General features: G+C 39.3%; 1 protein-coding gene across 6 annotated transcripts; it reads right to left on the reverse strand.

Annotated features, from left to right (window-relative positions):
- Nucleotides 1-7,037: 7,037 nt before the first annotated feature.
- BRINP3 (BMP/retinoic acid inducible neural specific 3) lies at nt 7,038-207,330 on the reverse strand. Of its 6 annotated transcripts, none has more exons than XM_075422735.1 (8): nt 206,922-207,330; nt 189,055-189,340; nt 94,110-94,300; nt 85,850-86,040; nt 66,309-66,414; nt 63,247-63,483; nt 46,512-46,734; nt 7,038-10,783 (listed from the first exon to the last, which is right to left on the reverse strand). In XM_075422735.1, the coding sequence occupies exons 2-8, from the start codon at nt 189,288-189,290 to the stop codon at nt 9,667-9,669; spliced, it is 2,301 nt and encodes a 766-aa protein (XP_075278850.1). In that variant the 5' UTR covers nt 189,291-189,340; nt 206,922-207,330; the 3' UTR covers nt 7,038-9,666. The 6 variants fall into 6 exon arrangements, with proteins under 6 accessions (XP_075278850.1, XP_075278853.1, XP_075278851.1 ...); XM_075422738.1 differs by lacking the exon at nt 206,922-207,330 and adding an exon at nt 205,218-205,408; XM_075422736.1 differs by lacking the exon at nt 206,922-207,330 and adding an exon at nt 205,214-205,286.
- Between the last annotated feature and the right edge of the window lie 81,028 nt (nt 207,331-288,358).

Here is a 288,358-nt window from a genome sequence, read left to right on the forward strand (position 1 = left end):
TTTTGCTTATTCTTCTGTGGTACAACCAGAGTTTTTATATGAATAATATTAAGAAGTAGTTATTTTGTGTAGCAGAACACGACTTGAATATAATGATGTAGCCTGGAGGACTACAAACTCCGTATGATAGCAGAAGACTTGAGACATGGGGACACAGGCTACAGTGTAGAGGAGGCCACCACAGTTATGGATTTCATTGGGATAATTGTATTTTGATTTTTGTTTGGGTTTTGGGGTTTCTTCAACAATCCTATATACCAAAGATCCAAAAACCCAAACAAAAATCAAAATGAATTCAGTGTGAATGCACTACAGTGATAATCTATAATGATGCACCACAGGAAAATCCGGTACTGACAGTACAAGCCCGATAAATTCATAAACTCTACTTCCAGTTTAAAATCAGTTTTGAAAATATTTTCTGATCATTTGTGATATTGGACCAATTAATCTTGTAGTGTGGTCAGAAATGCCGTAACAAAAGTGGCATGTATGGCTGTGGCTGTAAGATTTAAGTCCTTTAGCCTTACATAAACACAGAAAATTCCAGGTTGGGATCTCTGGAAGGGATGTTTGGAAATCATCTGGTACCACCTTCTTTTGAGACCAAGGCCATCTTATCCAAGACCCCGCCAAGGCAAGGCTTGATTCCATCACTTCTCTGCATAATCCATTGCAATCTTTATTATTGTCACAATCAAGATTTTTTCCCTTACATCCATACGGATTTTCCCTGAAGAAAATTGTGCTCATCACCTCTTTTCCTTTCATCCTGTATCCCAGTAGACAGAGTACCTTCATCTTCTTTTATGCAGTCCTCTATTGGAAGACTGGGATAAGATCTCCCCCTCAATCCTTCTCCTCTCTAGGCTGAAATCAAATCCTTTCAATCTTGTTAAGTTTTCCAACCCTCTGATCATCTTGGTGGCTGTCCACTGAATCTTCTTCAGTTATTCAATGTCTCTTTTGAACTGGGAAGAATTGGACACAGTACTCCAGTCTCTGCTTCTCCCTACTGGCTTTGACCTGTTGAGCAGGAGCTGTTGGCCCAATGGTCTCTTCCAGCAGAAAAAGGAAATAGTTGATTTCTCTCAACCTTCCATTGCTAAGACCCCGTGTCTCTTCTCCATCTTTTTGTTTCCATATGATGGGAGGGCAACTACCTTGGTGCCGTGGATGCCAAGCTTTGAAGATGTCTTGTCCTGGGAATCACTGCCCTTTCCCTGCCTGAGCCTTGCTTTTGACCATCCTATTCTGCATGCTGAGGCCCCAGCTCTTGTCCTTTCAGAATCACTGCTAGCACCCAAGCGATTTCCTGCTCAGCTTCCCATATGGAGCATAATTCACTTACCTCTTCCTGCATCCCTTCATCTGCAAGCTCGGTGGCTGAAGGTACACCCCCCACAGACAAGGTCTGCCTCCATCTCAGCTCCTGCGGCAGCACCAGGCATTTGCTGCAGCCCATCCCTTCAATGACTAACTACAAATCCCCTCAGCAGCTCTGTCTGGGTTGATGCCTCTGATATACTAAGAACAGCCGTGGGGGTTACTACAGGAGCAGCACCCTGTGTTGTGTCACCATGGTCTGAAATGATCGTCAGTTTTCCTACCAGAACACCAGCACAGACCTCACCATCTCAAAGCACCTGAAGCAGCATCCTGGGACATTCTGCACCCCTTGCAAACTATGGCGTCCCTGTCAGCAGCCCCAGTTTGCAGCACTCCAGGTCACTGTGCTCGCCAGTAAAATACTACTTAGGATCCAGGCACAGGTGCTTTGCCCCACCAGCAGGTTCTTTCTTGCCAGACTATGAACCCCCCAAACACCTCCCAGATGAAGATCAATTACCTGGCGAGTTCCATTGCTGCTTTCCTAGCAAGTGGAAGTTGGTCACATGTGCTTACCCCAGTGATAAACTTCTTCAGCTGAAGGGGCTTCATTCATAGAGTTTTGCCTGTTCTCTAGTTGCCTCCTGCCTGCTAGCGCAGACATTGAAGAAGCAGATATCCAGGACTTGATAATTATTTGAGCACTTTCAGATGCAAATTTTGGAGTAATCTCCAAAACTGTTCAAGCAGAAAACTTTTTCATTACTGTGAATATGCAAGAAGCTCTTGAATAAGATTAAGTGGGGCTGTAGCAATATAGTTTGCACATGTGGACATTTCATCCTGTATTTTAGAAAAACAAGGCTCATTTGCAGTTGTCTAGGCAAGACATAAAAGTGCCTATTTACAGTTTTATTCAGGTCTAAAGGCTCATTTCATGTCATCAAATTTATCCTCATGCTTCCTGACTCGGACATGCATCACTTGAAGCATGCCTAGTTCAGACTAGTGATTTATGAGGCAGGCTGAGTTCCCTGAGTTTAATTTGATTTAGGGAATTTTCCCAGAACTTACCAGGGGAAACTCAGTTATAAATCCAAACATCATATTTCATAAGAAGATTTTACATTTTCTCCTAATGTTTTGAAAATATTTCCGTAAGGCCTGATTCTGTGGTAGTCTTCACATTAATCTACATCACACCTTGCTGAATTTCAGTGTACTAAGGATGCTTCCTGCATGATTATGCAGAGGCTAAATGTGGCCTTTAATGATGTCTTCGTACTTTTTTTTTATTTTGACAACTGCTTTTTTTTTCTACTCCCCTCCCAGTCTCGTATTGAAGATTTTCCTAGAGAATGGCCTTAGGCTCAACAGAGCTGTCAATAACACCTTTAGGACTTCTGCCCATTTTTGTGTATGGCTTGGTTATTCACTGTCCAACATTATACTTCTGATCTAGGTTAGGAGCCTGGCATCTTTGGATAGTTGATGGACAGGTGTAGGCTATTGAGATATCTGAATTTCCCTTCAGAACTTTATTGCAAATAGAAGGAGCCTATGCTTCAATCTTAAAACCCTAATTTTAGATGCCTTAAGTTTTACCAGATTAATGCCTCCATGTAAGTATGGATGGCTTCAGCGATCTGAAACGTGTTACCTTGTATCAGTGTGACAAAGAGCTTGCCTACAAAGCAACTTCAGCTTCTCATGAATTGCTTGTTCCTAGAGTGCTTAGGTGGAAATGACATCTGCTAATCTTAAAGTCAAATATCTGGACTTGCAGGGGGATTACTGCTCAGTGCATCTGAGCTCTTTATCTAATAGCTTTTCCTGACTTTATCAAAGATACTAAATGTTGTCTCTTACAGAAAAAAGTAACTAGGCAAGTTCAACGAATAAGTATATGTGTGTGTGTGTGAGATCCAGCTACTTCGATAAAAAATCACAATAAAAATTTCAAATATATCTGGGCTGAACTGAAGTGATAGAACTACTCCAATTTATTCTAGTAAGAGAATATGACAGGGATTACATTGCTTTTTCTGATGAAGGAAAAAAATGTCATCAATATATTCCATTTAACCTCAGACTTATTAGAAATAATACTGATATTTTCAGTCTAAGTCAGTAGCATTTGTTTAGTTTGCTCTCTTAAACTGTTAAAGCTTAGAAATAATACATCAAAATAAACGACTGGTAATTTTCCATGTTTATAACTAAATTTTGGTTGGCTAGAGACTTTAATGTTGTCAGTGGTCCACATAAAACTTTTAACTAAGAATTTCCATATTCTGTTTTGTGTTAACAAGCCAGCATTTAAAAAAGCTTAGTAGGTCAGTCCTCTTCTTGACTTTATAGATACAAGTACAAAAAAGATAGCTCTGATGCTATCTGATATCCTGGTGTTAAGCAAGAACTTTCTTATCTAATGCTGTCAATCTAGTCCCCTCAAGAAATACTGATTTTGGTAGTGAAATCTTAAGCACTGGACAGCGACAGAATTACCTTCATAGAACGTCAGTGGAACAAACCCAGTTTTAATAAAATGTCATGTTCAGATCACTGATACACTGTAGAATTACTGTCTGATCTATGGCATGTCTTTTAAAAATACACTTTTATGCACCAAAGCAATTTATGTTGTTACTAAATGATGTGATAAATTTGTTACACTGTTAGAATAGAAAATGAAATGCTTTCAGCTTCTGCAAACAGGATCGGTTGAATTCATTTTATTCATTGAGCAAGATGTACATGTCATATATCACCTGTCATCTCCTTCTGGAAATAACTACATTTTATGAGTTTTGGGGTTTTTTCTTCTTTAATGGTGGAGAAGAACTTATTTGGAATATTTATAATTATATGCAAGACATACAGATATTTTAAATTATTTGGTAATCTAACTCACATGACAATATTTTTTTCTCATGTTGCAACAACTTAATTTTGTAGACAATGTAGTTATGTCCTAACACATAACTGATATACTGAATAACTGAAGCGAAGGGGAGGGGCTCAATAAAAAGGACATATAAAAGAAGATCTACTTGTTTATACTATTAATTATCTTTTGTTGTTCTCTTATGCATGTTTAATGCTTAATGTTTCTTCCCTGCTGAGAGAGAGTGAAAGATGTAAGACAAAATTTTGTGTGTTCTAAGCTGATCATGGTCAATTTTCTTGGGTCACATTCATGCTAAGTGATGGTACCTAATCTTTGTATTTCCAGTCTTCTGTTGCATTTATCCTTATTGTATCTAAATGCTCTTAGAGTGAGTTACGCACCTGTGACAAGATCCCAAAGGTACTTCAAAGATTCTTCGTTCTTCGTTCTTTCCCAACTGAGGAATCATAGTTTGATATGCATACACACCTAGCTTTGTTTTAATCCTCCTCTTCTCTTTCCCCTTTCATGTCAGCTGAGAAATGACGGAAAGCCTTTTTTTAAAAAGAGCAAGCTTTTGTAATGTGTTCAAAAGGTGGTCACGCTCTGGATTAGGCCTTATCAGGGGAGTACTGCATTCAGAGCTACACCATCTCTGCCTCCCAGCTGGTTTTACCCTCTTTTCTGTCTGCTGTGTGTTGAAGAGGAGATCATAGGCAAACATACAATAACTAGTGGAGTTGTGTCCAGAGAGCAGACAACCCTGTATCAGCTATTGTTACTAGCATTGTCATTTAGCTGTATTTCTGTCTCACATGTTGGACTAAAATGTATCCTAAAATAAACAGGAATATGTAAGTGTGTTAAGACACAGATAGATGCACGTTACCATCCAAGAACTAATCTGTAGGGAAGGATAAATTTGCACCGTTTCTGGAAGGTAACACTGTTTCCTTAATTGTAATTCAGACCTTCATGTTGGTTTGGTGAGGAGAGAAAGAAATTATGACTCCTGCTCCTGCATGTGCACTCGCTCCCAAAGCATTGTTATCTGTGGTGTGGCCACTCTGCCTAATCTGTGAATCTGGAATGTCTCAAAAAGCCATGCACTCCTCTGTCATGTGGGTAAGTTGACATTAGGCACACTGTGCTGTATAGGCTGCTTCGTGATATCTATATGCAGAAGAATGTCAGATTACTGTGCTACATCTAGCATAGATTTCCTGCTTAGAATATGAAGCTGAGTGAACAAACCCACAGTCATGCAGCCCTATAAACTGCCTGTGCCAGAAGTCTCAATCAGCTGTGCCTGGCACTAGTGACACCATACTAGCTGTGGTGTCAAAGTCTCTCCTGGCACTGATTCTCATGAAAAACAGCCACGACATTTCTTGTTACCAAAGTCCTACCGCACCCAAGGTGATCTTGGTCTCTCGTTTTAATACAATGGGACACAGGGGCTCTCTCTCACTTGTTTAAAAGCCTAGTAAAATGAGCTCCCGGTTCCTTCCCTTTCTCCACTTATTCCTGGCTTCCTGCTTGCCTTCTCGCTCCCTCGGCAGAAGCCCCCGTTGCACCATCTAGACCATGCTCCCGTTCATAAGGATGACTGTGCTAGCACAATCTATACTTCAGACTCTGGCATCTACCTGTCAAACAAACAATAGCTGCTGGACTCTAAAAGACTAATTCTTCACTGTATCACATTTACTTCTTTGCTGTTGCAGCTGTATTGCCATGCAGGACTCAAAGTCTAGATGTAGCTCAGCAGAGTAGCTATGTGGGTGTTGATCACTTTTCTTCCTTGGTGCTCTGCTGTATTTTGCTTTATATCTGGAATATGTGCTACGTTTTCAAGCTAATGACCTTTTGACAATTGTAGCAGCCTCAGTGTCTCTGTCCTCTTTCCTGCTTGAGCTGCCTGGCTGCTTACTCAGCCTGGGAAAAACTGACTTCTCTTGGCTTTTGCCTCTTTACTGACTTGAAGTATCTGCTGAATAAGCACTTGCACAATAAATGCAGTCAGCATGTGCATACTTTTGGAAACAAAGGCTCTTCCTCCAGATGTTTGTACAGATGTAACTGTTCTGTGGCAAAGGAAGAAACGCCCTGAAATGCAGCTACACTTCTCCCCACCTTCAGCCACTAGAATTTGAACAGATTTTCTTTCTGCCTCTATCTTTTCAGTAAGAAATTAGAGAAATGGAAGTTTATTCATCCTCGTAATATTTTTAATACAATTCAATTCAGCCTCTGTATTCTGAATTGTGTCACCCAGAGGTTTAGATTGCTCTCACAAACCTAATTCTGGTTTCTAGGCATAACATAGCCCATCCTTCTTACAGTTTGGTCCTGCAATAGAACTTCTAGACATTAGTTTGGCTCCCAGCCTGCAGACATGATCTGAATTGTATTTGCTTGGAAAACAGTGTTAGAAGAGTTTAGTATCAGATAACAGTTGCCTTCACTTAAGGAGGAAGGTTACTATGTTATAATTATTATCTACCTGATTATTATAACTATAGTCACCAAAGTTTCTTCTGAATACTGTTTTAGGTTGTCATGGTACAGTTCCATATACTACTATAATTTCTTTGGGTTTTTTTTCAGTTTATAATGGCAGGTAGTAACAGCATTGGTGAACGCAAAGAGAAATGGACAGCAAAAAAAACAGACTCAGGATCTGGTGTACAGCATACATTAATATTATCTGCATTGTCCAGATGTAAATGAGTGTACATAGATGTAGCCATAGTTTTTTTTTCTTTTATATTTTTCTTTATGGAATCCAGTTTTGGTGAAATAGAAACTCTCACTATTCTAAGATTCCTCAGGTTCCAAAATCCAAAACTAGTCCATGACTAGCAGGCCAATAAAGTTGTAGCATACTTTTAATTTAGCACAAAGATACATTATCGACAGGGGGTTTCCACTAGCCTAGTCAAATACACTTCATGTGTTGTATAATAATTAAATGATGTCTCACTAGAACATCTTTTGGCTTCTTATTTGTACAGTCTACTGTATACATATTTGGGCATAGCACTTTCCATCTTGGAAGCAAAGGATATTTAAGAAAAAAAAAACAACCACCCCCAAAAAACCTAACCCAGAAAGGAAAAATAGTCATTGAGGAACTATTTTAGTAAGAAGAATGAAAGAGGGGGAAAAAATCCCTCAGATTACCGTAACATATCAGTGTTTTTCCCTAGTGAAGGGATAACATAAGGAAATGCTTTCTCATTGCCCCACATTCCTATCGTGACTTTTACTTTCTACAAACAGAATACGATTATTTGCTTTTGTTCATTTTATAATGTTATTTTGTTTGTTTAAAAAGACTACACAAGGTACTCAGTAGTAAAATCAAACTATCTAATTCTACAATTTATTATAGTTGCCAAAGACATACCAAAGGAAAGACTTGTAGGTGAAAACAGGAATAGTAAGAATCTTAGCTGAGAAGATCTTACCAGTACAAGAGCAAGACAAAACTTTGACACATAGAAGAGGGGCTGAGATACATTATTTATCATCAAAATAAAGCTGTAGGTAGAAAGCAAACAGAAATCCATCTAGAGGTTGATTACAAAAAAAGAAACAAAAAAAAAGCTAATATTAGTTCTGGGGGCTTCCTAGTATGGAAGGTCTGAGGAATTATCTGAATGTGTGGTGGTGAAATAGTAATCCTTATAACTATTTAATGAAATCATGAAAGACAGGAATCTCTACAGACAAGAAGATTTTCCTTGGCAGTAGGCTTTCTGAAGAGTTTCTGGCCTTGCATTTGTTTTGTGTATATACATTTATGAAGCACTGCATTTCTTGTGATGCTGTGGTCTAGCTAGAAACAAAGTGCGGAGTGTACCTTAAATTTAGATTAGGGTACAATTCAGAATTAAATTGTGATATAACAAAATTGAAGTTAATAAAACTGAATTTAATTGAAGCCTAGTTGAATTAAAATTGTATATGAATTATGTATGTGTTTTTTTTTCTGTGCTTGCACATAAAATGGTAGTTTTATATGTAATTCTTTCCCATTTTAAAAAACAAGATGACTTTTACATCAATGACATAGATCCAGACTTAATGTAAGGAGGTGCTATTAAAAGACTTTGTATCAATTTCCTTCACTTTACCCTGTTATTTACTAACAAGGACTTCTGACAGCCCAGCCATTTGTTCTATTCTCTTGCAAGAGAGAGCAAAACCTTCTTGAGATTCCTAAGTTCTGCCATCTTAGATGTATATTTTCTTTTGGAATGTGTAAAATACTGAAGAACCTAATCCTGATCCACGGCCATTCACATTTAATCGATATCATTAATTGATAATGGCATATTTATTTGCACTTTTAGCTAGATTTCAATAGCTGTCGTATCTGTAAAACAGTATAGTTTTAAAAACTGGTAATTCTTGCAGTGAAAGGATATTATCTGTACCATTGAACAAAACATCCATATACTGAACATCTGCATTGTCAGGGAGATTTTTTAATTAATCTGAATCTAATCAGCATGGATGGTATTTAGGTAAAGAGTTAAAAACAGATAATTCTAGATAAATATTATAGTGTGTGTATATGGGTGAAGGTGATACATATGTGCTTAATTCTTTCCATAAATGTGCAAAGCAAAGGATTTCAAAAAGCGCTTTGGCTGGAAAAGGTTGTTTCTTTTGTAATATGAGTAGTATCACTTGCAAAGAGAGCTTCTCACTTGTCTCCTGTTGCGCTAATGCAACCTTTCAGTACTGTGCATCTCGCAATACTAACCTCCTGTCCATCCTAAAACATTCAATATTACCATTCTGGGAGTCTGCACGTCATGTTAAGCACCTTGAAAAGGGCGTGCCTTAGGAAAGTCTCAGGTGTAGCAAGTAAAGCATCACTACAGTTGTCACTTCAGCTCAGCATGAACATTTAGATCCACACTCTAAGAATTAAATATGGCTTTGACTTTTCTACAGTTTCTGTTAAAATCTTCAGTAACTCTCTTCTCTTTACGTACATGTCCTGTGTTCAACACACACAAAAGTGTATCAAGGTTACTACTTTTGTGTAAGAAAAAAGAATCCCACAGCATTTCTTTTTAACAACTGTTCAGCTACAAAATTTTATTGGTATCCTTCTATGTTCCCTCTAGAGGATGTAATGCACAAAAGCATTGCCACGGAACATATAAAATTACAAATGAAATTTATTGTAAAAAGTAGAATGTCTTCTAGACTGGTGTCAGTATTTATTTCATTCATAAACCAAAACTGCAGGTATAATATATTCATTGTCAGCAAGTTCATGTGTGTAAATTGCCATCCAACAGTATTGACTGATATAAGACAGATATTGAAAAGACAATTTAAATTTACTCTTCCAAACATAAACTCTTCCACAAAAGCACTGTAAAAACTCCTTCAAGGTTTTGTGTTGTGCTTCACATTTATGGTTAACTACATAATTTGGTTGTGTCATAATCCACTGTGTTTGGCAATTTGGCATTAAAGGCCTGCAAAGCAGACTGAATCCTCACCACTTCACTGGTAGACAGTTTGAGTCTATGACGGAGCAAGCAAGAGAAGAGGTCTAGACGACGTTGACCAGGCGGAGAGAGTTTATTTACACGATCCCGTATCTCTAACAACTGCAAAAGTGCTGAGTCCTGTGATCCCTGAGTATAGGGGTAGTCCAGCTGCAAAATCAAGTCTCGAATTGCTTCTGGGTCGAAGTGCATGCTGTAGCCAAACACTTGGATGTTATTGATTTTCATGTAGCCCAGATTTCTTGAGGGATCAATAAACTCCAGGGGTTCATAATAGATGCTCTCATTGCCGTTTGGACCGTTTGACTTGATTCGACTCCTCAAATAGATGTGTACGGTTTCAAAAAATGTCTTCCACTTGTTGCCCAGAGTCAGCGTCCAGTTATAACACTGAAGAGGTAAGTCCAGTTTAGTCCGTTCCCAGTCTGGGAAATTATTTTCATTCACAGGCATAAACCAGCTCTCAGAGTGGCTGCCCCCAAACGGGTTGACATAAACAGCAAGAACGGGCTCTAAGGTGCTGTTTTTAGTTAGGCAAATTTGAAGAGAGAGGCCCAGTATCATATGGACCAGGCTAGACTTGTACTTGTTACTCTTAAGAGTCAGGAGCATCCGCTTGCGCCAGGAAGGATCAAACCAGCTGTTGAGGCGCATGTCATTGCTGATGAAAATGGCATGGACCTCAATCCTCCGGTCTGTCTTCTGCAGTAAGTACTTCATTTCCAGGTCCTGGAGGTCAGTCTCAAACCCAATGTAGTGCTCTGTCGACTCTGCCACTTCAGGCTTGCAAAGCCCCTGGCTCAGCATGTAGCCAGCATTGCAGCTCCCACAGCGGGTGCGATTGTCGGGGGCACAGCTCAAGCAAGCAGAGCCATCTCCAACCGTGCAGGGAAGGAACCCATGGCAGGCAACCTGATCGTTAGGGCAGGTACACGTGTGAGTCTCTTCAGAAAAGCTTCCCAGGAGGCCATTTTCATTGCAGTAGAGAAAGGACTGGATGCGGTTGAGCCAATAGTCGGAAGATCTGCAATGTTAAAATAACTTATTTTAACACAAAGAGAGACCTGCATGCAATAAATACAACCTTGTTATTTTTTATTGGAAAGAGAAAAATAAAGCTGGTTTTAGCAGCAGATTAGGGTACAAAAGTCAGATGGCAGCATCTGCTGTCAGATAAATATACGTAGAAATTGCCATTTAACAATGAAAAATCACAAAAAAGAAGTTTCTATATGTTTATAAGGAACACACACACCAGGCACAACAATAACACTTGGTTCATGTATCTGCTCTCTCTGTATCTCTGTTAAGGAAGCCTGACAAAGAGAAATTTTTCTGTAATTGTCTTCTGATTAACCTCCTGAAACGCTATGCAATTGAGATTATTTTTCCTCATACTGTTTGATCAGGGAGGTGCTCTGTATGTACCTACATGTATGTAACTCTGTACCATCTCTCTATTTCATTATGAAGATTTTTGTAAGCTTGGAAGCTTTCTCATTAGTGGCTGGAGCTGCTTTGATTTACAGACAGTGAGCCAAAATGCTTTCCTGGAATAGCAAACAGGATCCTGCACCCCACTAAAACTGATTCACCCTTAATTCTTCAGACAACTTCCAGCACAACAATATCCCTACAGGAAGCCAAGCATCAGCATGCTGTGTTTACTTATCATCTTTGGAGATGGAATTAAAAGATCAATTTAACGTTCTTCTTCTGATGGCATTTTGGTTTCACTAGAAGCAACAGTTAATGTCCTACATCACACTGGGAAAACAGATTCTGAAACCAACAGTTTGGGCTGATGAGGCACAGTCACTAGAAGAAAGACAGTGGGAACAATGGAGTTACATAGTCAAGAGAAAAAAATATCTTCTTTCTTTCTCTGTATTTTTCAGTTCTTATTAATCCTAGCAATGCACAGTTTAAAGAACTTGTTTTGGCTGTTGCAGCATCAGATCTCTTATTGCCACATGAATGACGATGGTTGTATGATTTCTTCCCTTTTCATTGCATTGTTTTAAAGAGAAAATGCAAGAGCCTCATTTACTGCTGACTCACTTTTTAAGTCACATCTGAATTTGCTGAATAGTTCAGAAATCTTAATTTTTTTTGTTGTTTTTTTTTCTGATTATAAAACAAATGCTAAAACTAAAAATCTATGGCATCTCAGAGTCTGATTCTTCAGACACAAGAAAATAAAGATCAGTAAAATTACATCATTGTATACTTCGGTGACTTTGTTTAATCTTTTTATTTTCCTTTCTGTTTTTTTAGTTGAAGGCAGGACTCTTGGTTGGTTTGGGTTGGTTTTTTTAAATACATATGGTCTATTAGTATTTTCTAGAAGTAAATACAATAACATCCATGACACAAATGCCTTAACACTATTCTTCTTTGTGCTTATTCAGAAGTCAGCATTAAGCAAAAAGATTTAGGCAAGTTTATTCCTTCATTTCCTGATTAAAAAGCACAGTGTCCACTCTACAAGCAAGGTCAATGTCACAATGTAAAACTTTGTCCAAAATTGAGTAGAACATTAAACCTGTTGCTCTCCCAGGTGGAATGGGAAACATTTTCTGTGCATCACAAAGCATCACCCATAGAGACTAAACCTGCTTGACTCCCTCACACAAAACATCAACCGTGCTATGTAGTTCGTAGCATCTAAGGATATGTTTGCACAATATATTCTAGTCTGAAGAAAGCTAACAGTGCCTGAGATCCAAAGCCAGAACCACACGACTACATTCGCTTTTTGGTAGAGATCAGTAGCCTGGATTTGGCACTGTTCTAGTATGGACAAGACATTTCTGTATGGCTTGGAGGTTCAGCATTTATCCTGGCTTGGAGCTCAGGCACAGTTAGCTTCAAACAACACACCAGCTATGGATTTTTTTAGCCTAATTTTAGAGACTTTCTGATAGATTTTAATGAGTGAATCTTTTCATATGGCTTTATTGAGGTGTATGGCTTTACTGGGTGTCACTGGAAAGGTTTTGACAGCTGGGGGCAGTGGCAGGGGCCAGGCACAGGAGTGCCCTCTGTGAGAAGAGGCCAGGGACTGCCCCATACCAGACACAGCTGGTTCCGGCCAGCTTCAAGAGGTTCCAGTCACTTTCAACTGGTTCCAGCCAGTGTTTCTTATCTAAGCCCACAAGCTTTTTTATCTTATTTCCTCCTCTCCTTCTACTGAAGAGGGTGAGTGAGAGAGCAACTGGGTGGGTGGGCATCTGGCAACCAGCCTAGGTTAACCCACCATGTAAGGTAAGGTAGATAATCTGCAGCTTTAGGTTGAGCCCTGTTATGTTCCATCTACCCTTTCTTCCTCTTAGATCTAGTGGATAGGGTTACAGGATTTTTTAATATATGATGTTACTTATTATTCTGCTTATTATTTGGTATTGAAATAAGTCAAAGAATGTTCTGCACATAGTGTTTTCATACAGCAGAGGTTTTGGGAAAAGAAGGGGATTACTCCTACTGTGGACACATCTGAGCGTGGTTAGGTGGGACAAGCATCTGGAAAGCGGGTGCACCAGGCAAACACAGAAAGAGGGACTGGGGCATTGCTGCAGACTGATAAAGAGGAGGGAGCTGGGAAAGCAGGGGGGGAATCCTCTCAGTCCACTGAGATGATGGAAAGAGGGAGACCTGGTGAGGAGTATGGCACTGTTGGAAGAGGAGAATTTTCTGTTGTTGGAATAAGCCTACTTAAACCAGAAAAATTAATTTACTGGCAAGGGTTTACTTGGTTTGGGCTACTTGCTTCTCCAGTCACAAGGTCTTTAAAACTTCTTTTCTACTTATTAATGATCTAATCTACTGTTTCCATTATTATGAGGAGTAAAATCTTTAATGACAGGTTTTTGTTCTATTTTTAATGGGCCTACCTTCCTTCGTTTTTTGTTAAGGTATAGAAGCAGCAATCTAAAAGTCTGCACGAAAGTACATAATAGACAATTAAGTAAGTTTCCTTTCTAAAACTTAGTTATCACTTTAGTATTAAGCTTATTAAAACAACTATATCTTTGATGATTAGTGGTTGCAAGGAGGCTAAGAACTTTAGAGAAGGAGGTTTTCTCCTTATTCGAAATAAAGTTCCAAATAATAACCTTCCAATATTTTTTACCTTATTTTGATTCCCTGATTTTAATTTTTTTTAACCTGGTTATAACCACAGAGATTTCAAGAAGCTCTACTTATACTTGTTTGTCTTTGATAAGTTTACAAACACAAACTATTTCTTAAGAAATGAAATCAACTGCCTTACTCGACTGCTTCTTTTTAAAGGTATTAAGGAATACTGTTACTCTTAGTAAATGTATTGCTTTCACTCAAGTAAATTAAGTGAAAGTACATTAAATATCAGCAATACCTACTTTATTTGAGCCACTCATCCTTAATTAGATGAATTCACACTGGAATGTCATTCTGAAAGATTTCTTTTTCTCCTAAAAATAGAAGATCATTTAAAATTCTGGACCCTGCAGTCAAGGAGAAAAAGTTGGTTAGAAGCATATGCCTCCTGCAGGTCAACACCTGGCTGAACAGCTGGTGAAGTCAGGTAGGGCTTAGGTTTTACAGCCACTGGAACCTCTTGGAGGATAGATGGCAGCTGGGGAGAGATGGGATTTAAGAGAAAATAATGGGGTGACATCGTAGGCAATAAACTTGCTGACCCTGTGAGAAGGACTTCAAGCGATATTAGCTTGAGGCTGGAGTCAAAATAGGGACTGGAGAAAAAAGCATCTAGGGAAAAACTTCCATCAGAATGTGGTACAGCTACGGACCCATCTCAAGGGCCTAGACACAGATGTAAATACTGTGGGAAACAGAAGACATGGACACAATTGCAATGCTGTGACTTCATTCCAATCACAGAGATGTGGTGGGATTAGCCTGGGGTGCTTGTGATGGATGAATAGAGACTCTGGGCAGGGGGGTAGGTGCACCCCACAGAGAAGAATACTTTGAACTAAAACTTTGTTATTGAATGAGCAGTGAACTGGTCAGGATCTTGAGGGCTGGGACCAGAGGAGAGGCCAGCAACAGGGAGACTGTGGTCAGAATCTGTTACAAACCAGAAGATCGAGAAAAGGAAGTGGACGAAGCCTTCCTTAACCAACCAGAGGAAGCAATGTGACCCAGGTCCTGACCTTCATGGGGGACTTCAACCACTGCTGGCAGCGATGTTAGTGGTGGGGTAACATGACAGGACACGAACAATCTAGGAGGGTAACGAAACACATTGAGGATAAATTTTTAATGCATGTGTTGAAGGAGCTGAATAGGGCAAACGCTCTGCCCAAGCTGCTACTGATAAATAGGGCAGGTTGAGGATGTGAAAGCTGATGGCTGCCTTGGCTGCACTGGCTGCAGGATGGTCAGGTCAAAAATCCTGAGGGAAGCGAGGCAGGCAACAGAATAGTTATCTTGGTCTTCAAGAGAGCATTCTTCATCTGGGAGCTAGTTCACTAAGAAAAACTGTTTACTTTGATAGGGACAGAATTTGAATCTCTGACTTTAACCTCCTCAAGTCCACATTAAAGTTCATGAGAAGCTTTGCTCAAAACTTAGTATACTTTTATTCTTCTCTTCAGATGTAATAAATTCCTGGTACTTCTTTCCCCATCACATTGTTCTGTACACGTTCCCGGTGTTGTTTTACTTTTAATAAGTTTTATTTAATCATTTATATTCTCACCGTGTTAATGGGGGACAATGGGGGACTAGTGACAAGGGCTGCTTATCTTGAGCAATTGCTTTTTGTTTATAGAAGTTAATAAATAAATAAAGACAATTAGCATCTGAGGGAGGGGTTAAAAGAGCTTTTCAATTATTCTTCTAATGATACTACAAACATTATTATTTGACCTGGAAAATTATATTTAGTGGTCTGATGTGTTAGTTTTCCAAACACTGAGATACAGAACTTCTAACTTCCAAACCTAGTGAAACCAGCAAGAATCTTCCTACTTACTTCAGTGAGCTTCAAATCAAAATAGGATGTCCTCATCATCATGCAAAATTATGTGATAAGCTGTAATCAGAAGCTATTTTTGGCGATTCATACACTTGAAATCGCAAATTTACAAATAAAGTAATATTTAATTTAATGAAATAAAATACTTCCTAAGTATAGGGTATTTCTTATCAAATTACATAATGTATTACAGCTCCCTAGAAATTATTTAGAATTTTTTTAAAACGTCTTTTGTTTATTAATATTGAGTCATTGAAATCAACCTTTTAAAAGCAGCACAAAGTCACAAAAGAGGTGCTAAGTCCAAGATGGATGAACTTTTCTATTAAAACATAAATATTATTGGTTGTCCTGGTGGCTGAATACCTGTTGTCTTTAAAGCCAACAGGTGATAAAGCCTCTGCTCTGAGTTACGCAGAGTAGAACACTGAGCCAGACAACCCATACAAATCACATACTCCTGCCCTTTAGTTAAGACCTCTAAACTGTCTCTCTACTATTCTGCTTTTTCAGTCTCACCTTTGACTGCAAAGAGTTTCTAGTCACATAAACCACCTCTCTTGTGTGGATGAACATGTCCCTCAATCCCTATTTAATTTGATCATATACATCAATATGAATATATTTAGTTATGTGTGACAACATTCCACAAATTTTCTCAAATATTAATATTTACTGGGAAACAGATTGTTAACTAATTATGGTTTCATGACAGATCCAGCTTCATCTTCTTACGTTCAAGCCTTTTCTTGCTATACTACAAATGATCAGGCTGCTGTTGCTGGATGATGAGACTCTTGTGGGCGAACCTTCTGCTGCACAAGATGCACTGAGTAGTTGGCTATCATGCTTGCAGCTAGTATACTTATAGTATATACTTATATACTTATGGGAATTAATGTATCAGTTAACATCAGCCAAGTTTCTGATGAGAATCATCTTCATAAGAAGTATAAATCTTAGTGTTTTAGTAGATGAAATGATTCTAACGGAAGAGGCACTGCATTACCTCTTTATGAAATGCTCTCCAATTCTTCACCCTAAAGTGTATTTAAAATATTTTGCAATATTTTATTTTTTGCTATGAAATAATTTTACTTTAAAAAAAATCAATTTATTTGAACAACAGCATCTGCAAGTTTAATCCAAAACATGTGCTTACTCTTGTTCAATATTTCATAACATTAAATGTAAGAACAAAGCAGTATGGTCACCCTATATAATGGCTTTAGCAAGTATTTAATCATGATATGACGCTTTTACCTCCTTCTCTGCCTCACTAAGTGCTTAACATCTGTTGTACATCAGATGGCTCAGGAGCAGATGATGAGTACTCAGTGAGGCAGCTGCTAAGTAAAAAAATGAAGACAATTTAACAATATGTGTACAGACAGTAAAATACCCATTACCTATTTTTCCCTCCTTTAGAGGGTGAGTCCAGTGTAAATCTGTAAGACAGCAACATCAACCACCACCAAAAGTACTTACAGGCATCTCTAAAATGTCCTATTCTTGATCTTGTGGGATCACCTCTTGGGAAGGAGAAATAACACTCCAAGTACTTTGTTTCTGTGCTGTGATTCATAACAACAACATTAATTGCTACTAAATTTGATAATGACCTTTATGTGAATGCATTTTTCTTCTGGGAATCAGGGTAAAACTACTGACTGTGCAGTCACCAGAACACCAGTGAGCGATTAGAAGAATTAATGTTTTTATTTTATTCAGCCTCACAAAATTCAAGCGGTGCTAGAACCATCACTCAAATAAACATGCCCGAAATTATTTTACTATGGCTTACGTTACAGGTATGTCAGTAAGAGTCTCCATGACAGCTGCAAATCCTACTCAAAAAGATGACAAACAGGAGCAGTGCAGGTGTTCTGAGTACACATCTTACAGTTTCACAGCTGGCTCCACCCAAGCCAGATACTTCAAAGCTGATCTAAAGGTCTGAGCTAGCCCTGTGGACCATGGTGAAAACAAGGTAAGTGTGCTGTGCAGCAGAGAAGGAATATGATACTTTTTGAAATGGGTATAATGGAAAGCAAAGCCTCTGCATACAGGGATGCCTTTGCTAAAAATCCCCTGTTAACATATGCAGAAAGGATATTAATTATCTATGAAATTTTAATGGAAATGTTGTTTCAATGTGTGATATAGAAGTGAATGGGGTAAGTAAAGAAATCTAGCTCAGTGTGAGACTCCTCTGTGGTGGCTATTCTACAGGAAAGGCACTGGATGAACCAGGAGGTTGATGCTGAGATTAATCACAATCTAAACTGAATTTACATTGATTTGTGGAAGTAAAATACCTTGTTCTCCCCTGTTAATTACATCTAAGGAGAATCTCTGCAGATCCTCCAGGCCTTTTGTCACCATTCTGCAGCTGTTGACTCTGCCTCCCTTCCCCCCAGCCCGGCTCATACTCCATATTTGAAAGCCAGTAATGTTTTGCACTTTTAAATTCCAGGCAGTCTTTGTGGTATGAGAAGTACAGGAATTGAGCCCCTATATGAAACGATACAAACCTGTTGCACCTCACAGAACAGAACTGCCATGACTTGCATAATATTCTAGGTGAAACAATATTCTGACATGAAAATATTTCATATTTCAGAGGATATTTCTCATTAGCCTGTTATGAATTTATTTACAAAGGTTTGTAGCTTGAACTATGCTAATGTTGCACCCTTTTAATTCTCATACATAAGTTCTTCTAGTCTGAAATGTTTCTGCCACACACACACCAAAGAATGGTTAGATAAAAACCATTTTAACTTACCCACGATTTTTTTGCATAGTTATAATCATAATAACCACTGTGCTACACTGAAATAGGAATCAAACTGCTTTGTAGTACCAGCTATTTATTTAAAGAGGTTCAAATCAGAGACAAGCTTTGAGAGCTTTTACAAGGTAATGATCCATAGTGCAGCATGGACAAAGGAAATACCAGTCAAATTATTTAATGGTGTCAAATGTGGAGTGAAAGGAATCAGAGGTGTTAGGGAAAAATAAGAGTTTTCATGTACAGGAAGAAGAAAGATGCCACACACACACAAAACCCCCAAACCAAAAACCCAAGCAAAACCAAACAAAACCAACCCATGCGTATTTCTTGAAGCCACCCATCTGTTACCGTAGGGCCATAGAATGGTTTGGGTTGGAAAGGATCTTACAGGTCTTTGAGGGCAACTATCCAGCTCATTCCTTCTCCACCGAGTGGTACATCCATCAAATCCATGTCTCTCCATTTTAGAGTCAAGGATGTAGTGTGGAGCAGTACCAAATGCCTTGCACAAGTCCAGGCAGATGGCATCAGTTGCTCTTCCCTCATCCACCAATGCAATAACCCCGTCATAGAATGTATTTACAATTATGAAAATATGGGTCTGTGTATGTATGTACTTGTGTTTGTAGTGTTAGACGAGAGCAAAACTCATCTTGGGCCACAGATTATCCATGAATGCAGTGGAATTTTGGGTGAAAATTTCCAGTTGTTTATTAAAGTGTAATTGTAAAAAGAATGATGAAGTTATAGAAAGCTTATCTAGATGCTTCAGTGACAGTCATCTTAATATACCCCTTTAAGGCATTCATAAAATAACAACCAAGCTTACTGTAACATAATTTGCTTTTTTTGTGTGAAGAAAAACCAAGGAAGTGTCATAAAATTGGACAAACTGAAAGCAGACCCCCTTCTGCTTTTACAGAGATAGGTAAAATAAGGGCATGATAATGCCATATACACAAGTATACATGGAATCATACAAAAGTAGCAGAAAGGCAAGTACATGATTACGTATGTGAAACTGATACAAGACCACTATAATTTCCTATTTTCCTACTGGCTTTGAGACAGGACCTCTATTCCTATTTTAGGCTTCTTTATTTCAGTTATTTGTATCTGGGAATAAAAAAAAAACAAACACCTGTTTCTTTTCCTGCAAAATTTGTTACAGCTACTTTTATGGAGGTAGAGAAAATCTGGATTCTGTTTCTGGCTCCTTTACAATCTTTCTGTATGACCATGACTAAGGACAAGTCACTTGCTCTTTCCCTTTGATAATGATCTTAATTTTTTTCCCCACTGTTTCTCTATTTGGATTATAAATCTAGTTGCCTCTAGATGCTACTGTAATATAAACAGCAACAATCTGTCATTTTCTTCCATTGTGTAGGACCAGAAGTATTACACCAAAGCAAGAATCTCCCAGTAAAGAGTAATGGTTTTAATTAAAAAAAATACAAAACTCAGTTCTGTATTCATACCTCACTTATCATGATATTAAACAAAAGAAAATAAGATTCTGAAATCAGTGTGCTTTTTACTCTCATGTTATAATAACTGAAAACAACTTAAAATAACTATAATTTTGAGCAAACCCTTCAAAGTTTTGATACAGGTACAAAATACGTTACAGAAGAGAGATGTTTTTCTGCCATGATAAGTTTGAATAATTTGTATGGACACCCTTAAATTTCTGAAGGAAGATTAAAGGCTGTCTAGAACAGGCTGTTTTTAAAAACAGCATGTATTTCACTTAATAATGAGCAGTTCTTGTAATAAGATGTCAGTTGTGTAATGGTCATAAATAGGGAAAGTATAAATATAAATGACCAGAAGTTGCATGTATGTAATATAAATTGGGAGACAGCATAGTAATAACGCTTGTAAGCAAATATCAAGTAATTGCATGTCTTCTGACATTTTTGTCTTACTTAAACAAAGCCACAGCCTGAAATGCAACGTAGAAGTTGATAGAAAGGCTGACATTGTGTCAATAAAAGAGCAATTTTCTGCACATTGATCTGCAAAAAAGTATCGATAACAGAGTGAGGAACTAAAGTCCCACTTTAGGAAGCTGTGTAAATTTCTTTTGGAATATACATAATTATATAAAGTGATTTACTTTATGGAACTGTTCTCACTCCCCCACCAACTGTTGAATGAGTGCTGAGGAAAAAAAAAAAGATCTACATACGCGATTCAGAATAATAATCCTTCCTGCAGATTACTGAAACCTTTGTACATTCTACCCTGGTTAGAGGAGCCACAAGCGATCAAGTTGAAACAACTGAAGTTGTTTTGAAGTTCATTAACTCCTGTAAAATACTTTAACTCTGTCAAAAACTCAAAGTTATTAGGATATCTCACAGGTATATAACTGAACTTTACATATTTTTAATTTTTTTTCTGGATACTTTATTTTCTTCAGAAAACATTGCTGGGGCAATCTGTATCATCCATAGTTTTATTTTCTGCATCAGTATGTTAACTGTTAAAGTAAATCACAGATGCTGGAGTGTAGCAGTGGGACTGCATGCAAATCCCCTCCCCCTGAGAAGAGTGTAATCAACTAGAAATCATACCCTGAAGAAGTGACAGCTATTGTTGCAAAGAAAGAATAAGTTACTTCTGATATGCTATTTATCTAGATATTCAATCCCATTCTGTTGAGTTGATTCCTGTCTTGTTATTACATGTTTTTATACACCATAATACTAAAGGGTGGAAAGAAAATCCCCCCATGCTGAATAGCTTCTTTAATACCTTGCAGTGTTTATTTAAGGGAATATAGTTTAAAAAACCAAACAAACAAAACCAAACCCACAAATATTTTATTCCCTTTTAAATTCTTCCTTAGTGAAACTAATGTGCTGCTACTGGAAGGAATTAATTTAAGGAGCTTGTCTTTCACAAAGAATTTCTTAAAGTTAACACTAATAACCAAAAGTGGATTGGAGCAGATAAGATTTCCTTGTAGGAAAAAAAAAAATCTGTTAAAGAATATATTCTTCTGACAAGTGATGTATAACACTTAGGAACCTACAACTGCGTATGTTTTAAGACATATTTAGCATACTTAACATAGTTATTTTTAATATCTCTGATTATAAGCACTGTGGGATACTAAAGGCTCTGGGGGAATGCCATTATTCTATATGTATCTATGTGTATATATAAGCACACAGTCCTCCTTAATACCCTAGACGTTCTCTGACAGACTTATCTGTCCCTTCCAGAAAGGCCAGATACTCTCACTTGGCGTGGGGGCAGGAAGCTACAAAAACCCCCTGAAAAACGTCCTCTCAAACCCTGTCTCTTGGGCTGCAACTGAACTAAGGGAACAAGGGTGATGATGGCATTGGGGGAATGATGATGATTCTATTCAATGGAAATGAACGGTAAAGTGAGATAAATTTTAATTTTTTACCGAGGACAGAGAAATAATAGGTTTCCCACTTGGAAGCAGCAGCACAAGACTGATTTGAAAAAAAAAAAAAAAAAAGTTGTGGTGAATCATTGTAGTGTAACTTGCTGTTCACAACCCAAAACTCTGGAGAAACCATGCGTACTGTATGCTTATGTCAAGCTGTTAAAATGTACTTCTCTTAAATGAGGTTTCTGATATGAAATTTGTATTGAAATGCAAGAAGCTTGCTTATTTCTGCAGAGTTACCTAAAGGGAGACTGATGTACAAGCTGCAGAAATGTGTAGTACTGTCCTCAGCTATTACAGAATGAAATGCCATGTACAGCAACCTGCTGTCTTTTGCTTGATGTGTTTGGATGTCATATGTATTCATCTTGGAACCTATATACAGAGTAAATAGCTCATTCTTTTTACCTTGTACAAAATTGTACAACTCCTGTAGTCCAACATCTTTGCGCTTTTAACAAGCTAAGCTCAAAGAGGACGCTTATACTTTTAAGACTGTGAATCAGGTCATGAAACATGAAGAATTTCATAGTGATAACTTTTAAATAACTACTAGGCTAACAGCACTACCAAGATGTCCCAAAAAAGATTCCATCCATTGCTCTCCACACTCTACAAATGCTATTGTACATTCTATTGTATTTAGAATAAAAGTGACAACAGAAAAAGCCTGCAGACATTGTCAATATGTAAAATGCCAATCTGCCTCGAGTCTTCACCTTGAAGAGTTTCCAATCTAAGTACAAAACAGGTAGAAGCAATAGAAATAGGATGTGGGATGTGCTCACAAAGGTTTAGAGATGTAGTGAGGGGATGATGAGGACTGGAGATGGGTAACTGCAGAGCCACTAGCTAAAGTACAAGTCTGAATCTTTAATATTCCCCCTGTCTTGGAGAGGATTTCCACAGTGAATACCACTGAATAACAAGGAATAGCTACAAAAACTGAACGGCTACAAAAATAGCCCTAATGTCCTCAGGCAAACGTATTAACCATTATTTCTTTTTATCCATTATACAATCTGTCTGCATGGATTTTGGAAGTATCTTTTACATGGATTTTGGTGCATAAGATGACTTAACATTTATATTAAAGGAGCATTTACAGGGGCAGAGAGATTTTGGTGGGATCTTTTTCAGCCTGCTTACTATGGCACTTTCACTGAATGCATTAATGCCTTTTTCCTCATCTCTAGCTGCTACCATTTTGTAGTGATTTTGACTGACAGCAAAGGTAAGCAGGCTTGTCGCTGGGAAAGTAAGCAGGGCTCCAACACAAACACTCTCACCTTGATGAGTGATTACATTGCCTCTGCAACACAATCAGTTTCTGCTGGCAAACAGACTGAGAAGCCCAAATCCACACATAAGCCAGTGTTTTTCACAAGGCTGCTTACAGCTAGAATTGACATGACCAGAAAGTTAAGGAAAAATTGACCCTCCTCAAATGTTGCTTGTTTGTCTGATTTTGAAGTTAACTCTTAACAGCAAAACAAGGACTCGCAGAAAGCAAAAGCGTATACAATATAAGGAGTGCGAATGAATATTAGCTTTATATCTTGCATGAGTTTTACAACCAACGCCACTTATTGCAATACAGTTCTGTCAAACATTACTATTATCTGAATGCTTATTATTCTCTTAATCTTTTTAATTTACCTCATTATGGACTCACGAAAAAATAAAAGATGGCATCAGTAAAAAGGACCCCTTTAACTTCAGAGCATTCATGATTAACCACTTACATAGTCCTAGTATTTTTTATACCAGCCCGTAGCCCTGTAAGAAACCACATGCCCAACTAGAAGCTGTACCTCAGTGATGTAATTTTAAAAATATTTGAGTACCACTTGTCCTTGCAAACCATAGTATGTTGCAAATGATCCTTGTTTACTCAAATATAACTAGACTGAATTCTTTTAATACTATCTACCAGTTTCCACTGGCTGTTTTTAGTTTCTATGAAAACCATTTCAATTGTTGTTTTTCATACAGGACTGAACTGCTGCATGGACTACCTGTCCACATATGAATACTTGAACTCTTGAATGAAACATCTAAATATACTCTTAGATCCAGAAATAAAGGACTTTCTGTGTACTCTAAGACCATTTAATTTCCCAGGATCAAATAATTGAGATGGGTGAGAAAACTTGAAGTGCCATGGCATAATCTCTAATGAATTCTCTGTATCCTGCAGGTTGAGAATCGCAACAATTTCCCAACTTCTATACAAAGAAGATATTAGGGTGAAAGTAACCATTATAAGGAGAGGAGGAAAGGGCTGCTGTGGGAGAGAGCCGTGTTGGCTTGCTGAGGGGGTTATTGCTTTTGGTACATACTGATCTGCAATTTGATTGATTCTTTCTACTGACATTAGAAAGGGGCTGGAGTACCTCTCCAACGAGGACAGGCTAAGAGAGTTGGGGCTGCTCAGCCTGGAGAAGGCTCCGGGGTGACCTTAGAGCAGCCTTCCAGTACGTGAAGGGGCCTACAGGAAGGATGGAGAGGGACTTTTCACAAGGGTGTGTAGTGATAGGACAAGGGGGAATGGCTCTAAACTAAAAGAGGGCATATGTAGATTAGATATTAGGAAGGAATTCTTCACCATGAAGGTGGTGAAACACTGGAACAGGTTGCCCAGAGAAGTTGTGGATGCCCCCTCCTTGGAAGTGTTCAGGGCCAGGTTGGATGGAGCTCTGAGAAACCTGGTCTAGTGTAGGATGTCCCTGCTCATGGCAGGGGGGTTGGAACTAGATGATCTTTAAGGTCCCTTCCAACCCTTACCATTTTATGATTACTTAAAATTTCCTACTGAAGTTGAGCATGGTTGTCAAGGAGGTTGTTTATAGACCTTTTAAATTTTGAGCTATTTCATATAGTTTATAATTTGGTCTCCTACAATGTGCACCATGAAAAAATGCCCGTGCTTTCTAGCCAACTTGTATTCAGCTAATGCTGTTAAGCATGGAAAACATAAACCCATTAGAATGAGTTTAAAAGCAATGTCTGTAATGCCAAGACGTAATGTCCCACCTCCAAATCAAGGTACTTATCCTTCAGTTAATCCTAAAGTCAAGTATGGTTCTCAAGTACATGAACAGAAGGCAGAAAGCAGTAAGAGTGACTGAATTCTGACAGGATGCTTTGGGTAGCTAATTCCCGTGCCCTCTGCTAAAGTACGAATCATGACTTTGAGGGAATGTCAGGTTAGGAATAGAGCCACTGCACTTCAGACAAAATGGAATCAAGGTGAAGAACAGATGAACAAAAAAGTAAAAGCTCTCTGGAGAGGCCTAGCTTTAGTAATGTTGCATCAAAAAGAAAAAGCATCTTCTCAACTTTCATACTGTTCTGCAGGAAATCATAATCTTTGTAATGTTGGAAAGCATTTTTTTATTCTCGATTACTTTTTAATTTGTTTGTTTTTCATTTAGGTGTGATTCCTTTGGCGTTACCTTGTATACTTTATGTAAACACACTGCTAATTATGAACACCTTACACATAACAGTGACCAGGTTTCCTTCTAAATATCACTGAGATATTTATAACTAATAAAAAAAAGATGGTCTACAAACTTTTTCTAGGGACATCTGGCAAATATTACAAAAAATATATCGCTCACATTGTACTGAGAAATACCTTATTCTATTTCTAGACCCAGAGCAATTATGAAATAGCTTTCTTACTTGCGGGAGAGCAGAAGCAGCGTGGTGTTCTCACATCACATAGAAGGGGGTGGATAAGAGGTGATTTTTTTTTCTGCTTTTACCAATAACTAGTTCAGACATTCCACATACCTACAATTCTTATTCTCCTTGAGCAGAGATCTTTCTCAGAAATGACTGAAGGATAAGACTTTCTGCCCCCAAAGTATACTCTACCAAGGACAAAGAGACCCAAAGCTACTTCTAAGAGTCATATGAGGTCACATCACAGTGAACCCAGAACTATCATTGCATTACGTCTTTCATTCCCTTTGCTAATCAAATACCAATCTTAGAACAAAACAGCCACAACAAACCAACAAGAAAATAAATCATCCAAAGTCTAGAAACACAAACATCTGGGGTGGCCCCTAAACTTAGGATTTCCCTGTGTTGTGTGCATCCACTGGGAGTCATCTTTTATATGGCTTAACCTGCAACCAGTTCTTCATTCCTTTGCACTGAAAATGGCTCATGAATTTCCAGTGTCTCACTGTTTTATACAGAATTTTGAACTATTCTAGTCTCTGTTGAGTCATGCTGAATATATTACTCATCTGTATAATAAGCTTTGATACAACAGTGATTGAGCTCAGCTGTAGAAATAGTCAGCTTCTCTACTCAGGATCCACTACAACATGATTTGTGAAGATCACGTTTCAGAAACTACTCATGATACTCCTGTTTTGCCACTACAGCCATGTAGGAACTGAGCAGTGAATCTCATTTAGTGCATGAGCACCACTTGTGTTCAGCATGACAATAACTTGCAAGCACATTTTTAGGTGAGAATGCACATATTTGCAGGCTCAGAAACCCCTCTCCAATTAAAAACAGATTGTCGTTAATAGAATCTATAAATGTGAACTAAAGTTTCTGTTCTATTTTCTTTCACGAGCTTTTTTTTCCTTTGTAACAAGTTTACCCCAACTGTTTTCTGCTTTTTGTCTTGATAAGACAGCAAATTGTATTTCCTGCCATCTGTTGTTAAATTTGCAGTTTTCCGCAAGATCACTAAGTATATATAGGTGGGTTTTTTCTGTTTGTTACTTTAGAGAACTTACTATTGATAGGCAAAATGATTGTTCCATTTTTGACTTAGGAAACCCTACCCTGATTGTTTGATTTAAAAACAAACAAACAAAAAAAAGAAGGCTAAGATTCTGCTCCTACGTTATTTACATTATGAGGGGATCTTTTGGTTTCCCAATAGCATCTGTCTCTTCAAACTTACAGTCTATTTCTTTTGAGATGCTACAATTTCTATAGCTTGTCTTTTATTCAACTTAAATGTGGTCTATGGTCTATTGCACTCCCTATTAACTGCTTATGTGTCTCGTTTTGATGGATCATTCCTTTAAATATCCAAGAATCTGTAGAGACAAAATTAATTTTGCTGTAGCATTGTTATAGTTACTGTGTACCCATGTGGAGGTATGTTTGCTATTTCTGTTTTCTTTTATTCCTAAATCTCCACATAAATGTTTGTGAAACTTAAGCACCCTTGATGCTCTTTGGATGCTGGAAAAGATGGTATGAAAACCTGTCCATTTGGATGGTACTGACAACTAACAGACATCTCAATAGAAAAGAAGCAGTGAATAGATGTTCTACTTTATAAATAATTTAAAACTGAGGGAGTTCTAGCAAAAAAATCATGGTTATATAAGAACATCAAGAAGTTCTCAAATATGTATGCACAAATCTAATTAGGAGATGGGATACTCATTAAGAATACATCCTTATAATTTTGTTTCTGCAGCTGGGACTTCTGATAACCTCACTGCCACTTCAGTTTTCTCGTTTGGGACGCTAAAGAAACCACTTTCGTTTGTTTTGTTTTCATGTTGCATGTTTTCCCATTTGGATTCTTCTTATTTAGCAGTACCATCTATCAGTCCTGTCTACTATTCCTTCATTATTTCTGCCAACAAGTTTGGGAAGTGTTCAACCAATTCTACAAAATTTGACAAAGGGTCAGAAACATCAAAAACATTGAGTTCCTCCATGTTTTATGAAAACGAGAAGATAGTCCAAGGGGGAGATCTTATAAAGCTGCAGTGTGAGCCCAAATATTCTATAAATTCACATGGGAATTAAACAATAAGAGCCTAATTTATAGGGAAACAGGACTTGCCGGATTCAGCAGTCACAGAACTATTTTCTTTTTGAATCATCTTTTTTTTAGGCAATAAGTGCTTAAAAAATACAAATATTTAGTCTGGTAGATGCTTGACGCACTTTAAATTGTGTTTTTGTAAAAGACACATCTTTAGCACATCTTCTATGAACACTGAGGTCAGTCAAATGCCAAAACCAGTCTCTCTGAAGTCCTTACAACATATCACCTTTCTCCTAAGTTAATATGTTTATGACAAATAAAAAATGACCACAGGAAAACACTACTCCTTGCTTGTGTCAATAACTTACTTGTTCTTCAACACTGCGCAGCCAACATTTGGTATATTCAGAAACACACCAGTGCCGCGCACATCTATTTATCACAGAGTGCCAAAGAAGAGTAACAGTCAAACTCACAGCTACAGTCAGTATGCAAAGCTGAACCTTTTCAAAGGGGGACACTCTTTAAGAATATGCTTGTTTTCACAGTCAAAGATGGTTCTCTAAAGCAGTGTGTTAAGGTTTGGGCAATTAGAGTGAAAATTGTTATTGAGAAACATTTTTTAAAGCAAAAAGAACAAGAGTATTTTTTAACTACAGGACACAATTTGTTAATATGTGTTTACATTATTTATCATGAAGTTGGTTTTGCTCAGGTTAGTATATTTGCGTTATTCCTACTTGTTTTCAGATAAAGCGATACATCACCGATCATTATTCATTTCCTTCTGACCTGCTAAAGTATTTCTTATTAAACTTAAGTTTCTCCTAACACGATCTATCCTTGTAAGAACTTGAGGAATGCAAAGGTGACACTGCAATAATATACTGAAAATACTAGCAGACTTCAGTGTTTAGATTAAGTACATAGTCATTGGTTCACAAAGATATACAATTACCATATGCTTACAAATAAACAGCTGAATAAAGTTAATTTTCTATAGAAAATTATGGGGTTTAAAATACAATTAATATTTTCTCTTATTTGTTCACTGAAAGCTTAACTTATCCATGAAAAAATTAAAAATTATTACAGTTAAGTAGTATTGGAGCCCATGTCAATAGCTTGTTTGGTCCTTAACGAACATACTGAAGAACCTAGAGTTCAGAATTGTGGCTTTAATTAGTACTAGTCTTCTATTATAAAGAGGGAAAAAAGAGCTAAAATTGTACTCAGGAAATTTTATCCATGTGAAAGAACTTCAGAAAGTTTTCTTTATTGTTATTTTTCTTTGTACCTGTTTGACTGAGGGCAAGTTGTTCTGTAGACTGGTATGATTGCTGCTGCAGAAATCAAACTGAATCCTTTTTGCTATGGATACAGCTAAAATTAATGAAATTAAAGTGGTAATATTTCATTAACAGTAAACTTATACCATTTTACAAATAACAGACAAAAGGAATGGGAGAGAACCTAAGCAATAAGAAATTTCTCTTCTTGTGATTCAAATGGTCATAAATATCTTTGGAAAAAAAAAAGACTATTAATCAAGGAAAATTTCATTTGTTACAAAAAATATCTTCATTTGAATAGTCATTATAAAGGAGAACTCTTATTGTTACATAGTGAGATCAGTGGGTATCTTCCAGCTGATGCCAGCAGCCCTTTAAATAAACTTCCTTTGTGAGCAAGATTTCACACAACACATACCAGCAATTCTAATTCCATCTGAGTTTCAGCAGAATTTTTGTCTTGCAATTAATGGGCAATAAAAACTGTAAGTCAAACACCCTTTTTATTCAGAATTTTCAATACACTGTCACCTTTCTACTGCTGTTCAGGTTATTCAGGTGCTTGCGTACAGGTCCCACCACAAATGCTGCTGCCAGCACCACAGACACTCTGCGGCATCTCTTCAGATGTGACACTGAAGGAATATGTGCTTGAACCTCAGAAGTACATAGGTGCTTTCTTCACACTGTAGCTAATCCCTTCACCGTGAAGCACAGCACCAGCACCCCACCACCACCACCTTAACCTCTCCTCAGCCCACCTGGGCCACAGGAGTTAAGCAAATATTCTGCTCATGTACTCCCATGTTCAACCAAACTTTTACATCTTTCCCAATATTTGTATAATGACCTCGATGTCCCCTAAACAGCCTTCCAGTGGTTTATATTCCTCATCCTGCTTGCAAGGTGAACTCCACAGAGCAAGACTGAGTTTCTACGCAGTATATTTCCTTTTGTAAGAACATGAGAACTGTTAAGACTCCAATCATCACATAACCATTCAGAACTGCTATGCTACAATAATCCACTTTTATGGAAGTCTGGAAAGTGAATATAAAATAACATAATCCCCAGCTGTGCTGTTATGTGTAAAGCCATCCCATTAATCATACTCAGTTTTATTTTACAGCCTAAAAGTATGCAAAGTGTTACTGCCATTCAGGTGCCTTAATACCGGCAGTTGCACACCTTTACTGCATTTTAGAAGCTATCTTCTCAAGAAATTAAGCACTCAATCTTTTCCCTTCCTCCAGTGGAAATGTTAATTCAGCACCTTCTGATGTCAACAGCATATGCAGAACAGCCTAGAAGTTTAGGCAAGAAAATGACACCCCAGAAATATACCAGCTTCCATACCTGAATATAAAGTGTTAACCATATTACCAAAAAAAAAAAAAAGTTCAATGACTGTTGCTTTACAGATTCTCTGAGCTTACTTAGCATCTGTATTTTCCAAGAGGACACTGGGCACAAATAACAGTAAGTGGCTAACCTACAACATTGCGGGGAGAGGGGATTAGATTATCTGGGGTTCAAAAGAATGAATCCATGCTAGATTGATGTTGAAAATAAAGAGATGAAAATCTTACTAAGGTCTGGGGGAGCTTGCAGCCATAAAAGTGCAAGCAAGAAAATACCTGGAACTACTCACTTCTTTCCTGGAGCTGGTAACATTGATGTTATGTTGGATTTTAATTGTGACCAAGCAACTGAGTTCAGATCTAAAAGGGAATGTGTAATAAGGTCAGGAAGAGAGGAAACTACTGTAACTTGTTATTATTTTTTATCTAATAGTCAGAAACTTCAGTTTTCCACTCAGTCATCAAGGCAACACCTCAAATCAGAACCAAGGAAATGTTGTGAAATAGAGCATTTTCTTGCAAAGCATGGAAAGTGCTATGACTCAGAGGGATTAATCTGTGATGTACCCTCCTAAAACAAAGCTTCTCAGAGTGTAAAAGCAAAATCCACAAGTCAGAACAGTTTTATAAAATTCCTAGAGATGGATTTAAAAATGCAATTTTTTTTTTTGAGTCAAAGTTTTGTGAATTTTGTGTGCACAAGGAATTTCTATTTGACAATTTTGAAGGAAATTTATACAGTTTTATTGAAGAGAGAGTCTTGCAAATGTTCCCCTTAAATTTCTTCATTAAATTTCTTAAAATGTGTGAATATGATTTTGTGTCTGGAGAACCGTGTATTTTATATCAATGTTTAGGGATTATCACAGAATCACAGAATCACAGAATAGTAGGGGTTGGAAGGGACCTCTGTGGGTCATCTAGTCCAACCTCCTGCTGAAGCAGGGTCACCTACAGCAGGCTGCACAGGACCTTGTCCAGGTGGGTCTTGAATATCTCTAGAGCAGGAGACTCCACAACCTCCCTGGGCAGCCTGTTCCAGTGCTCCGTCACCCTCAGAGGGAAGAAGTTCTTCATCATGTTCAGACGGAACTTCCTGTGCCTCAGTTTGTGCCCATTGCCCCTTGTCCTGTCACTGGGCACCACTGAAAAGAGCTTGGCCCCATCCTCCTGACACCCACCCTGCAGATATTTATAAGCATTTATTAGGTCCCCTCACAGCCTTCTCTTCTTCAGGCTGAACAAGCCCAGCTCCCTCAGCCTCTCCTCGTAGGGGAGATGCTCCAGTCCCCTCATCATCCTTGTAGCCCTCCGCTGGACTGTCTCCAGTAGCTCCTCATCTTTCTTGAACTGGGGAGCCCAGAACTGGACACAGTACTCCAGATGAGGCCTCACCAGGGCAGTGTAGAGGGGAAGGAGAACCTCCCTCGTCCTGCTGGCCACACTCTTCTTGATGCACCCCAGGATTCCATTGGCTTTCTTGGCAGCCAGGGCACACTGCTGCCTCATGGTCAACCTGTCGTCCACCAGGACACCCAGGTCCCTCTCCGCAGAGCTGCACTCCAGCAGGTCCGTCCCAAGCCTGTACTGGTGCATGAGGTTGTTCCTCCCTAGGTGCAGGACCCTGCTTTTGCCTTTGTTGAACCTCATCAGATTCCTCTCTGCCCAGCTTTCCAGCCTATCCAGGTCACGCTGAATGGCAGCACAGCACAGATTATGATCTGAAACATTGCAGGTATTTCTACTTATTTTTACTATCAAGGCTAGACATTTACACCAGGAATTGCATAAAAATTACATGAATTTCACACACAGAGTATATCAGTTCTATTTCACTATTGCCTTCACAAAAAGAGTGGAAAGGATATAGTGAAAGCTTTTGGAAACTTCAAAGACAAAATAGATTAAAAGAGGTTTTTTTTGTAAAATGTATTTGCAAGTTTGGGTGAGATGTATGATCCCACAGACTGTGAGACTTGCAATGTCATCGATTTCACAATTGCATGGCACCATTCATCTGAATTTGTCTATAGAGCTCTATACCAAGATGACTGTCTGCTATTCAGCAAAAAGAAGAAACAGAATCATTATTTGCCAAGATTCACAGGTGTCGCCTGTAGAAAAGTTCTTTATAAAGCTTCACTCCTCTCTGTCAGGACACTAACCTCTATTCAGTACACAGATATTTTGCCTTTCATAGTCAGAGGGTCTATGTTTGAAGTTAATCCAATCCCAAGTTGCAGCAACGCTTAGAAGCACAGATGCAGATATTCTGTATAGACTTCATTTTAAATATTCATCAATGGAAACCTGCTTCTCTACTTCTGTCATTCAAAGCTGAGGATTCTGGCTTTCATGAACTTTTGCTTATCTCTTAATCCGCAAGTAAAATATTTCCTTTCCAATGCATTTGACATTGTATCTAAATGTGGATATACACAGATAAGTAGTCTACATATGCAGCAGATGGTCAGCAGAAGAAATAAAAAAAAAATCACTTAATGTTGAACAGCCTCATACCAGTGGCAAGATTCATTAAACTGTGGACTGGACTCAGCAAGATAGAAATGCTACTCAAGCGTTTTGCAAAGTATTGAGGGCTAAACTGATGAAACAGTAAGTCTGCATGCTGTCTTGGGATTTGCTACGTTGGTCTCTACTCAGTGCTTATTTAACTGAAGTTTTGTAGAGAAACATAAGGGACAAAACAGTCAGCAGCTTAGCTATCAATTTCACAGTACCTTGCTCACATCTTGGACGTATTTGCCAAATATATCATTTATATTTATACTGTATGTTAGCCATCACTCCAGGAATTATCTAAATCAGTAGGGCTTTCTGCAGATAATACACTGATGAAGCAATCTACACAGATGGTAACCTTTCAACTTACATTAAAAAAATAATCAATTATTGTTCACAATTTTTTACAAAACTAAGGCAACTTTGTCCAAAAATATGTGGACTAATATATGCACAGGTTCAAGGGCATGATGCCTTTGGCTTCTTCTAAGGTCAATTAAATACTTTTTTAGGCTTTCTTTTTAACTGTCAACCAGAAGTTTCTTAAATTGGGGAGATCAAAAAAAGCTAATGCAAATAAAATTTTAAGATAATGATCCTGATTTCAGATTGTATTGGAAATATAATTGTTTAAAATGAGGAAATAGAGTCTTAGGAAACATAATAATAACACAGTCTAAGCAATGCTGAACGAGATATCCAGCTGCTGTTTTTTTAGAAGGGTATGCATTTTGAAAAGTTAGTTTCTTTCAAAATTTCTTTTTAAATACAAAGACCTCTACATTAATTTTAGTTGATTCAACAAATCCTGACATTTGCTGGACTTTTATGTAATGAGGAGAGGTCTGAATGCATATTTAAGTCATTCCTGTCATATGGGTAGAACAGGAACTGTTTATCTAAGAATCTGAAAGACCAAAAAGCCAGATAATGAAAGGAAAATAAAAAATAAAAAACTTTTTCTTTTTTCCAGCAGCATCACAATTGAAAAAAAAGCTTGACTGTAGAGATTGCATTTATTTTTATAATTTCTTGAGTTTTGGACAAATACATTCACTTACTATTGAAAGGCAAGCAAAGAAAAGGTGATTCGGGGTATAATTCAGAGAAGGTTTTAGTTTGGTTTAGGTCATCTTCTTAATTTAATTTCTTGACAATTGAGGGAAGTCAGTCATTAAAGATAATAAAATAAAACTATGTTAGAAAATTAGTAAGTGTCTCCTTTGGTCTGGAGTGCCAACAATTTTTATTACTTCTGCTCCTTGCAATACGTATGTCCTTTATTTTATACTTACCATCTGTGGTTCCATCTATGGGTGTTTAGGAAACTGATAATACTACGACTGGGCTAATTCCTGACAAGTTAATTGGAATTAATGTCTTCTGCAGCTCTGCTGTATCATCCGCTACTTGAGGGATTTTTTTAATGATCTGTGGTCATAAATTTTAAACTATGCTACTGATTGTATCTAATATGCCTTAGAGTCCAAAAACACATGCACTAGATAGGTAAACAGATTACATCATCTGAACCAGCACCTGCCTTCCAGCCACCTGGGATGGATTACTCAGGATCATAGTATGCTTGGAGTTGGAAGGGACCTTTAGAGGTCATCTAGCCCAATCCCAGGACCCCAGGATGTGATTCCTATGTTATTTCCTCTTATGAGTTCTGACAGCTTCATGTGGAAGAAAAAAAAAACCAAAAAAACACCTTCCTGCCATTTCCGTCAGTAAGGTGTGTGTTGAAGCCATGGGACACAGATGTCTTAGACATGTGACTTCCTCTTTCTCATGGTTGTTATGCAGCTGTAGGATATAGAGACAATTCCAAAACACTGGCTGAACTGTAAATGTGGAGGAAGGGAACTTGATAAACAGGCAATCTTGTTTTCATTTCAGGTGTTGCTTTAAGACCCTGATCTCCTTCACTTGTTGATGAAACAAAACTTCATTTGCATTGTCTCAGCCTGAAGATTTTCTGTTTCCTACCTAAAAAAAAAAGACTTTATAATCGATTTTTTTAAAAGAATGTTACGGATAACACAGTGCTTTGTATTCATTCTCTGTGGCATGTTTATGGCATTTTTCCAAATATATACAAATATCTGGAAAAATATTGCACAAATGCAAGTCTATGCCTTTTGTATACTGGCATCCTACAGAAAGTCTCAGTAACAGAGAATTGGGTTTATTTTCTTTCCAGAACCATACAAAACATATGCCCTAAGTTTACATGTCCATAAGACAATGAGTTCTTCACAAACTATATACATCCACGGCAGTTAATGACTGCATTGAAAATTAACATTTCTAATGGGCAACTTCTGTCACTCTTACATTTTCCACTCTCATTTGCTAAGTAGTCTGAAAACAAATGATCCTGCTCCAGGTGTAAGAAACTTGGTCAACCTTAGTAAGGATATCAAAATCCAGTCTTGACATTTTTCTAAGTATTATTACCCAGAGCAAGAGGTGATAATCCACTGCTCAGAAAATACCTGGAATATCTTTTGAAATACAAAAAATATCCAAGTTGTATGTAGTCATATAGGAAACAAGGTTATAACTTGCTAGATATTGCCACATACCAGGCACTAGCTGAACTGAAAACTCTGGAGTTAGTTTGTGTTAGCTGGGGTCTCCGAGTGAGCCCTTGAGCTACATTAAGTTTATAAGAAATCTGTCAGGAATGTAAATGTTCTGACAACACAAAAATATGAGGTGAATACTTCAACAATGAAGCTTTTCCCTGGGTGACATCTGTCCACACAGCACACGTCACCACAACGACTGGCACCCTTGCTGATGCACTCAGCTGACAAGCCAAGCAATAAAACACTACAGAGTTTATTATTTATCATGGACTTGCTTTCACACCCCCCAGCTATGAACCTTCCTGGTGAAAGTCGAGACGTCTTAGCAGGACAGCGCGAGTCTGTGCCTGCTACCAGTCCTCTCTCTCCAGGAGCACATCAGAGGGCTGGATGCTTCTGAGCTGTCTGCCTGGCACCTATCTGGAGTGCTAAATCCGTTCAGAAACTGGGGAAGGCACGAAGGGAGAAAGGCAAGCGGAGGGACAAAGGCAGCTAGCTCATGTCATACCATTGCTGTCAGGAGAGATGTTGTGTTTGCTACTTGGTGTTCTTTGGGGTAAATGAATTGTACATTGTCTTTACCAGTCTGTACACAGCTACATGCATAAGATACCAGTATAGAATTCATCATTTGAAATTTTTAGTTTTTCAGAGGGCTTTTTTATGTTTCCAGAAATTAACTAATGTTGTATAATTTTTTCCTACTGTTTCTGTCCATAAATTACTCCTACCCTTGACAGTATCCATAGCAATTATGCAGAAATTGAATTTTTATCTAGCAGTTCAATTTCCGAAAAATTAACTGTCTCCCTACCCTTTATCCTTCAATATGCACCTTATTCTTTCTATTAATTTATTTTGCTCTTATCACGAGCATATAAGGAAATATAGAGAACATATGACACCAAAATTTAATGTATTTTTGGTTTATAAAAGATGTAATAGACTGTAAATGAGAAAGAACTACTAATGTTGAATGACCTGGAAGCTGATGTGTTAGAGTTCTTTCTTTGTGTTGCGAACGGAAGACTGACATAGTATGTGTCATGGTTTAGCTCGTTCCCAGAACTATGTCATTTGGAAGCACTTGAGACACAATGGGATTGGTGCACTCCGTACACTGAAAGCAAAGGATTTATTTTTTTTAGAAAAGGGACAAAACACCACACATGAGACAATATGAACTATTCAGATGCAGACTTTCAGTACTTTTCAAAGCTTTTTTAAAAATCAACATTTTGAAAATCCACCATCTGCAGGAATGAAACTATCCAATCTTCAAATTTATCTAAAGTCAAAGCTGGTCTATGACTTTAGCTAAGATGACCTGAGGCACAACCATGAAGGTTAAATTCTGGTATTTGATGTCCCCTTAGGAGAGCTGGTATCTTGCCTTCTGAGTGAGCTAACGGAGTAAATTGCATATGACTTGACACAGGTGAGAAATACAAGATGCTTGTATATGTCCATTTCTATATCAATGCATATATCACAGTTCTTTGACTTGTTTCATTGAAAAGTTTTTCTCATTCAGAGCCTGAAAAGCTTGTTTTCAGAGTGCTGGCAGGCATGCCCTGACAAGCAAGAGACCTCTTTGTCAAAGTAAGGCATCAGAGCAATGAAAGGTTTTGGCTGAAATATGGATATGCATGGCAATAACACTCCACCCCCCACAAGTCCAACCTGCATCTTCCTTTTCATTCTGCACTCATGTCAAAGCTTTCGTATACTTTGCATTAATATCACATTCCCACAGAGGAGACACGTTTTTACTTTAAATAGCACAGACCAGAAAAGCATTAACGTTACAGCAATTCATCCCAGCCTGAGCTGGGACTGGGGCCCCACTGTGACACGTGCTGTACAAACACACGGTGAGACACAGTCAGTGTATCACTCTAAAGAAACACAACAGACAAAAGAGAGCAAGGGAGATTTGATTTTGTCAGCCTATTGTCAGCCCTGTTGTACTATGGTGGGACAATGTCTGCAGCTGGACTTTGGTGACTCCACAGAGGACTCTCCTGCTGGAGACTGAATATCAAAGATCATTCTTTTTTAATTTTCTCCTGTATTACTCAATAACTTGTAGATGATAAAAGACATGTCCTTATGGTATATTTCATACTCTTCTGGATCAGAGAAAGCAATGATCAAACATGCTTTAATTGTACAGGTGAAATCTGGAAGATACCGCAACCTTCTGGGCTCGTGGATAGCCTGAAGCCCAGGGTGCTCCAAGATCCAGTATCTCACACTGGCATCCTTGCCTGACCTCCAGCTGCATTTGTGGTGTACATTATCATGATCCTTGAAGGTGGGAGGGTGCTGTCTAGAGAGAATCATAGAATCATAGAAAGTTTTGGGTTGGAAGGGACCTCTAGAGGTCATCTAGTCCAACCCCCCTGCAGCGAGCAGGGACACCACTAACTAGATCAGGTTGCTCAGAGCCCTGTCCAACCTGGTCTTGAATGTTTCCAGGGATGGGGCCTCCACTACCTCTCTGGGCAACCCGTTCCAGTGTTTCACAACCCTCATTGTAAAGAATTTCTTCCTTATATCTAGCCTAAACCTACCCTGTTTTAGTTTAAAACCATCACCCCTCGTCCTGTCACTGTTGTCTCTACTACAAAGATTGTCCCCATCTTTCCTATAGGCTCCCTTTAAGTACTGAAATGCTGCAATCAGGTCTCCCCGCACGTCCCATGTCATAACTACAAAGACAGATGGTCATCAGGCTAGGAGCAAACAGAAGTTGCCAAGCCCAAAAATGTGTGCCAGGATCCATCCACGTGTCAAGGAATAATTTTAAAGTGTAGGCTTGCAAGCCTTGTGAGTCACCACAGTGTTGGCTCTGATGCTGTTTCTACAAGTGATTCATGTGGACAGGTAATTAAGATATTCTTAAATTTGGCCTCAGGGAAGGTCCTTTACAGAGTCTGGTCACAGTAAAAACCAGAAGGCCCCTCAGTATCATAGATCGACACTGAAGATTAAATGTGCCGAGTATTGTAGCTTTATAGCTGAACTTCTGCAGCAGCTTTTTCTTGATCTGCACTTTTTGGTGTTAATACCACATGTCTAACAAATGAAATGCTATAAAATGCTATTTTAAGCTGATTGTGTTTTATTTTCTTCAAATTTTCATGCTCCAGTACTGATAGCACCAATTGCATTGCAAAATTTGCCTGGGAAAAATACAGAAGCTTAGCCATGTAGGTTGGAAACAACAAGGGGTTTTGGAAGGTGGAAAGGACAGAGGCAATTTGTAGTGGAATGACTGTTAGCAGATCTGAAAAAAATGAATACTCTAGATACTGTTTCATGAGGGAGAAAGGGAAACTGAGCCAAATTATCCATTTCTCAGAACTGGACTGTATAGAGGAAATTGGTCTTCCAAAGGAATATGGGATTTCCATTCCTATCACCCCATTACTCTAAGAAGAGAGCCCATAAGAAGGAGATGGACACTAAAGTACTCATTCTTCTTGACTGAAATTATTTCCTTGGGTCATCTTCTGGCGTTGCACTTCTGAATACTGTCTGCCTTGAAGGGGCTGTCTAAATATTCAGCAGTATTGTATAATATATGGGCAATACATGGAATGAAGTCACAACTCTCAAGCCCATGTTTTGTCCTTTTAAGGGACTGTTTGTCAGGACAACAGTACTCTAATAGTGGTTAGTGATTCAAGTAATCATATTTTAGTATTGCAAGTCTTAGAACAAGGTGTAATAAAATATCCTGCAATATTATATTAATATGTCATATAATACTATATTTGTGTAGCTCCGTTCATGTCAGATGATTCCTGCTAAACTGATTTTCTTTTTTTAACATTTTGCATCATGTGACAAAATGTAAAATATGATTGTTAAACCAGTGCTATTAGGGTAGAGTTGCACTAGTAAGTAGTCCACACATCCACATATTGCACAGACAGCATTTCCAGAGCATAGAAGCAGGCATGCTCCTGCTCTGTGACATTAATATAACCTGTCCACTAGTTTCATGGCATTTTATGATTTGGTGAAATAACTTCATTGTAATGTTGATATTCATCAAAACAATCAAAAGTGCGGTTGTGTGGATGCTGGAAAAATTTTCTTGTACAGCATGGGATCAAACCAGCCTCCGTAAGTATGTAATGAAGTGCTGCAACAGTGGAAAACCAAATGTCCTTGTGAAAAAACATATTACAAGGACAGATGCTAAAAGCAGTCTGCTCCTATGTATAGTCAGTTATTAAAATATGTCTGAAAACACACATATACACAAAAGTTTATCTTAGCCTGTCATCGTAATCAGACCTATTATTTGCAGGCCTGTATTTATGTCTGTCACGTTAGTTTTAAAAAACTCTAACCCCCAATCCAACTAAAGGTATCACCTCAAAGCAGATCATTTTATTTCCTTTGAGAAAAGATGCAGACATATTCTTAGGTTTAATAAAGCAACCACTGCCAAACTGACCTTCATTTTATCTCAGATACTTTCATCTTACCACCTCCCTTTTCTATGGCATGCAGCTTTCAGATGTGCACCTGGTGTGTGAGATCAAATCAAAGTTTCCACTGGAGAGGTGTTTCTTTGCATTGAAACTTGCAAATCCATTTTAAACTCCCACACGTAGTATCTTAATTGAAGCAGATCAAAAAATTTTCTGGTACTCTTTATAATACAATATGATGTGCAATCTAGGTACATTTTTCTTTGTTCTCTCTTGGAATGACTTTTGATTAGAAATATCTCTATGATACATTGTACTCTATTAAAAGGAAAAGATGGTCTAAAACCAGACAGAATATTGCTTGTTTAGCACCTCTTGTTTGGAAGCATGATACACATTAGACCCAATCCATTCACTGTTCACCTTCATTCTAGCAGTCTGCTAAGTGATGTATAATTAGATTTTTTTCCCCTTCCATCCAGTGCCACAAATGTACTTTGAAAGGAAAAATCTCTGTGACGTACTGTGAAACTTCCATGGACTGAACTTTGTGGCTTCCTTGGTGGAAGGTTTTATTCCTTAGTAATTTTGTGCCCATTAATCAATTATACTTACAGCAAAGCAATCTACAGCAGCTGATAACCAACTTTGGGATATAAGGAACTAATCCTGTGTAACATCCTGAGGGCATGGGATTAATCTACACTATTTTTTTGTGTGTGTATTTCATTCTGAAACGTTCTGAAGAATATAGGTTTCAAGGCCTCAGTATTCTCATGGACTGTGTTATAGATACTATAAAAAAAGTCAGATATCTTAAATCACTTTTCTGCATACAGACTGAAGAGAAGACTAAGATACAAGTCCCTTCTCTGAAATGTTTTTACAGTATTCAGGCCGTGTTGTGCTCCGAGGGCATGTGAATTTTTTGCTCTGTGAAATTCACAAAGAAGAGAAAAATGAGAAAATGCAAATTCATGGCTCTTCCTCCTTTTATAGTTGCCTGTGGCACATTCTGTGGGAAATTCCTGAATGAATACTGTTTTTGAAAAACAGAATTCTTTCTGCAACTCTTCTGTTTGATGCAGCCATTCACTGCCTCTGGTGATGAACTCCTCCTAAGTCTACACTGGCTTCAGAGTATATTTAAAAAAAAATCCTTTATGAAGATAAGGCTGCTGAGACTGGCTTTCCTTTCAGAAATAAGGATTTTTATATGTTAATTTGAATATTTTTTGAAAGTTATTAAGTAGTTTTGTCTATATGTGTGTTCAGCTTGCATTACCAGAATAAGATCCTTTAAGAGACTGGCTAGACTGTTGGTATAACCAACACCTTCACTGTAAATTACATGGTAATATTAAGCATCCAGTCTTTCAAAAAATCCAAATACTGATATTTTACTAAAGATGACATGCTTTTGTTGCAAGTGTTGTACCTTGGTCTTTTAAAATCAAAATTCTTATTTACTTGAGTTGCTCATCATCTGCAGTTGCAGTTTGTTGCAGCAGATTTCCATTTTGTTATTATGCCAAAGAAGATGTAATTTTTTCCACTGGCTTATTGTTGTATTTACAATATGTTTCTCCTTTTAATATTTTTGCTTATTTCTTTATTAAATCATACATTGTGCTCGTTAAATTTGGCCTCCAGTAATGTTTTTTCATTACAAAGTGATTTAAACTGCATACAAATAAGGTTTGTACACATAACAACATACTGTACTGAGGTGCATTCACTCAAATGGGTAACATTAGCCAAGGAAGCAAATTTGAATGACACAGAAATGAACGAAATCAAGTGCTAAACTGGCACTTCTGAGGGAAGAAATGAAAGCTTTTCCCTGTCTTCAATGTCTTTCAGTAGTGTTTGGATATTAAAGCCAATCACAGGAAATGATTGCCATTCTTATTGAAAAATATTTGGGAAAGTGAAGGTTCTCCTTCTCTGCCAACACAGTTTATATTTTATGCTCTTAAGCACAGATATTCCGGTTTTCTCATTTTGGTTCTATAATTTGGGTGGATGTAAGTGCCTCCTTATCCTCAGCTCCGGTTCATGTCACATGTTTCACTGACAGCAATTCATCAGTAGGATCAGGCCTTCTGTTCCTGTGATTTTCAGCTTTGCAGCATATAGTCATTATGTTCGAAAAGAAATCTTACTGTTGTCTTAACTAAAACAGAAATGAAACCACCTTTCCCTCCCTATAGCACAGTGACAAATGTATAACCACAACTTTGCTTGCTGTTTTACCTCTTCCCATGGCCGTATGTGAGCTAGCATCCTATATGGATATCCCTATTGAGTAAAATCTGTATTTCTTTATTCACTCCACATATTTTGTCTTTAAAAAATAAGAAGATTCAATTCGATGGTGATGTTAACATGAGATTCTGCATGCACAGATCTCATCTTCCAGTGAAGGTGTGAGTTACAAAGCCCAGCCTAAGCTGTGAGGATGCTTGCCCGTTGCTGTCTGTAGCAGGGCATCACTTTCTCACCTCCTTTGACAAAGATGCTGCTGGAATTGAGAGCTTGGACTAACTGAATGACTACATCGGTCCTTTTCTCAGAGCAGGTATACTAGACCGCAGACACCATATGCAAACTGCTTCCAAAGATTAACAGTAGTTCCTTACACCTCACGGTCCTACTACAGAAATATTCATGATGAGCTCAAGGCAGACCTATGGTTTTACACCTCATCTTGATTCCTGCAAAGCAAAGTGTATTGTGCCACTAGCGATGTTTCAACCACCCTCCCGTACAGAAACTGCAGCAAGAGCTGGCCATCTAGTGGAATAACAACTGCTGCATGCAGTGGACTCCGGCCAAGCAAACACGAGTGAGCACATGATATTTCCAGGTTTTAAGGTTGTTGTGTCAATGCAATGAGAACATATTAGTAATAATCACTTGATCCTTTTGAAGCAGCAGAGCCTCAAATTCATGGAGGCAGTAGCTCACCTGGTGGCATTATTCCACAGAACATCAAGTTTATTTTTCAGAGTGCATTTTTTTTAATCTTGTTTTTCTTTTTATCTCTGGAAATTGAACGTTCCATCCCTATATACAACATGGCAACAGATTACCAACATAGCAATTTCTGTACTCCTTGTTGCTTTTTAATTTCCAGTTGGTATTTTTTTTTAACTCAATCAATAAATACTTCACTGATTATGTACAGAAAATGTATTGATTAAATCAGGTGAATTTTAGAAGTTACACTCAGCAGTACCATAACGGTTTATAAAGGAAATCTACAGACTTTTGATGTATCTTGGCATGATCTGGCTTTCAGGAAAAGGAACAGTGGTCTGTTTCATGTTAATGAAAGAAAGCTTAAAATCTGGGAAGAACATCTGGAACTTGAAAAGACTTGCAGTGAACAGAATAAAATAAAAATAGTAATCCTGTTCCCATCCCCAGTGTGTATTAAAGTGTCGCAGTAAAGAAGACATTGTTCTGATCGCTAGTGCAGACTGAAAGAAAACTATTTATACATTATTCTAGCTGAAGAATACAAACAGTGTTTAAAAAAGATACATGGGAATGTAGTTTCTTTAACTTGCAAGTTAATTAACTCTTTTCTACTGTGAGCATTAGGAGAGGATGCGATTTTGCTTCAAGGATTACAAAGTTAAAATTTAAATGTAGTATGTCTTATGATTATTAAGTGGCTTGGTTCTTCAGGAAACACGGAAAAAACTGCAAGCAATTCTGTCTGATTAATTGAATCACTTCTAAAAACAATCAAGCAACAATTTGCTTCATGTTCACTAACAAAATTTTGAGGCCAGAGAAGACACAGGTATTTTCAGTAATGAATTATAACCTTGACTGTACGTAGGAGCTCCTTCAAGTGTGACAAAATTATTTCTGGCAGATTACATAGATAAATCACTATAAAACTCAGTCTCATAGAAAGTTTTCATGAAGTATATTAAACTTCTAGAAAATACCTCCCAGCTTCATGAAAAACCAGCCCTCACTTTCGACATATTCTTTTAAAAGAAGTCCTGCGCATACATCTTCAGTTGACTGGTCAGTTGACTGGTGAAATACAGGGTAAAATTAAACATTAGCACAGTTACTTTGTTTTTACTCACTGCCAGTATCATGACCTTTATTAAAAACTGAATCATTGATTCTTTGATCTCTATCTGAAAACACAAGAGCCCATCAAATACAATTTAAAATAGTATATGTATCTCCATTAACACTGTCTAATTTATCTTTCCATACTAAAATTCACCCTTAACTATCAATAGCAAAGCCCAAACACTAATCTGAAGGAGTTGTCTAGAAAGCGTTTGGAATGGATTACATTTTCTTCCAATTCCTCCTTCTCGTTTCTTTGGAGCCTAGAATATCATTGGCACATGAAGCTGTGATATTTGCTTTTACTTCTGTCTTCCCTTAAACACAAGAAAATTAAATACTTGGTTTTGGTTCTGCTGTTCCACTCGCTTTCTGCTGAAATGTCTATTTTTACAGCCTGAGCAGTAATTCATGTTTCTTCATTGCATTACTCAGGTATTCACTCTCCACTGCATTACCTGCTATTCATTTCCATGTTTACCTGCTAGCAGTTCTGTATCAAAAAATTCAGTACTTTGTTCAGATTAGGTATATTCTCAACACGAGAAGTACCTGAATATTGGTCTATCAATACCTGTGTTTTCTTTCTCGTCACTATCTGTCTTTTCACCTTTATCCATTCCAGTATCTTGGCCTATCATATTTTTTTTTAACCAGGTTTGGAAATTAATCCAGTTTCTTTTGACCTTTTCCCCTTACTTCTCAGTTTAAAGCTCTTCTTATCAGCCATAAAAGCCTTGATGTCAGAAGGCAATTTTCCCAGATAGTCAGATGGAATCCAGCCTTTGAAAATGCTCTCTTTTAGCAAATGCATCCCACTGGCTAAGTATTCCCAAACCTGCCTTTAGCACTGATCTTTGAGCTATCATTATGTCATCATGTGTCTGATCTTCCTCTGTGCTGACTAGAAAAAAATTTAGGGCAGTCCCTAAAATAGGACATAATTGTCTTAAAAGTTAAGATATTCCTAAGCTAGAGATGGACTGTGAAATCAAACTGTTACCAAGGTTTAGTATAACTCCCTGTAAAACAGGCAATGTCATTGATAGTAAAATTTATTATTAACAAATAAACCATGAACTCACAAGTTCTGCATTTGACATAACAAGAAAGGTGTGTTCTGATCAAACATTTCATCTGAGCTTTGCTTTTTATATCTCATTTCATCTGTACTCTATCATTGCCATTACCAATGGTAACCAAGATTGTCTCAAAACCCTATAGTGGTTATTTTAGAAGACCTGATCATTTCAAATTTTGGTAGGGAAAAATGAAGTGAGGTTGGATTCTATTTCTTGTGCTTTAAAAAGCTCTGGTTCCTGCTGAAGTCTTTCATGTTGAATCATCTCTTTGGCAGAACACTTGTTCAGGTCATGCCCAAGGAAACACAGGAGATGACGTTGAAGCACTGCAGTGACTATATACCCTTTGTTAGTGGAATGTTTTCTAATTATGAAACGACCCCACAAGTGAAAAATACTTTTTTTTGTTTCAAATAGCAGATCACTAAGCAAAGCACAATATGTAGAAAATTGGGGCACAAGAGTCATAACATCTGTCTCTTTCCAAAAGAAAAAGTGGAAAGGTTAGCTAAGTGCCACTAAAAGGCAAAAAGGAATTGATGGAGCCTTAGCTTGCAATAGGAGAGCTCAAAGCAGGGGAGAGTAAAGTAGCTCTGGCAGTTCTGAAACACTGAACCTAAACTAAATTTCTTTAAAATCAACAGAGATATGTGCTAAATGCAGGAGTCGCTGGACTAGGCCCACAATGCTTGTGCTCAGAACAATAATGTCCTTAAAAGCTCATTTATTTCAGATTTACTCTAGTGTCATTCCACTAATTTCAATAAAGTAATTTTCGATCAGCAATCAACTACAGCGACTTTATGTTATGCAGATTTGACTAGCTAGCTTTCAGGATATCTCTGTTTCTAGGAAGGACTAAACCACTTCTATTTTCTTTCCTCAGGCATCCTCTCAAATCTAATTCATATCTGACAAATGAGACAAGAAATCAATAGTATGTAATATACAGTGTATAATGACCTGGAAAGTTTTTAAAATAGCTGTGCTTGCTTCAGAAGAGGTATTCAGTATACAATTATTTGGCACTGCTATACTTGGCCAAGTTCCACTGAAAATATGGATCTGTAAAACCAAGGCAGACAAAATGGGATTAATCTGTATGCTTGTGTTATTTTTAAGTTGCCTCACACAATGCACAGTCATAGACAAATCAGATTTTATTTTGATCTTTCCCATCATATTTAGGAAAACATGAATGGAGCAATATTGAAAGCTGGGATTGTTCAACTCCTACAAAGACTATATACTGTACATGTACCATATGCTGCACACATTCCCACATCTTTGCCCTTAAAGAGATACTGGTGTCAAGACAGCAGTTTGAGTTTCTCATGTTTTCATCAGCTTTCTTACCTCTGCCTTGGCATGCGGATAAGTGGTTGTTTATGGCATCTCTTACTAAGGCCAAAAAGCTTGTGAACAGTTTTCTGTGCCTTGAGGAATAGTTGCTTCATGCTGTTTTCTAGTTGCTCATAGCGACGTTGAAAATTAGAATCCATTGTCCACAAATGCATTACAGTAGATGTGTTCAGGAAATAATTCATGGGCAGCCTTTTCATAAATAATTTGAATTCATCTGGAAAAAAAAATAGTCCTTAATTATATAGTCATGGCTATTGTTACAGCAAAAATTAACTTCTAATTTGTTTTTCCTCAAACTTCTAACTTTTTTAAACTTGAAGTTTTGCAATTTTAGAATTGAACATTTTAACCCTTTCAAAGTAGAAAGGTAACTACATTTTTAGTGGTAATATTAGAATAAAACCAGCAAAAGTCAACATCTATGTAATTTTTAAATTGGTGTTAAAACAAACACAAGCACTCTCATTATTTCTCAACCTGGATAATATGAATACTAAATAAGAATAAGAGTTTCTTACCTTCAAATCTAGGATCAGAAAGTAAATACACATTTAAAGATGAATGTATATTCACTCATTTGGAGAAGATAGGAAACTGTCTTAAAAAGAGTATATTCCACTACTTAGGAAAAGCAAGTAAATGTGATTTTACAGGCCAGTTCTCTTCCAGCCATGATATTTCACCTGAGACAAGCCACTAAGGATCAGACTTTCAAAAGTATTTAGAATTGAAATGGAGCCTTTCAAAGCATTTTACAGTACTCTGACACTTCAGAAACGTCCCCCATAACTTCTTTTTGACTTAAGTCCCCATTTCTGAAGTGGTAAAAAGAAGTCTTCAATCACAGGGTCACTGTTCTTGTGAACATCGTGTGATTTGTTCTGGTTGCTCAGTCCACATAAGATACATAGATTGTATCTTGTCAACAGAATTTTATTAATCAGTGAGTCTATTTACATAAGTACGATAATTTACAAGTTCATTTATAAGTTTTGAACCTAAATAAACTTCCATTTCAAAGGTCTCTAATTACAGGGCTAAAAATGAGAAAATGAGTAGTACACTTGAATGCACATCTTTATCCTTTTCTTTCTTGTTTTCATATATCAGTACATTTTCTTGTCTGCAGTCCTGACTGCTGCTATCCTCCCACCCTTCACAACCCTTTTTTTTCTTTCAGCTTATTCCCGCAGTGAAGTCACTTATTCCCCAGGTTGGCTTTCACCCTGCCAGATGCTCCATTTGGGTAGTCTACACTTCAGCAGACCACATGAATGCAATGATCCACCTGACTGAAGTAGCTTCCTGCTTAGAACTAGAGTTAATCATAATATTTAACATTGCTGTAATTTTAAGTTTCTCATGGGAGAGGGTTGGTTAGGGAAAATGTCTGCTCACATGAAAGAATACTCCATTACTATTACTGTTTGTAAGTGCTTTGGTTTTAGCTGTAGGTTTAGTTTAGCATTTTAAACAACATTTTTACACAAAAAATGCAAAAATACTTTCTTTTTTATGGGCAGAGAAGAAAAACCTTTTCTAAATGAGCTAGAGTGACCCTCGTCCACATCCTGAGGGACACAGGGCCATGATGAAATAGAACGGCCTTATTTTGGCACAGTATTTTCTGTGATGGATGAAGATTCATCAGAAGACAAAAGGCATTGAAAGGTCTTCTGGAAGGTAAAAAATGAAAGGCAAGGGGCAAAGATGATGATTTTATGTTTAATAAACTGGTTTTAATAATTCATCTGGGAGATCCTTGGCAATGTGTTACTCATTTTGTCTTCATGCCTTCCTCTTGGGTATTAGTTATCCACTATTCTCCCCTTGAGGACAGCACCACAGCCCCTCTGCTGCCTCTGGGTACAAAAAATAAGGGACTGAGGAAACCAATTGTTTATTTATTCTATGAAGTATTCAGAACCTCTTACCCTTTGCTTTTTCCTTTCCTTAATTTTGTCTAAGAAGTTGGTTCTTATCCTCTTCCCAAAAAGACCGAGTGTCTGTTCCTGGGCTGTGGCTTAATAATTGGAATTAACAGGAGTATTTAATAAATTCTGCTTTACCAGATGATCATCTCTGTGAGTCTAGTGTAGTTCTGGAAAAGCCAGTTCCCCATTTTCCCCTTCCCAAGTGACAACTAAGTCTTGTCTCCTCGCACTACAGTCCTTGTTTCCCTTCAAGGCTTGCACAGGCGCTATGAGAGAGGGTTACAACAGGCTTGTCTAAAGGAGGCACAGTCCAATTGGCTTGATAAAGCCTTCCAATCCTGAAGAGCGCATTTTCAAATTTAACAAAGTGGTAGTAAAAAAAAAAAGAAAGAAAAGAACTGAATATGAAAAAAGGTTAACAGTTAACCTAACAAAGTACATCCTTTGCCAAAGTGCAGATCTGCAGTTTGCATAAATCACCAGGCTCTACTGACTTTGAAGGAGAGTACTAATACACCTAGTGAGGATCAGATCCAAAAGCCAACATTCCTGACTACCTGCTTTAATCACTAATATCTGATTTCCCTTCTGTTCTTCTGAGACACTGCTGTATCTACTTAAATGCAGTTTTATGGAGCCAAAAATAAACCCAAATCCCTGAGGAAAGAATATACTCAAAAGATGCCTTTTCAGTTTTCATATTGCTGGAATAACTTGTTTAAGAAACATTGTCAATTTGCTGTCCTTTGCACAATGGCAATAAGCTCCACAGCTAACAACTAATCGGATGCAGTGTTTAGAAGTGATAAGGAGGGTTTATGCTCCTTAACTTGCAATGTAAAAGCATTTCCAATAAGAAAATGTTTCTTTTCCTCCCTGCAATAAACATCATCTTTGACTATCCCTGTGCCCTGTATGATCATGCTAATGAGCACCATAAGGCAGGTAAACAGAGACAAAATAAGTATTGTTACACAGTGCCTTCTGCAAAAAAGAGAAGAAAAGATAATGTGCTCATATCTTAAGCAGACACATTTCATGATCTGTGAAACTACGACATGAACTCCTATCACTGAGAGATGATTAAACTATTACACTCTAATCAACACATTGTACCAGCCATTCCTGAGGATTAATAGCCACCATTACAGAGCTGGGGGCCACAGAAATTGATACTTTTAAAACATGATACTTGATACCACATATGATATTATTTCAGCACTTCCTCATTTATTTTCACATGAGTAGCACGTGCAATATTATTTTCTCATATTCTTAACTAATTATAAATAATGGGAATAAAATTAAAACATATGCAGTAGTTGATCAAACAAATTTATTTAACTTTCATTGTAGGGCTGGTCATGTCTGTTTTTCATTTCCCCCTTTCTCCAAGGTAAATCTTCCTTGTATTTATGGTGTCTAGAGATTGAAATGGCATACCATATTTCAGTGGCAAAGAATAAATAAAAAATATCATAATAGAAGCAAACATTATTGCTGAAATCAGATGAATATCAGACATATTTAGGCTCTAAGAAATACCTGGAGCTACCTATCTTGTAACTTGAATTCCCAGTGTTATTCAGTATCAGAGCAAGACTCAGTGCTGAATACAATGATTAACATTATGTATACAGAACTAGCAAAGATCAGAAAAATGCAGTAAGCCTCATCAAAGGATCTGACAATGCTCTGCTGCAAGGGAAAAAGGTACCTGCTCTGTGCTGAAAGAGAACAGGACCCCTGATTTCTCTGCTATGAATATTTCACAGATCCCTGATATTTCGAATTATAAGATGTGTACAAGACTATCACACCTGCAAGATCACGGCACACTTCTGGTTTTGTTTCAGCTGAGGCTGAGTGGTTTTTGGAACTCTTGTTTCTGTCACCTTGCACTACGTATTCCTAAGAAAGATTTTCCCTTTACTTTGTAGGACCAAGAAGATACCACATGGGCCTGAGCCATGTAGTCACTCTTTATACACTCCAGCTCTCCTCTGACAGCATTGTCAGTGCTCGTGTGGATGAGCAGCAGGGGATAATAGCCTAAAAGGAGCCACAAGAACCTCATCAGCCTTTCCTCAACTTCCCAGACCAAAGTCCACAGAAGACCTGCCCTGATAGCAGGTCAGGTCTCCAGAGAGGGACTTTACTCATCAAACGCCATTACCCACTGCTTTTTAGTGCCTGCAGGTGGGTAAGGCTAGGCTGGCTCTGATGACTCCCCAGGACACTGAACTTACTCTGCCATCACAGATCTACAGATGGAAAGGGAGCTGTGTTCCTGGTGCCAGAAGCCTCCTGTTCCCCACCTTGATAGTCTGCATTTGCCACCTGATAGAGCGCAGACTCTGGCTGCCCACCACGTGCAGCTGGGGGCTCAGATGCTTGGCTCTTCAGGGTCCCTGTTAAGGTCTTGTCTTGTCTCTTCATCTTCTCCAGGCCTTGCAGAGGGAATGCTATTCCCTCTCTGAGGAGTGTTTAATGAGATGATGTGCCAAAGGCAAGTGCCTGCAATAATGCCTTTCCAAATTCCTGCCTGTCAGAGGAAAAACTACTTAAGGAACTTGAAAATTTACATTAGATGAGAAATTTCAGCTGCACTTTTAGATCTGTTGGGGTGTGGGGATTTTTTTTGCGAAATAACCTGTCTCTTTCTCTATGTTAATCATTTGTCTACACCTGGTTTTAATACGACTCCAGCTCTCCTTTGGCACAATTCCTTCTAGTAACAAGCCAAAATAGACAGATAGTATTGAATAAGGAAAACAAGCAACAGTCAGAAGAAACAAGAAATATTAAGACCAAAAGCCTTCATCGAAAAACCCTAAGGAAATATCTCTAGTAACTCCAGCAATCTATTCACCTACAGAAAAGATGACACACAGCAGCAAAGCAAGCCATCCAAACCTGCTCTGCCAATTTGCTTAGCCTCTGTGCCCATTTCAATGCTGATCTTAGCTGCCGATGCTGTAAATAAGCCTACTATTTCACATAAATACTGATTTATTTTTGTTATAAGTTAGAATCTGGAAAGAAGACTAGCAATTAATTTCACACAAAAGCTAAGGAAAGCTGCTAAAGCTATTCATTTCACAACAAAAAGCCTCTTAAGTAGAACTGCACAGAGCATAGAAAATCCATTTTGTGAAATGACTTCAGCATTCCAAAATTAGAATGCAACCTAAATCTTTTGAAATTCTCTAAAATTCTCCAGATGCTTCTAACTTCTCTGAAATCTTCCAAGAGGAACATTTCAAGGTTTTCTTGTTTTGCTTTGAATCAGCCAGAATACTTCATCTTGAGAGAAGTTTTAAACTTTTATATCAACCTTTAATTTCACGTTGTAATGTAAAAGTTATAAAGTAAGCAATGACAAAATGAATAAAGATTTCAAAATTAAGATCAAAACGCTTTAGTGTATTCTGTCAAAAAGCATCATTTTGCAATTATTTAAAGATTTTTCCTGCTTTTTTAAAACAGCTGCCTCAATATTTCGTAATACTTTGCAGATAAATCTTTGTCTCTGCTACACTCCAACTGTCTTTTCTGTTTAGACTGCAAGGTCTTCAGAAAAGACTCTGTCTCTTATTTTATCTTTATAGGGCAGTTAGCCCAATAGATCCCAAAATTGATTGTTGCCATGTATTACAAATAATAATAAAAAATTTGCTTATGGCTCCAGGCAACTACCACCTCCATTGAGTCCTCCATGGTAGCTGCAATTAGTGTGAGGAGCAAGAGTTCTGGTAGGAAATCTCTCAGAATCCCCAACAGTTTACCCCACTTTCTACATAACTGCACTGTATGTCAAAAAACTTCTACTTTGACAATGTAAATGCAAAGCTAGTAGTCTGACAATAAAAAGCAATAGGACCTACATTTCAAATGGCTGGATACTGTTGCTGTTCAATAAAGTGTTGCCTCAATATTGTGTAGGTATTACTGAAGAGATTTGTAAAAGATATATGTTTTTTAAAATATATCACCATGATTCAAAAGCCTGGAGAAAATAAAGTACTAAAATGAATATATGTTTGTTTTTATGTTGCAATGAATTTTAGTTGTTCATGATGTGTTACTTAATTTGTCAAAGAAGTAACAGCTGTGTTCCAAGAAATATATGTTTGAAAATAATCCAATTCAAGGAAGCATAAGACCACACCTTGAAACAATCTTATTTTTCACACAGAAATGATACTAAAGCTGAATGTGTGTCTGTCCCCTGTCCACCCCCCGCCATCTAGGCTAAATAAGTCAGCTCTCCCTACAATTAAAAGGTCTGCTTCTCTAAAGCAAATGAAATCTCCTTTAAGCTTTCTGAAGGACAAACAGAAGGAAGAAAATGTGTGTGCTCTAGAAGGTATGGACCATATATGGAGGAGGAGAAGCTCAACACTTGATATTGGACAGACTATTTGAACTGGTACAACATAGCTGTTTTAAGAATCTGGGGAAGGAAAATTTTATGATTGTTGCAGTGGGGTAGGTTTACGGGTTTTCTTCTGTTGGCTTCCTTTTCTGAAGTGAGGAATGCTGGAGGGAGAGCTCCTCTAAACCCCGTGCTTTGCAAGGAGGAAAGAACAGGGCTAAGTGTCAGCGCAGGTGAAGGTGGGATTAGTGGGGAACAGAGATTCTCTGATCGTTCATTAATATATTGTTTCTGAGGAACCTTATGCAAATGTTACAAATGATTTTACATATATTTTATGCATGTTTATATATAGGCATGTGTATGCATGTGTATGTTTTTATATATTAATGCAAGTAATGTCAAACTGCTACAGGAATTGGAAACCACAGTTGCTCACCTCACAAGCATTTGGACTCTCTTGGTGCCCAGATAAAGAGGAAAAAATTGCAGAGTCAAAGTTTGTAGGAAAGGTAGAATATCATCCTGCAAATAATGTATTAATTCTGAAGTTTTACTAGGCAGGACATAATAACCTTCCATACACTGTGCTGTGAGCTGAAAGGACTCACCTTTCCTGTAATCAAGAAGTGACGTGTTTCTTACTCTCAACCTAAATATGACCTTGACAGCAAGTTCACTCTTCTGAAGCCAAAAAGCCAGACTCGAACAGCTGTCTCTGTAAATCCCAATATTTGAAGGATATTCACTTCATCCTGTCAAGTTTTTCTTTTGGGTGTGATTACTTGGTTCACTATTCTTAAAAATGTTCCTATCGCTACACTTCAAATGGATGGCCCTTGGAATGCATTGTAAGCTTTCAAGAAAAATTTCTCAAAAATTTATCAATGGATTATTTTGGATTTTTTTGTAAAGAGTTTGATCATTTCAACATGGTTTACAAGTATTCCTGCAGCACAGATGTTTCCATTTCTAACCCGTGCTAGCTATTATTTTCTTTCTACAGCACTATAAATGCACATAATGCATAGGACATAATTCTTACATGTAGATTTAGACATAGCCTCTGTCACCCCAAAAGTTACCTTACTTGTTCTTGGTCATGTTGGTTACTCCTGCAGTTTGGAAACTGGGTAAGTTAAATAAAGATGTAATGTATCACAGAAGGACAGTTCAGGGAAGAGAAGGAGTGAAACTGAAAAGTGTTCTTGGAAAACACATTGAAGTAAATAACCACGGTTAAGCTGTTACAAGAGAAGATTTAAGCAGCTATGAATCAGAACAGACAACACTGCCCTAGAAGAAAAGAGCGGCCACAGAGTGACATCCCTCTTAATAAAGAAAGTCCAAAGCTGCCAAGGCAGATTGGAATTCCACTAAGAATGAGGGTTTTTGTCACTGGCTTTGAAGGGAATTACATTATGTCCTGTACACTGTGGACATAAGTAGAATTATATTAGATCAAGCCTTCTGCTCCTCCTCTTATTACAATGTCATCACAATGTTTAAAGTGTCTGAGACTGCAATGCCATGTAAAACTTTAAGCTGATTTGCCAGGTGCTGCTTTAGCAGGAGCCATATAATGCTTTTAGTTTTGGAACAGGGGCAATTATATTCATGGGACCTGATAGTCTGTACGTTCATTTTTGGAGTAGGAGAAGAACAATTTAGACACTGACTTTCTGAAGAAATTATGCACATCCCACCTGTTCATTTTATTAAAACCATGACACCTCCACAGGGGTCGGAGAGGTGGGGGGAGTATTGGTCACAGAAGAAACGACAGCTTGGTGTATCTGTTCATGCTATTGATTAAACTTCCTGACAACCACATAGGGAAGTTAATTACTGGCAGGCAAATTAACACCCTTGCAAGATAATAGAGAAAACAATAATTATATTAAGAACTCAGGGGGCTAAGTTTTCTTGGCCTTGAGCCTGAAGCTGTAAGCACAGTTTTAAAGAAAAACACCACTCTACTGCTCAGGGGCAAATGGTTTGAACCATATTGATTGAAGTCTTTATTCTCAGTGATTAAAAACCACCTTCAACTGCCAGTGAGTCTGTTCAGACTTTTCACAAGGAGTCTTTCAATTTAGATTTGAAATGAGACTCACTTTGCATTGCAATCAGTCTGTTCTGGTCAGAGAGACACAGCGTGCTACTCGACTGCCCTGTGCCATCACGCCTTGCACGCACAGTGCACGATGATCTTGCAGGGTACATGCTCTCATCCTTACGAATCAAGGAGAACAAGGCCTATTAGAGAGCAAGGTTAAGCCTGTTGATTTTATAAATTGAAGAAAATCCTCCAGCATTCAGTTTTAGTTCCAGATTTCATTTTTAAGCTTATGTCACATGCATTTGCATTGAAACACAGTAACTGGAAAAGCAGTAGTATGTCACTGGACTGTCGTAAGAGAGAACGTCTAGTGGAAACTCTCTTCACTGCAAATGACAGCTTGGGACTCTCAATTTACAGTCTGCCTGTGACGCCAGATCAAACATGGTCATCTTGCAACGTTATTTAAGACCTGGAATCTCAGCATAGACTCCGAAAGTCACTCTGGACACTATTTTTCCATTATAATTGCAAGAAGCTTCTTCCGATCAGAGTGTACATATAGCAACATCTATGTTTAAACTGACATTTCCACTTTAAACCTGCAGTTACCTTCTGCCCTTTTACTCACTTTTAGTAATTTGGAACAGGTGTAAATGAGCCATTTGGTACATTAACTGTGTTTTAAAATGTCTATCTTAGAATGCAGTTTCTCTTTTTTTTTTTTTTCTTTTTTTCCCTTTTCTCCTGTACTAGAAGGATCATAAGGGCCCCTACAAACACAAACGTAATTTTCACTTGGTGATTAAAAGTCCTTGTGATAATTTTGAAAACACCATCACTGTACTTTACACAGGAGTTACTGAGGGCATTGTTTAGATCTTAGGGTTGTCATTACTGCTGGTAATAAGGGAGAAGGTTAGAACCCAGGCTGATGTCTACATCATGTAGTCAGTCTGCAGGCTTGGCAGCTGGGAAAATTTACCTTTTTACTTGTCAGCTAGGTGACTTTCATTTGAAGACAGTGAGAGGTAGTAACAAGGAATCCCATTGTGCCCACTTTCGCTAAGGCAGTTTTTAGAAAGAATTCATGCCAGAGAAGTAACAAAAATCTGTGACTTATTGGGATGGCAAACAAAGGTGTTTCTGTGGGATTCTGTGTGATTCTGTGATTTTAGAGTATGCTCATATTTCACCTGCTCTCCAGCAGGTCCGCCCCAAGCCTTTACTGATGCATGGGGTTGTTCCTCCCCAGGTGCAGGACCCTGCACTTGCCCTTGTTGAACCTCATCAGGTTCCTCTCTGCCCAACTTTCCAGCCTGTCCAGGTCATATTTCATACAGGAACATTACAGTATGCTCATATTTCATACTCTCAAAAAAAGAACGGGATGCCTGAACTTCCTCATCTTCAGTATTACTGATATTGAATTCAGTCATAAGCTTATCATCTCCTCTATTAGAACCAGCTTTCTTCAACCCTTTGAATCCAATTCTCTTACAGAAGGGAATTTGGGAACATCATTAATTCAATCATTATAAAGAAATGGAAAAATGTAATTGAACTGAGGAACCAGGACTAAAATCTCAAAAGCAATCTATGCTGATGTAAACAAGAAAACTTTCAAGCAAGGTAACTTTCTATGTAGTGCTATACATTGACTGAAGATTCAGATCTAATTTTTAGGAGAACCTTTCAAAACTGTGGATTTCTTCAGATTATTTTAACTCAGTATGTCTAAAGGGTAACCAATGCTCAATAGCAAGACATCCTGGAGTTATTAGGGAATTATGAAATGCATTAGACCCGAAGTCCACATCCAGGGAATCCAGGGATTTAAGAAGAAATAGCTTGCAACATCAATTTACTCCAGCTAGTGTTTTGCAATCAAAGCATTGATGGAGGATGGATGCACAATGAAACATAGTTTCAGCAAATACTAATGTGAAAGTTAACATCAATTTACTTTGGCTGCACTTATACCACTTGCACTTTCTGTGATACTGAAATTTGCCTTCTGAAATATCTCTATAAAGCAGATACAGAAGTGACTGAAAAAATAAAACTCTACATTTTGAGAAGACAAACTTGTCTTTTAAAACTGTAGAGGGATACATTCCAACACCTTTAGATGATTACTTTTGTTGTTTAATTATGCCTGTGAAGCCACAAGTCCTGTAGCATAAACAGTTTTTGTGTTCAATGGCACAAGTTCTTCAAGGTCCTAGATGGCTCTGATCTATTTAAGCTGTGGCTGAACATTTAAGCACACAAGTCAAATCTATGAAGTTAATGGACTACAAATGATTAAAATAAGTACATATTTCAGTGCTTCAGCGAATCACCTTTAAGCCCAACTGCGACAGTAAAATTTCAGTCCAAATTTGTTGTAAGGGTGCTATTTCCTTCCATAGCATTTTGTATTCAAACTATATGTTTGAAAGAATAAGTTTTCAGTTCCAAATCTACTTTGAAAGTACAACTTGCAATATTTGTTGCACATCTCCTCATTCCATGCCTTTCAAGGAAATATTCCAAAAGAGATTTTGTTGCCTTCAAGGGGGAGGTGGGTGTGTGTGTGTGTAAATCAACTGCTCAGCACTTGGAAAATACACAAACACAAGGCAGCAAGCTGCCATTGCATGTGCGCTATGTAAAAATAAATGCTTGGATGGAAGATTTTACTTTCATGTTTCCAGGAGGTCTCATAAATGTTAGCAATAAAAAAATAAATTATGAAAATGCTCTTTTTCCATCTCCTATTGTTTGAGCAACCCTATCATCCATGTCCTTATTTATTTTAATAGCCTTTTTAATTTAGAAATATGAAATTAAGTTGCAACACGGACTGCTACAAATTTCTTTTAGGCGTCAATGAGCAGACCATCTTAAAAGAAAATTGCTATCACTTAAACTGTTTGAATGAATTCACCAGATTTCCAAAGGCACTCAGCAGCCAGCCACACCAGGATTATGGTACAGACAATGCATGATCGTATTCTTATCCTTGATGTCAGAGTCCAGAGCCTGCAGATGTTTTTACAGGTCTTCGTGGCTTTCATATGTTTTAGAGCAGTGGGTCAATCTCTATAAAATGCTAAATTGCCAGTCAGTCGTCAACAGAGTCGTATGTTAGAATTTGCTTCTTTGTGTGTAAACTCTTGCTAAGAGAGTCCCAAAATCAGTGATGTGTAACAATACAACATATTCACTAACATCATCTTCAACACTGCTGTAACCGTAAGCTATGGAAGTCCTACATTCTTCAAAAAATGGAGAATTTTTTCAAGGAATCTTTCAATGCACTTTACTGTGTGAAACTAATTAGCTCTTGAGTGCTTAGGTCAAAGTTTTTTCCTGAGATGGAGAGATAAAGTTTACTAACAGAATGAGGTTGAAAAGATGGACAGGTACATCCTCCTAGTATTGGTGGCAGAAGGGGTGCAGGAAAATTGGCAATATTAAAAGAACGCCACATTGAAAAGGTGGAGCAGGCTACAGGCATACTAGTGAAGATTACTGTGCTTTTATCTACCTAACACAGGCAAACTCCATACTCTGGAATCTCAGTGAAACTTCGTGTCTTGTGATAACAACAGGTCAACTAGATTATCTAGTTGTCCTTTCAGGCTACAAATTCCTGTGAAAGGCTAGTTTCATGCACAATAAGGAAGGGTAAATGAAATGCTGCTCGATTCCATTAGAGGTGATATTTTAAGGCCACATATTAGAAAAAAACACAGCTTCTTGGAATAATGTTGTCAGATAGAGCTTTGCTTATACCTTAATTCAGCCAAAGGCCTCAAGAAACTAGTAAAATTTGTTAATAAATGTTGAATAGTTTTAGTATGGATTTTTGCTAAGGAAACAGCTGCTCATTTGCAAGGGTAGTAGCTGAGTCTGGAGGCCACAAGATAGGATAAAGGATAAACAGATGGTTCAGAGTAAACAATTAAAAGTAACTCCTGAAGTTTCTTTGAGACCTTAGTACATACTCTGATATTAAGCGCCTATGTGAAGCTCACCGAGCTAATAGTGATCGAGTATGTATTGCTGGGGGGGAACTAGAGAGATGAAAAAGGCAGTATTATTTACTGAGAGATAAATAACATACTGCTCCGTGTCCTCCAAAATGAGATTCAAGAATTTAAAAGGTGCCAGAAAAGCTTGAATGAAATGAAATCTGCACATAACAATGAATGACACATTCTGAACTGGAATATGTATGGTCATCTAATCTGTAATAAATACAGTTGCTCAAAAGAGAGTTGTCACTTGGTAGTGGTAGCACACCCAAACTGCACACCAGAGTCGTCCTATGTGAAAACCAGGAAAACTCTTTGATCATAGAATGGTTGAGGTGGGAAAGGACCTCTGATCCAAACTCCTGCTTAAGCAGGGCCACCTAGACCCAGTTGACCAAAACCATGGCCAGTCAGCTTTTGGACAGAATCATAGAATCATTAAGGTTTGAAAAGACCTCTAAGATCATGAAGTCCAACCATCAACCCATCACCGTCACGCCTACTATTCCATGTCCTGAAGTGCCATATCCACATGTTTTTTGTTTATTTTAATACCTCCAGGGATGGTGACTCCACCACTTCCCTGGACAGCCTGTTCCAACGCTTCACAACTCTTTCAGTAAAGAAATTTTTCGTAATATACAATCCAAACCTCCCCTGACACAACCTGGATCCATTTCCTCTCATCCTATCGTTAGTTACTTGGGAGAAGTGACCAGCACCCACCTCACTACAATCTCCTTCTTTCAGGTAGTTGTAGAGAGCAATAAGGTCTCCCCCCTCAGCCTTCTCTTCTCCAGGATAAACCACCCCAGTTCCCTCAGCTGCTCCTCGTAAGACTTGTGCTCTAGGCTCTTCACCAGTTTTGTTGCCCTAATATCTCTAAGGAGGAAGACTCCACAACCTCTCTGGGCATCCTGTGCCAGTGCTCTGTCACCCTCACATTGAAAAAGTGTTTCCTGATGTTCAGATGGAGCTTCAGTGTTTCAGTTTATACCCACTGTCCCTAGTCCTGTCTAAGTCTCTGATTTAGACAAAGACTGAAGGATATATATCTCACATCAAAGTTATAAAATATCTATTTAAAACCTTGGTTTTGTTTAGTAAAGGACATTTTTGTTCTCAGAACATGCTATTAACATGAAACAGATCATGCTGATACTTGTGAATAGTGTTTTTCATAGTTTAAATGGTTCACAAGCTCCAAATTTTTCAGAATCTGTCTCAATAATCACTGTGGCTAGAAATGCTTAAAGACCATTTGTGACTACCAGAAGAACTGTTCAGATGGTAGTACATCATTTATACAGGGAGGCTGAAAGGGCAACGACTAAGCTGTCTATCAAAATTTTACGTGCTGACTTTTTCTTCAATGAAGTACAGACCCATACACGTGCAAGGCTATCCACCTCATCTTTCCACAAACGTCTTTATGCAAAACAGTTTATAAGTTAAAGGCAGAGATTTTCTAACCTACCTATGAGATGTGGAAGTCATGCTTTGTATATTTATTAAATCAAAAATTATTTAAATAATTCAAGGGCTAGAGAGTGGGTGTGGAGTATGTCTTACTGATGTTAATAATCTATATTTTGCACTTTCTAATAACCACACCTACTACCAATTACCTAATTGACAGATGTATGTGAAGTTTCCATTTTAGTGATTCACACACCATAGCCAAAGAGCCTTTCTTAAAAAGACAGAATTTAACTCTTACCCATTTTCCCCCTAACGTTCATGTCTGTCCTGAACAGAAGACTATACATGTAGCTGACAACTATTCAAACATGTAATTTGATGCCCCTATACAGCTTGCTGTAAGAATCCTTCACAGATTCAAATATGTGTGCTCTTCCAGCTTAACTAAAATTGCTCTTAACTAGATGGCATCATGTGCTGTTGTTCCAGCACTGAACAGTACCACATCCCATTCAAATGGGACAAAATATGGTAAACAGTACTGTGCCCTTCTGTAGAGTCAATATGCTTGTCCTAGTTTGAGAAGTAGTAAATGACAGCACGACGCCATAAATACTTGTTTAGCTTCTTCTTCAATGACCTGGATGAAGAGTTAGAACGTACCCTCAGCAAGTTTGCTGATGACACCAAACTGGGAGGTGTGGTAGATACATCAGAAGGCTGTGCTGCCATTCAGCTTGACCTGGATAGGCTGGAAAGTTGGGCAGAGAGGAACCTGATGAGGTTCAACAAGGGCAAGTGCAGGGTCCTGCACCTGGGGAGGAACAACCCCATGTATCAGTAAAGGCTTGGGGCGGACCTGCTGGAGAGCAGCTCTGCGGAGAGGGACCTGGGTGTCCTGGTGGACGACAGGTTGACCATGAGGCAGCAGTGTGCCCTGGCTGCCAAGAAAGCCAATGGGATCCTGGGATGCATTAGGAGGAGCGTGGCCAGCAGGTCGAGGAAGATTCTCCTTCTCCTCTACACTGCCCTAGTGAGGCCCCATCGGGAGTACTGTGTCCAGTTCTGGGCTCCCCACTTCAAGAAAGATGAGGAGCTACTGGGGAGAGTCCAGCAGAGGGCTACGAGGATGATAAGGGGACTGCAGCATCCCTCCTATGAGGAGAGGCTGAGGGAGCTGGGCTTGTTCAGCCTGAAGAAGAGAAGGTTGCAAGGGGACCTAATAAATGTTTATAAATATCTGAAGGGTGGGTGTCAGGAGGATGGGGCCAGACTCTTTTCAGTGGTGTCCAGCTACAGGACAAGGGGCAATGGGCACAAACTGAAGCATAGGAAGTTCCGTCCGAACATGAGGAAGAACTTCTTCACTCTGAGAGTGACGGAGCACTGGAACAGGCTGCCCAGGGAGGTTGTGAAGTCTCCTTCTCTGGAGATATTCAAGACCCACCTGGACAAGGTCCTGTGCAGCCTGCTCTAGGTGACCCTGCTTCGGCAGGGGGGTTGGACTAGATGACCCACAGAGGTCCCTTCCAACCCCTACCGTTCTGTGATTAGAGGTGTCAAAATAGTCACTGGGAAAATGAATTTTTACGTCCAAAAAACCCACCCTATAAATTCATGCTTTTACAGTCAGACAAGTCTGCAATCCTCCAAGGAGAAAGATTGCCAGTCCTGGTGTCCTCATGCTAAGAGTGTGACTGGGGCTGGGAAAAGGGCCTGAGATCTTCCATACAGACACAGATTAAGGTATTAGGTCTCACCAAAAGTTACAAGAAATGAAATTCTAACCAGTAGTGTCTTTTCAAATTTTCAGCCTTGAATTGAGAATTCAGTCCTTAACAATAAAACAACAAATACAGAAAATGAATGTATACAATGTACTGTTCACAATTCAGTATTGTACTGATATTTCTTCTTCTCTCCCACACTCTTCCCATGACCACTGAAGTGTTCTTCCCTCTCTTTTCTACTGACTCATTCTCTCACAACTCATTAAAACCTGTGATTTTTTCTTTTTTCTGCTTCTTCCTTATCTCCCTCATTTCTTTTTTGTTTTCCCCTCAGTGATTTTTCCCAGGTCTGCTGAGCTCTCCTTACCTTTCCCACCATCTGGCTAGACAGCTGTTACTGACATCACTGAGTGAGTTGTGAAAACAGTTGTTCAGAAGCTGATTTTACCTGCAGTTCCCATTCTCCATGGGACTGGCAGTTCTGATGATCAGGACAGGTGAAATGATTTATGAAACAAACCTCGATGCTTTAAAGAAAATTAATGTGGCACAAACATGTTGTAGAGACAACATGGGAAGTTCCAGTTTATACTAAGTTCATACTAAGAAGTAAGCTGCCAACTATGACGGGATGAACTATTAACTACTTGGTAACGCAAGGACTGGCTATGCTCTCTATGTCAGCTTCATGGTATCACTGGAGGGACAGGATAAAGGGGAAGTACAGCAGAAACTTTAACCCAACTCTGAAAAATGGATGTAAAATGAACCAGCGGTTTCAGCAGCATTACAGAACAAAAATGCAGAATACCCAGATAAAGTGTGTATAACCTGACTTTGCTCCTGATTTGTTCTGCTTTCTGTCCCCTCTAGTACACTTCTTGCTTCAATAGAGACCAAGTCCTCACAGCCCTGAACTCCAAAAAGTATAGCAGACGAATACTCACACACAGCTGCCTAAATCCTAATGTAATTACATAGACTTGCTGTTCATCACGAGGTGAGGACACCACCTCCTATCAGAAAGCTGTAATTATTAAGACTCGGATCCAGGATGCATTTAAGTACGCTTAGCTTTAGATGTATGAACCATTCTGGAGGTTTCAGGTGGAGTCTGTTGTATAAACAGTTTTTGTGAGCTACAATCAAATAGACAAAAATTTGGTAAAACTCACCAGATTCTTCAAATTCATTGTTGTATGCATTCCAAGTCTCACTTACGCGGAGCAGGTTTTCTTCCATGGCTTGAATGTCCATGTAGGGACAGTTGCACTCTGGGAATTTGGGGCCACACTGACACCAGCAGTCATTGTCCTTGCAGATGAACTCCCCCTCTGAATTACAGGCAATATAGCTCAAGGCTGCCTGGACAAAATGTTCTTGCAGATACTCAGGCAGGATGACCTGAAGACCTGAAGGAAATAAAAGTAATACGTTATTAAACACTAAGGAATGCTCGAGCCAAGAAGTTTCCCCAACTTCTGTACCAAACAAAAAATTGTTAAAAAGAGAACTATATGACATTTTTTTAGGATTATTTATACATCTGTCTAGCATTTGCACTGTGTTATATATTTCCTTTCTTAAGAATTAATTTCAGCTATATTCCTCACATATTTCTCTGAGTATGGAACATCCATTCCACTAACTAGTAACCTGTGTTCCTCAGATAGAGCATTTACTGGTGTAATTTCTTTTTAGGGATATTGTCAAAAAAAGAAAAAGTATTACATCAATTTCTTGTAAAGATTTGCCAAATGAACAGCCTCAGCAGTAAGAGCTTTGCAGTAGTGAAGCATACAGTTGAATTATAATCTTGGTATTAGCAGCTAATCTAAATTTTGAGAGTGCTGATGAAGGGAAAGCGGCCCTGAAAGACACAGTAAAGAGACGGTATAATCAGAAAGAGGTGTGAAGGTAACCATTTCCACTCTGCATTGGACTTGCTTTCCATGTTGCCTTTGACACAACAAGATACAGCTTGTCTAAACAACTGTAGTTATCTATTTGTGATTCTGTAGAGATAAACTAGGAAGAATGGGAAAAATTGGGTAGGAGGAAATTTAAGAAAAATAAAATTCAGCTGATATTTCATTTCTTCTAACACTGGTATTTACCTGCTAAGGGACAGTCCATTGGATGTGATGGGTAGGGCTATAACACCTTGCAAAACAAAATTTATTCTTAAATCTACTACAGGTTTAGCATGGCGAAAGGGTGAAATGTCTAACTTCCATGGTGTTTCAAAAAAACCTCCTGCAGTGTCGCAAATCACTTTGCAAAGTGTTTTCACACTTCACTCTGCCATGACATGCTGAGGCCTTGCAAAATCACGTCACATTGATGTGTCAGAACCATAAAGCAGGTGAATCAAAAATCCAGAATATTTGTGACCAGAAGTTTAGACATACTCATCTGAAAATTTTGACTACTGTTTATGTGATCCCAATGATGGGAATGAATATTTTGTATAGAAGCATTTTAACTACCTAGCTATCAGAACGCTTTAGCGACAATAGTAATCAGCCAATCAAAAAGCCACTGCAAGGTGCATTATAAATTTTTATTTATTGTTTCTCATTATTTTCTGTGGCAAAAATAATCTCTCTAGAACCAATGGATCTTATTTGTGGTCCCGGTAATTTCTCAGCATATGGATTGGTAATTTGTGATGTAGGTTCCTTCTACATAGGCACATGGACAATTTCACAGAGATTTACCCCTTATTTTTAGGTACATAAAAATAATAGCTCTGACAGCCATTTCGTAACCCTTCCTGAAAGTCATGTCACAATTGCTAAAACCAGGTCTGTTTCTGTTTTCTTCTACCTCGTGTCAAAATTTGTAAAACTCTTGTTGGCTGAGTAAACTTATCAGTGTACCTGTAGACTTGTGAAAAGCCTTGAAACTGTGAAATGAAAAGAAAGTCCAGATAAGCAAACTTGAGTCTTGCTCAGTTCTTCCATGGTAAGTATGAAACAGTTTACGCAGTTCTGATAATGTATTTCTCATAATGACAATCCAATGGCATGCATCAAACTGCTGTCTGAGGGATGCACAGATTATTTTCAAAATTTTAACTGACAAACATCGTGCATGTGCTGGAAACCACTGAAAATCACAAATTATTTCTGGAAACATTTCATTACATCCCAGTGGAAATCAACAGCTCTTTTTAAAAAAAATATGCAGTCTTTGAAATCATTGTATGATTTTATGGCTGTTAACCTATTCTGGGAAGAAAGCAAAGAAAGCACATGGATGTGTTAAACAGGAAGATAATCTTTCCCTGACAGCCCTTCTTAATAGTCAGGAACAACTTCACATTCTATGTCCAACTGATTTATGACTCAACGTCGAAAATTTTTAAAACTGGAAATAATTGTATAGCTACCTTTAACTGCAAATTAAGAACCGTGTTCTTCTCTCATGGTATATACAGAGGTATACACAAGCATATAAATGAAAGAGGACTTCATCTGTTTTCATAGTAATAATAACAAGTTGTTCATGCTACATTTTGTGTAACTGAAAAAAGCAATTATTAATGGCCTAATACCCTACAAGGTGACTTTTGAAAAATGTTTACATAGCTAATATGAAGCCTGGGAAATGCACCTACTGGAATTAACAAAAAGTGAATTAGAAATTATGCCTCTTTTCTTCCTTTTCCTTCTTTTTCTTTTGCTTTTCCTTTCTCTCTTTCTCTTTTTTAATATGTAATTACTATTATTTTTCTAATGCGTGAGATGCCTAATTGTCCAAGTTCTCTTAAAAGGCCCAAGAGAAGCCTTTGGACTCTTCATTATTTAGAGCCTTTGAAAGTCTATATCGTGCTCCTGTGGCGACTCCATGTATTTCAGTGGGACAACTGCATGAGGTATAAGCTACTACTCAGTACGTGAAAAGCAGGCTGAGCGAACTAAATGTCACAACCTGCTTGGTGGAATCTACGGGAAATCAGGCTGTTTAAAAGGTGTGCAAGTGGTTGCTAAATAGGGCTGTAAAATGTTAACAGCATTATTCAAATTGTTTTCGGATGTGTACAGAAATTGTTTCCATTTCAAAGGCAACACGAGTTACTGACATTTCCTTCACTTTGCCTGGAATGTACTTATTGTGCACACAAAAAAAAAATTAGGAAAATGACCTTTTATGAGGTGTAAGAAAGAAAAACCAATAGTGTGATAAATGTCATCCTGTTCCAAAACAAATTAATGAAATTGCACCTACGTACCTTGCAACTGAATTTTATTTTCAGGACTCTGAACCAGAACAGAGCTGACAGAATCTAGGTTGTCATAGTTACTGCAGCCAAGAGGACCAGTCCGCGTTTCTGTTACCTGATGGTAAGGGAATGGAAAAGCATTTGCTATATTATTCAAAACAGACCAAGGAGTTCAGAAGCTCATTTCACAGTTTTCCTTTAATTCAGCTGGCTGTACATTTCAGACTTGATTAAGGAGAATTAGCTCAATTTAATTACAAAAAGCATGACTGCAAATGTTTTACCAGTGCCACAAACTTCAGGGAGTGCTATTCTTACTGCAGAGAATCCTTACAAATACTTCAGCTGACCAGCAGTCTAAAGGCAATTTATTTCTTCATAGCTATGGGAATTAGAATTAGTTTAATAAACATTGTTCTTAAAAATGAGGACTGCAATTTTCAATGATGAAACCTGTGCAAATGGCAACTCCTTGTTGAAGTGGTGGAAAAAACTTTTGACTTTTCTTGTGTAGCACGGCAGGATTCAGGAGTAGAAACCTTTTATGAGGTGGTGGTAGTGGGATATTTGTCATTAGGGAAGGGCCTAACATAATTTTAGACACAAAACTCTAGACATCCTGCCTACTGTGATCACCGAATCTGTGACCACAGCTAAATTTATCAAAACTGAATCACCACAAGTAGAGCTCTGTCTTAACAACTGAGGATTATGCTTGGCAGGTATTTAAATGAGTAAAAATATTTTTTTAAAAAAGACCACAAGTGATTTACATGCTTCCTGGAATATTATGGATAATTCTTAAGTGTCAACCAAATAAATGCAAAGGCTAATTTCTTTTTTAAATGTTACCCTAAGAAAAAAAAAAAAAAAAAATTCTACTGTAGTTTCTCCGCAACGAAGCATTGCAGCTTTTGAAGCGATGTTGTGATTGATGCCCAGAAGACAGGAGGGCAGCTCCACAGCAGATCAGGCAGCGCCTCAGCTTTGTTGTTTTTTTTTTTTTTGCCTGTATAGAGACTCAAAGAGAAAACCCAAACCCTCAGGATAGACGACTATATGATTATCTCACATTTTTCAAACTGGATTGGGTGCTGTAGAAAATTCAGGGGTTTGTAGTTCCTTCTCCTTTATACCAAGACCAGGCAGAAAGAACAAAGTGAAAATGGAATACAATACAAACAGAACCATAGCAGGAAATTCTGGCCATGGGATATGTCCTAGTCTCCTATACTGCTGAAGGATGACCAACTCCTCTATCTTATCCCCTCCCAAAACTGCTCCCAGCCATGATTCTGGAACTTCTCAGCTCTCTTCCTTTTACCATCTCAGAGGTAGTGGCCAGATTTACCCTTATTTGGTGATCTCTCTCAGTTTTGAACATAACCACTTGTATTTCCTGTTACTTCAGATAGTATGTTCAGCTCTGGATCTCCTGAAGAATAAGCCTAAATTATAGGGTCGAGGAGGTCATTTCCAAAATACACACCTCCATTGAGCAGCCAACTGACACGCAAACAGACAACTAACTAATTCTTACAAACAGAAGGAAGTTTGCTATTTTAACAATGTTTCAAAAAGAATATGAAGGTTTGCTAAAATAATCCATGTAACTTCATGTCGCTTAAGATTGCCTGGGCTCTCTTACAGTCTGTGCTACCACCAGCACGTGAGGGTGGCTGCAGCTGGATCATGCTATTCTTGAAACCACAGAGATTCCACATTTTCCAAGATCTCTTGCACTTTTGCAAAGCAAATGCAAAATGCTACCCTATGCCAAGCTTTTAGTACCTTTCCATCACTTTGAACTAGCGTTTGTGAGAGCGGAGAAGCAGACCCTTTGCAGTGCCAGTAGCCTGTGGAGAGGATACACAGAACTGTCTTCAGCCAGACCTGTTAGCAGAGTGCCAGCGGCGCAAGGAAATGAGACTGATTCAGGATATCTCCTCCCTGCATATATTTGGCAGTCTTTAATATTTATGCTAGGGCCAGATTTACTGCATTTTTGCTTAATCATCCTTTATCAGCACAAAGACTCTTGCACAGGCCACAGATTTGGCTTGGACAAATTACAGTTTTGACTCACCTGTGACCCTTCAGTCCTCTCCCTCTCCCAGCAAGTGGTCTAAAATTTGATTCTAAAACCTCACTTTTGTGTAGTACCCCGAGCCCATAAACAGAACCCTAATCTGTTTGTACAATATCAAAGACAGTCACCTACTTTAAATAAGATAAACAGACAGAAGACAATAAAAAAAAGATGAGTGTTGTTGTTTTCTCCCAGTTCTGAAAGATTATGCTCAGCATTTATCTATGCAACTCTTTATTTAAAGATCCATTTATTTTAGTGTTGTTTTGCATACTATTATTCTTTTCAACTATTTTTCTATATGACAATGCAGCTTCAGAAAGTTACATGAAATGTATAAACTACAATTTTACAATTTCTATCTATTCTTATTACTCTTGTGACTCCTGGCATCACTAAATAAGGCTAGTAAGTAGCTTATAACTATTGTGTCCCTTTTTCTTAATGCATCTTCATTCTTCATTTGAATTATGCAAGACATAGGTAGAGACTACCACTCATGACTATGAGAGCTATAGCACTTTGTGTATTTAGGTGTACCAAGATGCAGAATGGGGAAAAATCATCATTAAATGGCTTTTTTGACTTTTAGAGACTGATTATATAAATCCACTGATTCAAGAGAACTATATATATACGAAAAATATCTGAGCACAGTTAGATTTTGAGATGACTTACAAACATTCATACTGTTATAGGTAAACAATAAAATATTGTTCTAATAATGGCAATAATAAATTATGTTCTATTTAAAGCACAATAAATAACGACTTTTTCCAAACACTATGTTTCACTCAAACCTCTGTATTTGTATTAATTCTTTTACTTTTCCAAATACCCTCGCCTGCCTCTGTCAAATCCTTTGCTGTGGTACTCTTAGCTTCTACATAGAAAACACATAGAAAATCAACATGTATAGTGCCAATATACAACAAAGAAAGAGTAAAGCAGATTAAGATAATCCGAACTCCACTTCCCATGGATGACGCTTCTAGTCAGAGGTCAAATCAATGTAGTTACATATGCTTTTTTTATACTCTGTACAAATCCTACTCAAAGATTGTTAATCACAAGAAAAATTTGAGTAGTTGATAAATGAAATCCTCAAATTTTTGTCAAATTTTCTGATCAAATGCAAGGATTTCATTTTGGGGTGACTCATTTTGATAAGAAAGCAGATTACACAGGGGAAAAAAAGGACTAAATGTATTAGTTCTGGTTTGATCCAAGTGTTACCGATATCACTTATGATTTACATTTTGTGTTTCAGGAGCAACAGAATAAAAATAGGAATAGCAATAACATTTCTTTAATTATCTTACAAGCAGAGAAGTGTTACTATATTCAGTCCCAAGATCAGAGCCGAGAAGTTTTTGTCTGAAAGTGTATAATAAAAGATAAACCAAAAACAGGAAAGAAAAAGGTAAAATGTAAATGCAAAGAGTATGCTAAGATGTTACCGCAGTCCAGGAACTACTGCATATGAGCAAAAAGCATCCTAACCACATGCTAGGCCTGCAGTCTGTAAAGAATGCTAACTCACAAAGCAAAACACCACAGAACAAAGTTATTTAATAACCAAAACCCCCTAAGAACCAGTAACAAAATATGTGTGAAACCATCTGACATGAGCCAGGCAGCCTATTCTCAAGTGCCTTGTTTTCAAAGATTATCACAGAACAGCTTTCCCTGGGCAGAAGGGTTTTCAGTTCCCAGAAATAAACTATAACATTTGGCATTAATGAGACAAATGCTTAGTTTTCAGTCAGTTAAATCTCATAACCATGGTGATAACGACCCGATTATAAGTGCACTGAGAACATACCTCCTAGCACTTAAGCAGGGCTGAATTCTTGTGATATCAGTGGGTAGTATTTCCCTGGGAAACAGCGTGCTTTTTTTGCCTATATAACTAAACCTATGGAAGACTTTCCTAATAAAAGGGAAAAACATTTCTGCAGAAATTTTGTTCCTGGTGTGTCCTTTTAAATGCACATAGCTAATATTCCTAACTACATGCCCATGCAGACATAGTGTGCTGTCTTTCATAAAGGACTATCCTCTTCAGCAAGACTCTTTACAATTGTATTTGGCTTCTAAAGAGGATAACTAAGCCTACACAAAAGAGAATGAGACAACGCTAGTCACTTCAAAATAGGCAGCTGCGTTCATACTCGTATAAACCCTTTTAAAATTTTAAACACTGAAATAACGGTTTAGAGCAAACTCATCATATATACACGACTATTCATGGAAGAAGGTCTCTTCAGAACGACTGGTGCAGACAGAAGAAAAGGCAGAAGCATGGGGCGGGGAGAAACTCGAAGTCTTCAGGATTTTCCTGTATGACTCTCCTATCTACCCCTCCCCTATGGACCTGTCTTCCAGCCTGTGTTCCCACCCGCTGTCACTCCTGCATATTCTGCAGTCACTGCTGATTTCACCTAAAAAAAAGTTGATCAAACGAATAGGAAATAAATGTACTTTCTATTTACAAGTGGATCTCCTGCCAACTTTCTCTTCCCCCCCCCTCCCCAAGACTCAACAGTTTTTCACAAAAGCACCTTTCTTTCAGCACTTTCCTTTACCACACAATAGTTGCTGCTCTGCTGCCCTACTTGTGTCATTAAGCATATTAAAAGACTCCCACTAATTAGTGTATAATTAAAATAAATCATATCTTCTGAATGTTCCAAGCACTGACACTTACCATGCTACCAGCTAGATGAATATTTCTGAAGGAGGTACAGACAAACCAATAGCACCCACAACGTCAACAGTTGGATTAATGTTTTCTATTCTTTTTTTTTTCTTAATTGCCAGCATTCTACAACAATACCGCATAGGCATGTAACATTTTCAACAAATTTTCTACCAGCAGCGTTGATAGCATAGAAGAGCCCACTGACTCAGGAGACCTGGAATCACTCCCATCATATTTTTCTATCATCTGCTGTTGCAAGATGGAACAGAGACAGTAAACTTGATCCTTCTGCAAATGAAATAAATTTCAAAATTTCCATTAACTTCATTAGAAGTGGAATAACACTTCTTTCAAGTTCTTGGGCAAGGAGATGACTTCATTTCACTGAATGCAGCAATAAAGCTTCCCAAGACATCAGTCTTAATCTCTCCATTCCCTCTCCTTTGTTTCTGCATTTAGGGATTTACTGTCAGCTAGACTACTGCATTACAACAACAATGAAATAGAAATGTATTATCCCCACATAAGGCATTAAATACCTTGGAAATTAGAATATTCTAGAAACTGGAGATGAACTCAGACTATTTGAATTCTGCCCTATTGTTAAATTCTTTAAAAACGTTATGAATTTTTAAGGCTATTGAGTTTCCTTCTGATAGGAAGTAATCACCTGTCTGTTCAAGTCTATTCCTTACTATGTCAGAGAGCAATTCATTATCTGTAAATTCTAGGAGAACCCACAAGAACATCAAAACAAGTCTTTGAACCTATACTGTGCCACAGCAAAACCAGATGAGAAACTGAGACTTTCAGAAATGTCTCAGCTCTGAACTAGCAGGAAACATATCTAGGTTGAACTAACTCCTAAAGATACTCGAGACAGGGGTCAGGTAGGGAGGGGGAAATGATCGCTCCTTGTGTGGCTCTAACACCCACTCTGCAGACTGTGCAACGCTCCCGAGGCTATGGAAATCGGAAGTGAAGATTCACCTCAGCTGAAATCACTGGCAGCACTGACAGTTCTGACATCACAGCCACAATTCTCCCTCTTCAAGGACATTTTAAATGCCCTGCACGTCAGATGCCATGTTCCCATGCATCCTTATGTAAAGCAACAGAGAAGTCTGCAGGAAATGAGGCTGCTGGAACACCAGCCAGGGCAGCGGTACCAGAGCCTCTATTTCCTGCACTTTCAGAAATCGAGGGTGCATCAGTCTCATACAGAGAATAAGGACAGACATTCTCTCAGAAAGAACAAGTTGTCTCTTTTAATTAATCTTGAAGAATAGATGAGAGTGAAGTTCTCTTATGGAGAAATAATAGACAGCAAAAACGTAATAAAAGCTGAGTACTTTGTTTCAGTTTACACTTAGATACTTCTGCTTGCCCACATCTTAAATGAATACTAATAGTATTTTTTGACAGCTTTTATTGCCTAAAGAGACAGCTGAGCAACAAACAATAAGGTTGGAAAAGTATGAATAAAAAAACCTGTAATCCCTCCTGAATTATAATACAAATTTAAAGTGTTCTCTTTCTTTGTGAAGTGACAGGAAAAATAAAGTCTAGGTCAATACAAAAATTATCTTTGGATAATTCGGAAATATTTTACCTTTACTGTGGTCAGTTTTAAAAATTACATATATATTACATTTAAAGAGAAAAAACAGGAATAACTTCTGCTGGAAAAAAATGTTAAAGGTTAAAAATAACATAACAGGGATTTAAAGTCTTTAAGCTCAAAGTGATAAGGGCAGGTTAATTAAGAATCAGATTTTCCATGGAGATCCTACATATGATTATGTATCTCTGTGCAATTCTAAAACTTTGTTGCAGTATTCCTTCTGGTAGTATGTCTAAAACTTAACCAATTTAAGCTATTTCCAGATCTTATATTTCCTCCCCTGGAGTGCACGTAGACTCCCAATTTATTTTTCTGTCCATAGTACTACAATTCTTAACACTACACCTCACTCACTGTGACATCTGCAGCAGGACATTTGGCATGTCCACTTTATTTTACTGTACTCCAGTCAAACTACTCCTTATGGGGTTGTCATTCTAACCTCTCAAAAGAAATCACATTACTGTCCATAATGTGCATGTCTGCTGGCTTGCTCTCTGCCTGGGTCACATATATGGTTTTAGGGACTTATTTTTAGGTTGCATCCTCATTACTTCCCATCCACTTACTCCCTCTGGTAAATGATTGTAAAACATTTGCCCTTTCTGTCTCATTGGTAGGGCCAGCTCTCAATTTATAGTTTTTCAGAACTCTTATGCTACTGGTTTTCACATGTTTCCCTGCATATTTGAAGGCCTACCTACAGAGTTAACAATTACAACTGATCTCTAATTTAATCATTAAACCCCTATCAGATGTTCAGACTAAAGGGAAATGCTTGCTTAAATTTGGTTTAGAAAACAAAAGCAACTTTATACTGGAAGCTGTAAACTTCGTTTCATACGGATGCATCCTCAGTGGTTGATGACTAGCTTAGGAACATTGCTCTACAACTTTGATTGATTATGCTGTTCCATTACTATTGTGTAGTTTATGGTGAAAGCAAATCTTTGCCTTTAAATCCCACAAATTTATGAAAAGACATGGAAAGAACAACTGAGACTGGAATCTGGTTTCAAACATTGCTGCAGTAAATTTGTGTATCATGCATAGTGCATAGCTATAGATTATGGGATTGTTACTCAAAGTATGCCAACAGTACTGGCAAACTTGTTCACTGTATAAACTATAACACACTAAGGATTCAAAAATCAAATCTCTGGCACTGACCTTTTAAACTAAATGTGTATGTCACTTGTTAAATATTATTTGATAGGAAAAAGCATCTTCAAATATCTATCTGCAAATGCACTTGAAACTCCAGTCAAGGACCAATATCAAATTAGCTAAAGAACAGCAAACCACAAAGGACCGTGTTGAACCTATTCTGAAGCATACAGGTTTGCTGATGTTTACAAAATCATTTAAGTGAGTTAGAGGAGTAATGCTCATAACCAAAGCTAACGTAAGCACTCAGATACCAATTGTAAGACTCCAGAGGACTGGATGCTTACTTTGATAAATGAACCACAGCTTTTGCATCATCCAAGCGGTTCTAAGGACTTGATTTGTGGGATTCTCGCAAGATGTAGGAAACTTTAGTAGTATTTTGGCTCACTGTCATCCAGACTACTGAATTCACTGTACTGCTGAAAGCTAAGGAAACATTTCAGGGCTTGTCTGCAACAGATAAAACCCTAGCAGTCAGAAAAATACAAAATTCATCCTCATTTACCATGTTTAATTTTCACACGGAAATTACTCATAGCAAAAAAAATCTCCCCAGTCTCCCTGCTTCTATTCCGGCCTTTAGTCTGAGATGTGTATCCATCAGTGTTTACAGGTGGTTTCAGACAGCAGTAGTTGAGGAAGTGCCCAGTAAGAATGATTGGGAAACAAGGCAGCTTATTTGGGCTACTAGTTTTCTATGTTAGGTCAACTTACTGCCAGCCAGAGGTGAGGGTAAATAAACCAAACTTGAGGGTATATTTGATTAAGATACAAATATTCACACAGTTCTACCTAAAACTCTCTATTGTGAACAACAGGGAAAAGAATGGTGCATCATAGAGGCAAGAGCATTTCTTTAACCAAAAAAAAAAAAAAAAGAGAGCGCTAGAGTTCCTATGAGCATGAGAATCTAGGGAAAGAGGGAAATTCAGAAGAAAAAGGACAAAACAAATGAAAAGAGAATACTGCTTATTATCAGTACTGTGGAGTCCCACTGATGTGGAAGGACTTTGTTCTGCTCAGAATTGAAAGGGGCTCTACTACCTGCAGGTTTTGACTTGTTTCCATGTAGACTACCATGCAAGTTAAAAAATTTCTACAGATACCTGTCTAAGTATCCAGCTCCTTTCATGATATGGTAGGCGAAAAATCCTTTGATATGAGTTGCTTTTTGAATTACAGGTCTTACACATGTAAATACCTGGATTAAATTCATGTATGTCACTGTATGTTTTTCCTATGCCTCTTTACTTCTATGTTCAGCTTGTACATAGTACACAATTTCTTCTAAGCTATTGCACTGTGTTACTTGTATATAACTCTTTATACCATACACTATAGACTTGGCAGCTTTCTATATTTTTATTAAGGAAGGATAGATCCTGCCCGGTGTAAACCAACATCAAAGTTGTTGATAAACTTGATTCAATTATCTTGAGTAGCTTTCCTTATTGTCTTTTTAGCATTGTAATCTCCTGATGCTGTGAAATGCCTTTGTCTTCTACCTCAAGGAAAAACAGTATGATACTTTACCTTTCTGTTTGTGCACTATACCAACTCATTTCTATAGGATTATTTTTAATACATCAGTCTTTATGACCACATGAAAATTTTCAAACAGAGATTAAAATCATAATGCTTCGGTCCTCTTGCATATCCTAAAAACAGGAAGAGAAGCAGACCCATATATTTTATCATTATACTTTAACCAAGTATATAAATTGCTGTGCTTGAAGGAACACAGGGTATTTATTTCTTGCAAGGATATGCGTGGCTCAGTATTGCTGTGAATGTCATATTTCAGAGAAGTGGAGTAAGAATAAAGTCTACTTAGATAGACTAAATATGACAGAAAATATTGTAATGGTCCTCTTCGAGCCATTTTCTCTTATTCTCATTTCTCTCTCATCACTTATTTTTACACATTAAGGACTTTGTGAAAAGTTGAAGGAAAAACATGGAATGGTTTTTCATTTTCAAAGCTCTAGGTACTCCTGGGGAAGATACAATTATATTTCCTTATAAATCTACATAACAGGTAGGAGACTGCATACCGATATCCTTTATTTAGTGGACTTATTATAAATGTTGGAACATTATGAACTAATATAACTATAGAACACTATATGTACATACTTATATAAAACTAAAGAACCCTACAGTTCTTTTATGATTTTTTTTTACTTAAAAAAAAAATTAAATTATTTCTAAAAAAAAAAATATCAAAAGAAGTATGCACAAAGACCATGAAATGTATTAATTATTCCCTGGGAACAACAGGGCTAATTTGGGTAATCTAGGGAGAGATAATGAATAATAGTTCAATAAATTAGGAAGATGATGGCTGAGGTTGAATGGAGAAAACCCTGATCTCAATTATATCAATATGCATGCAAAAAAACTTCTTTGACTTCAGTTGAGTTTATTCATTGGACAAGGTCAGAATCTCACCATGCAAAATGAGAAACACTTCTTACTTTACTCACTTAATTCAGCAATAAAGTCTGTAGAACAGTGATGAAACTACCAACCGTTCAGACACTGAAGAACTGAAAACACTACAGAAATCACTCAATAGTATAGAAGGACTCCTGGATGAATAATGAAACCTTTCTTAAACCCAGATTCTGCCACAGCATATATAGACATTTTAAGCATTATCTTGTTAGAGATTACATTATAGTTTTGCTGTCAGAAATGTCAATCCTGCTGAAGTACTACGTGAAGCCCTGCAGGCAGAAACAGTTGTGAGCTGCAGAAGACAGTAACGATGTAACTCTTGGAATCAGCTACCTGTAGCGGATTCTCACGTGAAGGATATTTTCAGGGGTGTTTCTTACCATTAAATTAATAGATTGAAGAGGATGATTGCAGTTTGAATCATAATCTATAACAGAAAAACATGTGAAAATACATTATGGGTATAAATTCTATAGGAAAAATAATATGAACACTGAAACCTTTAAACAGCCTTCTATTATTTTCTAAACTCTCTTCTGACTCTGAGTCTCTGCTACCCTGAGATATTCTTCCTAATTTAACCTTTGTGTTCATACATGTTGTTGATACTTGTTATCTAGTAATTCTTAGGGTTCAGAGGTAGGGAAACATTCTGTGAATTTTATAGTTCTTTCCTGACATTTTTTAACCTGCTGACAGGCAGTAGCTGTCAAATACGGAGTGGAAGACATGGAGAGTGCTGAAAAAAGTTTCTTAACCTATACAAAACCACTGCACAGCCAGAATAAAGACTGAATTAAAATCCATGCAAATCTGAGTGCCTCCATATTAGTGCTGGAATGCTCTGCTCTAACTGCATTGTTTAGTACGTTCACTGTGGATCTCCCAATATTAAAACCCTTCTCCATTTTCTGGGTTTATTTCCTTTAGTATCACTTCAAGGAAAAAAAAAGAATATGAAACATTTAAGGAACTGTAGCATGAATTGTTTATAGGTTTTTGACAACTGTGATGGCAAGTGTTGTGTGAGTGCTGTTAAGGTCTCTTGTTTACATATGTGTATTTGTAACCTGCTTAGGGTTTGGCAGTCTTTATTCTCTTGGGGTTTTTTTATCCTCCTCTTTTTACTAAACTACATAAGTGACATAACAAAGTCCTTCATTTTGTTATGGTCTATCATGTCATATGGTCTATCCTTTTTTTTTTGTTTTGTGTTTTTTTTTTAAATTGAAGAATAGTTATCTAAAGTCTTTCCAGAATACACATCCTAGCATCTCTATTATGTGCTATTTTGTTGCTTTGAAAGCTTTTCATGCTGTGTTACTGACTAGCTGGTGATGTTATAACTTCTTGCACTCATTACTCCTCTACACACATTGTTGAAAATATAATGACACAGTGTAGTTTGTATTAGAGGCTGCTCAAACACATCCTTTTATGAGTGTCATGTTGCAGTTGCTGTGATGTGTCAATTATGTTGCTGAGCATGCATTCTGAAAGTGGTTAGTAAAACATGTTATTGCATTAACTTGCTGGTCTTTTTTTTCCGCTTTTTCTCTCACTCTCTGAAATAGTGAGGGCCAGATTCTCAAAGGAATTGTGCTGTTTTACACCAGCTGAAGAGCTGACCTCTACATTACCTTTTAGAGAAAGCAGCCCTGGAGTTTCAATTTAATTACAACTCAACTGCCCAAATGAATTAAAGTTATTTTTAATATTATCACCTTAAACTCTTGAATAAGATATGGAAATAAATCCCTAACTTTTACACTTCTTGTATTCTTAGAATTAGATAATGGTCACATGCAGAAGTCACAAGATTTTGTCATACATATGGCAAATTTGATCTAAAATTCTCCAACAGCTCCCAGATAAAAATGTATAAAACATCATGTATTTCAGTTTTGTGACGAGACAAACACAAATCCTGTGCTGTGCAGCAGAACATGGAACAGAGATATCTCAGCTAAATTAAATTGATCTAGCTTCAGAAAAAGAAGGCATATAGGTGCGGAAGCCCAGGGCTGCTCCTGGCCAAACCAACCCTGTTGAGAAACACAGTGTATATGTCTGGGTACAGCACGATGGTACAGCTTTCAGGTCATGTGCTGTGCTTCACGTCTTATTGATGCTAGCACCATGTGCTAACACACTGCCTCTGGGATGTGCTTTGTGGCATAGTTTAGGCAGGCTCAAAGACCAGAATGTCAACATTTTGATCCCAGCTGTCTAAACTTGCCTATCTAAATCCACAGTTAAATTCAGATTACTAAAAATCTTTAGGAGCTAGGTAATGCCAAAGTGTAACAGAAGCTAGATGTCTAACTGCAGGTCCCAGTTCCTCTGGGAAGATCAGATAATGACCAAAATTTAAATTTAAAAAACCATACCTAATGCTGTGGTTTAGCCTCGGTTGGCAACAAAGAACCATGCAGTTGCTCTCTCACTCCTCCCCTCTCCCCAGTGGGATGGGGAGGAGAAGCAGAAGGAAAAGGCAAAGCTCATAGGTTGTGATAAAAACAGTTTAACAAAATAACAAAGTGAGAAGAAAATGACAACAATAACACCGATAAAAAGAATATACAGCATGCAATATTCTCACCACCTGATACTCAGCTGGCTCCTGAGTAGCAAATCCCCCTCCAGCTCCCCACTTAAATACTGAGCCTGACATCACATGGTATAGAACATCCCATTAGATTGGCTGGTTTGGGTCAGCCCAACCAGCTCCTGGTGAAAATTAACCCTGTCCCAGCTGAACCTGGGACATCTAGCTACATAAACAGTACGCTGATTTTGTAATGCTTTTATTAATGAGTGGGTGAGTTTTTCAAAGTAACCTGCAAAAGTATTCAATTCTCGCTAATATTTCATGGGAATTTATCACATGATGACAAAGATTTGAGAGGGTAATTTCTATCTATTTTCTGAAAATCTTAATTTTTAACTCCCCCTTTGAAAAATTTCAAGTTTTGGTCTTGTATGAAGGAAGCCTTATCTCCCAAGGTAGTGGAAAACTTGGAATTTCATAATAGACACAAACAATACTGGTCCTTGAAAATCTGTACTGTGACTTTTCCTGGACATGCTTAAGTAATGCCACCAAGCCTACAAATGGGGAAGCCACAAATTTTTGAAAAGGCACGATCATTTCTGGCTTTTAGTTCCCTAGGTTTGTTTAATTAAACTTACATTTACAATTTAACTTCTTGAATGGAGTCAACAAATACCTGATACTACAGGTCCTTCCGGCCTAATGCTTGTAACTGTGATTTTACAACTTCAGGGTCTGGCTGGGCACAATTTTTTCAGCTTCCCAAGTTTCGGTCATTTACAGGGTTTCTTAGCTACACGGTCTTAAATCCTGTCCACAAACTGAATGGGGCAAGTGAGGGCAAGAAGGGTGCAAGATCTGTATTTCAAAAGCTTCAAAAATTTGGCTGTTCACACAAAGCTGTGAAAACTATCTGCATTTAGAATTTACCAGAAATCTGACAAAAGCGCAATTTTTCAGTAGTATTTCAGTATTTCTACTTTTGATTACAGCAATTACTTGAAACCACAGTAAAACACATTCAAGTACGAGGCATGAAAGAAAAAAAAAAATGAAAGAAGCAAGCTTTTTCAGACAAAACAAAGAAACAAAAAAAATGGTCTGTATTTCAGTTTGAGTTTTGAGTGAGAAACTAATTTCATTACACTTAAGTTTCCTCTCTAACAGCCCACCATGAGTCATTCATGGGTTAATTCCAGATAATCAGATATAGTTACCATCACAATAGAGCCCTGTTCTTACAAACTATTTGTAATCTGAAATTTTCAGAGACAACAAAAGTGCTTAAGTCTCTCATAGCAAATAAAAGTGTTTTGGGGGAAGAAAAAAGCAAATTGCACAATAAAATTTAATTGAAATTAGAGGGCACATTCTCAAGGATGTTTATTCTTTCTCACTCAGATGGAATAAATGGGCTGTAATCTGGCTGTAAATAGCTGGTGGAAAATTCAATTCATGCATCTGTTCTTCTGTTGCCTCCTGTTCTTTTGTTGCACTCTGGCTGTCCCACAGCTGTTTGGACCCTAAGCTAAACACCTACACTCTATTCACCTGCCCCAACTCCCTTGAAGGAAAATGTATTCCAGAATGGAAGAAGACGTCCTGCAAAGGACTACTACTGTAACAGCCTCACTTTATTAACAGGCAATGTTATCCCTGCCTAACATAACTGTGTTTATCTTTTTGCAGAATGCAGTAAGAGTATTCAGTAATATTTAATTTAATGTGCCATCAATGTGTTTCTTATGTTTTCTGCACAACTGTTTGGACTTAGTGCACATGTTCATTAGTGACAGTGATGGAATTACGGCTTCTAGTGAGCAGGAATCTGGGTCATTTGAGCCGGAGTATACTGCTGTCTCCCAGCTGCGTCAGGCTCAAAGCAGAATGAAATCTAGACACACTCTGCACAGCCCTCTCCTATCTACCCACCACTGAAAAGTCTCCTAATTAGTCATTAGGAGTACGAATGCATGATCTCAGGGTAGGACACTAAGGTCATTGTGCCACTGGGCAGTGACAGGACACATTGCCAGAATCACAACAGATGCTATAGTAACTCGGGACCTTCATGTCTGGTTCACACCACCCATGAACCAGCAACAGAAAGAGGTCAGTCGTGTGGATTAGAGTTATTGCCTAGTCCTAGGTCTCAGGCCATCTCACCTTCCCCTGGGCCTCCAGCCATGGGTAGGTCTTCAATCGGCGCAAATTAGCATGGCTGTGCAAAAGCAAGAACAACCCCGAATTGGAAGAGCTGAGAGTACTGCTCATTAAAGATGCCACACAGGGAAAGAAAAACATCTGCTGGCTTTATTTCTGTTCTGCTTCCACCACTGTACTGGATTTTATTCAACAAGACGAGAGCACACCCCATCATCCTAATAGGGATGTTAATAGGGAGAGTTAACAGTTACCAGCGCATTTGAAGAGAAATTTTCATAAGAAAAAGCTTCTACAACAAGCATGTAAAGGAAGTAATGTTGGATCTGTAATATTTCAAACACTACAGGATGTACAGTCATGTAAATATGTATGCAAATTAGAGGCAGCCCTTAGGCACTTGGTGAGTTTCCAGTTAGGCCCTTGAGGCTGCAAACTGTTGATTTAGCATACGAGCCTGAACCTAACCACTTACACTAAAATGCATGCATTAAAATAATATTGAAAGAATATATGTATCAGGGACTTTTAAATAAGTTAAATATTAATATAATCTCTGGGTAGCTCCCATGGACATTTGATTCTAGTTGGAAAACATTGTAATATGGTGATTTTACCTTTTTTTAATGTGGAATAAGCAATTTATTGTCTATGTGATTAATGCAAAGCCTCAATCACTTGTACTCCTGTTATTTTAAAGGATAATTATGTCACAGCTACCAAACTTGATTACAAACAAGTTTGATTAACAAACTTGATTCATCAAACACATCTCTCCCACTCCTTTCCTCATGCTGCACATTAACAGATTTTGCTCTGAATGGTATTGTTTTTCTCTAGATAAATAAGAATTAAACATGAAGACTTTAATGTTAAGTCTCACTTCCCCCTTCTTAATGCTTTCCTTTCTCTGTGACACAACTTAGATTTTTGACAGAAAAGTTTAATTATAAAACTTATCAAAATATTCTCTTCCTGTATCAGTCCCACAAAATAATGTATCAAGACCTGTAAGAAACAAATTCAGCTATCACATATCTCAATGAATTTGGATGAAGAATATAAGAATTGCTCAAGTATTAATTGTTCTAACTACATTAGGGAGAAAAATGTTTCATTACATGTTGCTTTCCAAATATAAATTCTTAGAATAAGGGAAAACACATATTTATTGGTGGTGATTTTTCATTTTTTCCCAGAAGACTAATTGACCTTGATCATTCTCACCTAATATTTGACCTATTGTTGATTTGGCCTCGTAACTCAAGAGACTTAACGGACCCCTCTCCACGCCCCATCTATAAAGACCTTAGACCTTAATCTGTTAAAGGAAGCACGAGATGGAGAATCTGGAACGTTAGGAACTGAATGGCCAAACCTGACACAGCCCCAGTCTGCGAATGAGCCGCTCATTGCTATCCCAGCATATGACTGAGCACTGCTACAGCTCCGCTAAACGCTCATCCTCTTTCCTGTCCTAGCTACATCCATCCTCAGCGGTGCTTCTAAGGTAGCTTCAAGACCCTCTCTACTACTACATGCTTGGTGTTTTTCTTACTGTTTCATGCTCCTGTAGGCAAAATAACATTTCTGCCCATAATGTTATTATTACATTTTTTTGCTAAATGATCACTAATTCTCATTAATGTGTTACCAATTTACAATGCCCAAACCAGACAGCCTAAAGGACAGGTAAGTCAGAAGAACACAAAAATGACAAAAAAGGGCACAGAATTAATACAGTAACTTGTTTAGGAGATACATCATGGTGTTTATAAATATTATCTTCTTGCTTTTCAGGGAAAAAAATGCATTTTTCACATAGAAATAGAGGTATGAGGAGTGATCTAGTCTAATCTGAAAAGGGAGGATTATACAAATTTCGAATAAAAAGGAATGAAAAATGTTGCATTTCTTTGCTTTCTTGTGGTTTTGAAGTAAAAAAAAAAATGTAATTTTATTCTCTCTTCTCGAAGAGTATTTTTAGAGGTGTCACAGCCATCAAGATAGCCATCTCAGAACTCTGCAAACAGCAAATACACGGCTCTGCAAACAGCTGTGCAAAGTTGTTTCTAACTACTGCTGCATTTCCGATTGCCCATAGTGATGGGAAATGTGAAAAACAAACAAACAAGCCAACAAGCAGATATTTTCAAATGATTCCTGATCATTTCAAAGTCCAAAGCTCCAGGAACACCTTTGTGGAAGAGCTCATTTGTGCACTGAAGTGTTCTGACTTAACTGCAAATACCATGTCTTTTGATTTATGTTTTAAGGTTTGTCTGTTCCAAATGGTATACTTTTTTTTTTTTTTTATTCAGATATACATTCCCAAAAGGTTAGTTACGTTCTTTTCAGTAAGAGTATGAGTTATATGAAACATTAATAGTACTCTCCATTCTCTCTTCCTAAAGCACAAGCAACTGCTAGTATGGTAGAATCTAGTACAATGCATACTGAAAAAATGATAGTATCAAATACTAAATAGAGTCAGAACATGATTTTTTTGTTGTTAACCCATCAGCAATCAAAAAGGAAATTGTGTATCTCTTGGAAAACCTCTAATACAAATTCAGAATTTCAGGGATTTCTAAACCTGTTCCAATAGCTTTATACTGGATTTTTTTGATGCTGGTCAGAAGGGAGTTATGGTAAGCTGAGACAGCTTTTCTTGGACTCCCTTTGCAAATCCCCAGTTTGATCTCTTGTGCAGCAGAGGAAGGCTTCAAGCAGAGTTGTGAGCAAGCCAGACACAGAAGGTGCTGCGACTTAAAAAGCTGCCTGGTAGTTTAGGATGTAAAAAGCACTGGGTTCACTCTGCTCAGGAAGGGAAGGCACAGAGCTGGCCAATGGCCACTCTGGTTCCCAGATCATCACCTCTCCCAAATCAGCCCTCAAGCTGATCTGTTGGAACAGAGATATCTGGCTCTGCAGCTCAACAGAAAGCCTGTGGTCTAACTCTAACTATCTGTGTATATGTTTTAATAAATAATCTTGAAATACGCATCATGGATCTAGAACTTTATTTGATGGTTTTCCAGTTTAAAGCCAGCAGTATTTCAAAAATCTGCGTGGGGAGAGAAAAAAAAAATGCCTTCCCTGGCTGCTTTTGTGCTCTTAGTTTTCAGCAGAAACCGGTTTTTTGCTCAGTTAAGTGTTCTGACTGTAGAAATTTGTAATGCAAATGCTCCCAGTCTCTCAAAGAAAGCAAGCTAAAAAGTGTGGGTTTCATGTAGCAGCACTGTCGCATCTGAAGTGAGAACCATTTTCTAGAGATTCCTGCAATCAATTAACCAAATCAGATTTGCTGATGGACTACAGCATTTGTAGCCATCTCAGTGTGGGGGCAGAGAGAAAACTTTGTCATTTTGTAGTGTCTGCAAAAGTCTTTGGACATGCAGAACGTTCATTACATAAATTGTTAGCAAGCAGGATTGAATTATGTCTTATGATATTATCTTAACATAGAAGGAAAGTTTTGCCTATGGTTTGATGCAAGGAGACTAGTTTTAAAGGCTGCTGTGCATCTACATAATAAACAAAGAGATTACGAAGATAAGCCAGGGATAAGCAGTACGAACAGTCGGCAGCAAGCGTGACCCGATGGGCAGCCGTCAGAGGAGACCACACCCTGTGTTGGTTCTGCTGCACTTTCTGCTGTGCTACCCAAGCAGCCGACTGCCACCCTGCACCTGGGGCTGCCCAGCTCGGAGCCAGGGCGAGCTGCCACGCTGCCAGCCCACCACAGATGGGACAGGAGGAACATCCTCCACTCACCAGCAGCCACACTGAGCAGGTGCTGCCAAGCCACAAATTCTGGTTGTGTCCTTCCCACTGTCAAGGCCCTGGCACTCCTAGGAGGTAAATTTGTGTTTACTAGAGTAACAGCGAAGGTAGCTGGAAACTGACGTTGGCTTCAGATGGTCTTTCATGAAGACCTTAGTTACCAGTGAAAAGATCCAATGAGTGGACTCTAAATCACATCTTACTTTAAAAGCTTCATAATTAATGCGTACTCAACTGCAAGTTGAAATTTTATTTGCCTTTCAATGCTGGAAATTGACCGAGAGAGGTTATTTCAAATACGCAACATGAGGCTAGAAAGCTGCTCAAAAGAACAGTTGCTGCTTTATACAATACCTGCCGGGGCACTGATCTTGCTGATCAGTGCTACGAGTGGCCTACAGCAGTCATCAGGCAGGATGATTTGACTGATAAACTGTACTAAAAGAAGTTCCTAACAGAAGATAAGCTGTGTCTCTGCAAAACTGCAGAACAAAGAGTTCCAAATTGTACTAAAGGTCGGGGGGGGGGGGGGGGGGGGGAATATGTTTCACTCACATGAGTACAGTAACTGTTTGAAGTAAAAGAAGAAAAAGAAAGAAGAAATAAATCATGAGGTAACTGTATGCACCCATACACAAATACAGCTCTGTCTATAAACACAGCTGCTGAGCACACATGTAAAGCAGATTGTCTCAAGACCAAATACTTCTGCAAGGGCCATCTGTATCATTCAAATTATGTATCACTCATAAAGGGTAATATCTTAAGTGCATTAGACCCTCTTCTAAATGAGAATCTTCATTATCAGTTGAATGCTTTGATTCAGGCAAAAAAGTTTAGAACAAAAATTACTGTTTTGCTGACAAATCTTTTTTAACTAATCACATTAAAAAACTATAACACTAGGTTTATAAACTAAGCCCACTAAAACACTTTTCTCCCAAGAACAGCCGGTGACTGGCAACACATCTGCAGGCTGGTCCTGGAGGATTGCCCCTACCTTGATGGCAGTGGACGCGATCTGGATGTGGTGGAGTCTGCGCAGTGTGCTGTCCCTGTCGATAAAGTAGGAGGCTGCCAGCTGGTGCAGGGTCTCCAGAGTCACCGCAGAGCTGTTAGTGCTGGGATCGCTTCCTTCCGACCTCTTGCTCAGCTTCCGTTTGTCCACAAAAATCGTGAGTGACTCCTCTCCTGTGCAAGGAAACGGAAGCCACAGCAGTCAAAAGTGACATCTTCCGCAACTCTCATTTTGCCAGAAACAGGGTGGCAAGCCGTAGTTCTCCCTAGCTGTTGTCTGATGTTTAGATATCCCTTCCCGGTGGCAGACGCAGACACACCAATGACTAAGCACATATACAACAGATCCTATTCTAGATATTTATCTTGTTTTTTTGGTGCCTCATATGAATAACAACTATACAATACGATACATGTATGCCTAAAATGCAATGACACTGGGAATAAGTCTGCTACACTAACTCGTATTTACCGACAATACAGAGATATTCTGTAGCCAGTCAGTTTAAATCATGTGTTTATTTCCAAGGTTGCTTAATGCCTTAGTTTTTTAGTATTTAATCTTACTGCAAAAGAAAGTGAAACCAGTATAATACTTGAAACTTTTTTTTTGTTTCCTTCTTTTAAAAGGTATATGTGATTTCAGAAGAAAGCTACCTTGTTACAACTTGTTATTACAAATCTTGTTATAAGCAATCCTGTGCTTTCTAATGAATTCAGCCATGCGAAGATGCCTGAAATCTGATATAACATCTGTCTTAAACCAGATTTATATTACTGAAAAGTAGAAAAATACATAATGAGAACATTAATCAGTTTCTTTAAAAACACTGTCCTAACTCCAAAAGCAGAAGTGCTTTTCTGAAAGCAAAGAGAAGCTCCAGCATCTTGCATCGTGGATATCTCACTTCCTTTCTCTTTAAAGAGACACAGAGAAATACTACTGAATTTAGAAATTCTAATTCCTGTAGAACTATTGAAAACAAAACCAAAGCAAAATCTCACTTGTTAACTGAGCAAGTTCTTAAGGATGATTCCAGATCACACCTACCGATACTGTCAAATTTGTAAGGAAATGTCCATGTTTATTGTTTGTTTCATGAATATTTTTTCCTGAGTTTCAGGCTAAGCAAGAATTCATTTGTTTAGTAATGTGTTTAGACAAAACTCTACTTCAGAAAATTAATTAGGAAAGTAATTTATTGACTATTTTCTTCTGTGCACTATGGTCCGAAGTAACTACAAAATCTCTTTTCTCACACTCTGAGCCTGCGTTTGATACCTTTCATTCTCCAACACTAATCTCAAGAATCAATGAATGATATAATTATACCTGTGTTTTAGTTGCTGAACAACTCCACTGAATGCCACTTCCTTGTTCCCGGAAAGGACGTGACCCTGATAGGCTCTGACTTGCCACTTGTGCTAGTTGCACTGCTCACCCATCTGCCACTATGGCATTTTGCCCATTCAGAGCAAGGGATGCCAGCTTTGGATAGGTTTATGTGCCAAAAAACAATAGCTGTAGAGGGATAATATGTCAGATGAAAACGTTGACATCATCTTTACAGGAGATAATCTTGGTGGTGAGCAATGCTAAATGAAGAATGCATGCCTCTGTGCAGAAGACCACATCTGTTGACAAATTTGACATACAGCTACCTCGGCTTGCAAAATTCATTCATGTTTGGAGAAAGAGGAGTACATTCACGTTAATCGATGTACCTTATTGTGTTTCCCAATCTCTTACAAATTCACAGGACAGTCAGGCCCTTCAGACCTTACAGAGGCAATACTGCCATTATCCAGCAGCCTCTTATCTAATTAGACCTGCCAGGCTTGTCCAGCATGTTCGTTCCGTCCTGGAAGGGACAGCTGGCTGCTCCAGCTGGAGCCCACCTCAGTTCTCACCACTCTGTTTATACTTCTGCTCCTACAGTATTGTAATGGGTCATTTTGCTGTGCATGCAGCCATCAAAGCAGGGATTCACCACCTGAACCTTAAAGAAACAGGAATTAAAGCAGCCTCCGTCAGTAACAGGACTTCCCCATCCAGTCACCTAATCTTTCTGCTGCCATAAGCTGACATAGGGTTGTCCTGCGTGTAGCCACTGCCAAAACCTGCTGCCCAGCAGCGCCAGGTTGCTTGGCAGGGCCAGGGCACGCGCGCTGCGTCAGCGTAGGCCTGGGCCCCGCACCTTGCCGCACGCCGACGGCGCAAGCTGGTGCCAGCCCTGGGCCCAGGCAGGCCGATACTCACTCCACGTGGCACCCACACCAGCTGCCATGGGCAGAGAACTGGAAAGGCACAGCAAAGTCTAACGGCTTGTACCTTCACAGAAATCTGCCATTAAAACCTGGTCTGGTTTCCAGCGTCGTGGGCATTCAGCTATGCCTAGGCAATAAACCTGCCTCTTCAAAACCTGCCTTGTGACTCCAGCCAGCACGAGAGACGTTTCTGAAGCAAAACGTGATGGATGGAGTGGGCTGAGATCTGAGCCAGGGGCCACGTGCTTTGCGCGGCTGTTTGTGGAGCTAGAAAGACATCATCGTATCAGAGCAGACACCACCAGAGCTCACAGGGATAAACACTGTATCAGTGACCAGCTCAGGCTGCGCACATAAGGTGCAAAATTTCACTAGATTTCCCTCCATCTTTGCCCCTTTTCCAGAGGTCTTAACTAGTGTATTTAGATTGAAGTGACTTTCGCAAGCTTGATCGGCTTTCCACTGAAAATATCTTATAATGAACTGTAAGGTGAAAGAAAACAAGCCCTTAATGTGGCAGAAAATCTCTGAAAAGTAGAGAAAAATTTTTTTTAGGTTCTTTGTGTTTCATTAGCCAGTATGCCACCCCACCTGGCTCTGGTCTAAGCTCTTTTGATTGATCTGCATTAGTTATCAGTAGAAATGGTGGGACTGCTTCTATTTCAACAGAATTCTGGTAAGTTTTATTATTAAAACACAGTTTGCTTATTTTTCTCCACTCAAAAATGTTTGTTCTCCAGGAGGTGGAGAGCAGAACTGCAATAAAAAAATCCCATTAAAAAAAAAAAAGAAAAAAAGGCCAGTATTGTGTGTTGTGTTGCTTCGTTTTGATGAGAAAATGTCAGGAAAGTAACCTTTGAACCCCCTCAGATTTATCACATCATCCTACTACCCTAGTCCTCCTTGACCCCGTGCCTGCTGTCGCAGGGGCTGGTGGGTGCGTTCTGGCAAGCAGGAGCCCCTCCCACCCCCAGCCCTGCTGTCTCTGCTCCTGCTCCCCGATAGACACATTTCAGCTTTCATGCTCTGTAACCGGGTTGAAAGGATTCTGAATGTTTGCTGTGACTCAGATCACATCAGATTACGTGTCCCAAGGTTGAGTGAAGGCATGCAGATGGAGTGATGGGGCCTTTGGTGTAAACGTGAAGGAAGCGCTTTCTCCTCAAAAATCTCTGCACTGCATTTGTACGGCATCTCTCTCAAACAACTGAGTCCTGGTTCACCACTGGTATTCTTAGGCACAGTGCTAATACCAGGTGCAGTCAGGTACATTTCAAAAATATTTGCTGTTCAAATGACATCTTATAGATTCTGAAAGTTTTTCATCTGTCAAAACTGATTTTGCACTTGCAAGAAAAAGAGGATTAAAACACAGAGAACTTCCCCATACGTTGGTACTCAGGCACCCATGTGACAATTTAAGACAATTTGAGTTTAAAGTTAATTTAAAGAAAATTAAACCCATGCCAAAAGAGACTCTTCTGTCACATTTGAAACACAGATGAATCTTATTTTTTACTGGGTACAGTCTATCACGATGAAAAAGGCTAAGAAGACATGCAAGCATTCGCTAAAAAATAAATGTGATTTAGAAAACTATTCAGATTATAAATTTTAAGAAATGCAAATGTTTAATGGCAGTGAATACTAACAAAATATGATAATTCAGCATTGGTTCCACACAGCTGTGCTTTCTGCAAGATCTGAAAGCAGTGTTCTCTCTACTTCACAAAATTAAAGAGTCAGGTAACTTCACTTTCTCAGGTTTGAAAGAAATAGAATAAAAACATTTGGTCATGCTCACTAAACAATGCCACATAATCCAATGTTTTGGTCAAGAAATTAGCAGAGCCATTAGGCTGATGTTTTATTACCAGGTAGCTGCTGTCACTGACAGATACTCAACGGGGAGGCAGCAGATCGGCATTCACACTATAGACTGACCTTGTCACAATATATACTGATGTCCCCGCGAACACTGCAATTTGCAAACTTATAACTTAGCCTATATATTTAATTCTTTCCAGATTTATATGAACATATTTTCCATTATTTGTATTTATAAGTTAAAGTATCTCCTAAGTTCAGAAAAATATTCTGCATGCTGTTTTTCAAAAAATAAAGCTTGAAATGAAATAGGTATATAGAAATTTACTTAGACACAGAACATTTCCATGGCCATTTAGATATACGACTCCTAAACAACAGTTTAAAAATGGCATTCACAAATTAGAAATTAATTTTGTGTGCATCTTAACAATATCTTCAGGAATTACTTAAATAAAAAATGCAAATAACCATCATTGACATGGTAGAATTGGAATAATGCTGTAACAACTGTAACTAAATATAGCCATCTATTGAAGGAGTAAATCTATTTTGTTGTACATAATAATACACATTCATATGATTTAAATACTTAGTGCTCTTTTCTGCCTCACTTATTGAGATTGTTTTCCTGTACCCACATCTTTGTAATGGTGAAAGGATCATATGCCTTGATGTTTCATATTTTCATCTGTAGACTGGGTACTGGTAGTAAAAAGCACTGATCCAAGCAGTCCCCATCAGTTCATGTCAGAAAGTGAGGAAACAGTAATAAAAAGATAACACCCAAAGGCAGGTATATCTGAACATCATCCACAGTTCCTACTTAGAGCTCTGTCTTCATACACATATACATATCTTACAAAGCCATAAAGATCTTGGGCGTACTGCAGCTAATGCTCTTGCATATTATTCAAGCTGAACCTTCACTGCATGACGCTATATGTAAGCAAAAGAGAGAAGCACAAATGCAGAAGAAAAGGAGAAAAAGTAATACTGTGTGTTGTCTCTCATTCAAAGGAGAATCTTTGCTTTTTGGAACTGCTAGTTGAAAGCTGACAAAGAATTTAGAAATTCATTTCATAGAGTCAGAAAATAACTTAGGCTGGAAGGGACTTCTGGCAGTCATCCAGTCCAATTCCCCACTCAGAGCAAGTCTAATTAAATTAGATGCTCAGGGACTTGTCCAGCAGAGCCTTCTCTCACCTTCAAGGATGGGGTTCCCTTGCATGAGTCATCTCTTGCCTTTCCCCTAAAGCTGTTCTGGTCAGCTTTGGCTGGCCTGTGTAACTATGCAATTTTGCTAAGGCAAACTGGGTACATGTTGTCCTAGAGGAGTGGAGGAAACTTCCTCACCTCTTAGTGATGGCCCGGCCCAGCCCAGCACCCCCATTTGTGCACAAAATTTGATAAAAACAAGTGGCCACACGTCTCCCTTCTCTGCAGATCTGACACTGCTGACAGCCAATGCAGAAGCAGAAGTTACTCCTGTGCACGGGAGCACGAACTCGCCCACAAAGCCACCGCGCAATCCAGTACTTGCTGTGCAAACACCAGATTACACAGGGTCCTTCTATCACGCAGCTTGAAGATGCTCATTATGGACATTTGCTTTATGTCACAAGAGGACAGAATTTCCACAAGAAACAGAAGCAGTGAGAAATGTCATTTTCCACATTATCTTTTGGCAGCAAGAAATACAGAACTTCTCTAAGTTCTCGTTTCAGAATGCCCTTGAGGAGTGTATTTCTGTGTTTGCGAATAAAGACTTGGGAATGTATCACAACCAACCATGTGCAAGAGTTCCCTTTATGGTCAAAAAGGGATATTCATGAAAGCCAAATGGTCACAGAGGCACACAAATCTTACCACCATCGTTCACTTGCCAAGCTTTCCTCTATGTCCATGCATACAGATGATTGGGAATTCATTAAATAAAAAGTGCTATGCACACTCAGTTTGGTCTTTTGCCTTTAAGGAGCTACATAAGTGACAAAGCTTTCAGAATAAAAGAACTTTTAATTAATGGGAAAGTACAAATACATTATAAAAAGGAAAAAACTAATTACACTTTAATAAAGTGTGGACAAGCATCTCTGCGAATCCCCATTCAATCTAGCCCAAAAATGAGAACTAACGTATGCAGGAAAGTATAGGGTTATTAGTTACCTTATGAAAGCATTCTTAGAAATTACTAATTCCCTGTAATTATTTTAATTGAACCCCTTTTTCAAAGTATTCAGCACCCATGCAATGATAATGGAAGGCAGCAGGTGTGCCTGAAATCATGCCAAAAAATTGAGGCGAGGGACCTAAATCAAAACCCACCACAGTTAATACTAAAACTCCCTCTGACTTCATTAAGCATTGACAGAGCCCAGAAGTCCACACTGTCCCCCTGTGAGTGGAAAATCTCTGCAAGCATGTGGCAGCTACTGCATTTCAGGGCCTTTGCGAGGTCATCTGAAGAATGAAAAGAAAAGGGTACCCTACTCCAGTTTCACTGCAGAAAATCCTGAGCCTTTGGGGAGAACATGGAATGTTTAAGCTACAATTTTCACGTCTTCAGAAGAACTATCCTTAAGTTCTAGTTTTCACTTAGGGCCATACTTCCTAAAAGGTGTCAAGTCTGCAGATCTTTTGTGATCATAATGATACTGGCGCTTTGTACTTTTAAAGAGCGGCTATTCTTGTGTTGGACTGTTTTCCCCAAGATTTTAGGTCCAACTTCAACTTGGAAATTATTTTCGTCATATGGCTGTTAGCACTGAAAGTGATGTTAGTTAATAATTAGCAAATAGTTAACAATTGTAAAAAATAATTTTTACCACTGGATAATCCTTGCATTAGGATACATGCTGCAGCCAAATATTTAATTATTCTGCTTTATCTTTTAAGAAACATTTTCTCTCTCTTCTGCAGTTAGTTTTTCAGTTCAGATGTGCTCTGTGCCCTACGCACAAGAAAATACACGGTCATTTATAAAAAGTGTACTTTTTGCATGGAAGAAATACACTGAGTATTTAAAAGAAATTCTGGGAATTCTATTTCAACTTGCTGGTCAATATATTGAATTTCTTCTTAGAATTCTAATGGTAATGGATTTGCTGTAGAAGCACCAGTTCCCCAAAGAATGATAAGAATTAGTTCTTTGTTATTTTAAATAACTACAGCAAGACAGAAATTCACCTTGTTTCTAGAATGGTCTTTTCCAAAAGGGAGCTACTGTGAGCCATTTCAGTTGTTTCAGATCTCCGATATCAGCCAAAAGAGAACAGGAAGGCTGTCATTTCTTTAATATATGGCTAGAATTCAGTTATGAAACGTATTAAAGAGAACCATTCCTCAGGTGAATAAAGGATTTTGACAAGACTGTCCTGCTGAAGGATACTCAATCACCAGAATTATCTTTAATATAATCACCCACCAAGGGATAAAACTGCATTTCTAAAATGTCAGTTCATTTTGTAATGCCTAGATGGGTAATCGCAGGTACTAATTATCTTTCATTCGGAACAATTTATGCTCTCTCTTGAACATTAGGCCTCTTCACTGGATTTCTTCAATCCATTTGGTGACTGGATCCCAATTATACATCAGGCTACCCTTTCCGAATTAGTCTGTGGGGATTTAGAGATGCAGATTCCATTAAGTGTAATAGGAATCACATGGCAAAGACTCATCATCCCATTTTGAAAATTTCATCCCACTGGTTAAGCAGAGATTAGCTCTGAAAAGGGCAGAGTGACAGTATAGGGAGTTCCCAAGAAGCCAACACAGTCTAAAAGTCTCCTAGCTGAAAAGATTTGTTGGAAATAATCTGTTACAAGGACCTCTTACAGAAAAAATGTCACTCTCCTTAATGACCTCTTAGTGCAGACAAACATCCCCAAAAGACTAGAAGCATACACACCAGGAACTCGGATAAAGTACCTCAACCTTGGCAACAGAATTTTTCATCTTTTTGTCTGTAAAACTGTTTACACAGCATCAATAAAGCAACATTTAACGTCAGCAGAAGAAGGAGCCATAAGACTTGTAGACAAAACTTGCTCCCATGCTTTAAAGTCCAGCCCAGGGAGAGTTGCCCAGTTGCTTAGTTCAGTCACCCCAAAATCACGCACAGTATTTCCAAGTGCTAACCGTACCTCCCAAGGTAGCTGACAGTAGGAAATGCGTCCCATATTTCTTGATAAGGTTTTCTGTGATCTGCTGAAGGGTCGGGCGGCGTCCGAGTAGCCTTATGTTACGGAAGAATTCAGGGGCAAGAGGCAGTGGGGAGCCAAGGAAATTTCTTCTTTCAATAGCAAGATTGTTTACTTTCCAGCGGCCAAATTCTCTGCAAAACAAAGCATTCTCGTTCAGAAATATGTCATTCAGACAAACGCTCTTCATTTGCAAACTACTCTGCTCTGTTGACTAGCCGGGGGCGACTAGTTGGATGTTACAACAGGCCTTGACAGGGATGCTCTGTCATGTGTTATAGTCATAGGACAAGCAATGAGTGTTATTTATTAGAAGTGGAAGCAGTACTCCATAACAAAATCATTGCTCGGAAACAAATAAATAAAAAATAAGCCACTTCGGATGCTGCTGTTGCTATTGTTTATATTCAGCCTCTGATGTGAACACAGCCCTAGAACAATCAGATTTGCTATAAACTGAGACTAAAGTAAAAATTTCCCCAAATCTGGACCAAACACAGCAAGGGTTTTCACTAGCAGAAGGCAAATTATAAAAACATTTCAAGAAACAGGCCATGTTCTTTGCTTTTTGATGATAAGTCACTTAAGTACACAGCTGGCTAATTTAAACAAACTGTGATTATTTCCAGTTTTCTGTACTTTTGGCCTGTATTTTGAGGAAATATACAGACAGTAGGTCCGATTCCTAAAAAGAGATGACTTTTCAATTGTAGGAGGAATATGAAGGAATTCAAAGACTGATCCTCTTTGCCTCTCCAAAATAAATCAATGATAGCAGGGAAAACAAACAAGTCAATTACACAGCAATAAACACATCACTTCTATTCATTTACTTACCAATTGAGATACCAGATAGAGTTATTAGTGGAAGGACTCATTGTCCTCAAAATCTAGCCAAGATACACAGTATTTGCAGTAAAATTGCTTTTGCGAGGTACACCAACAGACTGAAGTACTGTGAGAATTAAGTCCAAGGCAACCTGTGGACTGTGATTTAGCTGCCACTTTGCTGAGTCATTCATATAGCTATGTCAATTCAGATTTCCCTTAGACAAGACTGGAGAAAAGCAAAAAAGATTGAAGAGCTTGAAAGATTCTACTGAAGGTCCCAGCTAAATACACTACACCATTAATTCATTTACAAAATTAACAGAAGGCAAAAATCAAGGATGAAGTGAGCAAATAACATTTGAGGGGTGGATGAAACAAAGCAGTTGTCCGCAGCTGAATGACTAACATGAGCTATGTAGTACGTAATCAACACTGGTATTTTTCAGTACTTTTAAGTCCAAAACTATTAGCAGAACCCAGATAAATATACCACTGTATAGCCCTTCTACTTCCCAGCATCCTCCTGTTTCTCCTGCATGTCCAAGCTGTCTTATCCCCAGTCCAGCTTAAATTTACACGCACAAGAGGTGACACTTTGGTGCAGCTCCTATGAACTGCCTTTGCTCTCAGACACATTCTTGCAGATGCCATTTTTTATCAAAAACAAATCAGAAGAATTATAGTAGAAAGAGCTTTACCTGAACTTTAATGCAATTTACCAGTCAAGAGCATGAGACTAAACAGATCCCTGCAGTTTCTTAAAGTCTCTGCACATCACCAGTGTGCCTAAATTGGTATTTGGAAATTGCTGTTTGATAGGTGTGGGCTTTTTTCAACTTAGTTGTCAGGTTTTAAAGTTTTCCCTCGCAAATTTGCTTTCTTTCTAACAAGCTACAAAACCAATAACCTCTTTTTTCAACTTCTGTAAAAATACTGCATATTAGTAGAAAGAGAAAAATTGCACACATTTTTTTGTCTCTAAAATGAAAAAATATTCTTTGGGCATATTGACTACATTAATGCAGGCACTAAAAACAGCAAATTACCCTGCACTGTAAATGTGCTTTTCAAGTGAAAGAAAAAAAGAAATAAGAAAACCAGGTTTTTATCTAAATTCTGTGCTTTCTGGACATATTTGAGTGGGATTTTTTCCATTTGAATGTATCAGAAAATATAGGTCAATTGTAGTTCCTGAACAGACCCTCAAGATAGAATTGCTTTGACAGCAAGAAAACAATACAAGCTTTATAATGCAAAATATTCATTTTATACCGTGATGAAACCTTTTCTTCTAAACTTGCTATCTGACTAATTGTCTGTATCAAAGCTGAGGTTCAAACACAGGAATAACAGAAAAGCTGCAGTTCTTACAAAGGCCAGTTTGCTGCTACGTTTCATTCACTTTTCACTGTCAGAATTTGTAAGGGCAGAGAAGACCACCATAATCCCCTCGCCTGCCCCCTTCCAGTGCAGTCAAAGGAACATCACCAAATGCCTCTTGCTGCCCATGTCAGCAAGTTTGTGACTGAAGAAGAAACCGTCTCCCAGAAAAACATCTCATCCTGACTTAAAAGCTGATGCTCAAGATTTCTCAGAATTTCTCAACAATCTCTTGCAGTATTTAACTATAGTGAGGGCATTTAATTTTCAGTTTTAACATTGCCAAGTTCAATTTCCAACTTTTAGAGCTTTAAATGCACGTCAGGCAGATTAGAAGTTTTTCTAAATACTAGGTAAGTTCTGTGTAACTAATTACAGCTCTTGTCTGCATCTCCCATTAACCTTGGGCTGATTGCCGCCTTTTGTGTTTCTTTGTGAACTGTGGTTTTAGATGAGTCTTACAGCTCTTTTAAAGTGGCAAATGATTTCTTGGAGGAGTAAAAGTAGAAATGATGGCTTCATCCGTACCACATTCAGAAGCATTTCCAAGTTGAAGTCCTCTGTTCTACTACAAGTCCTTTATTTACTGAATCCAGGGACTGAGTTGTTCTAGCACCAGGAGAGATTCATTTGGCTTAGTTAAGCAAACATGAGTTCCTTCTACAGATTTTGCTATGGAAAGATTGGTTTGCTATATTTTATGCTACTTCAGACAGTGGAAGTAGGCTAATGCTTTTGTAAAGGTTTTGGAATTCTTTTTTGGTTCAGAGCATATCAACAGAAAAAATTATTACTGCAACAAGTAATCATCCTTTGAAATTCACTGCTGAGGAAACTGAGGGATAGAATAAGGAAACAGGATTTTTTTAAAAAGATGAGTTTTATAACTCTGCCACAGACCAAGCTGAAGCTTTTAGAGAACTTACAACCAGCTTTCTTATTTTACTGAAGTCTTTCTTTAATTAAGTGTTTTGGAATATGGAGAGATGAAGACCTAAAACTTCTGGGAGAGATAAGAGGAAGCTTCATCTCTGGAGATAAAAGAGGGACGTGGGACACCAAAAGTGAACTGCTCAGCTGCAGGAGCAGTGACACCTAGATATGGACAAACAAGAAGTGACTAGCAGCTTCTCCAGCAAGAAATCCAAGGAAAGATTTCAGGCTTCAGCAGTAAGATGGGTTTCAGTGAGCTTATGAGAGCAAATTGTAGGACCAACGAAACCTGGGCTGGAGTTCAGGGTGGGGGTTTGTGCTACGTTATTTCTAGCATGTTGAGTGAGGAGGCTTTCACAAACACTTTCTGGGTACATGAGAGTCACTAGTAACTGCTATCCTAAAATTAGTGCTAATTCCTCTTTTCAGAAATTTCACTCTAAGTAAAATCATATCCTTTTCTTCCTTTTGTATGACTTACATAAATACATATGTTTATACACCTATACATATAAGTTCCCTTTCTTCTATTGATTTCTCCTTGCAAGAAGCGCTATATTCTCTCCTATTTCCTTCTCCCGTCTCTTATTGCACAGTGAAGCTCAGCCTTTATTTACATGATTGTCTTGCAGTCATTCTCTCACACAAACTCTCCAGCCCTCAAATGATTTTTGTACCAAATGTGCATTACTCTCCTTTGGAAATCATGTTACTGTCCACTGCCAAAGACAGACTAGCAGGCCTGACAGAGTTAATGATCTTCTTAGTAGAGAAAATACTGCCTTCCAAAGTCGCTGGTGTACGATTCATCAGAAGAACACCTCCCACAAAACAGCACAGCAACAGTGCTGGCTGCTGGTCAAGAAAACCAATTATGCACTGAATATCAACACTAGAGGTATCAGAAGCTTATTCTTTCCTCCTCTTCCTCTCCTTCTACTGTGTAAGAGCCAAGACCAGCAGCTGTCATGGTGCTATCAAGAAGATAAGATTTAATAGCAGATGGTACCCCTACGCTGCCCATCTATTTCCAGCCCAGACAATATGTTAACCATTGGACAGAGTTCTTCAATGCTCAGGGCAAAGACTATTGTTGAGAAGGATGATGGCTTTGAGTTCCTGAGCTTGCACAAGAGAGAGGAAATCAGTCAGTCTGGCTCCTAGAATGAAGCCTATAATGGAGCCGCGTTAGTACCATAAGTAGTGCCAGAGGCCATGGACAGCATTGTCTCCATCCTCCTGCATATTATTAGAACCATGGGTTTGCATGTCCTGCCAAACATCTCTTTCCCGGCTGGTCAGCTAAAGTGGATCCAGGAGCCCTGGAGCCCAGAAGTGCCAGCTCCAACCAGCTGCACGGCACGCACGCCACAGCCTCTGCCTACTGAACTAGTCTGCCACTTGGAGAAAGTCAGCTTGGAGAGAACAATCAGTCAGGGAGCCCAGGCTGGGTAAAAACATGCACAACTTAATACGGTTTTTATTTCAACATTGTTTCTTTTATTATTTCTTACTATTTCTTATTTGTGTTGCCATGCTATGACACTCAGAGTGATGTTTAATCTAAGAATAATGTTCTGACATGAAATACCCCTTAGTAGAGTATTGTACAAGTTGTGGATGTGTTTTCATCATAAAAGAAGTTTAACTTGCAAGGGGATCTGAAAGTAACTCTAGGGTAGCAGGCCAAAAAGGGCTGTCTATGTCTCTTTTGAATTTTAGGCCATAGTTTTTTTCCAATAGTGTATATAAATTATACATTTTCTTCTACCACTGCATTCATTTCAATACATTTTAAATCATATGGTATGGGGAGATATTGGGAAAGCTCTATATAAAACATGTAGTTGAAGGAAATTTAAAAAAAAAAAGCCATTGTACTCTAAAATTGTAGTGTGTAGAAGATTTGAAATGGGAATATACTCTCTGCTATTGCAGATTATTAAATCAGAGCCTACAGAGAGATTTACAGTGAGTCTGAGGCATTCTTCTTAACCATAACAGCCTCTCATAAGGTGAACCATACACAAAACAGCGCCCAGGCAAAATTAGCAGTATTAGGCCTCAGTGTAAGTAACTTACGTGTTTTATAAAACAATATTAGTACTGGTAAGCATAGATGTTAATGAATAGTATTGTGGCACAATTTAGAAAGCGTTCTTGGAAAATAAACTTCACATAATTTTTAATACTAAAGAACACTTCTGTGTTCCCTTCTCTCACTTCTAAATGAGACAGCTCCATTCTTAGATGGCAAGCAGGTGACTGCTTCAAGTGGGCTGGAATGGCAGCAGGATGCTGAAGTCAATGTTTCCCATGCAGCTGCAAGTTCATCTGCTGGCAGAACAGCTCAATGAGAGAATATATGGTGTTTTTCTCTGCCTACTTTCTTTAAAAGCCTGAAGATTTCTTAATGCCTGAGGCCATAACTTGAATAAGGCCAAGATGATATAAAATGAAACTACTACCATATTAAATTTCAGAAGAGAAAGGTCAATGAAACATTAGAATGCTCATGATTTGCATGATGCCCTGATCTGTGACTGGGGCTCATGCAATCTGCCAGCTGCAGAGACACAAACCAGCTGCCTGTCTCTGACAGGGGTCATAACACCATCAGCCACATTTCCTCTCTCCTGTTTAATGCAAAGGCTACGTATAGCTGTAGCTGTTGGGGGAAACTGCACACAGGTCCTCTACAAGAGACAGGCTCAGAGTGGATCATACATACACCACTTGGCCCTAGCTACACCATGTTCCTCCAGGTTTATAAAACAGGATCCCACAGCAGCAATATCCCATTACCTTGCAGTGACCTGCTACCAGTTCTACAACACCAACACATAAGTACGGACAATATTTGCTAGCAGAAAAAAATGAAAAAAATTGTCTTTTGAAGAGATGATTTATCTGTATGTGGACAGAACCAGAATTAGGTACCAACCAAGGCTGCATTATTCACAGATTGTCAGGTGAAAAAATTCTTCTTACAAGCACAGGTCATAGAACTTTCAATGTTTGAAAATCAGTTAAGTGATGCAGAACCTGCCGCAACCTTTACTAAATGTTTGTTACAGTTGATTTTTACTCTTCAAGGTGAAGAAGAAGGGAATTAGTTCTATCCTGACTGAGCAGACTTCTGAAAATACCTGCCTTTGTATAGAAATATAGTAGGGACAAACACTGCAACATGGGCAAAGTAAACATAACAACTTTCCCTTGGAAGAAGCAGGGCCTGATAGTACAGAATACATCTTATTTATGTCTCTTAAAATTATCAATTATCAAGACATGGTGATTCAAAAGAAAAAATTTCAAGATACAATGGGCTCCTTTTAAACATATTTTCTACTGCTGAAATGCAAAGTATTTCTTCATTAACCATATCCTTATTACTGTTTGGTATTTTCCCAAAGTCAGAACAGAAATGTTTGCTGAATACATATTTTCTTTATTATTGCTTACACTTATCCTGGTTTTCACCTTATAATGAATAAGCACTATCATTAAGATTTCTTTTTATCTCAATATACTATTCCTTTGAAACATCCTAGTAATATTTTTGCCTTTCTATGCCTTTTTCATCTTATCAGTCTCTTAGCACTTGAAATTCTACTTCCAGAACTAGAATTCACTACTACCAGTTTTACTATCTTCTTGCATTACGCATTTGAAATATGAAGAAATCTAGGAACAAATTTTTATACAATGTATATGCGTTATATACCTAGAATGTACTCAGATGTATTTCTTTTTTATGACTACTCATAGTCAGATATTTTCCCAGCCACTGTGACAATTTAATTGAAACATCTCACCTGTCACAAACGTCAAAGGGTTTGCCACACAAAAGGAAGAAAGGTGGCTTTCCTTTTGTCCATGTCTGACAGATATTTAGTAATAGGTAACGTATGTATGAAAAGATTCCTCCTCTAAAGAAATCTGAGAGGGAATTATTTCTTGTATCTTGTCTTGTGGGTTTGTTTGCCTTTTACCTGCACTTCCGAACACACTTGTGAACATCCATTCCGAGTCCCACTGTTCACATATTTTAGCTGTACCTATATTCATGCAAAGGTATTTGCACAAAACTAATAGCTCATTGTGACTTAATCTTATTTACTTTCTGCCTCAGAAGAAGCTCAGTCACCCAAAAAGTGTTGAGTAATAGCACAAAGAAAGGCACTTTCTAGGAATATGTTGCAAATTACACAAAAGATAAACAGCAAGAACAAGCAGAGCACAAACACTTCAGAACTGAAACGTATTTGTACACACTGTCCATCTAATAGTGAGGAACTGGTAAATTAGCTTGTAAAATTGCACCAGTTTGCACAAGCTTTTAAGATAAGGATTAAATTCCAAGCAAATAATTCATTAGCTCTACATATGAGAATAATTAGTCACAGAGAGCAGAGAGGAAAGGGGGTATTTCTAGTAAAACCTACCCTTGCCTCTACTGCGTCTGAAATGGGGAACAACTGGCATACTTGGGAGGTGTTTCTTACAGTCTGAGTAAGCAGAGCACAGGTTTTGCAGTTTTATATTTCTGGGGTTTGATTATTTAGACGTGCTCTGGCCAGTAGGTATTCTTTCCTGTGTTAATGACAATAATGATATGGATTTACAGGTTGCTAGGTAAGATGGTGGCATCTTTGGAGTCACAAGTAGTTGTCTATTCAATTAATTACAAAATGTCCAGGTTATTATTCATCATCACTGGCTTATATATTTATTCTTCCCTGCAACAAGTACTGATTTCATGGTTTGTCACCTGTCCTAGAAGGATAAGAAGTCTGTATTCTCCCCTTGACAGTACCAAGAGTTTCAAACAACTCGTGCCCACATTGATCAGCTTAATCCAGCCCTTCTAGTCCTGCTAAGCCCAAAAGATCCTTTTTTCTCTATTCATGTCAACCTACAGGAATCATTTCTAATCTAGGCAACAGGTTTTATAAAATGCTGCATTTTCTTAGACTTGCAGAAGACTAATGAAATACAAAAAAATCCTCTGACTTGATGATACTTACATTTCTTTTGACTTCTTTTCATCTGTTATGAAAGCGGATGTCTAAAATTCAATGAGATGAAAAGGTATAGATTTAAATTTTCTAAATGTTGTATAAAAACTTTCCTATGTTTTCCACAATGCACTGATTACCTTCACTCTGTTTCCCAGAACATTTTCGGACAAGCAGGTATCTTATCTATAGCTAAAACAGTAGATAACTTTTAAAATGGAGAAGCCTGCCTTGGAGAAGAGTTTTTCGATCCAATGGATCGAAAATTTTTTCCAACGGAAAAAATTCATGAGAAAGAGAAGCAGAAAAGTATGTACAGTCTTTTTGTCTAACCTCAAGGGCCAAGAGATATCATGGTCCTATTCTTGTAGTGGATTATACACGAACAAACACTAATTACTCTGGAATTTCACAAGAAAATGAAACTCAGAAGTCTCTGGAGCTCTCACTGAGGAGGGGCTTTATGGATTTGGCAATACCTGTTACTACTTCAAAATCAGTAAGAAAATGAGATTCTTCTTCCTTCTCTTCTTATCCTGACTAAAATAAAAAGTATGGAACCAGATTGCTTGTAGAAATAAGGAAGAAAGTTGAAACCCTGGATGTGTTTTTGTGCATGAATCAACACAAGAAAACACAGTTTGTGAAGACTGAAACAGCATAAAGATGTGTTGGAGAAAATAAAACTTAATCGAGATTCATTGACTCAGTGTTGGTGGATACTCCCAGATGAATCGCAGGACAAACACAAACTGCTAAAATTCTTCATAATTATGTGCTACAGTTCATAGTATCAAAGTCTTTGAAATGCCTTTTATTACTATTTTTATAATTTCTGTTTCAGAACTACAAATTGTTCTGTTGTACTGGGCAACAGAAAGGCATACATTCAAAAGCAAACTGCGATAAATAATTTAAAAGTTAAAGGTAGTGCTTCTTATTCACCCTACCTCTCATATGGAAAACTGAGGCATGGTAAGGCTAAGGGTACAGAGCACCATAAGCAGACATGACCTCCTCCTGTCCCATGCTCAGAGTAGAGCAATAAGCTTTATGACCTGGCTAGTGGGGCAGAGAATGTGAGCTCTTAAACCCTGGGAAAACTGTTTGTTTGCTTCTGGGATGTTACTGATGCTCAGTACTGGATTAGGCTCAGTGCCATGGAGACACCAAATTCCCATCTGCTCAAACCAAAGGCTGATCTTGCTCCTGCCTGTCTGGAACTGGGAAAAGATACCTTAAATGACTGGCCTCAGAGAAAATACATATTCTCAAACATATTCTTGGGCAAATACTGATCCAAAGGCCTTATCTACAAAGCTATATATAATGTCTAGAATTGTACCTTTTCCAGTAAGAATGTTATATAGACTTAAATAGACGTCTGTGGTGTAGATTATTTGGCTCATTTTCTATACCATTTATAAGTTTATCCTTCCAAATAAGAGATGTTTTGTCTCCCATTTACTTCTACGCCACTCTTGTGGAGTGCGTGCCAGAATTACTATTTACAGCACTGACAGATGACAGTCACCTAACCTGCACTTGAATTTATAAAGGCAGTTGTTTCTACCAACACTCTGGGATGAGTCTGGCTTTACAGACATATGCCTAAACACTGTTTTGATGTTGTGAAAAATAACAACTACACTGTTGCTGTTTGTAGCAATTCAAGTTGTTGAAAGCAGCAGAATGTAAACCAAAATATTTTCTGAAAATACTTTGGCGCGTTGTTTGTTTATTGTCTAGCTCTTGGGGGAATGTGCTGCTGATCATCTTTGCATCTAAATGTTATCCTCCTATCTAAATGTTGTTTCACTGGTGGCAGGAAATGCTCAGATCTCTATTTGCACACAAAAAATAAAGCCAGGGATTCCTATTCAGCAAATAAAAATGTTTCAATCTTTTTTTTTCTACTACAACAAAAGAAGCTTCTGTTTCAGCACAACTGTTTCTATTAATTCCAAAATAAATTTGGAGCTTTGGTTTATTAAAAATGGTCCAGGTGTTATTCTTTTTTCCAGTGGTGTAAATAGCAAATATCTCTAAAGAACGAGTGGCATTACAACAGTAAGCTGAACAAAGAATCAGAGCAATAAACTTGTCAATACGGTTCCACATTACAAACACAAAGCTTTCTAATGCTCTTAACTAAATAAAAGTGTTGAATGGGAGTTGAGTTACTAATTTCTGCAACAGAAACGGTTAAGCGTTAAATGTGTTATCTGAAAAAATGAAGCCTATATACCTGTTACATCTCATTTTACTTTCAGATCTTCTTGAGTAACATGGATGTTAAGATCATGCAAGGTGGGAAAAAACTTGGAAACAAAATTTTCAGGACTCTTGGACTTGTATAAAGCTGGGTAGGTCAGCTTGTAATACACCTTATAACACATATGTTGGAGACTTTGTATGCAACTAGATCTATTCTGAAGCTCAGACTACATTACAAATGCTGAATAAGATACTTGTTCTCTCTACAGAGTCCAAATATGAGCTTTTTTAAGAAGCTTCAGATAGAATGAAGCTCTGTTTTGAATTTTACTATTATAAAATACATATATTGAGAATGTATTATTATTAAATTTCTGTGTGTCTGCATCCACTTCATTCTCCCTCACAGCACCTTTGGAGAATAGGTCTCACAGAGAAGAATAAAAGCAATTGTGGAAAATTTCATCTGGGATATAAGCACCAGTGGGAGATGACGTATTATTCATAATGTCAAATCATTGTTATATACATGCTAAATTTTATTTCTAATACCATGAATACCGACCCAGATTGGGAAGGGGTGAGACTTTATGCACCCAAGAGAGGCTGAACAAGAGCTGCAGAGGAGGGACATATTTCACAAACAACCAAGAGAAGCAATACATGGCATATCCTCACAAACACTTAGCTATGCTCAGAGTCACTCTGTCTTTCTAGCAACACGGCTGAGCAAAAGCCTGTTCCACGTCACTGGTGTCCGCATTAGCAGTGTCACCACTGTGCCTGAGCTGACAGCACCGACACCAGAACTGGCGGCTTGGCACTGCAAGCACAGCGCCCTGCGAGCGCAGCCGCACTGCTGCTGCAGGTCTGACCCAGCCTGCCAGGGCCAGAACCTTCCCTTCCTCTTCTCTGCCATTCTGCTCACAGAACGGGAGCATTAATGGATTTGGGAGGCACCATGACCTATTCAGGCCAGCTGCAATAAAGAAGAGATGTCATTATTGAATTAAAATTACAAAGATACTATTATTTATCTTCTAGGTGTATTTCATTTTGAGGTTGATTAGCCAATAATTTCACATTATTAGCCACAGTATAGCAACTGTGCTTAGGACTCCATTGTGCTGGCTACTGTTCTGCACCTAGCTTAACATAATGCAGGCCTACATGAAAGTTACAGTATTTCGCTAGAAATGTTGCTTAGAGAGTGCAACATGGTCACAGAGATCTAGAAATAGAGCCAGGATTAACTGGCTTTCCAAGCCATACGCCCAGCAGACGTGATGGTATTTTTGTCCAACTTCTTTGTATGAGGAGCAATGCTGGGCAATTACTGGGGATTCTGTTTTGGCCACAGTAAACTTAACCTTAGCTATTAATGTTTTGGCCAGAATGATTTCCATTCCACTGAAGAACATGCCAGCTTTGCAATGCTGCCATAAAAAAATACCAGGGCACCTCCACACTGTGCATGGTTTCTCATAAATCAAGATTATGTGTTAAATATAGTCCAGCATTATATATATAATATGTCATGTAAAATGAAAGCAGTGCGAGGATAAATGAAGTAATCTATATAGTAGCTATGAACAACGGTAGGTGCGTTATTACAGATCTGTTTAAGTAAGGGCCTATGATGAGTTACAAAATTGTGCATCTCCAGATCGCCAGCCTGAGTACAATTCAATGTGTCAATAAAGCAAGCACTTTTACCATTGTCTAGTGGCCAGTGTGAAGGGAACTCCAACTCCAGTTCCTAGGGTAAATGCATATATCTCACAAACGTATTACAGGAGGAAGCTAATCAGCACATGCATAAATACCCCCACTGAAAACAGTTCAGCAAATAGATAATACCAGGTCTTGCTCTTCCTATCTCAGAAAACGTAAGCAGTGTAAAAAAAGGCAGCATGGTCGAAAAATCTTCATTCACCTAGTTAAATGCTACCTTTATGCTGTTGTGCATCGAGCTGGCCTTCTACAAGGCTGTTCTGTAATATGTGTTGCTGCATTAGCATAAAGCTCACACAACCGTTGACGTCTGCAGACACGTTCACCTGCTCCGAGTTAGACCTACTGTGGTGCAGACAGCAGTGACTCTTGACGGGTCTTGGACAAGGTCAGACTGCGTTACTGTACTATGTGTGTGGAGCAATTCGTTTCACTCTCGAACCTGGGACCAGCTGAAGGCATGCCAGAAATGACAATAAATTAGGAGTAGAAAATTATTAAACAACAAACAGCACAGAAACAGAAATCTCTCTTCCATGAGACTCCTTGCCTTACTTTTCTTGTAAGAAGTTGTTCACACACAAGCAAAGCTACAAAAACACAACCTGCCTATCTCCCCTACACATCAGTTACGTCTCTACCAGGTAGGAAGAGACAGAGGCAGACATTTCTCTTGCTGTTCTGGCACGAATTCAAGCACTGTGTCATGAGATTAAAACAGACGCTCAGGCAGACAGAACAGAATTATCCCCTCGATTACTCCTGCTTTTTGCTCGTCTTAAACCTGGCAGTTCTGTGTGGCTGAGATTTAATTCCCCTGACCACAGGGTCACCTTAGAGTGGTGAACAACCTTCCCTCCCACAAGGGTCACAGACATCCACATGTAGGGGTGGAGAAAGTGAGAAAAAGTAGAAAAGCAGGTTTCAGAAAGAAATGTATAACTCCCACAAGAGCACTGGGTTTCCTCAGATACACTCCTAGAAGTTAGAAGATACATGCTACATGGAGTCCACATACTGTTGCCTCTTTGGGGATAATCCTACCTTGATGAAGGCTCATCACCGAGATGTCATCTCCCTTGCTATGGCTGAGTTGCAGGAAAGTACACACTGACACAGAAATCTAGTGAGAACTCCAGCCTGCATTCACGGGTCCTTTTTTCCAAGAAAATTAAGGCACAGGGAGAATGCACAGATATCCTGGTCTAAACGCGGGTAAGAGAAAATCATGTCCTCAATACGAAGAATTAGGAAGTGCTCTTGTATCCAACATCTCTGACAGTCATGAATCCTTGCATCCTTTCAGGAGAAACCTGACCCAGCAGCAGATGCACAGATAGGAACAAACACTTTCTTCACCCCTTTAACGTAAAAAAGATCACAAAATCCACTGCCAAATGGAGACTATTTAAATGTTAATTGGGCCAGCAGGTGATTTAATTTCCTCTGATTTTCCCTTGAAACAGAAATAAAGAGTTGCAGCAAGCCAAGCCTTTTTTTTTTTTTTTTAAATAAAATGTTTCATTTTGTTGTAACTGTTGTTCCTATGTGGTATTGCTGCATCATGTGAAAATTAACAGAATTACTGGATTGAAGGAAATTACAGGAAAAAATATCCTCCACATCTTTACAACCATGTCATACTAAAGTTAATTTACTGATAAAAGATTAATAATGAAAGATGAAGTACGTAAAGTGGTTATAAATCAAACACGTTTCACACATGTAGTAATTTTTAATCTGTTTGTTCTCTCTCTGGTTAATAGTTCAGTATACTTTGGCTTCTGTGAAAAAAAGATGTATCATAAAACTCAGGAAACATGCAAATTTTGGTTATGTAGTGGAATTTTTGTAGCATTCTCTCTACATAAAAGGCACTTTTACAAAATAAATAAAGAGAAAAGATTTTTGCACAGAATAATTTAAGACCTAACTGCAGGCTTCCACAATGTTCTCCTCTACCACAGAAACTCTGCAGCCCCAGTAATCATCATGAAGTGCAAAAACTATGTGCTATGCATCAGCGAGTGGTCTTTCACACCACAATCTGATCTGTTAGTTTCCATCTACAGCCCCAATAAACTACGAAGTTTTTGTGTATCCTTCCACAGGAAGAGTGATTACAGTCGTTTGACTGAATGCAGGAGTAGGACCTAGATCCCTTTCCAAGGGTACATTGTTTGTGGTACACTGTCAAGTTAGAAGGCTTTTATATGTGGGATCCCACAGAAATTATCCTGAACTTGGTCTTTATTAACATTTTTTTTATTGAGCAGGATGATAGAAAGTACATTCATAAACTATGCAGATGATACTAAGCTGAGGGCTACAGCAAGTGCTTTCGAAGAGTTATAGAAACCAAAGAAATGGTTGAAAATCAAAAAGACGGACTCTGACAAAAAGCAAGGTACTAAGCTTAAAAAAAGAGAACACGTATACAAAATGAATAATTATGCAACTAGAAATATGGTAAAATAGAACACATTAAAAAAACCCCCTCCTAATTCTGCTTGGAATTTCACTGCAAACATGGCAAATTCTTACATAAAACTTGAACATATTATGCATGACAACAGAATAGCTGTGTCACTTTCCAGAGTTCTGCTAAGATCTCCGTAAGAATCATGGCCCCAAAGAAAGACACTCCCCCCCCAAAAAAAACAAAAAACATAAAAAAACAAACAAAAAAAAACCCCAAAAATGTTTAAATCCTTCTGAAAACAACAAGGAGATAAATGAGTAAAAGAAACTCCTTATCAGGCAAGGTTGGACATTTTGCTTTATCAAGAGAACAGAAGCTTCTGGAGGACATGACAACAGTCTTCCAATATGAACTGTTATTCAGAAACAGGAGGTGAACAACTGCTCAACTAGGGAAAAGAAGCTTTATTTGGGGCAAAGAAGGCTGAACAAGAGATCTGTCTCAGCCCTACATTTCTGCCAGTCCAGCACTGTAAATCTGAGCAACACTACCATGCTGACTACTGCCATCATACGACTTGCTGCACTGCCGTTCCGCTGACATCCATCTCTTATTTCTAACTTTGACTGCATTTGCCAGCACTTTGTGGGCACCTTCAGCGTCTGTACAAACTCTAGTAGAGGGGAGTCTTGGTCTGTTGGTGAGTCCCTGTGACCGAATTAATAACAGCAGCAACTATTGTGCTATCCATACACAACAGTCCCTGAAAGAGCGTAGAAACATTATCACTGAAGGAAAATAAGGAAATGTCAGCAAAAGAATTGGGTTTAATTACATTTTATCCAGGGTAAGATTTTGCTACAAGTTGCTATGAGAATATGAAATAGAAGAAATTTTAAAGTGCTAATTATAATTGCTCTATGTCATAAAGGATTGATCATATAATGGGTGTTGCAGTATGCAGGGAGCATTATTCCGGGAGTGCCAGAGTGGAGCGACAGTCTAGAGCTATGCAGTCAAGAATGTTATTTTCACTGAAAGTGTTAAATAGGCAGTATTTACCAGCTATTTCAGTAGATTTATTATACTTAGATAAAATGGTTTGTTTCAGTGATATTAAAAATATTTCAAGCTTATTTTTTAACCAACATGTTTTTGAAACTAATATTTTTCCAAACCTGACATATTTTGACACAGAGACACAAATAAGATTGTGTAATTTAAAACTGCATAATTAAAAGTAATATAAAATAATTTTTATCCTTCCGAGGTTACAAATAAGAAAAAGCATGTATATGTATATTTTTTTTATTATTCAGATTCTAGGCCTACTTTTAGACAGCTGAATTATCATTTTATCTCACACCCAGGAAGAGAAGAGAGAAAAAAAAAGTATATTCCTACAAATAGCAACAGTCAGAAAGAAAAACTGCCACTCGTCTCTCAAACCATAAAATTCCTTCTTCCCTGAAGCCACAGCAAGAGGAAATGCTGGTCGTGCCTATGACAGCAGGTACACATGTTGTCCTTCACACATGGCCTTGCCCTTACAAAGTTATTAGTTATTCCTGTGTGGTGAGGGAAATCTCACCATATAAAACTTGTTTTGCATCAAGTGTTTTTTTCCTTTGGCTCTTACATGGGTTATATTGTTGCATTCTTCTAGCACATTTTTCAGTAATTGTCTGAAGCATGACCATCTGAAGTACTAACTTGATTTATATCACCACTACAAAGTACCGTGCTGTCTCAACAAGTAACAGTGATTATGCAAGACACAGAAATTCCTACAAAATATAAATTATTAGAAAAGCCCATAAGGATTCTTTCAAGAGAATGCTCTGAGAACAGGTGGTTCTTTAGAAGCTGACGCCCTCAGTGTGAAGGTAAACAGAAAGAAAGACATCTCTTTCAAACTGGAGGAGAATTATTTCTTAGGAAACTGTATTTGCAGACTTCCCGCAGAACAGCTGCAGGTCTGCAGCGACAGCCTGCCCTTGCAGTGCGCACTCAGTAACTCACACAAGGTTTACCAAAACATTTTTCTAATGTATTTGTTCAGCCAACAGCTGGGATCCAAATGGTTTTGCACAGTGGTCAAGGCCTGGCATTGAAAACCAGGTCTGTAAGAGATCTTACCTCATTTTCATGAGTGACTAAGCCTTACACCTTTACACAGTAGCAGAATAAATATTTTCATTTTTTAGCAAGTATTCTGGGACACAGATACGTGACTAATCAGTATGTACCTGACCTTATGATAGTTGGGAAGGGGCTTTAGGGATTTTAAGAGCAAAACATGTTTTAACTCAATTGTATAGCAATTGCAAATCGCACTTCTTGAAACATAGAGAATAACCTCTCTGAGCCTCAGTTTTCCCATCTGGAAAATGACAGGTATCGAGACATTTATTCCTTACACATGAAAGTCATAATAGTTCTATTTGTAAAATATTATTCAAAGCACAATCTTGTACCACTCTGTAATCAGAAATGTCTACACTGGGACTATAATTAATGCCCTTCTTCTAAATGAGCGGAGTAGGATTTTATAAGAAGCTGCTCAGGAACGACATAACCTAGCAAATGAAAACTAGGAATATTTGCAGAGGAACCTATTCAACTTTTTTTTTTTTTTTTTACATCTTACTACCTTGAAGGCAAATTTGGGGTTGCCAATATTTTTTCTTCTCTTTTCAGCCAGTCCTGGTCATTTTTATTAGATTGACAAATAGTGCATCGGTAGAAATTCTGCACGGTTCACCCCAATTATATCACAAAATGCACTGTCATGTTCTAGGGACAGCATAGTGACCCAAAGCCTCTGTCTAGGGACCAGCAAGAATAGAGCTAATACTTTTGCTCTTATTAGAAGACAAGCACAGCTGCATATAGAACTAATCTGTTGAGGGAAGCATGTCTGGAACAAGGTGGGAGGAATCAGGAATTTCACCAGAGCACTGAAAGAAGGTTATGCTTGGGGAAGGGCGGGTTTTAAATGATCATCTGTTTCAGGGTGAGAGGAATGACATAGAGGGGGTGGGGCGAAGAAAGGACAAGGATGCTTAGGAAGGGATTTTAAATACCTCTTCCAACATGATATTCTTTCTGCAAAAAAAATAATTTTAAATGAGGATGGAGATACTCTTTGAACTTTGCAGAATAGTTAGGGAGAAGGTTCTGCATTTGCCCTTGCATTTTCAAGGGGCCTCACTGCACTTCCATGCGGCAGCGGAGATTCACTAAGCTCTAGGAAATTATTGCTGCCCCTAACAGCTGTAGCTTGTTTGTTCTCCCTGAGACACTCCAGTTGCAATTATCTGCATTTCTGTTCAGATGTACACTGACCTGTGAGCTGCACTCAGTCAGATAATGAGACAGGAATATAGATCTGCTAGCATAATTTTTTCTAGCACAGTAATAACCATGGCATCTAAGTTGTATATTTATAACTATTCAAAAATGTGCCAGTAGTCAAAATTGACAAGACTGAAGTACATTTAATTTCATAGTCAGATAGGCTATATCATTTATACAAGCCTTGAACATTATTGGGAAGGTGAAAATGGGTATGGGTGGATACATTCATCGGCTGGTTTTAACATCTTTGCATCAAGCTGTCAGTCAAATCGTTGACAGCAGCAAAGGTATATTATTCTCAACATCAGAGATGAGATTAGAGGGCATGCTTGATTTTGTTACATTTTTACAATTGTATACACCATCATTTAAAAACTGCAGCTGTATCTCTCACAGCTAAATTGTACCCCCAAAAAATTAATCCTTCAAATAAATTTGATGCAAAACAGATAGAATAAGGAGACAGCAGTATAATCCTTTGCCTGATGAAGACCTTTTGGTTTCTACCCACCCTTTACTGCAGCAGGTCTTCTATCTCAATGCATGTCAAAGGAAACATAAACTGCTTAGCACTTGGTGCTTTTTGGCCAAACACTCAAACCCAAAACTGGAACACTTCTGTCACAAGTTTATTGACAAGATATGAAAAAAACCTGTCTGACATTTTAGGGGCTTCTGCAATAACTTTGGCTTCTCTTTTTACATAACACACATACAAACACAAATAATGGTAATAACCAGAAACAGACTGCAGATCTGCACAAAAGATCATAAAACAACAAACTTGCTTTTACCCAAGGGGTCCTAATTTGCCCATGCCTTACCTTCATCAAGATAAACCAAAGAATAGAGACATTCTATGGAAATAACCCCCCCTGGAAATCCTAAGAATTTTAAATGTGCCAAAAAAAAAAAAAAAAAAGGAAATGGTGGATTTTGCAAAAAATCTAGAATAACTTTGCTAGTGTGAAATGAGATCAATTTAATGATTAAATTTAAAGATAAAATAATTTTAATTTAAGGTAGACTCTAGTCATCTAAGTAACTGCTTCAGTAAGGAATAAATATGTTAAGTGTCCGTAATTCTCTTTCTCCTTTCCATCTCCCACCTGGCCTTTGACTTAACCTAGTAAAGACAATCAAAAATAGGTATAAAAAAATTGCAAATGCTTATCTTCCTTTTTATCTATACCTAGACATGTGAATATCTAACTTCTCCCTGAGGCGTCTTTACAAGGATGAGCCATCAAAATACTTTCAACACCTCAAATAAACCAGTAATCTTCTAAATACAAGTCTGGAAGCACAACTAATGAAGTGAACAGAGATTAGTGTGAAGCAGTTCAGAAATGGCTAGGGAACAAGAGTGAATAACGTCTGTTCTGCACCTGCTGTAGGTATGCAAATTTGCCATGGGCCACTGGAGGCCTTCTAGCATGGGGAGCTGTCCTCAAGAATGAGACAGAAGCTGCTGTTTATACTAACATCAAAGACAGACAACTTTATGGGCTTATCCAGCCTCTAATAAACATACTTCAGGACACTGATATTGTGCAAGATTATTTTGAGCCTTAGGATTCAAGACCCTCTGATACCGTTAACCTGTGGTTGTGACAATACATAATGATACACAAAAGCAAAGTGGCCCAACATCAATGAAATGTCAGCAGCTGAAACATGTTGGTACTGAATGGACATCAGTCTTTTAAGAAAAGTAAATCTGTAAGTGCCTATTGATTAATTTGCAGTAGGTACAAGTAAACATATCTCTATATTTAGGTTTTCCATAGGATAGATAAGAGATGTACACTAATCACACACTAAGATACCTCCATTAAGCACAAATGTCATTAATGAGCTCTGTGTATAATCTTACTGTCTCTGTAAGTAAAAGCTGTCAGAAAAGCTGACAATCCGATGATGTTAGAGCATCTGATTTACTTTATGTAGAGAACTCCACAGAGGAAAGAAGTCAGTAAAGCAAAGTATTTTTCACATCAAGTCCTAAAATTACAGAAGCAAATGGTAAAATGGACCCTAAGTTTAAAGATGTCTGCTGTAAGTGTGGTCTATTAAGAGCTCAATACAAAGCCCACTGAAGTGAACAGAGACAGTGAGAAAACAAATCCACAAGCCACAAAGTTTTTTAAATGGTATGTCTATTCTTCTGGTCTTCAAACTTCTTTAAAACTACATTTGAGTAAATTATTTACAATTGATGTCTGATCAATTTGAATTCTTATGGTTCACAGCATGTCCAGTAGCAGATTCTTTTTTTTAGCTTATTCAATATTTGAATGTAGTGAGAATATTTTCCTTGTACTTTGTATGGGGGATAATTCATTGTACCTACTTGACACCACACCCAGAGTACCAGTAACTGATCGCTACATGAATCTTCTTCGATTGGATTAACGTCACTGATAAGCAAGCAGATGTATAGCTGAACTGAATCACATGAGAACATGCCGATCTGCCCATTTCAAATTGTTTCTGTGGTTTTGGGAGAGAACAACTTAAACTGAAATATTTCTTTTTGAAAATTGCGCAAACAAATGGATACTAATGTTTGCCTGGTATACACACAAAAATGGGATTAATCATGGCAATCACAAAACAAAAGTTAGAGCATCTGAAGTACTCAAAGGAGGGGATATCTGAACAGGCCATCCCACTGCAGACTGTGAATCTGAAAAACTAGCTTACGTATTTGGTATCAAATTGTTCTAAACGATTTGGATCAATATAAAGTTACCAAGGCCAGAAATCCAGATGGTGTTCATTTCAGCCAAATAAAACTATCTTCATTGGGTTTGGCTCACTTATCTATTCCTGTTGATCTATGCAAATTTATGGAGAACTGGACAACAGCCAAAGTCATACTCCATTCATTACAGATGTAACTCCATTTTTTCCAGTTAAAGGATATTATAGTAGAAGACATTTTTTTCTCCAAAGCATGTAAGAAATTTGATTTTAGCCAACAGTTTGATTTTCTGTGAAGAAAACAGTATATCTGCTTGTTAATCAAGTTTCAGAATAGCTATATTCAATTTTTACTTTATCGGTCAAAATCTCAGATTACTTTAATGGAATAATTAATAACCTTTTAATTCCAGTCTGAATATATCAGCACTGAAGGTTTCAGATATGATTAATTACATTTTAGCAGTGTCCAAGTAACCTAAGCTAGATTATCAACAGCATTTGTTCTATAAATTACATGCCACAGCAAGTTGCAACTAAAATTCCTGGAGTCTTCTGCTCATAGACTAATAAGTAAAATATTCTGCTGTTTTATTTTACAAATAATGTGCCACCACCATGTGATGATACAGTGTGGATCTACAATATATATGAACAATAAGAAATTGTCCCTCCCAAAAAATGGCTTACTGATGTCAAACACAATACATTCCCAACTCAAAACGTCCATATCCTAAATTAATCTGAGGAGGTGTGACTGTTATTATTGTCCACCAAATAGTAGAGTATAACGCAGCTTTTAAGGTCTCTAGCAAGCAAGCTGAAAGATACGTTTAAAGTATAGTGATCGTAAGTTTTAACTTACAGGTCTATATTTATTTCCAGCTGTACTAGGTCAGAATCAAAGGCAAAAAGGCAGAACTAAAAATGCTTGTTCAAAGTAGGTCAGAATCAAAGGCAAAAAGGCAGAACTAAAAATGCTTGTTCAAAGTGCAGGTATGTGAACTCAGAAAGGTCATTGACAGCTAATCTACATGTTTCTTTGCTGCAATGTGATCTGTAGATTGTTAGAAGTACTTCTCAATACTACTACTAATCTCTTCTTAGGGAGTATCATACACAGATAAAAGTGAGAAAAGTTTTGTCAGAATGTCCTCTGAAAGCTCTCTGACACTGAGCAAACCTGCTAGCAAGGGAAAATAAGAACATGTAGTCTTTCCTTTATTTCATTTTGTATGGAACAATGAAACTTCATATACTCTGTCACACAGCATTCGCAACAGTTTGTTTTGTTTTTTGTTACAAAGCTGTTGACTTGTAAACTCTCAGTTAAAGTTGGCCAACAACTTCTGAATGGTAAAATAGAGGCAGTTCAAAGCTTGATGTAAAAGGACAACATGCTATCAGTTTCATTTTGACATTAAAAAGGGGAAAAAGAAAACCCTTCAAATTGTCATTGAAAATATAGATGACTAAATGCATTAATCACAGCTACATACATCAGGCTTAAATTGAAAAGCTGATGTAAGCAATAGTGAAGTCCACTCAGCTGTGTCCACCTCATACTGCATTTATGCTACCTGCATGTTCTGTGCGTACATCTGTTTTTCTATTCTATAACTTCAAAGTGAATACAAAATTCAGGATGAGCTTAATGTAGCAAAAATCCATTTGTCAAGGCAATTCTTTCAACAGATATTACAATCTGATATGACCAACTACCTTCTTGTCTCTTCTTTAAGCTAGAAATTCAAACCATACACTACATGTATGATAGGGAGATTACACTGTAATCTAAATGCTGATGCTGAAGTGATACCCAGGACAGGACTGTAAATGAAATGTGGTATGTCAGTAGATCTGCCCATAAAAAACATTTTAAATTAACACAGTATTTCAGACCCAGTACAGAGACTATACAGAAGAGTGAAGAAGAAAAACATACACATAACTAGGGTTGTTTGAGGCTGAAATGAGATGGGCATCGTCTTTTACCTTCATCACTATGTTCTATTTACAAGATCTTCCTCTGCATTAGAAAGTGACTACAGATGACCATCTAAAACTGGTGCCTCTCACAGTTCCTTCCTCTGCATTCCCCGAGTCCACAGCTGACACATGGTAGCAAATATTACCCTCTGTTGCACTTCAGTGGAACTTCTGTCCTTTTTCCCCAGTGCCCAATTTACAGTGGAGAAGTAGCTAATAGCAATCACCTTCCTCCAAGTACTCTATTTATCATTTCCCCGTTTCTACATTTGATAGCTTCCCTGTGAGGAGGCACAAGATATTTCCATCTTCTTTCATTTATATTTTCCCACTAATTCATTGTCATCTGCTAAATAGCATTGCAGAAAATACTTAAATGTATTGTCTGGGATAACAACAACTACACAACTAAAAAAGTGCTGAGATTGCTGCATAGGCAGCAACTGTGTCATTGCTTCAATGTTACCTCGTCCTCCCTGGGGTTTGTTTTGCTGTCTTTGTGTACCTTGTCACCATTGTTCTAGTTTGGCAAAGACCTTCTCTTTTAACTATTGCATTTCTGAAATATTTGTACCTTGATGAAGGCACTGAAGAGATTCTTTGCTCTCTCTCGCCATTAGGACTTGTGTGTTATTCCTTCAGTCCCCACCCGCCATCTGCACTGAGGCACTTACACACACACCCCTCTGACAAAATGAACCATTCTCCACAGGTGAAAGGCTTAGATTTATCAAGCAAGGAAATCCACTTTCAGTCCTCGTACGTTCCATCACCACACAAGCGTGGGGACACAAGAGTACTCACAGAAGCCAGTTCCCAGTCCTTCCCAGGAGCTACTCTCGGGGCAGCAGGAAGGTCTCATCTCCAGAGCAATGCAACCTTTTTCATGCAGGGTGACAATCTTACTCAGGTTTTCTTTGGCTGAAAGCCTTACTTTTCTCCATTTGCTTTCAGTCAGCTTTCATGGTGAGGAATTACTTTTCTCATTATAATCACTGCTTTTCTTCAGAAGATACCTCACAGCTCAGAAATGACTTTGAGCGTGCCCTTCCCCATTTCACCAATCAGTTGGCATGGTGACACAACAGCTGCTACAAATCACAGGGAAGATGCTTAACGGGTGCATTTTAGAGAAAAGTTCATGCTGAAGAAACCACTAAATTTGCAATCATAGCACTTGTTCTTTGGGTGGTTGTGCTCTTACGGCTGTAGCTAAGGGAAAATATATTTTGGAAGTGTTGCAACTGATGTATGAACAAGCTTGCGCTGAGAGGAAAACTCTGATGCGATCTGATGCATTTATATTCCAGGAACGAGGTGATTCTTGGCTTCACTATCAGAAGTGGAGCCCACATGGGTCAGCATCACACAGATCCCATAACACCATGGTGCAGCTGAAGAGGCTGCCTCAGCTCTGAACTCCTTTGGCCTTCCATACCATTGTGACATCTCCAACACTCAAAGCTGTGAAAGTTTTGAGTTAACCACATCATGTAGAACTGTAATATTCATTCTTTCTAGAGCAGCTGCAGCTCTGCAAATCACCAGACAACAGCACAAGGAATTAAGGCGTAATGCCCATGACAATGCTGTATGCCAAAATCAGAGCTAGGGCCCCTCTCTTCCTCCAGTCCTGCTCAGGATAGATGGAGATTAGCCAAAATATACTGCCAGTGCCTTCTCCCATGGGCTTTTGGGGACTGTTTTGGATTCAAGTATGGTATTTTTGCCAGATAATCGCCTTATCAGACCTTGTAACTTGCCTTGTCAGTCGTTTTACCATTTGTAACAGTTCAATGTGCATTTCCTTTGAAGACACCCCATGGGTCCCATCTGCAAATTCCCAGTGGCATCTTACGATCACAGTCAATTGTATTCATCCTTTTCACCAGATTTTTTTCTTTTATCACAATATCCTGCTTTTTCAGACTGTCAGTTATTTTCTGATTTGTGTTAATAACATCGAACAGGTCTAATAGGTCTTTTCCCCAGGCCCCTTCCCCTGGTAGCAGATATTTCTTTAAAAAGTGGGTTATGGACCATCTGGATTTGCAGCCAAGACTTAACAAATCTTCAAAAATCAAACTGAAATTCTTGAGGCTTCTGTTTTCAAAAAGAGGCAAGTGACTCTTTTTAAAATTACTAATATTCCTTTAGCTGGTGGTGTGCTTGAATTTGATCCTGCATCTTCCAGTTTTCTACTTAGAACACACTTTTTGCAGATGAACAGCATTCTCGTTAAAAAGAGTTTTTCAATGGAAATGCTGACATAGTGCAACAGAAAAGCTAGTGCCGTTGAAATTATGCAGGATTTAATAACCAGAAAAGTAAACAAGAATTGAAAAACTCAAGATCTTCAGGTGGGATATATTCTTTCACACAAATTATGTTCTTATGACACTCTCGTTTTGCAGTGATGAGACTCTGATGGTTTTAGCTTATGTTTTCTTGGAAATGTTACACGGGATACCAGGAATTGTGTTTCCAAGCTGTACTGGTTTTGGTTGGGACAGAGTTAATTGTCTTCACAGTAGCTAGTATGTGGCTGTGTTCTGGATTCGTGCTGAAAGTAGTGTTGATAACTCAGGGATGTTTTCGTTATCGCTGAGCAGTGCTTACACAGAGCCAAGGTCCCTTCTGCTCCTTGCCCCATCCCACCAGCGAGTGAGCTGGGGGTGCACAAGGAGCTGCAGGGAGATACAGCCGGGACAGCCAACCCCAGCTGACCCAAGGGATATTCCATGATACCACGCTCAGCATATAAAGCTGGGGGAAGAAGAAGGAAGGGAGAACGTTTGGAGTTAGGGCATTTTTCTGCCCAAGTCACCGTTACATGTAATGGAGCTCTGCTTTCCTAGAGCTGGCTGTACACCTGCCTGCTGATGAAGCAGTGAATGAATTCCTTGTTTTGCTTTGCTTGTGTGCATGGCTTTTGCTTTACCTATTAAACTGTTTGTTTCTCAGCCCATGAGTTTTCTCACTTTTGTCCTTCTAATTCTCTCCCCCATCCCACCACAGGGGAGTGAGCGAGTGGCTGCACAGTGCTTAGTTGCCAGCTGGGGTTAAACCATGACACAAGTTCAGTTACTTAACAAATCGGTGAGTATTAAATTAGACAATCATACTATTCTTCTGCATAACTGCGAGTTTCAATCCAAGGCTATTCAGGAGACAACTGACAGACACAGAAATGGACTCAGCTCTCCCGTACCTGTTCATAATGCCCTCCTAGCTAGCACCTACTTTTTCTTTTAACTCATAAAATTTAAGATGGTGAAAGTGCTAATATCAACAGACGTTGACGTTCACTGTGGTATACATGCATGTATGTGTATATACACATATTCTTGACATGTTATATATATATATTTATACAAATTCTTGGAGGACAAAGTCAACTAATAATACTTTCTGAAAAGAGATTTTTCTCTCCTCCTTTCTTGCCGCCTTCTTAAAAGCACTGTATCTGGGAAGAGCATCTAATAATTCCACTATTGCTAATGCTGATTTAACAACTAAAAATGAAAACACAATATATGTAAAAAGTGTTTCAGCTTTAGAGAACACAAATATGCATTGAGTGTTTGAAGAGCTGTTGTGGGGTTATTTAGCTTTTAACTTTGAGGTTTCCACAGTGTCTACTGGGGAAAAGCTGGACTGGTGATACTGAACATAAGTAGCATGGCTTCACTGTGGAAACCCTGATCAAACTAGACAGCAAAATCCATCAGATCCTAATCCCACGTGTATCCATGAGAGACAGGACGTGGTTTCTAGCCTCATAAAATTCAATAGCAATTCTAACAAGACCTGCAGTTAGTTTAAAAATACTCAAAGCAATACAAGTGTTCAAAACAATTCATTAAAGAACTCATATTCAGAGATAAAGTGTATCTAAATCTGAAATGTATCTACCTCCTGATCGTTCCTTGTCAGTTCATCTTAGAGCAGCTTACAAAGGAGTTGAGAAACACCATCCCCATTTTAAAGGTGTCACCCACAGTTAAAATGTTCAAAATCACCCAGCTGGCAAGAGACCTCTTTCCCTGACTGGCCCTATAATCACTTAATTCGAACAAGGGATAATGAAAGCTAGCCCCGTTGCTGACCTATCAATAATGAATGACAGGGAAGCAAAACTAGCAATAAGAAAACAGAGAAACAGTTGTAACAGTTGCTTTTGCCATCATTGTTCACTGCTTGAATACCTGTGTGCAACTTAGATGCATCTGTGGGCACATGTACGCATAGGTTATGTTCAGCCGTAAAACTGCAGAGCTGTAAGAAAGGGAAAAGATCATCACAGAATAATTTCCACAGAAGTTTTGACAGAGAACTGTCTACTTTCAGAGTCCCTCAAAATTTTGAAATGTCTGGAATGAGAGCTGGAGTCTCTGCAACTCTCCAGAGAAACAAAAAGCTTTTAGAGATCTCATGTGATTCTTAATGTTAATATTCTTAGTATCAGTATTGTTGTTACATGAAGTGTATGTTTCAGAGATATGCTAGGTTGTGACCTATTTTTATGCTTGTTGTTGATAGGTCATAGCCTGAACAGCTTCTGCTACTCTGAGAAAGCTTAAACTCTGAACCGGTGGGAGGGAGAAGGGTGAGGATGCAAACGGAGAAGAGAAGCTGCATTGATGAAGATTAAACAATGACAGGTACTCAGTGCTTGGACTGCAATGCCTATTTTTCCCCATCTAATTGATCTTTTCCTTTTCTGTGCTGGCAGTTTGCACTTCCAGAAAAGGTTATGTGAGAAACAGAAATAATCTTCTTAAATAAAAATACTCACTGATATAGGGATATATGCTTTCCTAGAATTGTTATTAATATAATGATATTAATTAACAGCTAAACAGATATTTTCATCTTCAAAATCCTCTGAACATTGCGTACTGATCCTCATGGTGTTTCAATGACTTGCTCTAGAAAACAGAATACAATGGGTATTTCTCCAATGTTACATACATTTCCTCACTGCCCCTGCTTACTGCTTCACGTACTGAAGAAGCGAAAAGTTCACCTAAAGCTACTGTATCAGGTAACTCATCCCGCAGCACTCTGAAGGCTACGGCCGCCTCAGCCAGCTGGAGCGGGAGGGCCCATTTGCTGGGTGTGTTTAGTGCTGCTTTGCTGCCCTAAGCACCAAGGAGGTAAGAGAAATCGAAATGAGGGCTCGCTTTGTACATTCAAGCATATTTTGTTTCTGATTTCCTTGAAGGAAAAGAGGGTTCTGCACATCCATGTGTAAAAATAACCTGACTAGCAAGGGCATCAATGAATGTGAAATGATCTTCCACCACATTTAGTTACGGTGATGAGATCAATACTCCAGGAATGGTCATAAACATTTACAAGATTTAGTCAAAGGCCCAAACCCGTCAGGCTTCCATCTCTATTCCTTTAAGCTTCGGCACAGGCTTTGCTGGCATTTTCAGGCTTCTATGCTACAAAGGGCACCCCAGCAGAGAGATCTCCTTACCAAGTGTCTCACTTCAGACTGGTATGCCTCCTTAGTAACAATTAAATGCTTTGTGTTATGACTTCACAGCAAAAACCAAGGGGGAGGAAGTGGGTAATTTCTGCTGTGTGGCAATAATCAACCATTTCCATTGTAATCACCCAAATCAGTTATTTTGCTTAGCTTCTTCAGCGTGTTTTTTCCCAGCTGTGCTGTGGCTGAATGACAGCATGACACGTTGGAGAATGTGTCTGCCCAATTACGAATTCTGTTCAGTTTTGTGAACGCTATTCGTAATTGCAATAACCACAGTGGATTAAATCACCCTCGTTTTTTGTGCAAAATTATAGTGCATTTTGGGGATACACTCTGAATGACTGTGACAAAGAAAACAAATTTTATCATCACAGAATGACTCTTCCCAGCTTGAATAATGGTGCCACTGTCAGCAGGGCTTTTGACTGAAGTGGATTTTAGACAGAAAACTAAACCAAGTCTGGATTTTTCTGAGATATCCAGGGTCCTACAAGTTCCACCTCACCCTGTGACTTGGAGAACTGATTTACACCACTTGGCCACGAAAGCATGGGAGCTTTGCCTGTTAGCCTGCAATATGATGTGGAAACACTTTGAACAAGCAAATAGTGTACACGAGCATTAAAAATAAAATACTTTAATATATCTCAATATCATAATACAGAAATTGTTCTAAATCACTGTTATCAGCCTTTATCAGTTCTTGGATCTGTGAAAACAAAGATTTTGCACTAGTGGGCACCTTTTAAAAAAACTATCCTGGCTATGAGCTGCACAGCATGAATTCCACACTGACCAAGCCAATGTGCTGCCTGACTGTTATGTCAGCTGATGCTCTGGAGTACTAAAAGACTAGAAATGTGATTGTCCTCCCTTTACAAAAATGTTTATGACATGCTGACTGAACCAAGCTATCCTACCAGAATACCTTCCACCTCACATTCAATCATGTTTAGTCACAGTAAGCCAAGACAATAAATGGAGAAAAATCATGCATGTGGCAATGTAGTTCTACCCACAACTTTCCTTTCAGCACTATAGTACATTTATTAAAGAGTATGATGTCAGTTATAAGACAGTTTCAGGTACTAACTACTAGTTTCAAGGTATAGTCAGGCTGTGATTTTTATCTGCTGAGTTCAGTGAGCTCTGGATTCCATCCCACATCAGCAGTTTGGGTCTCTTAGTATGAAAATCAAATGCATTCCAAAACGAGTGTAAAAAATAAGAGAATTTAACAGCTGTCAAAGCTGTATACAAAGATACAAATTGGCCTAAGCACAGGCAGGAAGATGGTAACTATCTGGACAGCTTTCATGTGTTAACTACAAGTTCTTCAGGTTAGGGACTTGGCATTTCATTTTTTCTGAGTTTACAGCCGTTCACAAGGCACCTGAGCACAACTCACATTTGGAGTTTTTGAAGGTCCAGACCACTTTTGTACAGCCTCCAGTTCAACACCTTTTTCTTGCTGAAATATTGCTGAAACCAGTCTTTGTGGGACTTGGCTTACAGTTTCTGCATCAAGGTACACGACTCCACAAAGAGATCAACACTGCTTTAATGCTTTGGCTAAAGCTAAAGTCTTGTCCGCTCAGTTACACAAGAGTTCATGCTTGTTGATCTGATAGCCTAAGCAAACAGGCTGCCACGAGACCTGTATTCCAGTTTCATTAGCTTGCTGGACAAAATTCAAGACAAAAGCTGCTGCGTCGTTTGAATATTTCTAATGTTACATATGACAGTACTAGGCATTTGTGAAGTTACTGGTTAGCAGCTCCAGCTCATTGCAAAACCTCCTATGATCAGTATCTATGGCATGTCATGTGTATTTTAAGACCAAGGGAGACTAATCGGTACCCCTGATAGTCTGCACCAATGCCAAGGTGAATGTCTCTGGGATGTCTTCAGCTCAGGTTCTCTACCCGCTGGATTGAGGTGACAGCACAGGACCACGTTAAACTCCTGGCTCAGCACCTATTCTTGAGCAGATGGCAAGTATACACAGCTTTCTATGAGGTCAAAGGAATGGCATCTATAGATTGCAGGGATGACGGGGAACTTTTTGAAAGCTAATGGCTCAACAACTGCAGCTGAAAGGTAACAAACTGCAAGCCCTAATAAGCTCACTAATCCAAGGTTGTCCTTGTGGGAATTCAGGGTCAAGAAGCTCAAAGCCTTTGCCTTTATGGGCTGATCTTGAAGGTTAGATTTCTGGTTTTCAAACTGTTGACTGTACAACCTGTGTGAGGTAACTAATCGTACATTTGAGTCTTTTTGATCAGATGTTTGGGCATTCTGAAGTCTAACTCTTCTCCAGGGAGACCTTATTGCAGCCTTCCAGTACCTGAAGGGGCCTACAAGAGAGCTGGAGAGGGACTTTTTACAAGGGCATATAGGGATAGGACAAGGGGCAATGGCCTTTAACTGAAAGAGGGGAGATTTAGACTAACTATAAGAAAGAAATTCTTCACTGTGAGAGTGGTGAGGCCCTGGCGCAGGTTGCCCAGAGAAGCTGTGGCTGCCCCCTCCCTGGCAGCATTCAGGGCCAGGTTGGACGGGGATTTGAGCAGCATGGTCTGGTGGAAAGTGTCCCTGCTCATGGCAGGGGGGTGAAACGAGATGATCTTTAAGGTCCTTTCCAACCCAAACCATTCTATGATTCTGTTCTACGACAGAGCAAGGTTCAGGGAGCCAGTGTATCCAGCTTTTTCTGCTGTTACAGCAGTGTATGTTTTTTGTAGAATTACTGGGATATCACATTTAACTGCATGGTCTAACAATGTGCTTTGGTATTACTGTCATGTAAATCAGGACATATAGGCTAAGTGGAGGGTTTTTTTCCAGTTTTAAATCGCTTTGTCATGTATTTATTGTATATGGTTATGGAAATCAGGTATTATATGATCAAAATTTTACTGGTTTAATGGATTTTTCTTAAGCAAAACACAGTAACTTGTGGTTTATATCCTTTGGAGACACATTTTTGTGAGCCTTCTGACAGAGCAGTCTGCACTGAAATTTGGCATAGCGCAAGGCTTAAGCATGGAGTGAGGGGAAATGAATCATGGGTTGTCATGCACAGTCAGAGCTAGAAAGAGTTAGTTTAGCAGTGGATTACAAAAAAAAAATGACAAATACGTAAAAACAGAATTTGGAAATATTTTTGAACAGAAAGAAGACTTACATTTAGACTCTGAATAAAAAGCTGTCCTTTGCTTTCAGTATATTGTTCCTGTGAAATCATTCATAATGTCTTCCTGCTAATAGGTAAAAAGTGGCATTAAAACTTCTAGTGTTCAGTCAGGAAGATTTACACATACGGTAACAAAGATCAAAATAAAATTAGACTTATCAAAATATTTTCTGATAAGTGCAGCTGTATGCAATGAAGGAAAAAAAGATATTAAATTTTAATAATTATTGTAATTCTCCATTTTTCTTCTAGTTTTATGGGTCTTTTAACTTGAGATATTAAAAAAGTCCAGAGAGTTAGGTACATGGCGTAAAGGTATGCAGGTAGATGACGAAGCCCTGACCTGAGATTTGGGTAAATGAACAGATCGTGGGAAACTACCAGGCATGACATGAGAAATTGCCTGATGTAACAAATAACACAGTGAGAAGACGACGAAAGTTACAGATAGTGCTGTTAGGAACAGCCAGATTTTAACAGTGTTTAATGGGGTCTGTGTGAGAAAAGCCATATTTTACACATATTTGGAGGGGAACACTGGACACCTTTTGGGGAGACAGTCTGAAAGGCCAGCAGCATCTAGGGAACCACATCAGTAACACCAAGATTGCCTAGCAAATGCTATCAAAAATACCAAATTTGTTTACTGATGCAGAAAAAAATCACTTGCATGGGGAAAAAGTGACTAAAGGCAAGTAATTTATTTAGGAGGAGCCCAGGGCATAGAAGGAGAGATTACAGTAGTTGGGGGAAGAACCAACAGGGAAACTGGTGCGAAAGGGCTAAACGAGGAGGCTGCGTGGGGTCTGTGTGACCAACTGTGCCCATGCTGCGTGAGTGCCACATGTGCACACCTGCACCCCTGGAGCGGGAGCCCAGCTGGCTGGTGGGCCAGCGAGGAGGAGGGGAGCATGCCTGCCTCCCGAAGCCCCTGGTTCTGGCTACTCAGAACTCCCACAGGACTTCAACACACTGAGACTTCATTGGAAAAGTTCCACGATTTGCCTTACGAAACCACTTCCATCGTTTACAACATAAATGAGAATGTTAGCAAAACAGCACGTTCTGATTTTTTCTGGTGATTTTTTGTAAAGAAAATAAACTTAAAACATATGTTTTATCATACTTATGAAAGATCATAATTTAATCTCTCTCTGCTTTTTAAAGTAAAATACTGAAATCCTTTTATAACATAAGCAGATTTCTCAAAAGGTCATTTCTCCTATGATTACTATTCTGTTTCCCTAGGTGCATAAATAATTATTCGTCAATCCTTTTACAAGCTTTATAGGAGCTCAGTTGTACAAATAATTACTCAGTCACCTGTGTGTAAGGTGTAACAGGTTTTACAAACTGAAAAAAAATCTAGAAAGATTAAAAGCAAGAATCAAACAGAAATAGAAAGAGCCTTTTACTTTGAGCTTATTTTGCAGTTTGAGTAGTAGAGGCATTTTTTCTCTTCTATATGTAAAAAGAACAGAATATGTAAGCTTTGATTAATCTATGTTTACTGTAGCAACAATACCAAAGTTTGCTACAAATGCATTATTTTAAGACTGTTTTTAAAGACAAAAAACCCCTCACACCTGATTAAATTTGGTATTAAATGATGATTTAAATAATGTTGTTTCTCTGACCCTTCATACATAAACGCACAGAGTTCCTCCCCTCATTTGCCCTTTTTTCCCCAAAAGTTTTAGGTGTTTTCCATTATAAAGATTACTTCTATTTTATATAAAAATTAAGGATTATCTGCTAAGATATCTCTGTTTTCTGGTTTGCTCTCTTGATTACGCTTTTTTACTGCATGGGCTTATTCTCCAGATCCAGCAGTAGCAATGTTCCTATTCATTTCTTCGGGTCCACTTTTCTCCCGAGCACTCATTCTTTTCCATATGTGCCGTTTCACATTTTGCCCCCTTTCTTCTTCCTGTCTGCCCCTCCACTGACATGAACTTTCCCATTCCCCAGGTGAGACAGGACAGCTCAAGGCAAAATGGACAGCGAGAAATACACGTGTGAACAGCATAAATGGACCATCTGAGGGGATGTTTGCCCCAAAACTGGTAACGTTCAAGAGGCAGACAGCTGTCAGTTGGGTCAAGCAGTAATTAGAAATTGCCCCTCCAGCATCACAACCAGCTCCCGGCTTGTGGGGTGACACTAAAGGGACAGTGCCCAGGGACGCTCCTTGGGTGTGTGGCTGAGACTGCTGGGGAGCGCAGGGGACAGGGCCTGTTTGTGTTTGCGTCAGATCAGAGCTCCAGGTGTCAGCTTCAGTATACCTGGAAATTAAACACGTGTATCTACGGCTTGTAGGCATCCAGCACTGCCACTTACCCACTGCATAACCAATATTGATCTTGAATGTATCCTGACAGTTAATTGTTGAGCATCAATAAAATATTTCAATTTTTATTTGATTTAGACCTTATGAAACCTTTTTTTCTTTGCAACAGGTATCTATGCTGCAGAAGCAGGTGCTCTGAAGCCCACAGGATTGGTTACATGGGATAAAGCTGGATGTGCGACTGGTATCTTTTACAATAAAAGATATATTTTTAAAAAGTCAGTATTACAGCTAGTGGAGAATCTTTTGCCCATGATCTTTTCTTCCTTTCCTCATTCAAGCAATTTTTTAATTCCTAAGACTGTAGATTTACTTTTTTTTTCCTAATGGAAGGCTAGTACTTTGTGTGGTGGAATAGACATGGATTTTTCCCAAAGTTTTTTTTTTCAGATTTTCTGCAGCAGAGTTGAAGCCAATTCTCCTCAACTCACAGCTTTTCTTTGTGTCCTTTAAACTATCTTGTCCCTTTTGGATGTGCCTCAACCTTCACTTAACGCTGCAGGAAGCATACTGTACTAGCAAATTTAGCTCAGAAGATAGGACTGCTTCCTAAAACACTTCAAACTAATCGTATTTCAGGAACTGATTTATAATTTTTATGTTACTCAGTGTTTTTCCACCCCCAACAAGCCTTTTCTGGGCTTTACTTTGTAACCTCATACCATAAAAAAGGGATTCATTATCTTCTTTGTTCAAACAGTACATAAAACAGGAGCCACAACTCCACTTCACTTACTACACTCATTTTAACTACTGTCATTTGAAAATGTCAGGAGCCAGAGATCTAAGCAGTCTGAGGACTAAATGAACAATTTATTTGTGATACAAATAAATGCTCCCAGGCTGCTAGACAACTTCAAGCACCTGCATTACCTACTTTCAGGTGTGTGACCCTGACAGGTCCGACATCAGTTTCTTCTCCAAAGGAAAAAAAAAGGGGGAGGAGGAAAGGGATGGAGTGTGATATTGCATCTTTCTTTATCTGAAAGCGTATTTCCATTTTTTTCAGCCAACTGAGTGGAGGATGGCAGAATGAAGTGTCCGTGACAGCAAGAAAATTAAAAGCAATCTGCAGGTTATACCAGGTGCGTTTTAAGATGACTCTCCAGGGATGCATATGGCATACCCTAAAGGCAGTGCAAATTTGTTAGGTGTTTTTTCATGTGGCAGTTGAAAATACTACAGTCACACAGATGACCAAAATGCAGCACAAAAGATGGCTGCTCTCCATCAGAGACATAGCTACAGACACAGAGCACACCAGGTAGCTCAAACAGAAGACAGAAATGTGCTTAACTGTGGGAAGGCACATTTTGCATGTAGGTCAGGCTAGAGATCATGTGAACTGTGGCTGAAGGTTTCAAAATAGAAGACGACTGTGATTTGCATTAAGACTGATGATTTAAGAGACTCCAGTATCACAAGTCCCATCACTGAGATTACACAAGGAAGGAGAATAAACACAAGAATGACACGAGCGTTAAGCAGCTGCATAATTGCACACCTATGGAAATTGCTTTAGCTACAATTTTTGAGTTCATGAAAAGGAGGAGAGAATCTTACAGCAGGATCAAATGGGAGCCTGCATGAATAAAAATGCACAGAAAGAAAATTTATCCTATAAGCAACAAATAAGATCAGAAATTTATAACTCCACATACAAATAAATAGCAAGAGGAACCACATAACTCTTTGAGGAGTAGGAGAACTTATGGCAAGCTGCAAGTTTATCACCAAGCCAGGCACCTGGACCAAAATATGTTTACAACATCTTTATGTGAGCTCAAGCCTCAGTCTTGCCTATATTACCTCCTTGTCTGAACTGTCTGTCTTCTGCATTCAGAATGCCAGCTCAAGGCTGGATTTGGCCATTTGGGGCATCTAGTGTAGGGAAGCCAAAATCGAACCGAAGTACAGCTACCAAAGGCAGTACATATTTTTTCTAGACTTCCAGATTTGTCTTGCCTGAAGCTGAAGAATGGTATCTGTTGTGTCTCATTCCTGTTTCCCCAAAGGGAAAGGCCAGCTATATCCCTGTACTGTTGTCAGCTCAAGAATTTACGAGTGTGGGAAGGAAAGGGACTGTTGGGTTCAGGTTTTTTTTGAGGGGAGGTGTTTGATAGTGAGAGGGAGAAAATGGGGAATGGAACAGACCACACACAAGGATGAACTACAATTTTGTAAACAAAAAAAGAAAATATTCTCCGATACTTGTCTCACACAAACCTTTTGTCCCCTTCTTCTTTGAGAGATCATGAAACACTCAGGCATGCTGGCAGCAGGGGAGATGCAGGGGTGGCTTGTATGAGAGGAGACCAGGAGCTGCCCTGTGCAGCTAACTTAAGATGTTCCTGGTTCCAGGGCAGAGGTTCCCCAGCAGCCCGTGGAGAGACCACAGCGGAGCAAGTATTTCCCAGCAGCCCACGGAGGAGACTGAGCCAGAGCAGATGTCCACACTGCAGCCCATGGGAAGGACTGAAGCGGAGGAAAAGCATGAGAAGGAAGGAGCAGCAGAAAGGAGCTACAACGGACTGACCATAATCCCTCATTCCTCATCATCCCTGCACTGCTCAGGTTTGGGGAACTAGAGGAGCTGGGAGTGAGGGAGGGAAGCTAAGTGTAGCAAAAGGGGGGTTCAGGGGAATATGTTTCATTTTTTGTCTTTGTTTTTCACTTTCCTACTCTATTTTATTTGGCAATAAATTAAATTAATTTTCCCTGTTTTGCCTGTGAAGGTAGTTGGTAAATGGTCTCTGTGTCTTTACCTCAGCCCACAGGCTTTTTCATCTTATTCTCACCCCCAGTGCTGTGGAGGAGGTGGAGTGTGAGAGTGGCTGGGTGGGATCTGGAAGCTGCCCAAGATCAACCCAACACAACACAAAAACCCCCCAAAATACTACAGTGAGAGTTTAACACTGAGTGTTTAAGAGCAGCACAAAGCCCCTGTTTTTCCTAATCCTTCCTGCTTTTTCATACACCCCTTTCTTATCTAGAAGACTTTTTAGTGACCCTAATACATGTTTTCTTGCATTGTACTTCTGTGACCTGTATTGGGTTTCCTAGTTCTCAGATATTGTATCCACACAACATCCTTGCCCTGCTTTTTTATTGGCACTTTCTGTTGCTATTTAAACTTTGTGTCCTTTTTCTTGCACAGACTACTATAGATGGGGGGGAAGGGTGTCCAGCTCACAAAATTCTAAGTGTTGGCAACTTCCATCAGTGCAACAGACTGGAGAAAGCTCAGCTTCAAAGCAAGGGTTCTGCACTAACATGACTTTCCTACCAAAATCTACAACAGACAATGAAAAGATTCTAAGATATGATAATAGGGTTTTTTTGTCTTTGACTTGACAAACATTTTATTTTCAAACCCCCTCTTTATTTCTTCCAACACTCACTGCAATGCAAAAATTTATGTAGATGTGTTTTCTCCCAGCTGCAGTGGAAAATGAAAAATACTCTCAAAGTCAAGACAAAGAGGCACAAGAAGGACATCACATACTTTTTTTCTAATTCCTAACTTCAATTACATAGGCCAGGGAGATGGAAGCATAGTGGGAGACTACATGCTTCCTTTGGCTCTAGCAATAAGGAAAACAAAATTTTAACATCAGAAAACTATGATCAGTTTCTCATAATTTCTAAGAAAACACCTAATACATTTAATTTTCTAAATTCCTAGTTTATTCATTTTTGGTACTTACCATGACATTATGGATTAAAATAATCCATAATAACAATTAATAATAGTTAGTACTAATAATCCATAATAATTATTTATCTGTGGCATAGAAAAAGTTATTTAAATTCAAGTTTTCTGAAGAATGTATTACTTCAGTGCAACGTAATTTCTGAATGTGTGATTTCCTTATTGTGAAATGACACAACATAGCAGGCATATAAAATAGTATTCTAGTACACACCACTCACAGAAAAAACCCATGACAGCTTCTGAAAAGACTTACTATTTAAAAGAATAAGAAGCTTGCATTATACTACATCACTCCTTCTGATAAATGCAAGGGACTGCTCTGTCTCTGTCCCCGTGAATTGATACTTGAAGTAATAATGTTTTACTTATGACTTTGCAAGCCGATTTTGTGGGGAGGTTTGTATAAAGGACTATACCTACAGGTGATTTAGTAAACATGAGGAACTCTTAGGAAATAAGGGCAGTATTTTCAGCTGAAAGTTATTAAAAAGGTGCATTATAAGGTAAAAAAAAATTATATTATAGCTGTGAAAGTGTTTCTAAATAACCACTTTTTATTGTGTTCTGCGAGTTCTTAGCCTTCAGAAAGTTCAGCACAATAATGTATACTGAGAACACAGTAAAGAAAGTACAGGAGTAAAGAAATCCTTCTGTGTATATATCACCTACACAAATACCATCCAAGAAGCCACAAGGTCTAAAGACAAGCTTTGTAATTTGTCACTGCTTAAGCTGTAAATAATTAGCTTTCTGTATGCTGAAATGTTTACTACTAGCATTAAATGTCAGCATCTCCATTAACCTTGTATCTTCCCTTTCAGGGTTGCATGCAGTTTTGCCGCAGGGGGAACAAGGCAACTAACAGAAAACCTGTTATGTATCATTTTTTTAAAGCTATTTGTTTTCTGAGGTCAAAATTATCTCTTTTTTTTGTCAATCACATGCATGGATATGTAATTAAAGTATAAAGATATAGTTTAGTGACCCTGATGCTGTAATTGATCACTGCACAGAGAAAAAATTGAGCAAGGCACTTTAGCTACAGCAAGTTGAACTTCTCATTAAATTGATAGCTTCTATTATTTTCAAGGCATAAGCTCCACAGAATTTATCTCCCTCACTAAAACATATACAGAGGCTAGAAAGCATCAAACTTGCTTGCCCCGAGAAAAGGCATATTGTTAATCAGCCTTCTTTTTAAGAAACTTCAAGTTCAGAATTCCTCAGCTTATGTTAGCAGTGTATGTGCTATAAGGGAGTTTGGGAATAGGAGATTCCTGCAATAGGAAACTCTTTGAAATCAGAAACTCCTGAAAATGGTCAAACTAAAGGGTATGAATGCCTTTCTATCAATCTCTGTAGTTGCCCAGAAAATAAAAGCAACAAACTAGTTATTAATTAAGTAAATGCAACAATTCTGAATGGTCATCACTTCACCTTTTAGTTGTGAATTGAACAAATCTAGTATCTAAGCTTATTCTTGTTTGTTTCTGCACTAGTGACAGCAATGTACTAGCTAATTTTTTATTTGATTTCCTGGTTTGCAGCAACTTCCTTGCTCAGTTCTGAAAGCGTCTGATTCCCAACCATAACCCAGATACCACAGCACAGGTCAAGAGCCAGGCATCCTCCAGGACTGCTGTTACTGTGTGCTGGGACATACAACATCGTCTCCCAGGTGACCTCCCTGAACCAATGACCTGCCACTCTTCTTCCACATCACTTCGGGAGACAGAAACTTCCTCCCCAGGACCGGTTATTACAGATCTTCTCTTCCCATTTACAGTTCCATGGCATCTGTATTTCACCTAAGCGCTTCGATGATGCCCGTCACTTATCTGCTGGTCTGTCCTTCTCTGAAATGGTAAGTCTTATACAAAGGTGTGGGTGGCATTTGCTTTTCACTAGTGGTACCATGGCAGCTTTAGTTTTATTCTGGCATTGAGTGAGTATTGCCAATCATTGGCAGAGCACTGTTAATGGTTTCTAAAATATTCTTTTAATTAATGAAATGCACCCAGAGGCCTCCTAGGGAAAATAAGCAAGCTTGTATTTATGTGCAAGTAAGCCTAAAACTGTTACTATTAAAAACCAGAATGTCAGCCAAAATATCCTAGTCACTTATAGCAAAGAACTTCTCAAACACTACACAGACTCTAAACTCCTCCGCTTCACCCCTTGAGTAGGATAATGGACTCCATAAGAGACACTAATTTTATTTTCATTCTGAGGTCTGGGGTTGACATGATTGCTCCCTAGATCAACTACATCCTCACAGACATTTACATTTAAGCATTTTTAAGTACAAACTCCTCCAAAGGGTGATAGTCAAGCCAAGACAGATTATTTTCACGAATAATTCTTGTGAGCTATGGTATCAAACGCTTTACTAAGTTCAGATATCAATCTAATGCATTCTACTGTTCTCCCCAGAATATGGAAATTAGAGTCAGTGGTTGAGAAAATTCCTCCGTGAGGCTGGAGGTCCTTGTGGCCGAAGCTATGGAATAGAATATGTCTTTTGCTTCAAGGATAGTTGGATCAATGAATAAAAACGGGTAAGTAACCTACACCTTTTCATAGCTCCTGGAGGGGTAGGAAGCCTTGTGTGTGTGTGTGTGCATGTGTGTGCGCGCACGCACGTTTGAACTGCTTGCACACACTCTGGTTAGACAAATCTGCATCATGGCATAAGGCATAATGTGAATAGGATACATGCTAGATTCAGCAATACTATAAATCATTTTGAATGGTTGCTGAGACTGTTTTCTTTGCGCTGTATCTTCTAGAATTTAACTGTAAGGATGAACTCAGTGGAAGGTCTCCAGTTTCAGAGGAAAATCAATTGTGAAAAATCTCCGTTCCTGTACTAAGCAAGGCCAGATTGTGGCTGAGATTTGCATATAAGCGGACAAAGATGAAATGGCTTTTTTCTTGAACTGTCAAAAGAAAGTTCTAGCATGACTGAGGAGTAAGTCGTGTTCTCTACTTGCAAACTTGCAAGCACTACTTTCCCAAAAGTACAGAAAATGGAAATGGCTGAATGTAAGGCTTCTGCTCCCTTATTTATTTATGGGCCAAGGTCTGCTGTTAGCTAGCACAGTGCTACTAAATTCAGTAGCGCAATTGTTGGAACAACGTCTGCAAACTTCACCTGTGGGACAAGACTCCTGTCCACTAAATGTTCTATAAAAACAGAACTAAACCCATCCTTTAATCCACAAGGACAGTACAGGGAACCGAACTAGCTCCAGAAAAAATTTTAATAATATTAATTGTAAACCTGAATGCAGGGTTACATCTCTCAGTCTCTTGTACCTCCCTCTCCCCTTCCACAGCTTCCCGTAGGACACCAAAACAATATAGCCATCAACGGCAAACTACCATAGCTCTTAAATTCTCATATCTGGGGTTTATTCCGCACGTGTAATCCAGCAGAAGAGTAACCGCTTTATCACTCAAAATCTATTCAGCTACTGCAAGATTCTGATTTTATTTCCAAGCTGTCATCTTTTACTGCCCCTGAGACAGGACAATATTTGTGAGAGGATGTGCTTTTCTGAAAAGGGATCTTAGGGAAATGCTTGCTCCTAATATGCTACATTATTGTCATATATGGCTTGCTTGAATGAACGTGTATTTGCTTCACTGGAAATGAATTCACACACAGTACTAAAGTGGGATTATATGTTATAACTGAAGACCATTTAAACATGTCCAAAGAAATACTGCTTATGAATAATCTTGTTTCAAGACTTTTGCAATGAGGTATCTTGTCCAGAATTCTAAAGTTACGGGGAAAAAAATAAGTGGGTTTTTTATAATATACTAGAATTTAATTAAAATTGTATCACTGAAAATTGTTGTAAGTATGAAACTCCCTTGCTTCAGTTGCAGACAGTCTTTTCTCCATTTCGAATTTCAGTTTAGGGCTAACTCTTCAAAACCAAGGCGGACTCCTTTTTCTTTTTTCAAACAAGGATTACGTAAAACTGTATCAAACACACATCTCTGTGTTTTAAAAAACTGGGGTTCCAGTTTCTCTTCTTAATGAAGTTCAGAAACCTCATCATCTTCCCCCCCCGCCCCGCCCCCAGGAACATTTTCATTAATACAACCCCGAGTCTTCTGTTATCAGAAACCAAGGCAAACTCCAGAGAAAGTCACAACCTGTGAAGAGCCACTGGCGATGAAGGCTTTGGCGGTAAGACCCTGTCGTGGTCCGGTCCCGGCCGGCGACAAGGGGCCAGGCAGCTCCTCTGTCGCCCCCCCCCGCCCAGGGGCGGGCAGCAGAAGCGCAGGAACAAAGCGAAGCCGGCGGGTCGCGACAGGGGCGGTGTCACGGCACGGCAGAGGCGGCCGACAGCAACGGCGGTGACGCCGACAGGCAGAACACGCGGGCCGAGCCGAGCAGCCTCCGGACACTCCGGGCCGCCCCGACCCCCCGCCCCGGCCCCGAATGCCGCGCGGGCTCGGGGAGCCGGCCCGGGGGTGCGCTGCGGGCCCGCCCAGAGGGGAGCCCGGGCCCGCCGGACCCGGGACGCACGCGAAGCAGAGGGAAACGAGATAGAAAGGCAGTAGAAACAGAGGCAGCGAGTGTTTGTACTGAGAAACAAAATCAGCTTCGACGTGGGCAGGGAGGAAGGAAGGTGGCGGGAGCAGAAACGGACAAGACCAGTAGAGGCAAAACAGACAAAATCCATAGCAGAAATTTGACATAATAAAAAGTCCATCTTTCCACTCATCTCTTACCACATTCAGTTAACACGGCTGTTGTTGGGGAATTTTTATGGTACCCCCTGAGGCAAATTAAACACAGGTGTGTGCTTAAATATATTTAAAAAATTATGAACAAGGCATTAATCAGAGTCCTACCGCCACAAGCAGTTCCATGCACAGCCCGCAGAGACACGTCACCCGCCGGCTGCTCACACGCCCTGGCGCCAGCACCCACCCCTGGGCAGTGTCAGGGGGTGCTCAGCCCCCCGGGGGCCCACGCCTGCCGGCCCTGGAGCCTCGAGGTGCCCCGAGCCTGCGGGGTGGCTGCCAGGCGGTGCAGGGGCTGCTCCTCGCCCCAGCCCCTCGGCAGTCCCGCAGCCGCTGGCAGCCCCCCTCCCAGCCCAGTCAACTACCACCATATAGAATCATAGAGTCATAGAATAATAGGTTGGAAAAGACCTCTAAGATCATCGAGTCCAGCCATCCACTCAACACCACCATGCCAACTAAACCATACCCTGAAGTGCCACATCTACACGTTTTTTAAACACCTCCAGGGATGGGGACTCAACCACCTCCCTGGGCAGCCTATTCCAATGCCTGACCACTCTTTCAGTAAAGAAATTTTTCCTAATATCTAATCTAAACCTCCCCTGACGCAACTAGAGGCCATTGCCTCTCGTCCTGTCCTACCTGGCCTTGGCCCCACCCAGACCATTCCTCAGTCACAAATCACAGCTGCTGAGCAGTGACCCTCGGAATCTCCCCTTCACTACGAGACAGTGAATTATCATATATTCTGAAATATAGTTTAACCCTGTCTTATTTGTATGCATCTGGGGATTGCCTAGGAAGTAAGCAGAACCTACCCTTGCTCAAAAAACTTCAGAAGCTCATGTGGGTTGCTTCAGCAGCTTAAAGTACTAATCCTCTCATGTATGTATATTTCCACAGTGTTTGCATTCCTTAAGCACTTTTAGCACTGATCTAATGCCTTCTGTTTTACAGATGAACAAAACAAGCTCTGGCCAGTTATTCAAGATCAAGCTGAAAGTAAATTATCCCAGACAACAAGGGAATACTGTGAAAGTTCTGTGCAAGCGTGACTTGAATAAAACATGGTACACAGTGACGAGGAACCGAAAGCTGTTCTTGGCTAAGCCGGCTGGACAAATCTTTGAACTTAAGAAATTCTCCCTTTAGAGAAACTTTCTTCTTGTATCCTAAGCTACAGGTTTGTACCTCTGCACTCGTATACACACACTAACCAATTTTAAATGGGCTGAAACACTTTTATCCTGTCAAAAGCATCAGCTCAGTCTGCATTCATGACATTCAGATTTTGAAAGTGCATACTCAGTAGTGCTGCATTCTGCAAGAGAGCAGAAATATTTTATGACAGGAAGAATATGCTTTTAATCTTCCATTTTAAGAAACTAATGCTTCAGTACCATATTTCATTTCAATATAGTTTTTAGTTCTATATCAAAAATGACCACACAGATTTGCAACAACTACCCTGAAACAGTTAAGTGCCTTTGTTATCTTTTGGAAGCCCACGGTTTTGATTTGTGTGTTTCTTGTAGCAAAATGTTGACAGTGCTAACTTTTATACACCAGATTGTTCCGTGAACATTACAGGCTAGCACTGCTCCTGTCTTTGTAACTAAAAACAGTTTTCCAACTCAGCTAGACAAGTGCTGTAACAAATAAATTGATAATTACAATGCGCATTCCATCACACTTCTAAATAATGAAAAAATATTTTGGATTTGGGGGGCGGGTTTGTATCGACAGAAATGAGTCGTAGGGAGGCTTAGACTAAATCAAGCATTCTGTCTCTTTCAATGAACCATAGTATTAAAATAAGGCAGAATATTTGGGATTAGTGTCTTTTACACTCTGTTTCAATTCCCTTACACCATTTCAGCTGGAAGCAGAAGAAAGTCAGCTGCGAAAATCATTGCCTGAAACAACATAAGCTGGAAAGCAGCCACTGCTTGTAGCCTCTCAGTTGAGTGCAGACCCTGGGACTAAGGGTATTGAGCAGGGAACTGTGGAAGATACCATGGTCTGACCCTGCTCCAGACTTATACCTCAAGATCAGCTGCAGCTTGGGCTTGCATGCCAGTATTTCTATGGTATGCACAAAGGTGAGTACAGACCTTTCCCTGTTGCAGTGTTACAGATTTTTCTTTGGACTGCAAGTTGATACTCAATGATACAATTTCTCAGGAATGTGGATCATACTTCAGCCAACTTGGGTATTAAAATTGGATTCTTCATTTTCTTGTGACCAGCCTTTACCATGAACTCAGGATCTCAATATATAAATTGATTTTTTTACAAAAGTAACCTTCAGCTTTAAGAGGTGAGTTGTGTGCTTTTGAAGACGAACTAAATACTGGAATGAAGGTGCGCAGGTCAAGAAGAAGATATGACAAGTGCTGATGAATTCACTGTGGGAATTCAAGGATGACAAAATGAGGGACAAAAGGCTGTTGTTGCTGTGTCTGTCATCCCCTTTGCATTAGCCATAGCAGTCAATATTGTGATCAGTTTGCTACACATTTCTTTGAAACAGGTCCAAAATTGAAAGACGTGTATTCACCAGGAGACATGGTAGCACTTTTGAGACCTTTTGATAGTCTTTTAATACTATGCTGCCAATATGCAATCATAATGTAGCATCAACAGCACGCTTGTGCATTGAGATGCCCCTTTAAAGAGAGTTTATTCTGAACTTGTGTCTTTACTACCCTACAATCACATTTATCTGGAAATGCCAAGATTAAGAAATGCTTAGAATTTACTTATTTTCTGTTCCCCAGAAAATTGTTATTTCAGTCTTGAACTATATAATCTCACCAAAAAATTATCCACCTTTTTGGGCAACTGCAGACATTTTTCAGGGCATGACTTTGAAATTAGATTCATAACACATAAAACACGATACCTGTATTTGGGAAAAACAAATGGTATGCAAACTTCAAGGCACTGTTCATGTCCTTACAAACACAGGCAACACCAGAAAATGTACTAACAGATATAATCATGTAATGTCTTACCTCTGTCTAAGAAATAAAATCCATGAGGAATTAAAGAATGGAAGTACTACCAATGAGCTGCTAAACCAGTGTGGACTGATCTCAGAGAGGCATATCAGCAGTATCATCTGTTCATATGCTAGTTAGTGCTCCCAAATACTGACATAATGCTAAAGTTTCACATACTGGTATACGTAATTGTATAGTGAAATAGCCTCTTGGTTCCATATGAATGTGCATCATGACACTACATTACTGCACAAGACATTAATAACATTAATAGCATTAGTACCACAAGATTAATAGCATTTGCCATGTTACTGAAAAATTACACCATCATATGTGGCAAATTCTATGTTTAGAGCATACTATGATGGCAGAATACATGGTAAGTGCTATAAAGAATGCTTCAGATTAACAAGGCTTAGCTAATATTACCCTAAATCCTTCTGAATTTGTTGTTGCAGGCTTCTTTCCTTCTGCACAAAACCATTGTGTTTTAATAGTGACTGGTCACTATCTGGCTTTGAGATAAGGAGGAACACAAAGTTGTCTCAGGGCTATGTAATGAGCAAGGCCATCGGTGGCTTTTGCTAACAATCTGATTCAGAAAGCAATAAATAGTGAAAACAAGAGTCAACCCAGGTGAACTCCGTATGGTACCACCCAACCACTGTGCTGAGGCCACAGCCCAAGAACCTGGATCACCAGCCAGGACTTGGGCAAGTCAGGTGGCAAGGGTGAGTGTCCTTGGGTCCGAGGTGACCATCTGAACTGGACTGGAGCATCTGTGGCCTTGGCAGGCATGAGTGTAAAACATGAGAGTGTCCAAGGATAGAAATCTGAGAGCAGAAATCACTATCCACATGCTATTCCAATCCTGCTAAGCAGATAGATTTTAGATTTTGTGACACTGAGTGATGAGGTTCTGTTCTTGTGGTTACCCCATGCTAAATTCCCCTATGATCATTCATGTCGAAGTTCCATTACGGGGCAGAAGGGAAATAGGAATGAAAAAGTGGTAGAAAGCAAACTGATGCAAGTCCAAAGCTGTCAGTTCTGGCGACAAGTTTCTGGCTATCCAACCTTCAAATAGAAATAAAAACCAAAAAAGTGACTGATCTGTGTCTCTTCAAACTGTCTTGACAAGTAAGTCCTTTATATGCCTTAAGTTACCCTATGGGATGGAGTTATTTTTTTCATTTTTTAGTTAATTTTAGCAATAAACAATTTCATTGATATCAAGTATAGTCCTGCCAGTAAACCATTGCCTATCCCTTTATAAGGCCTTCCTAATAGTACCCAATTTGCCAAAGTGATATGAGGATGACTGCATTAAAGACCAAGAGATTATGTAGTAATGGGCACATTTTGACATTGTAACATAAGTAGAACATTTTCTTTTAAATTATTAAATTATTTAGATAGCCATTGCCTATGTCAGTTGGTGTAGTAGCTAGTAGCTGCAGAGGGTATGCTGGAGGGCACAAGCACAACTTCAGGGACTAATTCTTCATTTTTATACCCTGTCACGAGGCAAAGATGTAAAAACAAGACTGTAGCTGTTAAGCTAACTCAAAGTATTGGTGAACATCAGCTCAGTCATAAACATGACACTACTGCTAATGAAAGAACAACTTATTTTCCATGATAGCTGTGCACTTGGTTTCAGCAATGTAACAATACCAGGGTTCCCAACTATGCTGAAGATTGGCAATCTTACAATGTACTTTTCCCTTTCTTTAAAAGAAAAAAAAGGAAGACAACTTCATTAAGACAAGTAATTCCCTGAAGACATATGCCATCTTTAGAGCTTTCCATTCAAGGACTTAACAACTGTTTGATTTTGAGATAACACTGTGTATAAAAGGTTAATTCAGTGACACTAGAACAAGAGTGGAAAGTGGCAAACTCAGAAATATACTTGAGATAAGACTTGACATAATTTAATGGAGAAAGATATGCTACTCTTGAAAACACTGTTGCCTTTACAGGATATTTTTTTCTTTTCAAAAGAATTTGTCATTAAAGTCTCACCTTCAGAGTCTGAACAGTAATATAAAATAGCCACACCTATCTACAGACTGGAACTAATATCTCTCCCTCTTAATAGTGTAATTGTATTTAAGATATTGAAGAACAAAAGTGAAATAACATTATTTGTACATCACCACTCTCTAAAGTCATTAAAATTGCAAAGAAATAAGAAAAAATCAAATAGGCTATAAAATGAAAGAGGTGGCAAGTTGGAAAAATCATGTTGGATATTCTTTAGAAGTATGGTAAAATGAAATTTTTTGGGTCTCAAGGGACCTCTGTTTCTGAAACAGGGAGTTCATTAAGCATGGACTTCACGTCATGGATGTTCAGCTGTTGATACAGGAGCATCAAGTGGAGACACAAAAAGGGTCTAGCCAAAACATTCCACAGTTCTTACAATCAAAAATACCAATTTGAACTGAATAGGTGACAAATGTGAAGTACAAGAACCAGGATGAATTTAACTGTCCTGACACAGAAGTATGTAATCATGTTGTTGTCTTTGGAACCAACTCTAACTCAGTGGACCAGCCTCACCAATAATGAAGTGTAAAATGTTTACAATAGTTGAGTGCTGAGACTGCAGCACTGTGAATTTTTACCGGATTTTCAGCAGATAACTCTGTCTCTGAAGAGAGTTCCAAAGCCTACAAAAAAGCCATTCAATAATTAAGCACAATCAAAAACTGAGGAGAGCCTTTAACTTTTACTTAATCTGCTTCCCAAGCTTCCAGACAAGTTCTCTCTAGCAGAGAAGGCAAGAAAGAATTATTTCATTAAAATAACCCTCATCCTTCCCACCAGTTACATCTTTGTCTTCTTGGGGTGAATGAAACCTGCTGCCTCCAATTCATTATCATTTGGACATATTTCAGTCTCGAAGGGTCCATCTGGCACAAAACAGGTAACTGCTGGTGGTACCCAACATACTGATGTACCATCCTTACGACGTCCTCAGCAGCTTTGAAGATACGTCAATTTTTATCCATAAAATGTTCATTGCCTAAGTTACAGCTTGGTCAGTCACTAATCAGGAACTCATTGACGATGATTTTGCAAAGCAGGACTAGGTGCTTCAGATGCATCAGCAATGTCCATTAGTCCCTGAGGCAACAGGCTCCTGCTTTCCAGGAGATGGCTGACCACCTGCCTGCTGACGGGAAGGAGTGAATGAATTCCTTGTTTTGCCTTGCTTGTGTGCACAGCTTTTGTGTTACCTGTTGAACTGTCTTTATCTCAATCCATGAGTTTTCTCACTTTTGGCCTTCCAGCTCTCTCCCCATCCCATTGTGAGGGGAGTGAATGAGCACCTGAGTTGGGCTCAGCTGCCTACCAGGGTTCACCCACAACACTCTTGTAATAGTATTTCCTCTTAACAGGAAAGCATGCTGTACTTCAGATTACAAGGAATTCCAGCACCTCCTTACAGGGGTACTTGGATCAATTCTCCTACTCGAGAGATCGAGGACAGGCTTGAGCAAGGATTAGGAGGGCGGATTTCAGAGGTGTAAGGGAATAGTCTTAATTTCACAAAATCTGTTATTCAGCTTTCTCTGGACAGCTTTATACAAAGGAAAATGTTTTTCTATCCATTCTGTTGCCTTCAAGTATGTATACATGGAGCCGTAGAAATGTATTTACTGTTTGCATCAAATTTCTGTGTTGGGGATTTGTGTGTTATTCTGATTCTGCTGCTTACTCTTTCTTGTCATGTAGAAAGATGGTAGACACTTCCTGGTGCTTTTTCCACTGCTGTTCAAATATGTAACACCTACACTTGCCTTTTCCACTGCTGTTCAAATATGTAACACCTACACTATCTGTCTCGGTACAGTCTTGCTTTAAATACCACAGGTGTTTGTAGGTGGGAGTGATACCCATGAAATATATAATCATTTGTTATGAATTAGGGTATCAGAATCTAGCTCTAAACAGAAAATGGAACTTGAATTTTGAGATGATATACAGGAAAAAAGGATATGTGTGTGTATCATTTTGTAAAGATTTATCATAAAACACGTGAGCACAAGAAAATCCATCCAGAATTTTGGATCTAAACATTTTTATTTATAGTAGATGAATTATGCTATAGCACAGGTAACTTCCAAGTTATCTTACCCTCTGCAAGCCTGTGATCTCTAACAGAAAGCTAAACCAAACCTGGCTTTTTAAAAATTGTTTTATTTCACATTATTTTATGGTCCAATATTAAAATAAAAGAGCTACTGAGATGAAAATAATTATATCTATTCATTTTTTGAAGCTTTCTGTGAAAATTACAGCCTTTCCATGTCGATTTTGAGGGTATCATTAGTGTTTTGGAAATTCGGTTGCATCAATAATTTTGTTTTAAAGACAAGTTTTGTCCTGAATAGATGTTTATAAACATTTTTCCCATATTATTTTATGACCTTGTGGGTTCATGGTTTAAGCTCCAGCTATCCGACAAAGCTTTGTGACTCATTTTCTGCTTGCCTATTCAGGTGTATCATCCAGGACTATTAGGAGAGCACGTCTATCCCTCATTATCCTTGTAAACTGACAATCTGATGATGAAACAGAAATGACACCAAAAAGAATGATTTCTCTCTTTTATCTTTAATTGCAGATTTGTGTGAAGTCATGTCACTTTCCAGTAAGTTACCTGCAGGCTTGAATTCCTGATTTTGTTGTTATTTTAGCTCAGATTCTTTAAATTCATATTACGGAAAAAAAAATATTTTCTTAATCTCTGTGTTGGTGGTGAACCACTTGTGCACAACTTGCAGTATCTGAATTTTATTTAGCTGTTTTTACTGAGCTAAAGCTTGGTCAGCATTCCCACATATACAAATTTACATCCTTTTGCTGTTATCCTATTGCTCCAAATTAACCCTTTCCCCCAAATATCTGATGACACAAAAGAGTGGCCAAACATTCATGTAAGAATTATTCCTAACAAGCAATGATGCAAAACTGTCCTTCAAATAAAACCATTTTTATGGCTTGCAAAACTATAGAGCATTTCATAAATATAAATAGGCTCTTTATATACTCTTCAGATGAACATATTTAAAACAAATGATCGCATGCAAGCCACCGTTCACTGTTTCTAACAGAAATATACATTATGCTTGGAGACGTTCATGTGGTTCCCTGCCCAGCGTATAGCCATGTCACTGGTTTAAAGGTTATCATTTTCCTTATTGAATTGAGGAAAAGGAATAGTGTCAGTAAAGCATTAAATTCAGCATATGGCCTAGAGGAGTTAATTTTAGTCCCCCAAGAAGCTTTTATATGACCTTTGATAAATACCTCTATGCTGCACTGCGGCCATCTAAGTGGGGTGATAAATGTGTCTTTTTCCAACTCCCTTTTTGCTGTTAGTCATTCAGGTACTAAGCACTCTCAGACTGTGTCCTGCTGTAGGAAGCACTGGGCATGCACAGAAAGGGGTTATTAGGTTCTACAGTGATGCAAATACTGGTAGCTATGTCATGCAAAAACTGCAACAGAAAAAAATATGACTCAAGTAATGCAACACAGCTGCAAAACCATGGATATGAGTCCAGTTTTATTATTAATGGCTTGCTTCAGGACAAAAAGTTTGCTTCTCACTAAGATGCTGGAGCTTTGTCTTAACAAGGAATTTCACAATTTAGAGATGGGAACAGGTATGACTGTCAAAAACCTGTGATTTTTTTTCTTGCACTAAAAACTAGAGTAACTAGAGCTGGCCAACCTGTCTGACACGTTCTAAAAGACCTTTTTTTAACACAAGTGATTGTCATGCTCACTTCTGGACACTGATAATTTATGAAATAAAGGATCATGTCCAATGAAGTGAACACAATACAAAACCAAAAACTGAGGAAATGACAGGTTTAAACTCAGCTGAAGACTCTAGTTCAGGAAAGGGTGACGGTGGTGAGGCCCTGGCACAGGTTGCTCAGAGAAGCTGTGGCTGCCCTGGCAGGGTTCAAGGCCAGGTTGGATGGAGCTTTGAGCAGCCTGGGCTGGTGAAAGGGGTCTGTGCCCATGGCAGGGGGGTGGAACTGGATGAGCTTTAAGGTCTCTTCCAACCCCAACCGTTCTATGATGTATGGCTCTATGAAAGGATCTTTTAATAATCTGTCTGGAACTTGCATTTTAAGAATCCTTTGCAACAAAGCAATCTTCATATGTTTACTGCTTTTACTGGTCGTCACAGTACTTGGCATGCTTTTTAAGTTCCACAGATTTCCATCTCTGATGTAAACTCTCCAGTGTGTCCTTAAATGCTTATAAAGCCTTTGGAATGGCCTTGAATGTAGGCTTATACTAAGCTCTCATATAATGTGTTACGGAAGATGCTGGTATTTTCCTAAAAGCATGAACAGCCTTTAGTATCTATCTGTTGTGCCTACTAGCACACTGCAGTAATTACTTAAATATACATATTTTTGTATGTGTAAATAAAAACACATTTTTATGTATCTGAGCAAATGTTGCTTCTCAAAATATGTGAAGTTTTTATACAGGTCTCAGAGTTGTGCTGTCTGTGCTCTGGTCAAAAACTTAACTATCGGACAAGAAGTGCTATGGATCAATCAAGCTGCCTTCCCTCTTTCTGCATTTATTCTACTGTTGTCAACCTGCATGATTTTCTTCCCCTTTTCTTGCCTGCCTATATGAACTATTTCTCATTACCTATCTCTGAAGAATATTTTTTCTCTGAGTGTAGAAGATGCCTCAATAGCTTTATCACTAGCATTTTTTGACGTAGGACAAAAGGATTCTTAGAAGTTAAGCTACAGGAAGCATCTAAGAGCAAACAAGGAGGAAAAAAAACCAGAAACTGATTCAAGGGAAACTACCTGCTGGATTTAAATTCTCATCTTCTGCTGTGCTAAAATGGTATCTTTCAGGAAACCGCTCTGACCTCCCATTAGCTGAAAAGGGACAAACACCAGGGGAACACTCATTTCCAGGAAATATAGCAAATTGTTGAAGTGCGTTCCTTTAGGTATGAGCTAACACACCCTTTTGATCACTTTTAAAGATCTTGCTTCATCTGTTAGGCTCACTTATTTTACCTGGATTTATCAAATTTTCATTATTTTTCTTCTATGCAGGCTGTCCATCAGAGTTGCATTTCCTCATGTAACTCTGCCAATGCATTTTGGCTATCTGTCTGGTAGTACTAAAAGGTAATAAATCTTTTCAGGAGGACAGGCAGCCCTGAGAATGCTCTGATTTTAAAGCCTGATTTATGGCCTTGGCTTAGCCGAAAGAGCCTCTCTTTTAAAATAAGAAAGGGGGGGGGGGGGGGGGGGGGGGGGGCAAAAAAAAGAAGCTTAAACACCTAAGTAGAGCTGAAAATTCTTGAAGTGGCAAAATATTACCTAAGTCAGGGCTGAAGTTTAACTCTGGATGCTAAATCACAGCTGTGCACTGTTTGAGAACCTAAACCTAAACTGGCTTGTCTTTTACTTTAGGCTTTGAAAGCTGATCTAACTGCCAATTAGATTTCTCTTCCCTGAGTAAATTAAATTGCTGTTTGGAGTGAAATTTCGTACTGATCCACTGCAAAAATTATTCAAGTTACTGGAAGGCTAGAAATCAATAAAATCAAGTGTCAGTGAATAAAAACCAATTAAGGAAGGAGAAATCCATTTCTAAACCCTTTTTTTTCCTAAAATCTTTTTGGATAGTCTGAGAAAAGTCATTGTAGTAGGTTTAGAAATATTTTGTTGCACATGTCTTTCCTACTCCAGATCTGGATCATACCTGAGTGTCAAAAAAAGAATCTTTATAATACCATGTGTGTTTTTTTGAAAGAAGAATCTCAAGTGTCTGTATTATTTCATAGACTCACAAAGTAATTTAAATTGAGAGGACCCTCTAGGGTCATTTAGTCCAATCCCCTGCAGAAAGCAGGTCCCATTACTTCAGGCTGCTCAGGACTTTTTCAGCTGAGTTTTGAACACTTTTGTCTAGTTACATTTCTAATATCCCGAAGAAGGGACTTATTCATATTTTCACATGTGGACAACATACTCTGTTGCTTATCTACTCTCACTGTGACTTTTTTCTTCTATGCCCAATTGAAATTTGTCTTGGTGTAACTTTTGACCATTTCCTTGTGATATTTTGACATGCCTCCGCCTGGCTTTGTCCTCTTTATGGCCACAGGCAATGTATTCAGTTATCAGTATAAGACCTGGTAACTTCACATTGTTTCCTCATCCTGTGGGTTTTCCACTTCCATTTGAAAGTGTACTACATATACCACAGCTGCTACACTTGTAGATATACCTTATGAAAGCCCATAACAGAAGGGTGAGTCAGGATCCAGCTCTGCCCAGGAAAAGAGGCAACAGTCCCCCAGTAATCTCTAACCAGGTTACTCAGGAGGGAACATCTCAAGTCTTACCAATTTTCTAATGATGTTTGCCCTTCTATGCTGCAGATCACTGGTTTCTAGCTTCTGGCTAGCAAATAATATGTTTCTGTAACCTTAAAAATCTGTCAACAGCGGGACAATAAGAATAAAAGTCAGGGTTTCTTCTGATACCTTCTTCCCTCACAGATATGGTCACTTATGGGACTGTGACCAACAGCAATCACTGCTGGTTTTCTTGCTTTTTGGGAGAGTTTAGAGCACAATAGAGACAGAGATTCCGAAATTTATCACAAGGAGGCTTCTCCAATGTACTGAAAGGCATGGCTCAAATAGGAAATAAAACCACTAAGCCAATATTATATGTATGATTTTAACATCTGAATGGATTTAGTCTGTTTTGTCGTTATGAGGTTTTCAGATATTTATGAATGATGATGTCTTTCCATGGTAGGCTTTCTAAAGCTCGATCTTCTTGCACTCTCTGACACATAGTATCCTTTGTGTTGATGGAATATGAGATTTAAAAATAAGCTATATGTCTAACATTGTTCTTTACACTTTGATGCAGGTTATGCTTATTCCTAGATTTATGAGAAAATGAGAAAGGTTTGAAGTTACTGTATATAGAAAACAGAAAATAGCTTTCTCATTTTAATAACTTGAATTATATTCTTCTATGTATTATAATTTAAAAGATCATGATCAGGAATAGATACACTAGCAAGTAATAAATCAGCCTTGCCATTCTTCTGTTATTACTAACTATGAGTGAATGTTACAGATTTATGTTCTGGTAACTGATCCCTTTCTATCCATTATCCTGTGGATAATTTGTTGTGTTTATAATAACAGATTCTCAAAGTCATTCTATTAAATCCTCAGATACTAGAAAGTATATAAAATTGAAGGTAAAAAAATCCTGAATGTGCAATCCACTGCTTTGGTAAAATACAGATACAAAATTACAATCTTTTAATTTCAGAGGTAATAAAGCAGTATTTACCTGCTGCATCAGAATGAGGGATAATGGTTACAGCATCTGTTGCGACAGCTAGAAGCGTAGCAAGAAGTAGAGATCAGCTAAAAACTACAAGGCCGGTCTCCTAATGGTTGCTGCTTCAGCTTTCGTTAACTTAAACACATTATTTCTATTTGACGTATTTTTGTTATGTAAAAACCTATTCAGCTTTACTAACAGTAATTTACATATATTACACATACTGTTGTGTTTCATGTTTTGAAAAGGTTGTTCTTGCAAGTCTAGCTGGCAAGTTTCTTATCTATTAAAGTAATTATCTATTAATCTTATCTTTTAAAATGTACTCAGAATATAAGTTCTTCCATGTAAGCTTGATGGTATTGTAAGACTTATCTATTTGATGAAGCCAGGTATCATCATCTGATTTTTCAGGTCATTCGATTTTTCAGGTAGGCAGCAGCCAAGTGGCAACTAAAACTCGGAGGGCCTCAGCGTAACTGGTTACGGGATCAGGAGCACAGGCTGTGTTCTCCTCTGTCTCTTCAGCAGCAGGGAATGAGAGGGAAAAAACAGGAGGAGCCAGCAGATCAACCCCTGGGTCAGAGCCTTGAGCCACTGGTAGGACGTTGGGTTCTTTGGTCATGGGTTACATGACAGGAGGCCTGCTGGTGACAGACAGGGTACATGGGTCTCAAAGCGTGAAAAGGATCCTTGCACAGGAGTTAGCAGGGCTGACTGAAAGAGCTTTAAACCAGATCTGAAGGGGGAAAGGGACAATACCAGGCTCCCTGGAGATAAGCCTAGGGGTGGCACACCAGCGTGCGAGGGACAGTGCGCTGACGAGGCCCTTCGGTCTGCCATCTCAGCTGAGGCGGCGGATGGAGAGGCCTGTGGCTGCAAAGGCGCAAGGGTGCTCAGACCCTTCACACCCACTCAGGAGACAGGAATTGAGAGAGTCTGAGAAACCAGACACTCAGAACTGCAGATGGGAAAGGGTATGTCCAAGCATGAAATACAAGAAGTATAGTTAAAAAAGCCATTCCATTATAGAAAAAAAAGTCATTGATACCCACACTACAAAACTTCTGAATCTTCTAAAGCAAAAGCTGTTTTACATTTTAATTCTAAATACTGCCTCCAGATGATCAGCTGTAGGTGGACAGGCTGTGAAAGAAGAAATCCTTACTAGCTTACCCAAACTTCAGAGACTACCTGAGACTACCCCGTCCAAGAGACTGGGACACTTCGCGGCATCTTCTGATGACAAAACCTCTGAATACAAGTTCAGCAAATGGCAACACTGGCTTTATGGTGATATTTGTAAATCAACTTTTTATTTTTGCAGTCAAGTCAGTTTTCATGTCTCTGTGTAATGTGAATTTTTCCTGTGACAGGATTTTGCAAGACTTGGGCACAATTTTGAGTATGAAGACTTAAAGGGAGGTCAGCAACAAACTATACACCTGCTAACATATTTGTCATGAAAGCTAAATGCAAAATTTGTTACAGACAGATGAATCAGAGAGGCTTCCCTCCTCCTATACAGGTGAAACTAGCACTATGGATAATCCATGAACAAAAGACTGAAGAAAAGACCTGAGAAAAATTAAGCCCCTGATGTGCAGTCTACAAAAGCTAGAAAAAATAAGTTGTCCTGGGTTCGGCCAGGACAGGGTTAATTTTCACCAGAATCCAGGAAGGGGCACAGCCGGGTGGGCTGGCCCAACCCCCACCTGGCCAGACAGAGCCGGGTATTCCATACCCTGGGCCTCACGCTGCGTTCCGGTGGGGGGGGCGGCGCGGCGGGGACTCATTCGCGGCTCGGGAGCGTGCGGCGCCGGTCCTGTCCGGGAGAGAGGGTCTGTTGTGCGGTCTGTTTTGTCGTGTTTTCTCCTTATCTGTATCATTGTTGTTCCTGTTCCCTCTGTTTGCTGTTTCTGCTAAACTGCCCTTATCCCGACCCACCGGTTTCTGCCTCTTTTCTTTCCGTTCTCCTCCGCACGCCGGCAGGGGGAGGGGCGGCCGCGTGGCGCTTTTGTTGCCGGCGGCAGCCGAAACCAAAACATAAGTACATTCCTACAAAAAATATAAGTAATGAGCCATAGCGAATAAATGTGGAAATATTCAGAGACTTCACTGCAGAAAACGGACATAAAGTGTTCAACTCTGGCTAAGCACTTATGATTTAATTTTTTTCTGAGAAGATAGTGTATTCACAAAAAACCCAACACTTTTTTTATTAACAGATACTGATTGAGTCAGTAGGATCCTAGGATCACAGGCTGGAAGGAGCCTCAGGACGTCTCTAGTCCAAACTCCTGCTCAAAGCCAGGGCAGCTCTGAGGTCAGACCAGGCTACTCAAGAGGTTTATCCAGGTAAGTGGTGAAAACCATCAAGGATGGAGATAACAGGTTTATCTGCTTTGATCTCCTGAATTATTGCAAGGCTATGAAGAAAAGCATTTTTTCCATACAAATTTACAGTCGTAGGATGAATTGAAAGAATTCATGCCTGAAGCAAGGTCCTACTCACTGTGTTTCAGAGTATCAAATCTGGCTCTCAAGGAGTGCCACAGACATTACCTTAACAATGGAAATTATATCCAGTGAAAAATGTGTAGGAACTAATAAATTCCTTCCAAATGAGTCCATGAAAAGAGAACAGTTATTTCCAATGAAGAGTGCTCAACAAAACCCTTGGAAGTGTTTGTGAAACTAGATACAAATGAGCTGAAGATACAAAACCAGTAAGTATGTTGTAAAAACAGAACAACGGCTGTGAAAAAATAAATCCTTAGGGGAAACAAGGGATCTAGAGAACTTCAAGTCTGCTGAGGATATTTACAGTTCATGCGGGCAGAGAGTAAAAGTGTAGGAATGTCCTCTAAAAAGTATTTAACAGCAATAATTGTCCACAGATCTTGTATTGCTAGAAAGAAGTAAAACTTTTCATGACAAGCACTGGAAAGTACTACTGTGCAATTACAGGTGCAGAAAAGGGGAGAGACTCCGTGAACCTGCCTTCTAGGCTGCAGTTACTTGCAATACCTCCCTCAGACAGATGAAAATTAGCTACTGGGGGGATAGTGTTTATTAATCTATCAAAACAGAAATGAGCTTAAAAAGCAATAAGGAGCTAGTATAGGGCCTGATCTTTAAACAGAACCTTGCTACCACCAATGCTTCTTGTGAAAAACTAGTTTGCTGTCTGCAGCCCAGGAAAAGTATATGCAGAATAGGAGAGTGAATTTAAACAACATGAGACGACATACCAACTTGTTGAAAATCCTCCTTTTTATTGCATTATGACAGAAGTAACTTGGGTGGTACTTTAAAACCTTGAAAGCAGTTAAATTGTGCTTATCTATCTTCTGACTGCATTTCCTACAGGACAACTTTGCACTGCTTATTATTTTAACATTAAGAATACCACGTCAGTCCAGCCCGCGCAAGTACACACTGTGGTATCGTTTGAATTCAGAAAGAGATGTTAGCTACAATTGCCAAACAAACAGAATCCCTGCCATGTTCAAATTCATCCTGAAGCATAAGGATTTCTTTCAGCAGGAGATTAAGCAGTTGCTTGGGCCCAAACCTGCGTTCAGAGCCAAGCCAGCCCTCAAGACCAGGCATTAGCTGAGCTTGATGAGACCCCAAGCTGAATAGAGCTTTGAGGTTGATCTACATTGACCTCTCCTCCATTAGAAGTACACTAAAAGACCGAAAGTCCTGCTCCTAATAACCAGAAAAAAAATTTAATAAATGAATAAATAAAATTAACCCCTCCAACTTTTAAAAAGATACGAAACTCAAAGCAACTGGAAAACAGAAGATAGAAAATAAAAATTGAGTTATGCATTGCTTTCTGTATGTCTGCTCCTGGTTTCAGTTTTACCAATTCAACAGGTACACATTGAAGCACTGAGCCCCATCCCTTCAGAAATTTCCCAGGGCCTTCAAGGGGATTCCCTCACCTCCAGAGGCTGACTGTCTCCTTCATGCTTCTAGTTTCCCACTAGAATTCACTTGATTGCTCCCTCTGAAAACAGCTCTGCCCTAGCTTTCTCAGTCCCTTCCTCACCCCTAAGGGTTCAGCTCATCTTTTTCTTTTATAAAAGCATAACACAAAGAGGGGGATGGAGGGTGGGAGGAGTGAGGAAGAAAGCAAAAGAAAATTCAGCAGCAGCAGTATCCATTAAGAAGAGCTTGGTCTTGGCTGTCTTTTATAAAAAGACTAAGTATCATTCTACTTACAGGTGCAGTAGGACAAAACAGTGTTCATATATAGAAAAAAAGTTTCCTAATTAAAAAAAAAAAAAAAAGTAGGTAGGAAACTCACCTAGTATTCTTTCTAGAAATAATACCAGTGTTACTGTTTCTTGACCAGAATCACCGATATGACTTCAAGGACTCTGGACTTTACAAATAAACCATGGCAGATGCTAGTAAAAGCAAACATTGAAATTTATCTCAAAAATAACAATAATAAAATCTTTAGAATTAATTTTCGCAATAAGACATTCAAAATGTGTTTAACATATCATTGGCAGTCTAAAGGCAGACCACACAAGTTTGTAATCAACCGTTAAAGCAGAAAAGCATACTAAGATGTCCTCTGTTTCAAAATAAAAATATTAATCAAGAAACATTGGAGCGGGATAGGTCCAACCATAAAGTATAGAAGTGAAGTCTTGTCAGTTTAGATGGGATGTTAAGTACTGTGTTTGGCTCATGCAAAAATTAATATGCATTTGAGAAGAACTTCTGTATTAATGAGAACCAGACTAAAGTTTGTGTTGACACTTGTGTGCATGAAAATGGAACCAGTGGTGATGAGCTACACAGGAAGAAACCTCAGTGCTAGCCCTGGTTTGTCATTACCTTGCTGGAGGGTTCAAAGAGCAGTCCAAAAGCAGAAGGAAAGAAAACACTTCAAAATTAACCAATTAGTTGTCCCTAACCGAAGCCTAGTATTTCAGAAGAAGAGAATATTTGTTACCAAAGGTTTTGCTGATGAAAGTGTTTCTGACTTTACTCTATTCCCTGCAAAATCCTGTATAATTCACTTAAGCAAAATGCTCAAACTTTGAGGCATTCAGTTGCTTCTACAGTTCCAGTTTTAGAAGTTGAATACAGTCCTAATGACCTCATGAAATATCACTTTAATGCATTGTGCTATAACACTACATAATAGCATGTGACAGGAGAGATTTGCTGCTACACAGAACTACCATGTGTTTCTGCGACAGAGAACCAAGCACAATTCAGCCATTCATTAGCAAAGACAAAGTAGAATTCAGACTTCTGGGACCAGAGGACTAGATGTGTCACCACTTCCAGCCCTCCCCCCCCTGAAGCCCCAACGCATTTCCAAATCTACTTCCATTCTTACTGTATTCTGCTATACCTTAACTCCCATGAACAGAAATATGTTGCTGTAATTAGTCCAAAAATGCCAGCATAGGCCCTTCACTTCCAAAGGTGTAATCCAGCTAATTTTCAAAGGCCTTCAGGACCAAAAAACAAGCAGTTATCTTTCATCCTGTGCAAATTACAGGCTAGACTACATGGCATATGGAAAGGTATCTGCTACGACTTCAGAATTACTTTAAGCTCCATGAGTTTATTCTTAAGGTCACATAAACTGTGGAAAGACATTTGTAACCAAAGATGTAGCCCAAAGACTATCACAGCATGCTAAGAACTAGTTTTGCACTATTACCAATTTTGGATATTAATGATTGTTCTTCAGAAAGCATATTTCCTTTTCTGAAAATAAAAATTACTTAAGGTGAGCACAATTAAAATACAATTATTTTCAATAACATTGACTTTATGTGATGGTGAGTTTGTTGTGTAGTTTTTCTAACCGCTAATTCTCTTTCCAAGTGAGAATATCTGTATATCCATAAACACCAAAACCAGAAGCCTTTGAATTTTTATCATCACAAAACAAAGTGTTTTCTCTCATCAGCACATTTTACACAATAAATCCAAGTGTTTTTTTGTTAAATACTCTAGTTCTATTATATCACTTGTTACTTACTATAGAGAGAGAGATTAAACCCTAAAAAAACCTGGTCTAACAGAGGATGAAGAAATTAAAATCATAACACAATTAAATGGAAAAAGGTGAAACAGTCCTTCCAGTTTTTGTATTTTACATCTCTGTTGTCCAGCATTCATTAATTTCTACTCTTTGTTTCTTGTTACCAGAAATACATTTTGTATAGTATATTATAGCTGTTTATTATACCTTTTCTTTAACATCCTTTTATCTGAAAAAAATTTCCATTCTTATAAAAACCTGTCACTGCAATCATATGGTTTTGTCACAGCTATAACTTGTCTATGGTGATTTTACTGGAACTGTAGAGAGGATAAAGATGTGTTTTCTACTTTTTTTTCCACTTATCTGAATCAAAACCAGTTTCTAAATGAAAACCAGGAAGGAAAATACATCTGCTGGTCAATAACATTAGGTTTAATACTTTGCAACTGAAATTAATTTTACTCTGAATTAAACAAATGGGAAAGTCCTTATGATTATATATGTGTGGTATACATTAGTTTGACATAGCAACAGAGCTCTTATTTTGATGAGATTGAATGAATCTAAATATTGAACAAAAATGCATAACAATATCCTTTATTTTAAAAAAATCATAGTGTTTGTAAGTTCAGTCTTCTAATGTTGCTTTATTTCAAGTAAATAATGCATATTTCTCCTACCTATAATTGCACTGTGCTGGTAGTGGTTGTTACAGAATAGTGATACCAGGAGGAACAAATCTATTAAATTAACAAGTATTGAATAGATTGCTGTCTTGATGTTAACATAAAATGTACTAACAAAGAATGTCGAAGTGCTAGATTGAATTTCCTTTTAGAAAAAAGAGAATAACCAGCTGCTTGAAAGTATATCCAATAAGCCGAAGTTACACATTTGCCTGAAGATAAATCCCAAGTTACCCAAAATACTATAGCACCACACAAAATGCTCCTGAGGATATCCTCAGGAAAACCAGATATTCCGAAATCTTCTTTGAAATTCCCAATCCCAGGGATGGAAACTGGTATGCACAGTGGGCTGAATATATACTGACATGTGACATGACTGAAAATACCTGAAGTATATAAGGGCTCAGTTCAGAAATTGTTGAATGATTGTATTACCCAGGAAGCCAGACCAAACATTCATAGACTCTTTCCTACTTGATAAATGTAACCACTTTATTTGTTTTCATTGCAGGATCATCTAGAAATCGTCACTAAGACTGAGTGAGGTGTTGCATTGGCTTAGGCTGGTTAAGCTTGTGCTGCTACCAGAAAGGGAGGAAGAGATGCCTTGTCATCTCCTGCCTGGTCAGGCTGGTTGTGACATTGCAGAAGTGCTCAAATTGTGCAGGGCAAGCAGCAGAAATGCAACTGCAGAGCAGAAAGGTAGGGTGACAACATTTCTTTCAGCAGGTTAAGCAGCATCCTTCACCAACATTTTTGGCACAGTCAGGGTGGAGCCCAGTGTCTCACTTCTGCGGCTCAACACATCATTTATCAGCGCACCAAGAGTCAGAGCACTCATCTGCTTCCCTTCTCTTTCACTGTTCTTTCTCTGGGAATAATTTTCTTTCATTAGCTTGGCTAAATCATAAATCCCATCTCTTTTCTGATGGAATAATGTATGTTCGAATAATACCAAGTGTTTTAATCTTTGTTGTTAATGAATGCTTTGATTTCTAAGATGGGCTTAGCATCGGGAGTGAGGTGGTCAGCAGGACCCTCATTAGCCGCCTTTAATTGCTGCTGAGATACAGAGACGAAGTTACAGACAGCTCAAGTCCTCCATCTTCTGTCACACTCATTTGATACGAACTGATACAGTTCATGTTTCAGAGCAGATTACTGGTTGCTATGCATTCATTTCTTGTTTTATGTGGTCTTCTTTAACCTGAATAAGGAGATATTCTACATACTAAAAATACTGTAATAACACCTAGGATATGACATTAAAAGGAAAAGGAAAGGGAGAAAAAGTCTCCAGTCTAGTGCCTTAAAAAAAAAAAGGAAACCCACATCTTTCTCTGCTTTGTTAATTTGAAATACTAAGAGATTCTTTTTTTCCCCTTCTATACTAGGAAAAATATAAGCTTATAACCCTTTTATGTGTTACTATTTTAGTTAATCTACACTATAAACTGATTTTCATTTTTGTTTTTTAACACAAGCAGCAATTTTTTAATTTTTTTTTTCCTAATGTTCTAGTTTCTAGGAAGAAAGGGGGATTTATTGATTGCCTGGTTTGACGCAAGCTAATTTAATGATACAGGCAGTGATGATGCGATTATGGGATGGTACGCTGAAATGTGAAGAAAAAAGACGAAAAGAAAAAAGAAAACACTTTGACACAGCCACCATTTTTTTGGCTCAGAAAGGACACCGTTAAAAGGTTTCACAGTTTGACATTGTGATTTCCTCCACTGAAAATAAAGCAATTAATGTATGTAAACATTTTTACTTTGATTAATACGGAATAACAATTTTCATTTACATAGTGCCTTTTTAACTCCAAAGTAGCATTAAGCTCTTAGACAGATTTTAACATACATACAGGCTCCACAGAGGAATCATTGCATCCACTACTGGAGTGGAACTACTACTGATGTGAAATACAAGAGGTGTTTAACAGTTCATGGCAGCACAGTCAGGCACAGGTAGGGAACTGAAGAATAGTGTCTCCATCTAAAGCCGAAGGGAAAATAAACTTTGTGAATGGAAAGAGATACAGGATTTGGGACTCACATTCCCGTCCTTTAACACTTCTTGGCCTTTGGGTGAAGACACTTGGACAGACCATGGGTCGTATGTCTCCCAGTCCTGTGTGATTATTTCTACAGATGGATTATTTTCAACTACATAAACACATTTTCTCTCTATCTGTAACAAGAAGTAACTGAAGTGTCCACAACCATTAGGGCAATATTTCAATACTATTGATTTGCATCAAACATGCTGCTGTAATTCAGTAATTCTAGTAAATTTAGTAATTTTGTAACTTCATTCACCAGCCCACATTGAGTGAGATGCTACATTGTAATGTTTTGTTATAAATTTCTGGTGTCTCAGGTACTAGTTCTTTTCAGATCATCTAGCCCCCTAGACAACGACATTTTCTCACCAAGAAAAACAGCAACTCTTTCCTCTGCCTTTCAGGAAGCCGGTCCTCCCTGCTGGCATGTGGAAGAAGTGGGCTGTACAGGCTGTACGCTCATCGCAGCAGTGGCAGCTGTGACTGCCCTTCGCCAAGGCAGATGCTTCCATCTCAGCAGGTACACGGGGGCCTTTTGCGCTTGAGTCCAGTGCGTCGTTTTATATTTGTTGGTCTGAACACAGACGGAAGTTATTAAAACACACTTTGTTTAACTTCTTAAGTGTACTTGAGTGGCATTAGTTCAAAGAAACGGCAGCTGCATGGCCCCAGGACTTTTTTCATATGTCCTGCCACTGTGATGCAAACAGCATAAGCGCCTAAAAAGACATGGCCCAGCGGGGCATGTTAAGAGTCATGAGACTCAATGGTTCAATAAAAAATGCTGGCACCAAAGGCGAGGTCAATTCAGTAAATATCCTGTCTCTGTTTCACAGCCTACTTCTTGCTCCTTGTTTTAATGAGAAAACACACTATGGCTTAAACTGAAAGTGAGACCTTGCACTGTATCTGACATTATATTTTGCAACAGTAGATATGTTATGTCCACTGTTCATTACCTATTTTGTAAACAAATGCCTACTTTTACATCTGGAAACTAAAGAAATGTTTTAAAAAGTCTAACATTACATACTTGTGTCCTGCAGTCTATCCCAGCTAGCCCTTCTAGCCTCACAAAGGCACAGCGAAATGCATAAACACTTTGGAAAGATGCATAATCCAAGTGGCTTGGAAGAGACTTCCAAAGCAGAGGGTATTTAGTGAAGAATGCCCTGCTTTGAACTGTCAGAATGTCCTGAAGTATAAAACAGCAACTAAAGCTACACCTGCCTAGAAACTGTAAAGTGACATCATATAATTGTTGTATTTCCTACCAGAACTTTGAATCACTTTTGAGCAGTTAGGGTAGAAATCCCTGGTTGAAATCCTTTTCCAGGGAATGGGAGGGTGATCTACATGCAGATGAGTCACAGTCAGCTGAGTTGTACATCTCATACAAAAAAAGCTGTTACTGTGGTTATACATCTATCTATTTGCTGCATTTTATTTCCTTTCTTTACCTGTTGGTGCTAAACATGCCTTCAAACCAATGGCACTAGGGTCGTCTGAAGTTGTTAGTAACAAAGGTGGTATAGCTGTCACTTGACTGATTTACAGCCTGCCATGTCAAGTGTAAGAAGACGGAAAAGGAGGGTCACAAAACTAGCCTTTGCATAAGACACTTGAAATCTGTAAATATTCCAGCTAAAGCAACTGGAATCATAAACGGTAAAAATAACAAATTTTATTTGCAGTGTAATAACTTTGGGATGAAAGGGAGGGGTGTGCTTCAATGGGCAAAGTGCCTGAATGTGGTAGACTGCGATCATCTCCCCGAGAACTGCAAAGCAAGTTAACATACCTAGTGAGTCCACCAGGTTCTTTATGTGGGATGTGCCTAGCTAATCTCAGAGGTTTTCATGGTATTATGGAGGCAGTATGGTAAAGAAGATTCACAGAATCGGAGATTCAGAGAACTACTGCTGCTCACAAATGAAGCAAAAACCTCTGCCATGACACCAAGCTCCATTATTCCTTGCACAATAGAAGGGACTTGAAAATAAAGAGAAAATAAAAAACAAGCTAATGAAAACTTACTGTAGCAGGAGTCATTAACTGCTTAAATAAATGCAGTTTCTAAGATTATTATGTTAGAATAAATGCCATTTTTACTGACTTGAAAATGTTTGTAGATGCTGCTAACTACTGCTGCATCGCCATAAAAGACAAAGGGAGAGGGATTTTATAGGCTCACAATTACGTTTACCAGAAGCTAGACAAAGGAAAATGTGCTGGTCAGATAAAAAATTATGTATGCATGTTTGGGGTAAAGAGCAGGAATCATCTGATATGAAGGTAAGAAATAGAAAGCTTGTTCAAATTCCTCTACTGCAAATGTTCTTATCCATCAGTTTATTTATTTCAGTTTTTTATGGTAGGATATGGATAATTACCAAAAGGCTCACCAGCCTGTCAAAGAGACAGAGATGATTGTCTTCACTTATTATACCACTTTTTTGTAGAATGAGGTGGTACACTGCTTTTCTTCCTTTCACACTATGGGATCTGTTCTGCAAGATCTTTGCTCTAGTCCAGCAATACTTTTAAGGGTACCAAATGAATGAGACTGTTTCGTTATGGCTATGGTCAGTGTGTCTTGTCAGAGTGCTAAGGACCTGTCCTCTTCTCACCTTTCGCTACCACGTACCACCTGTAAAACTGCTAGATACGTTTTCCTCCTACTGTCTTCGAAAAAGGCCTGGATTAGACCTCTCCAATAGAAAGGGCAGAGCAGCAACTTTACTTGGTGTCTAATAAACATTCAAAAACTCTTAGAGGGCCATGCTTATTGCATAATTCTCAGAAGGTGCAATTAATGAAATGGAAAAAGAATGGAAAACAAGTAAGTTATTTAAGGTGGTGATGATCTGCAAGTCTTAAAGAATGTAACCATTCTCAATTTCTACTGAAAATAAAGGGAAACATCATATGAATTTCTTTACTTAACTGGGGAGAATTATTACTGAGCTGTGACAGTACTCTGTAAAAGCCAATTTGAATATGTTTTTAACAATGACCTCATTGTCAGGTGCAAAACTACTTTAAATGGAGGTGAGATGTCCAAGGCAAATGGCAGTTTATATTCTCAGTAAGCTTCACTGCTTTATGCAGCACATCTAGGAAACCAAAGGAAGTCTAAAGCCTGTAGACAGCTTTTCTTCTCATTTCAAATGTGTGTATTTTCCTCTTGTGACTCAAATAAAGTATTAAGGTGGACTAGAGGAGGATGGATATCAAATTCTAAAGCGTCAAAGGAGAAGAAAGGATGAAAGGAGATTACCACATGGAAAAAAATTAAAAGCTGGTTTCTGCAGAAAGTATAAAAAAGTTACCAAACAGTAGAAGTCATATGCTCTACTCATATATTAATTTCTCCAAGTTCAAGTGGCTCTTTTAACGTACCTGTGGCTGTGTCATAAGGCAGACTGAATGAATTTCAATACTCTTAAAAGGTTGGCAGCTTTCAAAATGATGATAATTCAAAATCAAAATATTTTATCTGTGAAATATTCTCCTGAAAATTAGTGGCTGATAGTCACTTTGGTTTTTTTCTAGCAGAGCTAAAAATGTAAGGTGAGGCTCACCTCACATAAACGACAATTTTAAAACCAATGTTAGTTGACTAAGAAATAAAATAATTTCTGTTTTCTGATTGTTCTGTTGCCTGTTCTCCAAATCCAGTTTTTCAGTAAGACCCCATAATTATCTCTGGCTGGGATTCTTACAGGGACAGAAAGCCTCTTCTTGGCTGAGGATGACTTTCTGCTCTTCCCTTGTATGCTCTTCTCTGGTACCCCAAAGTGCCTCTCTCATCAGTGCCACTGAAGCACAGCAACAGGACGCAGAGGAGGAAGTCTACATGTGTGCCCGAGCTTATTTTATATTATAGAGAGATTTTATAAGTAGAGTCTGTCACTTTCAAAAGTTCCAAATGAGCTAAACAAAATAAATAAATGGACAGTAAATTATGACATTGATATTAGGAGAAAGACCATAATAGAAATAGATTATAAGTGTTAGAAATCCCTTAAATATCTATCCCTCTCCAGAAGTTTTCTCTGGAGAAATGGGCTCATGACTTAGTTATGTATGATTTTGAGGCTGCCTGTATGATGTATTTCTAATTCTCCTCCCATTTTATTTACGCTTTCCTCCTCTGATCCTCTTTGTCTACTGCCACACATTTCAGTGTAAGTATGCAGAGTGCCCATGGTTTGACGGGCTATCGTTCCAGTGTTCTCTCTATCTCACCTCCAGCTGTGGTCGAGTGGATGGTTCACAGATGGGCGGATTAACATCCACAAAGCATTTGGCAGGGGATGCAAGCCTGTGAGGTATTCAGCTTCACTGGAAGCTGAAGGCATTCAGCACTCAACCGATAAGCCTTAATTGTGCAATACTTTACCATGGAAGCAAATTTCTTCATTGCCCAGCTGGTTACCAGTTTACAAACCAAACTACAGCAGCCTTGTCAATTTTGTGTTAGAAAATCTATCACTGTCAATGCTGTTCATAGAAATATCCACACCTTTTGCAATCTAGATAAAATATTTCTCTTTCTACTATCCTGTGACAGCATATTCCACAGATCTAGTTGTATGTTATCACTTGCACTTTTTACATATTCTGCCTTCTTTGTTCTGTTGAAGAACTTACACTTCCCCTGTATAAGTATGTGGAGTGGCCCAGTGAATTTAGCAACATACCCACACTGAAGCAAGAGGGACAGAATGGCAGGCTGACTGATGGAGCTGCAGCTTTATGTGCATGGGAAGTACGGGCAGCAATTTCCATGTTCAGCAAACCAGCCAGTACTGTTCCTGTCTTCCTTCCACTTTTTCTTTTCAATCCTATGCCTTAGAGCAGTGCAGACATGTTATTACATAGTTTCATCAGTTTTGGCAAGCAGAGAAAATAGAGAGTATCACAAGGCCACTCCCTGGCAGAGACATTATATTCTTCGATTTGGTGAAGCACTGCTGCTTTTCAGATGAAGTATTAACTTCCCAAGAAATTGCTGGGGTTGTATTTTCTTTACCTTTTCCTTCTCTTGTCTCCTGACTCTATGAAATCTTAAGACACATGACTAACTTGATGCTACAACTATCCCCTTGAAGAAAGCAAAGGGCATGAGCTCTCAACTTGTGCAAAATAACAACTTTTATTTATAAATCTAGGTCATGGAATATCTTTATATTCAGTGAGATAATTGTGTAGCATATGAATAATAATCTGACTGATGACGACATCCAAAATAATAACCAATTGACATTTGGATAACAACACAAGTAAGTGCTTTGCTTTGGAGAAAAAGCATGATTCCCAAAGATAAATCTGGCATCAAAATTAAAGTTCAGTTGACTCATTTTCAAAAGTAGGTTTCAAAATCTATGGCACAGAAGTATGGAAATAATCCAGTCTTTATAAACAGTCTGTGTAAACTGTCACAGTTCAATTTTTTGGAAATGTTGTGTAAATCCCATATACTAGCTTTTAAACAGAATCAAAGGGCACATGAAAATATACTAGTGTTTTAAACTATACCTTCTTGTAGTTATTCAGTGTAATTTATTCATATTATACAAGACTATTTGCAGGAAATTTCCTGGAGAAGAAAGATATACTTTCTATCTAAGTTTTTAAACTTCTTTTTCTATTCACTGTTGGTATAACTGTTATCTCATGGTATTGCAAGGGTCAGGTGGATTTCTCTGCACCATAAATGAGACTAGAATGGTACTGAGACTTGTTTTACTATACATCTGCTACTAAGCCTACAGGAAATCTGGCTTGCCTACTGAGTAAAACTAGAAATTCAATTTTCACTCTTCATTTACAACTTAAGTCTTATACAGCTACAAATTACATGAGAAGGATGTGATCACAGGGGGTTGCGAAGACAAGTGTCTACCTAGCACTGAGTCCTCAGTTTAGTTCAGGGTCTACATCCAGGAATTTGAATTGTGCTGGTTCGGATGATAAAGGTTTATTACTGTTTAGGATGTAAACCGCGATGAAAGGTGTTGGGAAAATACGAACAGGGTCTGATCAACAGCAGCAGGGAGTATCATGTGGACACAAGGTAGAACATCTCCAGTGAGGTACAAATATTCGCTAGGCCTGTGGCAGGACTTGTCCCAAGACATCACTACAGTATGGAAAGAAAAATGAACAGGCTTTGATGATTTTGCGCTAGTAATGACACTAGCAGTGCATGGTCCTGTTACAGCTCTTCTGAAAGGGATTACTAGAGGGAGAGTGTTTTTCCCCCCATCCAAACAGAAACAGCTTCGCTTTAATCTTAGAGCATTCGGCTTTCCAAAGGCATTAGAGAAGTTTCCTAGACAAAATCTCATAAAGATGCCATGGTGCAATGGGAAGAAAGATCCTCTAGTGGATTAATAACTTGCTAAAAGACAGGAAACAAAAATAGGGGGAAAAAGATGATGAGTTGTGCGCAAGGGAGAAGATTATCCTTGTGCCCACAGGGATCTCTCTTGTTCAGCATATTCCTAAGCCATCTGGAAAATGGGTGAGTAATGAGGTGAAAAAGTCAAAATCCAATGTTTTAAAAAAGTAGCAAAGATCTGCTGCTGAACTGAGTAATTCCTCTTTGTATTGTTGGTTCATAAACACTTTTTTATATTTAAACTGTTCAGTCCAGTATTAGAAACCTATTTTTAACATGGGAGAATATTTTCTTACCCAGGTCCATTTCCAGACATCTACTAGGTTTGCTGAAGAAACAATCAAATTATGATGGCAATTACAAAACTCACTTGCCAGTCCTTTCCACCTTCCTAAGGTACTACCTTATTATCTTACATCTCATGCACATTCTAAGTCAGAGGCATAGTAACTCTTCATGCTTGCAATTCTTGCTTCAAAAAGCAACACCTTTTCTCAAATCTATATATCAAGTATTTTGATACTTGCAAATGCAAGAAAACAGATAAACAAAGGATTTTTTCCCTTTCACTGCCCGTTTACAAAGTTGTTAAGTCCCTGTGCTGCAAAATCTTGATCCTTGTCCAGGTAAATCAATGACACAAACTTTGGTAATACCCCAAATCTGTGCCAGTTGCACCTCTGTCCAGTGAATAATGAATGAAATCAGTATCGCTTTCACACTTCTGTGATATACAACAACACTTTTTAACCTCTGAATATGCTACAAAGTTCAGCTTGAAATTCCAGCATTTGCAAAGAAAGGTATCTGAATCCTAGAATGACTTTATTACTGTTGTCATCACCTTGACTGTGTGTAACAAACAGATATTCAAAAGGTGAACACAGGGAACCCACTAGATGTGAATTGTTAAAATTTGTCTTAGTTATAGTGCTTTATATGTATTTTTTGATTCCCATATTTTAACACAGCGAAATAAAAACACATGAGGTCAGCTCCCAGTTGTCTTAAACTATCTCTGAAGATTCAGAGGAAAAAAATTAGCATCAGATAATACCTATATGGTGCTCAAGTACTTCTAGTGATGAATGCAGTGTAAACACTGGAGGGAATGTAAGTGCAACATACTGTATAAAAAGATACGGAAAGTGCAGCAGATGCTCCCATTGTGTGGACTGTTCCCTCATTTCTAGTAACATAGTCATAAGCTATTGGCAAGATGCATCCTTATTTCAGAGATTCACATGCTCATGTTTTTTAAGGCCGCAAGGGACTGTTGAGTTCATCTAATCTAACCTACTGCTGTGTGGGGCAGTGAATTGTGCCTCGTAATTTGTCCATTAGAGAAAAAGATTCCTCCATCCTGTTATAAGTGAATGACATTACCCCAGGAACTGTGGCTGAACAGCAGTCTGTCTTTTAAGGACATCCAATCATGAATTAAGCACTCTGAATCTAATTCTTACTTGCAGTGCTAACAGCTATGGGAGAGAGTGACAAAGTCCTATAAATGCCTACAAATTCTTAAATGCATTATGTGACCAGGTTACATTGGAAACTAATGCTTATGGGATGATCCACAGTAATCCTTTGTTCCTTTCAGCTTCCAGCTTCTGGGGTAAACCATCCTTCTTCCCCCTGTTAGTCCAGGAAAAACTCTAATCAGACTTTTCTGATATTTGCATTTCCTCTGTGACCATGTACTTTACCATCTTCAGCTGCAAGAAATTTATCAAGGGATCTGTGTGGAGCTGTGTTTGAACTACAATGCACTTGCAGCTCACATCTCACCATCACTCCTTCGCAAAGCCATCACATGGAAGCCAGATCGTACTTCTTCATGGGTGAAAGGACTGGAAAATTTGTCCTGAAATTTTCCATCCATCACTTTGTTTTTCCTTCTGCAAAGAGCAAACAACACCTTGAAGTAGAAATCAAACCTACAATACACATTATGACATACCCACTGTACACTGAAAATTGGAACAGTGCTGTAATACCAATAACTAAACCATGCAACATGTTGTTATGATTGAAAAAGTTAAATTCCTTAAATTCCTCCCTCTGTGCTAAAAGAAGTGAAACTTGTTAATCATAAACTCAATTTATAATCACTATTAGTGCCTCCTGTGATGTTTTCCATTTCTAGAGGTTTCAGCTGAGGAGATACACATAAATACATGCAGGAAACAATCCTCTTATAACTACATAAAAATTAAATAAGAAGGTGTGCCCCTTGTTAATTTAATGATCATGTGCTTAGTATTTGAGAAAATATTATGGACATTATCATTACACAGATAATTAATAATAAGAGTAATTCTTTTGGTTACAATTATATATTATTACCCAGAGAGCTCAGCCTAGAAAGACACATTGGGATCTGAACGGGGAAGGTCAAGCAAGTTCAGATTCAGCAAAAATGGTGTCCATTTAATCTCCATGCCCCCTACCCTTGCCGTAGTACCTGGACACGTTTACTTGTATTCACTCTGACAGATTCCTGTGAGGCAGTAAATTGGTTTTATCTGTTGGAAAAGCAGACTAAAGGATTTGTGCATGATCACATAGTGAATCTATAAGCAAAAAGGGATTTGCGCATAAGTTTTCTAAGTTGCAAAATGCACCCTAAACCCTCAACTCTGAATCTACTTCAAACAAAAGCATATAAGATTAGTCATCCATATTTTCTCAGGTAGCAGTCAGTTCCGAGTCCCTTAATGAGATTTATAAATCAGCACTTTTCTAGAACTTAATGAGGAAAGACCAGACTCTACTCTTTTAAATCCACAGGGCAAAATCCCCCAGAATGCTTGCTCATGCCACTGCCTATTTTTTCAGCTCATAAAGCAAACATATTTTAGCTATACGTAAGGAAAATACAATGGAATATCCTTTCTCTGCAAGAAATGAACAATGAAGCTGGACAACATTTTTTCTGTGTTTAAGCATTTTTCTATGAGAAAATGCTTTTGATCAGTCAGAAATATAGATAGAGTACATGTCTTCCTCACAGAGCTTCATTTTTCCTTTTTGCATGAAAAGCTGTGTCTTCAAAAAGGGAGGCATGGTGTTCCTTGGGTTTTGGGAGGCATGGGGGTGGGGAGAAGTTCCCCCATGTTCAGCCAAAACTCAAAGAGCTCTCACCTGAAAACAATCTCATGGAACTTCATGAAGGATTCAGTCTACTCACCTCATACTCTACTTCCCCTGGAGAGGAATATATTACCTCTCCCACAATGCAGCTACCGTCATAGCACTGTACCAAACTAATCACTAAACATGTCTCTGCAACATTTTATGGGCCGCACAGCTGATAAGCAATCTTGATGCAAAGAGGAAAAAGGAGGGAAAAGACACCTACCTATTGCCATCCCAAAGTACCATTTTGTCCTCTTGTTGCTTTTGTTTTCATTCTTACTGAAAAGTTGACATTCGACACAAAAATATTCTCTGAACACTTCAAATGGTAGACAGTTCATTCTCAATAGCTCACCAACACAATAAGGGTCATAGAATCACAGGCTCCAGGCAAGGGACCTCAGGAGGCTCAACCTCCTGCTCAAAGCAGGGTCAGCCCTGAAGTCAGACAAGAATGGAGACTGCACAGTCTCCCTGGGTAACCTCTTCAATTCTTAGTTATCCTCGTGGAGAAAAAGTTTCTCCATACATCAAGTCTGCACCATTCTTGTTTCAGCTTGTCTGTTGTCTCTTGCATGCTTATTGTGTATTTGTTCCTCTTGAACTTCACTGGGTTCTTCCATGCCTGCTCCTCCAGCCTCTCCAGGTCCCTCTGGATGGCAGCCCTGCCTTCAAGCTGTCAAATGGTTCCACTACCTCATAGTTTGGTGTCATCTGCAAATCTGACAAGACTGCGCTCTGTCTCATTCTCCATGTCATTGATAAAGATGTTAAACAGTGCAAGTCCCATGGTAGACCCCTGTTATTTTCTGCTTGTTTGTGGGCTCCAGGTGGAGTAAGACCTATTAACCATGACATTCTGAGACCAACCATTCAACCTGTGTTTGTTATCCATCTGATTGTCCTCCCATCTAGACTGTAATATCAAAAGTTGGATTCAAGTATATTGTGAGAGACTATGACAAAAGCCTTACTAACGCTGAGGTAAATGACATCCAGTGCTCTCCCCTCATGCATTATTCCAGTCACTTCCCTACAAAGTAATCAGGTGGGTCAGGCATCATTTATCATTGGTCAATCCATGCTGTTCCCAGCCTTCTTCTCCCTCATGTCCCCAGATACATGCTCCTAACGTAACGGTGCAAGAGTCAATAGTCTGAGGGCCAGACAGGCCTCAGAAGTTTCTCCACAACATCCACTTCTGAGACCCCAGCAAGCAGCAAAACTACCTAGGCAGCAAGTCAGACTGGCAGACAGAGCCTCAATCCCCAGAGCGGCAGACGCTAGGAACATTGAAATGATGATATGATGTACTATAGACATAAGGACTGAGGACAAGTAAATTACAGAAGTCATAGCAGCATGTTATGGAAAAGTAACATATAGCAAAATGCTCCATTCTCAATAGCAGTAGTTATGCCATAGGGGAAGCCACACAGACAAGTACTATTTGCAACCTTTGTTAGACAATGGGAATATATGCAAAGATGCTCTGGCCAGAAGCATTCTTTAGCCATAATTTGGAACCTTTGCAACATCTCTGCACACCTGATTGCTTCTAAAAAGCAAAAGATCCCAAAGACCTCCCTAACACAGAGGTTAACATATTCCTTTTCCAGGTTATTCAGCATACTACTCGGGTTTCAGCAGGAGACAAGGTAATCAGAAGTAAGCATGTTTCTGCGAAGCCTTTGATTGGATGTGTTAGCCAAAGTGATATCATGTGATCTCATTTTAGGGAGTACCACAGTTTCTTTAAGGTTCATTTGGCTGCAGACACATCTAAAATGTAGTGCTATAATAGAGTAAAAATGTATATTATAGCAGCTATCACACAGGATAACTTAACAATAGTGCATGAGAGACTACTGCCCTAAGAACAGGCACATAAAAAATGAGAATCATTTGGACTTATTATTTACCCAAGTTGAAGAAACCTTTCTATGACCTTCAGGAACTGCACTAGTTAAGAATCATTTCCCAAACAGTGACTTCTGGCACAAACATTGTTAATTTGTGGCTTTGTTTATTGTTTCTTTATTACCTTTATTGAAAGGTAAATGGTTGAAATGAAAACAGCTGCAATAAAACTTTCATCTGCAATTGTGTCCATTTTAGTAGGTGGCCCCTACACTTTGCATTCCTGAAGAGACAGGAAACCCTAAAACCAGCAAGATTTTATTTGCAATCTGCAAGAACTTTGCTTTTGTTTTTAAGTCTATATATATAGTGCTTCAAATTTCAAAAACCAGCATTTCTACAGGCATGAGTGAGTGGCTGCATCTGAATGTGTGTTTTCTTCCACCCAGCAAAACAGATGTTGAGTAATGTAATGATTTAGCAATGCTAGGCAAGGTCTTTACAGGAGCAGCTTCCGTTCTGAAAGACTGTTGGATTAGCTTTCTGTGCTAAAAGTCAATTTTTTATAAGGAAAATGAAGTGATAAGAAGAGACAGGAAAAAAGATTGTTCTAGCAGAGAAGATAGATGGAAAATCAAAGGCTGTCTAGGGTGTGACCCGGCCTTTCACCTGTTGTTACTAAGAGGTTTGTGAGATCTGCAGCATGTGACTGGAAAAGGCCAGATGGGCAAGCAAATCTATAAGTGATGATTAAAGGGGTCCCTCTGCTCAGCGTACTCTTTTTTCATCCAAGGTTTGCAGTTTGAAAGAAGTGCTCACTAATTGGAGTAATAGTCCCAACAGCTTTTTAATTACGTATGCCAACACACCAGAATTTTTTAAGAATTTTTTTCTTTCTCCTCCAAGGATACCCTGTGACCACTCCAAGACTGTCAAATATAGATAGAAATACCAGAATACGAGCAGGTGAGAAAGGAGCCCCAAAGCACTGAAGAAATTCTGCACAGTTTATCTTATAGGCATGCTAGTAGCTTCCTGACAACTTGGCTTCAGCTTCAATTTTCTTTCTCCCAGCACGAAGTACCATATGCTAACTGTAACAGTGAAATGACACTTATCCCACAAGTCTGCAACAGAGATGCTATATTTAAATTCAACTGTTAGGTGAAAGTATGTTTTATAAAAACTCTAGGAAGCTGTGTCCACATAGTTACAGAGAATATATATCTAGGCATTTTGGGGAGGATAACTGGTTACAGCAGTATCGCTTCTGAATTTGGGGTTATCTAGTGGCTATTCCCCTTCCTTTCAGGTAGAACTAAAAACATTGTATAATGCAGTGTTTGAAATACATCATCTTGACTATTTTGGCAGAAATAAACTTTTACTAAACTCGATTTCTTTGGGATTTTCTGTAACTATTTCTGCTTGCATATTATGTCTCAACTTCTTATCTGAAATTAACCTACTGATCTAAAGAGAAATGTTAATACATTTATTTCAGCATTTTGTCAGTATAACTTTACTTTTGCATGGCAGAAAGACACTGGGGGAAAGATCTTTAACTGTTGGAATTATCAGCATTGAATATTTGACATTCTGAATTAGATCATTTCTAGCATTAGAGTCTGTTCCACAGAGGCAGAGATGGCAGTCAGGGAGCTGATTATGTTTTTCAGATTTCCAAAGCAAATGTCAGTTCTGACAGTACCTAAAGCAGTTCAGCAAAGCTGTGACATTGGCACAGAGTAGATGTCTTCAGTTTTCGGAGAAAATACTTTAGAACAGCTACGGGTATTTATGAATTAATGTTGAAAATTTCCCCAGTCTGGCTAATGACTGACTATGCCTCACAAAACCATTTTGGAGACAAGAACAGCCCACCATGGGAAAATCTACAATTTGACAGTTCACTCTTCAGATAAGGGAGGCATCTGAACTCCAGCCTTACGCTACTGATATGACATCATGTATTGTCCTTCTACAAGTCTGTTTTAAAACAAACAGATGAAATAGATGTGAATCAACACTATTTTCTGACATACTTCCAAGCAGTAACTTCCCAAAGTAATCTGACATTTCTGCTGGTTTTGTTTAACTACGCTGTTGATGTTATCATAACAATTGCATGAAGCTATTAGTCTAAGTTCATGTAAAGTATCCTTGAAAATGGCATCTCTACATATACATCTGCACAAATGAATATGTGATGTGAACATATGCATACATGTTGACTACAAAGGGTATTTCACAAGTATCAGCTAATTTCAGAGAGGTCTAGAGCTTTTTTGCATTTACATAATGACACTGTAACAGTTAATATGAAGGTACAATGTTCTTGAAGCCCACATAAAGCATCCTACAAACTCAGGATGATGAAAAATTGCGTTATGCAGGTACACACACATGTATACATCCAAATTAAAGCAGCAAATTAATTTCAGAACAAGTATATCATAGAATAATCAGACTGGGAAGCTGTCAGTACGCTTCTCACAGGGAAAATCACGAAAGGCTATCAATGAACAGTGAAATAACACTACCTCAAAAAAATGAAGTTCAACTTCTGGAGCTTGATTGAATTGACCAACATAACCATTGGATCTGGTTACTCCCCAGCACAGCACCAACCTCACACCAATTAAGCAACAAAGCTACTGGTTTTCCTCACATTTTTAGGGAAAGTCTGGTAGGTCTCAATTCTGCTCTCCCCAAAAGGATCTGATTTGCAAAATTCGGTTTAAGAAAGCTCAGGATAAATCTTTTCAAGATTTGATGAGAAGACTTGTTCATTCAGGCTCATGGATTTCTGCTCTGAACCCAGGTAAGCATGTAGGCTTGGTGTTTCAAGAGAGATGAAGGTGCATACTATGACTTCTATTGGTACCTGGGTTCCTGCTTTGCTCCAGAGCTGAGGTTATCTGCACCCACCCATCTCTTGTCACAGGATGTTTTCCTGATCTACATCAGTTCAGGGTTCCCACTGTTACATCCTTGGATACAGAAGAATAAGACTGGGCTGGGGTCTACAAACAACACAGGGTCAGTGTCACTTACTCCCTGCCAACTGAGGCTTCTCCATTGATATGTGTCAGTTAAGGAGGTGTAGTAGGTTGGCAAAGCACTTTTTTATGACTCACATTGGACTTATGAGACACGTCCTGTGCAGAGAGGTACAAGTTTCCTTGTATCTGCTTATGCTCCAGTGTCAGGCAATCCATAAATTTGCCATTAATGTATCCAGTTATTTAGCTATGCTATGGTTTCAGCTTTAATCTAATTTAGAAATGAGTATCCACGCAACGAACAGCCCAATTCACGTTCACTCAGTATTGGAATGGAGATCTACTTTCTAATGACAATTACACCGTCGGTGGTTTCAGCAGAAGAAAAAAGTACCATATAGGGAAATTTTACAGTAGGACCTCCAGTCAGGCTACAAGGAGGAGAGACATTATCATCCACAGCCCCATCTATTACTAATTCAGCTGAATCCAGCTCTAGACACCATTTGTCAAAAACTAAATGCTTAAACAAGCTCCATCTGAATGCATGTTTGCTAACATATAAAGAAAAAAATTGTTATGCTATCTTTTAGCTGTCATTATTTTTGTCTTTTTAATCCCTCTTTCCCATGTGGCAATTTCTTCTAGAGAGCAGAGCAAAATGTGTGTGACTCTCTCCTGCCTTTGTGCTCCTGCACTGTTTATGCAGAATGCTCCCTATTGCCTTGGTACAGGGTGAATTACAAGACCACTGTCCCTAATATATATATAAAAGGGAAATAAAGGACACACAGATTTGGCAAGTAGATAATGGCAAAATTTCAACCAAAATGTTTCTCTCCTCTCAGAAATACTTGTTGACCTGTTTGGAACATTTAAGAAATAAACTAGTCCCCAAGAGAAAGCAAGCAACGAAACACACCATCACACAGCTTGTTAAGTGTTGTTTGCTGTGGTTTTTTTTTAAATAAGGGCAAACTATAATAATCAAAGTAGATAAATTGACTGAACTGTTCACAAGCATCCAGCAGTTTTTCCTCTATCCAGATTTCTCTATGTTCTGCTGACAGGGACATGCTCACTCATGGATTCACAATAGCATGAACTACTTCACCAAAGGCCAATAGCAAAAGCAAACAGGCAGTGAACATACCATCCACACGGGCACACAACGTTGTCTGGGCTAATGCAGCGCTGTCAGCTGGCACGCGTGGATACTCCACAGTACCAAGACTGCTTCTTTTGTTTGTTTGGTTTCTCCAGTTACGTTATAAAAATTTGTTTCCTAATTACTCAGGTAGGCCATCATAAACTATGACTTCACATTTTTAAAGAGCAATTAATTTATAATTCTAACTGTTCAAAAGTGGGGTATGCCATTAGGAACCAGAATGAACAGGAATCTTCCTACTTTCTTCCACATCTGACGTTGGGTCGAGACCCCTCTTTGCAAGTAAACCAAGTAGGTCACTGTCAGTGCCATGGTCAGAAGTCAACACTAACAATTCAGAGGCCTAGGAAAGGTGGACGGAAATGTCATCTCCTAATTCTATAACAAAAGGTGGTTAACGGCAACACAGAAAGTAACATGTTAGATATCTATGAAAAAAAAAATTTCTGGTTTAGCTCAGTGATATAATGTCATCCACTGCCACAACAGGTGGCAAAAATTACTCAAGGCAAGATGACCTAAGCTATATAAAATGATGATGCACCAATACACTTCATATTATGAAAAAACATAGAGTAAAAAAAATTTTCAGTTCAATGATAGATTCTTATCTGAGCATGTCACCTGTAATTTTTTTCCCCAGTTCTGTTTGAAGACCTCTTAATTTCACTGTTCTATATAAATGCTGCTGTTCTGCAAACTCCTTTCATGCTCCCTAATCTTCAAATCCATAGCACTAGGTCACCTCCTGTAAGTAATTCATACCCATGTATAAAACTCCTCTACCTCACAAAACTTTCAAGGTTTCCTTCTGATAGACTGAACTTTTTTATTTTATTTATCTAGCCTCGCATAATTATCTATTTTGTTCCTCTGTCTTTCTCTGTCCCAAAGTTTTTGCAGTCAGGATCTGAACCTACTAATGCAAACTACTAGGCATAATCCTGTTAAATACATTAACTGTTTACATGCATTTAATGTGATAGACCACTAATGACAGTGGAAGCATCCTAGTTATTAATATGAAAACTGGTGAGTCACCTCCTTCAGTACGGTTCTTATCCTTCTTAGGTACCTAAATAAACAAATGTCACAGTAAGGGCTAAAATCTTTTGAAAATAAGATTTTGAGAATCTGGTTCTCAATGCTAATGCTAAGATGTATAGAAAATTTCAACAACGATTGACTAATAAGAAAAAAATAGTACTGAAGCAGTATGTTTAATTGGTACAGCATTAGCTTCAGTGATATTTAGAGAACATCAAAGACAGCATATATCTGTATCATGAGGAATGAAGCAAAATTGGAACTTCAGCAGAATGATCAAATTTAATTCAATGAGCAACAATAGTTAGGATAACAAAATATTCTATGCAGCAAGTTTACTCATCCTCTTAACTTTATTTGTGTAGCCTGAAATTGGATTCCATAGAAATGCAAAGTTTTTCAGATTGCTGAGATCTGAACCTTTATCTTTCCCTGCAGGCTATTTGTATTAATCTACTTTTCTTTGAAGCACAGAGCTGTTAAACTGTTAAAGCTCTTTAAAATTGGGCTATATTTCTATCAGTGAACCCAGATAGCTGAATTATAGATTTTAATTATGCTTTTTATACTTTGGAGATGCTTACTTAGAAATGTGTATAACAAAAGTGTGCAGTTAAAGAGCCTTTATTGCTGCTGATCAGTGAATTGTGTCTACATTGACAGCAAGAGATGGCTTAGTGTTTAGAAGAATTTACATGGGCCACTTTTTATTAGTGATTAGTATGAAACTCAGTCAGCTGTATTCCCCTACTTTTGTTAGTATTTTTTCATTAAATCAAAGCAGAGCAAAAGACATGATAATGTGAAATGCCTTATTTTTTAAGAGTGAGGTACAAGGACATTTCATACTTGAGTAGTAGCCATCCTACAAAATCAGTTAAATGCATAACTGGAAAATGAGAATTTATGCTTACAATTTTATCTGCTGTACATCTGACATGGCTGGCTAACTTTTCCAGTTTAGTGAAACCAGAGTAGGACAGTTGCCGTCATGCAACATTCAATCACTTTTCCCAATGAACCAATGCATGAATAAAAGCCCCTCACCAACTGGAAGCATTACAGCTATAGTTAGTATGGCGTCAAGACTGCGAATCTTTAAACAAAAAGGCAACACCAATTATAGCCGCTGGAGGGAACCTTCTTCTGCAGCCCATTGCATGCTGCAGCTATGGAATGTCTGTGGCTCTGGGGAAAAGTAGTAACAAGCATTGCAGGAAAATGGTAGAGATGAACTCCATTTGCTTTTCAGTGTATTATTGGATAGTGATGAGGAGCGTGTTACTCTATGCATTGCCAGATTTTGAACAAAATATCATCTTGTACCACCGAATACCCCTGGCAATAGACTGTAGAGATACAGAATAAAGCTAATCCATTCACAAATACCACCAACCCAGCAGAAACAACATGAACACGTTAAATAAGACCAGGAAATATGAGGTGTTTATAACAGACAGTTATTTTCTTTCCTGAGATCACTAATTTTACCTTATCAGCATAATGGTAGAAGACAGAAATTACTACAAACTACTTCAGAGGAAACAGTGTGTGTGTCTAACACGCTATCTGCCTCAAAATGGGTTCCAAAATCTACACACACATACTCACACATATTCTCAAGCTTTTATTTCTTTTGAGTAAAAAGTTAATTATGTCACTGACTTCAATGAAACTGGTGGCTTAAAATATTATCTGGTATGAAAAAGGTGTTGGAACAACCTGGAAACAGAGAAACGTCACAAACCAAAAGAATGTAACTGCTTGGTGGCAGCTATTGATGAACGCTGCCTTCTGCAGCGTTTGTACCTGCTCCATACGATGTCGGCACATTTCACACTGGGTTTGCAGTTTCCTTTGCAGGGTCTGTCAGCACACTATGGATAGTCCGGAGAACAACAGGATGAGAACAGCAACCCATATTAAAAAGCACTGGGCAGTTTTTTCCTCTATATTCATGCTTAATTTGGGAGTGGCATCAGGACTCCTAGTTACTAGCATTTAGAATTGTTCCTAGGAAAAAAAAAAAAAATCAAAGAAAGTCAGAGGCATTTGGCGTGGTAATTGGGAGTGAGAAGCAAATTTCTGACAGACTCTGACATCTTGGATGTAGAAATACCTGTTTGCTTTCAAGTTTAAATTTAAGTTTTCAAAGAATCCTTAAAACCATGAAATTTTCATTTATTTGGCTTTGACTTGCCATTGAGAAAGTATTTTGGTGGAAAATTCTTGGCGGCTCAGAAGCCAGTGGGGTAGCTATCCCATTTCTGCACTGCATTCATTAGTAGATGGAGATCTCATGAAAAGCAAACATGTAGTCCTTGCACACATCGCTCATGAAGGCCAAATTCAGCTCCCGCCTGCGAGGAGTGTGACCACTCTGCATGTCACGGCATGAGAATTAAATCTCCGTACCACTGTTCGAAATTCCACCATTTCTTATCAGTGATAAAAAGAAATTTATTTCACAAAGGAGTTAAATCCAAAATCCTAATTCTTTTGCTGGATTAGTTTCAGCATCAAGTCCACAGTGCATACGTTTACACTTTTATATATTTTCCTCTGTGTATGTCTGTTTATACACAATGAAGATTGACATACCATTTCATGCTAGTCTAAACCCAGAAGTTTCTCTAGTCCATGCATTCAGACCCTTTGCTTTAGCTACAAATGGATTATGCCATCTGAGATAGGGAGTTTACTATCCCAGAAGACTAATTTACAGGTAACTCCGTGTCATTTTTGCATAACATTGCTGTTCCAGAGCCAGTGTGGTCCGTGATTTTCAGGACCTAGTAATAGCCAAAGGGAAAATAATGAGAAGGGCTTAACCCAGAGCATCTCTAATGTGACGCCTTTCATTTTACTCATTACTGCAGTTCAGCAGTGATTAAAAGATACTATCTACCCTTGTGGACGGAACCACAGATTCATATAATGGTTTGGGATGGAATGGGTGGGAAGCCAGAGGCCGAGTAGAGGCCAGAAAAAAGTGGAGGCCAAAATGCGGGGGGAGACTGCAAAGGGGTGGGACGCTCGAGGGAAAGTAGAGGCCAGAAAAAGTGGAAAATGGAAAGGGGTGGGAGGCTGTAAAGGGGGGGGGGGGGGGGGGGGGGGGGGCGGTGCAGAGGTCAAATAGAGGCCAGAAAAAAGTGGAGGCTGAAAAGGAATGGGAGGACGAAAAAGGGTGGGAGGCCAAACAGTGGTGAGAGGCTTGAGGGCAAGTACAGGCTAGAATAAAGTGGAGGCGAAAAAGGGGGTCGCAGGCTGGAAGGCAAGTAGAGGCTAGAAAAATGTGGAGACTGAAAAGGGGTGGGAGGCTGCAAAGGGGTATGAGGCTGAAAAGGAGTGGGAGGCTGGAGGGCAAGTAGAGGCCAGAAAAATTGGAGGCTGCAAAGAGGTCGTAGGCCATATATATTGTGCTGATATCTAACAGTCTTTGCCGGTTTTGGTCCCATGGACGCGCACACCCAAGTCACACAGAACTTCAATGTCAAACCAGGATAGGAGCACTCATTTCCTTGGGCTCATCCAGGCCAAGGAGACAGCAGTGAACATAGACATAATCTTTACTTCTTCACAGAACATTATAAATAAACAGATGGACTTTCAAAGTTAACCATATGAGAAATAGTTTAACTGAAATGAAAAGCAAATTTCAGACGCAACTTGAATAAAACCATCTTTCAGATACTATTCAGTCCCTGACACCAAAAAAGTGCAAAGACAAAGTTGTCAAAGCAGGAAAGCAGCCCTTGACAAAGCGGCATTGAGACGGAGGATAGTGAGCCTTTTAAGAGCCTTGTGAAAGAACTTCTCAGGATCCTAGTTTTGTTGTTTACTCACACGCTGTTAGTCCTAACTTGGGCACACAGCTTGGTCACTGAACTTGGCACAAACTTCTTTCAGAGTCCTTGAATGTTACGAGGTACGCACAACTCGTAATATTTTTCAAACATCTACAGTGGCAGGTCTTACCAGAGAGTTCACTGTTCAAGAGTGAGCACATATTGGCTCCACAAGTGAAGATACAGGTGGGAAATCTATGGCGTACAGATTTCACACGACATTATCATACAAGGAATCTGTGGAGTTAAATTTAGAGCTTCTCTAGCCACATACATGCATATAATTTTTTTCTGTACACACATAGAAAAACTGTATTCTGTCAAGGCTCATTTCATTAACTAGATCCAGCATCATACAGAAAGATAGAGGAAAAAAATGGAGAAACATCATAATAGCCCCCATATGAAATAGAAGGTTAATGCTAATGTGTTTCTCTTACAGATTCTCAGATGTCTTTTCCTGTAGCCATAACTAGTTTGATGTCAGTGGCATGATCTAGAGTTGACCAAAAGCATGGGAAAATGCAGCAAGATCTGACAGAATGCTTCTGATAGAGGCATTTTAATACAAGGATCTAATGAGGAAAGATCTTTTAGCGTTGCCAGTGTTATGGAGAATTTCTGGACCTCTGATTCTTAAGGAAGGGTCGATAGTAAACTTCATTAACGTATTGGTCAAATGCTCTGTTTCAGACACCTGACTAGAAGATATAAGTTTTTCTTTCCAACAAACAGTATTCTTATCACTTGAAGTAATAAACTCATTTATTTTCACTCACCAATATCTCTGTATGTATCTATGTGTATATACACACAAATGTATTTACGCATACACATACATGCACACACATACATACACATGTCTATATGTACACATATCTGTATATAAAAATACATGTATTCATATTCACACCGATTCACTCTGAGAGTAATCACAAATACTTGTGTTCTAGAAATCAGTAAATGAACAAGCACCACAGACTACATGTTTTCCACTTATTTTAATTCATTGAGTCTCGTGGTTTCCTATCAAAAGCATCATTAGGTGTTTTATAAAAGAAAAATGGCAATGAACAGTTCTTTGTAACAAGAGACCTCACTACAGGTCCTTCATTTTTAAGCGGTTGTAATTATTATTTTTTAATTCATTTTGCATGGTTAAATATGTAAAATCTAGACAAAAGACTTTATTATGTTTGTTAATGCAGATTATCAGATTGGTTATGCTGTGTAATGTTTAGAATTCAGTTTTATTATTATCACCTATAACCACTATTTTATGTAAACGGCTAAAGATGTGGTTTACAGAACATGCAGTTAGATGCAACTGAATAAAAATGTGTTTCCTCTGTTTACTTTCTGTTAACAGAGTATATTTATCAGTACGCAAAGCTGATATTGTATTTGAGTTCCCAGTAAAACATCTAATTCTACTACTAGCAGTAAGTGTACGAGTTAAAAATCCCTAATTTCAAGAACTGTAAGAATCTAGTTCAGAATTAGTTCAAATGCAAATATTTAGTTTAACTTAATCAATTACATTTCCTCAGGTCTCAGATTCTGCTGATCTTTCAGAATATTTGGTAGAATATGCCTTATGCTTTTTTTTTAAATTATCTTACTCATATATTTTGAAATCTATATATGTTTTTTCCCCTTGAGAAATTAATATTTATTACTTAAAGCCAGATGCTATCTCTTCTATGCATGTGAGACCTGCATACATAACTTCTAAATTGCTAGTGGGCTTTGTGTGAGCAGTTTTCAGAGCTCTCTATACATCAAATTGTCTGGTTGGTAAAAATACCTTCTCTTCTCCAGCTGCATAAATAAAATAGAAATTGAGAGTATCGGAAGATGAATTGAGATATGAAGCCACTAATGACCTTAAGAACACTATTATCCATAACAACCATATTGGGATTCTAGGGAGAATCGAGCAACAAGACATTATTTTTAAGTATTGCTTTTCTTCACAAAGGTCTCTGCTGGAATGAATCTGTAGCTACACAAGAATCCACAACCAGCACAATGACTAGTAAAACCTGTAGAATCAATCAATCAGAGCTAGAAGCCAGTTAAGATTTGAATTCTGAGATGTTGACCACAACCTTAAGTCAATGATACTAGAATAAAATGACAAAAAATCTGGAGTGAGCACATTTGGTGTCAGCTGTTCTTTTTCTGTATGGAAAAGTTGCAAATATGCTTCTGTACAAAGAATCATACATTCCAATCAATACTGCTGTCGTTCTATACAGAAAACATTTCTGTGCTATTCAGTTCTTTTGTCCATATAAGATACATCATGCCACCCATACAGACTCAACATACGGACAAAAAGCAAAACCTGAAAGCCATTCTGTTTGGAGATGACTACCGACCTAGCAGCAATAAGGAAAAAGAACAATATAGGGGATAAAACGAAAGTACAGAGAACTTGATTCAAGTAACAAAACCCCTTTTTTTTAGTAACCAAAATAATCTTGGTAATTATTTTTTCCCTTTATGAAAGCCATCAGCATTTGAAATCCCCTACATCTTGAATACCAGTGATAGTACTAGCAGGGATATTTAAACAAAAATGAAGAGGAAGGGCAAATGAAAGAACAAAGACACAACTAACCAAAAATCTTCAAAGAATTCATGCAAATGACCTGATTTCATGCCCAAGATCCTGGCATGAAAAATGAATCTATTATTAATGTGAAACAGCTTTTATATGACTTTAGTGATTGCATGAAACCATTAAGTTACAGCCTCTATTATCTTAATTTTTTTAGGGCAACTTAAATGATTTATGAACTTACTAACTGAAATGATGACACACCATATTTTCTAAATAAATGTTCTTTGTTCTAGGGAAACATATCAGTAGGAGGTTTGATCTAATACGTATCCTTAAACTATTAGATTTTGAAAGTAGGTATATTCTGGAAATGGGTTATGGTAATATTTACAAAAAAATAAGATTCACTGTCGTCCTTACCATTTGAGTTTCCTTGGGATCTCTGATGAAATACACCAAACAAATAAGAAAAAGTAGGAAGAGAGGTTAGCAAAACACAGACTCCTGCAGTGTATTATAAAAAAAAGTACAGAAGGCAATCTTGACATCAATAGTCTCTTTTGATGCCAAGCTGAAACACGCTTCTGTTCTTGTCAAACAAACTGACTCCTGAGAACACTCCTAATCCTGCTGGCCTAGACAGCACAATTCCCTAGTATCCTTCCGAGCACTAGCACTTGTTTATCTCATCAAGATAAACCCTATCCTTGTTCTTAAACACAGTAGTTTAATATGGAGCTGACAAAATGCAGTGAGGGTATATGGGGTATTTCTGACCCTGGTCAGTGCCAAAACAACTTAGAGGCTTTGGAATGGTGTGGGATTAGGCTCACTGATAAATTTCTTGTTGTTTACTGAGATTTCTGCAAGCTTCTGTAGGAATATACTATTTCATCAGGGTCTGGTCATGCTTTTCCCCAGACCTTCAAAGATGGACTGAGGGCTGATGCAGTGGATCAGTGTCAGAAGCGAGCTTGATTTCTCTTGTGCTCTGGAGTGGTAAGTGATAGCCCTTTACCTAGAGCAAATGACTTCTCTGTTGTGCTGCATCACATATGTAACAGAGCCCGAAAGAAAGTGACATTTTGGGAATCAGAATTCCCTACCTCTCTTCAGTCCTTCCTGCCCACCTCTGAGCCACTCATGTCTCTCTGCCCTGCTTCCTGGGCCACAAGTGTCCACGAGAGTTCAGACTCTTATCATTGCCTGGAGCTATCATTTATCATTACCTGTGGAGATATTCCTACCTGAGACAGACCTCATGCATAACTAGGATTGTAGGGACAGACCTCAATAGGTGTCCAGTCCTTATCACCTGCACTGTTGGTACCTCTGGTATCCATTTGAGGGACCCCTTCATCTCCCAGTGTCATTGGAGGTCGCCCACACATGGTAGCCATAGGAGCATCAGTGAAAGACTCCTTTGCCTTTGTGAACATGCCTTGTGAACGTACTTGTAAACCCCTTGAGATTACTGTAAACTAAACTAGGCTCCAGTTATAATTAATCTGAAAACATTTTTTAAACTTTTCTGTTATGCATACATAGCTTCTCAGTTTAAATTATCTGGTTCTTTTTTTCTACCTTTTCACAGCATTTACCTTCAGGAGAACCCCCTGGATAAACAAATGAAGAAACTAATATAATTTTGATAGTAGGAATTGCTAATTGTGAAGTATAACTACCTGATATGTGTTTAGGCCCTAAAGACAAAACAAAAAAATGCTTTCCTATGAAGGATATTTGCATTTGAAACAAAGGGCTGAAAATTAGATTATTTTGGAGAACATTGTCCAGGTATTGCTAGACCTAGAAGCACAGTCAGTTAAAGCTTTTGTTTTGCTCAGATATGTACTTATGCAAGCAGTTTCACCAAAGCCAGTTAGTTAGCTCGTGTCATTTCTTTGTTATGCCCAGCTAAATAGACTAAGAGAGGCTATTAACATATATCACAATCAAAAATGAAACTCACTGATATTTTTTAGATCCAGATATTCTTAAAAAATGTCCTACTTTTTCCTACTTTTTTTTTTTTACTTTAATGAAACTATTATTCCACTGCAGGAAACTATTGCTGTTTGATTCCTCAGGACCAAAATCAACATCTTTTTGTTCTGTGTACCTGTACTGCCTGCAATAATGAAGCCATAGTACTGGACTGCAAATACTATTTTTCCAGCGGAAATCTATCAAATCACAATCCCAGAAACTCTCTTTGAGCTGCTCTTCTCTGTTCCCAGCCTAAAAGCTACTGGATTTAGAAAGAGAATTTTGTGCATTCAGTAGTCTAGCCTTCTGTAAACATTCTGAGAACGATGATCCATCCGATTACTGTACCTTTTATCCACCAGGCTGAAAGGAAAATTCCCTAAAGGAGGTTGACCAATTACAATGCAAGCCAGAAACAATTTACTGATATGGTGAATTTCTGGAAAAGGCAGACAGAACTGTTCCTGCTATTTATTCCCTATTGATACGGCAATTGTGGCAGCCAAACTGGTTTGCTCTTTGGTACATTTATAATCCCAGTTCTCGGCTGCCCAGCAGTGACGCTGTGCATGCAGTTCAACACCCAAGGAAGCAAAGGCTCTGAAGAGTCGAAGGCAATGGCTGACCAGTTTGCTAAGCTACCTGTTGAAAGTTACCTCACCATCACCCTTAGAGTTACAGTTTGCTGACTATAGGCTGTTTCTTTCCTCGACTTCTACAGTACTAAATTGCCTCATTCCTTTCTTTGATGTATCCTGTTCCACTCCTCTGTCACTACCGCCCTCACCTTTTGTGTGCTTTGTATATGGTGTTTTGTGTTCAGGAAACTGAGGTCTTATTTAAAAAAGGTAACAGCTCTGATGCTTCAAATACCAAATAGGCCCTTCCAAAAAATTGTCCATGATGATGGCTTCTAGAGTGTGATCAAATGTATAGGAAATAACAGCACCAAGAAATGCCATACCATTGTTTCCTTAGACTTTTAAAAGGCATGATGGCAGACATCTCTTTTCAGCCCTCCATTTTACCATACATTTGAATTGGAATAAATTGTTGAAGACATTTTATTAATTCTTCTCAATGCCTTGAAATTCCTAAATTATCAGTTCAAAGTAACCTCGGAAAGAGCACCAGGAAACATCATTCCAGACTGTACTTGGGGGTGAAAATTGCAAATTTAGGGAATGTCAATGTGTACATCCACAACTGAACCCCCCAGGTGTTTTATTAACACTGTCTGTTGGGAGCATACAGGTATTAAGCAGTTTAGAGAAAGCTGTGGGCTAAAATATGTTGATAGGGAATAAAAAACACAGCTGACTAATGTTGGCTTTACTTAACTTCACACACAAATGTTAAGACATAGTAGTAGTGTTCTACTACAGTCTTCAGTCTTACTCACTTTACCCTGCAGGTTCAGTTACCAGAGGATTCAGAACATATGAGACAAACCCAATATATCCTACTACAAAATAATCTGTAACTTGATAGCATTATTCTGTAATCCTTTTTTTTTTTTAATTGTTCATGAATAAACATAACCTCTTCTAAAACAACCGCTAAAGGGACACTTGCTAAGGCACATGAATACCATGCTGCACAGAGCTACTCAGTTCTTTAGGAGATTCTTTTTTTCCCTTTTGCAGACTAGTACTCTACACTTGTTAGGGATACTTACCCCAAACGGATTTCTAAAACCTAATCCACTATCACAAACACTGCATCTTATAATCCTTTCCCTCTATTCACAGGATTGGTAACATTTTGTAACTTAGCATGTCCCAGAACTATTCTACTGTAATGATTAGAAACCTTTCTTAAATTGCCAGCCTAAAATTATTCGTAGCCAGTTTGTACCAATTTGGGTTTACGATAGTGATGGCTTTTGGTTTAAATAGTTCATCTCACTTTATGATATGTATATTGGCAGGAACTGTATCCTCTTTCAGCTCTTCTTTTTTTTTTCCTAAATGTGCTAAACATTTCCACCTTAAAAGAAGAAGTTGGGCTTTTCCTTCCCCTGATTTTTCACATCTGTTTCGGATTTTAAATCATTTTGCTTGAACAAAACTATTCAGTATCCCTGAGGACATTTCCTCAGGACTTTATTAGATAGCATGAATACTTCCCTATCTCTGTAGAAATTACCTCTTCTGATACAATGTATGTTCTTTGCATAATTTTACAATCACTCTTTCCATCCTGGTAACCTCTCATCTCATTCTGTTTGGATTTAAATTCCTTTGTCTGGGTAGCTGATTTACATAACAGGCACAATACTCCCAGTGTGTATTAAATACCAAATTATAAACTCTGTTTTCTTTGCCAAAATATTTACTGATATTAACTACTGGAGCCACTTTCCATACAATATTGAAACAGCATTCCCACTAATTTAGAGGCTTTCAGTAGCCATCCAGGTGCTTTCCTGGCATTTCTCTTCACAGATAAGTGGCAATGAATGTCACCAAAATCTGTGGCGATTTTAAAATTTCCTGCAGGAGGATATTTCCTTCAAAGAATTATAGGGAATACCACACTGTCAAAAAATCAACATAACCAGTCCATCAGTCCTAACTTATAACAACATTGGTAACATCAGTTGCAATTATTTAATGTTCTGCAATACCTGATTAAAATTTTATTACATATATATTTGTGTCTTTCAGCTCTATCCTGTAATATTAAAAGCTCCTCTCCTTGAGGAGATCAGCACACTACAGAATCAGATTTTTTGCCCATGGACATAACTGATCTTTAATGTATAGTTCAAAATACGGGTGACAGTAGATTTTTCTACTGCTACATTCCCATAATTTATGCATCAGTTGGTTTTATCACAGTTGTTTTATGCTCTGAAGTCTAGATAGAGAGATAAGGCAAAATGTAACTTTTCTCTTTAAAAAACATATTCTGCTGAAGTTAAGACCTCTCATAAGAAATTGGACTCAGTTAATAAGTGTGCTCCTCAGTTCCAGGTTTTGGCTTGAACTCCACAATGTATAACAGATTTCTGGTCAGATGAACACTTGTTTATAGCGACCAGGGAACATGGATACAAAGCAGTTGCTTTTTGCCTCACTGGCATACAGAGTTTGGGGGGGAAAAACATAAATGCTAGCACAGAGTCCATATAGTGAGAATCATTTCTGAAGTGTTTTACTCCGAAAGTTGGACTTCATCTATTTTAAATTCAAACAGGTTATATAATTTAAGAACCAAAAAAATTAAGGCTACTGGACATCACGGAATGCAATTACCATATACATTTAGGTGAAACTAAGCTTTAAAATCAGTCTGTCTCCTGTCATACAAATAACAGGAATAAAACAAGTAGCACATCATTGTTTTACTCAATAGCTGAGAAATAATGTCAATCTTTCCATCAAGTTTTAAGTAATCTTCATTTTAACATTCTTTGCTGTTCTCTTTAATATGTGTTTTTCCAGTTATCTGCCCTATTATCTTGATTTTAATTCTATACCTTTCATGGGCCTGTAGTATGTGACCTTGATCCCATTCAAATCAGTGTCAAACAATGATGTAGAATAAAGGCCTTCATCTGTAGCACTTTGGTATTTACATAAATATGCATTACCCAGTTTAACCAAAAAGCAAATATCATGTATTCTCTGCTTTTTAATATGATCTTGATTATAATATGGAATGCTATTTTGAAGTCTAAAAAAATTTGGAAATTAATAATTTAATTGAGGTGGTTTTTTCTACATTATTACTGCCTCTCCTGAGACTGCTAAAGGAGAGGAAAAAATAATGAGAATCAAAATATCATGCTAGTTGCTGCATAATTGTTCCATTGTTGGAAAACAAAAGTCATACAGCAGTCTCCTGCTGAAATGTCCTCCAACGCATTTTATAACACTACATGCAGTATGTGCAAATCACTGCTGTTTTTATACTATTTTTATTGAGACCATTTTATTCCTGTTAATTGTAAACACATAGTAACAGTGTTAGGTTGGTTGTCGTGAGCTAGTTCGCATGGGCAGCAGTGCTTGTCAGGTTTTGGCATGGATGCCATTGCTCTGGAGACATGGAAAGAGAGCTGTTACTTGTCACAGTCCCATCAGTTCTTCTTGAGCCAACTCCTTCCCCAAAAGAGAGGTATACCTTTAGGTAGTCTGCAGCTACTTGCACCTTTTGTGCCATTAATAATAAAATAATAAAAATGAAAAAAAAAGTCTTCAGTTATTTTCAGTCTGACCTGGCACAGATGTTAAAATGGAGGGAGGTGCCTTTCCTTCCCCTCTGCTCTTAAAATGTCGGATCTCAGGTGTGGACTTCAAGGGCTGAAGCAAAGAGCAAATGGAAAGGAGGCCCTCCTGTTAGCACTGTTCGGAGTGGTACCTTTAATTCTTGTTAATATGATTCAGCTGAGTCAATGCAGGTCTGTGTTTACCCCTTCCTTACCTCTCCATGCAAACCAGGACTGTGTCCCTGAAGGATCATTTCATGAAGATAGGTCAGGGAATGAACAGACCAAATAGACTCCAGATCCTTTAGCCTGGGAAAGCTTGTAGAAAGCAACAGGGATTAAATTTATAGTGTGTGGTTCATAACAAGGTCACCGTGTTCTGCGCAACTTGCTAGTGGGACCATATTTTACAAGGAATCTTTGCAGTAAGGCTTGTATTTGGAGGACTAAATCAAAAAATATAGCTTTTTCTTTTGATTCAGGCAGCTTGTGCTTCTTTTGACTTTCTGGCTCATTTCTTGAAGGGAATAGGCAGAGGATAGAAATAAACACAAGAAACACTTTCTGTGGCATTGTGTAAATTAAAGTCAATTGAAACCTACGTGTAAACCCAAATAAATATCAAAGATATGATTACAGATCTATAAAACTTCACAATGTTTCTGTAATGCAGGCTGAAAGGAGAAAAATTCTCAAAGACCTGATTGAAAGAGCTGAAATTAAATACAATTCTATCTTTCATGTTTTTAGCAAGATAATTTTGGTTCAGTGTTGACTAATACAGAATAATAAGAATAAAATATGCTGCCTCAGTCTCTGCATTATTGGCTTTACATTATTGATCCTGACAGCTGGCTTTTAAAATGCAGCAAATATTGGGCAACACTGTTCTGTTAAGACAAGCCACTTCATCAAGCATATTTCCAAATCACACTTTATTTTCAAAATGTGCTTAATTTCTCTATATGTGGCAAAGCAGCCCACTGCAAAATTGACCTGCAACAGAGTGCCCTCTACTGCATGTATTTAGGAAAGGAAGATAAAGCCAGTTCCTTAAAAGGAAAATCATTATGGACAAAGACCAGCAGCTTTGTAACAGGCCACTGGACATTGAACTAAAGGATGGTATATACACACAAGCATATATCACTCATATCTTCTTCTAAACAGCTGGATACCACTAGGGAATAACAGTTTAAAATAGGTATGAAATTTACACAAACTGCTCCATGGTTTCAAATTAAATCAGCTTGTGTCTTTCAATACTGAAACAGTCTGTGTCTATAGGCTGGAGAGTTATTAAGGAAGTCAACAACCTGTCCTGTATTGCCCTGCTGCCACCCATTTCTCTTTGCAGCCAGGAGGGATCTATAAAAATACGAAGTGAAAAAGTCTCTCTACTTGTAGATATGTTTTCTCACTCCTTAATGTCTCGTGCTCCCTCATTGCTCCCCTTTCTTTCTATTTGGCATTAGATAACTACTATGAAACTGAACTCTTCTTTTCATTCCCATATCCTTGATAAACCTATCAGGTGTTACCGAGTTACACCTCTTGCAAATGATTAAGAAGATATTTCACCGGTGCTGTCTCAAAAGTGCGGAAAATGAGAGATTACAAGTGTAACACAAAAGCAGTTCCAGAGCAAGACATAAATTCTCAAGCAGACCTGTATTTTTGAAGTCTTCCCCTGTTTTTTCTTTTCCCCTCCCCCTTCAGTCTGAATTGGGTCAGCCTACCACTAAGTTTTGTGATGGACCAAACACCTGCAACTTCTGTAGAAATTCACTTTTTGCTTCTCAAAACACTGCTGTAAACCAACATGAAACTCTGAGTCACTTTTGAAACACCCTGATTTGTACAATGAAGTCCATGCTTTGCCAGCAGTATCCGTGGAACCACAACTGCATTCTTAAAAGTCTCAGCTTATGTCTTGAGCCACACTGAAAGCAATTGAAATGGATCTTGCTGCATGATCAAGGGTGTTCCATGCTAACCCTCTGCAATCAAAGATGGTGTTTGAACACTTTAGGACATTTTTTAGTATGTCACTAGGCCAGAGTAGAGTTAGGTAGTAAATAACAATGTTTTCCAAAGCAACATAATCAATTACCAAAAGTTCTTTAAACAAGACAGAAACAACACAAGCAGGCATTTCCATAGTACACAGTGCATATATGGGGTTGCATATATTTCAGCAATGAATTTTGTGTCTATAGATTCGTTCCCACATCTGAAACTTTCCCTTATGGAAACCCTTGTTGATACTTTACAACTTCTAAGGATGATATCTCCGTAATTGCTTTCCCTTTGCTTCATACCTGTAAATCTTGTATCTTGTGCTAAATCCCTGTCGACTTCTGTCCACAAAATCTGTGTATTCCTGTGAGCGATGGAAGGGTCCCTTATCAGAGAGGAGCCAGTCGAAGGGGCTTGTGACATGCTGATCCGAAACAGCAGCAACTGCTAAAACCCAGCAATGAAGACTCAGTGCTATCCACTCCCATAGAGCCATCAGAGAGAACAATTCAGCACCAGCACTGCATCGCCATATCATGCTTCCACTGGGGACTTAGAGCCTTCATTCTCTTAGCTTTCCCTCAACACCTAGACAAAATACACAGTCAATTAGATAAGCACACACTAGGCATCCCTTGGAAGTAGAAACAAGTTTCCTTTCTTTCAGCTTAAAGAGATAGTGGCCTCTACTTTGTTACATTTTACATTAGCGTAAACCCCACTAGGCTAGTTAACAGTGGAGTGTTTCAATACTTCAAATGCTGTGAAACTAATGTCTTCATTAACATCATCAGTGATAATATTTACTGTTGAAGAGAAACCTTCACAAATTGTCAGAGGAGGGATTGTTGGGGTTTTTTCCAATAATGCTAGTCATTAATGAAAAATATGCAACACAAGAATTATTGCCTGTTAGCATCAGTACAAAACCATTCAGCAATGTCTATGCATGAGGTCACAGTTCAGATATTGGACAGAAAACAGATGAGATTCAGAAGTCTCGGACTGCTTTCTTTTTTCATGTCCTTGGAAAAGTCACTTAATGGCTTGTCTTCACTACAAGCACAAATAACAGACTCGTGTTATTCTATTCAAACCAGCGCAGCTGGACAAAGAGTGACTGCGTTGATCAATAGCACAGGAGCTACCCATAGTGATGAGTTCAACGAGTTATTCAAGCTCCAGATCCTGCAATTTTGAGCATCGTTAACACCAGCACTTGACTTCCAATCCAATTCACTCCAACCCAATGGATCAGCCCAGAAACACTATTTAAATTGAGCCTAAACAATTGTTTGGGTGCTCAATCAAATATAAAGTATTAACCATAGCATCATGTAGGAACCCAGTGAAGACAAGCCACGGTTTCTGCACCTCAGTCCCACACCTGTGAAGTGGGATAGTGATTCTGCATCCTGCTTAGACTTTGTGAAAACATCTACGCAAGAGCATGAATTCTCAGAAATACAGAAATTACAAAAGTCATAGAAACAATCAACTCTTAGTTTTCAGTGTAAGGTAAAACAGCATAGAATTAATTAAAGTGAGAGCTTTCATTTTTCTAGCTGATAAATTTACAGGGAAAAACATTTTTTTGTTCACATTCACTCAAAACAACACTCATGACATTTTTACAGTGCCTTTTGCTATGATTTTTTTTTTACCTGACAGATTTTTCTTTACCATCCGTAGTTTAATTTGTAAGTGTACCCTAAACGAAGGATGCTTCTAGTAGAACAGTTCTGCAACTGCATGCTCAGAACAACCCGTCCATTATAACGGAGTCTAGCTGAATAAATATGCTCTGTGCATATATTCTAGACATTAATATTCTGAAGAGTCTTTTGTATAGATCACAACCATACCAGCTGCAGGAAGCTAACTGCTTCCAGAAAAGCACAGGAGTTCATATGAACTAACAGGAATTTACAGTCTGAGAATATAAGAATCTGCCTATACAACTAGAGAAACAGTCAAGGTTTATTGTCTTCTTAGGCACAAATGTAATTGTTTCTAACATGATTTGGACCTGATCCTGCAAACAACAAATGTGTAAGTAATCTCACTGAAAAAGACGACCCTATTCATACATTTTGTGCTGAGCATATATCAAAGCACTGAGTTGTAACCATAAATGATTACAATCACACAGTGGTTTTGTGACACATACTGCATTGATTTTATACATCCTTTTGAAATGAGATTCCAGGAGTCTACAGCAAAGAGCACTCTAATTTTTATTTATACTCCCAAGCAATCACTTAAATGCAAAAAGCCTGCAGATCTGCGTGTACTGTATGAAGTTTCAATATTTTCTCCCTAGACTGCTCCTTTTTTTCTCACAGCTTGAAGTTCACATATGTGAGGTTACACCATTTTGTAACCTTCACAATATCATACGAAAAAGCACACACAGATCTGAAGCAAAACTGAAAAGGAATAGATTGCTCTCCTGGCCCATAAAAGCCATGGTGATCATTTGGTCACCATTTGCTGTTGAAAGTTAGCTCAATGTGAATGAAGAAGGCATGTCAGTCACTTCCAGACAGGTCAGACCTGGTTTTGCATCACAACAGAGTGAATATCCACAAATACTTCTGTCCTTCTTCCCACCAATCAGGGAAAAATATACTGCACAGCGTACTCATTCACCTCCATCACCCTTTTCATAGACTTGTAAGACCCTGTGCACAATATCTTTACATCATGTGAAGCTACAAAGGGCATAATGAGAATTTTAATTTTCATACCTACTGCTGTTATAAAATTGCTAGGTAAGACATAAGGTTCTGCTTCCTAAATTATCTTTACTATGGAAAAAATCATGTAATCGTTTAAATTACAAAAGGCAAGAGTTTACTTTTTCGGGTACTTATTAATACTGAAGTGTTTCAGGCCATTAAACTGTAATGATGACTAATTGAGTACCTTTTGAATTTAAAGTGATAATATTAGGATTGGAAAATGAATTACTTTGTACTTGTAGCATCTTCCTAAAATAAGAACAAAGGAGCACTTGAAAAGGAACACTGAAGAGCCCTGCTCTATGCTTGCCTTAATACTGTGCCTCATGGCATGTCAGAAATTAACCACTGGCAATACTTCAGAGAACCTATGTAGCTACAGAAGTAAATAATCTCCTTGCTTTAAAGATATACGAAGGTATTTTCCAAAAGAGTATAAATATACAGCTAGTCCTCAGGGAGAGTAAAATAATGTGTGCATTTCTAACTGATACTTATTCACTTGTCTGTATTGTCCAGTCATTGTAGAATTAGTCTCCACAGCATTAACTCTCATAACACCCTTGAGAACTAAACTATTACCTCAACTTAACAAACAAGGAACTGAAGCATAAAAAGACCTAGCCTAAGATTTTTTTTTAAGCTGTTAGAGGGATTTAAATGTGTATTTCCTATTAAAAAACAACTTAGAAAACTCCAGTCTAAGGAATTTTCCTAAAGTTACAGTATGAAAATACACCGAAATTTTAAATACTCAGATTCTGTAATGAATGCAAATGCCCTGAAAACATTTTTAAAAGACTGATGTAGGCATGTGGAACATACAAAAGTTCTAGGTACAACAGCCATCACAGAACTTCAGGGAGGAACAATCTGAATTAAATTTGCGGTAGAGCACCTGCTGGTTTCAGGGTGTGATGTGAGAAATGAAAACTAAATTAACACCTGTTAAGCAACAGAGGTGGTGGATTTTAAAGTGGAGAAGACGCTCTGTAGAGAAGACACTTCAAACAAAACTGTCATGTCAGCTTGCTGCCTCTTTAAAATGCTAGCTTAGAGGACAACTATCAGCTACAGGTGCTCAGCACAATTATTTTCTGCTATCCCCAGGGTTACCACCCAGCTACCACTTGCAAATGCTAATACATTTTCATCCCTTCCTCTTCTAAAATCTAAGGTTAGACTGTGTTCAAGAAGCATAATGGGCTGAATTCTTCTTTTTCAGAAATTTATTGTCTCTTCACTGTTGTTAATGCAGAATGAATTTAACTCAGCATCTTCTGGAAATTCCATAGCTAAGTCCTAGCTTTCATGGACACATAAAGGGTGCTGAAGACCGGTAAACTCCAGAGAACATAGGACCGGCAAGTGTAAAACAAACATTGTGGCCAATGGGACAAACTTCATCAAGCTTCAGCTGTGAACAAGAACGCAGAAATTCTGTAGTCTTCTTCTTGCCATCCTATTGCATAGGGCAAATCCCACCAAATTCAGCCTTCTTTTTTTCATGTAAATAATTTTTTTAAACATTAGAAACTGTATATAATTACATATGGGTAGTTTATGAACTCACTAAGCTACTGTACCTAACATAGTATAAATTGAAGTGTCTGCTTGATTTGTGGGTTAAGCTCTCTTGATCGCATAATATAAATTAGTAAATCATGTATACTAAGATATACATAATAACATAGGACCAACCCAGATGTGTGGACAGCAATGTTCATGGTAAAGCAATTCAGTAAGTTTAAATCCTTCCTAAAATGGAAACAGTATAAAATTTTCTCAAGGAAAAAAAAAATAGAAATCTGTAGTAACCTCATTGAGTACAACTTTTTTTTTTCTGAGAAGTAAGAGTCATGTACAAAACATATGACCTAATATGCAATAGAGATATAGCTACTAAGTACATCACTGACTACTGGTTCACCAACAGAGTAACTTTTTATGTAAGAGTTAATAAAGCTGATGTTAGGCATCATCAGTAGCTTTTTTAGGTCACATCTACACCTGCGGTTCTCAAGAATCAAAATAAGATAATTGTATGTTAAATGTACAGATATTATTGCATAAGATCAGGGTGGGTTTTTTCAATATTTCTCTGTATTGCGCAAGTCTAGTAAGTGCTGTGGCCTTGGTCTGAGATGCCCTCTCCTCTGCTACACATGGAACAATGCCCTTGCAACCTCTGTCAGCACCACAGAAATGAGCACAGCCTTGCCTCCGTTATTCCCTCTTTCTCTTTGCTTCTCACAGAGATCTCCTTCTGACAGTGGAAATGCAGATGACCAGGATCTCTCTGAAGCCCTTTGGTTTTTATGCTCACTAGAATTCCATGAAAATGTGAAATGTCCCAGCTTTCCGTGGAAAGATGAGAATCCTCTATGGCGAACTGGGATTCTCCTGCCTGTAACTTCCCACAATGATGAAATAAAAATTTTAGATTGCTATTCTCAGATATGTCCTTCAAAGGAAAGTAATAAGTAGCTTTTCAGAAAACACTGTGTTTGTCTCTCCACAAACGTCAGAAACCTTAATGTCTCAAAGATGGTGGATTTTTATGCAAAACAGAAAGCTTAGATTTCTTTGAACTAAGCAAAATAATAATTAATAAGTATATATCCCTTTAAAAGAATAACAAACAAAGAAAAAAATCTGAGAAGAGATGGTGATAATACCACCAAGTCTGTTTGTAGGTAGTCAGATTTCAGTAAGATGATAATTTTATCACTTATGAGATTTTTGGTACTGTATCGCTCCACTCATTTATAAACCTTAGGAATTTCAGTGTTACTGCTTTTCATGCAGTATGATACTAGGTGTAACAGGTTACACTTGATATTTCTTTTACACTGCACATCATGGAAAACAGGAATGAGGTAAATGCTTTATTTTCTATTACACAAAATTCTCAGGAATGCTACCAGTGACTTCAAATTTGAATCAATGGCAAGAAGCTGGATGGAAAGCAGTGAAGCTCACAGAAGGCAAGAAAAGTCAGGACTGGTTTTTTCAAAAGTATTTTGACACAGAAAAATGCAAAGAAATTTTACATAAAGAATGAAGCAATAGTCTGAGTCTCAGAGATTACTCTGATATGCTTTAAGATCCTGGGTTTATCACTTTATGTCTCTTTGCCTTCACTTCCTCATCTGAAGTGTGATGATCATGTTGTTCACCTTCATAAAGCACTACAGGACCTACTCATAAGAACTCTGTGTTATAATCAGTGTTTTGTTTTTTTTTTTTAAAAAGGCAATTTTTCTCATGTTAACTGCTTTAAATGAATGAGACCTGGGGAAGCACCTGTTCTTGAAATTCTCACACAGCCCAGTGTAAATGAAACAGCCATACAGCTGATGATGTGCTGTGGAAGAAAAGAGCAGAAAATGCTGCAATCAGTATCAGCTACAGGGGAAGAGGGTATAGTAGAGAGCAAAAGAGCATCTTGTTTGTGCTCTGCTCTCAGCCGCCACATGGATTCTGTTCTTCAAATGAAGATACCCAAATCCACAGATTAAACTGTCCCAAACTGAACATGGTCTGGGATAACAAAAGGACTCAGGATCTGAGGCAGACTATTCTGTCCTGTGCTCATCAGCAGCCATTTGACAGTGGCTCGCTTTCACATATTCTGAGAATCACCAGAAGGCTGGTGCAGTAACAAGAGAGCCAGCATGTATGATTGATAGAACGAAGAAACTGAACAGGGGTTTGGAGAGTTAAAGAATGGAGTTCTCTCCCTGCCACCAGATCCAATACACACAGGCTCCAGGGTACAGCTTGTGTCATTATGCAAGAAGTAGAAGGCATCTGGATAGACAAAATACAGTTGTCAACAGATGATTTTCAGTGAGTGGAGTTCAAGCAGCTTATTCTCTGTTATTCATTGTGAGCTACAATAAGTCCTGACCTAGGAACTGTCCTTATCAGAGACTCAGAAGTAGATATGATTGCAAATGTGAAAGGCGACAATAATCCCATATCTAACCGCCTTCAATGAGTTTTACATTCCAGGCTTAAAAATAAGTGCGGTCCTCATACAAGGTTCTGGTATCTGCTTTGACTACGTGCACCCTAAAGCAACACCTTTTCTTTGTTCAAATAGAGCTTCATCCACTGCCAGATTTCAGCTTTCTTTTCTCCATGTCAGACAAGGACAAGCGCCCTCTAACTATATCTCCGAAAGCTGAAACAAAGAACGAACAGGATGTCTGATTTTTCTAGTAAAAGCAATCCTGTTATTTTTTTTCTTCATCCCAGCCTTCAGAGAAGAGGAGGAAAAATAAAATGCACCCACAGAGAGTATATGTCAGCCCAACCTCTGCAACCATCATCAGGTCTGTCTGAAATGTGAGAGTTGATTGCTGCATGTTACAGCTATTGCCCATGAAACGTGCCTAGGTGTGTGCTCTGTCCCTGCAGAATTTCACTCCTGCAAGTGCCTGTGAGTCTTTAATTGGATGTATCTGCAAGCTTTCTATTGCATCCCGGCACACGAAGCCCTGGTCTCCTTAGCCCTTGGAGTATGCACTGGCTATCAGGTGTACCAACGTAATTGTTTTAATGCCTGATATTTATAAAAGACCTGACTTTTTCCTTTTCTGCCTAGATCATGATGTATAAAGTCCCTAAGGTGCTTTTTCAATCTGTTAATCTAAGTTCATCCTCCTGCGCAAACGGATCCTTATGGATTTGAGCTGATGACACAGGGCAGCATCCCCAAATCACAATTTCAGTCTTCCTACCTTAACAAGTGAGTCTGTTCCTGCAGGGAGCTCACTGTGGGGAAGAAATTAGCTGTCAGGACCCTGAATGAACAAAGGGGCCTCAACAGCCCTGACCCACCTGGGGCCTCCGAGGGCCTCAACGGCCCTGACTAGCCACACCTGGGGCCTCCACAGTCCGCAATGGTCCTGACCAGCCACACCTGGGACCTCCAAGGGCCTCAACGGCCCTGACCAGCCTCAGCTGGGGCCTTGGCCCACCTGTGGGGACTGCGCAGGGGCTCCTGGACCTTCAGTCTCTGACCGGGTGGTGCTGGGTGACTGCCGCGGTCCCAGCGTCAGCACTCAGGCTCCCTGACTGGACCTCTGGTCTGGCCGCAAGCCTCTTTGCCCAGAGGTCACCACACCACAGCTCGGCTCCTGGCTGGACTGCAGACGTTGGCTGTTCTTGCCCTCGTTCTGCGATCACAAGTCAGGAGCAGCCGCACTCCTCAACCGTGTAAAGGCAGAGCGTGTGGTTTGCAAAAGTATGTGAGGCATCTGGATGCCTCAAATGTGAATTGTGTAGGTGTGTAACAGAGAGGAGAAATCCACCCAGTCTTCATGGTGTCTCAGTTTCTCATCTTTAAATGGGGGCTAGTGCCTAAGTCCTTGGCAGATAACATACATCAGTCACACAAGGAGCTAAAATGCAGTTAATTTCTGGAACAGCTAAGCAGGACCCTGACCTAGCCCCGGGTTGCAGCTGACCAACATCTAGGATGCCAGAAAGCCACAGTAAAACCTGCTGCTTCAAGAGCTTTAAGCCTGCTCCAGGCTGGATGACTGTACTTTAGCAATCATAAAAGTTCATAGGGGATTAAATTGTCATCTTTCCAAGTCCACAAGTGCACATGGACTGTCCCACGTGCAAAAAATCTCTGCATGTGGAACTGTGTGTGACATTTCAGGCTTAAGTCGCTTTTCCATTGCACAAGTTATGCTAAGCATTCTCCCAAATCATCCACAAATTTTCAGCTAAAACATCTGACATTAAGAAAAGAGTTAGAATGGAAACAGAACAAGCTCCCTTTGAACAAGTTTGAGATCTGTGCTGCAGGAAAAGACAAGGAACAGCATAGGGGCAGTTTCTGGTCCAGTACTTCCTCAGGCACAGGCTGATGTATCACTGTGACATAGAATTTTGCATACTGGAGCATGTGAGTTTGTAGAAAATCCTAATGAGAGACAGATATTTAGAAAGCTGCATTCCAGGTTACTGGAATTTTTTAAAATTCAACACTTAAAAATGTTCAACATTCTCTGCTATGATAATCTCATTGGGTGTGTTTTAATGCCAATTAAGTAGGTCCTTAGGATTTGCAAAGAGTACATCCTAAAATTAAGTGTTAAACTATCACTGGAAAGTCATGAAGCACTAGTTCTAGTAGTAGATCTCCTTTTCATCCGTAACTATTAGTCCCCAGTTTTCTGGCCCAATTTATCATCTAAGTTGGCTATGAAAAGAACGTGCATACTAAGACAGATTTAAGTTAGCTATATCCAGTAAACTACATCAGAGTAACAAACAGCCTTTACCTGTTTAATTTCATCCTTCAACTCGTTCTAAAACACAGAGCTGTTTCAGCTGCTGACATCTAGAATGGGAGGAAGCAGCTATTTACAGGTTGTACATTAAGGCTTTAGTTCTAGGTTTTCAAGTCTGAAGACCAATCCAAATATAGCTGATTATTCTCTAATGCAGAAGGAGTGGTAACTGGCTAAACTGAGATGAAGCGGGAGGAAATTTTGCTCACTAACAGATTGTTGAGCTGAAGAAGATTTAGTTTACAGAGGAAAGAGAGTACTTGGAGCTGAGTTACCTTGAAGTATAGCTCTGATTTTACTGTATAAACATTGACAAGTCCCTTAAACTTCTGTAATTATAGTTTCTACTCATAAGATCAGGAAAGAATAGTATTGAACAATTAATGTCTATAGAGTACATTCAAATTGTTGGATGACAAAAATGTCATAAAAGGAAGATGTTCATTACACTAACAGAGTAGCTGACTTTTTGTTGCTACTTAAGATTTCTGTTTCTGGAGATTCTGCAACAAATGCTGAGAAAAGAACGGAGAGCAAAGGAATTGTCAGTCTCAGACAAAAATAGAAGTTTCTTTGAAGATTTTGAAGTGCTAATATTGCTTGTACAATAATGAACAGAAAAAATAATGGTGTGTAACTGTTCTCTGGTCTTAAGAAGAGGGCCACAGAAACAATGAACTCTATTAAATGTAATAAGGACATATTTACAAAATCCATCTTACAGCCTGGTTTCCTGTACTTCCATCCCCTGAGATATTACCTAAACGAACCCACAATCCTGTTCATGTTTCGAAAGGTTATCACAAAAATTACGGTTTTTTGATTTCTGAGTTTTTCAGTTTTGGAGCCCTGGCTCCGACATATTAGCACTGTAATTTTAGCTAAGTGATATCTGATCAAGGATTTGCACAAATGGACAATTTCATATATTTCTTAACACTGATATCTAATAGAATGGTAATGTTTTTTGTTTTGTTCTCCAATTATGTCTTTCAGACAAAAGTGCTCCACAGCTCATAGCATATTTTACAGCTGATTTCACAGATGGTGGAGCTGGTTTTCAGCTGGAGTAAATGGATGGTTAAAATTTCTTTCGGGTTCCCAAGCTTCAACCTATTTATGTTAGCAGAAATAAAAAAACCTCATACCACCACTGTCCTCCTGTTAGAAACAACTTGTAACCTGTTGTGAGAGTTCCTTAGACAGGATGCACAGCGGATTCAAGAGACCGTGGTTCTACATCTGATCCTACTGTGAACTATTGTGTGAGGTTTCATAAGTCCATTTGCTGCAACATTCTAAGCCTGTAACTAGTATATGGGCAGTAGCCATATCCTCTTAAATGTTCATATTACATCTATTAATTTTTTTGTAGTGAGTGGAGGGACTTTACGGTTGACTGAGCAAAGATGAAAGTTTCAGCAAGCCAGTCTGGACCTACTTGCATCTCAGGATGGATAATACACAAAGCTTCATTGCACAAGTAATAATTATGTCATGTGTGCCAGGCACAGCCTGCTAACTCATATAAATGTAACACCAAAGCTTCCTCATAAGTCTTGATTTTTGACAAATTTAGAAGAAATTACAAAATTAGACAGAAAAAATTGTCTGCTAAAAGATGTCTTTCTTGTGAACATTATATTAAAAGGAGAGAAAGTCTAGGCTTTAGAGTCTCATGACATTACAATCTCGCAACTGTTAATTTAGCTACGTGTTGGTCTAAAACCACTTTAGTACAATATTATGACTATTTCTTGTTGTAGCTAATAGAAAAACACATTCTGATTTAGCAGAAAAGTGCTGATACTGAAAAGCTTTATACTTTCAGCTAATATCTTTACAGTGCAGAATAAGAGACACAGTCTGTTGATTAGAGATTACAGATCACTGCAATGAGGAACTCTATGAGGAACATAGGTTTTCTTTATTATAAGCTCTTTTTTTCCCTCCAGAGAGACTGAGAAAATGTTCTAGACTTTGCCTGGCCAAGACAAACCAGTATGAAGAAATGAAGCTGTTTTATAAATAAGACTATGTTTCAAAAAAAGCCACTACTGTCCTTCAACTAATGTGAATCCATCTAATAAATGTATGCTAATACATAGCTTAAAGGGTACTTAGTAAGTTACTAAAGCTTTTACTTTTTAAGTCAATGAGTCAGATTCATATCCCACAGGAGAAGTGACTAAAAAAGAGAACATCGCCAACTAATGGCTTTATGTGAAATACAGAGACCCATAGTCTCCAGAGGCTGGCAGGAGGATGAGTCTCCACTTGCATAAACATTGCTGCTTTACATAAACAAAGCATCTTCATTAGAAATGTTGGTACAAAATTAAGGAATACTGAAACTAGTTGATCCAAGAAATGCTGAGCATCTACACATTCTCGAGGAAAAGAGGTGTGTATCAGCTCTTCCCCATAGATCAGCCAGCAGTTCAGGATGGAAGAACGGAAGCTGGAATGCTGACACTCTGCTTGCACTCTTTTAAATCTTCCCTACAATTAAAGACAAGTCCTAATATGATCACTGTTAAGACGCTAAAGTACACATATATCTATAAATTACATGTATGTAAAACTTCATGTTCAAAATTCTAGCCTTTAGGGCTGCACATTAAATACAAAACAAACAAAATTATTCCAGATAAAATGTGTTGTAATAAATATTTGTTCTGTCTGTCCTCCAAACTGCTAATGACTAGGGATCAAAAATGTTTTAGGTGAAAAACAGCTGATTAAAAATACACTCTTTGCTGCCACCTCAGTCCACAATATCATTTTTCAACATGCAGCAGTATTTCTAACCAGTGATGTTAAGCCTCCTTAGAAATAGAGATTTCAAGCAGAGAAAGAAAAAAAGAAAAAAAAAAACAACAAGAAACGTATTTATAATGGATTTTAATAATCCCATTTGACTTCGGAGTGGTCATCCATGTTCAGTTAACCAGGTGTTTTTGTTATTTCCGATAGATTTATAAGTACTAAAAGAGCTAAATTAGCTCTACAGAGTTCTCAGTAGCCATGAATAATGAGATTAAAGGTGCTCTGATTCCCCAGATTTAAGTCCTTTACTTAACAATGTATAATAAATACCTTAGAAACCACTTTTCTCATTAATCAAGTGCTGGTAGATGTGGCAGTGAAGGTGTTATTGCAAATTAGCAGAATCTTCTAATCAACATTAATGTGACTGCTACAGCAAAGGTATCTGACTGACGAGCCTTAGGATCTCACCTCATTATAAGAGAAACTGCTACAGTTTAATAGTCCTAATTTAGCTAACAGTCTATATTGCCTGGTCAATCTTCTTTTGAAGGTGGAACAAAATCTGTGGCCTTTGTGAGAGGCTCATTAGTTAAACATGAAAAGCTTTGACATGGCAGAGAGCATCCTTCTTTCCTCTTGTCAGCGCATTATTTTATGGCACACAGAGCAAGTGGAGTCTTTCAATGGGAGACGGGAAAAAGACTGTGCTAAATAATCAATCACATGGTATGAGCCAGGGCAAAAGAGTGATTATACATACCATGTGGGTGGAGGGATGAATAGGTGGGTATGTGTAGTGTGTATCATACATATTTACATCTATGCATGCATATGTGTATACAAACTGTGTTTATGTATGCACACTTACTGTCGTACATATAAATTATTAATTTCACAGCTAGGAGACCAAATTATTCACATTACAGTTTTCAGCAGTATGGTGACTTAAGTCACAAGGTATTGAATGCCTGCAACTCAGTGGGGCACTTCAGAAAATGGAGGTCTCTCAATGTTTCTCAACTTCATACAGGAAACTGTTGATTTATCAACGATGATAGAGTACCGAGACCAAAAACAACGTAAGATCAGGTTAAAAACCCTTCAGTGTTTTAGTATTTTAATGCTGTTTGACTCAGGATATGCAAAGCCTTACACTGCTGAGTATGCAGCAATGTAACTTCATGATGCTCAGGTTTTTTTTCCTAAATCTGAAGTTCATTTTGCTTCCGAATTGTTGTCTTGGAAATTGATCTTGCTTTCACTGAAGTTAAAGCAATGCTCTGATCTCCTTTAACTGTGCCAGATCAGGCCCTCACTGAACAGTAGACACATTGAACAACAGCAAAACAATGCTACAAAGAGAATGTGGTTTCAATTTTGTTTTTAAAAAATGTTCTCTCTTATGAGGGTATAGGATGAGACCAAGGAGAAGAGTAAGATAACTTCCCCATAAAATGACTAGTTGTAAGTTACTACCTGCAGCAGTCTAACAGGATCATTTTTTTTAACGCGACCTTTCCGAAACAGTATTTTGGCTCTATTTGTCAAAATATATTTCTAGTGATTTTGCTCCCATATGAGATTATTAGTGTTTCAGGAGAGGAAAAAAAAAGTCAATGTCTACTTCTGATTTTGAGGAGAGACAAAGCTTTGGAAGGAATAAGAAAGGGCTGCACTAGGCACACATGACAGTTAGAAAACACTTAATGTTTCCATCAAGTATCATCTAATACTTCCCACCACTCCCTTTTTCTTCTGAGCAAAAGCTTACATAAATCGATTGAACTTCCAGTTTCCCATTTAGATTCTCAAAAATTGCTGAAGAGCAAGTTTACTTGTAAAAAAGAGCTTTCTTTTGTTTTCAGTAGGTGTTGCATTTCAAGCGAGAAATTTCTTAGACTGATCATGGACAGATATGATTACTCAATTTAAAATTAATCTGAGTGAAGTAAAAATATTTCAGCCCCATAAATCATTGTCTCTACCTGGGACTGAGAGGAGCAAAAAGCCACTGCAATCTATGTGACTAATGAAATAACTTTTCAGACATACTTTGGTGTAAACAATGAGTAGACTTCAGTAATTAATTGTTCACAACAGCGTTCAGACAGGAGTAGAAAAAAATGGGAAAGGGTGAGATGGGGTGATTACATCACTCAAAGATCCTCAAGTTGTTTTGTTGGCTTGTTGTTCAAATACTGCCTTCTGCAGAGAGATCTGTAAAACATTCAGCTGCTTGTTTTAGTGTTTCCTAGTTAACGTTTTCACTCACAGTGTTTCAGCATTTCATGAACAAGCACCCCAAACACAGCAATGCTGGTGAACTCGGCGCCTGTTGGGGAGGTTAGCTCTCACTGGAGGTGGATCAGCTCACTGAAAATGTAACAGACCTCTTTTTTTTCTCCCTGCTTAAATTATATATGTTATTTAGAGAGAAAAATGGCTGAAGGCAAGAATTTGTAGGTAGTTTCTTTACGGAACTCTGATAAGTAGAGAGCACTGCGACAGCATCTAAGACTATGGTTCTGTTGCTACGCTTAGATACTGAGAGGAAGAGACACAAGCCAAACATTTCTATTCTCAAAGCTAGATCTTACAGTAAAGCTGATAAGAGCACCTATTTAAAATTAGTAACTCCGTGTACAGGTGGAGTTGAGCATTGACAGCAGTGTGTAAAGTCTGATATTTGAACGGATTGCTCCTCCAAAGTTATTTCTTATACCTTGTAAATGTAACTAGGGCCACTCCAGCTTTACCTGTATATTTAATGTGTCAGAGTCACTCATCTTCAAAAATACAGACTCTCTAAGGTTTTGATTTCACTTCTTCTCTTTACAGCATTCTTTTGTGATGCCATATTTAAATAAAGTTAGACATGGGCTTTTCTAGGAAAAGAAGTTATTTTTGTTCCTTCTGTCAGACTTGCTTCTCAGATACTTGTCTCTGAATTACTCTATTTTTTTCCCAATCAGGTCTATCTCACGTTGGTCTCCATTTGATACGGATCCATAACGGATCCTGACGCTGCCACAGAGCATCCCTCACTCACCGCACGCATTACATTTTCCTGCCAGTCATCAATTCACTTCACACGCACGCACTTGCTCAGTCCCCGAAAGAAACCATCCCAACTGCAAACCGCTGCGGCCTCGGGACCCCCCAGGCGGTGAATCCCACCGCGCCGCTCCCGCCCCGCGCCCCGCAGCTCAGCGCCCCGCAGCTCAGCGCCCCGTGGACGGCGCACCGCAAGCGCCCTCGCGCTAGGGACACAGCCCTTACCTGCCGAGTGCGCGGCGGTCTCCGCAGCACGACGCGCCGCTCGCCGCTCTGCCCGCGCGCCGCCGCACCCGCCGCCCCGTCCGCGTGCCGCCCCGCGCTATCCACTGCCCGCGCGCCCGCTGTCGGGGGCTGGCCGCGCGCCTCGCTCCGAGCCGCGGGCGGGACTGCCGCGTGGGGCGCCCCGCCACCCGTGACGAGCCCCGCGCGGCCAGGCCCCCCCGCGCGCAGGGCCGGTGGGGCTGGGGCTCCCGGCAGTCCGCCGCCGGGACCGGCACCGCGCCGCCGCGGGAGCTCGCCCCGGCCGGGGCCCTCCCGCCGCCCCACCGCGCCCCGGGACGCGCACCGCGCGGCGTGGGGAGCAGGGCGCTGGGTGGGCGGGCTGCAGGCCGACACGCACCTTCCACGGCTCTTCCCCGCCAGAGTCCCCTCCGCGCCTGTGCGCCGGCCTCTGCCGGTGCTTGAAACCGGGAAACCGGCTCCCGGCAGAGGGTAGCCCGGCAGCCGCCCGGCTCCAGGGCAGAGCGCAGCAGGGCGGGAGCCGGAGGGAGGCGATCCCTGGTAAGGAAGCCGGGCACGGGCGGGCAGGGAGTCTGGGCGCCCAAACGGAGGGACGAGGGCCGTTCCGGGCCGTTCCCTCGGGAACGGGCCAGGGGGTTGGGCGGTATTTACACGCCAGCAGGCTTCTGCACAAAAAGCGAAAGAATCAACCAAAGCAAAGCAAAAAAGCGCCAGGCTGCTGCCCGGCACTCCTATTTTTTTTCCGAGTCACCCAGCCTGCTGTGTGTAGAGGGTATCCTCCGGCCTGGGAGTGCTGAGCGCGGGGAATGACCCATCAAGGCTAATGGGAATCTGCTCCGTTAAGCACACCTCACGCTTGCTTGTTGCAATCGCCCATTAAGCCTGCATTAATTGCATTGATTTGTTTGATGTTTGTACGCAAAGGGTTTGGTGTGCGTCCCTCCCGCCTTCTGCCGAGGACTGAAGAGGCACTTGGTCAAGCCCGTGTCCGTTCTCCTGGCCAGGCACCGTGTCGCTGCCTCCCGCCACCGTGACTGTGATTCGAACAACCCCGTTGCCCCCCGTCCCATGTCCCCCAGCACCTCCCCCCCCCCTGGCGCGGAGGGGATACGGGGTGCTCTAAGGCGCGGGAAACACTGCTGACGGGCACGTAAACCTCTGCTGCAGAGCGCTGTCATTCAGCTGGCATGGAGCGGTGACGCTCACCGGGTGAGCTGCTCCCACAGCCAGCTCATCCCGCAGGACTGCCTGGCTGGGTTCTTTTTCCCCGGGGGTTTAGGAAAAAAAAAAAAAAAAGTATTAAAAATCAGGTAGAGCTTTTGAAACGCACTTACCTACCTAGGTAATCCTCTATACCTAGAAGGTGGAGGGGGTCTGACTGCATGGAAACTTGCCTGGGCAGCCTGGTGCGGGCGAATCAGCAGCGTCAGAGGCGGGTGATTGAGGAGAAACGGCCGGGATTTGATTAATCACCCCAGTCCCGCAGGAAGGGGCCCGGGACAGGAGGAGGTGTGTGCGGCGGAGGGGTGGCCGGGGGCAGACAGGGCAGCTCGGCAGTGACGGGGATGGGAACACCCCCGGGAGGAGAGACCGCGGGAGCAGGGCGCTTAGCTGTGAGAAGAGGAGCGGGGGGGGGGGGGGGGGGGTCGAGCTGCTGGGAGGAGAGAGGAGCTGGAGGAAGGCTGAGTTTTGGATGCCACGCTTGAAGGGCTTTTTCACTCCCCCTTCCGCTACATCAGCCAGCAATTTGGAGACGGGGGGCAGCACCGTGTTGAAGGGGGCATTGGTCTCTTCCGTCCTCTGCCTGCCACCGGGCAATAAATCCGGATCTCGTGTATTTCTCCCTGGTATATCTTCCTCATTGCTAGCCTGCAGCACCTTCCTTCAGATCCCTGTATGTGCTGCTCCGGAGACACGGCTGCACACACGCTCACCCTGCACACCAAACGCAGTTACATGGAGCCCGGTCAACACCTCCCCGTGAGAAGTAACGTGTTCCGTCCCTGCCTTCTGCTACTGAACGCGGGTGGATCTCTGCCGCTAATTAAAGACACAGAAATACTGGAAGTATTAGCCACAAAGAGCGCTCTGACGGCACTTGTCCTTTTTTTCAACAAAAAGTGTTTATTTCCCTTGGTCCTCTTCTCTATTTTTCTTTCAAAGTAAAGAAGCCCCTACTTGATTCAAAAGATATTCTCTGCCTCAAAACGCGGCAGGTGAGCCCGCGTTTCGTGGGGACGGCGCCTCGCTCCTGCCCTGCGCTCGCCAGGCCACCAAACTCACGGGTATTCCCGAAAACAGTCATTAGTAACACCAAGAGGTGCGGGAAGGGCTCGAGGCGAGAGCGGGCAGCCGCAGGGCAGGAGCCGGCCCTGCCCGCAGCCCCCGGCCCGCCCTGCCCTGCCCTGCCCGTGCTCCCCGCTGCCCGCGCCCCCGGCCCGCTGCCGCCTTCGAGCCCAAGCGCCAGGGCAGATTCCATCAGGTCTGCAAATGCTTTCCTATCCCTTCTGAGAACACTTCCTCCCCCCCCCGACCCAATCCAGGCTTCTTCAGGGGATCGGAAAGTCATGAACTTTCTCGCCTCATCTCCCCCCGCAGACCTGCAGCCGCTCCTTCAGCCACGCTCCCGACCCCCTCAGCCACCAGCGCTGTCTGTCCTCTGCCCGCACGGGGAGGAACGCCGAGCCCTTCCAGCACCCTGCGAGCAGCGGTAACCGCAAGGGTTAAACTAGAGAATGCGGCAGGTACGGCGCCTGGCGAAAACATTAATAAAATGTGATGAATAAGCAGTGGAATGGTAGATTCCGCGAGAGAGGCTGCGGTACGGTCGGAACCCAGCGCCGAGAGCGGGATGGACGTGAGCAAGCAGGGTCGGTGCCGCGGCTTTCGGTCGAGTTCGGGAAGCGGAGCCAGCCAGGCTGCTGGGAGGTTCAGCAGCAAGGCGAGGCAGCTGAGACGTTGCTTCTTTTTTACTTTTTTTTTTTTTTAAGTGTCCTTTTTGTTGAAAATAAGCAATCTGAACGTGAAATAAAACCTACTCACCGGGTGAAATTTCAGGAAGAGAAGCGGCTGCGAGCAAAATGCATCCCGAGTCCGAGCATATAGTCCATGATCTTCGGCTTCAAGCTAGAGGAGGGCTTTACGTGGTGGTGGGACTTTGGCAGCCAGCGGTTCTGCGTGGCACAGCAGCAAGTACAACAAACCATTCACACCGTGCGTGTCTGTGTGTGCGTGTGTGTGTGTGCGTGCAGGGGGAGAGCTGCTCAAGAGCCAAAGGAATCGGGGGGGAGGGTAGGGAGGAGGAGGAGAAAGGGAAGGAAATCCGGACAGCAAGAGGAGCTGCGGGGAGAGATAGGGTTTGCCGGGGTTGGGGTGGGTTTTTGGTGGCTGGTAGTGATCCTCAAGGAAAGAATCACAAATCGTGGGACCTCGGCAGCGAGCAGGAGCAGAGGGGCTTTGCCCACCCGGGCGGAGCGGAGGCAGGCTGCGCCGAGCGGCGGCAGGGCCGGGGCGCGGGGGAGGGGGCCCCGCGGAGCCCCCCGCGCCGGGCTGGGGGCTGCAGGGCTTCGCCGGCGTCCCCCGGGAGGGGAGAGGCGGAGGGGGCCGCCTGCGCGGCGGGGCGCGGAGAGCCGCGGGGCGGGGGGCTTCGGCAGGGGGGGCGAGGCGGCGGGGGCGGGCACGGCACGACACGGCCGAGGGCAGCCCGAGTGGCCGGGTGGCACGGCCGGGGGCGGGGGGGCCGGTGCGGCGGGAGGCGGCAGCCCGCGGGCTGGCTGCTGGGTGTCGCGGCGCCCGCGCCCCCCTCGCTTCCTCCTTGTCCAGCCGCAATCCAGCGGGCCACAGCGGCGGTACCGACCGGGTAAGAGGACCCCCGCGCCCACCACTCCCAGCCTTGCCCCCTGCCCCAGGCCAAGCCTTTGTTTCACATCCCCTTCCCACCCCCCATCCCCGCAGAGAGGCTCCCCCGGAGCTGGCTCGCCCTGCCCGGCCGCCCGCCCCGTCCTCCCGGCCCGGCCGGGGCCCGCTCTCCGTCCCCGGCAGGCGAAGGCGGCGGCGGGGGCCCCTGCGTGGGGAACCGGCTTCTCGGAGCGACGCGGGAGGCGGGCATCGCGGCCATAAACGGTTGCGGGGTGGGGGGAGAGGGACGGGTGGAAACATTTCTGCTAAGCCCCCGTGACCCCTCCCTGCCCTGGGTGAGCGAAGCATCCGCCCTCCATCCCCCCTTCTCGGCGCTTTTAGTCTCTCTGTATGGAAATCACGATCTGGCTCGGTGGAAAAATCTCCCTTTTCCTCGCACAGCGGCTCCCTAGTGTGTGCTGAATTTCAAGGTGTGTGTGGGAGGGAGAGGCAGCGCCAGAATTTACGGAGCTTGGTGTCGTCGTCCCCCCTCCCCCGGTCCTTTTGCTACACATACGCTGTAAGCAGACACGCGCGTTTATGGCTAATAAAAACGTATTGCCCGTTGTGTAGCTGGGCGGAGAGCCTGGTGCTAGTAAACTGAAAGCCAGTTGGTGTCAGGGAACAGCCGGCAGATCAACAAGAAGCTTTGACTTCCCCGCATGCGAGTAAGGTAGCGTGGCTGTGTTGGCACCGTGCTTCCCAGGACCAGTAAGCACAGTGACCTTATAGACTATGTGAGGTATATGTTGGACAATATGGAGTGACCGCCAGTATTGCACTAACACTTGTCTGTTGTGCTACATGTGGTCTTCAAAAGAGAGTGTCATTTCTGTTGAGGTTTTTGATCAGGAAGGTTTTTGTCTTTTCTCAGTTACCTCTGTGGAGTGTTCATGTGCATTTGCCAGTCTGGCAGTTTTATGTTTCCAGAATCTGTTGTGAGAGGTTCGGCAACTGCAGAACACCAAGATTCCTCTGGCATCACATTGGTTTGTTCCTGTCAGCATGTTTAATCATGTTTATACTAAAGAATTGTGGAGTGATCTGATGTCAGCAGTAGTTTAGCCTGCTTTGGTTTTAATTGTCTTTTTCTTTAGAGAGAAGGAAAGGAGTGAAGGAAGGATGTTACAGTTAGTAAAGAAAAAAACGCAGTGTCCATTTCAAAGGTAGTAGCTGTTAACTGTGTAGGCATATGTATGATTCATTACGCAGTTATAAAAACGAAAGGCATACCATCTTGCCTCCTTGCCTCAGAATGCAATTTCTCTTCCAGGAACAAGTAGCACTGGCTCCTCTCCCTCTCTTCTGGCCCCCTCCTGCCTTCAGCTCATCCTGACAAAATGCCAATTACAAAGGTCAGCCTGTTTATGTAAAGATCACTGTGTTTCTTAACAAAGACTGCTGCACATCAAGCCTGCAATGACTATCGAATAGACTTTTGGATTCAAGACACTCAATAAGACTACTGTCCATTTTCTGGAAGGGAAGAAATCCCAGAAAAAAATAAAAGACAAAGAGACATAGTGTGTGAATGGGATGGATCAACAGTGCCAGGGTGTACGTGGGCAGCAATATCTTCATAGCAGTGTTTGTTACTGCAAATGCTAGCAAGATCCAATGGACTTTTATATATACATATGTATGTGTGTGAATATGTAGAAAGAGATTTGCTGATATACTAATGCTTTTCTGCTCTTCTTTTTAGGTTTCTTGGTAGCCCTAATGATGTCCTAGGCTGAACTTGTGCTGCAGCCACTTCACACCAAAGGTAGCTTAAATCAGCTGAGGAGGATTTTGAATCTGACCAACCCCACCCTCTCAAGAAAAGAGAAGCAGTTGACTTCACTAGACTTTGGCTCAGACCCTTCACAATTAGGTTCAGTTTTCGTTTCATGGCATCCAGAGGGGCAGTGAACATAGTCTGATACTTATTTCACTGTGCTCCCTTTTCCTCCCTGCCAACTTGTTTAATCCAGAGAGCAGTTCAACTTTGTTTCCTCAAGTAGTATCACCTCTTCTGGTCCTTTCCCACTTCAAATGCAATAAACATATTCTGATATTATTCACTTGTATATGTATATGGAATACCTAAAGGTTGAGAAAAGTTACCTTGGAGTAACAACACAGACTTTCCACTGTGATCAATTCCAAGACCTAGTTGCCACCACAGTTCCCTTGTAGCCCTTTAAAACATTCCTGAAGCAGAGTTAAAGTATTGTTGAGGACTATGATGCCTTTTGTTCAGCAGTGTTAGTAATCTATGGCCTTAGAATATAATATGACAATACTGAAAGCCTCATGGCCCTGAAATACAGGTCATTAGATTCTTTTGTCCCGTAAATCTGTGTTAAATAGCTGTGTATGTCTGTGTTGGAAAATGCACATTTTAACAGGATATCCCATAGCATTTTTTTTACTTCATATAATTGGGGTTTTGACCCTATTTCTTCCAGAACCTGCTGCATGCTTCTCTTTAGCTGCTGAAAAATGTATGTATTTTGTTAAACCATTTCAGCACTTACCCTTAGTTTGCAACAGGCAAACCTATTATGCAGACAATACTGTCACCTTCTTAAAGGGCCTGCCTTCTCCTAGCTGTAATGAATTCCCTGCATGCTACTCTGCTGTAAATTCTACATCTAAAAATTCCATCCGCTGCATATTGTGTCAGGGGAAACTGCACTTGACTTTTGAAACAGCCAGGAGGAGCTGATGGAAGGAATGTCCTATGAAAGTAGTGCAATACATACTTCAGGTGGTTGATAGGATGGAAATGGAATGGAGGCCTTCATCCCACAAGCATGGACTTTGTAAATAGTGTGAGAAGCATTGGCCTAACACTTCAGCAGATTTGTAAAGGAAGAGAGGTGTATTTTTAGTATGTTTCTGTTTAAATACAGAAGCTGTGCATCTTCTGTCGAGTTCTTATCCGCACCCAGTTTTGGTGTTGTCACATAGACTTAAATAAAATCTGCCTGTTCATGTTGTGTTACTTCTGTGTCATCAGAACTGAGTCTCTTCAGACCAGGCAAGATACTAGCACAAAAAATCTCTCTCCCAGAGAGGTCAGAGTTTGAATTAATGATGGACAGAAGAAGTGTTGAAATGAATAGAAGACTTTACAATGCATTTTGTGTGGTGTGTGTAAAAGAGCAAGACCCACTTTCAGACGAGTTTTTGGAAGGGTGATGGAGTCAAATGAAGTTCTGTTATACCTGATGCCTGATACAGAAGACTTACTGTAAGTTTTAGCAAAAGCACTTCTGTATTTGCAGTGTAAGAGATCCTGATTAGAAACTATGTACTTTATGACTGTTCACAGAAGTAAAATACATGTTTGTCAAACTATGTAAAAGAAATTTTTCATGAACCAGAAATAGAACCACAGACAGGTGAAATTCTCAGTTGACGCTTTGCTGTGTGGAGGAATCACACACTAGAAAGGCAGAGTGTTACAGGGTGATTATGCTGGGAAGAAAAGGGCATGTAGAAAAAGCAATTTGCATTTGGAAAATAGATTATTTTACAGATGTCGGTTCAAACCAATAGTTGTTCCCTGAATAACATCTGGTGCGTTATCTCAATAGATGTGGTTATCTCCCATAGAAATGAGCTGAGCAAAAGACCTGTAGTAACATTTGAAAACCACCTTTGTTATTATATGTCATTACCTCATAAGAATCAAAATACATGGGCCACTAATGACAATAAACAAGAAGAATACAGTTTCTGGAACAGTCTGTTCAATGCATTTCTAGTCTCTAGCATACACTCGAAATACAGCAGTATTACAAGCATTTATCATTTGTGTGGACCATGAAGCTAATGAGATAGAAAAAGCATGAAGAATTTAGAAGGATGAATGCCATTTACCCAATTTCCAACTCAAACATGATGCTATGAAAAATGAGTAATTTAAGTATAAAGTCTTTTTGTTTTTTGTTTTTTTCTTTTACAGTTCTTGTCTTGCAACAGCTTGGGTTGGGTCATTACGGCGCACGACAGGTATGTGTTCTTGTCAGCAGCAGCCACCATCCTTGTAACATTTCTACTTCTTCCCAGCTTGTGAGGGACTGATACTAGGAAGATCTCAGGTTCTCTTCTCAGTCACAAAGGAAAGGAGGCAATAAAAAAAGATGCCTCTTACATAATTTATTTGATTACATTTGCCATTTTTTCAAAGCAGCGGAGCACAAAGCCCAAATGTATTTTGTGAAGCACTCTAGAATCTGCTTTGTTTTAAGCATGTGCTAAAAAACTTCAGCAAATAAGGATGGCTTTATGTCTTTCATTACTCTGTAGCACATGTTTTGCTGAATCGCATGGCAGCAGTAATTTTTATGTTTAAGGTGTTGCAAATGTCTCCCAGAAAGCCATATTTTCAGTTGCATTTTTTGAAATGACATTGGAAGGAAAGTAAATGAAATCTTAGGACCTGATTAAAAAATGTGCATCCAGTTTTGAGTTAGCTGTCTTGATTTTGCTCAACCTTAAAAATAACAGTTCTTTTTGGCAGAAATCTCTGACACAGCAGAATGCTAAGTCATATTCCTATTTTGAACATTAGGAGATCAGACACATTTCCTTGTTTTTTTCAGATAAAGACATGAAAAGTAACAAAGACAAAATGTATTAACACAGGATAATCTCAGTGGCCCCACTAGATGTGCACTTTACATGGCTAGGTAGAAAAAAAACACAACAAAACAACCCTAAGGTAATGTTCTCATTCAGCACTGTTTGGACTGTCTAGATGCAATAGGTCTTCTCAACCAGCTACGGGAATTTATTGGACAGTTCCTTGTCAGTATATAAAGTAATTGACAGTTGCTTTTTTGAGACAATTAAGTACTGTTAGTCTGAATAAATTTTGTAGCTAAAAGCTGACCTGTGTATTAATCTGAAAGTGGTTACAACATGCATTAGAGAATGAAACATTACAAGTGCACCATACAATTACGGCTCCAATCATTGTCTCCTCTTAAGAAATAACTGTAGCATGATTTTTTTTCCAAATTCAGTAGTCAGCAATATTGTCTTGCTAGTGCAAAGAATTACATAAATAGCAAAAAAAAAAGCAGTTACAAGTGCATGGAGAAAACATTTACTGTTTCTCTGATTTCTGAATGAGTAAAACAATTTTCTCTGTACAATTAAAAAATGAGAAAGCAAGGACAAGGATATTAAACTTGTTCTCCTCACAAAAATAAAAGAAATTCTCAAATATGAATTTTCCTTTCATGGTACGAGAAAAAAAGATAAGTGAAATATAACAAAAAAAGCTCTACTACCAGACCTGCAAAACAAGTTACTTACTGAAAAAGTGGGCCTCAGCATAGAACATTGTTATTGCAAAAATATACTGACCCAGTATGTAGTTTAGTTTGTTAGAGAATTGTCAAACCTGTTACTTATTAGGTTTTTTGTAGGCCTCTGTGTTCAGCCTGGCTGTGATGCATTTAATATTCCTAACAGCAGCCTGTAGGATGCTATGTTTTAGATTTGTGACGAAGACAGCGTTTGTAACACACTGACATTACAGCTGTTCTTGAGCAGTGCTCACACAATACCAAAGCTGTTGCTCTCACTTTCTTTCACCCCACCCCGCCCCCCAAAAGGCCAGTCAGCTGTGTGTGGGCAAGAGTCTGGGAGGGCACCCACCCCAGCCAGCTGACGTGCATTGACCGCAGGGCTACTCCATACCACATGACATCATACTCAGCAATAAAACTGGGGGCTGAGGTTTTCTAGAGTAGCTGTTGCCCAGAGACTGGCTAGGCATTGGTCTGCTGGTGGGAGGTGGTGAGTGATTGCCTTGGCATCAGGTGGTTTTTTTCAGAGGGTTGTTGTTATTATTATTTTTGTTGTTTTGAGGTTTTTTTTTTTTTACACTTATTAAAGTGACTTTGTCTCAACCCATGCAATTTTCTCACTTTTGCTCTTCTTCTCTTCCCTCATCCTGCTGCAGGGGAATGAGTGAATAAGTAAACAAGCGGGGGGGGGGGATGTTAAGCTGCCTAGCTAGTTGGTTAACCCATGGCAGCCTCTAAGGCTAGCTTTGGAAATAGTAAAGTCATTCTGCCTCAGCAGTTGTGGAGTTTTTTAAATAGAGAATAGTCTTTTCTGCTGAGTATTATAGGTCCGTGCAGCTTTCTTTTTTCACTAGTCTTGAATTCTGTTAAATAAATCCGTATGTGTGATTCTAAGAGATGTAAGAAAGCACAGAAAATAGTAACAAAAACTTAAGAATGTGGGAGTGTATTCTCATACAGATATTATTAATATTGTTAAGCTGGGGCTTTACTGCAATGTTTCATTTTCTAAGTAGCTCTCAGTCACTGTCGTGTTTCTCTACTAGGTGAGTTTTGTTTGTGTGTGTCCTTTCAATTGGTCATTTATTTCCTTGAGAACTGAATATGGTTTGTACTTTTCTTTCTACTGCTTGTGGCTGAACGCACACAAAAATAAGCTGTTTACAGAAACATGGAGGCTCTGATGGCCTCATTTTGTTCTGGAATTTTGCTGTAAAGTATGTATGGGATCAGTGAACCCAGTAGGGGTGAGGCAGAGCCCCTGCTGGAGGTGGGCAATAACATTTATTGGTGTTTGACGTTTTAAGTGAAGCTAAAGTCTTAAGTAATGCAGGTGGAGACTTATTTGGGAACCTAAAAGGCTTTAGCACCTGTTAGTAAGAGCCTGTGGGACCCCATGTGTATGCTGTGCGATGTGGTTGTGCAGCATCCCTCTGGCTTTGGTTGTAGACAGACTGTGGCTTCATTATCCACTTAGGTAGACAACTGATGCGTATAACTGCATATCACTGCCTGAATTCTCCATCCACATTGCCTACTATTATCTCTTATGCTTACTAACTTTTTAGTTAAAGAATTCTGGCTTATTGCAACTTTGTGCATGTGGCTGCTGCAGGGCTCCAGTACTGCCTTGTAGTATTGTGACAACACAGCAGAAGGAGAGGAGATACTGCTAGTCTGTGGAATGCTTTCACAGAGAGATCGATTACACCTGTAAGGTCAACTGTATGTAACTTGGAAATTATTTTGTGTCTTGTATTTAAAGAATTACTAAGACATGAAAACCAAGCTGGTATGGAAATACACATTTGTCAATAGCTCAGCAAAATAAGATTGTAAAATTGTTCCTGATTTGCTTGCAAATTAGAAGTAATCCAAAACGTAAAGGTTTTAATTAGAACAATTTCTGTGGCAAAAGTAACTAATGGATCAGACACTAGATCATTTCAGCTGTCAATGAATATTTTAGTTACTGAATATTTCTTTTTCTGAACCACATAGGGCAGACACTTGTTGCTCAGTCAGATCCTCTGTACCCTTCCTTGCAGATGGCTGGCCAACTGAAGTAAACCTGCCAACTAAAAATTTCATTTTAGACCTGAGAACTTGCTCTGTTTCATCTTCACTTTCTATAGGTCAATTTCTGGCAAAATTTACCAAGTGTTTTGCTGACAGCTTGCAATCAGCTTCTGTTGTAAATATATTTAAGGACTGCATTTTAACTGCATATAATGTAAACCTGCCATTAAACTAAAAAAAATCTCATAGGTATACTCAAGTCTTCCTGTTCTTCCAGAATGCCTCATTACTATAATAACAAGCCATTTTAATTTTAGAAGCCTGTGAAGAAGTGAACTCGGCAACATGTACTGGTGGTCACCAGATCTTCTGCATTTTTTTCAAAGGTTAAATGTTTCCATAGAATTGCAAGATAAATATCTTCAAATATTTTTTTAAACATCCCATTCTTTCAGCATTGCATTTCATTCATCTCGTATGTTTGCACTTTAATGATCTTTTTCTGCAAGGTACTATATGCAATAGTTGATAAAAAGGTGTCTAAGAAATTAATATTTTATGCTTGTTGTAGGTAATTGTGGTACACTTTACAGTTTCTTAGTTAAACAATTTCTCTTCCTATAGGGCCATAAAGGTGGCAAGCAGCAAAGAAGAACTCTTCTGCAAAGTTTGCCAATGTATCCACTGTTTATAGTAGTACTGGGAGTATTTTCCATTCTCAAATCAGCAATTGGAACAATGAAGTAATTTTAAGTTATGCTGTTTCTTAATGTGCTCGTTGTAGAGTAATTACTGTGTCATTACCTGCAACATCTTGCAGTGCTGGAAAATCAAAACCATTATCCTAACAAGTTTTCTATAGGATTTTTCATTCAGGTTAGGTAAAGGACATGCAGTGTGATCCTGCTAGCTTCTTCATGACAATCTACTTCTGTATCCAGAGTTATCCTACTCGGACTCTCCAGTGTTATTTAAAAAATCCTCTCTAAAACATGTCACTACAATGACTAATGTCTCTCGTCAGTCTTAATGAAGTCTTATTTTGGTCACAGAAAACCTTTCCTAAATGTAAGTACATAAGCTCTCCTTCTCAACAGTCACAAATATTTAAATGTCAGTCAAAGTAGCTTCAGGAAAGGTTCTTTAAAACTTCTTTTGATACTGTATCATCATTAAGGTAAGATTTCTAAGTACATTCACAATGACTTAATTCTTAACCATTGAAGCTGGTAGAAATTGTACATGAACCCTGCAGAAAGTGCAGCATGTACCTCCTGCAGTAAAAAGAATTTATACTTGTGGTGGATTGACCTTGGCTGGCTGCTAGATGCCCACCCAGCCACTCTCTCACTCCCCCTCTCAACAGGACAGGCAGAGTAAATAAGATGAAAAAGCACGCGGGTTGAGATAAAGACAGGGAGATCACTTACCAGTTGCTGTCATGGACTAAACATGGGGATCCCCAAGCTTGGGGAAAAGTAGTTTAATTTATTGCCAGTTAAAACGGAGTTGGGAAATCGGAAACAAAGACAGAAAATTAAAATAGCACCTTCTGCCCCGCCTTTCCTCAGACTCAACTTCACTCTCGGCTCCTCTACCTCTTCCCCCTTCTCTGAGCAACAAAGGAAGATGGGCAGTGGGGGTTGTGGCCGGTCCAGAACAGTTCCTCTCTGCCGCTCCTTCCTTCTCTCACTTTTCTCCTGCTCCGGCATAGTCTTCTCCACAGCCTTGCAAGGGAATTTCTGCTCTGGCTCTCGGAGCACCTCTTCATTCTTCTTCATTGACCCTGCTGTCTGCAGGGCTGCTTCTTGTACACTTTTTTCCCCTCGCTACTCTGCCTGTTCAGTATTTTGTCCTTTCCTAAATATATTTTCACAGAGGCAACATCAACATTGCTGATGGGCAGCTTTGTCTATGCCTCTTCTTTGAAGGAGGAGGGAAGAGGAAAACAGAAGGGGAATTGACTTTCCGGATGAACTTAAAGCTAGATGGGGAGAGACCTTTGTTCAGTTCAGATTCTGAATTTACCTAATGGTTTTCATAACATTTACCTGTGTGTTAATCTTTTCTCAGGTATTTATATGCTGTCTTGAGGAGAAATAGAGCCAAAAAGATGCCTGAGGGCTTTTCTGAACCATGGCCAAAATCTATATGTAAATGAAAGGGTCTGTTTTAGTTTATTTTAAAGACATTATTTGGAAAAAATCGACAAGCGTATTCTGTAAGTTGTCAAGGTAGGCAATGAACTAAATACAAAGTCAAGAGAGAAGAGGTCCTCTGCTTTGTATGCTGTCTTCAGCTCTCACTATAGGAAGCACAATAGAATTTTCCCTGGGACTTTATCTGCTTTGTTAATTTGCCTATTTTCTGAAATCCTTATGAAAGATCAGCATAAGAGTACAAGGTAACTTCTGTCCACTGCTACAGTAAAACTACAAGGAAATAACAGGGCAATTACTATAAGGATGAAGGACCAAATACTCAGAGAACAGATACTGTAAAAATGTGCAAATGTATTGTGGCATGGTATACTGAAAAAGATACAAAGCAGTCTCAAGTTTCTTTCCCAGTCTGCTTTTGAGAGATGGAGGTGCATGAGAGTGTACATGACACACAAATCTAGTATCTTCTATTTGTATGCAAATCACAGCAGTTTGGGTAGTTTGGGGAGAGTGGTAGTTATGATTGTTTTAGCTTCCAGCTGGAGTGTGATTTCTGCTTCCTACTTAAAAAGACCCAAGCACTACTAAAAAACTGAGTTTCAAAAGAGGAGAAAAATGCACGGCCTTGTACCCATGCAGTGGACTGTCTGCTTTGGTATACGCTGGCAATACAAAGTGGAAAATTATGCCTTGACCTCAGAAAATTTCCTCTACAGTAAGGGGACTATCTTCAGGGGTTTAGAACCATCTTAATAGTGCCTATATTCATATTTTTTACATTTCATGTAAACAGGATATCAAATGCTAAATACAACAGTTCTCAAATTCTCTTTCTGGCTGGATTCATAGCACCCTTTGCAGTCACACTTCCAGAAGTATGTTTTCTAGTTTGGGAACTGTTGGTCCAAGGGAGAGACCAGATGGTCTCTGTCTTGACACAGTGCTTGGAAGAGCACGGGCTTGCTTTGGTATGATGGTTCTCAAACAGTGTGTGGTGCTGCTTTACTCCATTTGAGGGGCTGGGGGCATAATCCTCTGTGGCAATCTGAATCTGAACAGAACCACAAATGGCAAATACTTCTGAACTTCAAGTGCAGGTTCAAGATTTAGAGATGCAGTACATACTCTTTTCGGTTCTATAGAGCAAAGTCATGCTTGTGAGTAGCAGGTTGTAGTCAGCAAAGGCATTAAGCCTGTCTTTGAACATCCCTTGAGTAGTCATTGTTGGACTAGTGGTTTGGAGACATCTGAATCCCAAACTAATGTCCTGTTTAGCACTGGAAGGTCCTATATCCATATTGCCAAAAGGTGTAGTGCAACCAGAGAGCATCTGCAGAATGAAAGAGTTAGCAGCCTTGCCATGTATGTTTCAGGGAGAGGGGAAAGGTTCCTTTAGACACGCTAGAGCTGTGGACTGATTGTCTGCTAACACATACAGTGAGCATCCTGGTCTAATTTTGTTAATAAGGACTGCAGTTTGGGAGGACCAAGATTTCTTCACAGTGAAAACTGAAGTGCAGCAAGTGACCACAATGACCACATTCACTTTAAAAGCACACTCCTGTTTTGAATTAAAATATTAATCCTTTTTTTTTTTTTTTTTGAGTTAAAACATAAAAAGCCATTAGGGCACCTATTCATTGAATCTAGATGTGAGCAAAAATGGTATGAACTGAGAGCATCTGACCCTCAGAAATTCCAGTCCTGGGAGGCACAGTGAGCACAGACTGATTGGAGAAACCTAACCTTTAAAATCTTGACAAGCTCATAAAATTAGTGCCACCAACCACACATCTTTTATAATTTTCTCCCAAATCTTTGGTTTTCTACACTTCTGCTACGCTTTTTTCTCTAGGGATAATAGCACATGTTCATCAGGATATCTTTATGTGTCTATTATTCTTTACAGAATGTTTTCTCAGTGCACTGTATATGTAAGAATCCTATAGTGACAGATGAATCCAAGAGTTGGCTGTCAGTCTTATATGTGCTTGATTTACCTCTGGCTTTTTCACAGTCAGTCATAATGTACTTATCACTCTTCTGTGTTGTATAGCAGCTGGCATTCAGTCTTTCCAGCTTCTGTTTTTGGATTATGTGGAGCCATTACCTTAGGACTAGCAGTATATCCTACAGAAATTGTAATGGAGAGGTGCAGACCTTTAGGGGCTTTATAGGGGTTGTTCAGAGATGTGCTAAGCTGGTTTCTACAAAGAAACCTAAAACTAGGCCTGTTTCACTAAGAGATCTAGTATTACTGATGGGCATCTGATGACTGGAAGCCATCAGATGCTCTGAGAGAACACTGCAGTTCACAGAAATTATTCCTACATATTCATCTACTTTGTGCTTTCTAGTGTAAACTGAGTGTATATAATATGAAATATATATGAAAATCTTTAGAGATAAAAACCTGTGAGCCAAATAGTCATCATTTTTGTTATTTACTCTGCCTTTTTTTGCATTGCTTGGATGAAACATGATTCAGAAAGGAGAAAAGGAGTTTTTAGAACCTCCATTTCAATGATATACCACGTAACAATATAACTGGAGATTTATTACTCTGTCTTGTTTGCCTGTCTTTATGGACCCACTAAGTATCTCATTCGCACTGACAAAAATTTGACCTCTCAGGACTGTATTGTCCATAGCTTTTGTTCCTTGAAGTCCCAGCTTTGGTTATAACGTTATTATTTTGAGGTTTCCCAGTTTAGAGTACCTGATACTATAAGAACCCAGTGTCACAGTTAATGAGAATGACAATGATAGCATGACACTCGGCAGGTATGTGAGCTAATGGAACATGGCATGAAGACAATGTACATAGTCACCAAGACAGTGTTTGTGGTGGTACACTGGATTGTGGGAAACAAGTTAGGTACAGTGTGCACTCACCTGGCTCAGACTTGGATCAATTATATCCAGGTTTGTTCAGGTAGGCTTTAGCGAAAGAATTCTCTCTACAAGGCAGCAGGCAGTGAGCAGCAGGCAAGCAGCATTGACAGTCAGTAGTCTGCGATCCTAGGAAAAACACAAGGAACAAACCAAAATCACGGGATAGAGTTACCATGACATTCATTATTTCAATTTCACTCTGTATTTTTTAAATAAGTGTTCTCCAACGCCTTTTTCTATTTAAAAAAAAAAAAAAAAAGGCAATATCATCTTTCTAGTCAGACTCATTTTCTGGAAGTTATGGAAAACTTTTAACCACTTGTCTCCATCCAGAAAGGATTTGATCCTTAAGTAAAAGCATAAAGCATGCTGTTCACAATTTTCTTCAGGCTTTTGCTGTAGGCAGTTTTATAGCCCAGAGTTTAGAACATATAATAGAGCCTGTACATTACATTACACAGAAATTCAGTAAGAGTAAAGCCACAGTACTGTTTGTAATATAAATATATTTTTTGAAACTAGCTGGTTAGATCAATTTCAACATTACAGTTATTTTTTTTCCTCTTTATTGGTATAACTTAACAAATAGTACCCTCCAGTCATCTTGTCGTATTCCCTGTGCCTATAAGAACCATCTGCCCGTCCTGAATAAGCTTAGGACAATTTTTTACCAAGTTTCTTGTCCAAGTAATTCTGCCATGAGTAGATTGTTCATTAGGATTAGTTGCTCTGGGGGAAATGGGACAGCAGAGTAGAAATTGAGGCTTTTTGTGGGAAGCCAGCTGTATAGGAAATACTATAAAAGAAAAGAAGTAAAAGTGTCACAAACAATAATAGTTTCTTTGCAACGGGTGTCTTGTTTCCAAATTCAGCAAAAGTGTAACTACTAGATTTTCCTTCTGATCTGAAATATTTGTACTACTTTTCTAAACCAGATAGTTCTTTATAGACCTATTAAAATCTGTATTAATAGGAGAAGAAAGCAATAATTTATGTTGTAGTTTCCCAAAGAAAGCATTGGAAACATAAGATAGGCTAATTCTTTGTTCCAGGCACTGCAGTTACATCTCTGACTTACCCAGCTATGTATTTACTTCACTTTCACTTCACAGTAGTTGCTTTAGAATTGATGTGGGCTCTTTGTGTTTTCAAGGCTAGAACATGTTTGTGTTGCAACCTTCTGCTGGAAAAAGACTTCAGCTACTACCAGGAAGACACTTTTGCTGAGTACACTGGACAAAGTCACCTAACCTCTTATCTCTGCTATCAACAGTTCCACATAAAAAGCAGCTGTTCACTTATTTAAAAATCCAATTTCATTGTAAATGGAAAGAATGCAAATTGTCAATTAAAATGAAAAATTTTGGAAGGAACTGAGGTAAACAGATTGTCTATTAGGAGTCAACATTAAGGTCATTCAATAATCATTAAAGGGTATGAAAATTAATATATAGGACATACATGCTACGGGAATGGTAGAAAAAGAAATTAGAATGGGAAAAGCATAGCAATCAAACTCATTAAATCTGTAATTTGTGTACTTACATGCATTATTTTATGCATTCAGCTATCTCAAGAAATTAACAGAGGTTGAGTTAGAAATTTGCCGTTTCAGCTGACAGATCCAGCAGCTCATAAAATTCAGCCGTGAAAAGGGAAGAAAATGAGAGCTACAGTTAAAAATAGAAAGCCTTTGAAATGAATGTCTTATCTCCATCCTCAGCAAAAATAGTTGAGGTTTTTCTCCTGATCACAGGTTGATAAAAGTGTAGTGGATACAATCCTGCATTGGTATTACAGCAGATTAATTGACTTTGACAAAAGTACATGGATTAAACCAACTAATCATCTGGCCCACTTGAGGTACTGAAATTAAAATCTCGAAACCCACACCAATTTAAATTCCCTAAAACATCTAGATTAGTATGGGGTCAGTGTGCTGAACAGTATGGCAAAAGCTCAGCTTTTCAGAAGTGTTATGAGTTGAAAATAGATAGTTAAATAGTTAAACTTATTCACTGGTTTTTAACCCAATAGATATGATTTTTATCATTACTAGTAAAAGCCTCAAGTAGACATTAGGACTGAGGAGAATGAAACCTTTGCCATAGGCATCATAATCTTCCCAGAAAACATCTTAAAGTGAGAACTGCACATGGTAAACCTCCCCTTCCCAAACCCTTGAGGAAAACCAGAGCTGTCAACCCTGGGATACAGAGGAACATTGGAAGGCTAAACATACTGCTAAAGCAAAGCAGTAGGTACTAGGAACATCTTTTTCTTTATAATAATTTTCACTGCATTATTAATGAGAATTTTCTGTATTACATAGAAAATTTGGGCTGTTAGGCAGTTAAAAGCTTAATGTAACTAAATCCAGAACTTAGTGTTGTATATGCAGTTTTTCTTCATGTGTACAAAATTTTTTTTGATTGTAAGGTTTCATCAGCAGCCTGAGCTCCAAGACGGCAGCAGAATTCCTAGGACTTGGGGCAGACTCTTAGTGAGTGAGGCTTCTGAAAAGGAGGACAGACCACTGCCCAGCCAGTGCACGTTTTTGCTTTCCTGTCAGGTAATTCAACCAAGCTGAGCAACAGGAACTGCTGTGATTAGGCTCACCATGCAAGAGTAACACCATGCAGGAAGGGACAATAGATACTCTGATTTGGGGGTAACAGAGTCTAGGTTAGACTCTTATTCTCTATGAGTACATTATTGCAAAGAGAAATCCATTACTATGGAGTCTTCTTGATGTTAAACATCTTTCTAGAACCTTTGAGTGGATAAGTTGAGTGCATGGTACTTGTGTTTTGCACTTTGTATAGCCATTAAACAATTGAGCTGCCATTATGAGGCTAACGAGCTTGGCACTTTGGAAGGTTGTATCTTTTATTGTTACAATGTTTTAAGTCAGTGACACAATGGTTAATGCTGCAGTACTAGCCCCTTGCTTTTAGGTAAAGCACCTTCTAATTATGCTTTTAGCCATCTTCCCAGACTTATGACAGTGCTTCATAGTCTTAAGTGCAACAGCCTTTCAGCATGATCAATGATGACTAATGATTGTATGGCAAAATAAATATGAACTAGTTTCTCACCATTTATATTAAAACTGTATTTTTACAGCAGTGGCTCAGAAAACTACATCTTGCAGTAGTGCTTCTTTAATGCTCTAGGCTACTACTGCAGAACAGTGTTTGTTTTTTTTTTAAGCCTGATGGAAAGATTAGGTGTCAAATTTAGTAAACCCTTTGGCTCTTTTTCTATTATTCTATGCCATGGGTCACCTCTGCTTTAAAGTAGAATATTTTTTCATATGATGGTGGCAATAATCCGAGTATATAAACCACCATATAACATTTGATATAACTTGCATTGATTGGTAGGTTTAAAGCTAACTTGTATTAATGAATTTCTGCGTATGTAATATAAGTGCTTCAGACAGACTAGGGCAAAAAAACTTTAGTAAAGTATAGGGATAGCTGTATTGGGATGATCAGAAATTTCATTTTGTCTGCACTGAATAATTCTAAAAATTGTGTGTGTCTCCAGGTTTAAGGAAAACAATTTAAATATTCTTGCTAATAATTAGAAGTACTCAGTAAACTGACCAGCCAATGCTTGTACATCTTCTGAGAGAATTCTTTACCTCGCACAAGCCCTTCGGGTGTAATTACATTCAAGTTGAGCTGCATAGGAATCCTTTGTCAGTATGGTGGTGGTGGCTTATGTAAAATGATTATTTATCCAAGACTGAAATATCTCTGTGGGAATGTACTGGCTCTGATTAAACTTGCACAATGAAAGATCTTGGAGGAAGTCCCTCTATGACTTCATGATCAGAGAATAATTAATAGCTTAGTATCCAGGTAGTCATCAGGGCTATATGAAATTAAATTTAAGCATGTAGTCTGAATTGGGTAAAACAGACATGGGTCTCATTTGTAATCTGTGTGACCAGATTACTAGCCTGTTAACTGTTTACTTTTCCCTTTACCCCTCTAGAGGTCTTGGTTTCATCTAAACACTGAACAAAATCAGGGCATCTCCATTTTTCAGGGTACAGTGCTTAGCTTAGAGTGTTATACAGGATAATTGTTCAAAGGGAGTGAATGACCTTGACATGAGACACGAAACTGAAATTGATTCAGATGATTTAAATGGAATATGAAAATATCATGTGGCATTTTCTGAAAAAATCTTAAAGAAAACATGACAAAACATAGAAAAACTCTCCAGAAGAAGCAATGCTTAAGTCTTGCAGAGTGTACGTGCTGCTCTGAACCCTTAGAGACTGTCACAACTCACTTTGTTTTCATGAAAATAGCATGGCATATTTGTAAACAGGCATGAATAAGTAGGAATAAAACACTGCAATAAGCAAGGCCTAGTGAAAGAACAAACTTACTAGGTATAAGACGTAAGTGAAAAGTTGAAAGACAAGAATATTCTCCAGGTAGTACATTAAAACAGTCCTTTGGGATTGGCTAGCTGGTTAGAAGCAAAGCTGGTTGGGAAACAGAGTCAGAGGATGGGGCATAGTCAAAATTATTTCAGCTTCTCATAACAGTGTCTTAAGCTTCCCTACAAGTGTTTGAAACATGAGGTGGGATGAGAGGAAAGCTGACAATTTCTGTTAATTAACTATCTGTAGAAATTAAAAATATCAACCTTCCACAGTTTAAAATTTCTAGGATAACAATGACTTGCTCAAACAGGGAGTCAACAGCTCAATCTCCAAGCAGAGACCAGGGATGAGTGGTGTTTCTCAAGGATCCGTATTGGGACCAGAGCTGTTTAACATCTTCATCAGTGACGTGGACAGTGGGATCAAGTGCACCTTCAGCAAGTTTGCTAACAACACCAAGCTGTGTGGTGTGGTCGACATGCTGGAGGGAAGGGATGCCATCCAGAGTGATCTTGACAGGCTTGAGACGTGGGCCTGTGAGAACATCATGAAGTTCAACAAGGCCAAGTGCAAGGTCCTGGACATCAGTTGTGACACTCCTGAGCACAAATACAGGCTGGGTGGAGAATGGATTGAGAGCAGCCTGGAGGAGAAGGACTTGGGGTTGTTGGCTGACAAGATGTTCAACACGACATGGCAGTGTGCGCTTGCAGCCCAGAAGGCCAAACGTATCCTGGGCTGCATTGCCAGCAGCGTAGACACAGGGTGAGGGAGGGCATTCTGCTGCTCTGCTCTGGTGAGATTCCCTGGGAGTCCTGTGTCCAGCTCTGGAGTGCTCAGCACAGGACAGACCTGGAGCTGTTGGAGCAGGGCCAGAGGCCACAACAGTGATCCGAGGGCTGGAACCCCTCTGCTATGAGGAAAGGCTGAGACAGCTGGGGCTATTCAACCTGGAGGGGAGAAGGCTTAGGGGAGACCTGATTGAAGCCTGCTGTTCCTTGAAGGGACCTACAAGTAAGCTGGAGAAGGGGCTTTTTACAAGAGCATACAGTGACAGGACAAGGGATAATGGCTTCAGACTGAAAGAGGGTTGATTTTAGTCTAAATGTAAGAAAAATTCTTTGAGGGTGATGGGGCTCTGGCCCTAGCTGCCCAGAAAAGCTGTGGCTGCCCCCTCCCTGGAAATGTTCAAGGCCAGGTTGGACGGGGCTTTGAGCAGCGTGGTCTGGTGGAAGGTGTCCCTGTCCATGGCAGGGGGGTTGGAATGAGATGATCTGTAAGGTCCCTCCCAACCCAAACCATTCCAGGATTCTGTGACTATGATATTTGCACCTTGGGGTTCCTGTCTTGATCTTCAGTGTCCCTGTTCACTGTCCTTTGCTTTATTTGATGAATCAGAGGAGTGGAATCAGTTTCTTATGAAATAGAATAAAGTATTTTTGTTTTCTGGCAAAAACTTGAGTAATACATTCCAGTTATAAAAGTCTCTATAGCCTGAGCGCTGAGCAAGGTCAGAAGACACTTAGATAGCAAATGTGCATCTGACCCTGTTACTGATAATGATGCAGTATTTTATGTACACCTTTTTTACTCTCAATTACATTTCATCCACCAAGCTAAACTTAAATTTAAACTATCCTGCCCAATACTGTTGCCTACAATTTCACAGACTTCATTCTAGACAAGATGAAATGTTCCTACACTTTAAAAAAAGAAAAAGAAGAAAAAAAGCTGTGATAATAGAGTGCAGGTGGAGCTCATTTGGACTAATGAGGTTCTGAATGGATGTTTTGCAAACAGAACACTTCTTGTGACCTAACAGCTCAATTCACATGCTGTTCCTAAATGGTTTATTTTGTTCCTTCTGAACTCAAGTGGAAATGAAGACTTCTTCTGGTGGTGTTGATATTTCAGAAAGGGAGGTACAAATTAGCAGGCTGCCATTTTAACAGGAAAATTTATTTATTCTCCCTTTTTGTGCTTGAGCTGCTCTTGCTTCCTACCTAAATCCTCAGTCAGAGGGACTGAAACCACACTGACAAGCAATTGAGTTTGGAAACTGGAATTCTGGAATTTTTAGGCACACAAACAACAAACAATCACTCAATTCTGTCATGGCTACAGTGGCTACAAGGCTGCTGAAAGGGTTATTTAACACAGTATTCGGGAAGTTCAAGTTCAGAGTTGAGCTTGTACAGGGTATTACTTAAATCCATGGTTGATATCCTTCTAGGTAAGAAAATAGGTTGTGAGGAGGTGAACAAAGATGTTGTGACAGCTCCTGTATGTAGAAATGTAGTAATAAACCACAGAGGACACAGAATGGTATACTGGGCACAAACACAGGCCCTCTAGCAGGGCTTCTTTATTCAGCACAACCTGTCAACTAGTTTGTGGGCTTCTAAATATACTGTGGGCTTCTGGCCTCTGGCATCACTTGGTCTAATAAGGTCTGTTATTAGCTATAAAATATCTATATTCTATATTACTGGATATGGAATACACTCCCAAATGTCTCTAGCCACTTGATTTCTGAGTCATCAGCTGGAGTGACTCATTGTATTTCCCTGAATGCAAAAATAAAAGGAAAAAAAGAGAGTATAAAAAATAGAAACAGCATTTGCAAATTTTTGTTGCAGTTTGAAGGAAGTAACAATCCTGCAAAGCATCCCTATGCCATGGTCCTAAATTCATCTGATTCAATAGGATCTGATTATCCCTTGTTTAAGGAAAAGTAGAGATGGAGACCAGAACCACATGATGCAAGTTTTACAGCACGAATAAGAATGCTCATCTACAAACCAGAACAGTACCAAGACCTGAGAGTGATTAAGGATAATGCATTAGCCATCTGCACAATGTCTGGTAGCAGCGAGAAGGTAAACAAAGTCCTGGCATGTCTTGACATGTATTATGTATCTAGAAGTGAGATGTATAAATCAGAAGTTAAATACATATAGAGCAATAGCAAAGCCTCATTTGGAATATTCTGAGCTTTTCTTTTTAGGATATTATATGAAGACTATATGAAGATGGAGAAGATCATAAAAACACGACGGAAGGTACTTAGACTAACATTGGAAATAAAGCCAATGTTTCCTTAAGAATGAGAAACCAGACTCTGTCAGTATGTACAAAGGAAACTGAGACCTTGGAGAAAAATCTAGGATCTAAAATAACCTAAAAGGGAAAGACAGATGCCAGTGCAAGGCATTTAAATACAATAGCTGCTAACTGAAAAACAAACAGTTTAAATGAAGGTAGAGATTAGTAGCCTGAAGTAATTTGGACAGAATTAGGACATGTACAAATAGCTGTTGCATGCTGCAAAATAAGAAAGATTGTGCCTCAACTCAAAGGAGTACTTGGCTAACCAATCATAGCCGAGTTGTGCCCATGAAAAAACTTTAGGAAAGTAAGCAAGTTTATCTTCCCATCTTGCAGGTAACCTATCCATGCTAACAAGTTCAAAAAGTGATTCATCTTCTCTGGAATGGACTTGATTTAGCTTTGGTGATGCACAGCATGCATGTGGCATAATCTGCAGTTCAACAGTAAAATCCATGCCTAACAAAAATTTTAGTACCTGTTTTGAAAGACATCCTTGCAATAAAACTTAATGAAGGGGATAGTGGTGATGGAGGAAGAACAGTTAAACTTTATAAGATGGTATACAAAAGGAAACTTCTCCTGGAGCCTCTATGCAAAGATTTAGGGCATAGAGATAGTCCCAAAGCAAAGCATCTTAATTATATAGAGATTACTTTTCTCTAGCTGCTGTTGCATGTAATATCTTGACGAAAAAAATCAAGTTGTTTTTTTTTAGGAGAGCTCAAAGCCATTAGAGGTTGAGAGGGAAACCAGTGGAGATCTGTTCTCTCTTTTAAGAGGAATTAATTCCCAAATAGGGTACTTTCTGAGTTTTCTTCTCGGGTCTTACAATTTCTAATCCAAGGTCAGCAAGTTGCACAACAGGGGTTAAGGAAAAGGGATGGAATAAAAGCTTCCCATTTTCAGTAATACAGAGCACTTTGAGAAAAAACAATGGTAGACTGCTGTTTTCCTCTGGCAGTCTTTATCTGGGTAGAGCTGGCTCACAGTTTTGCAGCTATGTTGCAAAACTTTGCAGATATAGTAGAGAGGGTTCTGGACAGGATGAGAGAAGCAGAAGGGCAGCACTTTCCCTTTTATTTATATAACAACTGCCTCTTTGACTCATAGAATCATTGAATATTTTGGGTTGGAAAGGGACCTTTAGAGGTCATCTAGTCCAATCCCCCCTGCAATGAGGAAAGAAATCTTTAACTGGATCAGGTGGCTCAGAGCCCCATCCAACCTGGCCTTGAATGTTTCCAGGGATGGGGCACCTCCCACCTTTCTGGGCAACCTGTGCCAGAGTCTCACCACCTTCATCATCAAAATTTCTTCCTTGTGTCTAGTCTGAATCTACCCTCTGCTAGTTTAAAACTGTTACCACTTGTCCCATTGGAACAGGCCCCACTAAAAAGCCTGTCCCCTTCTTTCCTATAAGCTCCTTTTTAGTACTGAAAGGCTGCTCTGAGGTCTCCCTGTAGCCTTCTTCCCAGGCTGAATAGCCCAGGTCTCCCAGCCTTTCCTCACAGCAGAGGGGTTCCAGCCCTTGGATCATTGCTGGGGCCTCCTCTGGCCCCACTCCAACAAGTCCAGGTCTGTCCTGTGCTAAGGGCTCCAGAACTGGACACAGGACTCCCGGGGGGTGTGTGTGTGTGGGGTGTCTCAGCAGAGTGGGGCAGAGGGGCAGAACCCCCTTCCTTGCCCTGCTGCCCATGCTCCTGAGAATGCAGCCCAGGATACGTTTGGTCTTCTGGGCTGTGACACACGTTGCTGGATCATGTCCAGCTTTTAAACCACCAGCACCCACAAGTCCTTCTTGGCAGGGCTACTCTACATCCCTTCATCCTCCAGCCTGTATTGATGCTGAGGGATGCCCTGACCCAGGTGCAGGACCTTGCACTTGGTCCAGTTGAGCCTCATGATATTTGCACAGACCTACTTTGGGGGGGGAAGATTAGGGAAAAAAGGTGGAACTCCCAGAGTGATTATCTCTGATCTCTGACAGCTTGCCTTTGCAAAAGCATTGTGGGGAAAGAAGAGTTGAGATTTTAAGATGAAAGCTGTGATTAAATATTTTGGACAATATAATTGTAAAAAAAAGTGTATCTGAGGTTGGACCTTGTCGGACAAAGCCAGGTCTCTTGGGACTTTAATATTGCTACGCAAAATGCAGGAATTAATTTTATTTTCATATATTAAATTTATGTTGATAATGTTACAATTTCTACTAGTAAACAAATGTGATCAGCATCAGTAACAAGAAGTACCATCTGCTGCAGAAATGGAATATATGCTATAAGATCATAAAGCAGTCTTACAATAAGTGAGATCTATTTATGTATCAATAGATGTCAATGTGTACTAACAGAGTGATGGAGAGACAGACTATGAAGACTAAAGTCTCAAGATTTGCACTACTCCCTAGTCAAAATTAGGACCCTTAGTTATTAGACTCTGCATACTAATTTTATCTTCACTTTGAAGATTAAATTATGTTTCTACCTAAATCTATAGAAAATAATATTTCCCTGCCAAATTTGTAGTGGCTACTGCCAAACAAATATTTAGCTGTTACTGGGAAAGTCTTCCGCTGACTGTATGATCTGTATTCCCGCTCAGCAGTCACAAGTAGTGTTACACATTACCTGTGTCAAACTGAAAGGCTGCAGAGGTTTCGAAAGGCTGTCACTAGAAATGCTTATTGCAAACGTTTCCTGCCTATGTTATCTTTAAGACCGCAGCATAAGCGGAACTTGGAGACCAAGTAGTGCTTATTTCATTGGCAACATAGCCCACCCAGATGTAAAGTCTGGCAGTGGGAAAACTGGAATAGGGAAGAAGAAAACATTTCTTCTTTAATCTGACAAAAGTTGCATTTGGGTAAAACACTATAATTTAGGTCTGACTACTTTGTACAGACAAAGTATGCCTTATTAATGACTATGTCATTGAAGAGGAGCTGACAGACTGATAAAAGGGGAACATCCTGCCCAGAAGGTGTTGAAAGCTGGATGACTGCTGAAGAAGCATGAAGTTAACAAAAATCTAGGGTGGCTAGGGGAAAGGTAAAGGTGGCAGCGGGAGGTCATGACCACTGAATTCAGAATCAGAAAGACTGCGCTCCCTCAGCTTGCAAGCATGTGCAGTTAAGAAGGAACATACCTTTAAGCTGACTGTATAAGGCGATGAACCAATCGGAATGTAATGAGTAATTTCTTTGGTTTTGTAAGAGTATGTAGTCCTTGTGACTCTGCTAAGCAGTGCTGCTAGCTTTGTGGAATTATCACCCAGCACTCTTATCTGCACAAATATGCAATAAAGACAATCCCTCTGCTCTGTGTGTATTTAGCATACTGTGCACCAGGTGAACGATCCCACTTTTGGGACAACAGAGTGGACTAGCAGACCTTTCACCTTCCTTCAGATTTCTAGTAACAAGATGCAAACTGAATCTGTACATAACCAGAATTGAATGCTGTTACTACCCAAAAAGTGACTCAAGACTATCTCCAACTAAAGGTTAACTTATGCAACAACTCTGATTATTAATTTTACTGTGTGCATGTTATTTGGCTTCCAGCATTCGCTTGCATTTTCTGTGCACCAGAACTGAGCTCTTGGATGTGAGCAAGTGCTTTAGCGGTTCCTCAGGTTTTTAATCCTGATTTCTTAGTGGTTGGTCAAGGTCAAGATTGTCAAAGAAGCCGAAACAACTGAATTTCTCAGCTGCTGCCTTTCCTCGTGCTGTCCAGATGCTTTGTATTCCATGCTCTCGGTGTGTAAGGATGGTACGAGAAACCTGCTTCCTCTGTGGCAATAACTGAGAGGTTTATAGGGTTACAGAAGTTAATGCTATCCAAGATTAACAGGCCTGACAGGCTGTTTTGAATTGTTTAATACAAAGCCCACGGATGTTGTTGAAAAGACTGCCAATGATTTTTCACTTTAAGAGCTGATCCAGGTCCAGTAATGATCACACTTTCTGCATCTTGTTTAAGTGATAAACAGACAAGTGAGCTTTTCTCCCTCTAAAAGAAAACAGTTGCATTTAGTCTGAGTTAAACAATCATAGCACTGTCTGAGTACCCGTGAATGAATTTTAAAAGGGCATAGAAACAGATCTGTAGTTGCAACTGTATTTCTCTGCAAACCTTGTGGATAACAAGGAAGCAAAAAAAATTGTGTCATTGTCTGCTACGCAGCTTTCTCTTACTATATACTCTTTAGCACATTTTGCTATGAGACATAATTGCTTAAAAATCAGAAAGAACTTTAAATGTTGTCTAGTCATGTGGGATCTAATTATCTGGTCATGCTCTCAAATTAATTTCTGTCATTGATGGGGGATTATGTTTCCATTTCTAGATGTAAAAATATAAAAGGGCAGATGTACTAATTTTGTGTTTTGTTTACACATTGCAAAAGAATGAGATGCTTCCTTTTTCCTCCCCCTGAGAAGATTTAAACAGTCACTGACATTACTAAACAAATACAAGAGAGGCATAAGGATGCTTCATAGTTTTCTGGTCTAGAATTGGTATGGAATGAATTAAAAAAAAAGGGAAATAGTTAATATTGAAATTTGTTTGCCACATTATGTGGGCTCTGATTTTTTTCTATTACACAAAAAACTGGCTGTGAGGAAATAAATATTATGGTTTCTTAAGCTCTTTTTAAAGCTTTTACTCTTTCCATTTGTGAGAACTTTAACTCGGGTTCTCTGTTTCATTGTTAGGGTATCTATTAGGTTCTCATTTCTCTCAGTCTCTTTGCTGAGGGTTTATATGAATTCTCAGATTTCTGTGATTCTCGGATTTCTGTGTGGAGTAAAGGCCCTTTCTCATGCAGATATTTCAAATGAAAAGTCTTTAGTCTTCTGTGGCACTCAATTAGTTCCATGATTTTCTTTCTCCAAAGAGTTATAAGTCTTAAGGTAACCTCTGCTGCTACAAACACGTAATTACCACTTTTTTACTTCTGTTAAAAAACAAAAATCTGCCTCACTTAATAGGATGAAAAAGCAGGAGTCAGGCTCAGCTCAGTGATGAGGTGGTTAACAGTAAGTTAAAATATCACATGGTCCTTGATGTGCATTCTGGGACTCCAAACTGCCTGCTCTAGTGTGTTGTGTGTGCACTTAAGTTGCACGATGCTGCTGTTTCTGGGCAGCCCGTGATATGGAACCCTGGCACGCAGATTGAGGGTCCATGTATCTGTACTGTGAGACCAAAGACCCTCAACTCTTACTCTTACTTTCTGACTATGCACCTGAAATTTTTCATGTGCTTTTGCTTATAGTAGACTTGTCAATTAATGGATTCTGCAGGGAAGCTAACACTAAGCAGAGCATCTCAGAGCTGAGTGGTTTGAGGCGTGTGTGAATGCCTGCAAATTTATCTCTCATGTTTCTCTGTATGATGGGCTGTAAGTCAGTACAGGTATAGTGTCAATGTCTGTTTCTCTTGGAGAAAGTGAGAATAAAGCCAAGGACATTAATGGAACATAAAGTGCTTGCTTATATTTCTGAGAGCTGTCTGTGTTGCTTTCTCTCTCTCAAGTATATTCAGACATACATTGCATGATCCGACCTGTGCTTTCTGGGGCACAGCATTTGCTGTCCCGTGCAAGTGAGTAAGCCAGAAGACAAGAGCATGGTCTTAGTCATATATTAACAAGCTGTCAGTTCTTTTTTGCACGCCTAATTAAGCAAGACAGGAAGCAAGAACAACTAAGTCTTAAAGACTCAGTGCCTTCCCTGGACTAATCTTAGGAACAACGTAGCTTTGTACTTGGACAAAGTACATTGTAGGTGACTGAATAAAATAATAACAACAAAAATAATAATAATGTGAGCTGAATTTTGGATCGAAAAATGCTTTATCTAATCTGAAATTAAAATTTGAATCAGAAGAGAAAATTCTTGATGTTTCATTAGCACTTTCTTCTTTCAACATTTTATGGTCTCCTTCCCAGCAAAGGCCGTTGAACCATTTTGCATTAATGTTTGCATGAACTGTGGACCATCTTCCTAAATGCCTCTCTGCAAAAAGCATTTTCTGAAACACTTGTAGTCACAGGTCAGCCTGAGATGTAAAAATGTGTTGGATTAATACATTTTGACACAACATTTGCTGGTGAAAACCTTAAGAAATTATAAATTTGGACTGTCAGGGGGAGGAGCAGTAGAAGAAATTTTGAATGTTTGCCTTGTTCTGGTCTCCTTGACATAGCATAGCAACTCCAGACATTCATTAATAAAGTCCAGGACTGGTTGTCCTTCCTTTGTACATCTTTTCATAGTCTGAGAATTCAGCAAAGGGACCACCTTACGGCTAGAAATAACCAACATTCATAATTACTGTTTCTCACAGGATGACAAAACTCTCCAAAATTACACGTCACCAAGAAAAAAAAGTTAAGTCCAGGCAGTTTTTCTCAATCGCATCTGTTAATATGATTGCTTTAAAACAGTCAGAAGTGCCATCTGCTGCTACTTTGCAGAATGCCACTCTCTCTTACCCCTGGGTAAAAGGGATTCATGATGAAGCACTAGCATCTGTGTTTCCACTAAAATGGTAAACTCAGTCTTCAGCTCATACCAAAGTCAAGTGTAGTCCACTGGTTGGATTTGCCTTTGTTTAGGAATTTAGCCACACATATGTAGATTTTCCTTTGCTTCTATTAGCATCCAATTTGCTGACAAGGGTTTTACAAAGTCCATATTAACAGAAATCAAAAGACTTACCATGTTACCACCAGGCTATCCTTCAGAGGTTATTTTATGTAGAAGTAGATGAGACAGACTGAAAAACAGAAATAACCCAACAAAGGTTCTTTGTAGTCTTCTGTGAAGACATGTGAGAACAAGAAGGAATAGTAAGTACAAGAAAAAAAAATGCACTGTACAGATACATAGCAATTTTGGAAAGATCGGATTCTACTACAGTACTTCCAGCACCTCCAAAGGAAGAAGAATATAACTTCATTGTTTTCTTTTGAGCAACTGTTACTGGTTTTTGTTAAACCTGCAATAAGCCATTATCCTAAATTTACAATGATAAACTCAAAATACATCTCCTGAAAGAAAAATCACTTATCAGACAAGTCTAGGGGAAAATCCAGCCAGCCAGCTAAAATCATTTCAATGAGATGCCCGTGGAATTAATCTTGCAGTGAGAGAATAACTGTATTGAGCACCTAAGCCCAGCTGCTCAGCTTCTCTGTTGCTGCTGGTTCTGTTTTATTCATAGTAATTCCTCTACCTGCGGCCATCTCATCTGTGATCTTGCTGGAATCTCTTCTAAGAGTACAGCCACAAAATCCTAGGCCTACTGGCAGATAAAATGTTTCCCTACATACTCTGCAATAATAACACAACTAGGCGAGTTATTTTTCTTTTGGCGCCTTCTCGTTTTCAAAAGGCAGACTACTTAGTATTGTTGGCTGAACTCACGTGTAATAGTTGTATCCCCTTTCCCTCAGTGAAAATTTTCCTACTGAAAAAATAAGCTTTTCAGTACCATAAACAGTGAAAATTTATGTCAATTTACTTAGCCATAGTCAGAAGATAAGATTGATTTTAACAGTTCTGTGTTTACCTGTAATAACTTGCTATTTTACTAGCAAATGAATTGATTTTGTAACTGAAAAGCAGAGTAGATGTTTTACTGAACATATGAGAACTTCATATATGTCGACTGTATACTATAAGAAAAGACAAATTTGTTGATAAAGGACTACATTTAGTACAACTCATCTGGTTTTAAGATGCAACAGTGTTACTGCTAGGATTAAATTTGGAAAGCATTTTGAGAAGGCAGTTTTCAGCTGAGTGAAGATGAAGATGCCACCTGTACCTGTTCACTGTTGCACCTCTCGATTAGAGAACACTGTGGTCCTTGGTCACTCATTCACATGCAAAGCAAAACTAAGGGCAAGGAAAAGAAATGCAAAGGGACTCAACAATACTGGGGCCCAGGAAAGAGTAACACAATGTGAGTGAACTGTGGAAATGTCAAGTTAATACACCTAAGGAAGAAATATTTCAAAACTTCAGAGATTCTGTGTTGATGTGGGAGACACGAAAGAAAAGTAGAACTCATAAAAGGCAACAAATTAAATCTGCATCACTAAGGCAGTTTGCCAGATGAAAGAAAAAGTGCCAATATGGTTTTTGTGTTGCATATATTAAAGTCGTGTCATGATGGAAGGCAGAAATAATGCCAGATTACACCACTGTTGTACAACTCACCTGGAACACCATATTTGACTTTAAGAATGTAAGAAGGTGTCAGAATTAACAACAATGCACTACACGGGTAACATGAAGTTGACGGAGCTCTGCCAGAGCAGGAACTCGAAACTCTCTTCATTTAGGTGAATAATATTATGAAAACATGTTGTTATCCATTTGTGTAAAGTTGAAAAAGTCATTAATAAATGTCTACTGTGTCCGTATGTCTCTCCATTTTTTTTTTTGGGGCAGTCAGCCCTCCTGCAGTGGGCTGACCTTGGCTGGACATCAGGTGCTCACCAAACTGCTTTATCGTTCGCCCTTCTCAACTGGACAGGGGAGAGAAAATATAGCAAAAGGCTAGCGGGTTGAAATAAGGACAGGGAGATCACTCGCCAATTACCATCACAGGCAAAACAGACTGAACTTGGGGAAATTAATTTAATTTATTACTAATTAACAAAGGAGTAGAGTAATGAGAAATAAGAACGAATCAAAAAACACCTTCCCCTCACCTATCGCTTCTTCTTGGGCTCAACTTCATTCTGAATTTCTCTACCTCCTCCCTCCAAACGGCACTGGCGGACAGGGAATGGCAGCTGCAGTCAGTTCATCACACATTGTCTCTGCCATTCCTTCCTACTCATGCTCTTCCCCTGCTCCAGTGTGGGGTCCCTGGGAGACAGTCCTCCACAAACTTCTCCAACATGGGTCTTTCCCACGGGCTGCAGTTCTTGATGAACTGCTTCAGCGTGGGTCACTTCCATGGGGTGTGGTCCTTCAGGAATGGACTGTTCCAGCACAGGTCTCCCACAGTGTCACAAGCCCTGCTAGAAAACCTGCGCCAGTGTGGGCTCCTCTCCACTGGGCCACAGGTCCTGTCAGGAGCCTGTTCCAGTGTGTACTCTATTGGGTCACAGCCTCCTTTGAGTTTATCTGCCTGCTCCAGTGTGAGGTCCTCCATGGGCTGCAGGGAGGATATCTGCTCCACTGTGGACCTCTGTGGGCCGCAAGGGGACAACTCACTTTGCCATGGTCTTCACCATGCCGTGGTCTTCACAGATTTGTACGTTTTTAACAGATACTGAGTGTATAGTAATGTCATTTAGATGTCATATTGCTGATATTGATCCTGAACGTATAGCTCTGTGTTTGCCATTTAATTATGCGTTGTTTAAAAAAATCGATAAACAATTTTGATCCTAATTTGAGTTAAACTACATAAGCTGAGCGGTTTTTGATTCTGTCATTCTGTAACTTCCACATCGTGTATGCCTACGTGGCTGGTGTGGGCACCAATTAAATTCTGGTAGTATTCACAAAAGCTCAGTGAGGGATCATTTACTTTATTTCCTGGTACTTCTATTTTTATAATACAACCATAACTTCTGTCTTTGATTTTATTTGTTCTGTGTGAAGCAATGATGACAAGCAGATCCCCAAGTTCGCTGAAATTAGTTTGCAGAATTTACTACTGAACTACTGCCTGTTGGAGAAAAATATTGCAAAAATCCACATTTTGTTTAGAGAAAATGTATTTCTAATTGCAAAGAAAGTCTTCAAAGCACTAGACGTGAACAGGGGGGTGCAATAATACTTGGAGACAGACTGCAGAGGTGTTCTCTTTTTTAGGCCAACCCAGATGAAATGTTTTAAAAAAGGTTTTGTGACACACCCCCCACCTTGTAGAAACAAGTGTTTGCAACCCTTCACCACCACTCACCTGCGCCCTGCTCGGTGGAGATTGGAGTGGCTTTCTGGGTGATGGCAGGAAGGGGGAGGATTTCGGCGGTTCAGGAAGCATTTGCTGCTCAAAAGTAATTTTCCTTCCTCCAGGTGCAGGAAGCGAGCCCAATAGGAGTCTTCCACAGGCCAGAAGCAGCCCCATTCTATGAGGGCATACACTTCAACTTAGTTATTAAATAGCTATGTCTAACTTGTCATGTTTTTATTACTTCAAACTGTTGTAGCAGCAAAACCAGTCCTGTCATGCCATAACACCAAAACCTTCAGCTTCAACCTGGATCACCTGATGGGGAGTTCCTCAACGAACGAGGGAGTTAATGACTAAGTGCCTTGGGTGTGGACATAGGCACAACATTCATATCCAGCTACACCGTGAATGTAACTATGGCACAAATGCGAATTTCACCCTATTAACACACTTATGAATATGAATTCCCTGGCTCTTGTCATACAGTTCCTGTCCCAGATGTTAGGCACCTCCCTGCCTCTGGCTGGGTTGCCTCACGGGAGTGACTGAGCTTATGGCCATGACAGGTCCTGCAGTTCACAAACAGCAGAAAGTATGTCAGTAAAAAGAGGAATAATTTAATAACCTAGAACAGATGATTCCACTGAATCAGCATGTGTCTGAAGACACAGACTACAGTGTCCTGAAATACTTTGGCCTCTGGAAGCTTAAAATATATTTAATATATATTAAATATATTATTTGCGTAGATGCAGCCCCACTTGTTTCATAATCGTTCATGTCTCAGTTTTCAGTGCAGCGGAGAGTCTATTGTACTTTTTAGCACTTGCATTTTAAAGATGTTTGAAAGACAAATGACACTAACGTGTAACAAATCTGCAAAATGTTCTGCGCTGCTCTACCAAAACTTCAGCTTCCACCTGACCCACCAGCCCCCTGCCGCTACACTCATCAGCACTTTTTCTTCTGAAAGACACAAGGGACAAAATCCACTGTAAATAACAGCATAGGAAGACTCAAAAGATTTAAGTATGTTATGGCAAACATAAATTTGCATATGGCTGATAAGTACGGCCACTGTGCTCTGCTCTGCATACTTCTTGTCTCAGTTTGCTGTAGTGCTTTTGTTACTTTGGCTTTGATGCTTAAGCGTGAAAAGAAATACACCCCAAAAGCTGGCAGAAAGTCTTAATTTAATTTTCTGTAACTTGTGTCCTTGGATCAACACAAAGAGATGTTAACTCAGAGCTCCTTGGAGCCTTGGGTAGATGTCTGCAAACAGGACTAACGGTTTAATGCCAGCTGTCTTTAGCCCTGGTTTTTCAGAACAGGGAGCACAGGAGGATGGGTTCAAGGGCAAGAAGACTCATTTTAGGGCCATTCAGAAGGAGCCCTCTAGAGTGATGTACTTTTTCTGGGAACAGATCTGCCTGCTTTAAACTACTACAGGGTGATGATTGCTGTAATTTACCTGGAGAATCAAGGGAACAGTAAAGGAGACACAAAATTACGCTGAGCTTCCTTTAACGCAGTGAGCTGTCAGCAGATTTGACTTTTGTTTCCTTACTTTCCCATGAAATCTGTGATTACCGGGAGCATAAGTGTCTTCTATGTTAATTTAAAAGGAATAAATAAAAGAAGTTATGTATTCTGTGTTGAGTGCATCTTTCTTTTTGCTTCAGAAGTGGGTAAATAGAGACCAGTTAATTGCTTCAGTTGTTTTTATGAAAATAGACAGTTTTTCAAATGAATTACATTAGTGAAGCATAAGAGGTGGTGTTAGAAGATTGTTGAGGTTTATATCTAATTAGGGCCACTGAGAATGATGTTATTTTAGTTCTTACTATGTTGAATTAATATTTCATATTTAACTGCAGGTGTCCATTTCAATGATTTAGTCTGTTTTACCCATTAAAAAATATAAAATGGAAATCCTTCCTTCTCAGAGACATACCACAGAATTTTTTTTGCCAAAAATCCGTTTCCTGCAGAACAAGAACATATATACACTGACCTTCATAACTAGTTAAGATGAAATGAAATTCCAAAGATATCTGAAAAAAGAATTGTCTTATCTTACACTTTTGTCTTGGTTTCGGCTGCTGCTGGCAACAAAAGCGCCACGCGGCCGCCCCTTCCCCCGCCGGCGTGCGGAGGAGAATGAAAAGAACCAGGCAGAAACTGGTGGGTCGGGATAAGGGCAGTTTAACAGAAACAGCAAACAGAGGGAAAACAGGAACAACAACGATACAGATAAGGAGAAACCACGACAAAAACAGACCCGCTCTCTCGGACCGCACCGGCACCGCACGCTCCCGAGCCGCGAGTGAGTTCCCGCCGTGCCGCCCCCCCCCCCCCCACCGGAACCCAGCGTGACATCCCATGGTATGGAATACCGGGCTCTGTTTGGCCAGGTGGGGTCAGCCCCCACCCTCCGGCTGTGCCCCTTCCTGGAGTCCGGTGAAAATTAACCCTGTCCTGGCCAAACCCAGGACATTATCCACCCCTTATTCCATACCATCTACGTCATGCCCAGGTCCCCCATTGTCCAGTTGATCACCACCACTTCTCCTGTCTCCAGATATCATTCCCTTAGTCTATGGATCATCACTCTAAAGTGTCCGTTGAGTTCATTTAATCCATGACTTCGGGCTCCATCTGTCGTAATGGTCTTCTGTGGCAGGAGAGGTGATGTGTGGTGATGGGCAGTCACTTGCTGCATCCGGAGCTCACGGCTGATGTATCTGGTGCGGCCCGTGCCCACAGTCTGCAGGAGATATTGATCTTGATGAAGTTGCTGGATGCTAGTTGTTGAAAACCAGGTCCAGTTCCATCGTCGCTGTGCTCTGCTAGGTTTTCATCGAAAAAGTCCATCCTTCTTTAATCTGGAGAATTCTTACTATGCTACTACTGGTACAAAATGTAACAATTATAACAGTGATAACAGACAGTGACAGGGTTATTTAACAATTAACTTTATACAATTTACTTATGGACTATTCTCGCCCGAAATTAAATCCCCATGAGGTACACATCGGACTTCCCCATCCTTCCGCATTACCCACCATGTACAGCCAGGTCCTTGAGCAAAAGCAATCCCGCGGACAGGCTTGCCTTTGCCCGAGGCAGGACTTACCCAAACTGTCTTCCCTAACATGTTCCGCATGTGCACTACAGGGACTTTATCCCCTTCTATGGGGCGCTGAGGTTTTGACTGGGCAGGACCAGGCCAGTTGGTGGATCCTCTGGTGTTAACCAACCAGGTGGCCTTTGCTAAATGAGTATCCCAATTTTTGAAAGTCCCACCCCCCATTGCCCTCAAAGTGGTTTTTAGCAGCCCATTGTACCGTTCGATCTTTCCAGAGGCTGGTACATGGTAGGGGATGTGATACACCCACTCGATACCATGTTCTTTGGCCCAGGTGTCTATGAGGCTGTTGCAAAAGTGAGTCCCGTTGTCCGACTCAATTCTTTCGGGAGTGCCATGTCGCCACAGGACTTGTTTTTCCAGGCCCAGGATGGTATTCCGGGCGGTGGCATGGGGCACAGGGTAGGTTTCCAGCCATCCGGTGGTGGCCTCCACCATTGTGAGCACATAGCGCTTGCCTTGGCGGGTTTGTGGCAGTGTGATTTAGTCAATCTGCCAAGCCTCCCCATATTTATATTTTAGCCATCGTCCTCCATACCACTGAGGCTTTACCCGCTTGGCTTGCTTTATTGCAGTGCATGTCTCACATTCATGGATAACATGTGTGATAGTGTCCATGGTCAAGTCCATCCCTCGGTCACGAGCCCATCGGTATGTCGCGTCTCTTCCTTGGTGGCCCGAGGTGTCATGGGCCCACCGAGCTATAAAGAGTTCACCCTTATGTTGCCAGTCCAGATCCACCTGAGCCACTTCAATCTTAGCAGCCTGATCTACCTGGTGGTTGTTTTGATGTTCTTCAGTGGCCCGAATCTTAGGGACGTGGGCGTCCACGTGATGGACTTTTACAACCAAATGCTCCAGCCGGGCAGCAATATCTTGCCACAATGGGGCAGCCCAGATAGGTTTGCCTCTGCGCTGCCAGTTGTTCTTCTTCCATTGCTGCAGCCACCCCCACAAGGCATTGGCCACCATCCAAGAGTCGGTGTAAAGATAGAGCACTGGCCACTTCTCTCGACTGGCAATGTCTAAAGCCAGCTGGATGGCTTTCACCTCTGCAAACTGGCTGGACTCACCTTCTCCCTCGGCAGTTTCCGCGACTTGTCGTGTAGGGCTCCATACAGCAGCCTTCCACCTCTGCTGCTTCCCCACAATGCAACAGGACCCATCCGTGAACAGGGCATACTGTTTCTTATCTTCTGGCAGCTGGTTATACAGTGGGGCCTCTTCAGCACGTGTCACCTCCTCCTCTGGCAATGCTCCAAAATCTTTGCCTTCTGGCCAGTCCATGATGACCTCCAGAATTCCTGGGCGACTGGGGTTTCCCATTCGGGCACGCTGGGTGATCAGCGCGACCCACTTACTCCACGTAGCATCGGTGGCATGATGCGTAGAGGGGACTCTTTCTTTGAACATCCAGCCCAGGACCGGCAATGGTGTTGTTAGGAGGAGCTGTACTTCAGTGCCGACCACTTCTGAAGCAGCTCGAACGCCTTCATATGCTGCCAGAATCTCTTTTTCAGTGGGAGTATAGCGGGCCTCGGATCCTTTGTATCCCCGGCTCCAGAACCCCAGGGGTCGACCTCGAGTCTCCCCTGCTGCTTTCTGCCAGAGACTCCAGGTTGGGCCATTCTCCCCGGCTGCGGTGTAGAGCACGTTTTTAACATCGTGCCCTGACCGCACTGGACCAAGGACTACGGCATGAACTATCTCCCGTTTAATCTGTTCAAATGCCTGTCGTTGCTCAGGGCCCCATTCAAAATCGTTCTTCTTCTGGGTCACAAGGTACAGAGGACTTACAATTTGGCTGTAATTTGGGATGTGCATCCTCCAAAAACCCACAACACCCAGGAAAGCCTGTGCTTCCTTTTTGCTGGTTGGTGGAGACATAGCTGCTATTTTGTTGATGACATCCATTGGGATTTGATGGCGCCCATCCTGCCATTTTATTCCCAAAAACTGGATCTCTTGAGCAGGTCCCTTGACTTTACTTCGCTTAATGGCGAAACCGGCTTTCAGAAGGGTCTGAAATATTTTCTCCCCTTTCTCAAGAACCTCCTCCGCTGTGTCGCCCCATACAATGATGTCATCGATGTACTGCAGATGTTCTGGAGCTTCACCTTTTTCCAGTGCAGTCTGGATTAGTCCATGGCAAATGGTGGGACTGTGTTTCCACCCCTGGGGCAGTCAATTCCAGGTGTACTGGATGCCCCTCCAGGTGAAAGCAAACTGTGGCCTGCACTCTGCTGCCAAAGGGATGGAGAAGAATGCATTAGCGATGTCAATTGTCGCATACCACTTGGCTGCCTTTGACTCCAGCTGATATTGAAGTTCTAGCATGTCTGGCACGGCAGCACTCAGCGGTGGTGTGACTTCATTCAGGCCACGGTAGTCTATTGTCAATCTCCACTCTCCAGTAGATTTTCTCACTGGCCATATGGGACTATTAAAGGGTGAGTGAGTTTGCGTGATCACTCCTTGACTCTCCAGCTGACGGATCAGCTGATGAATGGGGAGGAGGGAGTCTCGGTTGGTACGCTACTGTCGCCGGTGCACCATTGTGGTTGCGATGGGTATCTGTTGTTCTTCAACCCTCAGCAACCCCACAACGGAAGGATCCTCCGAGAGACCAGGCAAAATGGACAGCTGTTTAATTTCTTCCGTCTCCACAGCAGCTATGCCAAAAGCCCACCGATACCCCTTTGGGTCCTTGAAATACCCTCTCCTAAGATAGTCTATCCCAAGGATGCACGGAGCCTCGGGGCCAGTTACAACGGGGTGCTTCTGCCAGTCCTGCCCAGTGAGGCTCACTTCAGCCTCCAGTACACTCAGCTCTTGGGACCCCCCTGTCACTCCCGAAATGCAAATGGACTCTGACCCTTGGAACTCTGATGGCATTAAAGTACACTGTGCACCAGTGTCCACTAGAGCTTGATACTCTTGTGGATCTGACGTGCCAGGCCACCGAATCCACACCGTCCAATAAACACGGTTGTCCCTTTCCTCCACCTGGCTGGAGGCAGGGCCCCTCTAATCCTGGTCAGAGAATTTGCTGCTCACCTGCTGTAAAAATGACTTGGGGGTCCCCTCCAGAGGATCGGAATCAAGGTCAAACTGTCTACCTGGTCTGGAGAGCTGGCTTCTGGAAACTGGAGCGGCATTTTTCCTAACAGAATCCCCTTTTGTGATTGTTTTACCTCGCAACTCATGGACTTGTGCCTCTAGACTTGAGGTGGGTTTTCCATCCCACTTCCTCATGTCCTCTCCGTGGTCACGCAGGTAAAACCACAGGGTGCCCCATGGTGTATAGCCTCTGTATTCCCTCTCCTGAGGAGAGAAACGCTTGCCCCTAATAGCTGAGACACTGGCCCGTACAGGTGGGGAGTAGGACATACTCTGTTCAAGTCGCTGGACCTTCTGGGGCAATTTATTTACAGCTGAGACAAGGGAGGAAGAGAGACTTTCCTCATATTGCCCGAGTCTGACAGCCACCTCATCCACTGTTGGTGCCTCCTTACCCTTCCAGTTTACAACTGCCAGTGAGTTGGCATATGAGGAGGGTGCGCTCCGCACAAACTTCCTCCACATAGATGCTGTGCACTGGACTTCACCTGGGTCTGTGGGTAACTGGTCATCATCTGGTTCATTATAAACCAGCTCCCGCACAGCTAATTCCCTCAGGTACTGAATACCCCTTTCCATATTTGTCCACTTGCCAGGATAGCATACAAAATCGTCACTGAAGGGGTATCTCTCCCTCACCCCTGAGAGAAGTCTCCTCCAGAGGCTGAGGACTTGTTCCTTCTTCCCAATGGCCTTGTCAATGCCCCCGTCCCTGGCCAGGGATCCCAGCTGTTTGGCTTCCTTGCCCTCTAACTCCAAGCTGCTGGCCCCGTTATCCCAGAACCGCAGCAGCGTGACAATGTGCTCGCCAGGGTGGCGGCTGAAATCTTTCCGCATGTCTCGCAGCTCGCCCAGGGACAGGGACTGGGTGATGATCTCTGTCTCTATCTCCCACGATGACCCTGGCTCACTGTCATCCCTCCCGGAGCGATCTGCTCTCTTTGCGTCTTTCTTTAGTTTTACAGGGGCGACTGCTACCGGCACAAGTTGGTCGTTGGGCTCAGCCGCGCTGCCTGCAGCTGGAACTGGGGCTGGAGCAGCTGCTGTGCCTGCCAGGGAAACCGAGGCAGACCCTGCAGCTGTGGCAGCGGCGGTGCCAGTCTGGGGGGCTGTGACTGCCTGCTGGGCTGGAGGGGCTGCAGGGCCGGCTGGGGGGGCAGCGCCAGTTGCAGCGCCTGCCGCTTCGCTTCCCCCCCTTTCCCCTTTAAGGCACTGAACAGTGTTGAACATGGCTCAGTAGGCATGGGCAGACCCCAGCACATTGTCGTGATTTGTGTCTCTCTGGAGTTCCCAGGGTGGCAGCACACTTTTTTCAGATATTTTACCAGATTGTCCGGATTCTGTATTTGTTCAGGGGTGGGTTTAAAACACACCGCAGGTGCCCACTGCTCTAGACATCTGCCCATGCTGTCCCACACACCCAGCCACTCACAGCTCTCCAGCCCCGGGGCAGGTCTCTGCACGATGTTCTTAACGACTTGCTTAACCCTAAAGAAAACCCAAAACCCATTCAGGAGGCATAACAAAAGGAGAGTGCTGGCCTGAGCATCCCGCGGGTACTCGAAATTCTCAAAAGCAGTTAGGACCAGCCTGAGGGAGAGAGGGGGGGCGAAAGAGTGGGGGAAGGTATCCCCTTCGGTTTTCCCCACAGATTGGGTTTGATTATTAGCAAATTCTAAGACATAGTATCCGAGGTACGGAAATGACCGCAGTGCCGCATGCAAATACAAGCCTAATTTCATGCACATTGACATTATCATGTCATAAGTCGATATCGTACAGTACAGTAAAATCATAATGCTGATCCTTTTCCCCGTGACAACGAATAGCACCGCAGGGAACAAGTACAGCAAGTACGGATTCAAAAAACACAACCATCTGATGAAAGACAGAAACATTTTTACCGGCGACTATTTAAGTAACACAGAAAAATGCCTACAACAAAATTTAACAAAATCTAAGAAAGCAGTTTTAACACCCGATGCTCAGCCCTGCCGTTATCCCTGCCCCACGTTGGGCGCCAAATAAATGTCTTGGTTTTGGCTGCCGCCGGCAACAAAAGCGCCACGCGGCTGCCCCTCCCCCCGCCGGCGTGCGGAGGAGAATGAAAAGAACCAGGCAGAAACTGGTGGGTCGGGATAAGGGCAGTTTAACAGAAACAGCAAACAGAGGGAAAACAGGAACAACAACGATACAGATAAGGAGAAACCACGACAAAAACAGACCCGCTCTCTCGGACCGCACCGGCGTCGCACGCTCCCGAGCCGCAAGAGAGTTCCCGCCGCGCCGCCCCCCCGCTCCACTGCGCTGCCCCCCCCCCCCACCGGAACCCAGCGTGACGTCCCATGGCATGGAATACCGGGCTCTGTTTGGCCAGGTGGGGTCAGCCCCCACCCTCCGGCTGTGCCCCTTCCTGGAGTCCGGTGAAAATTAACCCTGTCCTGGCCAAACCCAGGACAACTTTTTAACATTTTTTCTGTTCAGACTCATTGCAAGAGTTGCTGAGTTTCTCTCCAACCTGGAAATCCAAAGATGAAAAGGCTAAATTAGGAAGAAAATTTAAGGGTAATTTAAAATTCAGTGGAGTTAACCAGCTTCATGAAAGTCAATTTAAAGAGGTTTTATTCTGTAAATAAAGTATTTTTGTTCATGTTGGGCCTTAAATGTGGAACAACACAGGATGTTCCAGCTGAGTTCTATTATGGGACAGAGGTCATCAAGAGAGAGAGAGAAAAGGACATCTAGCCTTTTAAGTCACTCTTTATTTTAAGATCTTTAACCAACTACCTCAGGATAATGGATAATATTTTTCACTTTGGCCCATAGCAGAAAATGAGTTTACAGCCAAGCAGGACTAGGTAGAAGGCGACTGACTCTGATGTCTTAGAAAGCTGGAATAGTTTTATGAAAACATGCAATATTGGATTATTTTTTTTCCCAGCCATGAAAGTTATGTTACTATTGGCTGCAGGGAAGCTGTTTCTAATGGAGTTCCTGTTTGTTTTAAATGTTCTGTGACTACATACTACTTTGCCATTTGCCTTACTGTAATTTGACACTAGTGAGAGTGAAGTCTGGCTTTTTTTATAATCTTTACTTTTCTAATTTCTAATTTCTAATTTCACAAATTATAATTTACGCCCATAAGTTCTAGTAAGATATGAAATGTGCTTTCCATCACATGCCACAATCTGACAACACAAAAAACAACAGACTCTACCCAGAGTCAAAACTGCTTCCCGCATTCCAGATGCCAAAAGGCTTGAGTCTAAATCTAGAATCTGATTTTAAACATGAGAACAACTTGTTACCTGTCTTTGTGCTCTTTAAACAGACTGAACAGAAATTGAAAACCTAGAAAGGCTATATGCATGTGCATCCTTGCATCTGGACCTGAGTGCATAGTTTCTTAGACACAGTTCTCCACACGTGATCTATGTTTGTCTGCCTTGTACAAGGTGACATAAGCAATTTGACCTTGTCTTTGATTAGTTCCAAGAATTAGCAAAATGCATTTTCAAATCAAAGAATAAGAATATTACATCTCAAATGCATGTCTTATCCTAATGAGTTCTTAAAAACAAGAAAACTGAGCTCCATATTTTGTTCTGATAAAACATTCTGAACATCTCCTATATTTCCCAGTTCACTGAAAAAAATATGAATTGTCATGTTACAGCAGTACTGTGTACTTCTTACAAAATTGCATTTGATCATTTATTTTATAGTAATGGATAATTTTCATTTAAGTCTTTGTATTTGTAGTAATCTAATATTTACTCTACAATTATTTTTCATTGTGGCATATAGTGGAAAAGGAGCTTCCTGTTAGTTTAATTATGCTGGAACCAAGAGTAATAAAGATGGAATTGTACTGTGAATTTCATCCCAAAGTATTCGCAGCTGATTTAGAAATTTCTAAAAGCAACATACAAAGTCGATCACCATTTGCTGACACACAGGCAATTTCAAGATAATATGCGCCAACTGTCGTATAGCACATGAACATTTATGTACGAGTTAACAGGGCAGATTCACCTTTCAGTTAAACTGATGAAATTGTAAGATTGGTGCATTGATTAGAGACTAATGTCTCCAAGAACTGAAACTATATTTTTGCAATTGGAGTGAAAGTCAGGATATAGGAATTGATAAATCTGCACATTTTTTACCAATGAATTATGCTATGAATCATGATTAAGATCTTCAGCAGGCACAAATCAAAATTATTTCAGACCATATCATCTTCCATTTTATGTCTCAGAAAAAAAATGAAGCATTGCCTCTTTCTTACAAGAGGAAGTCAGTGTTTTGCATTCCCATCTATGACTTCTACTGATTGTTACAAGACCCCAGCAAAGGCATTAGTCTCAGGAGCTTAAAATCAAGGTAAATGTTCAGCATTACAACAGAAAATTTCTAATGAAATTCGAATTATTCCCTCTTAAAGATTGGAAGCCTTCTATCTTATGATAAGAATCTCAAAGCAGGATGAACATGCAACAGTCTTCATTCATCTGTGTAAATCCACCCTTTTAACAGCCTGTAAAAAGTTACATGTTGCATCTTTATTTGTTCATGCTTCTTTGCCTGTATGTACTTCTTTGCACCATAAATCAAATTGTTATTGGTATGGTAGATCTATACAAAGCTGATATGTAAGAATCCTACATATGCCTGCACAGCTTGCCTCAGCTGAGATTTGTAGGAGAACTGTTAAGACTGATGTGCATGCAGGCTGAATGAGAATTCAGATGTGTGAAAATACTAGAAGGAATAGCAAGGATGAGATATATGGACAGCAGATGTTGATGGCACCTAATTAGCAGGTTACCTAGATCACAGCACACTACTTACAGCTGCTCAAGACACTTTGACAGTGAAAGCCTTAGACAGCTTAAAAGACAGATCGGACTTCACTGACAGTGTAATGCTCTGGAAATCTACTACAGACCGGGCAAAACTGACCTGGCAAAATTGAGGAAGTCAGTTCACAATGCCTTTGCAGTGCGCTTCTGCAATGTGGGAGGCCTTTACAGTGCCTTGGGGTAGAATATTTTGGAAAGAGAAGATTGCAGGAGTCAGAAAGGATGAGTGTCTGCACCAAGAGTCCATATAGCCACCCTGTAGTTTTTGATAGGGTGTTGGGGATAGGCTTTCTGCATGCTCATTTGTCCCTCCTCTGAATTAAACACTTGAATTTCAGGATAAAAATAAGCTACTCCCAGAACTTTCAGATAACGTAACGCAAGTCTTTCCAAGGTTACATTTTGATGGTATTAGAATATTGCAGTTTACAGGCTAAAAGAGGACTATTCCATATTTACAATAACTTTCATTCATTTTTTTTCTAATTTCTTGTTCTTATTTTCTCAGTGAAACAAAATGACCTTTCTGTTACCCTTTGAACTCAAAGGTGATATGTTTTTCTGAATCCCATCTTCCATGGATTGATGGAAGGTATTTAAGATCGCTATTTAACTGGCCAGTATAGTGAATTCTTTTAATAACATATTTAATACGGACAGGTCTTTGAACACAGTTTAAGTTGTCATTTTACAAGAAAATGTTAGGTTTTCCTTATCTCCCTGCAATTATCTGTATGTGGAGCTGTATTATGCAATATTTTACATAGATAAAAATTTATATATTAAAATTGAGCAGTAGTTATCCATTTTGCCACCACTTAGTAGATATCATTGTTCTTTCCCAGGCAAAACTAAATTTAAAAACAGAAATAAGAGCCTGAACCTATTCCATCACAGGCATTTGGAGATTTTCAATTGCCTTAAGTGGGATTTGGATTAAAACTGAAAGAATAATTACAGCACTAGTAGATTTATATGAACAAACCTAGTTTTATTTTAAAAAAATCCTAATTAGTGGATAGAGTAAGTGTAGTATATTTATTATATTTGAATCATAGCAATACATTTACTAACAGGTCTCAAAATCTTAATTGAAAAGTTAATTTAAATTAGCTTTCATAAGAACTGTCTTGAGGTTTGAAAATGTGCTGTGACCATCTTAATTTCTAAATTCTGCCATTTCTCTGAAAGCTCTATCAATTATTAGAGAGTGCTAGAGACCTATATGAAGTCCATTGTACAGAAGAAGCTGAGATTACATAGTCTGCGATTTCCTAGTTAATTACATATTTTTGTGAAGAAAGTTCATTTATTTTAGCCTATCTCCCAGTGTGTGAACATGTGCCACTTCTTCATGAACTTCATTAGTTTCCATTACACAGAGTTCTGATATAATCTGATGGTCATTCTTACCTCTGTATTGATTAGCAATGCTACATCATTTTGAAATACTGACGATTAAGGTTTTTTTCTATGAGAGCTCATGAGCATATTGAGTTAGAATGTTTTCCATTAATTTTTTTCAGTAATAACCTTGGTCCATTTGAGACATTGCTTAATAGTCCGTAACTCCTTCTTTAATAGGAAACAATAATTGATTTCTACTTGTACTTGAATACTGTAGGCTATAAATTTTAACACATTTAATACCCAGTTAATGATACACCTTCGGAAATACTAATGGAAACAGGCCCTGAGCCATCATTGTTTGCATATGTATCCTTGAAGATTTACAGGGTATTTACTCAAATCATATAGAATACAATGGAACTAATCATTTTTCTACAGGGAAAAAAAAAGGGGGAGGGCTTATACCATTACCTGGCTTCTGTCTCCACAAGTTCTATGTGTGAGTCCTAGTTATAGATGATCTATAAATACCATATTCACTGAGTGACAGCAAACTTCTCATTTAGAAGAGGACATGCATCCAACTATGAAAGCGCTAATGACATATTCCTGCATATCATTTTAGAAGTTTTAAAATTCTTCCTGCCAGCCTATAGCCACAGCAGAGGCCTATAGCACCTATAAAGTGGAAGGAGACTAAACAAGATGTGGTTACTGTTTTCTTGCTTTAGAACCAGATCAAAATATATTAAAAGAGTATAACCAGAGACAGTACTTTGTAACATTGTAACTTTACTAACAACATGATCATCATCAAGGATTTTGTAACACAGCCAACCATAAATGTATAAATAATACACAACTGCAATAGGTCAGACAAAGACTTGAGATACAATTGCATAAACGGTGTTCAGGAAACCACCCACAAGCAGTAAAATCTGCAAGACACAAACAAACAATGTAGAGTGGGCCAATACAACCATCCCCTTTGCTTTTGCAGAGCAAGGCAGAAAGCAGGCTCGTTATCACTAATTGTTTAACTATGTAGTACTAAGGATTATCACACAGAATCACAGAATGTTAGGGAGCTGGAAGGGACCTCTGTGGGTCATCTAGTCCAACCCCCCTACTGAAGCAGGGTTGCCTACAGCAGGCTGCACAGGACCTTGTCCAGGCGGGTCTTGAATATCTCTAGAGAAGGAGACTCCACAACCTCCTTGGGCAGCCTGTTCCAGTGCTCCGTAAATTATTATTGAGTAAGAACCAAACATTGGTGATGTGTATTGTTCATGAACATCAATCTAGTAAAATCCTTAAGTTTGAAATTAATCTGACTTACCAGTGTTTTAACACTTCTGTCCCACTGATCTCTAACTCCCTAACTGATACATGAACATACCTATATTCACAGAACCACAAAAAGGTTGAGATTGGAAGGGACCTCAACAGACCTCTTGAGATCATGTTGTCCACCCCCTCTTCTCAAGGAGACCACCTAGAACAGCTTGCCTAGGATAGGTTACAGTTACAGTTGCATTCAGTTGTAATAAACCTATGCTCTAGGCAAGGTATGTGGAATTAAATAGATATTTCACAACTTGCTATTTTGGAACATCTTGATTTTTTTCTTGCGTAATTTGCTGCTCTACAGCTGGCAGGAATTTACTGGGATGTGTAACAAACTTACTCCAGGTGAGTCAAATGGGTGGAGAATTGAGTTCCAGATACAGTGAGCCTGCATATTTCTACTGATTGAATAATGGCACATAAGCTTAAAGGGAGTTTCATTACTCCCTTTTTTTAGGATCCAGGTGATTGATTTGAATACTATGGATAAACTTGAGCTTCAATTTTTCTTAATGGATAGAAATTTACGACAACAAAATCTGACATTTCTGCTTGCTCTGTGACAGAAGGGATTAAAAATATTGCATGTGTAATGTTACTTTGCAAAGTCATATTTTCCCTAGAGTTTAGTCACTTGTATGCACTTTCTAATCTAGATACCTGCTAGAAGATATAGTTTGCTAACATCACTATTTGCCGAAAACTTAACTGTTTTTTATTTCATTAAAATGAGACTCTCAGGAGAAAGGGAGAGGAGGAGGTATAGAAGAAAGGGAGCGAGGGAGGGAGAAAAGAAATAATTAACAAGCATTCACAGCAGTTTGCAATCTGGCAAATATATATAATTGAGCATCCACATTCATAAAACCTACTGATTGTATGTGAATCTGCAGGTTAGTGCTTGTATTTAAATAAGATTTGAAGGAGCACCAAGGTAGCAGGCAGAATGAAATGAGTAATTGATTCGCTTTCTCTGATAGTAATCTAAAGCAGTAAGGTGGGACCAAGACACAAGAGTCAATCCAGTAGTCTGGTAAGGAATGGATGACGGAACACACAAAAAAAGATTGTTTGTACTATTTTTCCTTAGTTTTATATCTCTTTCAGATTTGGAGAGCAACCATTTTTAATATGCATTGATAGTCTCATTACAATGTAAATAAAATGAATGACATGATATCTCTGCAGCTAAACATTTTAAATGAATGAAATAGGATACAGTTTAGATGGCAGAGGTAGCTTATAGATTTATAATAAAAACAGCAGCTAGTGCCTGTAAAATTCTCCAGTCTTTAACTTTGCATCCTGGCAATTCACATATATCAGAAGCTGACATTTTATTAAAGTTTAGGTAAGCCCATGGCTTTAGATGCATAACATTAAATTAAATAGCCCTAATGAGTTAGGGAAATGATGTCAATGGTTCTGCAAGATTTTTGGAAGTGGTCTTCTATTCACCCTTTGATAAGATAGTGCTCAAAAAAAAATAAAGGTCTAAGGAATTTTAATATTTTAATGTTTTTGTCATTATGCTCACTGTGTTAAGATTTTTTTCTACTTTGTTTTGATATATTATAGCACTGAATTATTAAATAGATGAAAAATGACATTTTACAGTAGGATGACAGTCTTTATTGATTAGACCTTTTTAATCCTTGAACAATTTTCTGATGTTAGAATGTTTGGGCTTTTTGTATATTAGATTTGAACAAATATTTATTGACTGTGTTTTATATACAAATCCTATCTTGGGACAACCATTCAGCATGGTTATTTCTTGAGATCTCTCCCTGATCAATTTCTTATACCTCTAATATGATTTTCTTCCAACCATGTTTAGTTATACCAGTTTTTCTGAAGGTCTATAAAATCAGACTTGCAGTTTTATCTTTTAAATTCTGTTTTTCCATTAGATTGGAATTCTACTATATAAATATGCTTGACATCTTTGTGCTAACAATGGCAGCTTAAATTAGCTACAGCACCTCTCCAGTCACAAGCTGCTTTTGCTGAAATCGCCTTGGAACCTAGTACAATCGCCACGATTTTTTAAGAACCGCTCATTTGAATTGTGGGGAACTGTGGAAATAAATCGCTTCAGCCCCGGCTCCGGGCTCCCCCCTGGGCGGGCCTGCAGCGCACCCCCGGGCCGGCTCCCCGAGCCCGCGCGGCATTTGGGGCCGAGGGGGCCGGGGCGGGGGGTCGGGGCGGCCCGGAGTGTCCCGAGGCTGCTCGGCTCGGCCCGCGTGTTCTGCCTGTCGGGGTCACCGCCGTTGCTGTCGGCCGCCTCTGCCGTGCCGTGACACCGCCCCTGTCGCGACCCGCCGGCTTCGCCTTGTTCCTGCGCTTCTGCTGCCCACCCTGGGGGGGGGGGCGACCGAGGAGCTGCCTGGCCCCTTGTCGCCGGCCGGGGCCGCACCACGACACCGCGAGTACCTGTTGCTTGTTTCCCAGTTGCGCTTTATTGTTCTTCAGAAGCTCCCCGGTGAGAGGTGCTGGAGAAGTACGTTATCTTCACATGAGAAGTTAACAACAGGCTGTGTGGTCAGACGCGCTGACTGCAACTCCTGAAATCCATAGAGAGTTGTTGCTTGTGAAAATTGTAGATTAACAGATGTTTGTGGGCATTCACCATCAAAACATAGAAGCTGCTGTTCTCTTGAGCATGCTTTACTGTTTTTGAAACTAAAATGAAAAGGTAAAGCTATCGAAACAATTGGATCAGAATTGGTTTGGTTTTGTTTCATTGCAAATGAAGACCAGTTTTTACTATTATTTATTTCAACTTTAAATTTACCCCAAGGACGTCTTGTGCATTCCTATATCTGCTTTTTTATAATGGCACAGTAGACTATTATGGTTCATCAGCAGTCAGTCATTTAATCTGAAGTGATGGACCATCATCCCGCAGTTCCATGTGCAGCACCCTTTGTAAAACCTCCAGGGGCAGGGTGTGGGTAAGAAGCACTAATATCAGATATCCTTCCTCATTCTTGGGTACACAGGACTAGCTCAGAGCGTGCTATTGGTAAACAGGATTCCCAAGGAGCAGAAAGCAAATAGGGGGAGAACAAGCAGGAAGCCCACAGCTACTCAAGAAAAAGTAGTACTACTCAGCTTGACATTGAACCTTTGCTTTGGTTAGTGATGGCCAAATTGTTTTTGTAATCTTTCCTTAAATATGACATAAAGTGGAATGTTTTCTGTTTTTAAAGAAATCTCTTTTTTTTTTTTTCACAATCTGTTGAAAAGAGACCTTAGTGGTTGGAAGGTAAACTTTCTTTTGTTTGAAAGAATTGTAACTCAAAGTGTGAAAAAAAGTTATTATGTGATCTCCAATTATTAAGGTTAAAATTAAGCAAGAACAGTCAGGAATGTTTGGAGGAAAAATGAGAACAGGTTTTCCTCTCACAAAACTTATATAATAAATGTACTGTGTGTTATTTTGTGGAAAATCAACTTTAGTTAGACTTTGATCTAGTAAATAGTTAATTGTTGCTTAAGAGCCGGCTTACCAGTGGCCAAATTAAAGTTTGTTCATGTAGGCACATCTGAGCTGACAAATATGGTTTGTATAGTTGGGGCTTTTCTAGCTGACTCTTATTTCAGAAACAAAAGAAAAAAAGCATAGGTTTCAACAGCTGTGTGAAGGTCCCAATGTAGGTGTTGGTTTTATAGCTTAGGCCCTTAGGCCCTTACCCACTTGGAAGATGTATTTTATTATCTGTTCTACTTCTAAATTTTTAGGCAAATTATTATTTCAGTTGGCTATATTAAAGATCATGGGAAATTAAAAAGAGATTGGAATACTGATTGGTTTTTAGATATCGTTTTCGTTGTAGCTTTAAAGAATTCCTAATTACAACGCATCCAGTAATTCTACTAAAAACTTTATGATGTCTTCCTCTTCCACTGCTTCAAATATAAATTTTATTTTCAGAAAACTGTAGCTGCTTTTTACTAAGAACATATCACCCTGTGGTGCAATACGTCTGTTTTTAGATCTGTTTGGATTACTTTATATAGATCAGCCTGAAAGGTTTTTCTCAAGGACATTTTAAAATATGAGCATGTTAATCTAATAATATACCTGAGATAGAAAGTATAGATCCAGATTTGTCTTTTTTTTAATTGATCTGGTGTTCTGTTTCAGGTTTATAGACAGAAATATTCATGTTAAAAGTATTCAAGGAATTGCTGCCTGATTGTGAATGGGGAAAATCTCTAATTGTATGTATGTGTCCGTGCAAGAGGGAATAAATGATTAAATGACCTCTTATCCCTTCTTGCTGATTCTGCCCTATCTCTCCCCATGCAAGAGCTGAATCAGCCATTTATTCAGCCATTAGGTACTAATTTTTATTAGGTATAAAGTTTTTTACACTCCAGCACTTGTGGCTAGAAACAACTAACACTGAACCACAGCACTTTAGGATGTCACTTGCCTTTCCTTATTGAGCTCTTCTGTCTGACAGTTTTTTTTCTTTTGGAGTGTGATCACAAAAAGGCTCTGCGCTAGAGATTTTTTTTTTTTTAAATACTGTGCAGAAAAGTGATTTTTCTACAAAAAAAACCCCAAAGGTGGGCCCAGTTGAAGGAATATGAGTGTTGTATGTTGAGTAGATGACATTGTCAGCTTGTCATGGACTGAATATATCAGTTGTTAGCTGCCACAGAGAACTAAGGTCCAAAATATTTTTTGTAGACCAATATATGGCGGTGCTGCTCACCATTGGCATCTGTCTATTTTTGCTAAAGAGTGCATATTTGTGGTTTTAGTAAATCTTGTCTTTTTATGACTTGTAGAATCCTTATTGCACAGTTATCTCCAGCTTTCATGTCCTGCGTTCCCTGAATGAATGCCATCTTGTAAAACATACAACCATGTGAAAATACACCTGCAAGAGCTAAAATTGCCTTTAGCAGTGATAGAAATGAATCCTTTTCTACTGACATTGACATAAGTGTTAGAGGCTGAATAGTATTTTTTTTAAAGTTATACCAGATTTGGAATTGCTTTCTCTCTCCACCTTCCATTTAAGATGCTTTTTTTTTGTATCCAAAATAGCAAACAAAAGTAAATCAAACAGTATATTAAATGGCTGGAGAAGAGACTGAATATCATCTAGTATGCAGTACTGAAGATTTATAGCCAGAATTTGGCATATGGCTTGCCTCTAATTCCCGTATGCATTATTTTGTTAGCATACGTATACTACTGTCAGCATAATTCATTACGAATTAGAGAAGTGAAGGAAACTGATCCAAAACTAAATGGGAAGAGCAGCAAGTCAGAACAGAATCTGGATTGCTGACAAACTGGGACAAATAATGACTGTGGCATGGTCATTAACACAGGCTGAAATAAGGTGCTTGTCCTCTCTTTAGGAGAGAGGAGGAATTGATGATAAGATCTGGAGCCAGCACAGTCTGTGCATCTGTTAAGTGGCTCAAATGCAGGAGAAACTGATTAAACTTCTCTGTATATATTCTTAAGAGGAGAAAAGACCTTGAGGCAATTCAGTGAATCCTCAAAGTAAGCCTGGCAGCATATGACACTGTGCCTCAAATTTAAGCTAGAGAGTCTGCTTCTAGTGGAAGATGTGTCTGTTGGATTTCTAGGCCTGTTCAGCCTTTAATGTCCTCTCTGAGATCCTTTAGAAAAGTACCAAAGTACTAAAACGTGAAGAGTTTTTAATAGTCATACCCACATATTTTTCAGTGATCTCCTGCTCTTCTATATCTAGAGTCTGCTGTTGACCTCAGATTGCTTCTTTTTGCTACCCAAAATCAAACCAAAGCCTGACATAAGAACAGGAAGAGCAACGAAAACACCAGCTCTGAAGGTAATTCGGTGGTGTGAGTTGAACCATATCCAAGACCACAAAAAAGCAAACCGGTAGAGATTCAAGTGGAGCCAGATGTCACACCTGAGGGGGGACTGTTTGCTCTAGGTGAGGTCAGAACTCACAGGTTGTCATGCTTCTTGGCCTCATCTGGCTGCATCCAAGCCTGTATGGACTATATGAATCAAACAACACTGGTCGCTAGTTAGCTGTGAACTTAAGCTGTGTTTGAACCAATTCTGGCAGAATTTTATAGCATTGCTGTTTCTGAGAGAAATCTGTTATTAATTTTGACTTCTGCTTTCTTTACATAGAAACGGTTCTGATGAAATCTTTTTATTTGTTCTGCACTTACATGAAAGAAATTGTATAGGTCATGGAAGAAGTGGACAGCAGTGTTTTTAAGTGTCTAAAGAAAGCAGCCAGTTCTCACTGTGTTATCTTGTGTTTTACCAAAAATCCTTAGTCAAATGAAAAGGAGGTACATTTTTTCTACATTTAGAAAATTCAAATGATGTCTCTGTTATGTTTCAAATGGGAGCTTGAACTTTAATCGAAACAGGCTGCCATTTTTAGTATTTACCTACAGTATGACGCTTCATTCCCTTTTTTCTCTTGAAAAAACAGTATTAAATTTTGATACATATTTTTTGATGGGTCTGACTTAGAGCCACAAATGCACAGAACTGTCAATATATTGCTTTCCTAATTACAAAACTGCATTTCAGCTGTTACTTATTGCGGTTCTTATAAATTATACAGAACTTGAAAACTTCAATTAATTGTGAAGAACTAGAAATAAAAAAATGCGTAATTTTCAACTTTGGATTTTTGTAAGCTGTCATCTTCTGTATGAACCTTAGAATTTGGTTTTCCAAAAAGAAAATTGAAGAAAAATTGAAACATTAGGGTTTTCCGGGAATTGTCAGTCATATTTAAATATGCTGTTAATGAAGGTTCACATATAACAGACTGGAATTAGCCAATGCTCTGAGTAGTTGTAGCTAATTTAGGCATCTAGTGTCTTATTTCTGGTGATTTTTAAGAAAGGTCAGACTAGTCTGTTTGCATTGCATATCTAATGTCTTGAGATTTCTGTAGTACTTTTTTTTTGTTTCTGGTACTGGACTATCATTAACAATTTGGAGGAGGATAGCGTTAAAGACATAAAAGGTGTACTCCTCCACTTCTGTGTTTTGCTTATCACAGAATGTCTGGGGTTGGAAAGGACCTCTGTGGGTCATCTAGTCCAACCCTCCTGCCGAAGCAGGGTCACTACAGCAGGCTGTACAGGACCTTGTCCAGGCGGGTCTTGAATATCTCCAGAGAGGGAGACTCCACAACCTCCCTGCGCAGCCTGTTCCAGTGCTCCATCACCCTCAGAGTGAGGAAGTTCTTCCTCATGTTCAGACAGAACTTCCTATGCTTCAGTTTGTGCCCGTTGCCCCTTGTCCTGTAGCTGGACACCACTGAAAAGAGCTTGGCCCCATCCTCCTGACACCCACCCTTCAGATATTTATAAGCATTTCTAAGGTCCCCTCTCAGCCTTCTCTTCTTCAGACTGAACAAGCCCAGCTCCCTCAGCCTCTCCTCATAGGAGAGATGTTCCAGTCCCCTCACCATCCTTGTAGCCCTCTGCTGGACTCTCTTCAGTAGCTCCTCATCTTTCCTGAAGTGGGGAGCCCAGAACTGGACAGAATACTCCAGAAAGTAGGTATAGTAGTGCACATGGGTTTTCTGCTGTGCATCAGTTGGGCCTCCAGTCAGACATTTGAAGTCATTTCCTATTTCATCCCATTACATTTTAGCACAAATCTTCTCCGTACAGTCATTGAGACGTATAACACATCTTTTCATTCCATCTCATTCAGTCTGTCTCCTTTTTTGTATTTTTTTCTATTAAGATTCATTCCTGTAGCTGTGACATTTTATGGATCTTCATTCACTTATCAACACTTAAATGTACCACTGAGAGAGGCCAGGTAGACCCTAATTATAGCATTCCTTTTTATCTGTTGATCATGTGCTACACTTCTCTTGAAAAAGTGTATTTGATGCGGATTTAGCTTATCACACTTGAATTGGGGGAAAACCATTGAACTACCCTTAAGTTTGTATGCTTGCTGTTGATCTAGGATATCATAACTTCACAATAAACATCCAAAAAAACACATTAATCTCTCCTGGGGAGAAAAAAAGCCCATCAGCTTTCCAAAGCAACTAAGCAGTGACAGATTTGGGTTGTTTGGCTCGTCTTCTGTTTACCATACAGTTTAAGATATTGAACTATGTGATTAATGATTTGCTAAAATATAATCTCCAAGGATTACCTTCCATTGTCAGTGCAGCAGAAAACATGTTCATTCATCTTAAGAAATTACTAAGAGAATTTTCTATATTTCAAAGAGAGTTAAATTTATCACTTCCTGAGAAGATTCCCCCCCCCCCATTGTCTTTTATCTTTCTTTTCCATTAGAAGGTAAAATAACATTATCTATCTCTGTTAGGTACCACAATTCAGGAAAATACTGCTGCACCCTGGATGTCATTAGGATTAAATATTCTTTCTCTTCTCTTCTCGTTTTGGTGAAAACTGTTACCTACTTGTGAAAATGTAAATACAAGCTGAGTGTCACTTGGATTAACGCGACCTCTACCTCGTTTCTTTCCTGTCTTAAAAAAAAAAAATCTGAATTGACATTTCAAACAAGGTTTACCGAGATTAATCCACTGAGCATTTTCAGAGATGGAAAGCTGAGATATTGATTAGTAATCTCTTAAAAATGCAGAAATCAAACTGAAATAACCAGTTTTCCCTCTTATTTTTAGTGTAAACTCTAGCCAGCCAGAGTTTTTGGTTTTTAACAGATTGAATGAAAGGGTTTTCTTCTTTTTTGTCTTCTGGCACAAGCCAAAACATCATAGTTAGATATATAAAATGGTATAGCTAAAAGCACCAACCCTGAGAGATTTTTACAAATCATTTGGCTCAAAAAAGAGGTTTAAAATGAATTTTTCAGGATTTAGAATTCCATAATAGCAAATCCTAATCAGCTTAGTAGATCCTAGCTGCATGGCAAACTGACTTTTTATGTGTATACATGATGCATGTCTGTGTACACTGTGCAGTGAATGAATATATACAATATGCATACAGAGAATTTGCGGAAGGACTGAAAAGACACATCAGCTATCTTGCTCACTGTAATGCAGTGTGAACTTGGAAGTCTGTAATGTCAGGAGACATTGTTATGATCATTAATATAATTTTTCATCTTTTTAACATGGGTTTAATTTTTATCCCTAACCAGAAGGTAGTTAATGGCAGTAAATTGTGTCCTATCTATTCACAGAGTATAGTTATTTAATACAAAATTCAGTGATCCCTTGGGAGCCAGTGTAGTCGTCTTCCTGAAATTACGTGTGCAAGGACTTTTGCCATGGCTGGTTTCAAATAGCTTTGGTACCAGACTTCTGTCACTTGCCTTGGGGAATGATTCGGTGGTTAAAATCTCTCTATTAGGAAACTTTCTCTGCTAACTTTAGTCTGTTTTGTTTTCTTTTTAACTGCTCGCCACAAGCCCATTTGTTCTATTATCTCTCAGTCCACAAAATACTTACTTTCTCATCTTTGATTGATAATTCTTAAGAGAGTGTGCCACAAGAGTGATCTTGCTTAAGAAAGGGAGAGAGAGGTGCAAAACCAGGAAGGCTAGAGTTCGGCAGATCTTTCCAGCCTTTATTTAAAGTTTCCCTGAAGTGAATGAAGCTAGACAGAAGCTTGCGTGCTCTTCTGAACATAGGTGACCTTTGAACTGTGAGCCTGAACAAAGATTTGTTTTTGGTTGGGGAATGCAAACCTATAGTCTTTTGAAAACAAACTTTTGTGTGACGAACAAAGTTGTTTTTTCTGGTATATAAAAATACACACACAGATATATTTTTGCTTATATTTTCAGTTTATACATATTTTTTTCTTTTGAAAATATTAGGGATGAAAGGGAATGAGAGGGATGAAAGCTGCCCTTCACAAGGTATACATCAATTGATACCCGATAACTATGCTGGCTTGCATCATGTAGTCCAAACTGCTGCCATATTTCTAAGTGTGATATGCTTTAACATAACTATTGACATTCTTAATATATAAGTCAAAAGAGTTCTCAAATGACATTTCAGGCTTAGTTTAGCACTTTTCAAGACTGCAATAGCTTATAGAAATATTTATTAGAAAGGAAAATACATAGTCAATATGAATTTTACAGCACGCAGTTATTCCTTGTATACTTTGTGTTCAAAATCCGAGTCATCTCTGTTACTCTTGCAGTACCAATACAGTGTATACTCTAACCTGGAAAACAGTGTGGTACTTACTAGTACTCTACATACAATAAATCATGTACTGCTTTGCTGATGAGAGCCTACATTACCAAAATTCTTCCACAAACTTAGAAGAGATTAGGATGACTTCCACATTTCAGATGGAGTTAACCCATCTCTGGATGTTAAATCATTCTTGTCGGGAACAGTTTTGATTACTCATAAAAATAACTTGGAAAATATAAAATACCTTAAAGCACAGTGTCTGTCACTAGAAAGGACTTGGATTGATAGATATATATATTATCTTACAATACTATATTTAATATATATAAAAATAATTACAAATGTACGTATATACAAAGATGCTTCAAGCTTCCTTTTCAGGTTGCCTCCAGTTCATTTTTTTTCCCCATTGCGAAAGTACACAGCTTAAAGGATTGTGTACTTTTACAGGATTAAGGAGACAGATTTGATACTTGTATAGGTATCAATTCTGAAATTCTTCTAAGACTCGTTACCAAGTGATGTTAACTCATTATTTGGCTGTGAACTTGTTTCTTTAAAGATATTTCAGTGATGATAAATGCTTCTGTATCTGAGATACTGACTGCTGTAATGTTTATATGTAATGCTAGTAATACATGGAGCTTATCATGGATAGAAAAGCCATAGAATTATATATCAGCAGCATATCACCAAGGACTTCCCTGACACAGAGATGCTTTAAAATTAAATGTCTTTGGTACAGCATGCATGCTCTGTCGCATATTGCAGCTTGCATGAAATTCACGCAACTACACATTGAATTGGTGCTGATTCGTTATCCAATGTATGAATCAGCAAACTAACAGGCATAGGAAGCTTAGTCAGCTTCTATCAATTTTTTAAAACCATTTATCCACTCTCTGCTTATAATGCTTGTTCTTAAAGTATACTGCATAGAGGAATAATGACAGGCAAAATACAAACAGTGAAGATGACAGGAGGCATGACTAGAGGTTGTCTTGGCCACACAGTTTTTGAAAAGTGCCAAATAATGTATTTTAAAACAGTGGGGATGTGTTCCATCAAAAAGATGGCTTGACTTTAGGTAGATCAGAGGATGCCTATGTCATTATGTACAGAATATTTCAGGAGCAGATGACAAGATGAGCATGTGTAGGTGTGCAGACATGCACGCGTTTCTCCAGAGAATGTTGCAATTCCCATCTGGTGCTTTGTGACCCCCTCCCATCTCAGGCCATTTCCTATGACTTTTCATTCTAGATGAAAATAGGGACTACTGATCCATCCGTAGGATGTATTCTTTTGTAAAATGTAAATCTTTGGGAAGGGCAGGAAAGACAGGCATTGAAGCAGAAACCATTTCCATCTCTAGTCGTCCTCAACAGCTTCCCAGTGTATTTTTGTATATAAATATGTGAGATTTGTGTGTGTGATTATTCTTCCTTTGAAATTCTTCCACTGCTGGTTTATTACCATTTCTGTGCATCCTGCATCAGCAGCTTTGGTGGTGTTTTGTTTTTTTGTTTTTTTGTTTTTTTTTGAGACTTGGTACATGAAAATAGGGCAGGCAAACAGTGGAACAGATTGCACAGAGAGGCTCTGCTGTCTCCATCCTTGGAGGTTTTCAAAATCTGACTGGACAAATCTGTGAGCAACCTGGTCTGAACTGCACTAGAGACCTCATGATGTCCCTTCCAGACTCACTGATCGCATGATTTTCTGAAAATGTGGGAGAGAGGTGGAGCAAAGGGTGCACATCTCTTATGAAACAGGATAATCACAATATCAAGTATGGCTGTTAGGAGCAGGGGAGTTATGAGCGTTTTGTGTAATGATGTCTCTCAGTTTATCTGTATGATGTTCCTTGATATATCGGAATGATACATCTGAATGCCAGAAATTAAATCAAAGGAGATGTAAGAAGGCAAATGCAGGTGGCAGAGATAAATTCCCTGATGGACTGAATACCAGAAGGTCATTAGAAATGCTTCTGGCTTGAGACCTGGTAGGTTGGAAACATTTATAATGAATCATTCTAAAGATCCAGGATATGATGATCAAAGGGCATAAGACAGCCTTAAAGATACTAGTCAAGCCTTTGCAGTGAGTGGAGGCAGAGGGTGAGTAGTTGATTTAGATGTCAAGAGTGACACTGATTTTTAGACAAGGAACATGCTTAAACAGTGCAGACTGTCCCTCCCAACTCAGTGATTGAGGTCACCAGACTAACAGCAACTTGATAAACCTTGTCAGGGAAGGTAAAGGTTTAGGAGAAATATACAGAAATTTTTTTCTTTAAATACATTTCCTCAGCTTGCCTTGTATGTTTTAGGTGAAAGAATAAAAATAATCCAGTTTGCAGAAAATGTCTGTTAATCACTTTAAACAGCTCACTGTATCCTGTCTCTGGAAAAAAAGTAGTAGTGTTAAGCTCCGCTAAGCCTGTTGTATTGTCGTAACTGGTGATAGAGGTAGCTTATACCCCAGAAAGTCGCAGAGTGGTTGTAAGTCTGGGTCTGCTCTTGAGAAAAGTGAGACCTGTCACCTGAGTAGCTCATTGAGACAGAGGAGAATTTTATCCTGTAATAACGTGTGTTAGGTCACACATGCCAGCTAGATTAATTTTACTGAAACACTGCTTGAAAGCTGTAGCTCTCCTAGTATTAATGGCTTACTGAGAAACAAAGTATATTTGCAGGTCCTGAGGCAAGTTGAGATAAGCCTCACAGGTAGCAGAGGAAAGAGATTTAACATGAAGAGATTGACATGATCTTTTAAATGCATAAGCTATGTGTTGACTCCGCTTGGATGATGCTCCCCTCAGAACCAAAAAATGTTGTGGTACTGATCCACCAGGACAAAAAACAAGCTATGATTTGTGGAAGCACTTCTGCAGTCCAGCTGAACATTTGCAGGATGTTTTTTGGGAGGGAGGAGGGCAAAAACCCCAAAGGAAGCAGATTAAATGTGAGAATAACTGCTCTTTCTGTTCTATGCTTGTGAAATTGTCTTACATTTGAAAAGGTTTTGTAGCTGTCCTGAAGAGGAGTACCTGCCATTAGGAAGTCTTAGTGACGCTTTCCTTGTCAAAGTATGCTGAACTTCAAAGAACGAAGAACACTCCCTATTACACACCTTCTTGGGGGTGGGTTGCCTGGGACTACCATGGATGTGCCAAGGGCTCATTAGAAGGACTGGAGAAAAGAATTTTAAATTTTGGCACATCTTTCCACCATACCCTGGGGAAGGAGCTGAAGAAGATATCAGAAGATTCTGCTTCTCCTGTTGTTGGGCGAGGTGTCACTTCTTGCTGTTCTCTTGTTCATCCTTGTGCCTCATGGAGTAGCAGATGAGGTGTTGTTCAGGCCAGAACAGCTGCCTATGCCTGGAGAAGGCTTTGCTTGGAACTCTTTGGGGAAGAGGCTAGTCTGCATGACATACCGGAGTCCTTTCCATACCTGTTAGAGACCTTTTTGTATTGGAGGGAGATTGAGTCTTCAGCCCTTTCAAACACTGTAAGGCTTAAATAGAGGTGAGCAAGGAACTACGTGATTTTTTTTTTTTCCAAACAAAAAGAAACACCTGTCTGTAATGCAGACTTTCAGGGTTCTGTTTCCTTTTTAAAGTTCCTTAGTTCCACTGTGTTGATGTGGGAAAAAAGTGAAGAAAACAGAAGACCTTCAAAATATTGGGGTGATTCCTCTGAAATCTGTATTGTCCAAAATCTAGACTTTGTCACTCTGCATGGTGTAATACCCAATCGATCTTCTGGTCAATGTGTCAGGCTGGGAGGCAGATACAGTTTTAAATGTGTCAAAAATCTCCTTTGAGACCCTGCGTATGCAGTAGGTCTCTGTAGAATGGGGATAATACTACCTCTACAATTTTGCATGTATTTAGAAGCTAAAGTTTTTAGGGAAGTGTTGCATGTTCAGATGTCTGTGCAAAGCTTCTGTGATTCTGTGAATACTGAAACCCTGACCTAGGTGGGGCCTAAATAAATAAGTGTGAAATAATGACTATTTTAAAGTAATATAACAGTAATTTATATGTCTTCCATTTATCAGTAAATGGATATTTTTTGTGAGGAATTTGTCTTAAATTCTGTTGCACAAGATAATCTACTTTTTCTGCTTTATATGTGTACTATTTTTTAAAACTTTTATTGTTGTTCCAAATGAGTAAAGCCCAACTATTTTTGCACAACATGAAAGCAGCTTTTGGGTAGCTTCTGCCAGTTTTCTTCTCATTTTTGGAGTAAAAAAGAGCAAGTTTTAATTAAGACATTTGGCAGGCAATTCCTTAGTCATTAATCTGGTCTGGTGCTTTCTGCTACTTATATAAAAAATGGCTTTGTACAGTTATGAAATTCATTCCTAATAAATGACCAATACTTATGTAGCTTTAATAGACTCCAACCTCTTGTGCGCAGAAAGCAGTCAAAGGCTTTTCAATTAATTGTATTCTTCAGTGCATTACAATAAGTTCCAGCATGATAACAGATGAGAATCCTAACCCTGTGATTTTTATGGCTATCCCAACAGATTTTTTTCATAGCCCAGTATAAATCAGGTTAGTTCTGTCACAGATAAAAATACTGCAATATGGGGAAGCAAATATCTTATCTCAAATATTCTATGTTCTTATGAAAATTCTTTATGAAATAGAAATGAGGCCAGTAAAGTTTAATAGTTAACCAGCAGGATTCTGAAAAGGAAAGGAGGAAAACTGCCTTCCCAGAAGATTTTAACTTGTTTATGCATATAAGGACATATCCATACTACAGCCTACTCCCTGGGTTTTGCAAGCATTATCTCAAAGCATGGATCTCAGTGTGAACTAACTTGTTAGTTTTCCTACTTAATACATAACCAGTGCTTATGGAAGTTCAGCAGACAAACGAAGAACACCACGCGTATTAGTCATCTGAACTCCATGCTTGGTGCATAAGCTGCTCCTATTACCTGAAATAGCTCTAATAAATCAAGCTCAGCATTTGTATACAACACAGCATTAGATACTGTAGTTTTATCGAAAGTAATCTGAGCTTTACTGAATAGGTTTCTTGCTTAGTCATTGTGGCAGAGTCTCTCATCTCAAAATTAGCTCAAAAGTCTAGTGTAGCTGCAATTAATCTTGTAAAAATGCAACAAACAAGAAATGACGTCTCTGTTTCTGACAGATATACATCTGATTCCAAACTCCTCTTTCCCATGTCAATGCTTACAACAAGTGCAAATTTTCTCCATCTTCTACCCCTTGTAGGATTTTGGAAGCAGTCGTTGCAGAGATGTTCCATTTAAAAAAATCTTGTGCAAGTAAATGGCAGTCCGAATGTAGAGCATGTTAATGTTTTAGGAAAAAGAGATATGAATTAGTCTGGTACTCTGAGAGCTCAACAGTTGCATATCTCACCATAAGCAAAATCAAGTTTTTTCCTCTCTTGCTTACTGGGGCACATTTATTGACTGCATCCTCTCCAAGTATATACAGTAGTTCTAGGTAGTTTAGGAAGCTGGAGCTCACTGGATCCTTGCCCATGCAGTCGGCACAGCAAAGCCATGATCTTCCAAAGTCCAGGAGGCAGATTTTTCCAACGTAGGAAATGCATGGGGATTACACAGGGTTGTATGTTAGGCTGTTCCTTTCTAGAATCATAGAATGCTTTGGGTTGGAAGGGACCTTTAGAGGTCATCTAGCCCAACCCCCCTGCAGTGAGCAGGGACATCTTCAACTAGACCAGTTTGCTCAGAGCCCCGCCCAACTTGGCCTTGAATGTTTCCAGGGATGGGGTCTCCACTACCCCCTGAGCAATCTGTTCCATTGTTTCACCACCCGCATGGTAAGCACTTTCCTTCTTGTGTCTAGTCTAAATCTCCCCTCTTTCAGCTTGAAGCCATTACCCCTTGACCTATCGCTCCATATCCTTGTCAAAAGTCCCTCTCCAGCTCTCTTGCAGGCCCCTGCAGGTACTGGCAGGCTGTTCTAAGGTCTCCCCGGAGCCTTCTCTTCTCCAGGCTGAACAGCCCCAACTCTCTGAGCCTTTCCTCACAGGAGAGGTGCTCCAGCCCTCAGTACATCTTTGTGGCCCTCCTCTGAATATGTGTGGCTTCTTTCAAAATGGCAAGGCCTTTCCAGAAAACTGAAGAGACAAAAAAATTTCCATTGTGATAAAAAATATCAGTGAGGGTACAGGACTGTGAGTTCCTCATTCCATGTTTTGTGTTTGTTGTTCCTGAACAAAAAAAGCAGTTTTTCGTATGAATGACCTCAACAAATAACTTCTCATGCCAGCTACGTCATAATTGCAGTCAATATTAAGACTTTCATATTCTTGCAGGGAAAAGATGCTCAATTCATGTAGTTTATGCTATATCAGGATTAAAGTGGTTTATTGATTTAGTAACGACATACTGTTCACCAGCAACCAGGAGTTATGCAACCTTGCTCACTATCAGCAATACAACAGATAAATAACAATTCTAGACACTGACAAAATGTTAATGAACACCTACAGAGTTCCCAATGCCCTTCTATAACTAAGATCCAAAAGATCCAGTTCCCCCTCACACTTGCATAGATTCCACTTCCTCTTCAACGTGGTCAGTTTTGGAGCAAGACCCTCTCCAGACAGCTCTGTATTTTTAATCCAGACGCTGTTGACATACTTTTAACTTACCAGTTGTTGTTAACCAGCCCTTTTGCCAAGGATGGGTCACAGGATCAACCACCACACAGGTCTTCCTGCTTAATACTGCATCTTCTTGAAATGAGTTAATTCATCTCCATCCCATTTTTTTTGCAGGCTCTTCTCCTTTAACAACAGAATGTTAGCTATTTTTGCAGTTTTTTTGTTGCTATGCTCCAAATTCTGTCTTTTCCTGTTAGTGTCTCCTTTTTTATGTTTCTGATCAGTTTTTTCCAGACAATTCTCAGAGCAACAGCAGCAGTGCAGTCATGGTGTTGGTCTTTAATGGGATATCTTAAAAATAAAAAAAATTTATTAGTTGTATAGACTTCTCTGGCCACCACACAAGATGCGAGGGACAGAAGATTGAAAGGAGAGAAAGAGACAGTAAGAGTCTCTTAAGGTGCTGACTTTTCACGCAGAGCTGTGGGGAAATGTAGTGTTCTTGTAGACATATTGACAGATCAGCAGAAGCAGTTCCGTGCAATATTGAGCTTTAAAGACAAATTCAGTTGATAATAATTAGTACTAGACTCACAGATGCAGCCTGTGTAGGTTATTGGACACATCCCTCATAAAAACAAAGCTCATGTCGCTGTGTAAAGTCTAAAGTGCTTGGAGATTAGCAGCACGTTGTGCTAAAAATTTGGTCAATATTGCCTGTACAGCTCTAAGCTGAGGTGTTTTGCGAAGCATGAGATTTCTCATGGAATACTTATGGATGCTTTTGTCAGTTCTGATAGAAAGAAAGAGACTTGTCAGGACTCAAAATTCATTTTATCTTAAAAAAAAAAATCACCATTTTTTAATGTACATTTAATTGATTCTTACTGAGAGGTAAGGCAAATTAATGAATTTGTATTTGCATTAATTCATGCAAGGTTATAAAGTGAAGCCATTGTTATCCATCAATGTGGTGTTTCAGAAAGAGAATGTAACAAAATTGCTGACATTGGAAGGAACCACTGGAGGTTGTCCAGTCCAATCTCCCCGCTCAAGCGGAGTCAGCTGGGTCTGGTTTTCCAGGACTTCATCCAGTTGGGTTTTTAATATCTCCAGGAATGGACACTCTACAGCCTCGCTGGGCAACCTGTTCCGGTATTTGATTTTCACAGTAAAAATGTGTTTCAGACAGAATTTCATGGGTTTCAGTCCCATCACATTTTTATATATCGAGAGATGATTCTTCTGAGACTTCTCTTCTCCAGGCTGAACAGACCCAGCTCTCTTAGCCTCACCTTGTTTGAGACATGCTTCAACCCTTTAGCCATTTTTTTGGCCCTAAAGAAGGGTAACTAGTTTCCAAGAATCTAGTATAAAATTTGCCTACTGATGGCCAAGTTTTTTATATAAATTACATGGATTTTTTTCTGTCTTTTTTCAAGGCTAAACGTGACTTCGTTTGAGGCCATAGAAGCTTTGTCTTTCCTTCAATTGATGCTGTATCAGCAGTGAATAAGGAACAAATATTATTCAGTATTTCTAACCATTAGAACGGGATCACAGGAGAGATTCAGTCTGTGATGTGCTGTGCACCATCAGTCAGGTCTGTTTCCCTAGAGGTTCACATCACAGAGATTGTCCATAGTGGCCGTGGCTTCCCGCTGATCCATGCATCCAGGTATCTTTAATCAAATGCCAAACTATGAATGGGCTCAGGTCTTACCCCAGTGCGAGGCTAGATCATGGATGGGATATGAAAGGTATCTGTGTGTCTGAATTTATATGTAACTAGAGATGCAGCAATACATCACAAGGAAAGCTAGGAACAAATCTTCAGTACTTCTGAGAGGAAAAATTGCAGTCTCTTAAAAAAATGCTCTTAATGTAACCTCTGAATGTGAGCTGTTGGCCATGCCATTTGCCTACCTCAAACCTTTTGCTTCCAAAAACGTGTTAATGTTCTACATTAGTTTATCTTTTTCTATAAATATTTGTAACCTATAATGTTACCTTCTTCCACCTGCATCTCCTTTCTGCCAAGAATTATTATTCATTATTGGTTTTATGTATTATTTCTAATATTTGTGACCTCTACTATGATCTTTCTTATTCTAAAGTCAATCATTGATAGCGTACTAGTCTTTCTCCCTTCAGATCTCTCCATAAAGATAAATTTTCCATGGAGAGTTTAATTTTAAGTAAAAGTATAAACAGTGCTTTCCTATAGAAGCATTTATTTCCTGTGTTTATTGATTAGTTTTCCCCGCATCTTGATCATGGTGCATCATAGACTGCCTTTAAATATTTTGGTTGCAGTCTGTATTTCCATTAGGAGTTCACAGAAGAAAAAAAATATGGTTTAGTCTTTTATTAACTAATGATATACTCATAATGATTATGTCATAGATCTTTTGTACAAAATGAGGTTCTCCAGAGAAACTTTTGTATTTCTTTAGATCCTGGAAGTTTGCAAAAGCTGGTCTGATTGCCGATGTATGAAGCTTCCACTCAAATATATTATGTTTTATCCCTGAAATTTTAGCCATCCGAAGTCATAGCATGAAATCAGTCCGTGTTATTTCCTTTTCCCCTATTCCTCCTGAGCAGCCAATTTATCTGGAAGTAAAACAAATCTCTGTTCTCCTTGAAGAGATACTTATTCCAGCAGGATCCTCCAGTAGTCTGATTCACAAAAGACCCATAATTTTGCTCCAAGTACTAATATTAGCCAATGCTCTTTAAAACATAGAAGCATTGAGTAGCTTTAATACTTTCAAGGTCGTGGTGCTAAAATTATCTCAATGGTCCCAAGTTTACTGGAGAGTATTTTGGATTGATTCAACTGCTCATGGATAAGTGGAACAAGAACATACTAGCCCCAATGAAAATGTCTTTGCTGATTGTACAGTTGACTAACCATTCAGAGTTGGCATATCTCTTCCTTAACACGTAATTGTTTTAAAAACTTTAAAGCAAACTTTTCACATGTTTTTCACAAAATGAAAAGCATTCATCTACAAATAAGTAGAAGTAATTGGAAAAATCTTTACAAAAATAGGTGGGTTGTTTTTTCTGAATGAGAAAAAGTTGGTATAATGTTTATTTCTGTTTTTATTAAATCAACTTGCTTTCACAGAATTCTAAAAGGGAAAGTACTTGAAAATTTTTTGCCAGTTCAAAACATTTTACATTCTGTAGAATCGTTATAGGCTATTATGTTTAAAGAACTTTGTATGATGTTAGTCACTCCTGAAATGTCCTAATACAAGAGCTGAAATATTTTATTTTAATTTTTTTTATAAAGAGCTTCCACAATGTCAGTAAAGTCAATAGATTCTGCCTCCTGATTTAAGTCTTGTTTGTTTTCTTTTCAATGTGTCCTTGCAGATTGTGGGTTGTAATGACCAGGTTTGAAATTCTGACACTGATGGGTAAAAAGTGTCAAACGGTTCATGTGCTTGTACTGCTGACATGACGTGTCATAATGGAAGAACACTAAAATGAAAAGAACATTTTGAATGAAGTTTTACAATCTCAAAAGAAATCCTTTTAACTGTCATCTTCATAAAATTAAAGAAGCCAGTTCAGAAGCAAAACAAATGTAACAATACTGATTTTCCACAAAATAGAAGGTGAGTTTTAACCTACTATAACTTACATATCAATTAGTAGGGTGGGAATAAATTATTGTGTGTCTGTCAGTGGTTTTAGGGATTTTTAATATTATTTATGAATTTGTGGCTTCCTTTTTTTTTAAAAAAAAAAGATGTGCAAGAGATACAAATCTGTTTCTCACACATCAGTTACCTCATTGCCATAACTCACAGGTGTATGTGAAAGGAATACTTTTCTATAACTCACAGTTGGAAAGGACGCAACCATCATTGGTGCAGGGTGACCTACAGAAGATGAGAAAGGGTACAGGCAGAGCAGGACATAGAGGCCTAATTCCAGAGTGTGCAAAGATGGTAAAGGTGTGTGGATAAGATCTTCTGCTTAAGGTAGCTGGTGGATTCACATTCCTGGAGAAACTGGGGCTGCATCATAAGGCAAAGCATGAGGGTGGTGTGTATGTTATAGGAAGCTGTAAAGGGATATGTTGCATCTTCTATATGATCTTATGCAAGGCAGCCTTGATCAAGATGCAGCCTGCCTGAGATGACCTGGTTATGGGAGGCAGTGATGGGTGTGGAGCAAAAAATGCATCCAGAGAATAGATTTTTGTCCTCCCATCCCTTCTCTCTACCCCCCATTGCAGGCAAATAGTACAGAGTACACAAGAAAGCAAAATTTTTTTTAATTTTTTTTTTTTTTGTAAGGGATGAGCTGGACCTGTTGTGCCCTGATGGCACCCTGTGTTGGGAGTGCAGAAACCTCCTGAAGTTATGTCTGTTGAGACACTTGTCATGGTCACCTTGTCTGAGATGAGTGTGCCACCAGCCAAGGCAACTTAGCTATGTTCTCTGCACTGACTCTGCACAAGCTGCGTTGGCGCTGCATGGGGGCACATTGGCTCCCAGGCAAAGAGGAGCCTGTCGGTTTGCTCATGCCTGTTTGTATGTGAAGCTACAGATGTCATGGTCAAAGAAAGACAGGTGGTGGTGGTGAGGGCAAATATCTTGGCGTTTTTTAGGAAGACATTCCCTGTCCAAGAAAGTGGATGTCAAAGCTCAGAAAAGTGCAGAACCTGTGTGTGCTGAGGCTGTCCTTGATGAACATGTATGACTTGAGGTGATAAGTGAGATCTAGAAGTATGGTCAGTGACACCCTTCCTGATTGCATTGTGCCTGGAAATAAATACTAAATAAGACTTGTGTCAAAGCCATGCAGCTGGTCATGGTGTGTCGCCTGAAAGGCTCGGAACTGTTGTGGGTGTCTTGCAGGCTAAGCTGCCTGTGAGTAAGGTAGTTGGAATAAGGTTGTGCAGATCCCTGTGGTGATTGTCTAAGGCATGTGTGCTAAGTGATTGTGAAATAATTCTGCGGGGGCTTGTCACAGCTGGATGGAAGAGTCTGCCTGCCCTTGGACCAAGATGGGGCATCAGAAATTGGTGTTCTTCTAGGAAATAGCGCTTTCTGGCAGAAGGGAGGATAGATAGCTTTTGCTCCGTGCATAATGTCCCCAGGACTGAGATTTCTACCACTGTCAGTGGATGCTAGTAACGTGTTTATAGGGTGGATGAAACAGAGCAACCTCAGAAGTTTGCTCTTACTAAACAACAGTTTACTTGGACCTAAATTAACGATGCAACATAGGGCCTGAGAGAAGAAAAGTGCAATTTTAGAATTGATATAGTTGGTATTCTCAAGGATGCTTATCTTCAAAATAGTATGGATTTAGCTGGGAGTGCCTTGGATTTTTGAAAGCCGCCATTACAAATGGAAATTGGGAACTCTAGCCTGGATCCAGCTAATTAGAACGATCTCTGCAGTTCTGTCATTACTGCCTTAAATAGCTTATAAAGGTCTGCTTTATTTGCTAGTTTATTTTTTAGGTTTGTATGCATACTGTACTGGCTGTCTGTACAAGAGATAAAAATGAAGCAACAGAAATATTTTAAAAGGAAATGCTTTAATAGAGAACTGCAAGGAATAAACATTTCTCAGTTGGAAGTTTAATTTTTTACCTGTTTATTTATTTACAAAAAGGAAAACAAAGTAGAAGCAGTATATCCAAATAAATAAGTGGCCAGGATGTAAACATGTAAAGAATTGTTTTAAGAAAACTGAGCCAATTAGTTGCTGTAAGATATTCCTCATAATAGAACTGCAGCTCTTCACGTGACTGGATGGCTAGAATAGAATGCTGTTTGATATGCTTTTATGCCTCACAATTAGACCTGTTGATATCCTTACAAATGGTGACTGTATAAGAATCTGTTCAGGGGCAGTACGGCTTTTGTTATTGAACCTGCGTTGATAAATTCTAAAATCCTCTCTCATACAAAGAGTCCACCACAAATAAAATAAAAGCACTAAACCTCTAATGTTTCTATGTGTTTTCTTCAGAAAGCTGAGAAAGTGCTTATCAACAATGAATATTAGTTATGATTTGGTTTCAGCTTATCCCTACATAAAAACATGGTACAGTAATAATTTATTGATCTCATTTAGTTGTCATGACAGAAAAAATAAATAAAGGAGATGGTGGATTTCAAAATAATGAAGGAATTGGGTTACTCAGAACATCCGGTGTTTACTACCGTTACAGTGTATAGAATAGTATCACTTTCCAAAGCAAAGAAAAACGATTTTTACTCTTCTAATGCATTTCCAGGTTTTGTATTTCTTAGAACATATTACCTACACACTGTTTTGGGCTTTTGCAATTTATTTCTCTACAGATTTTAGTAGGGGAGTCATTTAAAATACTATGGTAATAATATAAAATATTGTTACCAACCTGGCAACTCTAGAATGAAATGTTCTAAAATTTTAGACAATATTTATTACAGTTCTGACCATGGGCAGGTTCATGATTCACAAATACAGCAAAAGAAAAGGAAAACTGCTGAACTCCTTTCATTGCTAAAAGCCTGGTTTGACTGTCATAACTAGAACAAGCTGCTGTAAGTTCTTAAACTGCCCTTGCAGAATTTTGAGCCAAATCTATATAATAAAAGGTTGATCAAAGTCTCATGCTGGATGTAAAATTTTGCATTCCAGAATCAGTGTAAATTTAAGCAGAGTATAATTTGATTTTATTTTTTTTTTTTCCTTGCAGGAGGAATCAACTTTAAGATAAACTTCAGATTCAGAAGGTTGCTAAAGGTATTTATAAGAAAAATAATATACTTAAAACCCACTCTTGTGCTTTCTAGGGCACACAGACTGTGGTTTCTTACTTGGCCCTGGGCTAGACATACGTTGGTTTTGTTCTGGACTGGTTTATAGACTCTTTTGCCTTTCCTTCATTGTGTAAATTTCGGTACCAATCTGAAATTTAGCTAATCTTGTAAAGTAAAAACACTGTTAATATAAACCCTTGGCTTATCTTTCAGTTTTACCTAGAATAAGACCAAGACTCGAAGTGAGGGACTATGTTGCTGTACTTGAGTATTTTAGAAGGATGTTGTGCCTTCATGCTGTGATCCCACTAGCTAAAAAGCTTCATAGCCACCTCTGTTTCACTGAAGTGCTCACCTTTATATATAAATATAAAACATCTTATCTGCTTTCCCATTTTTACTGGTAACTGCTCAATATTAAAACATTGTATTCTAAGAATGCTGATTATGTATGGTTTTCTAGGGAACTTTTACATGTTTCTAGGCAAAGGAGAGCACTTGAGTTTTAAGAAGCATAGTTTAATGAAATACCTAACCGTTTTTTTCCCTGCCAGTATATTATTTTAAACAAGTAGGTATTTCTGTCAATGAAAGCAGTAAAATTGCATGCGTGCTTAAGTAGCTTATTGAACTAGATTGTAATGAGTAAGCAAAGTGATGTTGTTTTGCTTTTATTTCATGGAGAAGGTGGCTTTCATTGCTCATCTGCATTTTTATGCCCATTTTTATGACCTGCATTTGCTTTTTTTAAAGCTTTATCAGTAATTCTTGTAATAAACCATTCTCGGGAGAAATTAATCATTTTGTAACACTTGTAAAAGTCTTTAGGTATCACTTTTCCATTTTGAAAGACTCATTTTAATCCATATGCATATCATTTTGTGATCAGTCAAAAACTAGAAATAGATCACAGAAACTTATAAACACATTTTTCACGACATTGTTCATGTAGCAATAATTTTTGCAGAAAGTATGTCTTCATACAGACCACAATCAAATTTTAAATGATTCATAACTAACCTCAGGAGATAATCTATCCACTTCAAATAAATTGGCCAGGTAGGCACGTATATGATGGAGAAAATTGTCTAGAAAGATATATTTTTTGATCAAATTAGTGGTTAACATTTATTATTCTACTACAATGATGACCAAAAGAAATGTGAGCAGCACTGGCAGGAGCCTTCATTAAAGTGATCTATAGTTTCAATACTTACGATAATAAAATAATCTTTCTATGGTATATTCAGAAAAAAAATTCCAAGGAAAAAAAACACCTTTTCATGATTTATGTTAATTAAATCATATTACCAATACTTTAGCATTATATGTCCTGGTTTAAATATGCACATTCAATCCTACTTTTATCAACACTACAAAATGTTATAGTTGTTTTTATTTTCCATAATTTAATTTTAACTTCAGTGTCCTCACTCTTAATATTTCTATGGCATAGTGCCATCTTGGGGATGTTGGAAGCACCTGAAAGGACACAAGCCAAACACAGGCTGAAAAGAGAATCAAAACATTTTTGCTGCACTATGTTGTTGGTGTAGGACTCTAAAAATAAATGTCACTGAAATCCATGATTCTCTAAACTACTGAGAGTATCACAGCTAATGGCATGTTTACAGAAACTACTACGAACTCTTGAATGCAGCAGGTTAGCTGATATTTTAAATCTGTAGGTTCTAGAGTCCACGACAACTGAGAATGTCAGCTTTTCCATTAAATTAAAGTACACTTCTCAGTCCCCTAACTGAAGAGAAATACTGATATGATTCTAAGATGCTTAGAAGCTCGAAGAGAAATTCTGTTACTTTAAAGGCAATGTCACAATTTGGGGGAATCTTCATCCAGATTTCCAGTAACTCATAGATTTACAAAAAGAGCTTGATTTTTCTCAGTGTGTAAAGAAGGAGCAAAAATGCAACAGCATTGGTTTTGTCACATTCTTGTCATTTATACCTAGACCTTTATTAGTAGTTGGCAGAAGCTGAGAGCATAATTTGAGTTTTCAAGACTCTGCCTCACTGTCTACTTCATTCCCCAAAGCAAAGTCAGACAAATCTGGTGGCAGCGTGTTGTAGGTGCATGGGCTCTTATTTTCCTCAAACCATTTCAGGGTTTTGTACCCTATGGTACAACCATACAGAGGGAGCATTGCTCCATCATCAAAAACAAGACCTAGATTTTGCTGTACTCTTGTTTGTGTAACATGAAGCAATGTCTCACTGCATGGAGACTTCATGTAGGTCCTATGGATAGACATTTATCAACACAGTGACCTGGGGAATAACATGGATCTATATGCTGCAGCTGAAGAGATGGCTGCGAAGTTCCAACCTAAAATGGGTAGTCCTGCTGCTGGTTGGTTTGCTGTTGAATGAAGGGCTGAGATACGTACAGGAGACAGCTCTTATTTCAGAGATTAGCCCTTTAAGCAGCAGTTTTGGAGAAAATCTCTCCAGCTGCTGTTTTATGATGAGTGACTTTGGGGAAGAGCTGCAACAAAGTCTGTGTGTTAAAATGAAAAACCTGGGGAGCAACAACAGCATGTTTAGAAACCAGGAGAAGATATTTGGCTTGCTGCATGGCCTATATCACAGCTAAACAGCAAGAAAGCTGAATGTGTTGAAAAGCTTTGTGTTGATTCGCCATCAACACGAGGTTGAGGGTGAGGATGCGCACCAGTTGTCTGGACTTAATTTGTTTCTTAGGAATTATACAATGATAAACATTAAAACTCATATAGAAATTTAAAAATATATATCTCTTTAATCTGCACTATTGTTCTAAAAAATGTGGTCATGCATAAAACAGAAACTATGTCTGGGGGAGAGGCAGGAAGCAGACGTGGAAGAGAAAAAAGAGCAGCACCCAGGGGCCATGGCAAGAAGAAAGGAACATTGATGTCTGCCTACAAAACAGCTCAGAACAGCTACTCCTGAATTCTGTTGTATAATCCTGTAATATAATTATCTAGTAATCATCTGCTTAATTTAAAATTTTGACAGATAATTTTCCTTTTCAAATTATGAAAGCTAGGGTATTTATAGATAAGGTGTTCAAAAACCTTTTGATGTCAAAAAGTAAGAGAGTTTATACCATGTGACTCTTAAAAGAAAGTCTGTGAAGTTCCCATTGAAATTGTTACATATAAATATCCCAAAAGCAAAATAACTTAGAAAATTCCACTAGATACATGTCTGAAGAAGTTAGGCATCTAAACAACTTGTTCTTTGGTGGGTGTTTTAGGATGATACTGTTTTAAGAAACAAACCAAATTAAACTCTTTTATATGGAAGGAAATCCGTTTTCCTTTCTAAATTATAGAGCTATTTCAACCATGATGTCTCTTTTTTCATAGTTTGGGAGATTATTCTGCTGTATTAACAAAAGTTTAATCATACTAAATTAGAGTTTATTCTCCAAAACAAATGGGAATTTGTTATAACTAAACAAGGCATATGCAACCACTATTATTTAAAAATTACTTAGAATTCTCTTATCAGACATTGTTAGAGAATTTATGCTAGACATTTACCATACTGTGGTGACAGCGTATGTTGATGTGTACTCTTCAACTTGATTGTTCTGCTTGTAACACTTGAGAGTTGAAGTATGGTTTAAGTGCATATCAAAATAGCGACCCCTGAGGAACACCACTCGTCCATGGTCTCTACTTGGACATCAAGCCACTGACTGCAACACTTTGAGCGTGACCGTCCAGCCAATTCCTTATCCACCAAGTGGTCCACCAGTCAAATCCATGTCTCTCCAATTTAGAAACAAGGATGTCGTGTGGGACAGTGTCAAATGCTTTGCTCAAGTCCAGGTGGATAACATCTGTTGTTCTTTCCTTATCCATCAACGCAGTAACCCCATCATAGAAGGGCACCAGATTTGTCAGGCATGATTTGCCCTTAGTGAAGCCATGCTGGCTGTCACAAACTGCCTCCCTGTTTTCCATCTGTCTTTGGGTAGTTTCCAGGAGGATCTGCTCCAAGAGCTTGCCAGGCACAGAGAAGCTCTGACAGTGCCCAGGTATCTCCCTTGAGAGCTGCTGGCTCCTGGTGGGTCTCTTCACTGCCCTGCCTCTTCCCTGCCTCAGGAAACCCCCTGTGCGTTGAGATCTGCTGCTCCGCTGGGGATAGGACTGGCTCCAGGGCAGCTCGCCTTGGCGACTGACGTCAAGTGATCAGGCTGGAGATTTCGTGGTCAAGGGGGGGTGGAATCCAGGCAGGCGTTTCCTCCATCTTTCCTTCTGTACTGGGTTTGCATGGCAAGGTTTCAGTAGCAGGGGGGCTACAGGGATGGCTTCTGTAGGAAGCTGCAAGAAGCTTCCCCTATGTTCAACAGAGCCAATGCCAGCAGGCTCCAAGACAGACCTGCCGCTGGCCAAGGTCAAGCCAATTGGCAATGGTGGTAGAGCCTCTGGGATAACATATTTAATAAGGGAAAAAAACCCCTGCGTAATGGCATTTTTGCAGCAGGAGAGAGGGGTGAGAATATGTGAGAGAAAACAACTCTGCAGATGCTAAGGTCAGTGAAGATGAAGTGGAAGGACATCCTTCAGGCACTGGAGCAGAGATTCCCCTGCAACCTGTAGAGAAGACCATGGTGAGGCAGGCTGTTCCCCTGCAGCTCACAGAGGACCCCACACCAGAGCAGGTGATTGTTCAAAGGAGGCTGTGACCCCGTGGAGACCCCACGCTGGAGCAGGTTTGCTGGAAAGAGTTGTGACCCTGGCTGGGACCCACACTGGAGCAGTTGGTTCCTGAAGGACTACACCATATGGAAAGGACTCACACTGGAGCAGCAGTTCGTGAAGAACTGCAACCCATGGGAAGGTCCCACATTGGAGCAGTTTGTGGAGAACTGTCTACTGTGGGAGGGACCCCCACGCTGGAGCAGGGGAAGAATGTGAGGAGGGAGGAGTGGCAGAGACAGCGTGTGATGAACTAATCACAAAGCCCATTCCCCATCCCCCTGTGCAGCTCAAGGCGAGGAGGTAGAGGAAACAGGAGTAAAGCGAAGCCCGGGAAGAAGGGAGGGGTGAGGGGAAGATCTTTTTAAGATTTGGTCATCTTTCTCATTACCCTACTCAGATTTTGATTGGTGATACATTAAACTAATTTCCCCAAGTTGAGTGTGTTTTGCCCATGACTGTAATTAGTGAGTGATCCCTCCCTGTCCTTATCTGAACCCAGCCTTTTGTCGTCTCTTTTTTTTTTTTTTTTCTCCCCTGTCCAGTTCAGGAGAGAGAGTGACAGAGCAGCTTTTGTGGGCACCTGGCATCCAGCCAGGCTAAACTGCGACACCTTCTCATCATTGATACTTTGTGCTTCTTAGCCACCTTCTAAAAAGAAAAGAGGTGATCTTGTCTGGTCCCGCCATTGTTTCTCCTACTTTGAGGATCAGAAACTGTTCTGGTTTTGCTAGGCATCTTGTTTATTCTGCAGCATCGATTCTGGTTCCATCACATATCTTGCCTGCTTGCGTGCCATTCCTAGTCCTTATCTTGCAGATTTTACCACTTGCACACATTTTTCCATATGTTATTTGGGTGACTATAATTTTAGCCTCTTTTTGCCCCTTACAGATTATATGTTCTTTCTAAATGCTTATCTTTGTTACAAAATGCTTATAAAAGAATATTCAACTAGTAGTTACAAGGTGACAAAATATTTATATACTGTCACTATTTATGCTATTTTTGTGTGCTTGTATCTGATTTCAAGGCAAGCAAATACTAATTTAACTTGCTTGGTGTCCTTCTACTTTATTGGCCCAAGAGGCTCTTTTGCCTACGTATGCTTGCTGAAAATTGTATAGTCCATGGCTACCTCTCAGTGTTTTGAATATTTATGCAAGTAGACCTTCAGGATTAGGACTACAGGTTACTAATGTAATTCAAAGAAGATTCAGAACAAAATCAGTTCTTGATGTTCAAGACTTTTCAAGAGGAGTTTCTGCTATTTAGAAGCAATGTGGTGTAACATGAATCATGATTTGATAGTGTTTCTGAGATTTGAAAATGAGGGCTATTTGCAAAATCCAACATGCGATAAACATATGAAAGTTGCTTTCAAGAAAACACTTGCTGTGGATCAGAAATTCATGTTTCACTACTAATTTGTACCTCTCAACAATTATGAATGTCTAGTCTTACTAGCTGATGTGGTGTACCTTATAAATATTCATATTACTGACAAAGTAAATCATGTCTTGTAATACAGAGAAGAAAAGGATCTTTGAGAATAGCTGAAGGACAAAGAAGTAACTGTTTCTACGTTTCCTCTCTACTTATATTACTGGCTGGTGTCTGGGGCATTCTCTGATGACTAACTTCTTCCCGGACATGTATTTTGAATTATCCAACAGCTCCTGCACTAGCACAGCCATGCTGCTGATTAATGTGACTATAGACCAGGCAAAGGGGACCTCACTTGAATACTTGTTAGCTTTTTGTTTCTTCTGAGAAGGCTGCTAATCCTTGAGTTAGCTTTTAGGATAGTTCAATGTCCAGTACCAGGAAAAGATCTGATTGTGTGTGAACTTCAGCTCTACTTAGGGGGTTTTAGACTAACAAGAGGTGCTTATATTTACTTTTTTTTACCGACTCAATGATAGCTGTTATGTTTAAAGCACTGTGAACAACTAAGAAACACAGAAAATCAGATTCTATTTATATTTTTTCTAGATATATTAGATGATTCTTGAATTCCGTGATAACTGTAGAGCTGGGTCCACCGCAGCAGTCATCAAACCTTATTGATGGTTGTCATTTTATGTAAAAGTAAAGCAAACAAAACCCCCAAATTTTAGGAGCACAACCGGGCCTTCATTATTTTCCAGTTTTCCCTTAATTCATGAAGGTGAGTGGACATGAGCTTTTCTGAAGGTCTTCAAATCTTTACCTTCCTCTCTTTGCTTTACCCTGTTTTGAAATAAAGTGAAAATGATGAAAGAAGTCATTTCTTTTTTAGAGCAGTCTTTTGACCACGCACTCCAGAACTAATGCAAATAAAGTTGCTTCCATCAAGTGTTTTGTTAGCTTTTTCACTGTTTTCTTAAAGGCAGTTTGGTGTTTTCACAGGGAGAGCCTCAGCTACTTTTGCTTTCTGCCAGCTTGTCACAGTGCATCTATGGTTCTGGAGCACAAGGATGGAGTTGTGCAAAACCTTTAATGCCTTCTGCCCACACACTACAAACCAGATTTCATCACAGTGTGCTGTGACGTCTGATTGATTAGCATGAATGCAGTTATGCCAGGTAAATAGGTGAGTCTATGCTTAATTTAAATGCTTATTTTATTGACTAAATTTAAGGGCACAATAGCTAAATTTAGTAAAACAATAATACTAAATAGTACTAAATACCTAACAATGACAAATATTAACACAGCACAAACAGACCCAACTCACACATGTCTTATTACTATTATGTATTGCTTACAGCCCACACCATGGAATCCACACCAGGGAAGGCATGCTTCCACTCAGGCCACCCAACAGATGCCTGTTTTGACACAGATCCAAATGTAAGTGCATTATTCCTATGTAGCATACTTACGTAGCACGCTTATTCCATGATACGTCCAGTGAAGATAAAGCTCCGAAGTTTTGACGTAGCAATCAGGTCTATGGGTAGTTATTTCTGCAGAGTTTTCAGAAGAACTTTGTTTTGCTGTACTAGGTTGACAGCATTAGTCTCCTGGTCTGCCTGTTACATAGATCACCCTGTCAAATATTACTTCTGATGATTTCATTTAACCATTATCCTTTTTATCTGCTGCAGTTACTTACTTCCTAAAATTATTTAGGGTGCTAATCCACACTTATTTGTTTACTTTTCATCTAGATTTTGCATCACTAATTTCCAAGCAAAACAGTGTATACTTCATGCCACCAGTATCCTTTGATTCTCTTTTCTTGCAGCTATAAGGACTACAGTTGTAAAGTTTACTATACGCATATTTGTCTCTTGCAAGTTCGTAGCGCCAAAAGAAGGTCATGCAGACTCCTCCACAGATATTTGAAGGGCAAATGTTAGAAAGATTAATACTGATTAACTTACTTTTAAATGGCTGAGATAATTCTCCATGTGGTGCATTTGTGCAATTTAATGTTAACTGCTTTTACAATTAGCACGAACAAGGACACGGGAGATGCTGTAGCATGGAAACAGCAATTTTGTCATTCATGCTAATGTATGACTAGAAACATTTTTCCTTTTTTTTATTAGAAGGGCACAGCTAAAAAAGCAATAAAGATAGTATCTTGCCAGTGAAAATAATTGATTCAGTTGCCACTTAAGGAAAATTATGAAACAAACATGGAGCCTGAAGTACTATGCAGAGTTTGAAACTTGCTTTCACAGGTCACTGCAGTTTTTGAAGCTAAAGTTTCATTTTCTGAGTATGTCTGTTAGCAGTTAGTCTTCCAGAGGTTCATATGCAGCAAAAATGAAACAATTGCAAGCACAGTCAAAGAGCATAGTTGCTCTAATTCTGTCCAGATTGATCTGTATAGCATTTTGGTATGCAATATAGGCATTTTGGTTTGATATGTACTGCTATTTTTGGCTTTCCACAATGAAGGTTTACATCATGTCCTCAAGAATAGTTCATGCTGGTTTGTGATGGAAAAACCCTATATTAGGGTTAACCCTTATTAGACAGATGCTTTGAAACATGAAATCTTTTGCCCTCATACAGTTCTAGAAAAAGAATTGAGAGTCTGAAAACTTTTATTATCTCCATGAAAAGCAGAATCACAGAACAGTGGAGGTTAGAAGACGCCTCTGGAGAAGCAGGGCCAGCTAGAACAGGTTGCATAGGACCACATCCAGTTGGGTTTTGACCCTCTCCAAGGATGGAGACTCCACAGCATTCCTGCACAACTTGGTCCTATGCTCAGTCACCCTCACAGCACCAAAAAAAACCAAAGTTTTCTTATGTTCAAATGGGTTTTCATATCTTTCAGTTTGTGCCCATTGACCTTCTACTGGGCAACATTGACAGGTGTCTGGCTTCATCTTCTTTGTTCTCTCACATCAGGTATTTATACGTATGGAAAAGATTCACCCCGAGCCTTGACTTCTCCAGGCTCCTCCCAGCCTCTCCTCGTATGACAGGTGCTCCAATTATTTAATCATCTTTGCAGATCCTTCACTGGATTCACTCCAGTATGTCCATGTCTCTCTTGCACTGGAGAACCCTGACCTGGACATAGCACTCCAGATGTGTTCTCACCAGTGCTGAGTAGGGAAAGGCTCACTCAGCCAGCTGACAATACTCTGCTTAATGCAGCCCAGGATGGTTTTGGTCGTCTTTGCTGTACGGGGACTTCGCCGGCTCACGATCAAGATGTCTGCCCCCAGGTCTTTTTCTGCAAATCTACTTTCCAGGCAGTCGACCCCAAGAATGTACAGTTGCATGAGGTTATTCCTCCCCAGGTGCAGGGCTTTGCAATAGCCTGTTCTTAGGCTACTTGGGAGTTTTACCTGCTTTTCTTACTAATGCACTTAATGTTTGAAGACGCATTTTATTTACAATATGGCTACTTTATTTCTGGTTTTGGGGGATAATTTCAGAAGATGTTAAGGCATCAAAGAATATGTTACGATGGATAAGTTTTTAAATTTCCTTTTCTTATTTGCTGGATATCTTCTGCTGATTGATCCTATGCTCTTTTCAATTTGTGTATAGGAGCAAGGAAGTTCCTATTAGTTTTGATGACTGGATTGCAGACAGAATTATTCAGAGTGGTACTTGCAAGTAAAATCAGTGCAACTGAAATTCACTTTTTTTTTTCATCGCTAGATAATGCACTGTGCAGGCTATTTTAGATTTTGATGCAGTATCATTAGAATTTTTGAAAATAAGTTTGTTTTTTTTCCCGGTCAATGTGAGAAGAAAACTCCATAAACAATTCAAGGACATTCCAGTAATTTAGAATTTCTGTGTTACAAGTTAATTACTTAGATAGAATGTGGATATGACTGACTAATAGTCTCTGCACCAAGACATGATTTTAATGGAACGGGCTACTCTTGACATTGTTCCAGCATAAATATTCCTCTTTTCATTTCTTTTGCCAAAAGTGTAGAAGCAAAACAAAGACCTGGAAAAGTTCCAGATCCTTTGGGATACTCTAATGAATTATAAAAAAAATAAATAATTACATATTTTTCTGTAGGAAAAATTTAAGATGAGACATAATATGTAAGAGCAGCAAGGAGACGCAGCTTGAATAACATCCGTAACACAGATGATTGAGAAGAGTAAAACTGTGCTAATGAATATGTAACATATTGCTGATGTTTTCCAGGAGCTTTTAACACTGCCTTGAAAGATGGAAGACTGTACTATCCATTTACCAGGGAGCTTTATTTGTATTAAACTGTGCTTTGAAGATCAATGGTAGTGGTAAGACTTGAGCTCATACTCATTTTTAGCTCACGTTTACAATGCAAAAAAAAATAAGAAGTTCTACTGGAACTGAAAAAAAGCACCAGCCCTGATTTTTTGCAACGTAACTGCTTCTTTGACACAGCTAGATACTTGGTACTTGGTATCACATGGACACTTGGAAATAAAGACCTGTACAACAGTTATTTGACGTAAACTCTGCTTTTCTCAGAAGTTTTTAAAGGTTTTTTTTATGCTTTTGACCAATAGAACTCTTTTGCATGTATGTAATAATATCAGATATTTATTCTTAGGTATTCCAATCATTCCCCAAATGTCTGGGTGGGGTTTTTTCCTTTTTTTTTTTTTTTTTTTTTTCCACCTGTGTGCTTGTAGAACACCTCATATGTAGGAGATGCCACATGCTGCAGCTCCAGTCTTACTACAGTAGGATACTATAATATTAATAATTTGCTGCCAGAGATTTTTAGGTAGAGTATGGAGCACGGATTTCTGGAAATTTTCTGATGTCTGTTTTTATTAGGAGAGGTGAATTCATTAAAACAAAAAAACAAAAACGCTGAAAGCCACAGGTTTCAAGCATGTTTAGTTGTTGTTGCTGTTTATGGCTTTTTGTGAGAATGAGTTTCTCATTTATTGAGTGAATTCTGCCTGAGTTTCTAACAGCCTTTCTGTACTAGAAATTTCAGGGCAGTTGGTATGGATGTGGGACGTCCTGTTGTGGATCCAAGTCTTAATGGATTTTTGTGCATGTGTTGTCAGAAAAGAGAGGGGTTTTGATCCTGATTCTGGTGGAAGCGGAGTATATCAAGACGAAGTCAGAGGAAGCATAAGCAAAATAGTAGAAAACCTTAAGAGCACCATTTTCCTGTATTTCTGCTTATGCACCTGCAATTACATTAGCATGTGATCTACAAATACAATTCCTATCAGACAATCTGTTTTAGTTTGGTTTAAAAAAGACCTGCAATTTAAAAATATAAGATAAAAAAAAAAAATAATCTGGGCTGTTCTTCTATAAGTTCCTTTGGTTGGTTGGTTTATTTGCTTAAACTACAAGTGTTAGTATCATGCTGAAACAAATGCTTGGTTTTGGTCTGCCTCTAAACCAGCAGTCAACACGTATGCCATCTGCTTGTGTACATATGAATGATGGAACTTCCTGCGTGGAAAAGTCACATAGTCCATCTACTACAAATCGTTGTTTGACATGAACAAAAACATACATATGTGAGGAAGAAGTAAAAACATTAAAGTAGTTAAAGTTGAGACAACCTACCGCTTTGCATAGGACTCATGCCTGTGCCTAAAGGAAAAGATGATAACCATGGAGTTTCTGCCTATATGGGAGTTAGTACAAATTCTAGGACTCAAAATGGTGGCAAACTAGGCGAACAAATGAAGGACATAATAAAAATGTCATGGAAGCTAGTGTAAGTCTGAGGTAAGTTTTTAAACCGAGCTAAAGTACACAGTAAAGAAAAAGAAATGGGAATTCATGAAAAGTAGAACATGAGAAAAAGGACTGAATCCATTAGATTGTAGGAGACAGAATAGAAAAATGTCAACTAGATCAATGATTTTCTGTAGGAAAAAACAACAACAATTATTTCAGAAGGGTTTGAAAGATTATCAGTTTGGGGACAAAATAGAAGGGAACTGACAGGATACTGGTCACATCCTGAAACAAGCGTACTGAATATGACAGTAGATCTGAGCAAAGAAAATAAACACATTTTTCTGTGATAACTGGAATAAAACATGATATATTCCTACTTCTACTATAGCAGACTGTAAAGAGTATTCTACAGAATAAATGTTGAGATAGGGAGAGGAATTAATTGCTATTCAGCTAACATCTTGCCCCAATGTCATTAAATACAGCATGACGCCAACAGCTAGAAATCTGCTTTGTTGTTTGCCGTAGTCAATAAGATTTCGTAGCAGAAGATGACTCAATTTTATTCAAAGTATTTGAGAGAATCCACATAGCCTAAAAAAATGGCTGACTTTTATCGATTCTTACAATTTCCTGCTTTTGTGGATCTGTATTCCATAGAGAATATTGCCCTGGGAAGCAGACCAGAAAGACCTCAGATTTGCAAATGAAAAATATTATGCATAATTTCCTTCCTTTACACGCAACCAAAGATGATACACTTCTGCAATGAATGGCAAAAGGTAGAAATGTAGCACATTGCCTGATACCAGTGATGAGAAACAGACAGTTATGAACATAGTGCCTGCAGGAAGAGACTTAAGTGATGGTCTGAAATATACTTGAGTTATTCACAAGACAGTCCATTGAGATGGTGCTCTACACATTTAGGATGACATGACCATCATATTAGAAACTACCAGAAATATGAAAAAACTACTGTTTTAATAGGTTTTAACAATGTATTATACCTAATTTCTTTTTTTTTTTTTTTTGTTGGGAATCTTTTCAGATTTAAATATTAAAAACTCAGTACATTTCCAAATAGGCATTATTATAGTGTAATAAAAGAAATTCCAACATTTACATGAAAAACTTAGTGTTTTGATAGAGCAATTGGTGTGAGTTAATGGCTAATGAATAATTAAACATCTCTGAGAACATTTTAATGGTCCATGACTTTGCCGTAGTCTGTTAAACTACAATTCAGTCCTTACATAGCAAATGATTTAGAGGTGCTGATACAATATTATTAATGTCTTCAAACTTCATTTTAAGACACAGATGTTCTTGGGAACTGTTGCTATATATAACATCCCACAGTAAAATTAACTGTTGTAATTCATGATGTGCCTGACATTCTTGAGGTTTGAGAGAAGTCTGACTTAGCAAGCATAACTGAAAGTAACTTTTCCTACTTAATATTATTTAGATCAAAAACCTT

The sequence above is a fragment of the Opisthocomus hoazin genome, chromosome 6 (genome assembly GCF_030867145.1).
Source record: "Opisthocomus hoazin isolate bOpiHoa1 chromosome 6, bOpiHoa1.hap1, whole genome shotgun sequence".
Taxonomy (NCBI): domain Eukaryota; kingdom Metazoa; phylum Chordata; class Aves; order Opisthocomiformes; family Opisthocomidae; genus Opisthocomus; species Opisthocomus hoazin.

Bases quoted from the DNA above. Each gene is read 5' to 3' on its own strand.
- BRINP3 (XM_075422735.1), bottom strand. From the start codon at position 189,290: ATGATATGGCGATGCAGTGCTGGTGCTGAATTGTTCTCTCTGATGGCT. The intron at 94,301-189,054 runs GTATGAAGCAAA...TTTGTTTTGCAG, and splicing joins ACAAGATACAAGATTTACAG to AGAATTTGGCCGCTGGAAAG. The intron at 86,041-94,109 runs GTACGGTTAGCA...TTCCTTGCACAG, and splicing joins ACTGTCAGCTACCTTGGGAG to GAGAGGAGTCACTCACGATT.